This window comes from Leptodactylus fuscus, chromosome 3 (assembly GCF_031893055.1).
Source record: "Leptodactylus fuscus isolate aLepFus1 chromosome 3, aLepFus1.hap2, whole genome shotgun sequence".
Classification (NCBI taxonomy): Eukaryota; Metazoa; Chordata; class Amphibia; order Anura; family Leptodactylidae; genus Leptodactylus; species Leptodactylus fuscus.
Window position 1 is genome coordinate 143800058 of NC_134267.1, and position 288358 is coordinate 144088415.

At 43.3% G+C, this 288358-nt stretch overlaps 7 protein-coding genes across 10 annotated transcripts in view; 5 read left to right on the forward strand and 2 right to left on the reverse strand.

The window, feature by feature from the left end:
- The first annotated feature begins 33564 nt into the window (after positions 1 to 33564).
- FYTTD1 (forty-two-three domain containing 1) lies at positions 33565 to 49122 on the forward strand. 3 transcript variants are annotated; one of them, XM_075268472.1, is made up of 9 exons: positions 33565 to 33762; positions 35494 to 35619; positions 35716 to 35825; positions 42119 to 42225; positions 45028 to 45124; positions 46032 to 46093; positions 46433 to 46504; positions 46628 to 46748; positions 47415 to 49122. In XM_075268472.1, exons 1-9 carry the CDS (start codon positions 33708 to 33710, stop codon positions 47508 to 47510), a joined length of 846 nt encoding a protein of 281 aa, XP_075124573.1. In that variant the 5' UTR covers positions 33565 to 33707; the 3' UTR covers positions 47511 to 49122. The 3 variants fall into 3 exon arrangements, with proteins under 3 accessions (XP_075124573.1, XP_075124574.1, XP_075124576.1); XM_075268473.1 differs by having other exon boundaries at positions 46631 to 46748; XM_075268475.1 differs by having other exon boundaries at positions 45031 to 45124.
- Positions 49123 to 68626: 19504 nt separating this feature from the next.
- Positions 68627 to 149151, forward strand: LRCH3 (leucine rich repeats and calponin homology domain containing 3). The gene is made up of 22 exons (XM_075268470.1): positions 68627 to 68900; positions 94713 to 94857; positions 96193 to 96319; positions 98338 to 98443; positions 113809 to 113945; positions 114082 to 114191; positions 128349 to 128442; positions 128680 to 128800; positions 129016 to 129155; positions 129357 to 129433; positions 131063 to 131149; positions 132210 to 132261; positions 132457 to 132579; positions 134209 to 134253; positions 135923 to 135976; positions 140858 to 140938; positions 141632 to 141680; positions 142067 to 142168; positions 142347 to 142453; positions 145140 to 145277; positions 145367 to 145444; positions 148147 to 149151. Exons 1-22 carry the CDS (start codon positions 68660 to 68662, stop codon positions 148351 to 148353), a joined length of 2421 nt encoding a protein of 806 aa, XP_075124571.1. The 5' UTR covers positions 68627 to 68659; the 3' UTR covers positions 148354 to 149151.
- Positions 149152 to 159338: 10187 nt separating this feature from the next.
- Positions 159339 to 183385, reverse strand: DRC9 (dynein regulatory complex subunit 9). Its single transcript, XM_075266682.1, has 9 exons — positions 183259 to 183385; positions 182288 to 182535; positions 182047 to 182175; positions 180624 to 180705; positions 179552 to 179713; positions 164716 to 164790; positions 162931 to 163062; positions 160999 to 161100; positions 159339 to 159604 (listed from the first exon to the last, which is right to left on the reverse strand). Exons 1-9 carry the CDS (start codon positions 183373 to 183375, stop codon positions 159476 to 159478), a joined length of 1176 nt encoding a protein of 391 aa, XP_075122783.1. The 5' UTR covers positions 183376 to 183385; the 3' UTR covers positions 159339 to 159475.
- Positions 183386 to 186216: 2831 nt separating this feature from the next.
- RPL35A (ribosomal protein L35a) lies at positions 186217 to 191355 on the forward strand. Its single transcript, XM_075266683.1, has 5 exons — positions 186217 to 186285; positions 187754 to 187796; positions 188067 to 188219; positions 189077 to 189221; positions 191292 to 191355. The coding sequence occupies exons 2-5, from the start codon at positions 187786 to 187788 to the stop codon at positions 191313 to 191315; spliced, it is 333 nt and encodes a 110-aa protein (XP_075122784.1). The 5' UTR covers positions 186217 to 186285; positions 187754 to 187785; the 3' UTR covers positions 191316 to 191355.
- Positions 191356 to 214084: 22729 nt separating this feature from the next.
- Positions 214085 to 221577, forward strand: C3H2orf72 (chromosome 3 C2orf72 homolog). The gene is made up of 3 exons (XM_075266684.1): positions 214085 to 214833; positions 218336 to 218419; positions 221080 to 221577. Exons 1-3 carry the CDS (start codon positions 214191 to 214193, stop codon positions 221157 to 221159), a joined length of 807 nt encoding a protein of 268 aa, XP_075122785.1. The 5' UTR covers positions 214085 to 214190; the 3' UTR covers positions 221160 to 221577.
- Positions 221578 to 239365: 17788 nt separating this feature from the next.
- LOC142196708 (protein kinase C delta type-like) lies at positions 239366 to 247666 on the reverse strand. 2 transcript variants are annotated; one of them, XM_075266685.1, is made up of 5 exons: positions 247620 to 247666; positions 242514 to 242665; positions 240855 to 240917; positions 239897 to 240179; positions 239366 to 239704 (listed from the first exon to the last, which is right to left on the reverse strand). In XM_075266685.1, exons 1-5 carry the CDS (start codon positions 247635 to 247637, stop codon positions 239441 to 239443), a joined length of 780 nt encoding a protein of 259 aa, XP_075122786.1. In that variant the 5' UTR covers positions 247638 to 247666; the 3' UTR covers positions 239366 to 239440. The 2 variants fall into 2 exon arrangements, with proteins under 2 accessions (XP_075122786.1, XP_075122787.1); XM_075266686.1 differs by lacking the exons at positions 242514 to 242665; positions 247620 to 247666 and adding an exon at positions 242403 to 242511.
- A 29444-nt stretch (positions 247667 to 277110) lies between these two features.
- The window catches only part of PSMD1 (proteasome 26S subunit, non-ATPase 1), a 62383-nt gene continuing 51135 nt past the window's right edge, over positions 277111 to 288358 (forward strand). Inside the window, exons 1-8 of the mRNA XM_075268477.1 lie at positions 277111 to 277224; positions 280579 to 280622; positions 281619 to 281692; positions 282646 to 282815; positions 284571 to 284776; positions 284867 to 285010; positions 285121 to 285347; positions 285503 to 285563. Of these exons, the coding sequence (XP_075124578.1) occupies positions 277209 to 277224; positions 280579 to 280622; positions 281619 to 281692; positions 282646 to 282815; positions 284571 to 284776; positions 284867 to 285010; positions 285121 to 285347; positions 285503 to 285563 (942 nt within the window). The 5' untranslated portion in view covers positions 277111 to 277208. The remainder of the gene's footprint in view (positions 277225 to 280578; positions 280623 to 281618; positions 281693 to 282645; positions 282816 to 284570; positions 284777 to 284866; positions 285011 to 285120; positions 285348 to 285502; positions 285564 to 288358) is intronic.

A 288358-nucleotide genomic window follows, 5' to 3' on the forward strand; every position in this document is an offset into this window, starting at 1 on the left:
CCGCGCTGTCTCAGTCGCGCGGCTTCCGCCCCCCGCAGCTCCCTCCTATGTCGGCTCATTCATTTGAGCCGACAGCAGAGGGTTAAGCCGCAACAGCGATGGTCGCGGCGGGCGGGTTTTGACAAGAGAGAGACGCGGCTCGCCGCGTCTCTCTCTGTGTCAAAACCCGCGCGGGCAGTTCACGTGTGAACTAGCCCTAAGGAGTGACAATATCCCCATAATCTAACTGCCAGGTTCTTATCAGTTCAGAGTGTCTTTATGGCTCTCCAAGGTCAGTGATTTCTGTAGGATGCCATGAACCCATGTGAAAGGTTCATTCCATTCTACAAAGTGTTAAATGGGGTCATGCAATTGTACTCATAAATCTGTCTATTCTTCTTGGATTTAAAATTTCCTCTTAAAATCAAAATTTTCATTTCATTGGTGATATTATGATCTTCGTTGCAGAAATGTTTTGACACAGGAAGGTCCATTCTTTGTTCTCTAATTGTATGGCGATGTGCATTTATTCTCATTCTGAGCTTCTGACCGGTCTCTCCAACATACAGATTTTCAGTGGGACATTTGGTGCACATTATCAAATACACTACATTAGGTGTGTTACAGGTGAATGTACCTGGGATTTTATATTTCCTGTTAGAGTTTGGTATATCTATCCTGTCAGTGGTCAGTATGTGAGGGCAGGTTTTGCATCTTTTCTGTCCGCATGGAAATGTTCCTGTGTTAGTTGGAGGTAACAGTGAGCTGCTAATAACCAAATTCCTGAGGTTTGGTGGCTGTCTGTAGTACAGGAGAGGGGGTCTGGAAATGTGGATTTTAGATGGTTGTCTTTTTGCAGTTTATCCTGTATCTTGATGACTGCGTCCAGGAAGTTTTTATTTCAGAGAAGGAGTAATTGAGCATCAGGTTGATGGTGGGATGGAACTGGTTGAATTGTTCATGGAAGGTTTTCAGCTGTTTTTCAGACCCAGTGTCAGGATTCGCGGACGCCATGGCTTCCCTGCCAGGCGGCGCATGCCCCGGAGGCGTGTCAGTGATTCCGCTGGCCGTGTTTAGTACACTAAGGGGTTAAGTTGCCTCCTTGGTGTCGGTTTGACTGGCAGGCTGTCTGGCCAGTCATTCCCATCTGTGATGGGTGGGGTTGTTTCCCAGTTCCTATTTAACTCCACTCACCCATCTTCATTTGCCTGCTATAGGTTCTATTTACTTTGGTATTTCCAGGTTCTGTATACTTGTACACTTGCTACAAACTCTTAATATTTGTTTTCCCTTCCTGTTCCTTGCCTGCTTCGTCGTCTTGTTTATTTCAGCATTCTACTTCTTACCTATACCTACTACTGGTCTAGCCTGAACTCTATACAGCTATTGTTCTCTGTTACCTGCCGCTACTAGTGATTCCCTGTTTCATTTTACATCTCAGCCCACTGGTAGGGTTATTATTAGAGATGAGCGAACACTAAAATGTTCGAGGTTCGAAATTCGATTCGAACAGCCGCTCAATGTTCGTGTGTTCGAACGGGTTTTGAACCCCATTATAGTCTATGGGGAACAGATACTCGTTAAGGGGGAAACCCAAATCCGTGTCTGGAGGGTCACCAAGTCCACTAAGACAACCCAGGAAATGATGCCAACACCTCTGGAATGACACTGGGACAGCAGGGGAAGCATGTCTGGGGGCATCTAACACACCAAAGACCCTCTATTACCCCAACATCACAGCCTAACAACTACACACTTTACACACTCAATACCACCTCTCTGACAGTAGGAAAACACCTTGAAACATGTGTATTTGGCACTTGCAGTGAGGAGAGCTTGTCACCAGCAGTGAATTTGGCCCTTGTAGTAAGTTGAGGTTGGCACCAACATTTGTTTTGAAAATCAGGGTGGATTGAGCCTCTAACCAGCAGAGTTTGGGCAAATTCATGGTGGAGGGAGCCTCTAAAAACCCCAGTTTGGACCAATTCATGGTGGAGGGAGCCTCTAAAAACCCCAGTTTGGACCAATTCATGGTGGAGGGAGCCTCTAAAAAACCCAGTTTGGACCAATTCATGGTGGAGGGAGCCTCTAAACAGCCCAGTTTGGACCAATTCATGGTGGAGGGAGCCTCTAAACAGCCCAGTTTGGACCAATTCATGGTGGAGGGAGCCTCTAACCAGCCCAGTTTGGGCAAATTCATGGTGGAGGGAGCCTCTAAAAACCCCCAGTTTGGACCAATTCATGGTGGAGGGAGCCTCTAAAAACCCCAGTTTGGACCAATTCATGGTGGAGGGAGCCTCTAAAAACCCCAGTTTGGACCAATTCATGGTGGAGGGAGCCTCTAAAAACCCCAGTTTGGACCAATTCATGGTGGAGGGAGCCTCTAAAAACCCCAGTTTGGACCAATTCATGGTGGAGAGAGCCTCTAAAAACCCCAGTTTGGACCAATTCATGATGGAGGGAGCCTCTAAACAGCCCAGTTTGGACCAATTCATGGTGGAGAGAGCCTCTAAAAACCCCAGTTTGGACCAATTCATGGTGGAGGGAGCCTCTAAACAGGCCAGTTTGGGCAAATTCATGGTGGAGGGAGCCTCTAAACAGGCCAGTTTGGGCAAATTCATGGTGGAGGGAGCCTCTAACCAGCCCAGTTTGGACCAATTCATGGTGGAGAGAGCCTCTAAAAACCCCAGTTTAGACCAATTCATGGTGGAGGGAGCCTCTAAACAGGCCAGTTTGGGCAAATTCATGGTGGAGGGAGCCTCTAAAAACCCCAGTTTGGACCAATTCATGGTGGAGGGAGCCTCTAAACAGCCCAGTTTGGACCAATTCATGGTGGAGGGAGCCTCTAAAAACCCCAGTTTGGACCAATTCATGGTGGAGGGAGCCTCTAAAAACCCCAGTTTGGACCAATTCATGATGGAGGGAGCCTCTAAACAGCCCAGTTTGGGCAAATTCATGGTGGAGGGAGCCTCTAAACAGCCCAGTTTGGGCAAATTCATGGTGGAGGGAGCCTCTAAAAACCCCAGTTTGGACCAATTCATGGTGGAGGGAGCCTCTAAAAACCCCAGTTTGGACCAATTCATGGTGGAGGGAGCCTCTAAACAGCCCAGTTTGGACCAATTCATGGTGGAGGGAGCCTCTAAAAACCCCAGTTTGGACCAATTCATGGTGGAGGGAGCCTCTAAACAGCCCAGTTTGGACCAATTCATGGTGGAGAGAGCCTCTAAAAACCCCAGTTTGGACCAATTCATGGTGGAGGGAGCCTCTAAACAGGCCAGTTTGGGCAAATTCATGGTGGAGGGAGCCTCTAAAAACCCCAGTTTGGACCAATTCATGGTGGAGGGAGCCTCTAAACAGCCCAGTTTGGACCAATTCATGGTGGAGGGAGCCTCTAAAAACCCCAGTTTGGACCAATTCATGGTGGAGGGAGCCTCTAAAAACCCCAGTTTGGACCAATTCATGATGGAGGGAGCCTCTAAACAGCCCAGTTTGGACCAATTCATGGTGGAGAGAGCCTCTAAAAACCCCAGTTTGGACCAATTCATGGTGGAGGGAGCCTCTAAACAGCCCAGTTTGGACCAATTCATGGTGGAGGGAGCCTCTAAAAACCCCAGTTTGGACCAATTCATGGTGGAGGGAGCCGCTAAACAGCCCAGTTTGGACCAATTCATGGTGGAGGGAGCCTCTAACCAGCAGAGTTGGTGGAAATCAGGGTGGAGGGAGCCTCTAACCAGCAGAGTTGTGGGAAAGCAGGGTGGAGGGAGCCTCTAACCAGCAGAGTTGGGGGAAATCAGGGTGGAGGGAGCCTAGTATTAGCAGAATTGTGCAACGCTTATGGTGGATGAGTATGAGGATGCGGAGGAATTGGAGAGGTTGAGTACAGACATGGAGTTTCATGTTGGGGTGCTTTACACAGGTGGGCCCAAAAATGAAGGCTCTATCCAGTGGTGGTTCATTTTTATCAAAGTGAGCCGGTCGGCACTCTCAGCTGACAGACGGGTGCGCTTGTCAGTGATGATGCCACCGGCTGCACTGAACACCCTCTCAGATAGGACGCTGGCGGCAGGACAGGACAGCACCTCCAAGGCATTTAGGGCAAGTTCAAGCCACAGGTCCAACTTCGACACCCAATACGTGTAGGGCGCAGAGGGGTCGGAGAGGACAGGGCTGTGGTCGGAAAGGTATTCCCGCAACATGCGCCTATACTTCTCACGCCTGGTGACACTAGGACCCTCCGTGGCGGCACTTTGGCGAGGGGGTGCCATCAAGGTGTCCCAGACCTTAGACAGTGTGCCCCTCGTTTGTGTGGACCGGTGAGAACTTGGTTGCCTACTGGAGGAACTGCCCTCCCTGCCGCCAACGTCACATGCTGGAAACATCTCCATCATATTCTGCACCAATTGCCTGTGGCAAGCATTGATGCGATTGGCCCTCCCCTCTACCGGAATAAAAGACGAGATGTTGTTTTTATACCGGGGGTCAAGGATAGCAAAGATCCAGTACTGGTTGTCCTCCATGATTTTGACAATACGCTTGTCGGTTGTAAAGCACCCCAACATGAACTCAGCCATGTCTGCCACAGTGTTAGTTGGCATGACTCCTCTGGCCCCACCGGAAAGTTCAATCTCCATTTCCTCCTCATCCTCCATGTCTACCCATCCGCGCTGCAACAATGGGACGATTCGAAGTTGCCCGGAAGCCTCCTGTATCACCATCACATCATCGGACAACTCTTCTTCCTCCTCCTCCTCCTCTTCCTCCATTAAACGCAGTGAAGCGGACAGATGTGTGGACCTACTCTCCAGCTGTGACGGATCGGATGCTATCCCTAACTCCTCTGTGTGATCTGAGTTATCCCTGATGTCAATCAGGGATTCTCTCAGAACACACAAGAGCGGGATTGTAAGGCTCACCATCGCATCCTCAGAGCTCACCCTCCTTGTGGACTCCTCAAACACCCGTAGGATGTCACAAAGGTCTCTCATCCATGGCCACTCATGGATGAGAAACTGAGGCAGCTGACTTTGTGGCACCCTAGGGTTTTGTAGCTGGTATTCCATCAAAGGTCTCTGCTGCTCAACCACTCTATTCAACATCTGAAACGTTGAGTTCCAGCGTGTGGGGACGTCGCACAAAAGCCGGTGTTGTGGCACATGCAGGCGTTGCTGGAGAGATTTTAAGCTAGCAGCGGCTACTGTCGACTTGCGAAAGTGGGCGCACATGCGCCGCACTTTCACCAGTAGCTCTGGAACATTGGGGTAGCTCTTTAGGAAACGTTGCACCACTAGATTGAAGACGTGGGCCAGGCATGGAACATGTTGGAGTCCGGCAAGCTCCAGAGCTGCTACCAGGTTCCGGCCGTTATCACAAACGACCATGCCTGGGCCCAGGTGCAGCGGCTCAAACCATATTGCCGTCTCATCGAGGAGGGCATCCCTCACCTCGGAGGCAGTGTGCTGTCTGTCCCCCAAGCTGATCAGCTTCAGCACAGCCTGCTGACGTCTACCAACGCCAGTGCTGCAACGTTTCCAACTCGTAGCTGGGGTCAATCTAACAGCGGAGGAGGAGGCGGTGGCGGAGGAGGAGGCGGTGGCGGAGGAGGAGGCGGTAGAGGAGGAGGAGGGGGGTGTTCTTCTCGTGTCCCTGCCAGGAATGTTAGGCGGGGAGACGAGGTACACCGGGCCAGTTTGGGAAGCAGTCCCAGCCTCAACTACATTCACCCAGTGTGCCGTCAGTGAAATGTAGCGTCCCTGTCCGCATGCACTTGTCCACGCGTCGGTGGTCAAGTGGACCTTTGTGCAAAGCGCGGAACTAAGGGCCCGCCTGATGTTGAGTGACACGTGCTGGTGCAAGGCGGGGACGGCACACCGGGAGAAGTAGTGACGGCTAGGGACGGCATAGCGAGGTGCCGCAGTTGCCATCAGGTCCAGGAAGGCGGGAGTTTCAACAAGCCGGAACGCCAACATCTCCTGGGCCAGCAGTTTAGCGATGTTGGCGTTCAAGGCTTGCGCGTGTGGGTGGTTAGCAGTGTATTTCTGCCGTCGCTCCAATGTCTGAGAGATGGTGGGTTGTTGTAAAGAAGCGCCTGATGGTGCCTTTGATGGTGCAGGAGAAGGAGATAAGACAGGAACAGGGGAGGATGAGGGAGAAGTCAACAAAGTGGCGGAGGCAGATGAAGTGGTGTCCTGGCTTGTCCTCTGGAGTGCATCGCCAGCACAGTCAGCAGTGGCAGTGGCAGAGGCAGTGGCAGAGGCAGTGGCAGTGGCGTGAACGGCAGGCGGCCTTTGTCCTGCCGTTGCTGCCTGCCACTGATTCCAGTGCTTGGATTCCAAATGACGGCGCATTGAAGTGGTGGACAGGTTGCTCTTCTCAGAGCCCCTAATCAATTTCGAGAGGCAAATTGTGCAGACAACACTATATCTGTCCTCGGCGCATTCCTTGAAAAAACTCCACACCTTCGAGAAACGTGCCCTCGAGGTGGGAGTTTTTCGGGGCTGGGTACGAACTGGAACATCTTGGGAGATTCCGGGTGTGGCCTGGCTTCGCCTAAGCTGCTGACCTCTGCCTCTAGCTACCCTTTTTGGTGCTGCACTTGCCTCAACATCCACACTACTTTCCCCGCTTGACATCCCCCCTGTCCAGGTCGGGTCAGTGTCCTCATCATCCACCACTTCCTCTTCCAACTCCTGTCTCATCTCCTCCTCCCGCACAATGCGCCGGTCAACTGGATGCCCTGACGGCAACTGCGTCACATCATCGTCGATGAGGGTGGGTTGCTGGTCATCCACCACCAAATCGAACGGAGATGGAGGAGACTCTAGTGTTTGAGCATCTGGACACAGATGCTCCTCTGTTAGGTTCGTGGAATCGTGACGTGGAGAGGCAGGTTGAGGGACAATGAAAGGAGCGGAGAACAGCTCTGGGAAGCAGGGACATTTGGGGTTATTGTTCTGTGAAGCTTGGGAATTTTGGGAGGAAGGAGGACAAGACTGTTGGGTAATAGGAGGAGAGGAGGCAGAGTCTGACTGGCTGCTGGACAATGTGCTGTAAGCGTTCTCTGACAGCCATTGCAAGACCTGTTCCTGGTTCTCGGGCCTACTAAGGTTTGTACCCTGCAGTTTAGTTAATGTGGCAAGCAACCCTGGCACTGTGGAGTGGCGCAATGCTTGCTGCCCCACAGGAGTAGGCACGGGACGCCCTGTGGCTTCACTGCTACCTTGCTCCCCAGAACCATTCCCCCGACCTCGCCCACGGCCTCGTCCACGTCCCTTTCCGGGAGCCTTGCGCATTTTGAATTCCCAGTTAGAAATTGGCACTATATACCAGTAGTAAAAATTGTGGGTGCACGTAACCCCAATATATTCTTTGAATTCCCAGTCAGAAACTGGCACTGTATACCAGTAGTAAAAATTGTGGGTGCACGTAACCCCAATATATTCTTTGAATTCCCAGTCAGACAATGGCACTGTATACCAGTAGTAAAAATTGTGGGTGCACGTAACCCCAATATATTCTTTGAATTCCCAGTCAGAAACTGGCACTATATGGCAGTAGCAAGAAATGAGGGTATTTATAACCCCAATATATTCTTTGAATTCCCAGTCAGACAATGGCACTGTATACCAGTAGTAAAAATTGTGGGTGCACGTAACCCCAATATATTCTTTGAATTCCCAGTCAGAAACTGGCACTATATGGCAGTAGCAAGAAATGAGGGTATTTATAACCCCAATATATTCTTTGAATTCCCAGTCAGACAATGGCACTGTATACCAGTAGTAAAAATTGTGGGTGCACGTAACCCCAATATATTCTTTGAATTACCAGTCAGAAACTGGCACTATATGGCAGTAGCAAGAAATGAGGGTATTTATAACCCCAATATATTCTTTGAATTCCCAGTCAGAAACTGGCACTGTATACCAGTAGTAAAAATTGTGGGTGCACGTAACCCCAATATATTCTTTGAATTCCCAGTCAGACAATGGCACTATATACCAGTAGTAAAAATTGTGGGTGCACGTAACCCCAATATATTCTTTGAATTCCCAGTCAGAAACTGGCACTGTATACCAGTAGTAAAAATTGTGGGTGCACGTAACCCCAATATATTCTTTGAATTCCCAGTCAGACAATGGCACTATATACCAGTAGCAAGAAATGAGGGTATTTATAACCCCAATATATTCTTTGAATTCCCAGTCAGAAACTGGCACTATATGGCAGTAGCAAGAAATGAGGGTATTTATAACCCCAATATATTCTTTGAATTCCCAGTCAGACAATGGCACTGTATACCAGTAGTAAAAATTGTGGGTGCACGTAACCCCAATATATTCTTTGAATTACCAGTCAGAAACTGGCACTATATGGCAGTAGCAAGAAATGAGGGTATTTGTAACCCCAATATATTCTTTGAATTCCCAGTCAGAAACTGGCACTGTATACCAGTAGTAAAAATTGTGGGTGCACGTAACCCCAATATATTCTTTGAATTACCAGTCAGAAACTGGCACTATATGGCAGTAGCAAGAAATGAGGGTATTTGTAACCCCAATATATTCTTTGAATTCCCAGTCAGAAACTGGCACTGTATACCAGTAGTAAAAATTGTGGGTGCACGTAACCCCAATATATTCTTTGAATTCCCAGTCAGAAACTGGCACTGTATACCAGTAGTAAAAATTGTGGGTGCACGTAACCCCAATATATTCTTTGAATTCCCAGTCAGACAATGGCACTATATACCAGTAGCAAGAAATGAGGGTATTTATAACCCCAATATATTCTTTGAATTCCCAGTCAGAAACTGGCACTATATGGCAGTAGCAAGAAATGAGGGTATTTATAACCCCAATATATTCTTTGAATTCCCAGTCAGACAATGGCACTGTATACCAGTAGTAAAAATTGTGGGTGCACGTAACCCCAATATATTCTTTGAATTACCAGTCAGAAACTGGCACTATATGGCAGTAGCAAGAAATGAGGGTATTTGTAACCCCAATATATTCTTTGAATTCCCAGTCAGAAACTGGCACTGTATACCAGTAGTAAAAATTGTGGGTGCACGTAACCCCAATATATTCTTTGAATTACCAGTCAGAAACTGGCACTATATGGCAGTAGCAAGAAATGAGGGTATTTGTAACCCCAATATATTCTTTGAATTCCCAGTCAGAAACTGGCACTGTATACCAGTAGTAAAAATTGTGGGTGCACGTAACCCCAATATATTCTTTGAATTCCCAGTCAGACAATGGCACTATATACCAGTAGCAAGAAATGAGGGTATTTATAACCCCAATATATTCTTTGAATTCCCAGTCAGACAATGGCACTGTATACCAGTAGTAAAAATTGTGGGTGCACGTAACCCCAATATATTCTTTGAATTCCCAGTCAGACAATGGCACTATATACCAGTAGCAAAAATTGTGGGTGTATATAGCCCCAATTCTATTGCTAGGGGACTTGCAGGGTATTTCTGAGGTGAAGGTGGGGGGGCACACCGTTGGAACGGTGATTTGGGGTGTATATATGGGGTATACGGGAATACACTGTCAGTGTGTTCCATTCAGGATCCTGGGAAAGCTGGGTTGCGGCGATTGAGCCCGTCATTGCCACGTTACACTGACAAGCTTCTCCCTGGAATTGAAGTTATATGTAAGCCCAATATATTCTTTGAATTCCCAGTGAGACAATGGCACTATATGGCAGTAGCAAAAATAGTGGGTGTATATAGCCCCAATTCTATTGCTAGGGGACTTGCAGGGTATTTCTGGGGTGAAGGTGGGGGGGCACACCGTTGGAACGGGTATCGGGGGTATATATCGGGTATACGGGAATACACTGACAGTGTATTCCATTCAGGATCCTGGGAAAGCTGGGTTGCGGCGATTGAGCCCGTCAGTGCCACGTTACACTGACAAGCTTCTCCCTGGAATTTAGCTCTTACAAGAGCTGTTGTGGTTGTCTTCTCCTTCCTATCCTAGCCTGTCCCTGCCTACCCAGAATCTAAGCCCTAGCTAGCTGGACGGAAACCTCCGTCCTCGGTGAATTGCAAGCTCAGAATGACGCGAACCTGGGCGGCGCTGTTCTTTTAAATTAGAGGTCACATGTTTTCGGCAGCCAATGGGTTTTGCCTACTTTTTTCAACGTCACCGGTGTCGTAGTTCCTGTCCCACCTACCCTGCGCTGTTATTGGAGCAAAAAAGGCGCCAGGGAAGGTGGGAGGGGAATCGAGTAATGGCGCACTTTACCACGCGGTGTTCGATTCGAACATGCCGAACAGCCTAATATCCGATCGAACATGAGTTCGATAGAACACTGTTCGCTCATCTCTAGTTATTATAGGGAATCTATTTAGGTTCCTGTGAGGGGCGCCCTTGTAAGGACGTTACTCTGACGTTAGGCAGGTTCAGTCAGGGGTTCTTATAGGGAAAGTTTCCCAACCTGTTCCCGCCCACGTTCCAGGACTTGCACTCAGCCGTCACCAATCCAGGTCAGTGTCTTACACCCAGTCCAAAGGATTTAGGATATCGTCAATGAAGCGATAGTAGGCCGGAGGCCTGATGGTGCAGGTGGATAGGAAGTCACTCTCAAGCTTGGCCATGAATAGATTAGCATGCTGTGGCACCATTTTACTCCCCATTGCGGTGCCGGTCTGCTGTAGATAGATGCAGTCACCAAAAGAAAAGTAATTGTGGGTGAGGATGAATTTTGTGAGTTTCACCACCGGTTCAGTGTTCATACCTCGCTTTTCCATGAAAAACTGGCAGGCGTTTACACCGTTCTAGTGTGGGATGTTGGAGTACAAGGATTCTACATACATGGTGGCCAGGATGGTTTCATCTGGGAGAGGACCTATAGTGGATAGTTTATTTAATAGGTCTGTGGTGTCCTGAAGGTAGCTGGCTGTATCCTTCACTAAGGTTTTAAGGGTACCCTCCACCCATCCAGAAATCTGTTTAGCGAGGGTGCCCACACATTAAATGATTAAATAAACTATTAAATAAATAAACTATCCTCTCCTAGGTTCACCTAGATTGGCTTCTTTACCCCCTGAAGAAGCTAGTCTAGGTGAAACGTACGTCGGGGCTCTTCCCGTGCATTACATGGTAAAGTTATGGCATTTCAAATTCTTGTTATTGTGTTTCTATAGGGTGTCAATTTGCATCTTTATTACTTTGCAATATTACTTACTATAGTCCAGCCATGTTCATGGCAACATTATGGTAGTAGGGGTTCTGTTGAATTGCCTAATATAAGGCACCCCCTGAAAATAAGGCATGCCCGGCATTGGTGGGCGGGGCTTAGCGGGGCTTTGGGGGCAGGGCTTAGTGGAGCTTTCGTGAGTGGGGCTTAGCGAGCCCCACTTCACTGACACAACAGCCGTGCTCTGTGCTTCGTGTGCACAGCAAAGCCGGCTGCTGCCTCTGCTGTTGTCCACTGTCCCTGCTGCTGTAGGATGAGCTATCCCAGAGGCAGCATACAGAAGAGGCAGCCACCGGCTTTCCTGTGCACATGGAGCACAGAGCACGGCTGATGTGTCAGTGAAGTGGGGATCGCTAAGCCCCGCCCCCGAAGTGTCGTTAAGCCTCGCCCACCACTGCCAGGACGAACAGCAGCACCAGCGCTCCTAGGAAGATGTGAAAGGTAAGTAGGATACCTTCCCCCCGTCCCCTACACTACCTACAATAAGATGTCTCCCGAAAATAAGACAGGTCCTATATTTAGGACAACAATTTAATATAAGACACTGTTTTATTTTCGGGGAAACACGGTAGTCATTGCATTTATATTGCCCCTATTCTTGTGAATTGTGTCATTATATACTATACTTACCTATAGGCTGTTCCATTTGTATGTGTTTTTTCCTTCTTTTTTTATTTTTTTTTTTATTTGACATCATGATTAATAGTATAATTTGTAATCATGAAATGCTTGTGAGTTAAACAAGAAGATATAAAATATAAAATATAAAAATATAAAATGTATAACAAGTAGTTTAGGTAGGTGTAAAGAAAATGAAATTGTGTCCATTGCTCTATTCAGTGCTTTAATGCCAGCAGTATTTACAGTCATATGGGCTTGTAACCTCGCCTAGAATCTTAAAAATGAGCATGTATAGGCAGGTTGATTTCGAAATTATGTAAATATATACCTTGTGTTGCTGCAATATTAGTTACACACCCAAACTGTGTCAACAGAAATCCCCCCCCCCCCCAATGGAATACCAAACACATTGGCAAGCGGTGTGCTGCGAAAACACACAGACCCCATAGACTATAATGGGGTCTGTGTGCTCTCCGCGCAGTGTCCGCATGGAACATGCGGACAGAAAAGAATTTTGTGATCTACTTTCATGTCTGCATGATTCGTGTGGGTGGCAAGCGGAAAGCACATGGACCCCATTATAGTCTATGGCAGACCTGAGCAATGTGCGGCCCGCGGGCCACATCCGGCCCTCTGACTGCTTCTATCCGGTCCGCATAGCTAGTGGAAGGTTTTTTAAGGACCTGTGATGATGTCATCAAAGCCTATCACCAGGATAGGCTATGACTCGTTAGTAGGCGGAGCCACACGGGACTGTGTGCTTTCTGCAAGTTGCCGGCAATGGAGGCTGCTGGATGATAGAGAGAAGAGACAGTATGTGTGAGCAAGAGGGGGGAACTAGGGGCAGATCTAGAGGGGCAGTTAAACTTAATGCACATGTAGGGGGACATTAAACTTGGGGGGCAGATGGAGGGTGACATTAAACTGAGGCAGCTGGAGGAGGATATTAAACCATGGGGGTAGCTGGAGGGGGACATGTCTGCCTCTAGTTGCCTCCAGTTTAATGTCCCCCTCCAGCTTCCCCAGTTTAATGTCCCTTCTAGTTTCTGCTGGTTTATGCTGGGGCGCCAGGAGAGGCACTTAATACTGTGGGACATTTGGAGGAAAACGTTATAATGTGGTGGTGTGTAATGTTAGGGTGACTGTAGGAGGATTTTACTTTGTGGGGCACATGGAAAAATGATTGAGAATGGGCGGAGTCAGTGGAGAAGTGGGTGGAGCTAAATTTGCTGCGCCGCGCATGGCCCTCTAGAACCGTTACAATTTCTGATGTGGCCCCATGGGAAAATTAATTGCCCAGCCCTGGTTTATGGGGTCCGTGTGCTTTCACTGCACACCGCTTGCCATTGCATTCGGTAGTAGGCATGGGGACCCCCCAAACGGATTCACAAATGCAGATGTGAACCAGGCATAAGAAGAGGTTAATAAAAATCTTTTTTTTTTTCAGCATAGATAGGAAAAGGAAATATCACAAGCAAGCATTTGTCCTATATGTACAAAGCACCTGAATCATTTTTGTTATTGTATTCCGTTTTAATGGATGATACTTTCTAATACTGGTACTGTGTATGCCTTTCCACACCACCATAAGACACTTTAGGTGAAACATGTATTTGAGCTCTTTTGCTCTAGTGCAGCATACTGTAGCACTTTTCAGCATTAACAAAATGCTTATGTGCTATAATATTGTGGGTTGGTGCCTCTTTTTTTAAAATGCGTTTTTTGGCTTTTGTATCGGTCCCAGTAATTTTTTTTTAATTAAAACTATTGCTTAAGATTGGGTATGAATTACACTTATAATGATATTAATGCATAATTCCCCAACTTAAAAATTCCCGGCAACCACCTCTACATCAGTCAACATAGCCAATGGCACCCGCCGGTTGTTCTCTCGTGGTGCCATGCAGCCTTTGGCAGAGGCTATATGAGCCTATTTAGACATTAAATGAGTTAATGCTTCCTTTCACTCTTATAAAGGCTGTTTACTTGAAGATGATCTGTGATCTGTCAGTATTTCGTAACTCCTTACCTCCAAACTGAATTTGTTTCCCCTCATTTGAAATCCTAAACAGGTGAATATAGACAAGTCTGACCTGCTATTCTTCAATATCCCCAGGCTAACCAGGAATCCTGAACAGGTGAATATAGACAAGTCTGACCTGCTATTCTTCAATATCCCCAGGTTAACCAGGGGCAAATCACTCATGAGTTTAGATGTCAGAGATGCCAGGACTCCATATTCTTCTTTACACTAAAAAAAGTTCTTAGTGACATTGGATGTATGTTTGGGGACATAGATCTGCTGGAGAATACATTTGGAGCGCATCAGATGCTGACTACTTAAAGAAGCACCAAGAAACTTGCAACCATACACACAGTGGTCAGCCAAGAAAACTTAGTGCTGCAGATGAAAAACGCATCATGTTTACTTCCCTTTGATATCCAGCAGTGCCATCACCTGAGAACAGAAACCAAAGGCCCCAGGTATACCCAATATAATGTTCAGGGAAGTCTGGTCGAAAGTGGTCTTCATTAAATAATTGCAGCGAAACTCGTACCTTCAACATAGAAACAATAACAATTGACTCAACTATGCACAGAAAAATATAAACTGGAGTGCAGAAAAATTACGGCAGGTGCCCTGAACTGAGGAGTAGCAAGTTAAAATAATTGGCTCTAACAGAAAGCATTTTTTTGTTGTTGAAGGGCTGGTGAGTGGTACAATGAGTGTCTGTAGGCACAATAGAATTAATGGAATTTCCTTGTAAATCTGGAGCTGCAAACGGAGTGGGTCATTTGGTTAGGATTAATGGTGTTATTGATGCTGAGAAATACAAGCTGATACTTATCCTTCACTAGCATCTGCCCGCGACTTCGTCTATGGGTTGGCGCTGAGCTGCTTATATTTAGCCAATTGCTGTTGTGGATGATCCACCTGCTTCTGCGTCTCGGCTCTGCTATATTGCTGCATATGCGCAGCATACTCAGTTGTATGTACATCTCTGCATATGGAGAGCGTACTCAGCTATGCTACAGCGCTGCATAAGCTCTGCTATATCTGCACATTTGGATTAGAGGGGTGTTCTTATGTCAGTGTCTGAGCAGCTTCGGTGTTGGAAACGGCTGAACAGATGTTGCAGAAATTTGCCACAGTTCGATCAGCCTGCTCCCACGTCTCGGCTCTGCTGTAGCATAGGATACCCAGCTGTATGTACATGTTTGCATATTGAGAGCCTATAGACAGGGTCGGACTGGCCCGCCGGAGCACCGGGGGATCCCCCGGTGGGCCCCCGGGCCCCGACTATATTGCTAATCATTTTAGCATAGGCAGGGGCCCGATCATCAATGGGGTGGATCGGGTGGTTAGGGGCCCGATCGGGCCCCTGACATTTCAATCGGGCCCCTGCCCATGTCAGAGGAGGATTAGGGGAGGCGCTTAGGGCGCCTCCCCTAATCCTAAGAACCAGCGCAAGGAGAGCTACCGCTCTCCTTGCGCTTTTCAAACATCTACGTATCAGCGTAGGCGGCGTCATCACGCCGCCTACGCTGATACAGAGACGTCTGACAGAAGAGGATGCGGGAGCAGCAGCAGCGGTCGGTCGGTCGGTCGGTAAGTATAATAACTTTTTTTTGTTTTATAATAGGCCGCTGCCTGCTGGAGTATCTACCAGCAGGCAGCGGCCTATTACCAACCCGGACCTGCTCACTGCCGCCCCCGCTTCCCATTGTACTTTAGGCCGCGGCGGGTGGTAGTGAATAGGCCTGGGCCAGGCCGTGACCCACTGCCGCTGATATTATACTCGGGGGTCTTTTCAGACCCCTGAGTATAATAATCGGAGCCCCAGGGGAGGTGAGAGAACATAATAAACAGTGTTACTCACCTCTCCGGGATCCGGTGTTACTCCTAGCTGGCTTTGGGCCTATATGGTAATGTGTCAGACGTCACGTGGTCTGGAATATTACCATATAGGCCCGAAGCCTGTGCTAGCAGTACTATATAGGCCCGAAGCCTGTGCTAGTAGTAATAGCCTGTTACTGCTACCACAGGCTTTGGGCCTATATGTTACTGCTAGCACAGGCTTTGGGCCTATATGGTAATATCCCAGACCACGTGACGTCTGACACATTACCATATAGGCCCAAAGCCTGCTAGGAGTAAAATCGGATCCCAGTGAGGTGAGTAACAGTGTTTATTATGTTCTCTCACCTCCCCTGGGGCTCCGATTATTATACTCAGGGTCTGAAAAGACCCCCGAGTATAATAATAGTTCATGGGTGTGCAACTGTGGGGCATAATAGAGCTTGAAGGGTCCACTGTGGCCCCTGTAACCTCTATTATGCCCTACAGTGGCCCCCCTGCAACCTCTATTATGCCCCACAGTCTATTGTGCCACTGTGAGGTATTATATAGGCTGCAGGGGCTGTGTATATATATATATATATATATATATATATATATATATATATATATATATATATATATATATATATAGATATATAAATATAAATATATATATATATATATATATATATGGGTTGGGTACATGGAGAAGTGAGGAGTCAAAGATGTCTGTGTTTCAAACTTTACAGAGTCAAGTCACAGCTGGAAGAAGTGGTCATGGCGGTCCAAAGGGAAGAAACGGGAAATGTGGGAAGACGTCTCCTGTGAGTATTACTGCATTGTATTTATTGTAATGTTGTGATTTATTGTAATGGTACTGCTAGCACCCCCAATCCCCCCGCTGTCTGAGGCGAACAATCGAGCGATGCCCCCAAATCTTTCAATTACTACAACTCCCAGCAGCTCCAGATGCCCTGGAACTGTTGAGAGCAGTAGTCCACCCACCCCATAGATAATGTCCCACTCTATTGTTATGCTGGTGCCCTTTTCTAGAGCTCCAGCATAACAATACCCAAGTTTCAGAAATGCTGAGGACTTAGGATATGTTCACACATCAGTATGCCATCCGTCCGTTTGAATTCAGTTTGACACTTCAAAACGGACTGAGGCACATACTGATCTCTACTCTGTTTACAATTGCTACTTTTAATCCCCTTATCTGTCCTCTAGGGGACGGAGAGCGTTTGCTATCAGCATAAAAAGGTGTCAGTATACAATCAGTATGTGCCTCAGTCCGTTTTGAAGTGTCAAACTGAATTCAAACGGACGGATGGCATACTGATGTGTGAACATACCCTTATCTGCCTGACAATGCCTGAAAATGGCTGACACCTGGCGGACTTCATTATGTTAATGAGGTCTGCCACTGTCTGTGTGTAACCGCCATTTTGATAGTCCACCTCTCCGTCATTCTGGTCCCATTGTGGACCTGTATGACGGAGAGCTTGCCGCTGTTGTGAACCTAGCATAAGGCTATGGCTACACTATAACTTCTGTCATACAACCAAAGATGTGTCGCCCTGTGATTCTTTCACTCATGTTAGTGAATGGAGTCACATTGCAACCTGAGGGACCCAATGCGACTCCATTCACTAATGTGAAAGATTCCCAAAGGGACACTGCGATCTTTGGTTGCATGAAGGAAGTAGTAGTGTAGCCATAGCTGTTTTGCACACTGTATTGTGCGTGAAAATGCACTTTAAACGTGTATAATGGCAAAAACTGGACGGGCGATATTACATATGGCAGTAGGGTGGGCCCCTGGAAATAATCCCACTGGTGGACCCTAGGCACCCCAGTCCGACCCTGCCTATAGAGGTGTTCTACAATGCTGCCTAAACTCTGCCACATCAGGGAATTGTGATTACAGGGTTATGTGACTGTCTGAGCAGCTTCTGTGTTACAAAGGGCTGACTGGATGTTGCTGAAATGTGCCACAGTTCGATCAGCCTGCTCCTGTGTGTCGGCTCTGCTACATCGCTGCATATGCATAGGATACCCAACTTTATGTACCTGTTTGCATATGGAGAGCATATAGAGGTGTGCTACAGCGCTGCCTAAACTCTGCTACATCGGGCAATTGTGATTACAGGGGTTTGGTTATGTGACTGTCTGAGCAGCTTCTGCATACCTCCCATCCATCCCGATTTCCGTGGGACATTCACGATTGGAGGGAGGTATGTCCCGATTTCAACTGATTTCAACTGATCTGAGTTGAACATATACGCGGCTAAAGCAAGGAGCTGACACAGGTCAACTCCTTGCTTCGCCGCTGCACGCCGCCTACTCGCTGTGTAGACGCGATGTGATGAAGTCACATCGCATCTACAACTGTGTCAGTGCGAGAGAGAGAGGCGCGCAGAGAGCGGCGAGGGAGCGAAGGAGAAGGTAAGTGTGTGTACACTAAGGTGGAACGTGAAACTGGGGGCAGATGAAGGAGAGGACGGCATGACACTGGGGGCAGAGATGTGGGGACATGAATCTGGGGGCAGAGATGTGGAGACATGAATCTTGGGGCAGAGATGGAGAGGACATGAATCTGGGGGCAGAGATGGGGGCATGAATCTGGGGACAGAGATGGAGGGACATGAAACTGGGGGCAGAGATGGGGGACAAGAATCTGGGGGAAGAGATGGAGGGACATGAAACTGGGGGCAGAGATGGGGGATATGAATCTGGGGGCAGAGATGGAGGGGGGACATGAAACTGGGGCAGATGAAGGGTGTATATGAAACTGGGGGAGCGATAGAGGGGGGACACATAATTTACGGGTGACTGTAGGAGGATCATACTGTGTGCAGGCACATGAAAAATGAATGAGTGGGCGGAGTCAACAAAAAGTGGGCGGGGATAAATTTGCCGTACATTTTGTCCCTCTTTCGGTTCTTCATAAGTTGGGAGGTATGCGTCTGTGTTACAAAGAGCTGAACGGATGTTGCTGCAATGTGCCACAGTCCCCCCCCCCCCCGTCAGAGGCAGAACAATACATTCCCCGTCGTACTCACTGAAACTGTACACCCGATATACTCCTCTTGCCCACACACAGCCTGCATGTTCTGTAGTCTCCTGATCTTCCATGAGACTCCATTTTCTTCAGCTTTCACACTGTCCAGCTTGATCCTATGTAGCTCCGCTCACAAAATGGTGTGTAGTTCCGCCCACTGCCTAGCATGCTCTTATCTGAGAATGGCTCAAGGACCTGTGATGATGTCATCACAGGTCCTTTAGTGTTGTGTCAACCTAAATTCCTTCACTACGGTCGTGTAGTGACATCATTTACCGGGATAAAAAGTAGCCTTTGTTTTAATCGGGGTCCCTATCTATGTATGTGGCAAATTTCATGCAAATCCGTTCAGCCGTTTTTGCGTGATTGGAGAACAAACATCCAAACAAACAAACATCCAAACACACAAACTTTAGGATAGGATTGCAATTGAGGGAGACTTCAGTGGGACAAAGATCCCAACTATACAGTCAATGTCATTAAGAACCTGGAAATAAGCATATGTTCCTCACAGAACCATGATTTCCACATCATCCAGTCTGTCTGAGATTACATGAAGAGCGAGAAAAATTTAAGCAAGAAGGTCTGTGCAGCGGCGTAACTACTGGGGTAGCAGGGGTAGCAGCTGCCACAGGGCCCTGGACATTAGGGGCCCGGCGACAGCCGCTACCCCTGCTTTTTTTTTTCTTTTTTAATAGGTCATTACCCCTGCTTTTTTTTTCTTTTCTTAATAGGCCATTACCGGCTGGACTTACTCTAGCCGGTAATGGGCCCTATTTAATACCGATCCTGGCAGGGGCTGGGATCGGTAAGTGACACTGCGGGCCACCCAAGCACTATCATTATACTCGGATATTCAGACCCCCGAGTATAATGATCGGAGGCCCCGGAAAGGTAAGGAACATAATAAACGTGTTAATTACCTTTCCATGCTTCGGGCAGGCTTCGGGCCTAGTTGTGTGATGTCCCTGGCGGCATGATACCGTGTACAGTGGCCACTATTGGCATAATACCATGTACAGGGGCCACTATGGGGTGTAATAGTATGTGGAGGGGCCACTATGGGACATACTACTGTGTGCAGGGGCCACTATGGGCATACTACTGTGTACAGGGGCCACTATGGGGCATACTACTGTGTACAGGGGCCACTATCGGGCATAATACTGTGTACAGGGGCCACTATGGGGAATAATACTTTGTGCAGGGGCAACTATGGGGCATCACACTGTGTACAGGGGCCACTATGGGGCATAATAGATCGCACAGCAATGCGGCGGGGGGTGGGGTGGGGGTGGGGGGTCAGTCAGTTGAAGTCTTCGGTGTCGGTCAGGAAGGGGGGGCCCACATATCAAAAGTTACGCCACTAGGTCTGTGGTTAGTTCTCCAGGATATTTGGAACAATCTCCCTGCCAAGTTGTAAGTGTACACAGAAGAATTGATGCTGTTGAAAATACAAAAGGAAACAACATCATCATTGTTGGGGTTCTGACTGTTTAGATCCACACCAGTTCCTGGAAGAGGAGTCTGGTTCTCCAGTCCTAATGGTGCGTCAGGCCGAGACTGTGCCATGCCACACCATTCACAGTCTATAGGAGAAGCAGGGATAGCCGAGTTCCATTCTTGGCTATCAATGCAGTTCCATAGAATGTTAATTGAGCTGTAGGGCACATACGTAGCCTGCTGCTCCAGCAGATCAGGAGAACCAGCCCCCCATTCTCAGGATTGTTGGGGCTCAGAACAGTCATAAAGTTATTCGATACCCTATCAATCTGTTGTAACTTCTAAAGCTGGTACATCTCCTTTAATTTATTTACATTTTTGTTTTATTCATTTGCTTTACAATTTGTTAAATGACTTAAATAAACTATTAATATGTGTATTTTTGAAAGCATTCTTATTTTGCAGCATTTTTACACACCTCCTTAAAACTTTGGTTTAGGCAGCGTTCACACTACCGTGTGTGTCCGACAGCTAGTGTCCGATGCTAATGTCTGTGCAAATCCTTGTGCGGACATTAGCATCGGACACTAGCTGTGTCCATTACATTTTGCATTGATTTAATGGGACATCTGGTGCGTTCTTTTACAGTCTGTGGGTGTCCTTAGTGTCCGTTCACAAAGATGTCCGATTTTTCAAGCGGACAGCAAAAACCTACATGTAGTGTGAACGCTGCCTTAGTACTGTATGTGTTTGGTACAAAACACAAAGTCATAGTGAATGCCAGATCATTTTGGGTGCTTTTAGCTTTGCTGCGGGTGGGTCTGCTGCAAACATTCTGCAGGGAAACTGACACATGACCTTATCCTTGGTTCACATCTGCGTTTGCTAATCCGTTCTGGGAGTGCACATGGGGAACCCCCGGATAGACTACTGAACGCATTTGCAAACGGTGTACAGTGAAAGCACACAGACCCCGTGTGCATGCCGTGAGATCTCCGCACGAGTCATGCAGATAGAAAAGTATATTGTGAAGTACTTTCCTGTCCACATGCTCCCTGCGGAGATCTCGCAGCAAGCACACGGACCCCATTATAGTCTGTCCCAGATAACCAGCCCCTGGTTGTCACATATAACCCACACCTGGAGACGCTAAGAAGTATCACACGCAAACTACATCCACTACTACAAAAAGACAACCGTCTAACATCCATATTTCCAGATCCTCCTCTCCTGTGCTACAGACAGCCACCAAACCTCAGGAATATGGTTGTCAGCAGCTCACTGTCACCTCCAACTAACATAGGAACATTTCCATGCGGACAGGTAAGGTGCAAAACCTGTCTCCACATACTGACCACTGACAGGATAGAGATACCAAACTCTAACAGAGAATATAAAATCCCAGGTATGTTCACCTGCAGCACACCTAATGTAGTGTATTTAATGATATGCACCAAATGTTCCACTGATAATCTGTATGTTGGAGAGACCGGACAGCAACTTAGAATGCGGATGAACTCACATCGCCATACAATTAAAGAACATAGAATGGACCTCCCCGTATCAAAACATTTCTGCAATGAGGATCATAATATGACGGATCACATGAAAGTTTTAGTTTTGAGAGGGAATTTCAGATCAAAGAGAGAACGACACATTCATGAGTGTAAATTCATGACCCTGCTTCAAACACTGGAGTGTGGATTGTATTTGTCACATGGTTTTATGTCACTTTACAGAAACCTGTGAACTGATAAGGACCTGTAAGTGTTTACATTGTCTCTACCAATTACTAACAACCCCCCCCCCTTCCTCCTGGAATTCTAACCCTATGTGCCGTTTTGTATATAAATATGCATCCTTCAGAAATGTTTTAAATCTACTTGAGAAAGGAGCCGAAGCGTTCCAAAACGTCGTAATTTGTCATCATTTGTCATCATTATTAAAAAGGTATCAACTACTGAAGACTATCAAGTTTTTTTGTTTTTTTTTTTATAGGTCTATGGGGTGACTGTTAGGATGCCCAGAGACTTTCCTGCCCCCATGACCACTGCTTTGTGCCCCATATCTCATCTGCTCTGTGTATCACCATAGTTAGGTTTAGTGTTAATATAAAGGGGTACTCTGACTCATGGAGGATCTCAGGATCAGAACTGTGGGGAGGGGGGGGTGCTGTTTATATCCATGTCCTGGTCTATGCTATAGAATACATACATTGACAATGTGAATAAGGCTCTATTCTGATCATGTAATCCATATCTTGCAGTTTTTTATTTGCACAGAGACATAAGTATGGTAGACGACACTTCTGTGTAGAAAATGGACCCGTTTTGGTTTTTTTAACATTGATCTCTATGTATACGGACTACCATCTATGGCATCTATTAAACGGATCAGAAAAACAGATGAAAAAAATAAAACGTGATCTAAATTGAGCTGAAAGCTGATCCCAAACCGATCCACCCAGCCATCTTGTGCCTATTCTGTTTATTCCCATATGGTAATAGTAGAGTCCCCCTTTATGGCCTTTCCATACACAATCCCAGAGCTGACACTACATGATGCCTATGAGCCCCTTTTTCTTTTTGATGTAGTAAACATTTTCTATTTGTCTCCTTCAGGTTTTCCTGGCATCAGTCCCTCGCCGACAAACCTTCATGGCCATCAAGACTATTGACAAAAGAGGACAATATGGAGACCATCCTGAGAGAGCAGCAGATACTCGCCGCTGCCAGGGAATGCCCCTTCATTTGCCACCTATATGCCGCACACCACTCTGAGCAGCGGGCGTACTTCATCACCGAGTATCTGTCTGGCGGCAGCCTGGCGGATTTGATCAAGATGTGCGGCTGCCTGAACATCGGCAACGTAGGGTAAGAAAAAGGGGTAAATACCGGGAGGGGAGGAGGGGGAGAAGATAAAAGCTGGGGTCGGGGGTTGTAGTCAGGGATTTGCTAACACTGAGATTTCTCTTTGTTCTTCCCACGAGATTCTACACGCAGAGATTGTTTTCGGACTTCAGTTCCTCCATGGACACGGCATCGTCCACCAGTAAGACCTTTCTTCCTTCTATGTCTCTCCTTTACATTCTGGATTTCATGCACCCAGCTTTTCTAGGATCCTGCCTGGACTTGTAGTCACCCATCCCCCGTCTCCAATGTCACTGGGCAGATCGTCATTTTCTTCTCTTATTTCATTACAGTGATATCAAGCCAGCAAACATCATGTTGGATGCAGAAGGCCACACCCGTATCATCGACCCGGGGCTGGCCCTAGATGGAATCACTGCCTCCTCCAAAATCTGTGGCGTGACGGGCACCTTCAACTATATGGCCCCAGAGGTGCATTTCAACACAGGATACGGTGTAGCAGTGGACTGGTGGAGCTTGGGAATCGTGATGTCCAAGATGGCAACAGGACGCCACCCGTTTTCCGAGGGTAGAAACCGACGGGAAGCCTTTAAAGCCAAGCTCACCAAAAAGCCAGAATTTCCAGCTGACATTGATGCGGACATGAAAAACCTTGTCGAAAATCTGCTACACAAGTTTCCTAAGGAGCGCCTGGGTTTGTGCAGGAACATCAGAGAGCATCCATTCTTTTCTACCATCGGCTGGGAGAAACTGGAGCAGAGGAGAACGCGGCCACCATTTACACCATTTCAGCCAGTTCTAGAGAAGGAACATCTGCAGTGGCCGGAGGATAGTAGCGCCCTTCATCCCACGAACCAACATAACTATACATCACCAAGCTGGGATGCCTTGCAGGATGTACCGCCGCCCACAGCCCAGAACTTCTCGACTCCTCCATGTCTCTGCTGCTCTGAACAACCATGGCTGCCTTGAAACACCAACTCTCTCCATCTTCATGCCACACTTGCCAGACCAGAGTGAAGATCTTCTGCGTCCCCAAGAGTGGCCTGTGCTCGGCTCAGCATGGGCCTGGTAAGTATGACGCACAACACACATCACATACACTACATGATAGGTATAGGCACCACACACACTACATGATAGGTATAGGCAGCACACGTAGACGCATAGAGATAGTGGCCATTGATCCTGGGATTTATTCAGATTGCCAGATTTGGGGTCAGGAAGGAATTTTCCCCTATGCTGAGGACAATTGGCCCATTCCTCACAGGGTTTTCGCCTTCCTTAGGATCAAAACATGGCCTTAGGGCTCATTCACACTATGTAAACGCCAGCTTATTCTGAACGTAAAACACGTTCAGAATAAGCGGCGTATAAAGCAGCTCCATTCATTTCTATGGGAGCCGGCATACGAGCGCTCCCCATAGAAATGAATGGGCTGCTTCTTTCACTGCGAGCAGTCCCATTGAAGTGAATGGGAAGTGCCGGCGTGTACAGCACGCCATGAGCAGAGCTTGCCGTATACGCCGGAACTTACCATTCACTTCAATGGGACTGCTCGCAGTGAAAGAAGCAGTCCATTCATTTCTATGGGGAGCGCTCGCATGCCGGCTCCCATAGAAATAAATGGGAAGTGTTCAGCAGCCCTGCTGTAACGCCGGCGTGTACGGCTGTTATACACGCTGGCGTTACGTAGTGTGAATGCCCCCTTAAATAGGATTAGATAAGTAAGTAGCAGTAATAGTAAGCAAAAAATAGGAATTAATAAAAAAATAAATGTAGTTACAAAGATATAATTATTAGATAAATGTATAAGAATCTGGAAACAGAAATAGTAGAATAGAAATCTAGGAAAAAAAATAAATAAAAAAAATAAGATATAGGTTATAGTTCACACATAAACACGCACACACATATAGAATATATATATATATATATATATATTATATACAAACTAGCTTAGTATAGAAAAATAGGATAATATGTAGTTTTAATATTATAGTATAAAATAAAAAAATAAAGTTATACAGTAGGTTATAGGTCACACATACACACATATAGAATATATACATATACACTAGCTTAGTATAGAAAACAATAGGATAATATGTAGTTGTAATATTATAGGATAAAATAAAAAAAAAATAAGATATAGGTTATAGCTCACACACACACATATAGAATATATACATATATACACTAGCTTAGTATAGAAAAAAATAGGATAACATTTAGTTTTCATATTATACAGTAGTACAAAAGAAAAAAAGGAAAAAAAAATTAAATAAAATATAATTTATAGATCTCACACACATATAGAATATACAGTGCCTACAAGTAGTATTCAACCCCCTGCAGATTTAGCAGGTTTACACATTCGGAATTAACTTGGCATTGTGACATTTGGACTGTAGATCAGCCTGGAAGTGTGAAATGCACTGCAGCAAAAAATAATGTTATTTCTTTGTTTAATTTTTTTTTTAAATTATGAAAAGTTTCTTCAGAGGGTCATTTATTATTCTATTTTATTTCTATTTTATTTTATTTATTATATAATTCTCTCTTTTTCCAGCCTTTTCTGACTATTTAAGACCCTCCCCAAACTTGTGAACAGCACTCATACATGGTCAACATGGGGAAGACAAAGGAGCATTCCAAGGCCATCAGAGACAAGATGGTGGAGGGTCACAAGGCTGGCAAGGGGTACAAAACCCTTTCCAAGGAGTTGGGCCTACTTGTCTCCACTGTTGGGAGCATCATCCGGAAGTGGAAGGCTTATGGAACTACTGTTAGCCTTCCACGGCCTGGACAGCCTTTGAAAGTTTCCTCCCGTGCCGAGGCCAGGCTTGTCCGAAGAGTCAAGGCTAACCCAAGGACAACAAGGAAGGCGCTCCAGGAAGATCTCATGGCAGTGGGGACATTGCTTTCAGTCAATACCATAAGTAACGTACTCCACCGCAATGGTCTCCGTTCCAGACGAGCCCGTAAGGTACCTTTACTTTCAAAGCATCATGTCAAGGCTCGTCTACAGTTTGCTCATGATCACTTGGAGGACTCTGAGACAGACTGGTTCAAGGTTCTCTGGTCTGATGAGACCAAGATCGAGAACTTTGGTGCCAACCACACACGTGACGTTTGGAGACTGGATGGCACTGCATACGACCCCAAGAATACCATCCCTACAGTCAAGCATGGTGGTGGCAGCATCATGCTGTGGGCCTGCTTCTCAGCCAAGGGGCCTGGCCATCTGGTCCGCATCCATGGGAAGATGGATAGCACGGCCTACCTGGAGATTTTGGCAAAGAACCTCCACTCCTCCATCAAGGATCTTAAGATGGGTCGTCATTTCATCTTCCAACAAGACAACAACCCAAAGCACACAGCCAAGAAAATCAAGGCCTGGTTCAAGAGGGAAAAAATCAAGGTGTTGCAGTGGCCTAGTCAGTCTCCTGACCTTAACCCAATTGAAAACTTGTGGAAGGAGCTCAAGATTAAAGTCCACATGAGACACCCAAAGAACCTAGATAACTTGGAGAAGATCTGCATGGAGGAGTGGGCCAAGATAACTCCAGAGACCTGTGCCGGCCTGATCAGGTCTTATAAAAGACGATTATTAGCTGTAATTGAAAACAAGGGTTATTCCACAAAATATTAAACCTAGGGGTTGAATAATAATTGACCCACACTTTTATGTTTAAAATTTATTAAAATTTAACTGAGCAACATAACGTTTTGGTTTGTAAGATTTATGCATCTGTTAATAAATCCTGCTATGGTTTGAAGCTTGAAGGCTCTAACTTATTTGCATCTTATCAAACCTGCTAAATCTGCAGGGGGTTGAATACTACTTGTAGGCACTGTGTATGTGTGTGTGTATATATATATATATATATATATATATATATATATATCCTATTAATATTATAAATGTGAAAGTTTGTGAGTTTGGATGTTTGTGGGTTTCTGTGTTCGGATGTTTGTTAGTCAATCACGCAAAACCCGCTCGACCGATTTGGCTGAAATTTTCCACAAACATAGTTAATACACCCCATTGCGCAATAGGCTACTTTTCGTCACAATAGCGCACAAACGTTTTTCCCAGGACCCCCACAAACCCCAAACTCACACCACCATCTCTGCAATCTCACACACTTTGGACCATAGCAAGCCACAAAATTCATATTGCCCTCTGCAGCCTCGCCCCTAACCCCACACAATCTCATATACATATACTTTACCACTTTGCCCCTCACCTTAACGATACTCCAGGAGGCGCTCTTTAACGCTCCGGAGCAGCCATGTTTGCCAACCCCCACCGCTCTGACAATCCGCGACACCGCCCACCCATGTCAATACCCCTAGGCGGTCTAATAAATGCAAAAAAAAAAAGTTTAAAAAAAGTAAAAAAAAAATATTAAAAACCAAAAAAAAAGGATAAATTCAAATCACCCCCCTTTCCCTAGAACACATATAAAAGTAGTTAAAAACTGTGAAACACATACATGTTAGGTATCCCCGCGTCCGAAATCGCCCGCTCTACAAAGCTATACAAATATTTTTCCTGTTCAGTAAACGCCGTAGCGGGAAAAATGGTCAAAAGTGCCAAACCGCCGTTTTTTCACTGTTTTGATTCTGATAAAAATTTGAATAAAAAGTGATCAAAGCAATAACATTTCCCGAAAATGGTAGAACTACAAAGTACACCCAGTCCCGCAAAAAAATACGCCATATACATCCCCGTACATGCACGTATAAAAAAGTTACGGCTGTCGGAATATGGCGACTTTTCAAAAAAAATTTTTTTTACAGTTTTGGATTTGTTTTTAAGGGGTCAAAATGTAACTAAAACCATATAAATTTGGTATCCCCGGAATCGTAACGAAACACAGAATACAGGGGACATGTCATTTTGGTTGCACAGTGAACGCCGTAAAACCAAAGCCCGTAAGAAAGTCGCAGAACTGCATTTTTTCTTGAAATCCACCCCATTTTGAATTTTTTCCCTGCTTCCCAGTACATTATATAGAATAATTAATGGTGGCATCATGAAGAAAAATTTGTCCCGCAAAAATTAAGACCTCATATGGCTCTGGGAGCGGAGAAATAAAAAAGTTATGGGGTTTAGAAGGAGGGGAGCCAAAAACGAAAATCAAAAAATGCCATCGGCGGGAAAGGGTTAACTTCAAATACCTCTGTCCCAAAGTCACTATGTAAAGTTTCTCTCAACACCGTATAGCAGCTCAAATACAAATTAACTTCAACACAAAAGTCTCACGTATTCTCTGAATTACAGCAAAAACAAGATACAAACTTACATTTCATATCCCATCCCTTATACACAGTACGAAAACCTTACCCACGCCTGTATATACCCACTTCTACAATCACCGCAGACGAAGTCGCGGGTACCAGCTAGTATGTGTATGTGTATATATGTATGTATGTGTGTATATGTGTGTATATATATATATATATATATATATATATATATATATATATATACACACACACACTAGGTTAATAGACGTAGATTAAAAAAAAAGCTTAATACATAGGTTTAAGATTATAGATTGGAGGGAAATATAAAAAAAAATGTAAATAAAATATGCTAGACAGAACACACACACACACACACACACACACATATATATATATATATATATATATATATATATATATATATATATATATATAGCGGCTCAGTAAGTTAAAAAAAAATAGCATAATAATGCATAGTAATAAAAAGTACAATATAAAACTAAAAAAAATCTAAAATGTAATTCTAACGAAGTATATCAATATACACATACAGGTATACAGTAGTGACGTATAACATTAATATAGTAATAAAATGTAACCCTGCCCCATCTATAAATAAGAGTAGTATTATACACATACATATAGACGTAATATAATAGGAATATAGTAATATAATATGACCCCGCCCCCATCTATAAATAAAATTTTTCCCTCTTACATCACTGGAGAAAACCAACAGCTACACCTACCTGGGGCTGGAGCTCAGCCAATCAGGAAGTTTCAAAGCAGCAATAGAAACCCTGAACGCAAAAGCCTGCAGAACCTTCTACGCCATCAGAAGACAACTGTACCACCTCAAACCACCGGTGAGGGTCTGGATGAAGATATTTGACGCTGTCATCTCCCCGATCCTTCTCTATGGCAGTGAGGTTTGGGGCCCAGCCACCTACCCAGACCAGTCAAAGTGGGACTCCAGCCCAACAGAGAACTTCCACCTGGAGTTCTGCAAATACCTGCTCCATGTCCATCGCAACACCACCAACATGGCCTGCAGGGCAGAGCTAGGCAGACTCCCCCTATGGCTCACCATACAGAAGAGGGCGCTAGCTTTCCAGGCACACATCCAGGGGAGCAAGCCCGACTCCTACCACCACCAAGCATGGCTAAGCCACCTGAGCAAACCAGACACTCACCAACCAAACAACAGCCAACCACCAAACCAAAAACACCAACAGACGATAACCAAGGCCGAAATAAAGGCGGCCGCAGAGGCAAACAGAGAGCGGTACATTGAAGAATGGAGAAACGAAATAAATAACTCCAAGAAACTCACCGTGTACCAATCCCTACAAAGGGACTACACCATGGCCACCTACCTGGAGAGAATACGCCACCCCAAGCAGAGACAGACCCTGAGCCGGTACAGACTGAGCGCCCACAACCTAGAGATAGAGACGGGGCGATACAGGCAGACGTACAAGCCACGGGAGAACAGACTGTGCCAGCACTGTGACCAGGGGGCCCTAGAAGACGAGACCCACTTCCTGCTACACTGCACCAAATACTCAGCTGTGAGGGCCGTCTACTACCAAAGACTCTCTGCCCACATCCCAGACTTCATATCTGCAGACGAGAAGAGGAAACTCTACATCCTACTGGGAGAAGAAGAGGCCACTGTGGAGATCGCTGCCCAATATGTGTCCAGCTGTCACCAAATAAGAGGAAGATGAGACTCCACGGACTGTTATATTTATCCCAAAACACCCGCCCCACCCCACCTCCCCATATAGCAGTCACCAACTAAGAGGAAGATGAGACTCCACGGACTGTTATACCCCAAACCAACCGCCCCGCCCCACCTCCCCATATAACGGTCACCAACGAAGAGGAAGATGAGACTCCATGGACTGTTATACCCCAAACCCCCCCCCCCCCCCCCCCACCACTCACCCACCCGAGTCCAACTCCCCCCCCCCCCACTTTACTTTAAATATCTATTCGGACGTGCCAATAAAGCTTTTTTTTTATTTGATTTGACATCTTTGTCCTTGTCTTTATTCTCATTAGATGTCCTTGTAGTAAATGTTGTTCAGGCCTCAATGTCCTTTCCCCAGCACTCGGGATCTTCAGGGGTTTCCAATCTCACTTAAGTCATTCTACCTATAGATGTTTATTAGGTGGTATGAACAGAGCCCCAAAGGGTTGTCAGCTCTTTACCATCCCTTCCTGTAACCCAGGGGTAGGGAACGTACGGCTCTCCAGCTGTTGCAAAACTACAACTCCCAGCATGCATACTTGCTCTGCTGTTCTTAGAACTCCCATGGAAGTGAATGGAGCATGATGGGAGTTGTAGTTTCACAGCAGCTGGAGAGCCGAAGGTTCCCTACCCCTGCTGTAACCTGTGGTCGGACCTGACTGCAGGCGTTCACTTTCCCTACAGCGCCTCTGGAGATAATGAAGTATAACACACTTCTCACTAACATCACTGGGTTGTCCATGGACGTGTTGGGTCTTCTAGAACAAGAGGCCCTGCTTTTAGTCTTTTTCCATTCTGGGTAATAGTTGGGGGTCTTGGCTGGAGCACCCCCCCCCCCCTCTATTACCTCAGAATTCTCTAGGGCAGTATGAAAATGGGTTTTCTAAGAGAGACAGCAACTATATTGGTTATATCATAAACAGTAAGGGTTTGTTACAGCGTATAAACCCAGATGTCCCTCTGGGTTCACACCAGCGTCCAGTCTCTGTACTCAGGTTTCCGTCTTCTGCCGGCAGAAACCTGTCAGACCGTGTCCAGCTGGTGAGCGCCTGTGAGCGTTTTATGCTCTCCACGGCAAAACTGTTTTTTTAAACCGGACACAAAGTCCTGCATGTCCGATTTTGTGTCCAGTTAAAAAAAAAAAAAAAAAAAAAAGGTTTCGCCGCGGAGAGCATAAAACGCTCACTGGCGCTCACAGCCCGACACTTTTCAAACCCATTCAAATGAATGGGCGTGAAAAATGCCTGCAGGTTTCCGTGTCCTGCCCAGTTTCGTGCAGGAAATGAAAACCTGCATAACGGAGATCGAGCGCTGGTGTGATCGAGTCCTCACCAAACTTCTACAAACTCGTGAACAGTAAATCTGTCCAGTTATGTGGTGACATATCCTCTGCTCCTAGAAGGGCAAGTCCACTCTGCTTCACCATTTGGCCTGTCTCTGCTCCCGGAGTCTTGTGAGCTGACAGTGCGATGTAGTGATGTCACTGAAGTCTCCAGGAGCAGAGACAGGAGCGAACACAGGGGGATCTGGGAGAGGTATTAGTTTTTTGGTGTGATTGTTCAATACTGTGGTGCTACACGAAAAGCGACATAATACTGTGGGGGCACCAAAAGAGCGACATAATACTGTGGTGGAACCAAAAGAGTGACATAATAATGTGGGGGCACCAAAAGAGCGACATAATACTGTGGGGGAACAAAAAGAGCAACATAATACTATGGGGGAACTAAAAGAGCGACATAATACTGTGGGGGAACAAAAAGAGCAACATAATACTATGGGGGAACTAAAAGAGCGACATAATACTGTGGGGGAACAAAAAGAGCAACATAATACTATGGGGGAACTAAAAGAGCGACATAATACTGTGGGGGAACAAAAAGAGCAACATAATACTGTGAGGGAACAAAAAGATACACATATATGGAGAAAACAGAGTTCATCATCATTTCCCCACCCCGTATGGCCCCTCCACCTGACCCATCTATCAAAGTCAACGGAACCACAATTACCCCTGTCCCACGGGCCCGATGCCTTGGAGTAACACTGGACCCCGACCTATCCTTCAAGTCACACGTTCAAACCCTCAACACCTCCTGCCGCCTCCAACTCAAGAACATCCATCAAATCCGCTCCTTCCTCACCCCTGAAACGACTAAGACGCTCGGCCATGCCCTCATAATCTCCCGCCTAGACTACTGCAACACACTTCTCCATTGACTCCCATCTAACACCCTCGCCCCCCCTCCAGTCCACCTTAAACTGTGCTGCTCACTTAATTCACCTCACCCCCCCATCTTCATTGGCTTCTCCCCTCTGCCAGTCCCTTCACTGACTGCCCATAACCCAGCGAATTGAGTTCAAGCTACTAACGTTAACATACAAAGCCATCCACAACCTGGCCCCTCCATATATCTCGGAACTAATCTCCCACTACCTGCCCACACATAACCTCAAATCCTCCAATGACCTCCTCCTCCTCCTCCGCTCTGCCCTCATCCGCTCCTCACACAACCGTCTCCAAGATTTCTCCCGTGCATCTCTCATACTCTGGAACTCCTTACCACGACACATACACGACTGATCCCCACAATCATAGGCTTCAAGAAGGCCCTGAAGACTCCCCTATTCAGGAAGGCCTACAACCTCCAATAACACTATCACCGCACTGCCATCTGTACAGTCTCCCCCTCTCCTTCTGTCTCTACCCCCTTCCCTCATAGATTGTAAGCCCTTGCGGGCAGGGCCCTCTACCCCACTGTGCCAGTCGGTCATTGTTAGTATTATATCTACCTGTATATTCTGTGTATTGTATGTAATCCCCCAAATGTAAAGCACCATGGAATTAATATAATAATGTAAAGCACCATGGAATTAATGGTGCTATATAAATAAACAATAATAATAATTAAAAATAATAATAATACACATGATACTGTATGTATCATGTATTACAAAAGGTAATGCTTTCTTCAGCACCCTCCGGACTAGGCCCATTCATTTAGGAAGCCGCAACAGTCGCATTTTGGTCCTATTCTGACGTGGCTTCCCGCATCAGAATCAGGAGCAAAATACACGGTCCCGTGCCCCGTGTGAATGAGGCCTTAGGTTTACACTATCGTTCGGCTCCTCATGGGGACCTGAAAGACAGATAGCCTATCCGCTAAAAAAGTGGTTACCCCGAGGAACCCATAGACTGTAAAGCTGTGACAGACTTTTCTCTAATGCAAATGTGAACCTCGCCTAAAACACTTCTACTTAACTTTTTTTCACCTGTAATTTTGTGACAATACTACATAGTGCATTTCAGGCGGAATTATGGAAAGACACAGTGAGCGGTAACAACAACCAAACCACCATGATATGTAATACTCCATGTCAGTCAGATAACTGTGGCAATAAAGAAGTCAATAGCGCCCCCTGCCTCTCAATAGCCGCGGCGCACAGGGTTACGTCAGGCACCTGCCTCTCCAAACATGTCTGCTGCGTAGTGCTGCGGCGTCACGCTGGACGTCAGCTGATGTAGCAGGCAGGTCACTGGGTGAGCAGTGCTTGGGCCTAGTCACCGATTCTTTGCTACTATTTTTTAACTGCTGCTTTACAGTACACGGGACGCCACAGACCTGTGCGGGAGACATCCTATTGACGGTGACCGCGATGGTGCCGTCTACGTCCGACATGACTGACATCGACAAGATTGATATGTCGCTTGGTAAGGAACTTATCAGCAGAAGCTGTGCCTCTGTTTACTGAGGTAACTGTGTGAGGGAAGCTAGCGTGTCACGGGGGGCTTGCCTCTGCTCGTATCTCGTCTAAAATCCAGCAATCTCTTTTCATAAGTCCGTGGATTCTCACAATTTGTCACCGCCTGTTTTGGTTGTCACCCAGCTTTGCCATGCTTCTGAATGGCAGATTGTTTAATTCTACTACAGGAGGTGGCAGAAGGCTGGTGTCTGCCAGGAAGTGGCCCTATATGTGGTAAAGTAATGCCTCTTATGTGGCGTCCAGGAATTAGTAATACTCTCCTACATGGGCATCACTGGGTGACCGCCTGCATCCATGTGACGTATATCTCTATATCCTTAGAATGTAAACCTGGTGCCTGCAGAGTGGCGTGTAATTCACATTACATTAGTCTTGACTGTATCTGATAGCGCTTATTGGTAGGGGTTAGAAAATGCCTTTACTTGTGGTTTCACACCTAAAATAGTGGCATTTCATTGATCCCATGTGTGTTGGACTGAAGATGCGCCTAATTTTTAAGATCCCGTTCACACAGCAGGAACGGTAGAAGAATTTGAGTCGGACTTCCTCCTTAAATTCCTCTTTATTTTACACCCTCCTTCTTTTAGACAGGGATTAGGCTGGGATGAATGGGCCGTATCAGCGGAGAGCCTCACGCCGTGGGTTCAGGGGCGGAGTCCATGGCAAGCTCGAGCAGGATGCTTATTTCTTTATTCAGTGTTTGTGTCTTAAAATTGAACTCCATGGGATGCAAAATTTGGCAGCTATACCGAGGCAGAATCCTCCTCAAAATCAGCATCCACCGCAACGTTGGTCACATAACCAAAGTTTGCCTTGTAACACAGATGGGCACCACAAAAAATAATAATAAGCCGGATGCTAATCGTTGAGTGTATATATTACATAGTCACAAAAAAAACCAATTCAACTTCCCACACTAATTTAAAAATAAATAATAACAATAATAAAAAAAAATAATAATCCTGAATAACCTGTTTAATAGTAGTAGAATAACAAATGGAGACAGAGCCCTCTCTGTTTGCATTCATTCCCATGCGCTGTAATGTAAAAAATAAATGACAGACATACAGTCTACATGCAGAACTTTTTTTTTTTTTTCCACCAGAAAAGTAAAAAGCGTGACTGAAGAAAGCTTCTGCCCCCTCTGACAGTACAGTGCTATGGAGAGTACTGTCAGGAGGGGCGTTCTTCATAGCCCATCAGTCCTCATAGACTGTCAGGAATGCCCTTTCTGATGGTGAAGAGATATTGGTAAGGGCACCGATATCTCCAGACACGGGAAAGCTGACAGTGCTCTGAATTCAGCGCAGTGTCGGCTTTCTAGCGGTGTATAAAACCGCAGGTGACAGAAGACATGAGAGGTCCTCTTTAAAAGCCAAGGGGATGTCCAGCTAAAAAAAAAAAAAAAAATTCTGTCCTTTCAAATTGGTATACCAAAACCCCAAAAAGTCATACTGTTTTGATTGCTACCATTCCTGTTCTGAAGTTGCTTGGTCTCGAGACATGAAACCACTGGAGCAGGGAGTGGGAAGCGTTGGTGAAGAGAGCAGCACTTTTGTAGACCATTCTTAGCCAGATTAACAAGAATGATTTTGTTAGCTTAAACAGCCACTGCTTTCTGCTGTGATTGTCTTTTCTTTCACATGACTCTTATATTATTAACATGTTATTTCTGCAGATGACATTATCAAGTTAAATAAGCAAGAACAGCAAAACCAAGCACTGTTCAATGGAGGAGCACAAACTCATTCCTTTCAGCAATTTAGAAGCAACAAGGGAAAGTGGGGTGCTCGACGTCAAGCTGGTACGTGCAGTTGTGGTGATGTTAATTCTCTTAATGTTCATAGGATTTCTTTGATCAGTTTCTATGTTTTCTTTATGGTTTGGCGTTTTTTGATAGGTCCTGGAAATATGGGAATGCAGAAGCGTCCATATGGTGCCAATACAGCTTTGCGTAGAATGTCCTCTTGGAGTGGAGTTAATCCGTTGAATCGTTCACTTCGCATGAGGGTAAAATATTTTCCTCTTCATGTTTTTGCCTTCCTAAAAAGCTTTTAAAATCCTTCTCATTATTCTTTTTTCCTACCCAGTTAACAATGTTGTCTTCTCTGTGCCCTAGTCATGCTAGTGTTTGCCACTTTTGTCAGAACATGGTCCTACTAATTGAGCTATAGAATTGCAGTCACATCTGGACATAGACAAATGTTTGATGTCACATCAATAGTGACAGCTTGATAACCTATATTAAATAGGCACTGTCTTTCAACTGATTTTGCATACAGGCATTTGCAAGAAACTTTGTAATTTATCTATTCAGAGAGAATTGCTTCTCTATTTACAGATAACTTTTTCTCTGCTCTCAGTCCCTCTGCAAAAGTGAATTTCACCGTGAAAATCCCTCCTCTATATGTCTTAACAAATGGCTCAGATGACTCATCTCTATAGAGAGGGGAGGTGAAGGACTGAACAGGAAGAGAGGAATATATTTGAATTTCTATCACTCTATTCTTTATATCTCTATGTGCCTTGCATGATCCTGAAGTTGTTAGAGAGATGTTGTGTGTAGTGTATGGTAGATAGTCTTAGACCAACACTTAAGAGAGGGCAGCAACTTCCAAATACAGTATGTAGTGGGGAAAACTGCTAAAGCCTGCAGACTATAAGTCATTTAATGAAGGATCGATGGTGCCATGTGGTAGGGTTCTCCAACCCCTCCAAATAGTAATACCATGACACACACTGTTCGAGGTAGTGTAGCAAAATTAGTAACGTTTATTGGTTGTAGTACCTCGTATTAATTCATATTCAGTGGCGTAACTAGGAATGGCGGGGCCCCGTGGCGAACTTTTGACATGGGGCCCCCCCCCGACACCGAAGATCTCGACCGAGTCCCTCCTACGCATTCCTGCGCGCTCTATTATGTCCCATAGTGTCCCCTGCACACAGTATTATGTCCCTTAGTGGCCCCTGCACATAGTATTATACCCAATAGTGGCCCCTGCACATAGTATTATGTCCCATAGTGGCCCCTGCACACAGTATACATGAGTCCCCCTGCGAACTTCCGGTTGGCACATGCGCAATGGAAGGGCGGCAAGAAGACTTCCTGTTCCTTAGTGAATTAACCAGGGCTGGGTATGTACTTCAGGGTATGGTCCTCGGGTTACGACGAGCCTGCTGCAGAACCTCATTTTCTGAATGCTATACAGTGTATAGCATTCGGCAAATGAAGGCTGATTGTGTAGCAGGCTCGTCCTTGCTACGAGCAGGTAAGTATGCTGTTACCAGTTGACTTTTTCTCATTGAAATGAATAGACCAGCGTTGATTGGCCAGTTGCCAGTGATTTGGCCAATCAACGCTGGTTCTGCCAGAGGCTCGTCTGAGGAGGCGGAGTCTAACATCGGACTATTCATTCCAATGAGAAAAACTCTTGCCTGCCCGTGGCAAGGACGTGCCTGCTGCAGAATCAGTGTTCATTTGCCGAATGCTATACATATATATAGCATTCGGCAAATAAATATATATACTGTATAGCATTTAGCAAATGAGGTTCTGCAGCAGGCTCGTCGTAACCACGAAACAGTATGCCTATACCCCTGCTAGACATGGCAAACTCTCAAAACCGGAAAGAGATCTTCGACCGGAAATAGGAAGGGCGGGACTTAATCCTTTGTTATTGTTGTCAAAGGGGGACTCATGTATTATGTCCCTTAGTGGCCCCTACAGGACTAAATACTGTCACCGCTGACCGCTATACCAGGACAAATTGTGGATAAAAAAAAATCTGGTCCTGTGCATTACAATTTAGTAACTCCATGTGCCTCATATTAATAGCAGTTAACCCTATCATGTCCCTCACATTAAGCCTTGTGTACCTCACATAAGAGTTACTGATATGTGAGAGACATGGAGGTAATAATAAAGTATCTTCATTACTATTACCCCCAAATGTCTCACATATCAGTAACTCTTATGGTGAGGCAAACAGGGGTTAATGTGAGGGAGATGATAGGGTTAACTGCTATTACTATGAGGCACATGGAGTTACTAAAACACAAGTAATCCCCCCAAATGCCTGATAGTAATAAGTATAGTAACCCCAGTACGTACCTGTGTAGCTTCAGTTTCATTTTCCTAGAGCAGCTTCTTCCTCTTCTCTTCTGTGCTGGACGGCAGGGATAAGCCCCGCCTCATCCTCTCATTGGTGGGCAGAGAACAGCAGAGAAAGGGAGGGGGGAGAGAGGGAGAGCGTCCTGCAACGCTGACAGGAGCCAGACCTGAAGCTCCTGTGTCTCCGTTGCTGCAGCTTCGGGGCCCCCTGTTGGTGGAAAGTATTCCACCAACAGGGGGCCCCGATCATTATACTCGGGGGTCCGAAAAGACCCTGTGGCAGCTGCTACCGCTGCTATGGTGGTAGTTACGCCACTGTTCATATTGATAGATCATCCACCAATTAAGTATTTTAGATAAAGAAATTCACACATTTATAGAAGGGCAACGTTTTAGTCTATTCAGACCTTTCTTAGGCCAAATCTGTTTGGACAATGGACTAAATTTAACATATGTTAAATAAAGCTACGAGAGCAAGTCCACGGAGGAGAGTGGGGCTCAAGGACCTGAAATATAGGTATATGTTCCTGGTGAGATGAGAGGACCACATGTGGGAAGACCACCATCGCGTCCCCACCTATAGTGCACAAAGAAGGAAAAACAAAACATGTAACTGAAGGACAATAAAGTGAGGAAAGAAACAAGGGGGTGATGCACAGAAGGGAGAGGTACAAAGGGCAGAGGAAGGGTAGGGGAGTGGCAGTGTCCAGAGGCTGACCTCCCAGAGAGAAATCAGAGGGGCATCTCCAGGTTAGGAGAAAAAGTTAGAGAACTTGGTGGACTCCAGAAAGAATGTCCACCGCTGCCTGAGAGACTCAAACTTGGAGGAATCTTTTTCATTTATAACTGATACTGTGATGGCTTTGTAGTTATTTGGATCCAAATCTTCAGTGACAAACCCTTGTTGATTTTATTGAGAGTCATTGTGCTTTTGTTTTTTTGTTTTTTTTTTAGCAATAATGGCAGATGCAATATTCTTTTTATACAAATACCAAAATACTAGATAGTAGATTCAGCCTGATATTTCCAAATTAAAATATTCTGATTCTCTTCACACTGTTATTTAATTAAGAGTTGTCCCTTTATGGACACTTATACCCTATTCGCAGAACAGAGGATAAGTGTCTGATTGCTAGGAGCCCGATAGCTAGGTCCCCCAGTGATCAGGAGGACCAGGGACTGTAATTCACCTGAAGCCCCATAAAAGTGAATGGAGTGCCAGTCACACAAGCGCACTGGCACTTAATTCAGCCTTTGGGGGACTTTTGGCCCTAGTGTGGGTAAACTGCAGGAGAACAGATCACTGCTTTAATATTGTATTGCTGACTAATGACATTTGCCTAATCCTAAATACTTTCTCTCATATCACTGTGTTTTAAGACTCATGGGTAGTAGAAACAAGTTACCGTATATACTCAAGTATAAGCCATCTTTTTCAGCACAGTTTTTATGCTAAAAATGCCCCCCTCGGCTTACACTTGAGTCAGGGTCCAACTTAGGGTCATTTTGTTCATACAAATGCATTGGTCAGGAGCCCCGATCGGTTCCTTAACCAATGCATTTGCATTAGCAAAATGAGGCATGGAGCACAGGACCTTCAAGGACCTGCATAAATTAAACGAAGGGGGAGGTCCTTTAGTGCCACAGTAATGATATAGGACACTCCCCCTTCTCTAGCAAAGCAAGAGAGATGAAAGCTCGGAAGGCCCCTGCTGCTGCCCTGCATCGAGGAGAGGAAGCTAGAATAAAGTGAAAGTAAAACACACAGGTATCTGCTGGATTACTATTCCTTGTAATGTCACGCATTTGGGGTTATTAATTTAGTTTCATTAACTCCATATGCCTCACATTAATAGCAGTTAACCTCATCATATCCCTCATATTAACCCCTGTGTGCCCCATATAAGGGTTACTAATATGTGAGACACATGGGGGTACTAATGAAAGACCATATTTATGAAGATACCTAATTCTTGCCTCCATATGTCCCACATATCAGTAACTCATATGTGAGGCACACAGGGGTTAATATGAGAGACATGATGGGGTTAACTGCTATTACTACAAGGCACATGGAGTTACTAAGCTGTCATGCACATGACCATACTTTTTATCTGCAATGGTGGATAAAATTATGGGCCTGTACACATAGATGCCGTCGCTTTTGCGGCTGTGTCTGGGCCAAATTGAAGAGCTACAACTTATGACTAGGCTTATACTCGAGTCAATAAGTTTTCCTTTTTTTTTTTTTTTTTTTGTGGTAAAATTATGGGCCTTGGCTTATGTTCGGGTCAGTTTATACTCGAGTATATATGGTAACTGATTCCACAAAGTCTAATATTTGCTTGTTGTCAAGTTTTGCTGGAACTAGAGTTAATGTCTATAACCATGATGAAGCTTAGCGCCTCTTGGAGCTTATGCCATTCTGTTTATAGCCATAAGACTTGATCCAGAGAGTCATAATCAGGGCCTTTGTATTAATCCCCTTCAGAACGTGACATGGAGCCTTGCTCTGATGTTAAGACACTTGTAAAAATAAAAATGCAATGAGGGTGTCTCATCCATAATGAGTTACTGCAAATAGTCACAGCTTCCTTGGAGGATTGTTTTATATAAAAAGAAAATGGTATTTGAACATAGTTTTCAAGTATTATCTACATATCCTTTATATGTTGTTCAAAATCTGATAAAATATTGAATAGTATATTGAGCTTTCAGAATCCCATTTCTGTTCATTTTAAATTTTGAATTCTGTAGAAAAAAGTTGTCTCAAAAAAAAAAAAAAAAAACCTTATAGGAATTTTCAAAACTTCCGCCATTTCAAGTTCTTAGCATCTGTTAGAGGTGCTGCTCCATGGATTCCAGCTCAGTTGGAATATTTTCTTTCACTCCCACCATTCCTAAGAAACAAGCGCTGTTAATTTTATTGCGTGATATGCTACTTAAGTTGTGTAATGTCAGAAGGGCAGCATCAGGCAGAGGTGTGTGATTCAGAGGTAACTAGCGTAACTAACTCACTCTCCTCCCTGCCTGTTACTGCCTTTCTGACCTTACAGAGCATAAATAGCACATCGTCGGTTCCCACGCTCTGACAGTGTACTCTGCATTGGGCCTGAGGAAGACGGCAGAATGGCGTCGAAATGCGTAGCCATTTCTGTGTCTGTTTGGAACCAATAAAGCTTTTTTTTAGCTCACTTTTTACTCTTCTTGGCAATTTAATCAGTGGCGCTCTATCCATATCTCGTTTTTTTCTTTGCTCCCTCTAAATAGCACATTAGTCACCAAAAATAACTGCACTTGTTGCTTGAAAACAGTGGAGACTAGAGAGAATATTCCAACTGTGCTGGAATCAATGCTGTGGCTCCTATTGGCAGATGCTTGAACTGGTGAAGGTGGTGATAGGTTCTCTTTAAAGAGGACGTTTCATTACTTGGGGCACATGCGGTTTTATATACCGCTAGAAAGCCAACAGTGCGCTGAATTTGGCTTTTACGATCTGTGCCCCAGGGGAAGAGCTATTGATTAGGACTGTCAGGAACGCCCTTCTGACGGTGAAGAGCTATGGTAGCGGCACCAAATGCTATTGACTTGGTGCACAGATTGTGAAAGCCGACAGTGCGCTGAATTCAGCACACTGTTGACTTTCTAGAGCAGGGGTAGGGAACCTTTGGTTCTCCAGCTGCTGTGAAACTACAACTCCCAGCATGCTCCATTCACTTCCATGGGAGTTCCCAGAACAGCAGAGCCAATATGTATGCTGGGAGTTGTAGTTTTGCAACAGCTGGAGAGCCGTACGTTCCCTACCCCTGTTCTAGAGGTTATAAACCCACATGTGCCCCAAGTGGTGAAAGGTCCTCTTTAAGGCTCTCATTTGCACATATAACCTTTCTAGCACTGAAAAAGCATGTTCATGGTAAATAAAATCTGAAGCAATGAGCATCACTGCTTTTTCACAAGGTATGCTTGTATGTTGTCAATATGGTGAATTTTTGATGTCCATGCAGATGGACCACTGAATACATTTGTTTCAACTGTGTATACAGTTTGCAATTTGTGTGGTTTAAGAGATTCAGAATAATGCCATTGTGCAGTTTTATTATTGTGGGTTGAAATTTGACAGGATGTAAACCTTTTTTTTTTTTTTTTTAAATATTAAACCCTTCTTTTATATACTTTCCTATTACCTTTATAGAATTCAGCATCTCAGCGGCTGCCTTTCAGGAGAAAAATTAACTTTTCAAGACCCCTGGATTTGGCAAGCAAGTCTTCATCAGGATTTCACAGATATCCCTTTAATAGGTTAGATTTAACCACGACTCCCCCTTTAACAAAATATACAGATGCCTTAGGCTAAAGCCCCACTTTGCGTAAACGCAGCTTTTTTTGTTGCGGATTCTGTTGCAGTTTTTTGAGCCAAGAATGGTTACAAAAGGAATGGGAAGCATGTAGGAAGCTATTATACTTCTACCCTCTACTCAATCTACTCCGAGCTTTGGCTCAAAAAACCGCAGCAAAATCTGCAACAAAAAAAGATGCGCTTCTGCAACGTGGGGTTTTAGCCTTAGGAAGGTTTCATACACAGCTGAAAACAATGCTGCAGGTTTTGATACATCATTTAGGCCAAAGATAGAAATTAAGGACGGCCTTTATAATCTGATATGTATTCTTATTACTGGATCCTCTTAAAGCTGTGGTTTAAGAAAAAAAAAATTCTAGTGGTATTTTCCCTTGCAGAATTTTTTTATGATTTTATGTAAATTAAGCTTAAAGGGATCCTATCATTGGATACCCCTTTTTTCTGCCTACTGCGTAGGAATAGCCTTAAGAAAGGCTGTTCTTCTCCTACCTTTAGATATCTTCTCCGCACCACCGTTCAGTAGAAACCCGGGTTTTCTTCGGTATGCAAATGAGTTCTCTCGCAGCACTGGGGGCAGTCCCCAGCGCTCAATCAGCACTGGGGGTGTTCCCAATGCTGCGAGAGAAATTTCCAGCGCTGCCTCCATCTTCTTCTGAAACGGCCTCTCCCTGCGTCGTCTTCCGACGCTGTGAGAGATCTCATTTGCATACCAAAGAAAACTGGGATTTCTACTGAACTGCGGCGTGGAGAAGAATAGCCTTTCTTAAGGCTATTCCTATGTGTTAGTCAGAAAAAAAGGGTATCCAATGATAGGATCCCTTTAAAGTGGGTTTTCAGGATAGACCATCAAATGAAGATCGGCAGTGGTCTTAGACACGGGACACCTGCCAGTATGCTGTTTGAAGAGACTGTAATTTTTGGTCAGCCATGTAATCTCTTAATAGAAAACCAAGCACTGCATTGTACATATCTATAGTGGCTGTGGTTTGTATCACAGTTCAGCCCATTTACTTCAGTGGGACTGAGCTGTGAACTGCCATGTGATGTAACCTTCATCGGTGAAATGGAAGTGGCACTCAGGAGTGCCATTTCGAAAAGCTGATCAGCAGGGGTCCCAGGATATCATCAGATGACAAAGATTAAAAAACCTTTTTAAGCTTTTTTTACTGTCAAATTCAAGATGTCTACCAAATCAATAATAGTGTAGATGCATTTAATAGGAGCAGAATCAAAATTTTGTGGTCACAAACCAATGAATTGAAGCAGATTCTTTTGGTTATGGATATAGAAATTGGTCTGAAAATGCAATTGGGATGGCCCTGGCTTGACAGATTTATCATCTTTGTCCTATGATACCTCTGTAGCTGTGAATTACCTTTTTAACCTCTGCCTGCTTCACAACAAACTTTAGATAAATCTCCCAAATAGGATCCTGCCCCTGTTGTACTTCCGGTCTGATTTTCTTATCTATAAATAGATGATTTATCTTGGTATTGTTTCTTTTGTTTTTTTACACACGCATGTATTTTTCTGATTCTATTAAAGGCCCCTGTGTGGCACTATTATATGGCACTATTAAACAGATTCCTTGTAATCACTGCAAAGTCCTACAACACTGGGGAGAGAGAACTGTAAAGGATCGCCTACTAATGTTTTCATTTATTAAAGGGGCTCTATCACCAGATTTTAGCAATATGAGATGCACATATCCCTGAATAGCCTTTAAAAAGGCTATTCAGGCCCCGCTAATCGTTTTATAAAAGACTACCCCATTGTAAAGTATCAATGTAAAAATGTATATGTAAATGATACTTGCCGTGCACGGTGGGCATTGCCTGCACTCCTCCACGTCATCCTTCGGTGACGCCTTCTTCTTGGTGAGACATCCTCCTTCCCTTGCGATGTTCCGCCTCTATCTTCCTTTATTCCAGCGGGTTTCAGCGAAACCCTGCGCATGCGCAGTACGGCCGCGCATTTCACTACACAAAAAATGGCGCTGGAGCGCTACTGCGCACGCTTCGGCGCCATTTTGTGTAGTGAAATGCGTCGGATTTCGCTGAAACCCACCGGAATAAAGGAAGATGGAGGCGGAACATCGCAAGGGAAAGAGGACGTCTCACCAAGAAGAAACGAGAGGAGGGCGTCAACAAAGGATGACGTGGAGGGGTGCACATAATGCCCACCGTGCACGGCAAGTATCATTTACATATATATGTTTTTACGGTGATACTTTACAACGGGGGGGTCTTTTATAAAACGATTAGTGGGGCCTAAATAGCCTATCTCATATTGCTAAAATCCAGTGATAGAACCCCTTTAAATTTACCAGAGCTGGGGCTTTATGTAAATAAATCAGATAACCCCTTTAATAAATGTGGTGTGCTTCAGTTCCTCCCCATTTTTATTTTACGAAAGCTTTGTTTACTTGAACAGTCTACAAACCAGTACGTTTCCCATCCTACTAAGAGGGACCTGCATCTGTGAGACATTTATGACAGACCCTTTGGATATGTTATACACGTCTAACTTCCTGCTGCTGAATTTAGAATATAGCTATATACTATAAAGGGGAGCACAGACATTCTTCATCCCAGTTGAACCTGCACAAAACTAAACTTCTGTACAAAACTAAAAAAGGATGTAACTGAATACTTAAGAATATGAACTAGGAAAGGTAGAACATTTTCAATGTCTAATTGGAATTGCTCTTCAAAACTCTCAACATGTTACCTTACATTTTTCAGCAGTTATTCTCATGTAAATACCTACAGAAGTGGACTGAGAATGAGGCAGCAAAGAGACTCTCGACAAGCCACCTATTTCCTTAGGAGAGGTCTGAAGGTAATTTCATTTGAAATTAGGAACATCTTAAAGATGTGTTTTAGTTTGGGTTTGTTTTTTTGCTGTACAAACCATGCTGGGCATACAGTATATGTTACATATTTTATTTGGCTGCTCCTGAGAAATAAAGGTTTTCTTTCTCAAATTCCTGTATGTCACTTTGTTGCCATGTTTTGGTGCCAGTTACAAGGCTCTTTGGCAACAATCTCATATTTAGTAAGCCCACCTACTGTTTATAAGAAATTGAAGGAAAAAGGTGGATAGCTTTAACCCCTTCCCACTGTGGGCATTTTTCGATATCCGTTTTCTGTTTTTGACTTTTAGTTCTTTAGTTTCATTATTGATGTTATTTCAATAGATAACATCTAAGGGCAGGTTCACACCTGCGCACGGTCTCTGCTTTGCAAGTTTCCGTCTTCTGCCCGAGAAGCTGGACCGGAGATGGAAACCGGCAGTCAGTTTTCAAATCCATTCATTTGAATGGGTTTGCAAAGTGTCTGCCTGTGACCGTCTTCTGGTCTCCGCGGTGAAACCATTTCTTTTTAACAGGACACAAAGTCGGACATACAGGACTTCTGGTCTTGCCGCGGAGACCAGAAGACACTTACAGGCAGACACTGACTGCAGGGTTTCCGTCTCCTGTCAAGTTTCTTGAGCAGAAGACGGAAACCCACAAAGCAGAGACCCGGCGCAGGTGTGAACCCGCCCTCACCTGTGCAATCCTGGTTTCCAGAAATGGTAGATGAGGAATGCCACCTGAAAACAGTAATTTGCTATCACCTACAAAGCACACTGGTGGCTAAAGAGCCATATGTGGTAACTGGTTGGGAAATGCCACCGTAGTCATCAGTGGAATTGCAAGATTAGCATTTTAATATTTGAGGGTAAATTATTTCTTATATTTCAGGTTCAGGCAAGAATGGAAAGTGATCAACGTGAGGAAATTCAAGACATGAGCAGACATCATGCGTGAGTATATAGTTTGTCTCTTTCAGTTTAGTGGCTAACACGGTACAAGGATATATATTTTTTCTTTTACAATTTAGAAATAGTAATATATTGCTATTAATGGTTTGTCTCCCTCTGCTGTAGGACAATTGTGATTGCAAGAAAGTGGCATAAGTTGTATTTACTCCATAATAATTATAATACATTATATTTATATAGTGTCAACATATTCTGCAGCACTGTACAATTTGTAGGGTTCAAGTACAAACAAAAAGATACATTACAAAAGAAATGGTCACTTCACACAGTGGGACTGAGGGCCCTGCTTACAATCTATATTTGTATATGTGTTTTTTTCAGGTGGAGGACTTCCATGAACAGAAGTGGTCTTTTAACTGTATCATTTGGTAACCCTTCTGCTGTACCCCCAAGGTAAGTATCATGTGTTTAATGAGTGATTCTTAATCTGTGATGGTATAGTGTTTTTATTTTCTTTAGTTTATGTGATATACAAAATGATTGTCCATTGCCTTATTTCTTACTTGTATTCAACAGCAGCATGGGGACCATGTTGTCAAGACCCCCATTGCCCTTTTTGTTGAAAAAGGAGGGTGCAGAAACAAAGGTTCCCAAGGGTGTTCCTCTTGACTTTGATATCAACAGTGTTGCTAAACAGGTAACTATTTTTGTAAATCGCATTCTTGCCTATAAAGGATATTTCAGCCCTAGTAGCAGTCAAATTAAAATATATTTGTGCCATTTTGGTTACTAGTATTATGAACTTGTCGATGTAATATGCTGCTACTACATAGGGCAGCATATTATTATGACAGATTAGTATTAAAGGGGTTGTCCGATGTCAAGGATCCTATCTGGATTGGTAGCTTATGTAAATTGAAGCCTTTTCCTAAATATATTGCTTTAGAAATTCAGCTTTCTTCTCTTGGTATGTGAATTTTTATTCCTTCCATTGTTTACACTGCGTTGCTATAACCAGGGGCCTGGGAAATAGGACAAGTGACATCACTTACTCAGTGCCAAGGGCTAATTGCAGTTTGTTGATAAAGCCAAGCCTCTTATCTCTTTATGTAAACACACAGATAACACTGAGCCCTTTCTGTACAATAATCTGCATATTATCTGACCTGCAGAAGTGTTGTGAGACTTCTCCAAGCCGTTTACTAAGAGGGAGGGGGAGGGAGAGAAATACAGGAAGTGAGAAGCAGACACAGCATGCAGCCTGGCTGAAAGACTCAGATGGGAGAACCCCTTTTAATATTGTTCAGTTATACATTATATCAATGTGCGAGCTAAGATTTGCTGTGCATCCTGTTTTCCCTAGACTGGAATCACACTGAATGAGCGCTTCAAGATTCTGAAGGAACAAAGACTGTCTCAGACTTTGAACAAAGGAAGCAGATTTGTGACTGTGGGATGAGATCTGTTCTTTGCCAAGGGCTTTGCTCTGTTTTACGTTCCTTTTTGTTTTTTACCTGTCGTTAATTGCAGAGACCAAGAAGTAATGTCTGCTGCACCAAGGCTTTGATTCTTCATATTTTGTTTTATTTGAGAGCTCTAAAGTGGAGAACTTCCGTATTGTTTGTACTGTGAAATATGGATAAAAGAATTCATAAGCCTGGAAAAAGTGAAATGTGACCTGGAATTCTTCAGTCACTGCTTTTAAACCTTGGCTAGAATGGAAATGCTGTTATAAGTACAGATACACAATCGATGTTTATTTTGCTGGAAGAAACGGTTTCCATGTTATAACATGGAGTGTTGATGGTTTCCTACACTGTTCTTTCTTGTACAGTTTTATGTATGCTCTACAACCTGTATAATTCGTAAATACCAAAAGGCCTTCAAACAAAGTGAAGGTTTACCTTATTCCACAAATTTTAGTTTAGGCATAAGAAGACCTGCTGAAGTCTTGGTACTGCAGGTTGTCCATGTGTGATGGACGTTTCTGTCAGCAGGACCTACCTGTTGATTTCATCTTCAACATTTGATTTGATTTCTGAGCTAAAGTATTAACACCCTTGTTGGTCCTGATGAGAAGCAACATCCTACTTGTTTAGCTATAGATTGTTGGCAAGAGTTATGCCAAGCAGAGCACTGTGAAGAGTTGCTTAGTAGCATTTTGAAAATTATCAGTGTTTTTGTTAACAGTTCCATACATTGGTTGCAATTTTGATTAAAGGGTGATCCATATTTTAAAAAAAATATAAAAAAATAATACATTTTAAAACTGAAAATGTTATTAAAAACCACAAAAAAACCCCAAAACACTCTGTGTTCATTAATGGGTGGCCTAAGGCAGGCACATGGTTCTACTGGCATCAGGGTTAGGGTGGGTTCACATCTGCGCCCGGTCTCCGCTTTGTGAGCTTCCGTCTTCTGCCCGAGAAACTGGACAGGAGAAGGAAAACCCGGCAGTCAGTGTCCGCCCATGAGTGTCTTCTGGTCTCCGTGGCGAAACCGTTTTTTTTTTTTTTTTTTTTTTTTACAGGACACAAAGTCCTACATCTCTGACTTTGTGTGCGGTTAAAAAAAACTTACGCCGAGGAGAGGCAGAAGACGCTCACGGGTGGACACTTTGCACTTTGTATGAAAACTGACTGCTGGTGTCTGTCTCCTGTCCAGTTTCTCGGGCAGAAGACGGATACCTGCAAAGCGGAGTCCGGGCACGGGTGTGAACCCGCCCTTACCAGTGTTGAGCAGTGATGCCAGTAGGATGGCATGCACCCATCACTGATTGGCCATTGTTTACAGCATCACATTGCCAGCATGTGCTCAATGGCCAAAGACTGAATCACTAGAAGAAAGAAGAGTTATGTATGGTTTATTCAATCCATCTTTTTGTTGTATAAGCGTTTACAGGTATCTTTAATTTTTTTTTAAAATGTGGATTACCCCTAAAAGATCTCTCCAAGCATACAGACCTTCAATCTTGTTTGTCTTGGTAACTGACATTTTTGCTACAGTTAAATTATGTTGATAAAACAATATTGTATATCTTACCTTTTTCATAATAAAACAGTTCTGCACAATTGTTTGTTCCTTTTCTACAAGTAGATCTATGATGCTCTTTAAACTTTTTCAGGACTGGGGGTTTTGTGCCTTAATGTGCAGATTTCACCTATTAAAATGATGTTGGGGGGGGGGGTTAGTTGTTTTAGTTTTTTTTTTAACTTTGGACCCACGGGACTTTCTAATTTTATAATATCAAAGCTGATATTTAATTTTGTAAGCATAAATTGGAGAAAAATCAGAAAAGGGTTAAACATACATGTGTGCTTGGATTGGCCAAGATAGAATAGTCTGTTCTTTTATTCTCCATTTTCTGGTGTACAAGGAATGAAAAGTCTTAAGTATTATTGTGCAATTCAGCATCTTGCATAAAAAAAAAAAACTGACTTAAAAAAAACAAAAAACTTCTTCCCCATGTATAATTTATTTACACCAGAAATTTGAAATAAATGATGGAGGAAATGTACAACCCCCATCCCCACCCAGTGTGTACATCCACATGTATGAGGAGGCATACACCTTGTCGTATGAGTCTGCTCAACAAGAGGCAACAGTACGAAGGTGGAGTGGGGAAAAAAAACAGCAACTAGAAAATGTAGCCACGAAACTCTGCAGGAGACGGAAACCTGCAGTCATGTTTCAATCCCATTCATTTGAATGGGTTTGAAAAGTGTCTGGCCATGAGCGCCAGTGAGCGTTTTATGCTCTCCACGGCGAAACCGTTTTTTTTTTAACCGGACACAGAGTACTGCATTTCCGACTGTGTCCGGTTTAAAAAAACGGTTTCGCCGCAGAGATCATAAAACGCTCACGGCCGTACTCGGTCTGACAGGTTTCCGTCTTAAGCCGGCAGAAGACGGAAACCTGATGCGGAGACCCGAACGCTGGTGTGAACCCAGCATTACAAGTAAAATGAATCTCAAGGCTTACGCTAGGTTCACACCAGCGTCTGGACTCCGTTATCAGGTCATGCATGCAGAAGACGGAAACCTGTCATGCTAAGTCTGGCCGTGAGCCCCAGTGAGCGTTTTATGCTCTCCGCGGCGAAACCGTTTTTTTTAAACCAGACACAGAGTACTGCATGTCCGACTCTGTGTCCGGTTTAAAAAAACGGTTCCGCCGCGGAGAGCATAAAATATGTTTTGTGCAGGAAATGGAAACCTGCAGAACGGACTCCCCGGCGCAGATGTGAATGAGCCCTTATTCTGAATGCCGGACTCTTGGTTTCAATTCCAGCTACAATATTTGCTTCAGAATAATATTCATCATATATATTCATATATCATCAGATACTGAAACTCAGTTCTATGGAAAACTAATAATTGGTATTAAAGTCTTCTAAATATTCATTTAAAGAGGACCTTTCACCACTTTTGGGCACATGCAGTGTTATATACTGCCAGAAAGCCGACAGTGCGCTGAGTTCAGCGCACTGTCGGCTTTCCCGATCTGTGCCCGGTGTAAAGAGCTTACGGTGCCGGTACCGTAGTGCTCTATGGTCAGAAGGGCGTTTCTGACCATTAGCCAGAGACGTCCTTCTGCCTCGCGGCGCCTATCATGCTGTGCTGTGGAGCGGGAGGAACTCCCCACTCCCCTCCTGATAATGCTCGTCTATGGACGAGCGCTGTGAGCAGAGGGAGGGGGGCGTTCCTCCCCGCTCCACAGCACAGCGTGATTGGCGCCGCGAGGCAGAAGGACGTCTCTGGCTAATGGTCAGAAACGCCCTTCTGACCATAGAGCACTACGGTACCGGCACCGTAAGCTCTTTACACCGGGCACAGATTGGGAAAGCCGACAGTGCGCTGAACTCAGCGCACTGTCGGCTTTCTGGCAGTATATAACACTGCATGTGCCCAAAAGTGGTGAAAGGTCCTCTTTAAACAAAGACAAAAAAAAATAATTGATTGATTGGGAATTGATCGCTCCGGGTTTGGACCCTGACTCCAATGCCTCCCGCTGGCAATTTACCCAGATCTCTCATTTCCACTATGCTCTTAAAGGGATTCTACCACTAAACTAACATTTCTTCTAATTACCACATCGGAATAGCCTTAAGAAAGGCTATTCGTGTCTTACCTTTAGATGTACTCATTGCGGTGCCGTTCCTTAGGCTACTCTTGCTCTTGTAGTTCAATACAGGAGCCTACTGCACAGGCGTCGGAAGACAGAAGATGTGGGGTTGCAGCTGCAGATGGACGCGGCGTTTGAAAGAGCTCTCGAGCAACAATGGGGACGCGCTCATCACCGTTTGAGCGCTGGGACCCGCCCTCATTGCTGCGAAGAACTCATTGGCGTACCGGTTAAAACTGGTATTTCTAAGGAACGGCGCCGTGGAGACCACGTCTAAAGATAAGAGACGAATAGCCTTTCTTAAGACTATTCCGACGTGGTAATTAGAAATTTTCTATTTCTTGCAAGGCACAAGAAACAAACTATTAAAAGATCCTTTTCTCGGTGGTACTGAGTCCTCTGTGTCCTCCATTGGATGTACCCCTCCACATCGGATCGCTGCTGGAGATGTAACATTGGCCAGGGTATGATGGCACATATTTAGTGGGGACGTACGCTCCTCTGACCTTTTTGGTTGGATGTCCGTCAAATAATTTGGATGGTTAGTGGTATTATGTTGGGTGATGACCCTGTTCCACTCCTCTCTAGCTTTCCGTGAAAGTTCAAAAAGCATACCCGTAGATTGTTGGGATTCTAATTAATAATGTCAAGGACCATTATCCCTCGACTGTGGAAATCCCCAATGGCTGCCTCCCTTTTGCTGTGGCATCATGAGGTCTTGAGCATCCGCAGCATGGAAAGCTTGCCCGCGGAATTGAAATAGGATGATCGTACCCACCAACAAACGTTGCTCCTGTGGAATCACTTCTACTACTTTGCTGAGTTTCAATCTGCCTTCCCCTCTACTTATTTATAACCTTCCCTTTGTTTTTATCTCTCTTCAAACCCCTGCCCCCACCACCACCTCTTTTTTGTTTGTTTTTAATTATGATAATTATCAGTCTGTGCTTTTTACTTTTAGATTTCTCTGCTGTGACAGCGTTTGTTCATTTGTTAATTATTTTGTATCCATATTTGTAAACCGAAACCAGTAGCGGTTATAGAACATGGAAAAAGATAAAGATATTTTTGACTAAAAAAACGCTGTGAGAAAAACTGTGGCGGGCAACGCATTGCAGTTTTTCTCACAAAGCTTTTAACAGAAAGTCCACAGACGTTCCCTCTGCGGACTTTCTATTTTAGTTATACCTATAGGGAAACTGCCAGCATTTCTGTAAGTATAATTGACATATAATTCCCAACGGTTTGGGAAATCGCAGCGTGTCCACAACCCCTTTTTTTTTTTTTTTTTTTTTTTTTCAGTGTGTGGATGGGATTCATAAGAATCCCTCCCACCTTGCTGTGACTGTAAAACGCAGCATTTTCTGCTGTCCCCAAACCGCAGCGTTTATGCCACATGGGGCCTTGGCCTTTAACCACATGAGGACCGCCGTACGTAAATTTACGGCCTCATGTGCTGGTACCTAAAGACCGGACTATTGCCGAAATACGTCCGGCCTTTAGGTACCTTTCTGGCGGGGGGAGGGGTGCGGGGGGGACAGGGGTTAGGTGTTACTAACACCTAACCCCTTCCTCCATAACGTCCAGTCGGAACTGAGTCCGACTGGACGTGTTAACCCTTTCGATCGCGCCGTCAAACATCACGGCGCGATCGAAAGGGATCCGCCGACAATTGAAAGTGATCGGCACCCCCCGCGGCGAGATCGAGGGGTGCCGATGTCAGTAACAGGTAGTCTGGGGTCTGGCCAGTGACCCCAGACTACCGGAGCCCCCACATACCTGGTGATCCTGCCAGGCGGTGGAGGAAGTGAGCGATGTGTCTCACTTCCTCTGCAGCTTGCAGGACACGAGCAGGCTCATGTCCTGCTCGTGTCCTGCAAGCTACTATACAGAATCAGTTGGTGCTTTCATCAAAGCATCAACTGATTCAAGTGTCCTAAAGGGACACATGAAAAAGTTAAAAAAAAAGTTTAAAAAAAAAAAAAAAGTGTATGAAAAAAGTAATAAAGTTCTAAAGTCCAAAAATCCCTTTTTTCTATACAAAATGAATTATGTAAAAAAAAGCACTAAAAATTAAAAAAAGCAATACATATTTGGTATCGCCGCGTCCGTAACAACCTGTACAATAAAACTGAAATAATATTTAATGTACACGGTGAACGTCGGGGAAAAAAAACGGAAAAAACTCGCCGGAAGTAATGATTTTTTGCCATCTCATCCTACAAAATATGCTATAAAAAGTGATCAAAAAGTCATATTCACCCCACAACAATGCCAATAAAAAGCACACATTTTCCCGCAAAAAATAAGCCCTCAACCAACACTGTCAACCGAAAATTAAAAATGTTACGCCTCTCAGAAGATGGCGATGCAAAAAACATTGATTTATGTCCCCATATGTGTTTTTGTTCTGCAGACTTAGTATCGCATAAAAAAATAGCATAAATGAGGTATCGCCGTAACCGTACCGACCCGCAGAATAAAGGACACATGTTACTTATACTGTACGCTGCATGGCGAAAAATTTAAAATGTAAAACTCAATGCAGGATTGATTTTTTTTTTTTTTAATCCAGCAAGAAAGAGTTAATAAAATGTAATCAGTAAGTTGTAGGCACCCAAAAATGGTGTCATTACAAAATGCATCTCATCCCGCAAACAACAAACCCTTATATGGCCATGTCACCAGAAAAATAAAGAAAATATAGCATCTAGCAATGTGAAGGCAAAACCCCCCCAAAAACGCCAAATTATTAGAACACAACTGGCTGCGGCAGGTAGGGAATATATAAGCTGTGCGAGCGAATATCAGGGGACACCCCAGATTTACAGCTTATGAGCGAAAAAACACCAGAAGTGACCCCCAGAGTGACTCGACCAATCATAGGAGCTCCTGGGACATAGTAGGGAATTTGGTGTCTGCAATGTTCTCCGCACTGCTTATATGTTCCCTCTTCGCCATCCGCTGTGCAGTCACGTCCAGGATACTAATACTCACTACACCCCCTGATAAATTCTTTGAGGGGTGCAGTTTTCAAAATGGGGTCACTCCTTTGGGGAATCCGCTTTTCTGGTACCTTACAAGCTCTACAAACATGACATGGCGTTCAAATACCAAACATCCAAATCTGTGCTCCAAAAGCCGCATAGCGCTCCTTCGCTTCTGCGCCCTGCTGTGTGCCCAAACTGCAGTTTATGCCACATGTATGACACATGTATGACACTGGTGTACCCGTTATATGGGACGTAATGTCATATGTGGTATAAACTGATATTAGGGCACAGCCAGACACAGAAGGGAAGAAGGGTTATTGGGTTTTTGGAGCACAGACGGTTTGGTTTTTGGATGCCATGACGCTTTTGCAGAGCTGAAACGCCAGTAACGTCCCTGATATGAGACGTTATTTTGGAAACTACACCCCTGAAGGATTTATCCAGGGGTACAGAGAGCATTTTTAACCCCCAAGTGTTGCTATAACTTATTATCCATAAATAAATACGAAGCTGATTGTGAAAGGTGAAAATGACAATTTTTCCAGGAATCCGTCATTTCAGTGCGTAATATATTGTGCCCGACTTGTATCAGAGATGAACGCTCTAAAAGCTGTTGTGCCCGGGATACCCGCTTAACAGTTTTTGGAGTGTCTCTGCTGACATAAGTTGGGCACAACATATCAGATACTGAAATGGCGAATCTCTGGAAAATTTTCATTTTTAACTTCTCATTATCAGCTGTGATTTCATTTCTGGAAACTAAATAAATGCAACACTCAGGGGTTAAAAATGCTCGCTACACCACTTGATAAATCCCATGAGTGTGATAGTGTCCAAAATGGGGTGACATGTCTGCAGATTCCACTTTATTGGCAATTCAGGGGCTTTGCAAAAGTGGCATGACTTCCAAAAACCAAACTGTGCTCCAAAAACCAAAATAGCGCTCCTTCCCTTCTGTGCCCGGCTGTGCCCAAACAGCCATTTATACCCACATATGGCATTAAGTACGTTATCCGGGGTACACCAGTGTCATACATGTGGGCATACACTGCTATTTGGGTACCCAGCAGGACGCAGATGTGAAGGAGCGATATGTGCTTTTGGAGTGCAGATTTAGATTCTTTGTTTTTGGACACCACGTCACATTTGCAGAGGCCCTAAAATTGTCCCTACAAAATGGGGTCACTTCTTGGTGAATTCCAGTTTACGGTCACCTGTGTAGTTTCTAAAATGGGGTCACAATGGGGGGTTTCCATTGTATTGATACTTTAGGGGCTCAGCTAATGCGACATGGCACCTGAGAACTATTCCAGCCACATCTGCTTTCTAAAAGCCAAATAGCGCTCTTTCCATTCTGAGCCCCACTATGTACCCATACAGCAGATTATGGCCACATATGGGGTATTGCCGTGTTAAGAAGAAATTGTGTAACAAACTCTGGGGGGCTTTTAATTCTTCAGCTACTTGCAAAATTAAAAATATGGCGCTAAATGGATAATTAATTGGAAAAAAAAGTAATTTTTCATTTTTACGTCCCATTGTTAATAAAATCTGTGAATCAGCTGTGAGGCCAAAATGCTCACCAAACCTCTAGATAAATTCTATGAGGGGTGTAGTTTCCAAAATGGGGTCACTTTTAGGGGGTTTCCACTGTATTGGTACTTTAGGGGCTCTGCAAATGCGACATGGCACCTGAAAAATATTCCAGCAAAATCTGCCCTTCAAAAGCCGAACAGCGCTCTTTCCATTCTGAGCCCCGCCATGTTCCCATACAGTAGATTATGGCCACATATGGGGCATTTCTGTGTTCAGGAGAAATTGTATAACGAACTTTAGGGAGCTTTTTCTCCTTTATCCTCTTGTGAAAATGAAAAATTTGGGGCTAAATTGACAGTTTGTTGGAAAAAAAGTAAATTTTCATTTCCATGTCCCAATGTTAATAAAATCTGTGAAACAGCTGTAGGGTCAAAATGCTCACTCTACCCTTTGATATGTTCTGTGGGGGGTGTAGTTTCCAAAATGGGGTCACTTTTAGGGGGTTTCCACTGTATTGGTTCTCTAGGGGCTCTGCTAATGCAACATGGCACCTAAAATTATTCCAGCAAAATCTGCCATCCAAAAGCCAAATAGCGCTCCTTCCATTCCAAGCCCCTCCATGTTCCCATACAGCAGAATATGGCCACATATGGGGTATTGTTGTGTTCAGGATAAATTGTTTAACAAACTTTGGGGGGCTTTTACTCCTTTAACCCCTTGTGAAAATGAAAACTTTGGGGATAAAGTGACATTTTAGTAATTTTTCTTGTACACATTCCAATGTTAGTAAAATCTGTGAAACAACTGTAGGGTCTAAATACTCACTATACCCCTTGATGAATTCTGTGAGGGGTGTAGATTCTAAAATGGGGTCACTTTTGGGGGGTTTCCATTGTTTTGGTACGCTAAGGGCTCTGCAAATGCGACATGGTGCCTGAAAATTATTCCAGCAAAATATGCTGTTCAAACACCCAGTGTCGCTCCTTCCCTTTCGTGCACTGCCGTGTGCCCAAAAATCAGTTTACACCCACATGTGGGGTATTTCTGTGCACGGGAGAAATTGCATAACAAAATGTGAGATGCATTTTCTCCTTTAACCCTTTGTGAATGTGTTAATTTTAGGTCTAAATGAATGTATTAGTGAAAAAAAATGAAATGTCTAAATTTGACCTCCATATTATTTTTATTCTTATGAAATGCTTAAAGGGTTAACAAACATCCCAAATGCTGTTTTGAATAATTTGAGGGGTGTAGTTTTGAAAATGGGGTGATTTATGAGGGTTTCTATTATATAGGCCTTTATAATTCCTTTCAGAACTGAAGTGTTCCCTAAAAAATTAGTTTGAGGAATTTTCTTGTAAATCTGGAAAATCGCTGTTACACTTGTAAGCCTTGTAACGTCCAAAATAAATTAAAAGACAATCAAAAGATGATGCAGATATAAAGCAGAGATATGGTAGATAATATTTATTCATGTATTTGGATGGTATGACTATCTGCCTGAAAAGCAGAGAATTTCACATTTTGAAAATTGCAATTTTTTCCAAATTTCCATCAAATTTGCTAGTTTTTTTATAAATAAATACAAAAATATTGATTAGTGTTTACCACTAACATGAAGTATAATGTGTTACGAAAAAACAATCTCAAAATCACTTGTGTAAGTTAAAGCGTCTCAAAGTTATTGCCATTTAAAGTGACACATGTCAGTTTTGAAAAAAGAGGCCCGGTCCTTAATGTACTTCTGGGCCTGGTCCTTAACCGGTTAACAGTTACAGTTTTTCCTCTGTGTGGTCTCCACTCCTGGTTTTGGCTTACAAATACTGACCGGATACTTACCATGTGAAAGTGCTCTTATTCACGTGTTTGTATTTTACATCAGTGTTTGACAGCCAAAACCAGAAATGAAGGATACACATAAATATAATAGGTGCACAGGGATATAATAGAAAGATTTGGGCCTTTTCTGTGTTATTGACAAGCACCTGCTTTTGGCTTACAAATATTGATATGTGAATAAATGTAAATTTTAAATGAATTACACAGTCCAGTTACTTTAATGTGACCACCTGTCAAAATCCAGAATAACCACCTTTGGCAGAGCAGACCGCTGCGAGACATGCAGTAAGAGGGGATGTTGTGATGATATTCACTGGGATGTTGAGTCATGCCGACTCCAGTGCCATGGCCAGCTGCGCTAAGTTATGCAGTTGAGCATCCATAGCGCGAACAACTGGATCGAGGTGGTTCCACAGATTCTCAATTGGGTTCAAGTCCGGGGAATTTGCTGGCCAAGGGAGTACGGTAAACTCATCCTGGTGCTCCTCGAACCACGCACGTACACCGAGTTTTATGACACGTCGTATTGTCCTGCTGGTAGATGCCATCAACCTGAGGAAAAAGAATTTGCATGTAGGGGTGAACATGGTCTGCAAGGATAGATGCATACTTGTGTTGATCCATCGTGCTTTCCACAATGATGAGTGCATCCAGATGGCTGATGACACGTGCCTTCTGTGATTGGTTATTTAACGTTGACGTCAAAAGTAGGCAGTCATATTAATATGACTGGACTGTGTATATATGATATTGTACTAAATGTGTCTGAATATTGCAAATATGGAGTGTAATTTCTTTCCGTGTTGTACCTTTTGTTAATAAGGGGACATACAACCTAATTCATAAAATTGGCATATCCTTTATTGTACAATAATAAAGCACAGACTCATGATCTAGGTCTCTACTTATCTTGCTTCAGCTATTTTGCTTCTCTGCTATGAACGTGGAATGGAAGTAGCAACAGATGTCAAATAGTTACTTAGTTATTCATTCCTTTCAGGTAACAAGAAAGTCTGGTTGCTATGTTACATTATGGCTATAAATTATTTAAGGTTGCAGTGTACTGTGGTATCTATGTTCTCATGCAAAGAGCAGTCACCAAACATGTACTGGTGCCACTGAGGTATGCTAAACAATAAATGTGGATTTTAAATGGGATCTTTCTAGTTCTTAGCATCTGATAATATAGGTGCTGCTTCACATATTCCAACACAGTTAGAAATTTTTCTCTAACCCCAACCTTTACTAAGCAACAAGCGTAGTTAATTTTGATGTCTGATGTTCTAAAACGAAGCTCTGTAAAGTCAGAAGGCTGCGTCAGGCGGGAAAAGTGTGATTTGGATCTCCAATCAGAGGCAGCCAGTATCAGAGCTCAGAATCAATCCCCTTGTCTGACACCGCCCTCCTGACAGTACAAAAGAAGAAGGAAGAGAGGCACCGAGCCGATCCTAGTGTATTAACTTTGATAATGCGGAGATATATTATAGAAAGGTGACTGCTCACCTGGTGTGGTTGTGTTTGTCACAACAACCACTGAACATCCATCAATTGTGTGTAGAGTGCAGCTGCAGGTCACCGTCACCAGGACGTCAAATCATGGAAGAAAAGAACCAGCCTTCAAAGGAAAAGCCAAAGACCAGCGCTCGCCCATATACAATAAAAGACTTTATTAAGCACCTTGCTTAATAAAGTCTTTTATTGTATATGGGCGAGCGCTGGTCTTTGGCTTTTCCTTTGGAGGCTGGTCCTTTTCCTCCTGACAGTACAGAGACTAAATAGCATTACAGACCCCAAAACTAACAGCATTGCTTCCTTTGGAATAGTGGGGGCTAGAGAAAAAAATCCAACTGTGCTGGAATGAATGCTTATTGAATGATGTAAAGAACTGGACTTGTTGAAAAGTTCCCTTTAAATTCTATCAACCTTAAAGGGTATTTCCATGAACATAATCATGTTTATATTTGTAGATAATTAAAAGTTAAAAACGTTTACAAATATAAGTAAAAATAAGTTAAAAAATTTGGCATAGTTTTAAAGATTTTATCTCACTGTTAGTGGCGACATCTGTTGTCTTGATCGATTGCCATTGGATACAACTGTCTGGGGACTTGTCAGGGACCCCGCCATGATTTTCCAATTGTACCTGGGTTATCAGGCAGGGACTCTACATGTATTAGAAGATATCCCGCCCACAATAAGGAAATCATGGCTGATTTACTGACCTTAGAAAGTACCTGCATTCATGGTCGTATCCACTGGCAACCGATCAAGACAACAGACTGTGATCACAAGATATTTAGAGAAAATCTTTAAAACTCTGCAAAATATTCAATTACTTATATTTGCAAAAATGTTTAACTTTGAAATATCTACAAATTTTAAAATGGTTATGTTCGTGGGAATACCCCTTTAAGCTATACTTACATTTTGAAAAAGGAAAAGAGAACCACAAAATCTAAAAACAAGTTTCTTCTACAAGCAGATAATGCAAGATACACACACACACACACACACATCTCCAATGTACAAAATCTAATATGGCATTTATACATAATATATCCTAAACCAAGTAATCATATGATGACCACACTTCAAGTCAGAAACTGCTACTGAGCTGCCATCATACGGCACAGTTAACTAAGGGAACGTTCACACTACCATTAGTAGTGTCTGCTGGTAGCATCCATTACAAATTGTTAACAACGGACACTAACAGATCCGTCATAAATCTGTTAAAAATACCATTGATTTCAATGGGATGTGATCTGTTGTTCATTAGTGTCCATTTTCACCAAATGTCCGTTTTTTTTTTAGCGGACGTAATGCGGGATGCAGGACTTATGTGTCTATTCAAAATAATACATTATTATGGATGCTAAGTGTCTGTTACTCTCTAACATTAATGTATCGCTAATGGATGGACGTCCAATATACTGTCCGTTTTGTTTTCTGCGCATGCTCAGATAGTAAAAAACAAAAAAAGGAAAAACAGACAGTATAAAAACAGACACTAACGGACCCTATTTGATGCTAATCTTTATTTTATTTTACTGATCCATTACATGGCTCAGTTTATAATAATAATAATACATTTTATTTATATAGCACCAACATATTCCGCAGTACAATTTGTAGGGTTCAAGAACAGACAAAATAGGTACATTACAAAAGAAAGAGTCAATTCACACAATGCTCGCAAGAGCTTACAATCGTCGAGGTAGAGGAGGTGACAAGAGGTACCATTACTTATACAATGATCAGTTTTGTAATAGAGGTTACTAGGTAAAATAGTGCGTACATTAACATCAGATAGTGTCCTTTAATGTTATGATAGGAGCCTGTTTTTTCAACCGGTAGTGTGAATAACTCTTAGGGCTAGTTCACACGGGGGCAAGGAGGCGGATTTTGACAGCGGATTTCGCCTCAAAATCCGCCTTCATACAATGGTAGTCTATAGAGACCACTAGCATGTTGCCGCTAGCAGAAAAAAGAAGCGAGCTGCCCTTTCTTCAGGCGGCAGCAACCTCTGGAGTCAGCCCATTTATTTGAGCCGACTCCGGAGGGGGAAGCCACGACCGTGACACTCGTAGCAGGCGGGTTTTGACCCGAGAGTGACGCGGCTCCCTGTGTCACTCTCGGTGCCAAAATCCACCCCACTGCTCCCCCCAGTTTGAACGAGCACCAAAGAGTTTATTCACAGCACAATGTAAACATAGGATCCATTCAGAAGACCATTGTTTTAGTGGTCCGTCTGACCTATCTGTAAAATAATAGAGATCCACACCTGACTCTGGCTTCAGAAACTGCATCTGAAAGTGTGTCGTTACCCTAAGTTTTGGGGCCTCTGAGTTTTAGCAATGATATTTTAGTGGTCTTTTATTAATTTCCTTTGCTAGATCTGCTTTCACATGCCTCTAATAAGTAAGCTGTTGAGCCAGCATCAGAACCTCATAAAGAAAGTACAATGTATATGTTCACATTCTGTATTGTTATTTACTTTTGAATATTAAATATTTATTTGCAGAGCTTCCAGTCTAGGAAGGATTATTATTGTAGTAACCTGATACAAAGGATGAAAATAACACCTTAGACTAGTCTCAAACTATACTTGTCCATTGTTTGGATCTGTCAGAGGATCATAACAGCAGACATTAAAACTGTTAGACTGATGGATACAAACAGAACACTTTCTATCTGTATTGTTTTCATAGACCACAACATTAAAATAAAAATGGAAGCCCTCTTCTGTCGGCTTCCCATTTTCTTATGGAGAGAAGAGCACACCAGTCTTTGAATATGTGGGATCAGTTCAGCAAATCTAAAAAACTGATTGTTAGAAACACAGCCAAATGTGGTATCTGCATATTTATCAGTACTTCTAGTCAAACTTTCAGAAATGTGGCTTCTGGGGCACATTTATGGGTTTCATAAATCTCCTTTGTTGTATAAAATAAAAAATTTTGCCAATGTAGCTTAAAATAAATTTATACCTTTATGCAAAACATTGTTGGTATGACAAATAGATATGACAGTAAATCGTGTAGGTGAAGCAATGTGATCAGCCTACCGCAGATTGTTAAAGGGATCCTATCACTCACACACAATTTTTTCTAGGTATCACATCGGAATACCCTTAAGAAAGGCTATTCGTGTCCTACCTTTCGTTATCTTCTTCACGCCGCCATTCCGTAGGAATCCCAGTTCTTGTTGGTATGCAAATTAGCTCTTTCGCAGCACTGGGGGTGGTCCCCAGCACTCAAACAGCACTTGGGCAACCCCAATGCTGCGAGAGAACTCTCTCCAGCGCCGCCTCCATCTTCGTCAGGAGCGTCCTCTTCTTCGAGCGGTGGCTTGTAACTTCTAGGCCGCGGGCCTTGGGCAGAGCAGACTGCGCATGCCCACAGGCCACGAGAAAATGGCCGCTTACAGTACTGTGCAAGCGGCCATTTTCTCATGGCCTGTGGGCATGTGCAGTTTGCTTTGCCCGAGGTCTAGAAGTTATAAGCCACCACTCGAAGAAGAGGATGAAGAGGATGCTCCTGATGAAGATGGAGGCGGCGCTGGATAGAGTTCTCTCGCGGCATTGGGGACGCCCAAGTGCTGTTTAAGCACCCCCCCCCCATGTTGCAAGAGAGCTAATTTGCATACCGACAAAAACGGGATTGTAGGTGAACGGCGGCGCGGAGAAGACAGTACAAGACTTTTTGCTTCCTGTAGTTATCTGGAGGCCTTCACATTGTACCAGTTTGTGACTGGTACAACCATGATTTCCATTACACTCACTATTTATCTATGCTTATACCAAGGGCACAGGCAAAATTAATCTCCACCTTTGTCATGAAAGATCAAAATGATGCATCATTTTGTGTGAACGTTCCACAATGCTTTGGTGCCTCTCAGCATGGTCCAATCCTTCTGGCCCATTGTTATCTTCTGGCAGAAGTCTCCACCACATATGATCGCTGAGGCCAAAGTGACGTCCCGGGGTGTCTTCCTGAAACTGCTAATTAGCCTCAGCGGTCATGTGAAGGAATCCGAGACATTACAGCTGGCGAGCAGTTTAATCTTGAGAAGACAGCCCAGCAGAATGACTGGACCGCACTGGGAGGATTCCGGAGCAACGGTGACAGGTGTGTATAATTTTTAAGTACTGTCTCTATCTTTGCAGATGACACCAGCTATGCAGTACAGTGCAGTCTATGGAGTCTATGTACAAAGGTTACAAGCAGACATGGACAGATTGAGTGTTTGGGCATCTCCATGGCAAATGAAGTTCACTGTGGTTACATGTAAGATTATGCATCAGTATGCTTAGTTCTCAAGCGAACTACACCAAAATGGCTCTCTGAACGGAGCGGCCCTGTGCATGCCTGAGATTTCAACTGCAAGAGCGCAATCCGGGCAGCAAAATATCCGGGGAGGAGGAGGGCAGAGGAAGCACAAGCAGTGGAGGGGCGAGATGAAAGTTATGACGTGGGGGGGCTTGGAAGCCCAAGGTGCTTTGTGGTGTTCATTTGCATAAGCTATTATAGAAATTTATAAAGAAACGGCGGGGTCTCTTGAAAATGAAAAGGCTATAGTAGAATAGTCTTTTTAAAGGCTATTCAGACATGTGTTTAGGTCAAATTGAGTTTACCCAATGATAGACTCCCTTTAAATGATAGGGCCAATGAACTAGATATAGGAATAGAAAAGAATGGCATACAGAAATAAGAGATTCTCCAAAAATATTAGATAAAAATAAACAATATGTATTTTATTGGCATATTATGGACAACTTAACAACATCTAAAAACATGAAACAAAAAAATCTCAAGAGAACAAACTGATGGGTGATAAGAAAAACAATGAAAACATTGAAAAACAGATCCTGTAATAATCTAGGATGGAAGGACTGGCAGCCAATGATATACAATAGAATAAAAAACGTACAGATATGTGCAAAAGCGTATTCTAAATAAAGTGCTAGAGATATACAGTTATAAAGTATAGAGATGAGCGAACAGTGTTCTATCGAACACATGTTCGATCGGATATCAGGGTGTTCGCCATGTTCGAATCGAATCGAACACCACGTGGTAAAGTGCGCCAAAATTCGATTCCCCTCCCACCTTCCCTGGCGCCTTTTTTGCACCAATAACAGCGCAGGGGAGGTGGGACAGGAACTACGACACCGGGGGCATTGAAAAAAATTGGAAAAAGTCATTGGCTGCCGAAAACAGGTGACCTCCATTTTAGACGAATAGTGGATTTCAAATCCGGGTCATATGAGAATGTGAACTTTGTGACTATGAGACAGGGATAGCTGTACAGGCAGGGATAGCTAGGGATAACCTTTATTTAGGGGGGAATGTTATTAAAAATAACTTTTTGGGGCTCTATCGGGTGTGTAATTGTGATTTTTGTGAGATAAACTTTTTCCCATAGGGATGCATTGGCCAGCGCTGATTGGCCGAATTCCGTACTCTGGCCAATCAGTGCTGGCCAATGCATTCTATTAGCTTGATGAAGCAGAGTGTGCACAAGGGTTCAAGCGCACCCTCGGCTCTGATGTAGCAGAGCCGAGGCTGCACAAGGGTTCAAGCGCACCCTCGGCTCTGATGTAGGAGAGCCGAGGGTGCACTTGAACCCTTGTGCACCCTCAGCTCTGCTACATCAGAGCCGAGGGTGCGCTTGAACCCTTGTGCACACTCTGCTTCATCAAGCTAATAGAATGCATTGGCCAGCGCTGATTGGCCAATGTATTCTATTAGCCTGATGAAGTAGAGCTGAATGTGTGTGCTAAGCACACACATTCAGCTCTACTTCATCGGGCTAATAGAATGCATTGGCCAGCGCTGATTGGCCAGAGTACGGAACTCGACCAATCAGCGCTGGCTCTGCTGGAGGAGGCGGAGTCTAAGATCGCTCCACACCAGTCTCCATTCAGGTCCGACCTTAGACTCCGCCTCCTCCGGCAGAGCCAGCGCTGATTGGCCGAAGGCTGGCCAATGCATTCCTATGCGAATGCAGAGACTTAGCAGTGCTGAGTCAGTTTTGCTCAACTACACATCTGATGCACACTCGGCACTGCTACATCAGATGTAGCAATCTGATGTAGCAGAGCCGAGGGTGCACTAGAACCCCTGTGCAAACTCAGTTCACGCTAATAGAATGCATTGGCCAGCGCTGATTGGCCAATGCATTCTATTAGCCCGATGAAGTAGAGCTGAATGTGTGTGCTAAGCACACACATTCAGCACTGCTTCATCACGCCAATACAATGCATTAGCCAGTGCTGATTGGCCAGAGTACGGAATTCGGCCAATCAGCGCTGGCCAATGCATTCTATTAGCCCGATGAAGTAGAGCTGAATGTGTGTGCTAAGCACACACATTCAGCACTGCTTCATCACGCCAATACAATGCATTAGCCAGTGCTGATTGGCCAGAGTACGGAATTCGGCCAATCAGCGCTGGCTCTGCTGGAGGAGGCGGAGTCTAAGGTCGGACCTGAATGGAGACTGGTGTGGAGCGATCTTAGACTCCGCCTCCTCCAGCAGAGCCAGCGCTGATTGGTCGAGTTCCGTACTCTGGCCAATCAGCGCTGGCCAATGCATTCTATTAGCCCGATGAAGTAGAGCTGAATGTGTGTGCTTAGCACACACATTCAGCTCTACTTCATCAGGCTAATAGAATACATTGGCCAATCAGCGCTGGCCAATGCATTCTATTAGCTTGATGAAGCAGAGTGTGCACAAGGGTTCAAGCGCACCCTCGGCTCTGATGTAGCAGAGCTGAGGGTGCACAAGGGTTCAAGTGCACCCTCGGCTCTCCTACATCAGAGCCGAGGGTGCGCTTGAACCCTTGTGCAGCCTCGGCTCTGCTACATCAGAGCCGAGGGTGCGCTTGAACCCTTGTGCACACTCTGCTTCATCAAGCTAATAGAATGCATTGGCCAGCACTGATTGGCCAGAGTACGGAATTCGGCCAATCAGCGCTGGCCAATGCATTCTATTAGCCCGATGAAGTAGAGCTGAATGTGTGTGCTAAGCACACACATTCAGCACTGCTTCATCACGCCAATACAATGCATTAGCCAGTGCTGATTGGCCAGAGTACGGAATTCGGCCAATCAGCGCTGGCTCTGCTGGAGGAGGCGGAGTCTAAGATCGCTCCACACCAGTCTCCATTCAGGTCCGACCTTAGACTCCACCTCCTCCAGCAGAGCCAGCGCTGATTGGCCGAATTCCGTACTCTGGCCAATCAGCACTGGCTAATGCATTGTATTGGCGTGATGAAGCAGTGCTGAATGTATGTGCTTAGCACACACATTCAGCTCTACTTCATCGGGCTAGTAGAATGCATTGGCCAGCGCTGATTGGCCGAATTCCGTACTCTGGCCAATCAGCACTGGCTAATGCATTGTATTGGCGTGATGAAGCAGTGCTGAATGAGTGTGCTTAGCACACACATTCAGCTCTACTTCATCGGGCTAATAGAATGCATTGGCCAATCAGCGCTGGCCAATGCATTCTATTAGCGTGAACTGAGTTTGCACAGGGGTTCTAGTGCACCCTCGGCTCTGCTACATCAGATTGCTACATCTGATGTAGCAGTGCCGAGTGTGCATCAGATGTGTAGTTGAGCAAAACTGACTCAGCACTGCTAAGTCTGCATTCGCATAGGAATGCATTGGCCAGCCTTCGGCCAATCAGCGCTGGCTCTGCCGGAGGAGGCGGAGTCTAAGGTCGGACCTGAATGGAGACTGGTGTGGAGCGATCTTAGACTCCGCCTCCTCCAGCAGAGCCAGCGCTGATTGGCCGAATTCCGTACTCTGGCCAATCAGCACTGGCTAATGCATTGTATTGGCGTGATGAAGCAGTGCTGAATGTGTGTGCTTAGCACACACATTCAGCTCTACTTCATCGGGCTAATAGAATGCATTGGCCAGCGCTGATTGGCCAGAGTACAGAATTCGGCCAATCAGCGCTGGCTCTGCTGGAGGAGGCGGAGTCTAAGATCGCTCCACACCAGTCTCCATTCAGGTCCGACCTTAGACTCCGCCTCCTCCAGCAGAGCCAGCGCTGATTGGCCGAATTCCGTACTCTGGCCAATCAGCACTGGCTAATGCATTGTATTGGCGTGATGAAGCAGTGCTGAATGTGTGTGCTTAGCACACACATTCAGCTCTACTTCATCGGGCTAATAGAATGCATTGGCCAGCGCTGATTGGCCGAATTCCGTACTCTGGCCAATCAGCACTGGCTAATGCATTGTATTGGCATGATGAAGCAGTGCTGAATGTGTGTGCTTAGCACACACATTCAGCTCTACTTCATCGGGCTAATAGAATGCATTGGCCAATCAGCGCTGGCCAATGCATTCTATTAGCGTGAACTGAGTTTGCACAGGGGTTCTAGTGCACCCTCGGCTCTGCTACATCAGATTGCTACATCTGATGTAGCAGTGCCGAGTGTGCATCAAATGTGTAGTTGAGCAAAACTGACTCAGCACTGCTAAGTCTGCATTCGCATAGGAATGCATTGGCCAGCCTTCGGCCAATCAGCGCTGGCTCTGCCGGAGGAGGCGGAGTCTAAGGTCGGACCTGAATGGAGACTGGTGTGGAGCGATCTTAGACTCCGCCTCCTCCAGCAGAGCCAGCGCTGATTGGTCGAGTTCCGTACTCTGGCCAATCAGCACTGGCCAATGCATTTCTATGGGGAAAAGTTAGCTTGCGAAAATCGCAAACTGACAGGGATTTCCATGAAATAAAGTGACTTTTATGCCCCCAGACATGCTTCCCCTGCTGTCCCAGTGTCATTCCAGGGTGTTGGTATCATTTCCTGGGGTGTCATAGTGGACTTGGTGACCCTCCAGACACGAATTTGGGTTTCCCCCTTAACGAGTTTATGTTCCCCATAGACTATAATGGGGTTCGAAACCCATTCGAACACTCGAACAGTGAGCGGCTGTTCGAATCGAATTTCGAACCTCGAACATTTTAGTGTTCGCTCATCTCTAATAAAGTACAATAGCCAAAAAGGCAAAAAATGAACATTTAGTAAACAATCCAATGTGATACATTATACACAAATAAACAATAATAATAATAATACACAAGTGAGCTGACAGGAATGTAAAACATATTTCCAACTTGCAAAAAAAACTATCAATCTTTTATTTCTTTATGGTTGCAGATAAATTCCAATCTGTACATTTTGATTCCTTCTATTTCCATCACCCTCTGTTGATCACGTGACTCTGTCCTCTATACTGTATACATCGTGGAGTTTCACTTCATAAGTCTGAAATCTCCTATAGGGAAAAAAAAAAAAAAAAGCCTCCCATTGATTTGAATGGGGAGCGCTCGTATGCCGGCACCCATTCAAATCAATGGGAGCTGCTTTGCTCATTCTGAACGAATTTTACGTTCAGAATGAGCGGAGCGTAACATGGTGTGAATGCCCGGCTCGACTACGTATTGCACATGCGCTGTGGACGCATCCGGTATGCTTTTGCGCCTGCGCCGTAGACTGACTTTGGCGAGCGTGCTGGGCATGCGCGTTACAACCCGTCCCTGCCCCTGGCTTGCGTTTCCCGTCAGCTTGTTTGCGCAGGCTCACTGAAGAGTCGGTGTGATGGCGGCCGTGGTGTTGGCCGAAAGCTCGGCGGTGCCCGGTTATACAGGCATTATTCATAACGGTCATGGAGTACCCGCTACTTCTGGAACTGGGGTGGGCCCTGCAGCTTGGAACCGTTCATTAGAAAGGGCTCTGGAGGAAGCTGCGGTGACCGGGTCCCTGAATCTGAGCGGCAGGAAATTGAGAGAGTTTCCGCGGAGCGCAGCGCGACAGGATTTAAGTGACACAACGCAAGCTGGTGAGCAAACGGAGGAGTGGGCAGGAAACACAGGGTGTGGAGGGGGAGCCAGGCAGCCGCCAGTATAGTAGTGAGGGAGCTGTGGGCTCAGTGGCTGCCTTATGTCCGTGGATTAGATGACAGGACGCTGCTGCCGCCCTGGTGCTCACTACTGACAGCAGGTGTCTCTGGAGTCTTGTATGGGCCACTAGGTCCGGCCATGAAATCACCCAGGAGTCCTGCTATGTGTACTGCCTTATTTCTTCAGTATATAGAGCATCTTCATCCTGTACATTAGTAATGTATAATCTATATGGGAGATCTCTGTCCCTGCTATAATGCTATATATTATACTATAAATATATAGGCACCAGTATAATACCACTGCCAGAATACGCCCTGTGCCTCTTCAGCTAATCACTATCTGCTTTATTCCTATACACTCATGCCAGTTCTTTATTATGCTGATATTGTCTCCTTTTGTGGCAGCACACTGTTTACTTGTTGGACATTGAGACAGTCACATTTATATCTATTGCAAAATCAAGAGTGGATTCTCATTGTATACTTATGTTTGGCAATATGTACACAGATGTCTCATAGAGTGACAGTGCAGCTGCTTGACCAGTCACTAATACAGGGTTCTTAGGCTAGGTTCACACCTGCGCCCGGTCTCCGCCTGGGGATCACTTTCCCATTCTGCTTCAAAAATGTGGAGAGAAAAGTTAAGCGTAGGTAACTGTTCTTTTTAAGTGGATTAGGTTTGCATTTGGAGGGGGTCCCCAAGCGCCTCCCACCCCCCCCCCCCCAACACAAACCTGAAGGCAGGTGTGAACTTGGTGTCACATATGGACTTTTACTCGGACCGAAAATGATGCGTTGTAATGATAGTCAATATGTAAATAGGTAAAATTATCAGGATAACAAGGTTAAAAACACTATATTCGGTACTTAGTTTAGGTGCTTTCAGTGTATTCTTAAAGGAGTTTTCTCATGTACGTAACTATATTTAAATTTGTAGATTTGTAGACAATTGTTAAATAGTTTCACAAATATAAGTAAATATTAAGTTTTGCTTTGAAACGACTTAATTGGCGACAGTCTGTCTAGGTGGTTTTCCAATGAATATGAATGCAGGAACTTTGTATAGTCTGGGATGTGTTAGAACCCTGCTTTAGTTTTCTTATTGTGGCCTGGTTATGTTCTTCTGCATATGTTGTCCCTGCCCATTGGATGACTTGTCCACCTGTCATGGTGGGTTTCTGACAGGTCCCGGACCATAGAAAGCTTCTGCATTCATGGTTGTAACCATTGGCAACCTATCAAGATAATAAATATATATATATATTATATATATAAATACATCCATGTTTAAACCTTTTCTGACAACCATTGTGGATGTCAGGTCTTTAAATATGGCAGACATTCAAGCTTAGTGGCTGTCATAGCCGTCAGCTCTCCACAGTATTAAACGGGCTCTGATCATAACTTTTTACATGTCTCAGTCAAACGTGATTGAGGCATCTATTTACCAGCAGACTGACATATTTGTGACAATTGCTGTACCCCAGGATGAGATCTGGAGGAAGGCAATCAGTTGCCTTAACAGCCTGGAGCTTATTGAAGGCTCATAGGCTTGTTTTCAGTACAGGATTAGGAATTCTATGCATTTTACAATATACTAGTGATCACTCCCCCTAAAAATAAAAGTAAACAAAAAAGTTTAAAAAAATATATATAAAAGTTCAAATCACCCTCCCTAGGCCTGGTTCACATCTGCAGTCTGTATTCCGTTTGGGGAATCCATTTGGCCCCCTGAACGGAATATCAAATGCATTAAAAAGCGGTTGTCTAAGAAACCACACGGACCCCATAGACTATAATGGGGTGGACCGTGTGTTTTCTGCGCAGTGTCCATATGAATCATGTGGAAAGAAAAGTGGTGCTTTTCTCTCTGCATGATTCGTGTGGACACCACATGGAAAACATAAGGGCCCCATTATAGTCTATAGGGTCCGTACATCCTTTCTTAGCTAACCACTTTTTAATGCGTTTGGTATTCCGTTCAGGGGGGGACTCAAGTGGACTTCCTGAACCAAATACTGAACGCAGTTGTAAACCAGGCCTTACCCTAGATCAAATAATAAATGCTGTGAAAACAAAACATTTAAGAAAGTGGCACAAATACAGTATCTCTCTAATTCTGTCACATTCTTATTTCTTTTTTTCCAGCTTATGTAGGAGATATTAAATGGTGTCAATACATCTTTTGGAAGGTGGGGAGATAAAAGCGAAAACATTGCTGTGGTGGGAAGATTTGTAGATAAATATGTTCATGGCTAAGGCCCCACAGGACGACGCACAGCTATAAAGCGCTGCGGGAAATACTACAACGGCAACACATCGCGGTTCTTCCCCTAGTGCTTTATACAGAAAGTGCGCAGAGTTTTCCTCCTCCGGACTTTCTGTTTTCAATTCTATCTATGGAGAAACCCAAATCGCGGCATGTCCACGCCGCAGTATTTACCGCAAAGTGGGCATGGGATTTGCAAGACTCCCATCCAATTTGCAGTTGCTGTAAAACGCTGTGATTTTTCTGCAGAACAGATTGTCTTAAGGTTACATTCAAACGCCAGTGCATTGTAAAATTGGGCCAAGAAATTGCATGTTCAGTTATTTCTCCAATTGGTCACATGGACTTTTAAAACAATATAATAGATCCATTAAAGTCTTTGTGGCAGTGTGCCGGCATCTAAAACGACTAAAGGCTAATTAGCAGCTGTGGAATCTCGTGTGAATGAGCCCTGACTATTACAACCCTGTAATTGTGCCTGAATTTCAGTTTTATTTTTTCCAGCTTCCAGGTAAGGTGATTGAATGGTGACGTCTTGTGAATATTTCCAAGTATCACTATCAGTGTGAGTCCTTCATCTGGCATGCCAAAGCTATGTGACTTACATTACTCCTCAGTAATGCAGCTCAGAGATGTAGTATTATTATGAATAGGAGACATTAGCAGCACCGCACATGGGGAAGTAGTAGAGGAGTATCAGTGGATTGGTGTGGGGAAAAAAATTATCTAATACTACATTTAATTTCTACAGATATGAAATGTATATGAGCTGTCTGGATGATGCCATGACCTCTGCCTTATGTGTTTTTTTAATGTGATTTTAATGTTAATATTGTCTTAGAGAATAAGCCTGACAATTTCAGCGAAATTGTCCAACTATCTAATGTCTATGGGGTCAGGGGACAGAATCTGGCACCAGCTTACTGTACTTTTTCTGCACACTGGCAGTTCTGGTCTGGAAAACATAGTCCATATATTGACCATATTTCCTTGCATCACTGTATGCTATCTATGGTGTTCGCCTCAAGACTACCCTATTGTAATGTAAGTACTGTGGTGAGGCATGACTGCTACTGAAGACCAAGAAATGGGCCCAATATATGGACTATATTTTCCTCTAAAACACACAGATGTTTGATTTACACAAAATCAGCACACAATGAGAAAGGGAAAATGTAGAAACACGGCCCACTCACGGCAATTTCAATGTAGCAAATGTCCAAAATCACACCGTTATTCCAGGAAAGGAGATGCTCGGACTTGGAATTCGCATCGGCTTGAGGCAGGGTATACAGAAGCAAAAATCGTGTCCATCAGTCAACCCAATATAAAACATAACTTTTAATTATGGAAACATCTTCTAAAAAAAAGTTTAAAAGCAAGGGACATCCCTATGTGAATACACGGCATCCGGCTGACTCGTTTTGGAGAAACTGGTCTCCTTAGTTTTGACTTTCTTTTTGTAAGATGTTTCCATAATTAAAAGTTACGTTTTATATTGGATTGGATTGACTGCTGGACATCATTTTTGCTTCTGTTTGATTTAGACAGTGGGGAGGAATAGTTTTTGTCCAAGAGGTATTGAAGGCATATCAGTAGCTTTTAGGGTACGTTTGTTTTTTGCTGCCTTATTCAGCAACAGGATTCCTGCAACAAGATACCAATGCAGGACATCACGGTTTTCCACATTCATCTGGGCCTAATCGCCAGGGAGTCTTGAGCGGTGGAATCCGTGTCAAGATCGAGCAGGATGCTTATAAATTATATTATTTTTTTTTAAACTAAGGGAGACAAATTTGGGGTGGAACCTGCCCCAAATCTGTGAACTTACCCTTAGACTAAGCCTTCACAATGTCGAAAAACTGCTTTTTTTATTTTTTGCAGTTTTTTGCTTGTAGAATGTTTAATTCTGATGAAAAGCGAATTCTATGCCAATTTTGTGGTAAAAACCGCACTGCAGACATGTCATGATTAACAAAACTGGCACAATTTATGAAATCGCAGCATATCAATCATGCCTATGGAAACGCTGACAGTTTCTGTATAGGTGTAATTGAAACAGCCTCTGCAAACTTTCTGTCTAAAGTGCTTCTGGAAGAACTGTGATGCGTTGCCACTGCAGTTTTTCCCGCAATGCTTTTTTGCTGCAGTACGCCACGTGGTGCCTTAATCTAAAACAGTTAAGAATGCATTGGTGCCGTGTTCTGGGATGGCTGAACATTGCAGCAAGATTTTCCTCATGGTAGATACCACTTCCAGCAATGCTGATGTAACTGGAGCTTTCCGCAGCTCTTCCACGAGCACCAGGAAGATCTTGGATCTCAGTCGTCCCAGAACACTCCCCTGATGCACTCTTTGCTTTTAGTATTCTTATGTAAGTAAGCTGCCTGTCGTCAAAATTAAGCAACCATTCTACATATGAATCATATCAATGTATTAATAGATCCAAGCGCTAAAAGGTGCTATGGCTGGTTTAACAAAAACCCGATCACCTCTACATTAGGGGACATTCACACTACTGTTAGTAGTGTCCATTGCTAGCATCTGTTATAAAATGTTAACAGACCTTAAAGGGGTTCTACCACTAAACTAACATTTTTTTCTAATTACCACGTTGAAATAGCCTTTAGAAAGGCTATTCGTCTCTTACCTTTAGACGTGGTCTCCGCGGCGCCGTTCCTTAGAAATACCGGTTTTAACTGGTATGCAAATGAGTTCGCAGCAATGAGGGCGGGCCCCAGCGCTCAAACGGTGATGAGCGCATCCCAGTTGCTGCTCAAGAGCTCTTTCCAGCGCCGCCTCCATCTTCAGCTGCAACCCCGCCTCTTCTGTCTTCCGACGCGGTCCAACTTCCGACGCATGCGCAATAGGCTCCTGTATTGAACTACAATAGCAAGAGCAGCCTCCCAAAAATGGCCGCCGGCCGCAGTAGGCTCCTGTATTGAACAGCAAGAGCGGACTCCGCGGAGGCCGCTCTTGCTCTTATAGTTCAATACAGGAGTCTACTGTGCAGGCGTCGGAAGTTGGACTGCGGCGGAGATCACATATAAAGGTAAGAGATGAATAGCCTTTCTAAAGGCTATCCCGACATCTTATCTACAAAAATAAAGTTTTTAATGGTAGAATCCCTTTAACCTCGTTGTTCTTTAGTGGCTTGAATAATCTTCATGTTAAGGTACTAAATGTGACAGTATGCCTGATGTAATATTCCGTCTCTCAGCGTCTGCAGAACTGCTGCAGGAAATTTGCTAGAGGCCTTGTGTGGATTATGTAGCGTTGATGGGAACAGCAGTTGCAATTGTCGTTTTCGGTCTACGTGTATGTTGTAGAGGCTGCTCTCCTTGTTGACCCCTTTCAGGCCAGTAGCGTGAGATTAAGCATGTTTTGTGGAGATTCTCCTTTTCGGTCCCTGTTGATGGGCGAAGGGTGGCGCTCTACAGGAAAACTTTTGTCACACCTCTTTGTGGTTTACTCACACATATGGCCTGACCTATGGAGGGCTACAATTATTATTAGTACAAAGTTTTATGACTGTGTGTGACTGTACACTCACCGGCCACTTTATTAGGTACACCATGCTAGTAATGGGTTGGACCCCCTTTTGCCTTCAGAACTGCCTCAATTCTTCGTGGCATAGATTCAACAAGGTGCTGGAAGCATTCCTCAGAGATTTTGGTCCATATTGACATGATGGCATCACACAGTTGCCGCAGATTTGTCGGCTGCACATCCATGATGCGAATCTCCCGTTCCACCACATCCCAAAGATGCTCTATTGGATTGAGATCTGGTGACTGTGGAGGCCATTGGAGTACAGTGAACTCATTGTCATGTTCAAGAAACCAGTCTGAGATGATTCCAGCTTTATGACATGGCGCATTATCCTGCTGAAAGTAGCCATCAGATGTTGGGTACATTGTGGTCATAAAGGGATGGACATGGTCAGCAACAATACTCAGGTAGGCTTTGGCGTTGCAACGATGCTCAATTGATACCAAGGGGCCCAAAGAGTGCCAAGAAAATATTCCCCACACCATGACACCACCACCACCAGCCTGAACCGTTGATACAAGGCAGGATGGATCCATGCTTTCATGTTGTTGATGTCAAATTCTGACCCTACCATCCGAATGTCGCAGCAGAAGTCGAGACTCATCAGACCAGGCAACGTTTTTCCAATCTTCAATTGTCCAATTTCGATGAGCTTGTGCAAATTGTAGCCTCAGTTTCCTGTTCTTAGCTGAAAGGAGTGGCACCCGTTGTGGTCTTCTGCTGCTGTAGCCCATCTGCCTCAAAGTTCGACGTACTGTGCGTTCAGAGATGCTCTTATGGCTACCTTGGTTGTAACGGGTGGCTATTTGAGTCACTGTTGCCTTTCTATCAGCTCGAACCAGTCTGGCCATTCTCCTCTGACCTCTGGCATCAACAACGCATTTCCACCCACAGAACTGCCGCTCACTGGATGTTTTTTCTTTTTCGGACCATTCTCTGTAAACCCTAGAGATGGTTGTGCGTGAAAATCCCAGTAGATCAGCAGTTTCTGAAATACTCAGACCAGCCCTTCTGGCACCAACAACCATGCCACGTTCAAAGGCACTCAAATCACCTTTCTTCCCCATACTGATGCTCGGTTTGAACTGCAGGAGATTGTCTTGACCATGTCTACATGCCTAAATGCACTGAGTTGCCGCCATGTGATTGGCTGATTAGAAATTAAGTGTTAACGAGCAGTTGGACAGGTGTACCTAATAAAGTGGCCGGTGAGTGTATATGAGATTATGTAGATTTTCTTTCCAAATAGATGATTGATTATAAAACGTGTCCAGTAAATTTGCCTCACTTTACTCCAGTACACTTCAGGTTAAGAATTAGGACTCGTCCACACGACTGTACTTTATATCTGAAATTTTCAATAACCTACATTTCAGTGGGCTCATACAAACAGTTGTAGTTTTTGCAGCTGTGTGTCTGGGCCAAATTGAAGAGTTACAAAGTATAGAGGCTGTCCTGTACCTGTCCTCCAGCTCTGTCAATTCATGGTCAATGTATGGGTCAGTGAAAACCACTGATGATACCCAGATTCTAATCTGTGTATCATCATTGCCATTTTTACTGATCCTGCAAATGGTCATGTGCATGTAGCCTTATTAAAAATTCACCCCCCCCCCCCCCCCATAGAGATATATATGGCATAAAGTCTCCTATGTTGTCAGGTATTTTTGCTTCTTTGCACTTCTGTTTCTAAGTTATTGATCTTTGTTGTCAATATTTGCTAAGGTTGTAGTATCTTGGATGTTTCGATAGAAGAAATACATGAGAATATTGTTTCCTCTCAGCAGATCTATTGTGTGTACTTGTCACTTCCTGTAGGTCGCATTACAATATTTCTAGGCAGATGAAAAGTAAGTTTTTATGTGTTTCTTAAATCTGCAGAGGGAATTCTTTAACTTTTTACATTTTAGTCTTTCATTACCTTACATTTGGTAAAGACTGTAGGTTAGATATGTTAGTTTCTACTGGTTTCTCTGTGGTTTATCAGTGGCTGCTGTAACAAATGTAAATGTAAAAATATATTGTTACTTCCTTTCAAGCTAGCTTGGCCAATTTCCACAGTAAGAATGATGTGAATGGGCCAGACTGGTGTACAGATGTGCAGCTGTTGTCTGATATCCGCTCAGTGTGCCAGCTCGGCTCTGCGAGTACAGCCTGGCTTTCCTCCAGTGTACATTGCACTTTGTTTTGGCATGGGAGTGTATGAGGGAAAGAAGGAATAGTGTGGATCATAATGACATCCTTCCACCTGCTTGCCAGGCATTGCTCATTCATGAAGACATGCTTCCTTTTTGTCATAGAAATGTACTACATTATGTGTGGTCACTTCCTTTTCCACACAAACAGTGTGTTCTGGAGCTTGGTTACGGTACAGATCCTACACAATTATAGCTTAGAGCGTTCTCGGGCTAGTAAGCTCATGTCTTCTAAGCTTTTTAGATAAATATAACAATAGTAGACAATAGTCGCTAAGCCTATGACCCCAAAACAATCCGCTCACAGTTGAAATATTTATGTCTTTCTAAAGACTGTTCTAATTTGGGATATTTTGCACCTGATCTTTATATTATATATGAAAAGTGCCAATATCCAGACAAGGCTTATCTTTGTAAGCTTTTCTTCTATTTTTTTGGTATTGTTAGGGTAAATCCGTGCTTTATAGATAATAAAGGAGTAGAGGGCTTAAGAAAATTGTTCAATTATCCTTTGTTAGAGCTTTAGAAGATCCTGTGATCATTTAATGCGTATTACTTGTCTTGTATACTGTCTTGTAACACCACTACTGTGATTAAAGAAAAGTGCAAAAATGTCTTCAGGTTGGGTCCTGTCCAAAGTATTTCTTTGCGAGTGTGGCTGTCTTGAAAATGGTCAGTCATTAGTCTTACGGTTTTTTTTCACACTGCAGTATATGGTCAGTAAGATTGTGTTCACATCTCTGTTGTTCAATCCGCTCTTCTGGTTCATCATATGAAAAATAAAGATGAATCCATCTAATGACGATTAACCACAGATCTTAAGTGATCCAATTGACTATAATGGGGTCCGTCGGGTATTCCTGTTTATCGAAGTCACATATCTGGATGAAAAAGTAATTCTTGCTGGACAATTTATTAAGTGGTTTTAAAATAAGCACATCCTTACATTGCCTCTAGAAAGGCTATTCCACACGTACCTTTTGTATGTAAATTGCCTCAGTGGTTTTTGAATGAGCCAGTTTTTTTCATATGCTAATTAGCCTCTTGGTGCACCCCAGAAGTCTCATCGTGCACCCTCTGCCTATTCTTTCCTATGTATGTATACAGCACAGGCTGCTGCTGCTGACTTCCTGCTTCCTGTTTGCACACACAGATAGGAGAGAACAGTGCTGCTGGGAACTTCCTGTGCTGGCTGGAGGCTAATTAGCATATTAATAAAAACAGCCTCATTAAAAAAAAACACTGAGGCAATTTACATACAAAAGGTACCTGTGGAATAGACTTTCTAAAGGCTATGTAAGTATGTGCTTACCTAAAAAGGACTTTTCCCAAAGATAGATCCCCTTTAACCGTGTTTTTCCGGATTCCAGTGACAAGTCACACAGATGTGGGACTAATTCCCAACTGCATAACAGCATGCTGGTGCTGTAGTGGTCCCAAACCAGCTTGCACATCCCCTTTGACACATCATGTTCCTGTTGTATGGAGTAAGTAAAGGTGAGCCTTGTTCAACCTGAGCTAGGACCGCAGTATTTACATGTGGCTGTAGCTAGCCAGGGAAGATGTCAGCAGTAATAGTATTCTCACATGTGGGTTTTTTCTCTACATATTTTAACAAATCGAATCAAGACTAAATATATACACATCCTTTTCCTGAAAAGTAACAGATATTTTCTAAAAACAGTTTGTAACATGTTACATGTTCTGTAACACAGACAATGTGCACAACTTTTCATTGATGTTAACACTCCGAAATAATTTGACAGTGGTAATTTTGCTTTACCTCATGGCCCTAATGTTTGCTTAGTTCTAGTTTTGTATTGGAGCTAGTCTATCTATCTCCTATTTTTGAGTCTTTATGGAGTAGTACATTGTGACGCTTTGTGGGTCTGTTTCTGGTGACAGGTCCACTTTAAACTACTCACCACCTCTGCTGGCTTTATTCCCCAGAAGGCCTGCTGTTTACAGCAGTGTACGCCAGAAGAACTGCGGCTGGTTTTACACATGCTACAAATTACTGTGGAGTTATATATAACGTGTTGTGTAACACTACACCGGCTGCATATTTCAGCTCTTCCACAGAGGATTGTGCTAGCGTGTTTTCATCTACATAAGTTGGAGCTCAACTACAAAATGGTGGTTTATAATACATGGTCTCAAATGTTTATACCTCGGTTACGAAAGAGGAAAATATTTTAGCTAGTCGAGACTAACGTCTGTGTTAAAATATTAGTTTTGTTATGTATGCTTAGGCTAGGTTCACACTTGCGCCTGCTCTCCATCTTTCGTATCTGCAGTGGATGGAGGGCCCACCCGCTAAAACAGCAATTACCCCAAAGACTATAATGGGGTCCGCTGGTTGTCCAGTCAGTTTTGTACTGCGATTGGCAGAGAAAAAAGTCCTCCCTGCAGAACTTTTCTCTCAGCAGATTTTCATCGGAATTTGCGATGGGGTCTCATATGGATAATCTGACCCAGATATGACTGAAACCTGATTCATATGCTCAAAAGCCTGTGTTCTCATAACAAGACACTAGCGTTCAGGGACCTGTTCATTCCCTGAAAAAGAAAGTGAAAGTAAAAATAATACTCTGAGATGCCATAGTCACATGTGACCATGGCATCTTTAAAAGGTCAAGTGCCCACATTCAGAGACATTGGTGATAATAGCCCCTGCAGCTTTATAACACCATAGAGATTTGGTATCTATGGCGCCTACTCAAATCCTGAGCCTGGGCTGTGTTTTAAAGAGGACCTTTCACGTCCTCATCCATGTGTGTACTGCTAGAAAGCCAACAGTGCTCTGAATTCAACTCCACCGATATCTCCAGCATCGGGAACTGTACCGGTAAAACCAACATTGTGGTGAATACCGCACATCGATGAGGGTGTGAAATACCCAACATCTACTGTACTGTTACTGGGTCAACAACTCGCTTTCCAGCTATAGACACAATTTAGTTTAAGAAAAATAAAAATAAATTCCTCTCAATTTTGTTGTTTGCACTTAAACCTCATTTGCTTATTTTTGAGAAGGGCTTTTTCAAGAAAATGTTATAGCTATTGGACTATATAAAGATGTGAAACTGCTCACTGCCACACTGTACGGTCTGGCTTAATATAGGGTTTCTTCGGGACAGATTTCCCTTAAGCAGGAGAACTTAGAATTATTTGCCACATGATGGACTCTACAGTGTCTGTCTCGGGTTATTTGGTTGAGACTTTTTTCATGAGGGTACTTGGCTTGAAAAGGTTGAGAAACGCTGTCTATGCATAAAGAGTGTGTTAGGCCCAGTTTGGGTCATTCTGTTTCTCTCTCCACATGAAAAATGCAGAGAGAAAACCACTGCAAGCAGCACTTTTCACTTTGCATTTTTCGTGTGTGGAAACTAAATGGAAACCGCACGGACCCCCATTATAGTCTATGGGGTCTGTAAACTTCCTTAGGTAACCTCTTTAAGTAACCTGAATAGAAACCCATGCACAGATGTGAATCGGGCCTTAGATATCATGTGCATGACCAAGTGTGCGATGCTCAGGGGACCCATTTTATAGTGGAATGTCCTTGGGAGTTCCTTCCATTCCCATTGACCAGTGGGGAGTCTGTTTTGATGGTGGAGTAGAATTGGACCTTCTCTATAATCATTAGAACTTGGTTTTGTTTGTGAAGCCTTAGTTGAAGAATCTAATTCTGCAGCAGAATTTTGCAATAAAGTATTGTCTTGGAATCCCAGCATGCTCTATTCTGGCTATAGATAATTCTGTTATAATAAGTAAAACCCATGTTAAGTCTCTGATAAAATCTGCATATTAATACATGCAAATTTGCATTGTTAACACTGCGTAACAGGGCAGCTTGGTATTTGTGAAATATATATTATGTACCCGTGTATATGACAAGCTTTCATGTCGTTAATTGATATATAAAAATATCATTTCCAACTCCAATATCAGATCTGAGGTTTTATCAAAAGATATTTTTGGTGATTAACCCTTTGTGTGCAGTGGTTCATACGAATTCCTCCATTTGTATTTATTTTATATTGTGCTTGAGATTCCTTTGGGAAATTATTCATCATAGTAAAATAGTTTTATATATTGTTTAGTGCTGAATATTTCATTGTTTGAAGAGGCTGTTCCGTTTTAGAAAATAATTTGTATAATGAGTTCTACAATTTTCTTAAACACTTCCTGTAAAAACTTCACAGGTTTCTAGATCTTTTTTACTATGATTCACTGCTTACTTCTAGTGGATAAAAATCAGTCCATGGTCATGTGATATACGGGCCAAGTGAGGGACAGTCCATGGTCATGTGATATACGGGCCATGCGAGGGACAGTCCATGGTCATGTGAGGGACACAGGTGCACAGCTTGTCACAAAATATGTTTACTGTGCTGTGAGTCAGAAACCTACAAAAAAATGTCAAACTCAGAGAATGCTCAATATATCACAGAAATATTACATTAATAAAGTGCAATGGTACATTAATAATAGAAATAATTAGAAAATATCTCAAATTCCAGAGAGGTACATTATGGGTTTCATTGTTACTGAGGCTAGAAATACCCACTGAACCATGAATGGAATGGATCATGTATAAATAAGTCAAGTGTTAAGGCAAAATGTGCTGATGTTATTTGAAACATAGAGCTGGTGACAAAGCGTTTGTTGCTAATATGATTTTGTGCTATGTGCTGTGCATTATTGTAGTTATGAAGTTTAGATAAGTGACTTAGTTTACTGCCTATATTATATTAGTGCCAGTGTGATCATTGCCTTTTTAATTGTTCTATTAGAAAAGTATAAAAGATGGAAGAAAGTTTCTGCCAAATCTTTACCAAAAATGTAGCCCTTCCATAATTGGTAGCCTCAGCCTAAGGCCTGGTTCACATCTGCGTTTGTGTAGTCTGCTTGGGGACCCCCAAACGGAATACCGAATGCATTAAAAAGAGATCAGCTAATGAGCCATACGGACCGCATAGACTAGCATTGGGTCTGTGTGGTGTCTGCACAAATCATGCAGAGAGGAAAATGCTTTTCTATCTGTATGATTCATGCGGAAACTACATGGACCCCATTATAGTCTATGGGGTCAATGTGGTTTATTAGCTGACCGCTTTTTAATGTCCCCAAGTGGACTACCCGAACTGAATGGCAAACGCAGATGTGAAGCAGTCCTTAGAGAATTTGTAGCTGTGCACAACCTAGATTTATTTTTTGTTAAGGACAATCTCCATTGCGTCAACAATCTGTGTAGGCTATAGATTGGTGGCTGCTGGTAATGTCTCATGTTCTGCAGTAGTAGTATGTTACTCTATAAGGTAGCCAGTATTTGTGCATGGAGTAAGCATCAGAAAAAAGATCTGTTCATCTGTATATATTCTGTGAAAGCATACAGACGGCTTCCAGGGAACCTCCTAACTTGCTTTGTGGTGATGTCATGCTTTGAACTGTGGCCATACTTTACTTTTACATGGCTATAATGCTGCTCTTGTTTCTTATCTGTGCTACTTGAGGGGATAAGGGTGGATCCAAGGTATTCATGTAGATGAAAAACAGGGCAATAGGAATGTTTTGAGTGTTTATATATGCACTTGTTAATCTTTCTCATGCAAACTAAACTGGTAGTACACCCTTCTTTAGTAGACAGGAATTAAAACAAGAAGTAATGCAGAGAAAATGGGAGTTCTTACAGTAAAAGAATCCTGCAAACAAATACATAACTTTAGTATTGTGTACTCGCATTCAGTAGTTGAGCTACACTCACCGGCCACTTTATTAGGTACACCTGTCCAACTGCTCGTTAACACTTAATTTCTAATCAGCCAATCACATGGCGGCAACTCAGTGCATTTAGGCATGTAGACATGGTCAAGACAATCTCCTGCAGTTCAAACCGAGCATCAGTATGGGGAAGAAAGGTGATTTGAGTGCCTTTGAACGTGGCATGGTTGTTGGTGCCAGAAGGGCTGGTCTGAGTATTTCAGAAACTGCTGATCTACTGGGATTTTCACGCACAACCATCTCTAGGGTTTACAGAGAACGGTCCGAAAAAGAAAAAACATCCAGTGAGCGGCAGTTCTGTGGGCGGAAATGCGTTGTTGATGCCAGAGGTCAGAGGAGAATGGCCAGACTGGTTCGAGCTGATAGAAAGGCAACAGTGACTCAAATAGCCACCCGTTACAACCAAGGTAGCCAGAAGAGCATCTCTGAACGCACAGTACGTCGAACTTTGAGGCAGATGGGCTACAGCAGCAGAAGACCACACCGGGTGCCACTCCTTTCAGCTAAGAACAGGAAACTGAGGCTACAATTTGCACAAGCTCATCGAAATTGGACAATTGAAGATTGGAAAAACGTTGCCTGGTCTGATGAGTCTCGATTTCTGCTGCGACATTCGGATGGTAGGGTCAGAATTTGGCGTCAACAACATGAAAGCATGGATCCATCCTGCCTTGTATCAACGGTTCAGGCTGGTGGTGGTGGTGTCATGGTGTGGGGAATATTTTCTTGGCACTCTTTGGGCCCCTTGGTACCAATTGAGCATCGTTGCAACGCCAAAGCCTACCTGAGTATTGTTGCTGACCATGTCCATCCCTTTATGACCACAATGTACCCAACATCTGATGGCTACTTTCAGCAGGATAATGCGCCATGTCATAAAGCTGGAATCATCTCAGACTGGTTTCTTGAACATGACAATGAGTTCACTGTACTCCAATGGCCTCCACAGTCACCAGATCTCAATCCAATAGAGCATCTTTGGGATGTGGTGGAACGGGAGATTCGCATCATGGATGTGCAGCCGACAAATCTGCGGCAACTGTGTGATGCCATCATGTCAATATGGACCAAAATCTCTGAGGAATGCTTCCAGCACCTTGTTGAATCTATGCCACGAAGAATTGAGGCAGTTCTGAAGGCAAAAGGGGGTCCAACCCGTTACTAGCATGATGTACCTAATAAAGTGGCCGGTGAGTGTATGTAAACCAGAAGCTCAGTGCATGTGTACTATATAAAACATCCTACTTTATTTTCTTCTACATAAAATCATGACTGGAATATAGTCAAAGTGACCACTTCGTGAATGTGTTTTATACCTCTTCAGAACCTATTTTTTTCTGTGGTGCCCATAGTATTTCTCTTTCTACAGCTTTACATGACTGATCTATGAAGGTATGGGAAGTTACAACCATAAACTTGTGCTGGAGCAAGGTGAAATGTAACCAAGGCTGTGACCAACTTTTGCTAAGCTTTCCAAATAAAGATTTTTTTTTTTTTAATTGTAGAGTTATTACTATTGTTGCATTAATTAGATGTATAGTTTGTTGTACATTTACTTTCTTAGATATACAAGTTTTCTTACTGAATTGGAAAGCTTTACTGCATCTGGTTCACCATTATTGGCCATTTCTAAAGGATTAAGGCTATGGAGAAATAGAGGAGTTGGCGGTTTAGTTTACTGATTCCACAGCCATGCTGGCAACTGCATTCTTTTTATACATACTGATGTGGTTGGAGTTGAAAATGCTCTGGAAAGCTGCATGTAAAAAGCATGAGGAGCTCTGTAAACTAATGCAGCTTGCAGGATTTCACATCTATCACATGGCACTTCTGTTCTAGTAATCCTGTGGATTTCATCTGTTACATGGTCTCTTGTGGTCACACATAAATCAGTGTTGGCAAACTATGTTTTGGGGGTATCCCTACTGTCCACAGATGGCATTTGGAGAGAAAAGGTTAGACGTGTTTTATTCTAGTATGTCCGATGATGATTTTTTTTTTTTTGCTCTCAATGGAGATGTCACCACCAGAGGTTTATTCACATTTTCTTATCGAGAAAAAGTGCATGCTTAACAAGTGTGTTATGTCATTATGAGCAAAGGGGATCTATGGAGAGGGCCTAGGAGCTGAACTCTCTCCATACCCGGCAGATCCCAGTTATATACCCTGTTTCCCCGAAAATAAGACATGTTCTTATAATTAATTAGCTAACGAAATATATGACCTTTCTTATTTTTGGGGGATGTTTTATGCAGCGGCTGGAGCAGGGAACAATCGGCAAACAAAGCGGGGAACAATTAGCGGAGTCCCGGCATGACTGCCGGTTGTATGTGATCCAGAACGGGGGGGGGGGTCTTATTTTCGGGGAAACAGGGTAGTACAGCCAGGATGTGCAACTATCAGCTGTGATCGTTGTCAACGGTCAAACGCAATCGCAGCATCTAAAGTATGCGGCTGTGATGGGCGCCACCATCTTTGAATGATCACCACCCTCCAGATTGTCATCCGAGAGCAGCGATCAGTTGCCATGACAACTGGGAGCCTATTGAAGGCTCCCAAGCTTATTATATCCCTTGTAGTAATAGAGGGCAATGTATTTTACTATTCACTGCAATATTGTCACTACAGTTTTTACCTTTTACCTTTTTATCGATATCTGTCTCTGCAATGCCTCTCTATCTTGGAGCTTTTTTGTATTTATATATTGTTTTATCTATGCTGCTGTATTTGTATTGAATACTGAATTTCTCCATTGTAGAACTATTGAAGGATTATCTTATCTTAATATACTGTATTAGTATTGCAGTGAATAGTATGTACGATCAGTCCTGTTTGTAATGCTGATTAGCAGGGGTCTTGAGAGTTGGGCCCCAATGATCAAACATTACATTATCCAAGCAAACATACAATATAAAATCACGACATTTCAGGTGGTGTGTTTTTTATTTTATTCCCCTCCCCCCTCATTTAGAATGTGACTTAGAAAAGTTAAGAAAATCACCAAACATTCTTAAGAGATTTTAATATATATACTATATTATAATATAGTATAATGAAATTTATATAAACTTTGGTAATACATTAGTTGGGTTTAATTCAGATTAGACTAAAGAGATAGTCGAGGCACAAATTCATGTGGCCATTGGTCCCTGCCGATCTGCTTGGTTTACAGCCAAATGGCAATTCTTTATCCCTTAGTTCATCTGGCAACCTCTGACTTGCATGAATGCTGGGGTTTTGGTTCCATCTTTGCCATGTCTTGTATGTTGTTTTGTTACACTACCTCATAGCCTCCTCCGTGCAGGACTTTTCTCTCTGATTTTTTGGGGTTTCTGCGGTGGGATCTCCACACAGATTTGAACCAAGCTAAAATCAGCTTCATGTGTTATCCAGTTACAAGTCTAGCCCCAGCCCCCTCATGGTCCTGCATTGTACCCCCTTGTTGGCTGTTGGTTAGTATGTAGTTACCTGCAATTTGTATTGTGTGACAGCTGCTGCTTGTTTTCTTTGCCTGCCTGGAGTGCTCTGTGAGGCCTTCTAGTGTAAGCAGCAGAGCTTAGTGTTGTGGAAACACCTGGCACAGAAAGGAAGGGAAGAAAACCTGCCTGAAATGGGAAGTTTTCTGCCTGGTATTGCAATGTGACAAACGTCCTTCTCTAGTTTGTTTTTTTTTTTGTTTTTTCTTTTTCCCATAGCAGACTTTTTGCTACATTAAAGCTGAAATAAAACTTGTTTTACTTTAATTGAAAACTGCTGTAAGGTTTCTTGAGCAGAAAATAGGGCTAAAATTCAGTTTCTTTGTTCTACAATCTGCATCCACCAAGCGTTGTATCTAGAGCAGCTGAATTGGTACAGCCAAAGTCATTATGTTAATGTAAGTCATATGAATGCTTATTATGTAAGAAACCCGCTCCTTGGAAGGCCTGCAGACTGCTCAGCTCAGGATTCCTCTGTGACTCCATCATCCGCTTTTTATTTCTATTGAGGAAACTGGAATTTCCCCTAGAGTTGTTTGGTGAGGTATTCGCACTAGCTGGAACATGTTGAAAGGAGTAAAACATTTTTTTTTCTGGTATGCAGCGGTTAGAAAAGGTAACATTCATCCTCACAACACCTTTCTGAGTATCTGCTCCTCAGTCCCAGGAAGACATATGTGCATTATCTTTTTGTTTCACTTAGTAAGTAGTATTGAAATGGAGGATTGAGAGGGAGGGAAATGTTATTTCCATCCCAAAAGCACATGCAGTAAGTGTGACAGAAACATGGACATTATTTTCTTCTATCTTCTGGAAAAAGTAGTGAGACCTCTACGCCGAGGCATTCCTGCAAAAACCTTGACCTCTTTACTGTTTACATTGCTTGTAGTCTGATTCATAGCAATAAATACAGTCTCATCCTATGGAAGTGAGTGGAATTAGGGTGTAAGTACATCACAATCACATGGAGCAAACACTGGACGATGTGAAGGGGTCACAGCGCTGACTGGTAGACATGGCTGTCTAACACACTCAGATATTTTGTCTGCTTGACAGATTTTATTAGGGTGCACATCATTGGACTGAGAAATGCAGAATGACTGAGTGCTGCTGTATTGTTTATGGCCTTACTAGTGGCAGTATGAAATAAAGATGACCCCTATTAAATTTTATTCTATACAGAAGACTTATGTGTGAGTTGTTTTTATACTTTGATTTATTGTCTGTGAAGATGAGCATGGTTTATCCGGAATAACATTTCACAATGTATTTGTGACATGCACCTTTTTATGAAAGGCAGCTACTGAACTTCAGTACATGGCTAATGTCAAAAACCTGAAAAATGACAGTGAAAAAAAAATCACAATTTCCTTGAGATGAATTTGTGTAAGATTTATTTTGCTTTTCTGCCTTGCTCCAGCCAAACATAAATGCACGTGAAACTGTGCATAATGTGGGCAATTAAGAATTTTGATCCTGGTTCTTGACACCAAAGGGCTTAAAAGTGCTTCCTCTGCTGATTTATGAAAATGCTCTGAAGCTACTTTTGGGTAGTATACCTGTTGGTGAGACAGACGCAGGATATGTTTTTAGCATTTACAGAGGTTGAAACCTGTGGCCAAACGTACCGCCTGTCAATTTTTAAAACCTTTAGCTGTGTGTCATGTCTTTTCCATAGATGCATGAGACTTAAGACTGTTTCACAGCAAGTGGAATAAGGAGGGACTGTCCGGTCTTCAGATTTGTGCACTAAATGGGTGTAGCGGTTTGATCTAACGGTTAGGCTTTATGGTACAAACAAGACAAAGTATAAAATTATTTAACCTTAGGGAAATTCACTTGCTGTAGAAAATATAAATATACTATACTAGGAATGATTATGGAATAATTATATTGTATATAGTGTAGATAGATATATAGTCAAATACACCCAAACTGATCTTCCTTTGTTTTGATCCTCCATCTCTGAAGTATTCTCTTTAACTTTTCTTGACAGTATTAGATTAGTTGTATTTCTGCAGTAAAACAATTCAGAAGGTAACACAGATTATATATATATATATATATATATATATATATATATAATTTTTTTATATATATATATTTTTTTTTTTTGGGTGCATCAGAAAGTACTTCAAGTTTCTGAATGTTCATATGACAGAATCATAAATACACCTAAAACGCCGAATGGCATTCACGGTTTGAGTGCAGAAGTGGACAGCATTGATATATATGCCCTGGTGTCTTTGCATTGTCTCATAGACTCCTAGCAAGCAGGACACCATTTACAGAGGAGATGTGTGGTGTCCATAAAAAGTCTTATGTTCTTCTAATAACTCCTCCAGGCCTTCCTCCACACCATGACATCATCTGAAACAGATCATTGTGCTGCTGAGACGAGACCGGAACCGCCACATTTTTAGCATGAAGAGGCCACTCTTGTGCATTAATGCAGAAATGATTTGGGACTTTGCCAGGTCATCTGTGTGAGAATGACAAAGAAATAAGCGAGCAGCTGTCTGTGTATATACCAGTAACATTCATCTTTACTATGAAAGTGTTTATCACAGAAATAAAGCCATCAAAGCGCCCAGTGAATGGAGAATGGTCTTTGTTTCATAATGCGTGACTTCATAGCCTTGGGCATGAGAAAGTTAAGTCCATCACAGGTCATGTTACTTATAAGGCTCACAACAGGATAGCTTTTTTTAATTGTATTTTTTAAGTCTGAAAAATACACAGATTTCTGATGTAGTATCTTGTGCCAACAAGATCCTTCTGAATTTCTGCTTTTAACACAAATGGGCATTAAATGTTTCCCTTTGTATTTGGGCGCTATAATTTTTATGGCCCATTCTTATGATAGGCCATAAATATCTGATCACTGTGTGTGTGTGGGGTGGAGGTGGGGGGGGAAAGACAGTAGCCCCTCCACACACATACACATCAGCTGTTCAGGGCTGCATCCAATCTGAAAAAAGATGGCTCTGTACACTGCGTTATTGTATCTCATCTCCCATTGATGTCTCTGCTTCACCGCTATTTGGTGAAAGCCTTCTGCTTTTGGCTCCATACACTGTATAGTAGGGGTTTTGATTAGGTGTTTATGGCCTGTTATAAGAATACACTGTTAAATAAAATTCTGAAAAACCTTCCCTTTTTTATTTTTATTTTTTTGTAAGTTCTATTCAAACTGGCATCATGGCTTTACTGTACCAGTTATCAGTTGTCTGTGAGATGGGAATGGTGGACTTAAACAGCTACAGATTTCTGTATTTTGCAGTGCATTGTTGGTTCTCAGATCAGACATTATGAGTAGTGTACGTTGGGCTGCTTTTTGGATACCACAAGTATCTATGGTAATACAGGACACATTTTAACTTTTATAGTATGGTAGAGAAAAACTATTTATTTTATTTTGAGAACTTGTTTCGGCCAGTTGAAATCCTTATCTCTCCAAGAACTGCTGTCACAAAGGAGTCGGGAGGCTTCCATACACATTAGTTGATTGGCTAAACCTGACAAAATCTGTTTTCCCATCAATATTAAATAGGACAATCTACAGTACTATCACTTAGTACTACAGATAGTACAACAGGTGAGCAGTGCGTCTCATGATGTGTAAATATTTCCGAGAGCCACACTGACTCTGTACAGCTGATCTGTGGGGGACCTGGATGTAAGACCCCTGCAGATCTAATATTGATTACCTATCCTAAGTCCATCAATATTGGAAAACTGATAACCCCTTTAAATCTGTCACCTCATTAGACTGTTATAGTCTGTCACCTTTATGTTGGCTTACTAAAATCATGCTTAAACAAAATCATGCTGATAGAGCCCCACATATGTGTGAATAGCCTTTAAAAAGGCTATTCAGACACCATAAATGTTATATTACACTACCCCCCCAGTTTTAAAATAACCTAAAAAAGAATGTGCTCTACTTACCGAACGTGCACGCTGGGCGGGCATTCAGGGTGTGTCTTCATCTTCATCCATGCCTCTTCTTCCTCCGACGTCCTCCAGTCCCATCCTCCTCAGGCGCTCCCGAACGGATTTTGATTAAAAAAAAAATGACCTGGGCGCATGCGCAGTAGCCGTAGTAGAAGCCGCATGCTACTGCGCACGCGCCCAGGTAAAAATTTTTTTTTTATTATTATCAAAGTCCGTTCGCAAGCGCTGGAGGAGGACGGGACCCGAGGACATCGGAGGAAGAAGAGGTGTGGATGAAGATGAAGACACACCCTGAATGCCCGCCCAGCGTGCACGTTCGATAAGTAGAGCACATTCTTTTTTAGGTTATTATTTTAAAACGGGGAGGGGGGGGGGGGTAGTGTAATATAACATTTACGGTGTCTGAATAGCCTTTTTAAAGGCTATTCACGCATATGTGGGGCTCTATCAGCATGATTTTGCTGATAAAGCCCCTTTAAGCCAGATATTTTCCACCCAATTTCATATATTTAAGCCACTTGCCTTCTTTCTGAGAAGCCACATCTGTATGTCTATCAAAAGAAAATTCTAAGCACAAACTTAATGCACCAGTCTGTGCCAGTGTATAGCCATTACCACAATGGTAAATTTGGGTCAGTGTTCGCTTCTAGCTGCTTGTACTGTGGAGTGGTTAGTTCAGGGGCTGGGTGTCAGCGCTAGCTATATCCAAATAATGACCTATCCTAATAAGTCATTAATATGTAGTGTTGGATGACCCCTCTAAGGGAGAATAGCAGACAACTGAGAGTGTGTCAGACCAAAAAAGATAAGCATTTTAAGGCCACACATTGCAGATAAGCTGCATTTTTTTTGTTGTTTGTTGCAAATTTCAATTTTTTTTTCTTTTTGTTAATCAAGGCCAGTGGAGTGATTTTACCAGAAGTGAGAAGTGTGTGTTCCCTTAATATACCTCATTCAGACCATTCTTGACTTTACCTCAAAAGACTGTGACTAAACAGAAAAAACAGCTTTTCTGAGATGTGGCTTCAGCCTAAAAGTAGCTACCGTAATTTTTTATTCATTCATTTATTTATTTATTTTTGTAGATTTAAACAAACATGTTTTTTATAGTAGTGGAAATTGGACTGTCCCTTATACAGTGGTAGACGCATGAATTGGCAGCTTTTATCTATGCATTCGCTATGCAGCTGGGTTTGGAATTATTCCCTCGAGAAACAATGTAGTTTAATGTGTCAAAGCATTGAGGCTAACCTGTCTCTTCAAGGTGTCAAAAAGGATTGCCTTTTCTTTAGTCAAAGCAAGAATTTAACAGACAGCTTTGCTATTTCGGGGTAGAATAAGTCATTCATTTTTAGCAGAAGCTAGTCTAACAGGACATGACGGTGTGTAAGTATAGAACCCAGCTCAACCATGACAATAACAGAAATTGTCATTAACTGTTTAAACTACACTTGCTTACAAGAATTTCATTAAGACCTTTACTTACAGGTTTACAAGGGAGTGAAATATAAATTGTAGAGAACAAAATTTGGATACTTTCTTGCCTTGGCCCTAGTGGGCAGTGTTTGTGCACAAATCCTAATATATAGGCAATATAATAAATGAGAATGATTTATTTGACGTGTACTGGATCAGTGGTAACTTTTTGCATGTAGACAAACATACCCACAGCATTTCGAACAATATCATCTTCCATCCACCTTTTCTTCTACCCATAAAGATATGTACATTATATCACAAGAATGTCTTAGAATTTTTTTTGTTTACAAGGCCTCATTCACATCCTTAAAGAAGCAATCTGTTTAAAAATTATCCTGTGTAAAGCGTTATTTTAGTAATATATTTTAAAATATGCTATTCTGTCCCTGTGTGAACTAGGCCTTACTATATCACTTACTTAAAGCGGCTCTATCAGCAAAATTTTGCTGTATGAGCCCCACATATGTGTGAATAGCCTTTAAAAAAGCTATTCAGGCACCGCTAATCTTATTTTAAACCCTGCTCCCGTTTTAAAATAAAACTATAAAAACATATATGTAAATCATACATTTGCATGCACAGGGGGCGGTCGGGCATGATCCGACGTCATCTTCAGTCCTGCCTTCCTCTTCTTTCTTCTTCCAGCGACGTCCTCCTGTCCTGGCTCTTCTTCGCCTTCATCTTCTGTTCTTCCGGCGGGTTGCATTCAAATCCCTCCGGCGCCATTTTTGTTGTAGTTCTAAGTATCCCTTAGAACTACGTGAGCATGCACAGTATGCTCGCGAATGTCTTCACTCCGGAAGAACAGAAGATGAAGGTGGAGAAGAGCCAACACAGGAGGACGTTGCTGGAAGAGAAAAGAAGAGGAAGGCGGGACCGAAGATGACGTCGGATCGTGCACGACCGCCCCCTGTGCATGCAAAGGTATGATTTACATATATGTTTTTATAGTTTTATTTTAAAACTGGATGGGGGATTAAAATAATATTAGTGGTGCCTGAATAGCCTTTTTAAAGGCTATTCACGCATATGTGGGGCTCATACAGCATAATTTTGCTGATAGAGCCCTTTTAAAGGTTTAGGGTGAAGTTATGTGGTCTCATCTGGAGCACTGGTCTCTTCTAATGCACAATGTTTCCTTTCTGAGCAGGATGTCTGCCTCCCAATACAGATTGACTTAAGACTAAGTTCACATCTGCGGCAGAGTCTCCATTGGAGACTCCACTGCAGAAACTGCCAGAAATCAACAGAGAGTAAGACGGGTACTCAACGGACCCTATCAAAGTCAATGGAGTCTGCCTGGTTCCGCAGGTAACTGCTGTTTTCGCAGTCTCGCTCTCTGTCGTTCAGGTCATTTGGTGGACACAAACGACTGCGAGATGTGAACCTAACATTACTGATCGAATGTCGACCCTCATAGTCTGAGCTTCTGTTCATACAGAAAACACCATGTTCATTAGTGGAAGTCCGTGCTTCAGAGGGGAACATACAACGTGTCAATAAACTTTTCCATAAGTTATTAATTATGTTTCACTAGAAGCTGACTACTTTTCAAGCAGTGAGGTGACTATTTTTCTTACTGGAGTGTCTTATTTTAATAGTGCTATACATTTTCATTCAAGCTTGACTATGGGGTTGTACTACAGTTGCTAAAATGTGGATGTATTACAGGTATCTGAATGAGTCTTAATGTGTAAATAAACTTCTAAGCTGTTTTTTTTTCATAAGTCCATACAAAGTGAAGGTAAAGTTTTCAATATACTTTTATTAATTAAAGAAGAGTGCCTGTTCACGTATTTCTTTCTTTCTACTATTTGTACAGTGGAAGTCTATGGAAAGAGGATGGAGGTCCTCAAACCAGATAGGCATTTGCACTAGTGACTTTTTTTTTTTTTTTTTTTTTTTTTTTTTTTTTTTATACTTGCACAACACAGCTGGATTATCAGGAATTATTATCCTGCTTTCTGCCAGAAATGACTCATTTAATGCTTCACTGACACTACTTGTGCATCCAGTATGGACTAAAATCACTCACATAAGGAGTAAACACAGGAGTAATGGCATAGTCACTTTCCTTTTATGAAGTATATGATGGATAATGTGAAATGATGAAACTTCAACAATTTTACTTTGCAAGTGACCAAAGATCAAGCCATATGCCTGGACCATCAGGTTCTCAAGAGGATCTAAGTCAATAAACATACCTTTTATTATGCTGCATATAGTTAAGGTTAAAGGGGTTATCCAGGAATTCTTGCAATTCTCAAAAAGAAAATCATACTAGTCTGTCCCCAGTGGCGTGAAGCTGGCCGCAGGGAAACAATCAGCAATGAGACTTACATACATCATCAGTTCCTTTCTTGTGACCAATCAGTGGTCACATGCGGTGCAGGACTTATGGCGGATCTGTTTGTTTCATCTTCCCTGGCCGCCTCCTCCAGGATTGCCGAAATTCTTGGACAACCCCACTAAATAAAGTAATAGATGCATTCTTTGAGTTATCAGTTTATTGTAAAGTATTATATATACTGTTTGTACAAAGAAAATTATATATTATTATTGAACCTCATCCTTTCACTGAAACGTGCTGTCCACAGTTAGTTTGTGTAGGGTTTACCCTCTTGCCACCATTGACGATTGATCTTTTCTTCTCTTTAGTCAATCGTAGTTGGCTGGTAGGATGAGCCAGCTCGCTGAACTTTTCTCCCCCCCCCCCCCCTCCCAGACTCAAAGTAATCCAGACTAAAATAAAGAATTGCCCATAAACTTGAAAAACAAAAATTAAGATTTTTGTTTTTGGCCATGTAACCCAGCCCTACATGTTCCCCTTACCCCAAATATTACAATGTAGTTTTGTGTTTATTGAAAAAAATGGTAGTTCTAGTTGCTAACAGTGGCTTGTTGTATTAGGCAGACATGGTACGGGCAGTTTGCTAGGAGCAAGGCTGACAACTGGCATGGAGATGAATTGCGCTATTTCATTCTCTTCTCCGCCTCTGAAAACTATTGAATAATAATTGGACTTTTGTTTCAGATCTTTCTCGGAATAGATTATCTGAGATTCCTGCTGAAATTTGCAACTATGTTTCTTTGGAAAGTCTAAATCTGTACCAGAACTGTATACGCTATGTGCCTGAGGCCACTCTCAACTTGCAAGCTTTAACCTTCCTCAATCTCAGGTGAGTCCCTGCTGCTATGTAATAGGAATATACATGTACTACTTGTTTTTAGAATTTTTAAATACTATTTTATGGGTTTTTCAGAAAAGATACAACTTTTTTTTAAAAAAATAATTCTGACAGTTTGTGAGATTGGAAATGTAAAAATACACAAATGATTTGCACATTGTGTTATTGGCATCCCAAGGAGTAGTTAAAAGAGGACATGTGGCTATTTACCCATTGGATTGTCGCAGCCCCCTCCCGGTTGGGAATTGCTGCTCTAGTTTGACTCGTAGAGTTGACTCAATGCCATGGTCAATCGTGACTACAGCATCTGAGAGGTTGTTTAACTTTCACTGTCCTTTTGTTGGCTTGAATGGCCCTCTCATAGTGAGATTGCAAGAGCTGTTCAATTGCCATGGCAGAAGAAGCCCTACTTGTGGCAGGGGTGGGCAGCAACAGAGCCAATATCAGTCTGCAACACTGTAGCGTGGCAGTCTATGGTATAAGCTGTCTAATACCCCCCAATCTGCCTAGGGGTGCAAAAAAAAAAGAAAATGAAGCATTTAAAAAGTGTATAAGAATAGTTTTATTTATATTATTTAATTTAAAATGTAAAAATAATTTCATCCTGACTTCCTAGTCTACCTATAAAAATTTAAATATTACACATTGTCCAATGTTAATGAACGCTGTAGCTCAGTCACTGCTTTTTCTTTGTTGCTTTGCGTTCTTTGCAAGATATTAAAACATAATAAAACCATAATAAACTATTGTACTGAAGTAATCTTTCACTTTTACCACATAAACATTGAAAACAAGACCTGTAAAAATAAATTATGAAACTGCTGGGGTTTTTCTTTCACAATGTTATCCAATTCTTAAATTGTTTTCGAGCCTTCTAGTGCATCATATAGAATAATAATAAAGTGGCACCAATGGGAAATACATTTTGCCCTGCAAAATCCAAGCCCTCATATGGTTTTATCATGAAAAAAATTTAAAAAATTTATGGACTATAGAAGGTGGGGAAACAAAAAGGAGAGCACATAAAAATGAAAGTTGACTTGGTCCTGAGTAGGTTAAATCATGCAAAGTAGCTTAGCGCCACGATTTGGTTTTTTGATGTTTTGGCCTTGCATTTACATCCTCATCAGTTGTCTTCCTGCAGTGGAATGAATAAAATAAGCTTATCATTAGTGTACAATTCTCCAAATGTACTTGTATTCAGTAATTGTATGTTCCACCGTTAAATTAAACTTTGACTTTTATGCATTATTGCATTGCATTAATTATTTCATTAAATATTTTCCCTCTTCTTCTTCCCATTTTTTTTTCCCATTTCCTATCAAGTCGTAACCAACTGACATCCCTTCCGGGGCACCTTTGTAGTCTCCCTCTCAAAGTGCTTATTGCAAGTAACAACAAGCTTGACTCATTGCCAGAAGAGATTTGTCATCTAAGGCATCTCACTGAGCTGGTAGGTGCACATATGATCATACAGATACAGCTTATGTGCTCAATGATTTATGGGCCAGACCTGCCTGCACTATACATAAGCGCAAATATTTTTGTGACTGGCTAGTATGTCATCTGGATCGTATCTTGTAAATCCCGCTAAGTGCTTTTACTAAAAGAAATGCATTATCTTATGGAAATTCCATCTAAGTATCATTATTAACACGAGTTAAATGCACAGACTTTACTTAGACAGAGAGAGCAATATGTTCTACTAGATCATCTCTACCAAATTGTAAAGTGTGCGGAATCTGAATTCTGCTTTGCATCCACTTTTGTCTTGAGTGAATGTTCCCAGAGCAGATTAAAGGGGTTTTCCAGGTATTTTTTTTTTTTTTTTTTATATAAGGGTCTGAAAGTACTATTAATGGGTGAAGAAGCACGCCCATATACCTTTAGCAGGATTTGGAGTGATTTCTGAGTGTCTCTGGTTGCTGCTGCATCCTCTGTATTTGTTTATATGCTGGACCTTCCTGATGTGCAGACTTCCTATGAAGCTGCTGCACAAACTCCCTCTCACTCCTACACTTCCCCTCCCTGTCTCTCATCAGGATAGTGATCCCGCCCCTTAACTAATCCTTCCAATGTCTCTCTTTAGAATAGCGATTCTGCCCATTACTAGCCCTGCCCACCCTCCATCATCTCTCACCCTCCCTCCTGTCTCCTTGGCTAAGCTATAACGCCCTCTACCAGAAGAGCAGGTGGTGCCATTCCCCGGACACAGGAAGGCTGGTAAGTATTGCAGAGGATAGTGGAGCGGAAAGAGTGATGGTGACATACTGTTTCGGAAGCGGTGAAGCAGAACGTCACCGGATTATCAGAAAGTGTCCCTGGAGTGGTCACATGACCTCTGCAGGGATATGGGTAATTATAGATTTTTTTTTTTTTTTTTTTTTTTTTTTTTTTTAAATTTAACTAAGAGGTTAGGCGTGGGGAGGGAGTTTAGTTTAGGGGTTAATTTTTAGTTTAAATATTTTTTTTTTTAAAAAAATCACAATAGGTTAAAAACAAAGACACTGTACCAACTTAAAGGTGTTGTCCCATGAAAAATATCCTATCTATACTGCTAGTTTATGTGGATTTAAGACTTTTCCTAAATACATTGCTTTATCAAAACTGCTTTGTTTGGCCGCTATCTTAATTTATTCACTTCATTCTTTACACTCCGTTTCTATGGCCCTGGGATTATCTGCTCATTTCCCAAGTGATGTAGCTGCCTGCTCTCAGGGGGGGGAGGGAGGAGCAACGGAGCTCCTCAGATAGGGGAGGTGAGAGCTCCAGCTGTCTATCTTCAGTTTTTCCACTTATCAGCCGGTTTAATTGAATTTGGCTGATAAGGGCTGAGATAAGGAGCCCCTTACCTCTGTATGTAATGCAAGCTGACTCAAATCCAGCTCTGCTACATCAGTTTCCACATTGGCTTTATACTGTGGTAATGCATTTACAACCAATTCCTCATTACTGACCGCAAACCTAGCCGATAGCGGAGCAAGTGAAACCCCGCCCACCAATGTGCCAAGAAATCCAGGATGTGAAGAGAGCACAGAGCCTGCGGGCTGCAGAACAAGAGTTATGGGAATACCCCTTTAACAGATACCTTACTAGGTCCCTGCTGGTCTTTGTTTCCTGGTGCCATCTCCGCGCCCATACCTGCACAGCAAATCACTGGCTGGGGCAAGTGACTGCTGTGGCTAATAATTGGCTGAGCAGGCATTTTCTTTGTTGTAACATAGCAGCGTAGGATTGTTGAGGTATATACTGCTTGTTTTGTTTTGTTTTTAACCAATTCTGTGATTTGTTAAAACATAAATAATCCTATGTATAACCCCTCTTGAAACACTTCAGTAGCTATTTGGAGCATGGCAGCTACAATGTTTATTTTATAACGTTGCAATTACAATTCTTGATACAGCTGCATCAATTAAGTGGTTTAAGTAAAAATTTTAATCACAGACAAATGATTTTCCTTGTCGTCTACAGGATGTGAGCTGTAATGAGATCCAAACACTTCCCCAGCAGGTTGGGAAATTAGAATCATTACGGGATCTCAACATTAGGAGAAACCATTTGGTGCAGCTACCAGAAGGTGAGCAGGAAAAAGTGTGTTTTGTTTTTTTGAAGTTCATTTTATTTGCATTTCATCTTTACACATCACCATCTGTTTTGGGCCTAGATGTGAGTAAAAGCAGCAGCAGACATTTCGAACACTTCTTCCAGGCCATGCAACAGTGTGATACAGATACGCAACTTTTTTTGGTGCAGATTTTGCTGTTTTTTTTTGTTTTGTTTTGTTTTTTTTGTTTTTTGAGGCAAAACAATGAACGGTACAAAAGGAATGGGAAATATATAGAAAGCTCTAATACTTCTACCTTTTGCTCAATCCACTCCTGACTGGCTCAAAAAAATTCAGCAAAATCTGCAACAAAAAAAGCTGTTTTCACAACGTGCGGCCTTAGCCTAAGGCTACGTTCACATCTGAGCAGTAGACTACACAGAAAATTGGCAGAGGAAAAAGACCTAAACTGAAGTCCTACAGTCAATGGGGTCTGCGAGGCTCTGTGTGCAGCCACTGTTTTAGAGGCCAGTCTCTGCACATATATACAGTTAACAATTATTAAATGATTACAATCGAAACCCAATACCTGATGCTTGAAAATCCATTCCGCTTCCCCTGTTACTCATTTTACAAGCAATAAAGTGTATAACATTATCTGCAACTCTACCTATGTGCAATACACTTGTTTTTAATGGGCACTTATTATAATGGCAACAACCACAAATTCCAAATAGCATTAACCGGTTAAGGACCAGGCCCAGAAGTACATTAAGGACCGGGCCTCTTTTTTCAAAACTGACATGTCACTTTAAATGGCAATAACTTTGAGACGCTTTAACTTACACAAGTGATTTTGAGATTGTTTTTTCGTAACACATTATACATCATGTTAGTGGTAAACACTAATCAATATTTTTGTATTTATTTATAAAAAAAACTAGCAAATTTGATGGAAATTTGGAAAAAATTGCAATTTTCAAAATGTGAAATTCTCTGCTTTTCAGGCAGATAGTCATACCATCCAAATACATGAATAAATATTATCTCCCATATCTCTGCTTTACATCGGCATCATCTTTTGATTGTCTTTTAATTCATTTTGGATGTTACAAGGCTTACAAGTGTAACAGCGATTTTCCAGATTTACAAGAAAATTCCTCAAACTAATTTTTTTAGGGAACACTTCAGTTCTGAAAGTAATTATAAAGGCCTATATAATAGAAACCCCCATAAATCACCCCATTTTCAAAACTACACCCCTCAAATTATTCAAAACAGCATTTGGGATGTTTGTTAACCCTTTAAGCATTTCATAAGAATAAAAATAATATGGAGGTCAAATTTAGACATTTCATTTTTTTTCACTAATACATTCATTTAGACCTAAAATTAACACATTCACAAAGGGTTAAAGGAGAAAATGCATCTCACATTTTGTTATGCAATTTCTCCTGTGCACAGAAATACCCCACATGTGGGTGTAAACTGATTTTTGGGCACACGGCAGTGCACAAAAGGGAAGGAGCGACACTGAGTGTTTGAACAGCATATTTTACTGGAATAATTTTCAGGCACCATGTTGCATTTGCAGAGCCCTTAGCGTACCAAAACAATGGAAACCCCCCAAAAGTGACCCCATTTTAGAATCTACACCCCTCACAGAATTCATCAAGGGGCATAGTGAGTATTTAGACCCTACAGTTGTTTCACAGATTTTACTAACATTGGAATGTGTAAAAGAAAAATTACTAAAATGTCACTTTATCCCCAAAGTTTTCAATTTCACAAGGGGTTAAAGGAGTAAAAGCCCCCCAAAGTTTGTTAAACAATTTATCCTGAACACAACAATACCCCATATGTGGCCATAATATGCTGTATGGGAATATGGCAGGGCTCAGAATGGAAGGAGCGCTATTTTGCTTTTGGATGGCAGATTTTGCTGGAATAATTTTTAGGTGCCATGTCGCATTAGCAGAGCCCCTAGAGAACCAATACAGTGGAAACCCCCTAAAAGTGACCCCATTTTGGAAACTACACCCCCCACAGAACATATCAAAGGGTAGAGTGAGCATTTTGACCCTACAGCTGTTTCACAGATTTTATTAACATTTGGACATGAAAATGAAAATTTACTTTTTTTCCAACAAACTGTCAATTTAGCCCCAAATTTTTCATTTTCACAAGAGGATAAAGGAGAAAAAGCTCCCTAAAGTTCGTTACACAATTTCTCCTGAACACAGAAATGCCCCATATGTGGTAATAATCTGCTGTATGGGAACATGGCGGGGCGCAGAATGGAAAGAGCGCTATTTGGCTTTTGAAGGGCAGATTTTGCTGGAATATTTTTCAGGTGCCATGTCGCATTTGCAGAGCCCCTAGTGTACCAATAAAGTGGAAACCCCCTAAAAGTGACCCCATTTTGGAAACTACACCCCTCATAGAATTTATCTAGGGGTTTGGTGAGCATTTTGGCCTCACAGCTGATTCACAGATTTTATTAACAATGGGACGTAAAAATTAAAAAAAAAATTCCTTTTTTTTCCAATTAATCGTCCATTTAGCGCCATATTTTTAATTTTGCAAGTAGCTGAAGAATTAAAAGCCCCCTAGAGTTTGTTACACAATTTCTTCTTAACACGGCAATACCCCATATGTGGCCAAAATCTGCTGTATGGGTACATGGCGGGGCTCAGAATGGAAAGAACGATATTTGGCTTTTAGAAAGCAGATGTGGCTGGAATAGTTCTCAGGTGCCATGTCGCATTAGATGAGCCCCTAAAGTATCAATACAATGGAAACCCCCCATTGTGACCCCATTTTAGAAACTACACAGGTGACAGTAAACTGGAATTCACCAAGAAGTGACCCCATTTTGTAGGGACAATTTTACGGCCTCTGCAAATGTGACGTGGTGTCCAAAAACAAAGAATCTAAATCTGCACTCCAAAAGCACATATCGCTCCTTCACATCTGCGTCCTGCTGGGTACCCAAATAGCGGTGTATGCCCACATGTATGACACTGGTGTACCCCGGATAACGTACTTAATGCCATATGTGGGTATAAATGGCGGTTTGGGCACAGCCGGGCACAGAAGGGAAGGAGCGCTATTTTGGTTTTTGGAGCACAGTTTGGTTTTTGGAAGTCATGCCACTTTTGCAAAGCCCCTGAATTGCCAATAAAGTGGAATCTGCAGACATGTCACCCCATTTTGGACACTACCCCACTCATGGGATTTATCAAGTGGTGCAGCGAGTATTTTTAACCCCTGAGTGTTGCATTTATTTAGTTTCCAGAAATGAAATCACAGCTGATAATGAGAGATTCGCCATTTTAGTGCCCGATATGTTGTGCCCAACTTATGTCAGCAGAGACACTCCAAAAACTGGTAAGCGGGTATCCCGGGCACAACAGCTTTCAGAGCGTTCATCTCTGATACAAGTTGGGCACAACATATTACGCACTGAAATGACGGGTTCCTGGAAAAATGGTCATTTTCACCTCTCACAATCAGCTTCGTATTCATTTATGGATAATAAGTTATAGCAACACTTGGGGGTTAAAAATGCTCTCTGTACCCCTGAATAAATCCTTCAGGGGTGTAGTTTCCAAAATAAGGTCTCATATCAGGGGATTCCACTTTACTGGCGTTTCAGCTCTGCAAAAGTGTCATGGCATCCAAAAACCAAACCGTCTGTGCTCCAAAAACCCAATAACCCTTCTTCCCTTCTGTGTCCGGCTGTGCCCTAATATCAGTTTATACCCACATATGACATTACGTCCGTTATCCCGGATACACCAGTGTCATACATGTGTCATACATGTGTCATACATGTGTCATAAACTGCAGTTTGGGTGCACAGCAGGGTGCAGAAGTGAAGGAGCGCAGATTTGGATGTTTGGTATTTGAACGCCATGTCATGTTTGTAGAGCTTGTAAGGTACCAGAAAAGCGGATTCCCCAAAGGAGTGACCCCATTTTGAAAACTGCACCCCTCAAAGAATCTATCAGGGGGTGTAGTGAGTATTAGTATCCCAGACGTGACTGCACAGCGGATGGCGAAGAGGGAATATGTAAGCTGTGCGGAGGACATTGCAAACACCAAATTCCCTACTATGTTCCAGTAGCTCCTATGATTGGGGGAGTCACTCTGGGGTCACTTCTGGTGTTTTTTCGCTCATAAGCTGTAAATCTGGGGTGTCCCCTGATATTCGCTCTCACAGCTTATATATTCCCTACCTGCCGCAGCCAGTTGTGTTCTAATAATTTGTCGATTTTTGGGGGGTTTTGCCTTGACATTGCTAGATGCTATAATTTCTTTATTTTTCTGGTGACGCGGCCATATAAGGGCTTGTTGTTTGCGGGATGAGATGCATTTTGTAATGACACCATTTTTGGGTGCCTACAACTTACTGATTACATTTTATTAACTCTTTCTTGCTGGATTAAAAAAAAAAAAATCAATCCTGCATTGAGTTTTACATTTTAAATTTTTCGCCATGCAGCGTACAGTATAAGTAACATGTGTCCTTTATTCTGCGGGTCGGTACAGTTACGGCGATACCTCATTTGTTATTTTTTTATGCGATACTAAGTCTGCAGAACAAAAACACATATGGGGACATAAATCAATGTTTTTTGCATCGCCATCTTCTGAGAGGCGTAACATTTTTATTTTTCGGTTGACAGTGTTGGTTGAGGGCTTATTTTTTGCGGGAAAATGTGCGCTTTTTATTGGCACTGTTGTGAGGTGAATATGACTTTTTGATCACTTTTTATAGCATATTTTGTAGGATGAGATGGCAAAAAATCACTACTTCCGGCGAGTTTTTTCCGGGTTTTTTTTCCGACGTTCACCGTGTACATTAAATATTATTTCAGTTTTATTGTACAGGTTGTTACGGACGCGGCGATACCAAATATGCATTGCTTTTTTTAATTTTTAGTGTTTTTTTTTTATATATAATTTTGTATAGAAAAAAGGGATTTTTGGACTTTAGAACTTTATTACTTTTTTCATACACTTTATTATTTTTTTTTAAACTTTTTTTTTTTACTTTTTCATGTGTCTCTTTAGGACACTTGAATCAGTTGATGCTTTGATGAAAGCATCAACTGATTCTGTACAGTAGCAGACAGGACACAAGCAGGACATGAGCCTGCTCGTGTCCTGTAAGCTGCAGAGGAAGTGAGACACATCGCTCACTTCCTCCATCGCCTGGCAGGATCACCAGGTATGTGGGGTTAACACGTCCAGTCGGACTCAGTTCCGACTGGACGTTATGGAGGAAGGGGTTAGGTGTTAGTAACACCTAACCCCTGTCCCCCCCGCACCCCTCCCCCCGCCAGAAAGGTACCTAAAGGCCGGACGTATTTCGGCAATAGTCCGGTCTTTAGGTACCAGTACATGAGGCCGTAAATTTACGTACGGCGGTCCTCATGTGGTTAAGCTAATACTGTAGACTGAACTTCTACTTTGGACCAAATGGTCCTGGATATTCCTATATGTCTTATACACTACAATAGGTTTGCAGGATGCCACCTGTCTTAACCTAGGGTCATGGTGGAGAAACTATGGCATGCCTGTCAGAGGGGCACTTAGAGACCTCACCTTGAGCACAAGCATGTCGCCCCGGCCAGACTCCTGGATCACTTGGAGCTCACTATATGAATTTCTCTGTGAAGGGGCAAGTTATCTTTTTTTTTTTTTTTTTTTTTATAAATTCTTTATTTATGAAAACAAGGTCACAGAGGAGAGAAAATAAAAGATATATGAATCAAAAACAATCACATAACAAAACACGGGGGACCCAACCATAACGAGGGTCGCCCGACAAATTCAAAGGCCGAACCTCACCACAACCAACAATACGGGGGAGGAGCGGCCGACACTGTGTCACTACATAAAATGAAAGAGGACGAAGGGGGAACAGAATGAAACAGGAGAAAACCATCTGGGGGGGGGGGGGGGGACAAGAGGTAAGCTAGGGAGTGGGGGGGAGGGGAAAGAGAAACGGGGGGAAGCCAACAGGAAGGAGAAAGGAATAGGGAAAAAGGAGAAAAGGGGGGAGGGGGGGGAGTCCCGGGACACACCCACTCCAAGACCTCACCCACAGCCCACAATGGACCTGTATTGGTCAGAGCCCTGGAAGAGGATCCAAGGGGTCCAGGCCCCAAGGAAGACATCATAGGCATCTCGTAAGGACGCCGTGAGATCCTCCATAGCTTGGAGGTCCTCCACCTTGCGAACCCAGTGGCAAAGAGACGGGGGATTAGGGGATTTCCACAAGGCCGGGACACAGGCCCTAGCTGCGTTAATCAGGTGTCGAACTGCAGACTTCCGGTAGGCCTTGCGGGAGACCCCAGACAGATGAAGGAGGAAGCAGGCCGGGGAATTCGGCAGATCAGTCTGAAAAATTTGGGACGTTAAACGATGGACACCATCCCAGAACTCTCTCAGAACTGGGCAGCTCCAAAAAACATGGAGAAGTGTCCCCTCCTCCGAACCACATCGCCAGCAAAGAGGAGAGGCAGACGAGAAAAATTTATGTAGAAGGGAAGGGACATGGTACCACCTAGTAAGGATCTTGTAACCCGCCTCTTGGTATTTACAGGCCAATGAGCTCTTGTGAGCAAGCTCCAAAATTCTAGAGCAGTCCGCGTCCGAAAAGGAGAGGTTAAGGTCAGCCTCCCACTTGGAGAGGAAAGAGGGTCTGTGGTCCGGAGGAGGGGAGACCAAAAGGGCATAAAACTCTGACAGGGAGTGGCGTTGAAGGCCAGTGCCAACACAGGCTTTCTCAAAGCTCGTAAGAGATCTATCAAAGGAGGTCGGGTCAGCGAAGGAGGAGAGAAAATGAGTGAGCTGCAGCCCTCTCCAGGGCCCCAAAGCAGGGAGAGCCATGTCTAATTGAATGTCGCTAAGGGGGCGCCACTGACCATTGGCTCGGAAATGGAAGACCCTCTGCACACCAGCCCTCAACCACGAGCGGAAAGGGCCTGGAGAAAACCCCGGAGGGAAGGATGGAGAGCCCAAAACAGGAAGAAGGGGGGAAGGGGAGGGAGAAAGGCCGTCCTTGCGAAAGAGCAGTCGACACACCCGGAGGGTAGGCCCAATCGTGGGGTGAGAGGAGAGGGCAGGGGTGGGGACCGGGTCCAGCCAGGGGAGCAGGTGCAACGGGACATGTGAAAAGGAACCCTCCAAGGAGATCCACTGCTTGAAGGGAGAGTGACGGCACCAATCCAGAACCCGGTGCAAAAGAGCAGCCTCATAGTAGCGGCGAGGATCAGGAAGACCCAGGCCGCCCCGTTTTTTCGGGAGGGTCAGGGTGGTACGCGCCAGCCTGGCGCGCTTACCCTGCCAAACAAATCGGATCAGATCCGAGTAGAGCGATTTGAAGAAACTAGGAGGAATATGGATGGGCAAGGTTTGTAGCAAATACAGAAATCTGGGCATGACATTCATTTTATAAATGGCACAACGGCCGAACCATGTATAAGTGCCTCTGGACCACTTTTTCAGATCAAGGCGGACTGTCCTAAGTAGCGGCAGGTAATTAAGGGAGAAGAGTTCGTCAAGAGAACTAGGGATCCAAACGCCGAGATATTTTATGGCAGTTTGAGACCAACGGAAGGGGAAAGCAAGGGTAAGAGCTGCCCTAAGGCCCGGGGGGAGCGAGACGTCAAGCGCCTCCGACTTTTGATAATTAATTTTAAAGTTAGCCAAACGGGAAAACACCTCCAATTCCGACATCAGGACCGGGAGCGAAGTCGACGGGTCGCGCAGAAAAAACAAGAGATCGTCCTCGTAAGCCGCTATTTTCACGTGTCTGCCCCCCATCTCAACACCTAATAGGGCAGAATTAGCTCTGAGTGTCCGGAGAAGGGGCTCCAAAGTGAGGACAAAAATCAAGGGGGAGAGCGGGCAACCCTGGCGAGTGCCATTTCTGATCAGAAAGGAGGAGGACAAGAACCCATTGACTCTCGTGGATGCGGAGGGGTCAGTATACAGTGAGGAAATCCAGGACTTCATAGAGGGGCCAAGGCCAATATGGTCCAAAACCGCAAAGAGGAAGGGCCAACCCACCCGGTCAAACGCCTTCTCCGCATCAGTGGAGAGAAGACATAGCGGGCGATTGCGGGAGCGGGCGAAATGAACAACATTAAGGACCTTAACAGTATTGTCCCTGGCCTCTCTAGAGGGGATAAAACCGACCTGGTCAGAATCCACCAGGTCAAGCAGGAGGGGGGCTAAGCGTGTAGCCAGGACCTTGGAGAAAACCTTTAGATCAACATTAAGGAGAGAAATGGGTCTGTAACTGGAGCACAGGGCGGGGTCCTTACCCTCCTTGTGTATGACCGTGATGTGGGCCCTGGTCATATCTGGGGGCAACGGCGCACTGTCAGAAACCGCATTAATGGCACCCGTCAGGGGACCCAAGAGCAAAGGCGCAAACTTTTTATAGTAAGAGGCGGGAAGGCCATCCGGGCCGGGGGCCTTACTAGGCTGCATAGATCCAAGGGCCTGCGCAACCTCCTCACCGGTAATAGGGGCTTCCAGGGAAGCCAGAGCTTCCTCCGAAAGACGAGGTAAACCCGATTCGCAGATGTACCGATCAATCAACGGAGGGACCGGGGGACTCGAAGGAACCGCAGAGTGGGGAGATAAGTTATAGAGGCGCCGGTAAAAGTTAGCAAATTCCTCCGCGATGCGATTCGGATCCGTGAGACGCGTACCCGAGGGCCCGGCGACGAGGGGGACAAAGTTACGAGAGCGTTGTTCCCGGAGGGAACGGGCTAAAGTTCTACTACATTTGTTCCCGTACTCATAAAAATGTCGGCGCCCCCTAGCTAAGAGGCGACGGGTTCTAACGTCAAGTCTCTCACGCAATTTCCTGCGAGCCAGAAGAAGAGCCGTGCGAACATCAGGCGCGTGCGAGCGTTTGTGTGACTGCTCCAGAGAGACCACGTCGGCTATCAGTGCAGCAAGTTCCCTAGACCTCTCCTTTTTCAAGCGAGAGCCATGTTGGATCAGCACCCCCCTGATAACACACTTATGAGCCGCCCAAAGCATAACAGGGGAGGTGTCAGGCGTGTTATTCTCCTTGAAGTAGAGTTCAAGTGCGGAAGTGACTGCCAGGGAAGTCGGCACATCCTGGAGAAGCGACTCATTAAGGCGCCACTGCCAGGATCTAGGCCTCTTCGAGGGGGATGACAGATCAATATGGACCATCGCGTGGTCAGAGAAAGTTATAGGGTCAATCGTGGAACCCCGCAGCAATGGGACATCCGAATGACGGACGAAAAAATAGTCCAATCTTGAGTAGACATCTCGGGGGTGTGAGTAAAACGAGTAGTCCCTACCATCTGGGTGGATCGTGCGCCAAGCATCAATCAGTTGGTGGGAATGAAGAAGTTTACGGACCCGGCATAAAGCACAAGTAGACATGTGCGAGATACCTCGAGAGACATCCAAGGAGGGGTCTAAAGCCAGATTGAAATCCCCTCCAACCAAAAGGGTCCCTTCAGCAAAATCGGATAATTTATCTAAGATGCGCTCTAGGGAACCAATCTGATCCGAATTGGGAAGGTAAAGATTAGCGAAGGTGAATAAGGTGCCCGCCAATTCCCCCTTAACAAACAGGAACCTACCCGAGTTGTCCGAAAGAGCTGCTCGATACTTCCAAGCCACCGAACGCCCAATTAAAATGCTAACTCCCCTAGACTTGGATTCAGAAAAACAGCTATGATATACGTCAGGGTATCTTAGAGAGGAAAGAGAGGGGACAGAGCCCTCCCTAAAGTGTGTCTCCTGCACGAAAGCCACAGCCGTTCTCTTACTCCAGAGCAATCGCAAGAGGGAGGACCTCTTTTCAGGAGTATTAAGCCCATTCACATTAATGGAGGAAAAGGTCAAAGAATCCATGGCAGGGGGCCTGGGACCACCCCCAGGGGGAAGGGAGAGGAGGGAAGGCGAGGGGGGAAACAGATGAGGGAGGGGGAGGGAGGGGATCAGGGAAGAGAAGTGGAAGGAATGGGCGGGGGGAGGGGGAAAAGGGAGGGGCAGCGAAAAGAGACGAGAGGGAAAAAAGTAGACAAACAAACAAAAACAAGAGGACAAAAAGCAAACACCTGCTAGAACCGAGCTTAGCTAGCCCAAGCTCGGGCAAACACCAATCAGTGGGAGAAAACCCACTAGAGCAGGTCTCAGGGGCACGCCGCAGAATGCGCCCAGAGAGCCGCTAGAACTAACTAAGTGGGGGAGAGGTAGTTCAGAACTCAGAGCTACCCATTCCCACACCGGCAACACAGCAATAATGAAAAAAGAAAAGGGGGTCGCAATTGAAAGCCAGCTGAGGGGGCCAGCCACAATTATAGAGAAGCAAACAGCCCATACCCCGGCCAACCCGGGCGCCCCGTGGAAGAGGCAAACAAAAGGAGCACTCCCAAGCAGGCCACCGTACGGCGAAGCCTCAAAATGTAGAGACAACGACGCAGGGAGAGCATACACGGAGCAACCCTGGCAGGCCGGGGGGCAGGAAAGAGGGCGGGCAACGCCGCGAACACACAGGGGGGAGGGGGGGACAAGAATCCACCCCATGCACCCCCAGGGCACAAAACTTAGCATGAGGAACAAATCGCGGGGGAGACAAAGATACAATAACGATGAAATACAAAAGAGCATAAAACAACGAAAGTCAAGTGGCCTCGGAGGGCCCAGCACAGTCTAGACTATCGGCCCAGATGAAACGTTCTCCAGAGGGGCCCCCAAGGGGTCCATCCCACGGCGTCCCTGTCGAGGCAGTGGGGGTGAGGAAGGGCCAGCAGCAGATAGAGGGGACGGGAGTGGGAACTCCAGCCAGTCCGGCAAAGTTAAGTCAGAGATGTCAAGAAAATGGGCGAGATCCTCCACCTGGTCAGGGGAATGTAAAGCGAAGTTGGCGCCATTTTGGCGGATCAGGAGATGAAAGGGGTGACCCCAGCGATAAGTAGCTCCAGAGTCCAGGATTTTGCGGAGAGTAGGCTTCAGAAGACGCCGCATCGCCAGAGTGCGGCGGGAAACATCAGGGAGAAGGGTAATAGAGCCATCTAGGAACGGAACCAGTCCATGGCGCCAGGCCGCCTGAAGAATGTCCTCTTTCTCTTTGTAAAAATGCACCCGGCATAGGACATCCCTAGGATCGGAGGAGGAGGTTCTTTTAGGTCCGAGCACACGGTGGATCCTATCGATATTGATCTCTGTATCCATCGGTCGGGACAGAACGGTGTTGAAAACCGAAACTGCAATAGAGCGGAGCTCTTTGGTGGCAACAGCATCAGGGATGCCCCTCAGTTTAATATTGTTCCGGCGACCCCGATTCTCCTGATCGTCTACTTGTAGGATGAGATGGCGATTAAACGTGCGTTGAGTAGATAGAGTCCTCCACTGCAAGGAGTCGTTGATCGATAGAATCCGTGCGTTGCTGTTGAGACGTAACAGAAGACGAAAGGGAGTGAAGGTCCGCCTTGAACCCTGTCAGAATCTTGTCTTGTTTCTCCTCCACTCTGCGCACCATAGCCTCTATGTCTTGTTTAGTGGGCATAGCACGGAGCAATTCCAAGATATCCGATAACTTAGGGCGTTTAGGTCTCCCCTGAGACAGGGAGGCATGTGAGGAAGAACCAGAGGAATCAGAGTCCACGGGGGCCCGAGGGGCCGCCGGAGTAGAAGAAAAATCCAAATCACAATCCGGGGGTCGCTGAGGCCTTTGGGGGTCATCCCAGGTGGATAGGGAGGAATGCAGAGTTAGAGAAACTGACCCAGGGGGGGTCCCAGGGGGGAGAACCGCAGGCAGAGTGGAGGAGGCCTGGAGGGTCAGAACCTGGGCCACCGGAGCCAGGGGATCATCAGGGCCAGGGACCAGAGCTGTGGAGGGGGCCAGGAGAGGAGGCAGACCAACAGTGTCCAGGGGGAAAGGGGAGCCATGTTCCTGGGGCATTCCACCACACTGGGGCACAGGGGCAGCAGGGAGCGTCCAGGGCCAGGCACAGTGGAGAGTGAGTGGGGGAGGGGGGCCGCCATGCGGTCAGAGGAGACAGTCCCAGATGCAAGGCATACCTTGTCAGTAGCAGCCCCAGGAGTCCCCATGCCAGGGGAGAGCAGAGCGGAGGCAGGAGAGGAGCCGGACAGGTCCGTAGCTGGAGCCGACCCAGACGGACGGAGCGAGGAGGGAGCCGGAGCTTCAGGCTGCAGGCAGGGGGCGCGCGCCGGCGCCATTTTGGAAGTCCCCGCCGGAGAGCTGGAAGAGGCTGCAGCGAGGAGAAACCTCGCTATCGGGGGATCCATGCGGGCCGGAGTGGAGGATTTTCGGCCCACCCGTCGGACCATCGCGTGGCTGGAGACAGGAGAACGTTGGGACCGGAGAGAAGAGGTGAGTTGCCGACGGGGTCCGGGAGCTCAGAGAGACCGCGTCTTCACAGCGCCATATCCTAGGCCACGCCGGGGCAAGTTATCTTTTACATCTTGCTCAAAATGTATACAAAGACCCATGTTAATTTTTGTAGAAACAAAAAATAGACAGCACCGCGCTGTATATAGTGTAGTAAATTGAGTGTAATGTTGGATAAATCAGTATAGTAATTACTCTCACCTTTTAAAGTTGTGAGAGATCACAACTATCAACAAAGTGATGGAACCGTTTACTAGGTGGTTCCTCCCTGGGGTGTCTTCAGCTGCAGTGTCCAAACACCATCAGTGTAAAGGTAAATATCGGGACCAAGAACACAGGACTGCGCTTCACCCGTTCGAGTTTGGTTAAACAGACAAATTTATTAAGGTTTACACCTGTTAATTTTTGCAGATTTTGTTGAGATGCACAGATCAATGTATAATATTGGTTTGTGCGGTCCATATTTTTATTTATTTTTTTATGTAGATTGTGAGCCCCATATAGGGATCACAATGTACGTTTTTTTTTTCCCTATCAGTATGTCTTTGTAGAATGGGAGAAAATCCATGCAAACTCAAGGAGAACATACAAACTCCTTGCAGATGTTGTTCCTGGCGGTCCCTTTTTTTTATCCCCTAAATTGTTGATACTAAACCGTACCATTTGGAGGTCAGAATTGTACCCCCTTGTCTGCTTCTGCCTGACACCATTCTCCTGACAGTAGAGAGCCTAAAGAACATGTCAGGCTGTGACAGCAAAATGTACAGCATTGATTGGTCGCTAACCGTGGGGGCTTAAATTTATTTATTTTTTTTTAAATCCAACTTTGCTGTAATCAGTTGTGATGCCTATTAAATTTAAAGGACTTGTTTGAGGTGATAAAAGGTCCTCTATAAATAACTGGCAAACGTTACTTTTGTATGCCAGTTTCACTAAAGTATTGTATCTTGCCTGGCTGCAGACTATGACGTAATATAATAAGCAACTTATACTTACCTGTCACCACCCGCCTCTTTTGCAAGTGAGTTCCAGTCCTCCCTGCCAGGATGTCTCAGCTGGAGTGAGGATGTGTATACAGGCATTTAAGTCAATCCTGGCTTGGAGGACTGGAGCTTGTAGCGATCAGCAACGAAAGGGAGGGTAAGTAAGTGTTTTGTTATATTACATTGTTCCCTGCTTTTGCCATTTTTTATTTTTTTTTATTTGTTCAAGCCCTTTACATGCCATTTTCTCCTGTGTGTTTCAGTGTTGTAATGTTGCTGTATATTTTTTGTGTTAGCTTATGTATTACATGCTGATCATAACTAGTGTTTGACAATTAGGTTTTCACTGAACAGTAACATTGTATTTGGATTTTCGTTTTCTCATTCCTAGATACAAAGGGAAAGATGGAGAAATTTAGCACTGCAATTTTTTTTTTTCTAGAATATTTTCTGAGCAATGCCTAAACTATGTTGGCATGGAATAAGCAGCTCAATAAAGTGTTACATATGTGGATGTTTAACCCCTTCTCTGTAATAAATATTTGACTTATTGCTAAAATTAAGAAAATGAGAAACAGATTTATAAAACAATAGCCTCTGTGATCAATATGCAGCTCTTAGTCTGCTTATATCCTATGGTTAGAATTCCACAAACTGTAACTTGTGCAATTTCATTTCCCCCTCTCCTCTCAATTATGTTGTGTCCTAAATTGCCTGCGGTGAACTGGATTATTCTATTACACTCTTTAGCTTAGGCTTTCTGCAGTGCCCCCGCAACTAGTAACTTGTCTTTCCATTATTGTAAAACCACACCAAAAAGTACTGATACTGAGAAAGGTTGATTCTACACTTTAACAGTAGACGTCTGACTTAGTTAAGCACCTTCATGTGTAGCCTAAATACATCCCGGCCTTGAGGCTTGGAAGGTGGTCAAATAAATCGGTCTTCTACAGTTGTTAAAGTGTATCATCAACCTCTCTATCAGTATTTTTTGGTGTGTTGTGTTTTTGTTTTTTTTTGTTTTTTAATATATATAAAATTCAATGTTGAAAAATAAATAAATAAATCCTAAAAATCCTGCAGTTCTGACCACAAAGACTAACCTGTCACGTCCTGTTTTCTGTAGCAGAATTCTTTGCAGCAGCCACCTCACTTATCAGTACACTATGTTCCATCACTATGTATATGTAGATAAGATACAGAATTCACCAGAAGTCCTAGAAAACTTTTTAACAGTATGGTTTAGGGATCTTACTACTTGCAGGCATATCTGCCATTTATTTTGTTGTGGCAGAGTTTGACTGTGTTATTGCCGTCGATGGTTTGCCTGCTCCGGCGCTTTGACAGCTCTTAAGCTGTCCTGCTGCTGAACTTGTTCCTCACGCCGTGCCTGTGATTGTTCCGGCATCTCAGCAGCTCGCAGGGACGTCATATAATGAGTGTGTTGTTGGCGTCAATGATCCCCCTCAGCTCTGCTTGAGGAGAACTCTGTGACTTCTGACTTCCTTCATAGCTCTCGTTGTTTTAGAATTTTGCAACAAATTATATATTTTTCCCCCGGCATGTTTAAAAGTAGCAAACTGCCAATTTGAATTAAAGGTCCCATTCAGTGTGTCAGCACTGCCTGGAGCAGATCAGATAATATGCAAATGCGTGTACAGAATCCACTGAGGGTTAGCTGAGTGTTTACACAGAGAGATAACAGACCTGGGGTTATCAGAAGCTGAGATGAGCTGCTTAATATAGTATGTGAACATAAATTCAGAAGTCGTGAAACCATGTCATTTACTGGGTTAAAAAGTAGCCTATGTGTTAATTGAGGTTATAATCTATCTATGTGCCAAATTTCATTCAAATCCGTTCAGCCGTTTTTGCGTGATTGAGGAACAAACATCCAAACATATTAGTAGGATTATTAGATCTGCCCAAGGAATAAGATAGTAGGATTTGTTTTATTTAAATCTGTTTCTGTGTTTTTGTCTCTTTAGAACTTGCAGATTTACCACTGGTGAGATTGGATTTTTCTTGCAACAAAGTAACCAGGATCCCAGTGTGCTATCGAAATCTACGTCACCTTCAGACCATTATCTTAGACAATAATCCACTACAATCCCCTCCAGCACAGGTACGTTCTTGATATTATGAAACATTTTACCTATGTTAAAAGAAAATAAATGCTTCAGGAGAGTAGTTTGTATTGTATTTTGGATAGACGTATTTATATACTATAATTGTCCTCAATTGTATGTTTATTCAAGTAGATTTGTATCAAGGGTAAAATCCATATATTCAAGTACCTGAACATAGAAGCTCTCAAGAATGCTCCAGATCTGCCTGAATATGATCGAAGACCTTTAGGCTTTAGTACTTGGTAAGTGTATTGCTTCTCTGTGATTTGATCTAAGAAAATCTCTTCCACACATTCTGCCGTGCTGTTGAGAGACTCTCCATCATGCTTTTGACTGTGATCTGTCATTGTAAATGGCGTTTTACAGACACACTTTGCTCACTGATACTTTGCATAGGCCATAGATACGGTGCTCCAGACTAAAAGCCTTTAGAGTCTCTGGTTCCTAAACTGAAAAATACACAGGAGCGAAAAAAATATTTTTATTTGTCAAACCATACAAGTGGCTATCTCACCATATAATACTTTCTTCAGTGTCCTCCCCCATTGGTCCACACACTATAATGCTCCCCACTGTTCCCATACACACAGTGTACTTTTCCCATCTGGTCCAGTACACAATATAATGCAACTCAGTGGTTCCTGTACACAGTTTAACCCCTTAGCGACCCTTGACGTAACTGTACGTCATGGGTCGCATGGGGATGTATGGAGCGAGCTCACACGCTGAGCTCGCTCCATACACGGCAGATGCCGGCTGTATAATACAGCCAGGACCTGCCACTAACAGCAGCGGTCGGTGCCCGAGCCGATCGCTGCTGTTAACCCTTTACACACTGTGGTCAAACGTGACCGCAGTGTGTAAACGGCGCCGGCGGCATGGGCGCCGCCATGTTTCGCCGATCGCCGCCCTCCTGAACGTCACAAGAGGGCGGTGATCGGTTGCTATGACAGCCGGAAGCCTATTGAAGGCTTCCAGGCTTGTCTCTGCACTAGATCTATTAGACGATGCCAGAGGCATCGTCTAATAGAAGTGCTGGGATTCTGCTATTCACTGCAGTACTGTAGTATTGCAGTGAATAGTATGAGCGATCAGACTCCCTAGGTTTCAAGGTACCTAAGGGGTCTGATCATAAATGTAACAGAAGAAAAAAAAAAGTTTTTAAAAGTATTAAAAAAATAAAAAAAATATAAAAGTTCAAATCACCCCCCTTTCCCTAGATCAGCTATAAAAGTAATTAAAGAACATTAAACATAAACATATTAGGTATCCCTGCGCTCCAAAATGCCTGAACTATTAGAATATTAAAACATTTATCCCGTACTGCGAACGGCGTAGCGGCAAAAAAAAATAAAAACAGCCAAAAAGCGTTTTTTTCAACACTTTGCCTCCTATAAAAAATTGAATAAAAAGTGATCAAACCATCGGATCTTTCCCCAAATGGTATCAATAGAAACGTCATCTTGTCCCGCATAAAAAGACACCACAACCAGCTCCATACATGGAAATATGAAAAAGTTACAGGTGTTAGAACATGATGACACAATTTTTTTTTTCTATTTTGCAAAGTTTATCATTTTTTTAAAAGTATCAAAAAATTTCAAATACTATATAAATTTGGTATCACCGCGTTTGTACTGACACGTAGAACACAGGTAACATGTCATTTGTACCAAACAGTGAATGCTGTAAAAATTAAACCCATAAGAAAATGGCGCAAATGCATTTTTTCTCCAATTGCGCCTCATTCTGAATTTTTTTCCAGCTTCCCAGTACATTGCACAGCATATTGAATGGTGCCATTACAAAGTACAATTTGTCCCGCAAACAATAAGCTATCATGTGACTCTGTGAACTGAAAAATGAAAAAGTTATGGCTCTTGAAATGTGAGGAGGGAAAAACGAAAATGCGAAACCAAAAAATGGCCTGGTCTTTAAGGGGTTAATGCAACACATGGTGACCACACATGGTCACTGACCTAGTACACTTATCAACATTGATACCAAGAAGGAAAAATCTTTTTATGGAAAACTGGATCAATAGACTTGTTAACAATATACAAATGGTCAGAAACTGGGAACACAATCTTGATTTTTTTTCAGCATAGAGTATCAACGCCACACACAGAAATACACACAGTTACACACCTTTGCTGGATGCTCCCTTTGCAATGCCCAGTCACTTCCAGATGTGCTCAATGAGAGACAAGTCTGGAAACACTGCAGGCCATGGTAGTAGGTTTAGATCATACTTGCTGCTGAGACACTTTGATGAAATCACTGGTTCCACAGCCAAATCAATGTAATGCCAGGGTGTTGGGATACCTGAAATGAAGACTAGACGTTTCTAGCTACTGTACATTATTAGAGATGAGCGAACACTAAAATGTTCGAGGTTCGAAATTCGATTCGAACAGCCGCTCAATGTTCGTGTGTTCGAACGGGTTTCGAACCCCATTATAGTCTATGGGGAACAGATACTCGTTAAGGGGGAAACCCAAATCCGTGTCTGGAGGGTCACCAAGTCCACTATGACACCCCAGGAAATGATGCCAACACCTCTGGAATGACACTGGGACAGCAGGGGAAGCATGTCTGGGGGCATCTAACACACCAAAGACCCTCTATTACCCCAACATCACAGCCTAACAACTACACACTTTACACACTCAATACCACCTCTCTGACAGTAGGAAAACACCTTGAAACATGTGTATTTGGCACTTGCAGTGAGGAGAGCTTGTCACCAGCAGTGAATTTGGCCCTTGTAGTAAGTTGAGGTTGGCACCAACATTTGTTTTGAAAATCAGGGTGGATTGAGCCTCTAACCAGCAGAGTTTGGGCAAATTCATGGTGGAGGGAGCCTCTAAAAACCCCAGTTTGGACCAATTCATGGTGGAGGGAGCCTCTAACCAGCCCAGTTTGGGCAAATTCATGGTGGAGGGAGCCTCTAAAAAACCCAGTTTGGACCAATTCATGGTGGAGGGAGCCTCTAACCAGCCCAGTTTGGGCAAATTCATGGTGGAGGGAGCCTCTAACCAGCCCAGTTTGGACCAATTAATGGTGGAGGGAGCCTCTAACCAGCCCAGTTTGGACCAATTAATGGTGGAGGGAGCCTCTAACCACCCCAGTTTGGACCAATTCATGGTGGAGGGAGCCTCTAAACAGCCCAGTTTGGGCAAATTCATGGTGGAGGGAGCCTCTAAAAAACCCAGTTTGGACCAATTCATGGTGGAGGGAGCCTCTAACCAGCCCAGTTTGGACCAATTAATGGTGGAGGGAGCCTCTAAACAGCCAAGTTTGGACCAATTCATGGTGGAGGGAGCCTCTAAAAACCCCAGTTTGGACCAATTCATGGTGGAGGGAGCCTCTAACCAGCCCAGTTTGGGCAAATTCATGGTGGAGGGAGCCTCTAAACAGCCCAGTTTGGGCAAATTCATGGTGGAGGGAGCCTCTAACCAGCCCAGTTTGGACCAATTAATGGTGGAGGGAGCCTCTAACCAGCCCAGTTTGGACCAATTAATGGTGGAGGGAGCCTCTAACCAGCCCAGTTTGGACCAATTAATGGTGGAGGGAGCCTCTAACCACCCCAGTTTGGACCAATTCATGGTGGAGGGAGCCTCTAACCAGCCCAGTTTGGACCAATTCATGGTGGAGGGAGCCTCTAAAAAACCCAGTTTGGACCAATTCATGGTGGAGGGAGCCTCTAAACAGCCCAGTTTGGGCAAATTCATGGTGGAGGGAGCCTCTAAAAAACCCAGTTTGGACCAATTCATGGTGGAGGGAGCCTCTAACCAGCCCAGTTTGGACCAATTAATGGTGGAGGGAGCCTCTAAAAACCCCAGTTTGGACCAATTCATGGTGGAGGGAGCCTCTAAAAACCCCAGTTTGGACCAATTCATGGTGGAGGGAGCCTCTAACCAGCCCAGTTTGGACCAATTAATGGTGGAGGGAGCCTCTAACCAGCCCAGTTTGGACCAATTAATGGTGGAGGGAGCCTCTAACCACCCCAGTTTGGACCAATTCATGGTGGAGGGAGCCTCTAAACAGCCAAGTTTGGACCAATTCATGGTGAAGGGAGCCTCTAAAAACCCGTTTGGACCAATTCATGGTGGAGGGAGCCTCTAACCACCCCAGTTTGGACCAATTCATGGTGGAGGGAGCCTCTAAACAGCCAAGTTTGGACCAATTCATGGTGAAGGGAGCCTCTAAAAACCCGTTTGGACCAATTCATGGTGGAGGGAGCCTCTAACCAGCCCAGTTTGGGCAAATTCATGGTGGAGGGAGCCTCTAAACAGCCCAGTTTGGGCAAATTCATGGTGGAGGGAGCCTCTAACCAGCCCAGTTTGGACCAATTAATGGTGGAGGGAGCCTCTAACCAGCCCAGTTTGGACCAATTAATGGTGGAGGGAGCCTCTAACCACCCCAGTTTGGACCAATTCATGGTGGAGGGAGCCTCTAAACAGCCAAGTTTGGACCAATTCATGGTGGAGGGAGCCTCTAAAAACCCCAGTTTGGACCAATTCATGGTGGAGGGAGCCTCTAACCAGCCCAGTTTGGGCAAATTCATGGTGGAGGGAGCCTCTAAACAGCCCAGTTTGGGCAAATTCATGGTGGAGGGAGCCTCTAACCAGCCCAGTTTGGACCAATTAATGGTGGAGGGAGCCTCTAACCAGCCCAGTTTGGACCCATTAATGGTGGAGGGAGCCTCTAACCAGCCCAGTTTGGACCAATTAATGGTGGAGGGAGCCTCTAACCACCCCAGTTTGGACCAATTCATGGTGGAGGGAGCCTCTAACCAGCCCAGTTTGGACCAATTCATGGTGGAGGGAGCCTCTAAAAAACCCAGTTTGGACCAATTCATGGTGGAGGGAGCCTCTAAACAGCCCAGTTTGGGCAAATTCATGGTGGAGGGAGCCTCTAAACAGCCCAGTTTGGGCAAATTCATGGTGGAGGGAGCCTCTAACCAGCCCAGTTTGGACCAATTAATGGTGGAGGGAGCCTCTAACCAGCCCAGTTTGGACCAATTCATGGTGGAGGGAGCCTCTAAACAGCCCAGTTTGGGCAAATTCATGGTGGAAGGAGCCTCTAACCAGCAGAGTTGTGGGAAAGCAGGGTGGAGGGAGCCTCTAACCAGCAGAGTTGGTGGAAATCAGGGTGGAGGGAGCCTCTAACCAGCAGAGTTGGGGGAAATCATGTTGGAGGGAGCCTAGTATTAGCAGAATTGTGCAACGCTTATGGTGGATGAGTATGAGGATGCGGAGGAATTGGAGAGGTTGAGTACAGACATGGAGTTTCATGTTGGGGTGCTTTACACAGGTGGGCACAAAAATGAAGGCTCTATCCAGTGGTGGTTCATTTTTATCAAAGTGAGCCGGTCGGCACTCTCAGCTGACAGACGGGTGCGCTTGTCAGTGATGATGCCACCGGCTGCACTGAACACCCTCTCAGATAGGACGCTGGCGGCAGGACAGGACAGCACCTCCAAGGCATATAGGGCAAGTTCAAGCCACAGGTCCAACTTCGACACCCAATACGTGTAGGGCGCAGAGGGGTCGGAGAGGACAGGGCTGTGGTCGGAAAGGTATTCCCGCAACATGCGCCTATACTTCTCACGCCTGGTGACACTAGGACCCTCCGTGGCGGCACTTTGGCGAGGGGGTGCCATCAAGGTGTCCCAGACCTTAGACAGTGTGCCCCTCGTTTGTGTGGACCGGTGAGAACTTGGTTGCCTACTGGAGGAACTGCCCTCCCTGCCGCCAACGTCACATGCTGGAAACATCTCCATCATATTCTGCACCAATTGCCTGTGGCAAGCATTGATGCGATTGGCCCTCCCCTCTACCGGAATAAAAGACGAGATGTTGTTTTTATACCGGGGGTCAAGGATAGCAAAGATCCAGTACTGGTTGTCCTCCATGATTTTGACAATACGCTTGTCGGTTGTAAAGCACCCCAACATGAACTCAGCCATGTCTGCCACAGTGTTAGTTGGCATGACTCCTCTGGCCCCACCGGAAAGTTCAATCTCCATTTCCTCCTCATCCTCCATGTCTACCCATCCGCGCTGCAACAATGGGACGATTCGAAGTTGCCCGGAAGCCTCCTGTATCACCATCACATCATCGGACAACTCTTCTTCCTCCTCCTCCTCCTCCTCCTCCTCCATTAAACGCAGTGAAGCGGACAGATGTGTGGACCTACTCTCCAGCTGTGACGGATCGGATGCTATCCCTAACTCCTCTGTGTGATCTGAGTTATCCCTGATGTCAATCAGGGATTCTCTCAGAACACACAAGAGCGGGATTGTAAGGCTCACCATCGCATCCTCAGAGCTCACCCTCCTTGTGGACTCCTCAAAGACCCGTAGGATGTCACAAAGGTCTCTCATCCATGGCCACTCATGGATGTGAAACTGAGGCAGCTGACTTTGTGGCACCCTAGGGTTTTGTAGCTGGTATTCCATCAAAGGTCTCTGCTGCTCAACCACTCTATTCAACATCTGAAACGTTGAGTTCCAGCGTGTGGGGACGTCGCACAAAAGCCGGTGTTGTGGCACATGCAGGCGTTGCTGGAGAGATTTTAAGCTAGCAGCGGCTACTGTCGACTTGCGAAAGTGGGCGCACATGCGCCGCACTTTCACCAGTAGCTCTGGAACATTGGGGTAGCTCTTTAGGAAACGTTGCACCACTAGGTTGAAGACGTGGGCCAGGCATGGAACATGTTGGAGTCCGGCAAGCTCCAGAGCTGCTACCAGGTTCCGGCTGTTATCACAAACGACCATGCCTGGGCCCAGGTGCAGCGGCTCAAACCATATTGCCGTCTCATCGAGGAGGGCATCCCTCACCTCGGAGGCAGTGTGCTGTCTGTCCCCCAAGCTGATCAGCTTCAGCACAGCCTGCTGACGTCTACCAACGCCAGTGCTGCAACGTTTCCAACTCGTAGCTGGGGTCAATCTAACAGCGGAGGAGGAGGCGGTGGCGGAGGAGGAGGCGGTGGCGGAGGAGGAGGCGGTAGAGGAGGAGGAGGAGGGGGGTGTTCTTCTCGTGTCCCTGCCAGGAATGTTAGGCGGGGAGACGAGGTACACCGGGCCAGTTTGGGAAGCAGTCCCAGCCTCAACTACATTCACCCAGTGTGCCGTCAGTGAAATGTAGCGTCCCTGTCCGCATGCACTTGTCCACGCGTCGGTGGTCAAGTGGACCTTTGTGCAAAGCGCGGAACTAAGGGCCCGCCTGATGTTGAGTGACACGTGCTGGTGCAAGGCGGGGACGGCACACCGGGAGAAGTAGTGACGGCTAGGGACGGCATAGCGAGGTGCCGCAGTTGCCATCAGGTCCAGGAAGGCGGGAGTTTCAACAAGCCGGAACGCCAACATCTCCTGGGCCAGCAGTTTAGCGATGTTGGCGTTCAAGGCTTGCGCGTGTGGGTGGTTAGCAGTGTATTTCTGCCGCCGCTCCAATGTCTGAGAGATGGTGGGTTGTTGTAAAGAAACGCCTGATGGTGCCTTTGATGGTGCAGGAGAAGGAGATAAGACAGGACCAGGGGAGGATGAGGTAGAAGTCAACAAAGTGGCGGAGGCAGATGAAGTGGTGTCCTGGCTCGTCCTCTGGAGTGCATCGCCAGCACAGTCAGCAGTGGCAGTGGCAGAGGCAGAGGCAGTGGCAGAGGCAGTGGCAGTGGCGTGAACGGCAGGCGGCCTTTGTCCTGCCGTTGCTGCCTGCCACTGATTCCAGTGCTTGGATTCCAAATGACGGCGCATTGAAGTGGTGGACAGGTTGCTCTTCTCAGAGCCCCTAATCAATTTCGAGAGGCAAATTGTGCAGACAACACTATATCTGTCCTCGGCGCATTCCTTGAAAAAACTCCACACCTTCGAGAAACGTGCCCTCGAGGTGGGAGTTTTTCGGGGCTGGGTACGAACTGGAACATCTTGGGAGATTCCGGGTGTGGCCTGGCTTCGCCTAAGCTGCTGACCTCTGCCTCTAGCTACCCTTTTTGGTGCTGCACCTGCCTCAACATCCACACTACTTTCCCCGCTTGACATCCCCCCTGTCCAGGTCGGGTCAGTGTCCTCATCATCCACCACTTCCTCTTCCAACTCCTGTCTCATCTCCTCCTCCCGCACAATGCGCCGGTCAACTGGATGCCCTGACGGCAACTGCGTCACATCATCGTCGATGAGGGTGGGTTGCTGGTCATCCACCACCAAATCGAACGGAGATGGAGGAGACTCTAGTGTTTGAGCATCTGGACACAGATGCTCCTCTGTTAGGTTCGTGGAATCGTGACGTGGAGAGGCAGGTTGAGGGACAATGAAAGGAGCGGAGAACAGCTCTGGGGAGCAGGGACAGTTTGGGTTATTGTTCTGTAAAGCTTCGGAATTTTGGGAGGAAGGAAGACAAGACTGTTGGGTAATAGGAGGAGAGGAGGCAGAGTCTGACTGGCTGCTGGACAATGTGCTGTAAGCGTTCTCTGACAGCCATTGCAAGACCTGTTCCTGGTTCTCGGGCCTACTAAGGTTTGTACCCTGCAGTTTAGTTAATGTGGCAAGCAACCCTGGCACTGTGGAGTGGCGCAATGCTTGCTGCCCCACAGGAGTAGGCACGGGACGCCCTGTGACTTCACTGCTACCTTGCTCCCCAGAACCATTCCCCCGACCTCGCCCACGGCCTCGTCCACGTCCCTTTCCGGGAGCCTTGCGCATTTTGAATTCCTAGTTAGAAATTGGCACTGTATACCAGTAGTAAAAATTGTGGGTGCACGTAACCCCAATATATTCTTTGAATTCCCAGTCAGACACTGGCACTATATGGCAGTAGCAAGAAATGAGGGTATTTATAACCCCAATATATTCTTTGAATTCCCAGTCAGACAATGGCACTGTATACCAGTAGTAAAAATTGTGGGTGCACGTAACCCCAATATATTCTTTGAATTACCAGTCAGAAACTGGCACTATATGGCAGTAGCAAGAAATGAGGGTATTTGTATTCCCAATATACTCTTTGAATTCCCAGTCAGACAATGGCACTGTATACCAGTAGTAAAAATTGTGGGTGCACGTAACCCCAATATATTCTTTGAATTACCAGTCAGAAACTGGCACTATATGGCAGTAGCAAGAAATGAGGGTATTTATAACCCCAATATATTCTTTGAATTCCCAGTCAGACAATGGCACTGTATACCAGTAGTAAAAATTGTGGGTGCACGTAACCCCAATATATTCTTTGAATTCCCAGTCAGAAACTGGCACTATATGGCAGTAGCAAGAAATGAGGGTATTTGTATTCCCAATATACTCTTTGAATTCCCAGTCAGACAATGGCACTGTATACCAGTAGTAAAAATTGTGGGTGCACGTAACCCCAATATATTCTTTGAATTACCAGTCAGAAACTGGCACTATATGGCAGTAGCAAGAAATGAGGGTATTTATAACCCCAATATATTCTTTGAATTCCCAGTCAGACAATGGCACTGTATACCAGTAGTAAAAATTGTGGGTGCACGTAACCCCAATATATTCTTTGAATTCCCAGTCAGAAACTGGCACTATATGGCAGTAGCAAGAAATGAGGGTATTTGTATTCCCAATATACTCTTTGAATTCCCAGTCAGACAATGGCACTGTATACCAGTAGTAAAAATTGTGGGTGCACGTAACCCCAATATATTCTTTGAATTACCAGTCAGAAACTGGCACTATATGGCAGTAGCAAGAAATGAGGGTATTTATAACCCCAATATATTCTTTGAATTCCCAGTCAGACAATGGCACTGTATACCAGTAGTAAAAATTGTGGGTGCACGTAACCCCAATATATTCTTTGAATTCCCAGTCAGAAACTGGCACTATATGGCAGTAGCAAGAAATGAGGGTATTTGTATTCCCAATATACTCTTTGAATTCCCAGTCAGACAATGGCACTGTATACCAGTAGTAAAAATTGTGGGTGCACGTAACCCCAATATATTCTTTGAATTACCAGTCAGAAACTGGCACTATATGGCAGTAGCAAGAAATGAGGGTATTTATAACCCCAATATATTCTTTGAATTCCCAGTCAGACAATGGCACTGTATACCAGTAGTAAAAATTGTGGGTGCACGTAACCCCAATATATTCTTTGAATTACCAGTCAGAAACTGGCACTATATGGCAGTAGCAAGAAATGAGGGTATTTGTATTCCCAATATACTCTTTGAATTCCCAGTCAGACAATGGCACTGTATACCAGTAGTAAAAATTGTGGGTGCACGTAACCCCAATATATTCTTTGAATTACCAGTCAGAAACTGGCACTATATGGCAGTAGCAAGAAATGAGGGTATTTATAACCCCAATATATTCTTTGAATTCCCAGTCAGACAATGGCACTGTATACCAGTAGTAAAAATTGTGGGTGCACGTAACCCCAATATATTCTTTGAATTACCAGTCAGAAACTGGCACTATATGGCAGTAGCAAGAAATGAGGGTATTTGTATTCCCAATATACTCTTTGAATTCCCAGTCAGACAATGGCACTGTATACCAGTAGTAAAAATTGTGGGTGCACGTAACCCCAATATATTCTTTGAATTACCAGTCAGAAACTGGCACTATATGGCAGTAGCAAGAAATGAGGGTATTTATAACCCCAATATATTCTTTGAATTCCCAGTCAGACAATGGCACTGTATACCAGTAGTAAAAATTGTGGGTGCACGTAACCCCAATATATTCTTTGAATTCCCAGTCAGAAACTGGCACTATATGGCAGTAGCAAGAAATGAGGGTATTTGTATTCCCAATATACTCTTTGAATTCCCAGTCAAACAATGGCACTGTATACCAGTAGTAAAAATTGTGGGTGCACGTAACCCCAATATATTCTTTGAATTACCAGTCAGAAACTGGCACTATATGGCAGTAGCAAGAAATGAGGGTATTTATAACCCCAATATATTCTTTGAATTCCCAGTCAGACAATGGCACTGTATACCAGTAGTAAAAATTGTGGGTGCACGTAACCCCAATATATTCTTTGAATTACCAGTCAGAAACTGGCACTATATGGCAGTAGCAAGAAATGAGGGTATTTGTATTCCCAATATACTCTTTGAATTCCCAGTCAGACAATGGCACTGTATACCAGTAGTAAAAATTGTGGGTGCACGTAACCCCAATATATTCTTTGAATTACCAGTCAGAAACTGGCACTATATGGCAGTAGCAAGAAATGAGGGTATTTATAACCCCAATATATTCTTTGAATTCCCAGTCAGACAATGGCACTGTATACCAGTAGTAAAAATTGTGGGTGCACGTAACCCCAATATATTCTTTGAATTCCCAGTCAGACACTGGCACTATATGGCAGTAGCAAGAAATGAGGGTATTTGTATTCCCAATATATTCTTTGAATTCCCAGTCAGACAATGGCACTGTATACCAGTAGTAAAAATTGTGGGTGCACGTAACCCCAATATATTCTTTGAATTACCAGTCAGACACTGGCACTATATGGCAGTAGCAAGAAATGAGGGTATTTGTATTCCCAATATATTCTTTGAATTCCCAGTCAGACAATGGCACTGTATACCAGTAGTAAAAATTGTGGGTGCACGTAACCCCAATATATTCTTTGAATTCCCAGTCAGACACTGGCACTATATGGCAGTAGCAAGAAATGAGGGTATTTGTATTCCCAATATATTCTTTGAATTCCCAGTCAGACAATGGCACTGTATACCAGTAGTAAAAATTGTGGGTGCACGTAACCCCAATATATTCTTTGAATTCCCAGTCAGACACTGGCACTATATGGCAGTAGCAAGAAATGAGGGTATTTGTATTCCCAATATATTCTTTGAATTCCCAGTCAGACAATGGCACTGTATACCAGTAGTAAAAATTGTGGGTGCACGTAACCCCAATATATTCTTTGAATTACCAGTCAGAAACTGGCACTATATGGCAGTAGCAAGAAATGAGGGTATTTGTATTCCCAATATATTCTTTGAATTCCCAGTCAGACAATGGCACTGTATACCAGTAGTAAAAATTGTGGGTGCACGTAACCCCAATATATTCTTTGAATTCCCAGTCAGACACTGGCACTATATGGCAGTAGCAAGAAATGAGGGTATTTGTATTCCCAATATATTCTTTGAATTCCCAGTCAGACAATGGCACTGTATACCAGTAGTAAAAATTGTGGGTGTATATAGCCCCAATTCTATTGCTAGGGGACTTGCAGGGTATTTCTGGGGTGAAGGTGGGGGGGCACACCGTTGGAACGGGTATCGGGGTATATATCGGGTATACGGGAATACACTGACAGTGTATTCCATTCAGGATCCTGGGAAAGCTGGGTTGCGGCGATTGAGCCCGTCAGTGCCACGTTACACTGACAAGCTTCTCCCTGGAATTTAGCTCTTACAAGAGCTGTTGGTTGTCTTCTCCTTCCTATCCTAGCCTGTCCCTGCCTACCCAGAATCTAAGCCCTAGCTAGCTGGACGGAAACCTCCGTCCTCGGTGAATTGCAAGCTCAGAATGACGCGAACCTGGGCGGCGCTGTTCTTTTAAATTAGAGGTCACATGTTTTCGGCAGCCAATGGGTTTTGCCTACTTTTTTCAACGTCACCGGTGTCGTAGTTCCTGTCCCACCTACCCTGCGCTGTTATTGGAGCAAAAAAGGCGCCAGGGAAGGTGGGAGGGGAATCGAGTAATGGCGCACTTTACCACGCGGTGTTCGATTCGATTCGAACATGCCGAACAGCCTAATATCCGATCGAACATGAGTTCGATAGAACACTGTTCGCTCATCTCTATACATTATGCCTTCCCATACCAAGGTATAGGACCAGTATGACATTGCCTTGTGCTTGGATTTTCATGGCATTGCCCACAGGACTCCTAGCTGTAGAGGGTAGACCTCCATTCCAATCTCTGTTGCTGTCTTGCTGTGCACCACAACAGCCTTGCAAGTGGCAGCGGTGCCATCACTGCTAGTACTTTTATCAATGAATGCATGCAGGAAAGTCTATCGCAAGAAAAAAATGTTTCAGATTGCTCAACTGTTGACTAGTACTGTGTGCAAAATAAGCTGGATTCCTAATTTGCATTGAAAAGTGTGCATGCCGTTATCATTGGGTTGTGATGAGTGGCAATTATTAGTATGTAGACAAATAGGAGTCATTGCACAGGTACCCTACACCATGTGATCCAATTTTGGAGGTTTCATGTGTGTAAAAACTTTGCTTTCAGTCTGGCTTTTATGCCCCTCCCACATGCCACAGATTTTATCGTTTGCAAATCTTGGCGGCACCTGCTACTTCCTTGATTTGCATAACCTTACAACTTGTCCTTCTTGTTGCAATTTCAATGTTGAAGCATGTATAATGCTATCACCAGTGTGCCCCACCCTCAAGTATAATGCTTCCCAGTAGCCCCACATAGTAGTTGTGCCATATAAATGAGAAAATAAAGTTCTGCTTACCAAGCCCCATTAGCACATGGCTCTCCTTTATGTCTCCAGTTCAATGCTGCAGGCTTGTAGCCAGCCACAGACTTCAGTAGCAGCATGAGCAGTGGAGCAGGAAGGATGCAAATAGATTTGACAATGACACGTGGCTATTTTCATGTAGCTGTGTTTGCCACACACAATGGCAGGACTAGTTGCAAATATCACCAAGCCTGAAAAGTTTTGGCACTATTTGCAGACTCTAAGTCACAAATTTTGGAAACCAATAGCCATCTGGAGTCCTTTAATACGTATTATTGGAAAACATTTCTGCAAACCTTGCACAGTAGTACAGATGATCATAAGATACCTTGTGCTATATCTTCTGTCTGTTTTTATTAGGCTTCTTCCCTGCTCCCATTCTTTCTGTTAAGACAGACCTAGCAGAATGTTCAGTATGAATGTCACTTTGAGATGGACTGCACATTACATGCCTATAAAGTCCATGGAGACTGGGAGAAGTGAGCACAGAGATAGAGAAGCAGGTTCAATGTTATACTGGAGCTAAATAGATTTGTTTTTCTATCCAAATACTTAATTCATATCAGTACATGTCAGTACTTCTCTGTGTATGTCATGCATGCTCTTGGGGCTATTTGAGTCTGAGACAGTTAATGGAACAGATTCTCCTCTATTAATGGTGAGGTGGATATGGCAGCTAGTCTGCACCCCCCAGCTCAGAGAGAACTGCAAACTAAAGATAGAACCTACAAAGAAAATTGCTAAAAATGTAAAATATAAATTGTATAACGGTGCTATTCCTCATATACACACATTGTATTACTGATTTATACAAAACTTCTTTATAGCTTAATGTGTTTTATGTTAGTTGTGGGAGCCTCAATATTTGATGTATTAAACCTTTGTATTTGATGTCATTTCTTACAGTCATGATGATGTGTATCCTACCCGTACCTATGGGGCTCTGGACTCTGGGTTTAACAGTGTTGACAGCGGTGACAAGAGATGGTCTGGTAATGAGGTAAGGTTTACAATCTCTGTATTTAACTTCTACCTAAATAACTAGTTGCTCTCATGTATCCAGTGCTATTCACATAAATTTCATTAACAATGACATTGCTAGATAACCAGCTAAACTGATTTGGATCTGGATTTACTTAGAGCATTAGAAATAATTTCCTTTTTTTTTTTTAATACTTGAAATATATATTATCCTTGGCTCTACAGCGTTTTTACATTAATGTTTTTTTCAATGTAGCCTACAGATGAATTTACAGACCTTTCTTATCGGACATCTGATGCAATTAAAGAGCAGCGGCTACGAAGAGATCATCCAAATCAAGATTCCCGAGTTGGTTCAATAATTGCAAATGGAGGTGGTAAGTACACAGAAGGTGAAGAAACTGTGTTGATCCTTGAAAGTTTTTTCTAATTATGAGTGTGACTGCTCTCCTTTCTGCATCTCCTGCCTTCTGGCATGAGAAATGGCCAGGCTCGCAGATTGAGTTGTGGGTTTTGGGTTTTGTTTTTTTGGTTTTTTTTTATATAAATAATTTCAGTTCATAGCAGTTATAAGGAATTTCTTTTCTAATAGTGGAGCATGACCTGGATCAGATAGACTACATAGATAGTTATGCTACAGAAGAAGAGGAGGAAGATGCGAGGCACTCCAGAGGAGACAGTCTAAGCTCACAGTTCATGGCATATATAGAAGAGAGACGGGTGTCACATGAGGTAAGAAAAAATATATATATATTTGCTGTATGAGATCACATTGTGTTTTAATGAAATGGCACCATTTTGCATCTGCATTTAAGACGAAGAGAGTACACAAATAGCCATTGATTTTAATATTAGAATTAAGCAAATAAGTATTCTCCTTGATCACTAAAATACTGTTGTTGTTTTTTTTGTTTTGTTTTTTCTCTCCTGTAGAACTCTCCTTTTAAACAGGCACAAGCAAGGGAACAACAAAGATTGGAGGAGGCTAGAGGACATCTATACCATAGCAGGTTAGAGATTTTGTATACCCTCTGTGTCCTTCAATATGTAAAATAGTAAAATTGTAATAATCGGCCATTCCCGGAACTGCTTAAATACTTCATTATCACAAATTGCTATTGTTTGAGTTTTTAAACCTATACAGAAACTTGTTTACTAGTTCTTCCATAATTTGGAGGTGGCTTTGGGTCATTGTCCTGTTGTAGGATGAAACTGGCTCCAATCAAGCGCTGTCCACAGGGTATGGCATTGCATTGCAAAATGGAGTGATGGCCTTCCTTATTCAAAATCCTTTTTACCTTGTACACATCTCCCACTTTACCAGCACCAAAGCAACCCCAGACCATCACATTACCTCCACTATGCTGGACAGATGGTGTCAGGCTCTTCCAGCATCTTTTCAGTTGTTTTGCGTTTCAGTGTGATCCAAACACCTCAAACTTCGATTTGTCTGTCCATAACAATTTTTTCTAGTCTTCCTCTGTCCAATGTCTGTGTTCTTTTGCCCATATTAATCTTTTCCTTTTATTAGCCAGTCTCAGATATGGCTTTTTCTTTGACACTCTGCCCTGAAGGCCAGCATCCCTGAGTCGCCTCTTCACTGTAGACGTCGACACTGGCGTATTGTGGGTGCTATTTAATGAAGCTGCCAGTTGAAGACCTGTAAGGCGTCGATTTCTCAAACTACAGACTCTGATGTACTTGTCTTGTTGCTCAGTTGTGCAGCCGGGCCTCCCACTTCTTTCTAGAGGAACATTTATCACATTACCAATGTATAGAGTGTATTTCTGATTCATTTAATTTGATCGTCATTGAAAAAAACTGTGCTTTTCTTTCAAAAATAAGAAAATTTCTAAGTGACCCGAAACTTTTGAACGGTAGTGTTATAGTGTTAAACATAATGAGAAAATATTGTCCTCAGGAGATCTTAAAATTGGGCAACTACAACACATGGCAAACTACACTGTTTCATTTAGTCAACACAAATGAAGTCAAATTGGAAAAGTCGTGTGTGCAAGAACGAAGTCCAGCCCATAAATCACCATTAGCTGCAATAACTGGAAGTCATCATTTTCTGTATGACTTTGTCAGTCTCTCACATTGTTTTGAAGGAATTTTAGCCCACAAAGTTTCTTCAGTTCTCTGAAGGTTGACGTGCATTGGCTTATGCACAGCTTTCTTAAGGTCCACTAAATAAATTTCAATTTGGTTTAGGTCAGGACTTTAACTGGGACAGTTTTAACGGATAGATGTCCTCACATTTGACTATACAATACCAAGGCTGTGGATACTGACTCTGGCTTCAAAATAAAATGCTTCAAATTCTAGTCTATAATTAGCAATATTGTATGATTAATTAGATGCATAGTTTGTTGCACGTTTACGTCATAGGAATTCAGACGGTAACTGTTTTACGTGAATGGCTGTCAGCCATTTATGAAGAAGTCAGAACAAGAGTTAGTCTGGCTGTAGAAAAGTAAAGGAGTCAGTGGTTTTGCCTACCGACTCCAAAGTCCTCTGAATGTTTTGATACAAAAAAAAAAGAGTACTAAAATTGCTATTATATTTATAGTGGGCAGATATTGTGCCTATGTAAAGAGGAATGTCATGTTGTTTTTTTTCTTCTTGTTCTTCTACAGAACCCAAGAAGAATTGAAAAGACCTGAATCTTTAAGTTTAATACAAAATAAGCAAAGACAGCCATCACCACGTACACAAACTGACAGGTAATGATATTAAGCAAAATTGACCTCTGTTAAATAAGAAGTACGTTTAGAGCCTATTGAGCCATCTGTTCATACTTAATGGAGTTTTTTAATACTATGATGCTGACCTATCCTTAGAATATGTCATTAATAGGGTGGTTTGACACCCAGTACCCCCACAGATAATCTGTTGAAGGGCATACAGTACTTTGATGAGTTCTGCTTCCTCTTCTCAGGCGATTGACATTGTTTACTAGTCACATGACGATGCTGCAGCTCTGCCCTATTCACATAACTGGTGAGATTCCATACAAGGCACCACCACTGTATAGTATTCAGCATATTAAGTATGCTGTGACTATACAGTATACTCTCTAAACAGCTGCATCGGGGGTCAGCCAGCCATAGATCAGTTATTGGCAACCTATCCTCTAAATAGGTCATCCATATCATGGTTCTGGAAAACCCCTTTTTTAAAAATTGTGTAAGAGTAACCAGACATGAAAGTGTGAACTTTAGGTTGAATTTCGTGAGTTACTGTAATAATATGCTAGAGTAGAACAAACCTGAAGTGGTCAAAGTTTATGCTAAACCTTAAACTACTGGCACACTTGTGAGTTATTTGTTTTGCTTACCTGTATAGGGTCATCATATTCCACTGTGCTTTACAGATGTTGTCAATCACTGTCTCACATGGGGCTCACAAACTACATTCCATATCATTATGGAAACCCACGCAAACACAGGGAGAACTTATATGTATATTAAGACAAAATTGGGTTTTATTGTAAGAACTTTTGTTTACTTTAGTGCTGTATATTGGTTAGAAATAACTGCCCCTTTGTTCTCAGGATTGGTGAAAATTCCCTGAATTAAATCCCAATGATCACAATTTTATGGCATATGATAGTGACCTGCCATAACTTTATATGGTAGAAATTCTCCTGTTAAGCAGAGTCTTATATGTCAGTTCTACTTACTAATTTATTACTATAACCTCAACATATTCTCTAGTAAAAATAAAATATTATGATTTTAAATACTAATAAAATATTTACGAATATTTTGTCTTTACCTTTAGATCCCAGGTAGACGCCACATATCTTCTATCCTTGGCAAATAGTTCCAACCAGGTAATATTTAGTGAAAGCATCTAGTGGTTTCTTCCTATGACCTCATCTTCTACTTTAATGCTTTGCTTTTTGTGTTTTCATGTCTGCATCTTTATTATTTTTCTTACCCTCTTAATTTCTTATTAGTAATCTCTAGAGGGTTAAAAATCAAAATATTTCTTATTTTGGGTAACATTTTTGGGTCTTTTTTTGTAGACAAAAACAGACAGATATAGAAAAGATATATTAGAAAGCACCAGGAAGGAGGCGCAACTGGCAGCACAACAGTATGATGAGGAAAGGATAAGAGACAGGCTCGCACATACAGACCCTGTAAAAGTAAGTGTTAATATGTCCTTCATAAGGATTCTAGGTGAGGTTATGAGTGGTGAGACAGTTACACGGTTTTAATGTATTCTGAATTACTTTTTCATTCCTTGAAAATGTATGCCTTGTCCTAGGAATGTGTCTTCTATCATATCGGTGGGTGGTAACCCTACCAATTCGCTGTTGAAGTAGTCTTAGTGCTCAGGCAGTTGCCACTTCCTCTTCTCAGACCATTGACATTATGTCTGTTGATCAAATGGTCATGCTGAAATGAATAGGAATGAACTTCAGTACTAAGCACAACACCATGCACTGTATGGCTCTGTACTTTCTAAGAAGTAATAAGGCTGCAGTGCTCTGAACGCTGAATCCCCCTTCAAACAGCTCATAGGTGGGGGTAACTGATATCAGACAGTCTGATACTGGTGATCTATTCTCTAAGGGTAGGTCATCCAGTTCTTAGTTCCATAAATCCCTTTTGGTGTAGGTACACTTTCTCCTTTGTTTTATCAATATATATATATATATATATATATATATATATATATATATATATCAGTTCATTGTTTTGTACAGAACATTATATTTGCATCTTATATATTGTATTCAAAGCAGTTATTCAAGAAAAAAAAAAGTTAGCCCTGAATAGTGGATAATTGATAGATCTTTGGGGTTTGGAGCACTTGGATCCCAACACAACAAAAGCAGCAGAACTTCCCTGTTGCTGTGATTCTCGTACAGTTTGTGAATTAAGGGTCAGCTTGACTACCGCTTGCTTCAGTTGTTGTTCTAGTGATCCCTGGGGTTCTTCCAGTTGGACCTGCAATGATCTAATCTGAAATTCCATTTTTCCATCATTACGCCTCCTAATGTTTAAAGAAATTCCCATAAATTGATGACACTTTTAGGTTTTGTACTTAAAATGAGCAAAAACTATATAAATTTGATATTGCTGTAATCATCCTGACCCACAAAATAAAGCCATTGTGTCATTTTTACCACCTAGTGAATGATATGAAAAGAATCTCAATATAAGGTGTTGGAATTTCTTTTGTTTTTCCATTGCACCCTATAAATTTCCAGTTTCCCAGTACATTAAACACTACTATCAAATAATACAACTTGTCTTGCTGAAAAATAGACACTCCCTTAATTTTTGAAGATTGAAAAGTTATGGATCTTTTAAAGCAGTATGAAAAACAATATTGACCCTACCCTGAAGGCATTGCTATGAGCAAAGGCACCATTCTTATTTTCATCATCTTTGAGGTGACCTTGGCTGCCGTCATATTACTAACTGTTGGTATAAGTGTATACGGTTTTTGCAGTGTTTATAACAATACAGTTCTTGGGATTTTCCTCTTGATTGCTTGTAGACATTCTTGTCATACCTTAGCTAGCTGTGCAGTATGTGGCAGCTCCCTTATGTGTCACTTCACTGTTGTCAGTATTTTTGTCTCTGCTAGTGTTAATCTGACAAGTCTGTTCATTGTTTGCATGAATAAGAATAAAATAAGCTTCTGCACATTCCATCCTTGCTGCTGAGAATATTTCTGCATTTATTCTCTGCATACCACTGCATAGTTAGACTTTGATGGCTTGCTTTTCATTTCAGTAATAACATAATTTTTCCTTGTCTAGCTGAAAGCATTGAGTCCAGAGAAGCAGAGCCCGCTGGACAGTGAGGTGAGGATGTATGCTTGAGATTCCGCTGACCGCTTTTTACTATTACAGGATGCCATATTTTCTGAAAAACTACTCATGATTTTATTTCTGGAATGATTGCAAAGCCTTGCTTTTTAAGTTGTAAACATGGAAATATATCATTTCGATAATAATAATATAAAATATATTTTTTGATTTAGCAAATTGTCCTTTTGTACAACCTATGTATCGGTAATATATTCCATTTTAAATTGTTCCTCACTCTCGATACTTCAGTTACTTGTTATGATGCCCCCTGGTGTTGGCACTTTCAGTGATTTGTATTTGCTGGCTGCTTGGACTGAATTTTTGATTGTAAAAAAAATCTTGGCGTGTATTATGGAAATATTCAGTCCTAAAAACATGTACTCTAAAGACATCCCATATCCACCGGACTGCGCCACTTGGAGAATTCGTGCCTAATTTCATTTTAAACTGGGTTGTGTGAATTGCACCTTATTTGTTATAAAATATTAAAATCCGAATCTATAAGCGTCTTGGATGACTGTTCACATCATGTGGTATCCTCTCACAACCTAGTATGTATATTTTCTATTTTTTCAATATGTCTGTAGGCATCAAGTAGTTTTTATCTGTTCATATTATAGCGATAATAAGAATATCCCTTCGTATGGTTAGAAGCTCTAATATTACTGGTAGCCATGACAATAGATTGATGTTTCCGTGGGTAACTGACATTTATAATCTGTAGTATATTACTGCCAAAATCACTGCGTTATATTGAAACACTTTCTTCATTTAGTCATAGAATAGTGTTATAGTAGTGTATAGTATATAGTGTTTTTACTGAAGGGAGAATAAAGAGAAAAAGCCCTAATAAAGTCTAAGAACTATCAAAGTACACATTTTCACTCAACTAAATGTCCACTAATACCTATGAAATATGTAACAAATAATTTCCATCGCCATCCATTGTTTGGTATGACAACATTCTCTAGATTAATATGTTTTCTGTATTTGTTTCTTTTGTGTCCATGGCTACTTCTGCGTCACTGCCACCTTTAACCTGATAGTCATTGCATTCAGTAACTATTCACGCATTAATATTGCTAGTACATATATGAAAGAGAGTCAGGACATGTTACACACAGAACTGGGCTTGGGTTTGATGGTTCACTGTGTGGCAACTTCTACTGCCGTACCATATAGTGCCCACATAATAATGTCATATTGTGTCTGTGTGTAAAATATGGCTGTTTATTTGCAGATTTACCACAATTCTTTTAAGTTGTAACCTTTGAGTACCAAAGCTTTCGGGGCCTTTTCTGCCCCTGTCAGAAGGAAAGGGTAATATGCCCTGTGTAGCCACAAAGGTTGCCCATCACAGAGGCCATACTGTACTTTTATTAGTGTAAATGAAATTTGCATGTCTGTTACAAGAAGGACACGTGAGTGATGTGGTAAGAGATATGACAGACAGACTTGGCATTCTCATCTGATGCTGATTCTGTTTCTTTACAGTTGTCATAGGAGGTGCCATTTTTCACTCAGTATCCCAACCATTTATCAAAAACAAATCTGCTTCTGTCCATTTTTATCACCATCTGGTATCTGAACATTTGCATTTTCTTTTTCTTTTGAGTTTGTGTGTTTTTTGACATTGCTCCATCTCTCCCTGCCTCCATCTCAGTGTTCCCTTCCATCCAGACGCTCCCAGCATACAGATGATAGTGCCCTCTTAGTGGTAAGAACCCTGCATGGATTGATCTGGCACCTTAAGCATGTCATAAATCCTGTAGAATCACTAGAAGATGCATGTCTACAGCATAAACCAGGACAGTTCCTGCATAGATGTGAAGCGAAGATTTCTGTTAGTTTGCAGCATTTTTTCACATTTGCTTAAGGAATGTGAAACTGAAAGCTTTGCATGGTGTACTGGGTTATACTAATGTAATTTTGCTGTGTAGTTTTTATTTTAGTTTAATCACAATTTACTGCTCAAGAAGTAGCATATAACTCGCCTGCTTGAGCTGTCCAGTGTATATTTGGAAATGCTGCATCCTAAAAAAAAAAAAAAAAAAAAAAAAAAAAAAGATATGTCAGTGGATGAATATCTTGTATGACTGCCTCATAGAGGTGCTCTGTATGCATATTCATAAGTGCTAATTGATATATGACGAATATATTATTGCAGAGTCCTGGTTTCTGCTGTTAGGTTATGGATGATTCAGCTCAATTGTTGCTATACTTTAAATAGTAAACTACTCTCATTATGTTGGGTTAGCATTCACCTATAGTGTAGTTTATCTCCCTCAGTACTCAAGTAGAAATGTCTCTGAAACATTGAAAGCCGAACAAGAATGGAATCTGGTTTAGTTGCCGCTCTCCTTATGACTGTTTTGCTTTTCACATGATGCAAGAAATGACCTATAATATATTTTTGTCACCATTTTTATTTTATCTTTGCAAAATTCCTTGTTGAATACTTCCAGTGTCACAACAAGTAATACAGATGTCAAATGAACATATCTAAACAAATATTTCCATCTCTTGACTTGTATGGCATATCCGCAGGATGTACCATAGATACTGGTTTGAACTCAGGTTCTCATAACCACTGCCGCTGCAGCGGTGGCCATGCCTGTCATGCTCACTAGAAAGTGCAGTGTGTGGAACTGTTTGTTTTTCACAGGTTAAATGGTGAAAATGTTTTTTTTTTTTTCTAAATATTTAATTTTATTAATCTATCCAAATAAAATAAATTCAGGCCAAAATAGCGGTTTCTACTGCCCACCATTGAAAATTATACATGAGTTTTCCTTTACAATGGCAAACAAGTATCTGCCAAAAACGTGCTCTGGCAGGTTAAAAATGGGGGGGGGGGGGGGTGATTCTGAGCTCTGACACTGGCTGCCTCTGAATAGAGCTCTGAATTACACAGACCAAATGCAGACAGTACAGAACTTAAATAGCAGGCACCAAAACTAACTGCGCTTGTTGCTCAGGAAAAGTGGAGAGAATTCCAACTGTGCTGAAACGGTAGCAGAGCCTATTAATAGATGCTAAAAACTGGAATTGGTGGAGGTGGTGAAAGGTCCTCTTTAAGACAGTCATTTGCAATCTTATCTGTATATGGCCTGTTCTGTTTGAGAATTAATATATTTGCTGACTGCCACTGTTCCTTCCCGGTCAGAAGGAGGGAGAGCACCACAGTGCTGAGACTCCAACTAAACAACATCTTTATTTTCACTTTCCTAAAAGTAGTCAAAGTTTAAACAGCTCCATGGCCTGAGATTCAGTCTGTGCAGGAAAGGAAGTTGATTGATGGATAAGTTGATTGTCTTTGCTACTTCCTTGCCACACAACCTACAGTAATACTTTTCTTCTCTTGGATACGTCCAGACACTGCAGTTGGTTGTGGTCTTACATACAGAATCGGCTTTCACTGACCTTATTTGTATGTGAGGAATTTGATTTTTTTGCTCTTGGTATTCCCCCATTAGCAAAGCTTGAATAATAAATAGAAAATAGCTAACACTTTTACATTGTGCTTGATTTAAAGGAAATATGTCATGACAAAATGAATATTAAGTTTTATATTAAATTTTTATATTTTGGTGATTTCTGTTATGTTCACTACATTTTCGAACAAATCTAAAAATCCTGCAGTTCCTATTACCTGAGCTCATCCTCCGGAAAAAGGAAGAGGCTGACCCATGGTCCACAGACACAGTAGTCTGGAGTAGACACTATTGACTTTTATGGGAGAGTTTTCTAGACCTGCTGTGTGCCCAGTGCAGAGAGTAGATAAGCTGTGAAATAGTCTATTGTTCCTGGGGGATTCTGTGCCTTATCTACATATACATGAGCACTCTGATCATCACTGTGCTCAGAAGGGAGGTAACTGCTGCAAAGAAATCTCTTACAGAAAACAGGCACATTATATGCTTCTACTTAAGAGGTCGATGTAGATCGAGTCATATGTCACTATTGCCAAAAAAGGATTAATATAGAAGACTTTTGAAGTAGGTTTAAATGAAGATGTTATTACATATCACAAGGGATAACCTAGAAGAGAAGATCAAAGGAAAGGTGGGCAAGATTCCAGCAACTATCAGCCAGCTAGGGATTATGAGCTTTTGTGGCACAGAAAAGCAGGGCATTTCTATTTCAGCAGATTTGTTTGAGGAAGAAACTGACGGTATTACTAATAACTGAGTGTGAGGATGTGGCTGTTTACATTTGTTAACTACACAAGTTATTAGAGATATTGCTTTACAGTACCCTGTTGTTGCCCCTAACCTCTTACATTGAAGGGATTATCCAGTTTTTAAAATGAATTGCCTATACTCAGGATGAAGGTGCACATATCTCCTCAGATAATCAGTATCGAGGCAGCTCTGGAGAGCCGCGTTGCTCACTTACTGAACAAGCTATAGTGGCGAGTGTAGGTACTGCAGCATTTGCCCCATAGACTTCAATGAGGCAGCGCCGCAGTACCTACACTCACTGCTATACAATGTATAGACAGCGCATCTGTCAGTGAACAGCGCAGCTCACCCAAATGGCCTTGGTAGTGGTCGTTTTTTGTTTGTTTTTTTTGTTTTTTTTTGGGGGGGGGTCATTTTTATAGAAGAAAATAAAGCAAAATGACATTCATTTGTATCTTGTGTGGTAATGTGTCAATAAATCTCATAATGCATGCTTGATGATGGTGAGTAAAAAAAAAAAAAAAAAAAAAATCTTGGGGCCTTGCTGCATTGAATACCACATTTTTTTTCTGAAACTGTATATGGTTTTGAAAAAAAAAACAAAAAAAAAACCCTACACTTACAAAGAAAGGTTGTGTCTGCTGGAACACCAAAAATACCCACCTCATTATGGAATTAATATGCACTGCAGAGGCCTGAATTTAAAGCGACGTATTTAAATTGTTTACATCAGGTGTCGGCAACACCCAACAAGGCATGCATGGTGTCTTTCTCTAGCGCAGGAGCCCGAGTCCCTGAGAGAGTGGCACTTAAAGACTAGCTTGTCCAGCAGTTTTGTTCGGACCAAACCGAAGAGAGGTAATCGAACATAAAAAACATTACTCGCTGCTCCGGTGTGACTCCCTGTTCTCTTCAGCATTTCTGCCTGACATCGAGACCACTGATAGGTCCTCGGAGGTTATGGCAGCGTCATGATGCATAATGATGCTGATGTGATCCTTGAGAGCCAGTCAGTGGTTGCTGACTTGAGGGAGACGCTCCAGAGCGCAGGAGTGGGAGTCAGGGCTCGTTCACATCTGTGCCAGGTCTCCGTTCATGCAGGTTTCCGTTTCCTGCACAAAACTGAGCAGGAGACGGAAACCTGCAGGACTCTTTCATACCGATTCATTTGTATGGGTTTGAAAGATGTTCGGCCGTGAGCACCGGTGACTGTTTTATGCTCTCCGCCGCTAAACCATTTTTTTTTAAAAAAAAAATCGGACACAGAGTCAGACATGCAGTACTTTGTGTCTGCTTTTAAAAAAAACGGTTTCGCGGCGGAGAGCATAAAACGCTCACCGGCGCACACGGCCGGACTCGGTCTGACACACCCGGGCGCTAGTGTGAACCTAGCGTCACTTTGTTTTTTATGTTTGATCCCCCCGCTCCTGGGCCTCTGCTTATTATTCTCTGGGGTTTGAGGAAACCCCACAGTATACTGGCTAATTAATGGTGAACACCCAAAATGTCAGGTTTGGCTAAACCTGAAATTTTTGGAAAATTTGTTGGCTTTCTATTCCACCGAGAGACATTATACCATGTGGAGTGGGCACTGTGGAACTTTGTTCTGTATAGAGTTGTATTTTTGCACAAAAAACGCAGGCATTTTTCCAATAAAAATGAATGCAAAAATGAACCATGTGAATGTAGCTTTATATTGAAGTGAAAGCACCAGTTGCATATTGTGTCACCACCCTAAGGATGCTGCCACATGGTGCTCCTGGACACATACATTTACCACTAATTGAGGGCTATACTTTTATTGCTTTTAATGGGAAAGTACAGCTGCATCCTGGGAAATGGCAGTAAATGTGTGAAGCATCTTGTGGCAGCACTTCTGTGCTATGATTTGTGGTGTATGACTTGACGTCAGCCTTACACTTATTGCTCTCCAAGTACCTAATCTTTGTTTTTTAATTTAAATTGGCACGCTGTATAGAAAAGGTAGCCTACCCCGGTGTAGAATGTTAAAAAAAAAAAAAAAAAAAAAATTCTTCTGGTGCAATTTTTCCAATTGTAATGTAACAGATACAACTATAAATGCAGCAAGATTTGTCATACTTGGATTACCAGGTATTTCCTGGTAACTGCATTGTTCCACATTTTCTCCAGTTTTTCATGTGTGTATATATTATACATATGCTTGTTTTTATTGACCATAGAAAGGCGCAGGCTGTATTGTTGCTTATTGTCTTTCATTGTGGCTTCGCTTTCTGCTCTTTACTATCTTTGCATGCACTTGGCGGCCTTTCTATGGAGGATGCAGTACAATGTGATTTGTTTTCTCCTTTTTATGGATATCTAAGATGCTTTCATGTTTTAGCTACACTATTCCTATCTTTCTTCTTCTGTCTTCTTCCTTTTGCTGCTATCAGAATGGCTTTGAGCCTCACTTTGTCTTTGAGATTGACAATAACACCAATACCATTAAAAGGAGACCAGGAAGCCACGTGCAGGTGAATACAGCATGCCACTTCTTTCTGGTGTCTTGGTTACTTTCCCTCTTCCCTTCCTGCCTTTGTGCCGGGTATAACTTCCCTGTTAAGATTCATTATAGTGTTTGGCAGCATATGTTTTCAGTAAGTATCCTGATTCCATGGAATCTATCATGGAGAGAGAAGTATTTTATGAAGACAGATTGTCCGATTTTCTTTTATCCAGGAGAGTCCTATTTGGTTAATAGACGTTACTTTAGTATTTAAGTAGAGGCATGCAGACATGAGAAAATATCCAGAGAATTATCAATCTTACGTGTAGTTCTGCTTTACTGTCATTGTACTAAGCTTTAGCTATACCATGTCCTCGACTCTAGTCAACTTTAGTTTCATCTAGTTTCCTGCATTACCTCCTATCTCCAACCTTTACTGTAGGAAGAACAGTTTTCTGGAAATGTGCTCTAGACTTGATACAAAGCATTTTAGGATTACGGGAAAGCGTTCACTTGATAAAATTGAAGTCCAGCTTTGAGTGTGAGTAGAGAAAGGAAGGCAATTTAAGTTAAGACAATTACAAGACATGTAAAGCAAATAATTCCAAAAAGTAACATACAGGATAGATGATGGTGTTACCTCATGCATGTTGGATATTTGTGTTTTGTTAATTTTCTTCCACACTTGTCATTTATTCTATTCTTTTTGTTCTTTTGACAGAGTGATGAGAGGTCATCGCTGACTCCTATATCTCCCACTTCCCAGACTGGTCAGTACTTCCTTCTCACTTGTATTTGTGGTACGACATTTCTAGGCCCTCTACCATGAAACTTGCTTTTTAGTTCACATTAATGTCCATGCTTTTAGTGAAATTTTCAGTAGCCACAAATAAATAGCAAGAACAGAAAATAACACACTTGTCAGCGGTAGATAAATGTTGACAATCTGTAGTGATAAGTCTACCTCACACTTATCTTAAACATGTTTCATTTATGCATGTGTATATGTGCAGATAGATAATGTGTGTGATATATATATATATATATATATATATATATATATATATATATATATATATATATATATATATATATAGTGTGTATATAGAGACAGATATATGGAATTTGTTTTTATTTTTTTATTTTTTTGCTGTAGTACATTTGTCCTCACCAGCATCTGTTACATCATATCGAAGCTCACCTCAGCGCCCAGAAAGCTTCTTATTCCGGGCTGCTAATCGTGAAGAAGTCAAGAGAAGTACGTGAGAGAGTGTTTGTTATATTCCCATTTGTGTAACATCAAGGTGTTTGTTTTTTTTTTACTGCTGAAGAAGCACAGGAAAACACAAAGACCCAGCGTTGTTTTGTTTTTTTGAATTCATCAGTGTATCGTACTGAATTATAATGTTTTCCTCAATGACTTCTGTCATTAACAGGTAACACACCACCACCTCCTCCTGCTACTTCTAATGGAAACTCCAGATCAGAGCACAGTTCAAAAGTTAGGCAAGAAGAATTAGAAGTCACAGAGCAACTCAGAAAGGTTTGTGATTGAATTAACAATACAGGCTTTACTACACAAAATCGTTGTTCTAATTTTGGAGAGCCAATAAGGCAGACAGCCCTGCTTTTTGTTCTGTTCAAGAAAATTTGCTTACTGCAGGTTGTATTGAATAATAGTTAATATGTAAAGTGAATATATTAATATCCAACTGAGATGCATGCCCCCCCCTCCTTCCCCCATTTTCACTTACATGTATGTTGGATAATGTGGTTAATTAATACATTCCCCCGAACATGGATGTGGCTGATCATGTGGGCTCAGAATCCAAGCCGATGCTATTACCGCAAGAGCCCAGCTGTAACTTGCAGCCCCCTAGTGGTAAAGTACTCTGGGGGGGCTCGATAGAATGTTAAATAAAAGAAAAAAAATGTGAGAGTTAAAAGAAAAAAAAAACAACAAAACTCCTTTTTCTCCTATTTAAAATGTTTCAAAAATTGAAATAAAAAACCTATAGGTATTTAGTATCACTATATCCATAACATCCTGACCTATATTATTACAATATTTCACCTGTATAAGGAATGGCAAAAAAATAAGAAATGCAAAATTGCCGTTTTTGCAACTCAAAAAATGAAATACAAAGCAGTCAAAAAGTTGCATAAATCCTAAAATGACAACAATGAAACCTTTACTTATCCCACAATAAAAGCCATAGTTCCATTGATTTAAAAAAAAAAAAAAAAGTTTAAGAATGGGTGATCCAGAAACAAATGTTTCTTTTGTGCCAAGGTAGTAAAGCATTACAAAAACACCTATATGTATTGGATATGTAGAATTGCAGTGACCCACAGAATAAATTGAAAATGGTAATATACGATAAACAGGCAAAATTTATATAGTAAGTGGTTTTCTCTTATTCGTCCCAGAAACAGTAAAAAAATAAAAATCACAAAAAAATCCTGCAAAAAAACCATGACTAAATCAGCGTAAAAATAAAAAAGTTATGGTTATTGAGGTATAACAGTGAAAAATGATGCTTCATCCTTCCCGTCACTGCACTGCCTATTCAAACGTTCCAATTTCTATTAGGATGGGAATAGGGGGTTCTGTGATCTTCCCTCTGGGATAGTGATATGGGGATTCACTTTATCAGCAGCAGTAAGCTTCCCTTTTGTTTCCAGTCATCTGCCCAACAATAACCAAGCTTGTGACCATATGATTCATGACTGACATCGGGAACCTCTATCCATTTGCTTATCTGGCACTCTTGTTGAAAGCAGGGATGGGGTGGATTGAGGGCTAACTCTGGGAAATCTACATATTGATAGCTCCAGAATAGCCCTTAAAGGGATTCTACCACTAAAACACTTTTTTTTCTAGTTACCACGTCGGAATAGCCTTTAAAAAGGCTATTCGTCTCTTACCTGTGGAAGTGCTCTCCGCCGCGCCGTTCGTTCAAAATACCGGTTAATGAGTTCTCTCGCAGCGATGGGGGCGTCCCCATCGCAGGAGCAGCGATGGGGGCGTCCCCATTGCAGCTCGAAAACTCACCGCAGCGCCGCCTCTCCGGTCTTCGGTGTCCTCCCCTTGCCTCTTCAGCGTCTGTCGGACGCCTGCGCAGTATGCTCTCTGTTCGGCGAAGATTGCCGAACGTACTGCGCATGCGCGAAAGTGCGGTGCCCGCAGTACGTTCGGCAATCTTCGTCGAACAGAGCGTACTGCGCAGGCGTCCGACAGTACGCTGAAGAAGCAAGGGGAGGACACCGAAGACCGGAGAGGCGGCGCTGCGGTGAGTTTTCGAGCTGCAATGGGGACGCCCCCATCGCTGCGAGAGAACTCATTAGCATACCGGTACAAACCGGTATTTTGAACGAACGGCGCGGCGGAGAGCACTTCCACAGGTAAGAGACGAATAGCCTTTTTAAAGGCTATTCCGACGTGGTAACTAGAAAAAAGTGTTTTAGTGGTAGAATCCCTTTAATTTCCTAGAATTGACCCAGATCGTCCCTTCTCCTCTAATAAGTATATGTATAGAGGCTCTTGATATCTTTTCTTCATCACAGTCAAAACATTAGTGCAAGGAGATCCAGAAAGCAACAGGGAAGAATGCCAATCCTACCGCTTAGTGCTAGGGATCAGGCCTTGGTGACCGTGGACAGGAGAAGGAGTCTCTCAGCTGCTGTTAATGTTACTTATGTTTGGGTGCATTAATGGGAAATTATACTTGGTGGTTGTGAGGACGGGGGGAGGTACTAAGAAGCATATTATGAGGCGGCACAATAATGGGGTGTTATACTGTATGGGGGCACTGATGTCCCATTACAACCCTTCATGGCATAATGCTCCTTCAGTGCCACCACCCACAGTGTAATACCACATTAGGAAATATTTTTTCCAAATTTTTCTTGTGCGTCTTATAGTCAAACATCTTTTTTCTGAAAACTACCATAAATTACTGGATGGGTTCAGCTGCAGTACAGGTCGGTCCTTTTCCTGATGGCAGAACGTGGTCAATGAACCTTTACTAAAAGTAGTTGAGTGCCCCTGCTGTAGACCATTAAGCTGGCCAGACTCTATAGATGGATGTCAGTGCTTGTTTGTTATTTTTAATTGTATCTTGCATTTTCTTTTGTATTCCAGGGCCATTTCTTTATTAAGTTTGAGTTACATAAAACTTTTACTCTGCATTAGTTCTGTCAATAAATCTTGGTTTTGATCTTTTTAGAATATAGAATCGCGGTTAAAAGTATCACTTCCCAATGACTTGGGAGCAGCTCTCACAGATGGGGTGGTGTTGTGTCACTTAGCCAACCACGTTCGGCCAAGGTCCGTGCCGAGCATACATGTTCCCTCACCTGCTGTTGTAAGTAGTATTGTTGTAAACTGCATACTGAACACTGTAATAGAAAAATTGACTTTTTACTGGTAACAATCATTGTCTGTCTTCAATAGCCTAAGCTCAAAATGGCAAAATGCAGAAGAAATGTTGAAAATTTCCTGGAAGCATGCAGAAAAATTGGCGTCCCTCAGGTAAGAAGCACTGCCTGTTTGTCCACTATTACAATAGTTTGAGAGCACAACAACAAAAAATTTCTATTTTGTGTGTGAACCTTTTTTGTAGCCATTTTCTTTGGTTACCTTGTCCTTTCCATAGACTCAAATTGAAATGAAATATTTTGTTAAAACAATCACTTTTTTCCCCTTGTGATGCCAACATCTTTTAATTTATTCTACCAATGCAAGTTCACTTTGAACCTACACCAGAAGATGTCTGTACACTATAATTGTGGCAATGGCAAAAACCCTTATGTGAACAGAGTTCTGTAATGTTCCCTGACAGCATTTGTTGGGGTAAGAGGGAAGGACATTTCAATATGCTCTGTGCTTTGATTTTGGAAGATTTAAACGCCTACCCTAGGTATTTAGTAGCAGCAAAGTCCTCTCACCCTGCTAAAGTAAACATGCACACTTGGCCAAGAGGTCATATATTTATGTTGGGTTCTGGAGCAGCCACCATCAGGCTGTATGGCCAGTTCTAGAATATATTGGGTAGGTGCAACAGAGCCACACATAGAAGTTTCCATGGTTTCCCAAAAGGCATTACTCCATATTTATTTATTCACTTGCTCACTGGTTTGTAGGCCGCTACAGTGTTTGGTACAAAATTGGATTAAGGTTTGCAGGATGGATTTTAGTTTGGCAATTTAAGGCTGACTTCACATGGGGTATTTTGGACCGGAATTTGACGCAGTGGCCGCCTCAGACTCGGGTCCAAAATATGGATAGCTGCGACTGGATGCCGGTGCAGTGCTTCGGCATCCAGTTGCGGCACTCCGCTCCGGATTAGGCCCAAACGAATGGGCCTAGTCGGGAGGGAGTGTCTTCAGGCGGACATTCGCGGCTGAACCGACCGCGACATTCGCCTGAAGAATGAGCACCTCGCTTCTGTTTTTCCGGGAGCTGGAACAAACCACTCCCGGAAAGAAGAACTGACCAACTCCCATTGAATTCAATGGGAGCCTTTTTTTGGTTAGGATTTTGAGGCGGACTCCTCCTCAAAATCCTTACCAAAATACCCCGTGTGAACTCGGCCTAAAGGTGCGGGCTTGTTTTAACAATATAAATAGAGTTGCTCATTACAAAGTAGAGCCAGCTTGAAGTATATGTAAACTAGCTAATATGTAATTGTGTCTGAGCCTGACCAGAACTTTATTGAAGAGTAGATATGATCAAATCTAAGAGAACATTGTTTGTTTTTGAGGGACATTTATCAGGCTCACGTTTCACTGTGTCATATTCTTCTACTCTTAACACTAGTTTTTCCATAAAGGTGGTTTCACACACACTGTCTTTTGAAACAAATGACACCACAGTTTTTAATATAGGTTTTTGAGCCATCATCAGAAGAGGTTCCTGCAGGAAGGAAAAGTCCATGACCTGTTTCCTATTCCTTCTGATTCCACCTGGTGCTTTGGTGATTGTTCACAGACAGCACCCCATTCTCATGGATGGTGTGCTGTCCATAACTGGTTAAATTTTCACATCTATGAAAAGCAGATCCATTTTTTTCCCCTCATTTTCTATATTTTGTATGTTCCTGGGTCATTGAAAATGGATGACACATGGATGTTATCCCCCCATGGACCCAGACTATCAATGCGGTGCATTAGAACCCACGGTATGCAAAAACACTTGGTTAAAGAGGACCTTTCATCAGATCGGGCACAGGCAGTTCCATATACTGCTGGAAAGCTGACAGTGCGCTGAATTCAGCGCACTATCGGCTTTCCCGATCTGTGCCCGGTGTAAAGCGCTATCGGTCCCGGTACCGTAGCGCTTTACAGTAAGAGCGTTCCTGACACTGTCAGGAACGTTCTTCTGCCCAGCAGCGCCTATTGCGCTGTGCTGTGGAGCGAGGAGGAACACCCCCTGCTCACAGTGCTCATCCATAGACGAGTATTATCAGGAAGGGAGGGGGCGTTCCTCCCCGCTCACACTGTACAGCGCGATAGGCGCTGCTGGGCAGAAGGACGTTCCTGACAGACTGTCAGGAACGCCCTTCTGACTGTAAAGAGCTACGGTACTGGGACTGATAGCGCTTTACACCGGGCACAGATCAGGAAAGCCGATCGTGTGCTGAATTCAGCGCACTGTTGGCTTTCCAGCAGTATATGGAACTGCCTGTGCCCAATCTGATGAAAGGTCCTCTTTAAACAAACACATTGAAATAAAAAGGTACGTATGACATCTGCAAAAATGCAGATACTGCAGGTATGTGAAATGTGATGTGTGAATAAGGCCTTAGCCAGGTAGTCTAAAAATGTGCCAGGATTATCACAGTGGCTGATGCTGGACACTAAATCTGGTGCATCTTTACTGTTTAGTCTTATATTATGCCAACTTTTAGTTGGCTGATTTTTGGCCAGAATTTGAGAAGCCACATGCACATGTCTTGCATGTTGGAAATTTTTAGCCCAAACCTAGCTTTGCCATGTTTTCACCAGTGTCTACGTCTTATCATAACTATAAATAAATCTGGGCCATTGTGTGTGAAACCACCACGAGACAGATATTTATGAAGAGGTAAGAACCTTAACTGCCTTTGTCTATTTTCCACCCTTCCCCTTGTCTTATTTTCTTTTGTCAGCAGGCAAGTGTCTAACTGCATGGTGGTGTTTGCATGACTGACTCTGCTTTCTGTTTTTCCCTTCCTGCTCACCCCCTCTGGACAGGACAAAGTTTGTCTCCCTTCAGATATTCTCCAGCTAAACCTCTGCAGCGTAAAGGGGACTCTGGAAAGTCTCCTCTCCTTTGGAGAAGGCTCACAAGCACCTGCTCTTTCCTCCCACCTCCTGGGCTTTGGGGTTTTCTACTGCACCCTTATGCTTCTCCTCTTCATGCTCTATCGCTGGTTTCTTACCTTCTGGACCCAGGCGTGAAGAGGCAGGGGGACTGGCTTACTAACTGTTGATGGGGTGGGTGTGTGCTTGATCCTGCAACTATGAATTCCTCAAACCTCTATCTGAAGCACATCATCAGTGTTTAACCCTTTACTGTGAAGTAATCCAGAACTGACAAACTTCATTACCCATGGATGGAAATATTACAGCCTCTATGTCTGTGAGCTACGCTACACAGCCAGCTTTAACCATCACATAGTTAATGCTACACACGTATAAAACCTAAAGATTTGCCAGTGTTACCTTTGACCAATAGCCACTCTGTATGGTCACTAGTTGATACATTTAGGAGAAAGAAATGCTGTTCACTTCATAAAAGAGCAGATGGTCAGAAGGTTTTTGGATCAGTAGCTGGTTTTTAGGGCTAGTTACACCCTTCATGTGCCTTCATGCCAGTGTTGCCAGTAGTTATTATTTCCAAGTTTGATACAACAAAAAGATTGGTTGCATTCTGAGGACACATGGGAATATCCTATACCAAAGGCTCAATAGTCTGACTGAAATAACTTATGTGATCAAATGTCATCACTACCGAACTGAAGTCTCCTTAAAGGAGCACCAAATCTAAAGTCCAAGGCTTATTAAAGGGCCCTCTATGTGGGATAAAATAATAAGGCGCTGTGTTAGTTCAGATTCATCTGGGCATTTCTATTTATTCATTACGAAGCTGGATACAGTTTACCCCACAGAGATGCTGCAGTAGAGATGTAGTCGGACTTGTCTTCCCCATAATTTACAAATGTGTCCATAAAGGCTTTATTTTCATGTGACAACGTCTTTAAAGAGGACCTTTCACCATATCTGGGCACAGGCAGTGTTATATACTGCCAGAAAGCTGACAGTGCGCTGAATTCAGCGCACTGTCGGCTTTCCCGATCTGTGCCCGGTGTAAAGAGCTTACGGCCCGGTACCGTAGCTCTTCTATGGTCAGAAGGGCGTTTCTGACCATTAGCCAGGAACGTCCTTCTGCCTCGCGGCGCCAATCGCGCTGTGCTGTGGAGCGGGGAGGAACGCCCCCTCCCGCTCCTGATAATGCTCGTCTACGGACAAGCTGTGTGAGCAGAGGGAGGGGGCGTTCCTCCCGGCTCCACAGCACAGCGCGATTGGCGCCGCGAGGCAGAAGGACGTTCCTGGCTAATGGTCAGAAACGCCCTTCTGACCATAGAAGAGCTACGGTACCGGGCCATAAGCTCTTCACACCGGGCACAGATCGGGAAAGCCGACAGTGCGCTGAATTCAGCGCACTGTCAGCTTTCTGGCAGTATATAGAACTGCCTGTGCCCAAAAGTGGTGAAAGGTCCTCTTTAAGGAATGGAGCTCAGTAGTGCTTTAGAGAAGGGTAGGTGTACAGCTTCATTACCCGTATAAGGTGTGCCTTTGTAGTTCTTCTGTAACTGACTCATGGTTAGTGATTTAGGAGGAGAGTGACTCACATGGCCGTGCTCCTTAAATTTTCCAAGTTGGGCAAAAAACTGCCCTAGTGTGGGAAACGTAATTAAAATAAAAAAACCTAGTATTTGTTAAGCTAAGTTCACACTGACGTTGCCTCTCTATTGTTCAGGTCCACCGAAGTACCACAACAAAGAGGTAGACTGTTAAAATAGTGGTAACACACGGAGTCCGTGATACCTTATTGACTATGAGCTTTGCAGCGTGTCTGCTATTTTAAAACTTAAACCTTGCAGAGTCCTCCCGCACAGATGTGAACATGGCCATTTCTGTTTACTCCTCTTCTTTTCCAGTGGCACCATTGACATGTAGCCATATGACAACTTCAGCCAGTCACTGGTCTTAATGGTATCCAGCACAAAACCACTGAGGACAGTCACTGTATAGGGCTACATCAACACTCAGCCAAGTAGACAGAAGCTGGCAGTGAACGCCAGAATGTCTGACACGGGAGTTGGGGGTAACAGAATTGTTTGTATAATGAAAAGTTATACAACTTTCTAATATACTTTGTATATCAATTCCTCATGGTTTTCTACAGCACTGCTTGCTGTCCTCCATTGTTTACTTCCAGTGAAAACAAGATATGCCTATGGTCATGTGATGGACACACCGGGGCACAGCTCGTCACAGTACAGTCATCTGCTTGGTAATGAGCTGTGCATTTATGTGCTCATCATATGACCATGAATTATATATATATTATTGTTGCATATTTACTTTCACTGGCTTTTTTCCCCCATGAATTAGAGGAGCTTTGCATCTTTTGTCTGACGATGGTTGTCAGCCATTTATGGAGGAGCATCGAGCTGTGGAAAAATAGAGAAGTTAGTGCTTTACTGACTCCACAACCCTGGCTGCAAAATAAATAAGCAATGCTTATTACATTTATTCTATTCCTGGCCAATTTTTGGCTAACTCAGAAAACCCCTATAGGCTAAGGCCCCATGTAGTGGAATGCAGCAAAAAAAAAGCTGTGGGGAAAAAACTCTCCGGAAACTCAAGTATTTTTTCCCTGGAATGTTTTCCTATGTGGACCTTCTTTTCCTATTACACAATACAGAAACCTCCATTGTTTCTTCAGATATACTTGACATGCTGCAATTTTTGAAAATGCAGCTTTTTCACTGCAGATTTTTTCCTGCAATGTGTAGATGGAATTAACCAGAAATCCATCTACTTTGCAGGTAGAGTAAAATGCAGCGGTTTTTGACACTGTCTTTTGGGCCCAAGTTTAACTATATTTTTGGTTAGGTGGTACTTGTAGATTTCCATACAGAGGAATTCAGTAAAAATCTAATGCAAAATCCAAATGCCCTTTGATCTCTCCTACCTGGGTTATCGCACAGATCGGAGCTTAGGCATTCTGAACCTTTATTTCTCTCAGGGATTAGCCAAAGGTGACAACAGCCATTTATTTTCCCCTCACTAGTGATAAAACTTGCATGCTCATTCATGATGAACGTCCATGTTTATTGGTAGTGTGAGGAAACATATTATTAATAAGATCTTAAGATGATGTGGCAGACCTCTGCATGTGGATCTGAGTTTACAAATACACTAGTGGCTGACCAATCTATATGTTAGCCTAATGCCTGTTAATACTGTAGCATAACCTCCATGCAGCTTATCTCAGATGTGTGTGGTGTGCTGTGCCTAATGTTTTTGCAGTGAAGGTTTCTAATAGAAGAGTGTCGCTTCAGATTTTATACTACTTTTACTGAGCACTTATTGTCTTAATGGGCCTTTGTGGCACTGGAGCCAAAGTAGCACCTCAATGGATTTCACAACGTCAGCTTGTATGTGAGATACATATAATAACTAATGCTTGTTCCTCTGAAATACTGAGCTGTATATGTATACCTAAAGCAATAGAAACTACTTATACATTAGGCCAAATATTACCTGGATTTATGCATCACCCTTACCTCAGCTGAGGATTGATGTCAAGCACAATGTTGCTGTATTATTTTATGCAGATTTCCAAACACAAAGCCATGCAACTCAAAAACTATATAGCAACAGACAAGTATTCCAATGACAAGGCAGACATAACCAAGGACAGGTTTACATGTTGTAAATCAGTAGTGGTAACCATTGCCATTGTGATTAAAATGAATGTGATATGTTAAAGGGGTTTTCTGGAATTATTTTTTTTTTATTTAGTCCTTTACTTTGAAACCTATAAGGGATTTCTAGTAGAATGTTTATTTAAAAAAAAAAAATGGTTTCCTTCCACCCATATGGCATCCACTCAACTGAGGCCGGCGTCTTGCCGCTTAACGCCCTGCGCACCGGCCGCTCCCATTCATTCCTATGGGAGCGTGCTAATATAAACTACTGTTTTGAATAGTACTCGCTCATCTCTACGGAGATCATCTCCTGCTGATATGGGGGTCTTCTTGTTTTTTATATATATATATATATATATATATATATATATATATATATATATATATATATATATATATATATATATATCTCCTGTTTTTGGTGTTATTTGATTAGAAGGGCTAAATAAATTATGAGCACCCCCTTTAACATGTACTAAAGGCACATTCATGATGAGCAGACTGCAGAATTGTAGCATGTAAACCTGGATTCATTTTGCTTGTTTGTGGAAGCAATTTCATTTGCTTCGGTTACAAGGACAGATCAGGCCATATGGTTTTGAGAAATATGTTTTTCCGCAGCAGTAGCTTTTTGAGAGGTTTATTGTAACACTAACCAAGAGAGACAAAGTTGCAAGGCTTGTGTGCCTTACTCCTGTTAACAGAATAAATGCTGCATTAGAGTTCTGTGGGTAACTTGAGAACTGAAGACTTAGGCTGGGTTTACACTGACACTATCACAACATTGTGTAATAACATTAGAAATATAGTGATAATAGCAAGTTAGCTTGCAACTGTTTGCCCATCTGATACTCTGGTGTGACTGATGTATAGTACTGCAGACTGTTACAACAAGTGGGAATGCAGAGCATTGATGTTATAATGACTTCTTCTGCTCCTCCTTATCAATTGCACTTTGTTTTTTGCTGAATTTTGTAAATAAATTTTGCTACTGATGTAAGTGTGTCTTTCCTGTATTTCCTGCTTTCTTTTCCCTGGATTTCAAAAATGTTACCTTTTCCTTTCATCTTTTCAAACACTTCCATGTACCTGTACCTCTTGGATATTATTGATCTCCTATCACATTAGTGGGTAGAGATTTTCCCATCAACATAAACTTCTGTAATTAATCTCCCTGATATTGACACTGATCACCATCATTATTTTGTGCATAGTTATTTTTTTTTTTTTTCTAAATTTTTGTTTTTTTTACCCTTCTGTTTTCCTCCCTCTCCTGTACCCCCTTCCTAATACTTTGATGTCCAGGATCGTCTGTGTCTGCCTCCCCACATCCTTGAAGAAACCGGATTAGTGGAAGTAGCAGGAACAGTGCAGGCCTTGCTGGATCTTGCACCACCAAAACCTTTATCCCCCACCAGTGTCTGAATGTTACCCACTGGCTCCTCATGCTGTGTGCTACTTCTGCATCCTGCTTTTCACTAAAGAGGCCCGCAGATAACAAGTACATAAGGGACTTTACACGCACATGCTTCGGTTTTATTCACAAAAGGTTTTAATTGAATTTTAGAATTTATTACCTACTTAATGTTCTCCACTCAGTATCAATGTTATAAGCACTTTCCAAAACAATTATACAATTAAGATCATGCCCAAGCAATGAATGGGCTATAATGACATTAAGAAGTGCAATATTTAACTTCTTTGTACATGACTGACATCATTGAATCCAGAGAGGAAGCCATTCTAAAGCTCTGCAAAGGAACAAGTTATTTATTTTACTTTCCTTGTACCCACCTGTGGTGAGGTCCTTATATTGTTCATCGCAATGGAAGGAAATCTGCAGTGGGCCTGAGGAATTCCTTGAACAGTTGCAAGGACAATCTAAGGCACGCAGTGTGCACCAAGTGTTTGCAGTTAAGATGCTGAGAATATCAAGGTAATAAAGCAAAGCACCATTATGCACTTCTGTGGAAGCCTGGCACCAGAAGATTACTGACTAATAGAAATGAATGAAATCCACTATGCACAAAATATTCCTTGGTTTTAACTGCAGATGTTAAATATGTAAATGACATATAAACGGACTCCTAAAGTTACTAAGCCTTTCCCTGTATGGACACATTGACCTGGTGATCTTGGAATTTAAAATTTTTGTGTTTTTATTTTTTATTTATGCTTTTATTTATTTTGTTTTTAAGCTTTGCTAGTTCCAGTCTTTGGTCACAGTGAACAAATTAACAGGAAAGGGAGCGATTTAGCCAATACTTGGCTTTAGGAGTAATCTTGTAAATAACGAATACATGTTGCACAATCTGGGGTTGCTTTGTAGGAGACTGATGCAATCCAGAAAGCCAGGTAAACCAAATGGCCATGTCGCATCTGATTTAACCATACATCTAATAAAACGAATGTCTGTTTAGCTCTATCGAGCACTAGGATCTAGCTATTCACAAGAACGATACAAAGATCGGTTAGCAGCTGAATACTGTCCAACCACATTCGGCCATGGAAATAAAAATTCACCTTTCTAATACTGAGCTTATATAAAATTGACGCCCTGTTTATAAAGTCATTTGTAATTTCCCCTTGTAGACTTTTACACGCATGGTTTACAAACATGATGTACGTTTTCAAAGGGAATTTACAGTTTGTGTTGTATATAGCCCAAACTCTTCTACCATTCCATGTAAAAGAAAATCATATATATATATATATATATATATATATATATATATATATATATATATATATATATATATATATATATTTTACTGGTAAGTCCTTTTATTCATGCAGCCCCTGACTTTCATGAATTGGCACAACTTATGATTCCGCAATGGGACAAGGTGTTTTGGCTATATATAATTGGGAAGCCTAATAAAAGGGAATGGAAAACCCCCCCCCCACCCCCCACCCCCCCAAAAAAAAGTGTCTTCATTTATTTTGTTTGAAGCTTTTAAATTCCCCTGTCCAATGTTCATCTCAGACGGTATAATGTTCCCTATTTAAGATTTGAGCATGTTTTTCCGGATTAATATCTTGGAATTCATTAATGTGTTTTTATAATAAAAAAAAAAAATACAGCTCATTAGAAAACATTGATGTATACGGTTCTGTGAATGAGGCCATGTCTCTGACATTGAGGGAAACTAGTTATGTTTACCCACTTGAAACTACAAGGAGTGATTTAAAGGGATAAAGAACCAAGAAAATGCACAAAAAATGAAATCCCTTTATTCCTTCATCTTCTTCTTTCCCTTGGTCCTGGTTTAATGTTATTACATTTAAGATAAGCCATTGATGTCTTAGCCATGTCCAGTCTCCTTCTCCTAGTCTTGTGACAGGCTTTAAGACAACTTAAACAGATTTTTTTTTTTTTTTTTTTTATATAAAGAACATGGCCTCATGGTTTTCTCTGATTTCTCTCTTATAGGGGCACTGACAGATTATATCTTTATCTTGACTTTATAGTATATCATCCCAGATGACCCTTGGTTATTACAGAGTACACACTTAAAGTAACTGTTGGTACATAATTCTGATATCCATACTCCTTGCAGGGTTATCAAGTGTGTATAATAGACTGTCTTATTTTTACGGTTAACTGGTATTTTATGTAAATTTCTACCATAATTTTTACACAGATGAAATACAATTGTGTACCTGAAATGGGTTTGATAACTTGTGTATATATAATTTTTTTGCATATTACACCTGTGTACTACACCCTTTATCTGACTGCATTTATTTTACAATATTTTTAGACCTTGTAAATGATTTCAAATACTGATGCTTTGTCTGCAGATTTTACTATATTGATATGCTAAATGTTGGTCTTAGATATAACTGTAAAACAGATTAGATTTATTGGAAATAGGTTGATGTAATATATTTTTGTCAAATTGGTTTCCTTTGTAAAAATGTTTAAAGACAAAAATACAAGTTAATCCCCAATTTTGAGTGTTAAACAAAGGCTGTTTATTGTGGCAGTTGTGAATTTCCCTACCTGCTGCGTACTTATTGATGTTCTTTTACCAAATCCAGGATGAACAACGCTACCTAACAAAGTAGTTTGAGCCCTACATGTTTTGTTAATTCGTAGATGTCAGTCCTCATTTAGATGGCGCCCTACAGGTGCTGCACTATAGTATGGGGCTGCCCGTGCTCTCATGTAAGTACAAGCACTCATTGAGAAGTGGCTCTTCCTCATTACTGGTTACAAAGTTATTCAGGTTACCGCTTGGCCAGGAATAAGAGAACACCTCTTCATATAGTGACTGGCGTGGAGTGTGGCTCCTGTGCTGCATGGTACATTGTGGTGCAGCACCCTGAGGCTGCCCTTACACAAACAGTTCTTGTCACGTGTATTCTGATGTAGTTTTGAAGCCAAAACCAGAAGCGTATCTTAAAGGGAGAGAATGTGTAAGACTTGGACTATTCACATGAACATTAAAACAGTCGCGTCTTATGGGGTGTTCACATTACGTCAGCAGTGTCCTTGGCTATTGTCCGTTACAAGATTTTAGCAACAGACACTAGCTGAATCTTAGAAATTTCCATTCATTTAAATGAGATTTTATCTTGTGTCCATTTACACCCAAATCCATTTTTTTTTCCAGCGCACAAAAAAATCCTACATGCAGGACCTTTCTGTCCGTTAGAGAAAAAAAAAAGAACTGCAAGTGTCCGTTATTTTTCTAACATTGAAGTTTATGACCAACGGACTTATAACGGACAGTAAGTGATAGCCAGTATATGGAGGGGTCTGTGAAAACAGACAACAGATTGTCAAAATGATGCTCATGTCAATAGCCCCCATTCACTTGAATGTAATGCTGTCTGGATGTCACAAGGTCATTATATACTGTTATGTGACTATAGCTTTAAGGACAGGTGGTGCCTCCCTTCTTCTTGTGTTTTAAGTCCAATCCTGGTTTTAGATTCAGACCTGCAAATGGCATTCTGTTCTGTCCTACCATAGAGTCCACAATTTGAGACGCTTATCTGGGTCTAACCATTACCGGAAAGCAAATGTTCCGCAATATTAACATGTGAAAGTGGCTTCCCTGTATGAAGCAATATATTTGCCCTTCCCCCACAGTTACATGCCATATTACTTCCATCAACACCAAGTCACAATGCCAGTAGTACAGAAGGAGACAGCAGCAGCCAACAGTTTTGCACTTGTAAACAGAGACTGGTACGCCTGAAACTTTACATGTAATGCTTGATATGTTGGGTTGTCCAGGCCTCTGTCTAGCCACTCGCCATTCTGACTAATAGATGAGATTCTGACTTAGAGACCCCTTTATAAAACCAGAATGACACAATTTGGTATTGGAAAGTGACTTTTCTAAACCAGACAATGTCTTTAAGTAACTGATCAAAACATTTAGTTAACATTATACATTTTTATAATGTATTTTATGTGCACGTATTAAATAGGGCCAGAGAAAATACTGGATCCATGCAGTTACGCCACTGAACTGTACTCTGAATAACTCTTTACAATCTCATCTATATTAAAACTAAAATAAAAAGTAAAGTGGCATAGTATACCTTACAAAAATAAGATATGCACCATTTTTAATCTTGTTTTGTGAAATGTTAGGCACACTATAGGATATATTGGAAAAATATGCAAATCTGTCTTCCAAGATGTAAATAGGAAAGCAGTGCCTCGGTTTGCTGCCCTCTATGGGCAGCCCCCTTAAACATCATGCCCGACTTTTTCAACAAGCCTTTAATGGGATACTGATTTGGTTAAACCCCGCATCATAGCATTAAATGGGGCATGTTGTTTAAGGGGACTGCCCCTAGAGGGCAGCGAACAGAGGCACTGTTTTCCCATTTACATCTTGGAAAACAGATTTGCATATTTTTCCCATAATTCCCCAGCGGAGTGAAAAAGGCTTTTGTAAAACTCCATACGCCTGTGAAGGTGATCTCTACTTAAGGAGTGATAATATCCCCAGAACCTGGTATAGGAAATATTGACATCCAATTTTGTGTCTGGGTAAGGCATACTCAATGCAAATTTTCCGGGTGCTTATGGTGAACGCATCCATAGACTCCCATTATGCCAAAAGTATCCTTTGGCAGTAATTCAAGTAGCATGTATAAGGCTTTTTAGTTTTTAATTTAAGCAGTATTGAAAAGCTTTATCTAGTTTTTATTGATCTATTGCCTTAAAATGCCAATGTATTACATACGAGCTGAATGTATGGTTAAAGATTTTGCCTCTTAGGCATTTGTTAAGCAGAATGCAATGTGAACAGAGCCTTATAAAAATAAAAAAAAATCTTTTTTTAAATCTTCCAGTTCACTCTTTACTACTTGCAATTTTTGCATTTAAAAAAATGGATCAATAATTAGGCTTAATGTTTTCAATTATACTGCACCCTTTACAAAATGGGAACCAAATTGTTGGACTAAGTCCATAGGAAACTTTGTAGAGACAGATTTTTCACATTAGTAATGTAATCCATGCTAGATTGGCATGTGACAACTGGTTGTTAATGTACTGTACAATATATTTAGAGACCTGCCAAGAGTTTCTATTGGTTTTCCTAAGTAACTTGGCACTGTGATTAAAGGGATTGAATAGGATTTTATAAAAGATCTTTTTGTTCACCACTGATACAGTGCCACACATGTCCATAGATTGACTTGTATTACCGCTCCTCCTTATTCACTTGAATACCAGAAATAAGTGTGGCTCCATCTTTTGAGAAATACAGACCCTTTCTCCTAATCCTGGACAACCCCTTTGAACTGATTTGCTGACTGACAAGTGACGGTTACTCTGTGTAGTAAATGGTAGTTATGTAGAGACAGATCTTTTGCAGATGCAGAACTTATTAAGAATATATATGACCCACAGACTTTCAGCTGACCTTTGTATCACATCGTGGTATATAAAATGTACAGATGGACAAGGTAGTATGGGGAATTCAAACTTCAAACACTTCACAAGGTTTCACACTTGTTAATTTTTGTAAATACATTCCATATTTTAATATTGTTTAAAAGTATATATTTGTGTCTGTACATCTTGTAGTTTCTCTTCAGTTGTCTGTTCTATATAGGATAATGTGTGATACATGTGGTAAACTGAATAAAATGTACCAAATATATATGAAAAAAAAGTGTGCTATATTTGTTTTATCACAATGCTGTATTTCTGCTGGACATAAGAATGTCTTTTATGTAAGTATGTCTTGGGTAACCACAGTACATGATGTATTGTGCACATGTTTAGTCTTGATCAAAACTGATAGCTTAATGAACTTATTTCCACAGCAACCATTCACAGTACAATTTTTATCTGTTACACTGCTGTATAAAAAGGACTACTGCACTCTCATTGGTTGATATGGCCAGATAAGCCCATAGTGTGTTAAGAACTTTAATGTAGTATAACAGACTCTCGTATTCCATTAATACTATAAAAGATGCGCAGGAGAACCAGACTTGCACTTGTACAATTTTAGTTTTGAATTTCAGCAATATTTTGCATTCTACTACAGCATTAAAGTAAATACATTAGATGTCCCCCATGTCTTGTGAATGACTGACTGTCATTTCTTCTTTTTACCTCCTTTTTTTGTTTTACCCTTTTTGCCAGTGTCTTTCCCTTTCTTGCTTTTCGATTTGGCATAAGGTCCCAGGTTTTTCCTCACCATTGTGCCTCTCCACCAGGCTTGGATCTGAAAAAGACAATTGTGAAAAATATTAGCTTGTCTTAGTAGTTAGTTGTATTGCCCATATTTATTAAAATTGCTGGAGCGGGTTTTTTATTCCCTTACTCATGCGATGTCCCTCTGTTAGGAAAGCTGCAAAACAAATGTGGTAGTTTTCCCCCACAGTGTTTATTTTTTCTATATTGAATATATAGGGAAACCTTGCAATTCTGCAGCTAAAATGAACACACTGCATTTTATTTTTTTTAAACATAGATTAATCAACATCTGCTAGGTTAGTAGTATTATTTATTTATATAGCACCATTAATTCCATGGTGCAGGTTCACACTAGCGTTAAAGTGCAGTGCGAGACTGTCCACCATTCTGCTTAAAATAGGCGTGAAAAGGCAGGACTTTTCTCTCCACCAACAATTCTATAGTCTATAACAGGGGTAGGCAACCTTCAGCACTCCAGCTGCTGTAAAACTACAACTCCCAGCATGCATACTTGCTCTGCTGTTCTTGGAACTCCCATGGAAGTGAATGGAGCATGTTGGGAGTTGTAGTTTGAGCAGTTGGAGTGCTGAAGGTTGCTGACCCCTGGTCTATGGTGTTAGGGTTTCTGTTTTCGGATGGAAACCTGATCTGTTTAAAAAGTGGACCTGAAAGATGGAGTCCCAAGTGCTACTGTGAACCTAGTATTAGCTGGTGCTAGAAAACGTTGGGTTCCCTCCCCCCACTGCATCATTTTTTCTGCAATGTGGGGTTTTATCCACAAGTGCTGTTTTTACACTGCCCCTTGACTGAGCCTTCGACCCTGAAATATTTACCTCAAAGTGCATGTACTTCACCTATCAGTTCATGAAGTTATAGACCAAAGGCATATATTGCTGTATTGCCATTGTGATCTCAGGATTGTTTTATTCTAATATTGTGAGGCACTAAAGAGTTCATGGTGTCTAATCCACTGCGATTACAGCCTTTGTCCCCCAATCTTAACCTGGCCATGCACAGTAGATTTTCATTGGCTGAAATGGTTAATGATCAGCTGTAAAAATTCTGAAGACAAAACAATATATTGGGTGCCGGAAGAGAGAGAGAAAAAAAAATCATGCATTTTTCTTTCAAACCCTCTATGCTACCCACACAACTATTGATCTTCCCAAAGACAAACAGTACATGCTATCCAACTGCTAAGCCAAGTGCTGCATACAGAGCTTCTGCAAGGCAACTGTACATTACAACAGGCCCATTCTGTACTACCTTAGTTCTCAAGATGCAAGGTAAGATGAATTCAGGATCGGCCAGTTGAGTTGTTGATGGTGAGATTGTTTGTACGAACAATCCAAATATTAATAGGATGTCTATACAAAATCCAATGTGTATGGCTGACTTTATAGAGTACTCTGTATAGTTTACCTTAATTGCACTTGTCAGTTCCATCTTTTCTTGTTTCTTCTTTTTCTGGGATTGCTCTTTCTCTAAGCGATCTTCAGTAATCACAGTCTCATACTCTTCATACTAAAGAAAAGAAAAAAAAATCCATACTACAAAAGCGAAGTCCGAATACATACAAATCTATAACAAACTAAAACTAAACAAATACATATAACTAGGAGGAGCAGCAGCATTTACAGTTTATCATCATTTCTATGAAATGTCTGTGGTTTTGGATTCGGTATAACCTGCAGAGTACAAATGGTAGAGCATATGGAAGTAACACACATATATTCTAATGACAAACTCTATGAAATTGCGCTTTCATTAGATGATGTGTGATGTGGAGTCTATGACTGCCCCCCAGTTACTTTAAACTGCTCCCATAGTGCTGAAGATGCTGTTAGCAGAATTAAAATGATACCTTTCTTATATTTCAGAGCCCCAGGGATGTGTGTCCTGCATTCGGCTAGGTCTCCTGGGCAATGTCAATTGATCCTACCACTGCCTAGGGGGAGAAACTCAATGCAGGATAGGTATGTTTAGCGATGATGCTCAGTAATAGAAGGAAACTTCCCCTGGGCTCCGAGATTCTCATTTGAGGTGCTTTTTCAATGCACACTGGTATTCAGCACAGTCAGCTTTCTAGTGGTGTATTAAACTGCATGTGTCCCAGATGGTGAAAGGTCCCTTTTAAGGTCAACCTTGATGTTGAACAACAGCTCAGAAATAAAGACCTCATGTACACTACCAAGTACTAAGCTGTAGAACTACTATGACTGTTCTAAGAAGGCATGCGAAGAAGAACATTGGGTGCTATGACAAGACTAACAGGCCTGGCTAAGGCCTTATTCCCTCATCACTGATCGTAAACCAAAAACAGAAGCTGGTGGAAAATGCTGAACAGGTGCAAATCTTTCCAATGCACCTCATCACTATATAGTCTTTACTCCTGGTTTTGACTTGCAAATACTGATGCAAAACACTGCCATGTTACTAAGTCAGAAGGCTCTGATCACATCATTTCAGTTTTTCTGTTTTATTAGGAATAGAAAAAGAAATAAATGTCAGGAACAGATCCGTTATAACTGTAACAGAGACTCAATGGAACCCATTATAATGTTTCATATAGAGCCAGACGGAAAAGTCCTGCTGGCAGAAGTTTGTAGTCTGTGATTTTTGAAAGAAACTGCCCACTGCAGATGTGAGCAGAGCCTAACAGAGAAGTTTAAGGGCCCTTGCACATGATTGAGTCCTGTCTGTGGAAAATGGTCCTGTATTTCCCTGACTGAACTTGGCTGTGTGCATAGGAGTGACTGTGCCATAGTTACTTATGATGCACTGAGCTCCTAAATGTCCAGATCTCTACAGTAATGCACTGATAGCATTATGTCCGTTTATTACTGTACTGATAGGGCTGTTCTGGAGCTCACTGCATTGTAACTGGCTATAATGCAGTGACTCCTATGCATATGGCGTTCAGTCCAGGAAATAAGACCACACACTCAGACTATTTTCCATGGACAGGGATCTTCTTAATAGTGGGTCAACCCTTTTTGGTCAGGAGTCGGGAACCTTTTTGGCTGAAAGAGCCATGAATGACACATATTTTAAAATGTAATTCCGTGAGAGACATAATACCACCCCCCTGCATTCCTGCATGCACTATTATGCCCCATAGTGGCCCTTGTACACAGTATTAAGCTCCTGGGTATCATAGTGTTTGTGGGGCCCGTGGCGTGCGAGCCAGATGCAGCCATCAAAAGAGCCACATCTGGCTCGCAAGACATAGGTTCCCGACCCTGGCTTTAAGTAGTTTACAGGTATTTTATTATTCCTATTTTAGAAAACTACAGAAAGTCATTAGTGAAAGTATCTCTCATCATGTGGAGGACTTATAAATTGCATCCTTACTTGCTTAGCTAGATCATTGAGCAATGCAAGGTCATTTGTTCTAGAAGTCTTCAGAGCGTTCAGCTCAGCCTGCTTCTCTTCTGTGTCTTTGTCATACTTCTCCATCCAGTACTCCAACTTCTCTTCTAATTCCTGTTTATTATCAACAAGAGAAGTCACCATGTTAACCTATGTTCTTACCATGTTTATGGCTAGGTCACAGTAAAGGTCTATCTAGTCTAATGAATATACAAATACTGTAAAGTTACCCATAGACTTATTATATTCCTTATGTTCCTATCTATAGGATCATCATATTTTATCAGTGGGCGCCTGACCAAATACTGGCACATACACCTTTTAGCTCAGATACAACAGTGTATAGTGGCTTGTAAAAGTATTCATACCCCTTGAGCTTTTTCATATTTTGTCACCTTACAACCACGGAAATAAAGCTGTGGAGAAGTTTAAAGCACGGTTACGTTATATGAACATATCCCAAGGAGCACTGTTTAATCCATCATCCAAAAATGGAAAAGTATTCTACAGCTGAAAACCTACCAAGACAGCGTTGTCCACCTAAACTGTCTCTAGATGCGCAAAAGTGGTAAGAGTCAGATCTCAAAAAACTTGCAGCTGTAATTGCAGCAAAAGGTGGCTCTACAAAGTATTGCTATAGGGGGGGCTGAAGACTTTTGAACTTCACACTTTTCAGCTCTTTATTTGATTTAAACTTTCAAAAACCATGTATTATATTCCTTTCACTTCACAACTATGTGCAATGGAAGCACACAGGCTCAACAGTCATGGTAACAATTTTTTTTAATTTTTTTTTTTGGGGGGGGGGGAATGATACAGAGGCCCACTAGAATTCATGCCACACTAGAAAACAATTACTGGAGACACATATGCTTCAAAAATGAAGGTATTATGTAAGGCAACCAAAGAGAAACACCGTGGAAAGTTGTCAGCAGGAGCGTTGATGCTTCATAACAATGTGGCAGCTCAAAAGTCTCACAAATCACAAGCTGCTATTAGCTAATGTGGCTTCATAGTGCTTAACTATCCCACCCTACAGTCCAGACCTGAAGAAATTACTGTGTGGGTAACGATTTCCTGATGATGATGTCATCAGAAACGGTAAGTGGGTTCCTGCAGCAGTAAGAAGTTTCCTATTCTGAGGGCATCCAATCACAGGAGGCGAAGTGAAATAAGTGAGTTAAAATTAATGGGAATTACATTGAAAAGTAAGTTAAATTATCTCAATTTTGCTTTCATATTCAGGTAGATAACTTATTCAACCCCCTTTGTAAAATGATATCAGTCACATGATTTCATTATGTAACTGCCACCATCTGAATTCCTATGGATGCTGTGAGTGCTGCATTAATTGTTTACCGGGACGAATAAACTAAACCATTTACCGTATATTCTCAAGTATAAGCCGACTTTTTCAGCACAGTGTTTATGCTGAAAAAGCCCCCCCTCGGCTTATACTCGAGTCAGGAGCATAGAGACCTGCAAGGACATGCATAAATTAAATGAAGGGGCAGTCCTTTAGTGCTACAGTAATGATATAGGACATTCCCCCTTCTCTAGCACTGTAGCATTAAAGGACCTCCCCCCCCCCCCCAGTCAATAATTTTTGCCAGTTTTTTGTGGGGCCTTGGCTTATAATCCGGTAGGCTTATACTCAAGTATATACGGTAACTAAGCAATGACCTTTTATAAAGCGCCCCAACCATAAGAGACAAAAAAGAATGCTAGTATGCTCCAAAGAAGGGAACTAATATACTGAATTTTCACCTGCTGATGCTGTCTTAGGAAATTTTCAATCTCAACATGGACTCTTATCTCCTCATCCATCTTTTCTTTAATTTTCTGTAAACGGAAGATAAAAAGATGGGAAGAGGTTAGATGTAGGATGTAAGCATAGAAGATAGGTTATCATCTTATACTGAGCCTAACTTTGGGAACTTCTAAAAGTGAAAAGCTCTGAAGTCCTCTTTAGACTAGTTTCACACATGTCCATGAAATACTGAATATATATGTCCAGGGCCGCCGATAGGCCAGTACTACTGCTACTGGCGTCAGGGGCCCGGCCAAATTTTAAAATGGGGGGGCCCGGGCCCCCTGGCGCCGGCAGCAGTCATTGTATGTCCTGTTTCAACTCAGATCTGCGTCCAGAGGACACAGATCTGAGTTGAGCACATACACGGCTGAAGCGAGGAGTTGACACAGGTCAGCTCCTCGCTTCGCTGCTGCCGCCTGTCTTGCTGACACATATGCGGCTGAAGCGAGGAGCTGACCTGTGTCAGCTCCTCACTTCGCCGCTGCCGCCTCTCTCGGTGACACATATGCGGCTGAGCCGGAACCCGGCTCAGCCGCATATGTGTCAGCGAGAGAGCCGGCAGCGGCGAAGTGAGGAGCTGACACAGGTCAGCTCCTCGCTTCAGCCGCATACATGTCAGCGAGAGAGGCGGCAGCGGCGAAGCGAGGAGCTGACACAGGTCAGCTCGTCGCTTCGGCCGCATATGTGTCAGCGAGAGAGACACCCAGCGGCGAAGCGTGGAGCTGACCTGTGTCAGCTCCTTCCTTCAGCCGCATGTGTCAGCGAGAGAGACGCGCAGAGAGCGGCGAGGGAGCGGAGGAGAAGGTAAGTTTAATGTGGAGGTGGAACGTGAATCTGGGGGCAGATGAAAGAGAGGACGGAATGACACTGGAGCAGATGAAGGAGGGGACGGCATGACACTGTGGGGACATGAATCTGGGGGAAGATGAAAGAGAGGACGGAATGACACTGGGGCAGATGAAGGAGGGGACGGCATGACACTGTGGGGACATGAATCTGGGGGCAGATGAAAGAGAGGACGGAATGACACTGGGGCAGATGAAGGAGGGGACTGCATGACACTGTGGGGGCAGAGATGGAGGGACATGAATCTGGGGGCAGAGATGGGGGACATGAATCTGGGGACAGAGATGAAGGGGGGACATGAATCTGGGGGGACATGAATCTGGGGGGACATGAATCTGGGGGCAGAGATGGAGGGGACATGAAACGGGGCAGAGATGTGGGGACATGAATCTAGGGGCAGAGATGGAAGGGGGACATGAAACTGGGGGCAGATGAAGGGTGTATATGAAACTGGGGGAGAGATAGAGGGGGGACATATAATTTACGGGTGACTGTAGGAGGATTATACTGTGTGCGGGCACATGAAAAATTAACAAGTGGGCGGAGTCAACACAAAAGTGGGCGGGGCTAAATTTGCTGCGGCGCGCAAAGCGTGCCACACATTTTGTCCCTCTTTTAGTTCTTCAAAAGTTGGGAGGTATGGAGATGGGGGAACATGAATCTGTGGGCAGAAATGTGGGGACATGAATCTGGGGGTAGAGATGGAGGGGACATGAATCTGGGGGCAGATGAAGGGTGTATATGAAGCTAGGGGAGAGACGGAGGGGGACATATAATTTACGGGTGACTGTAGGAGGATTATACAGTGTGCGGGCAAATGGAAAATTAATGAGTGGGCGGAGTCAACATAACAGTGGGTGGGGCTAAATTTCCAGCGGCGCGCAAAGCAAAAATGGCAGGGGGGGGGGGGCAGACACTTAGGCTGTATGGGGCCCCAAAATTCCTGATGGCAGCCCTGTATATGTCTTCTTTATTTCACAAATTGAACAGAATGAACACTGTCTGAGGACCTGGTCCCACACAACCACTGCTATCTATGTTGCTGTGAGTCACTGCCTCACCATGGGAGTAATGTCTGATTCTGTAATTCTAGTTTCAATATGCAACAGTGGTCCCGTGGAGAGCTGTGAGACAGTGGGCTCAGATAATATATGATAATAATACATATTTCGCAGCACTTTACAAATTGTTGGGTTAAAGTACAGACAAAAGGATACATTACAGAGTGATGTCAATTCACATAATGGGACTGAGGGCCCTGCTTGCAAGAGCTTACAATCTATGAGGGGCGGCATAGGAGGTAGTGTTGCTTATACAGTGATCCAGACATTTTTGTGATAGAGGTTATTTTCATTGCACAAAAAAAGAAAAAAAATTGTATCATCACTAGCCAGTGTCCTTTAATGTGCAGATGGTACCTGGCTATATAAAGTTACAGTCCAATACAACATCATATCCTGTGGGGTAATGTGGGAGAGTGAACAGAGGACAGTTAGTTTTAGGGATTCTAACTGCAGAAGGCTTTACATCAGGAATTGTGATAGGCCTGTCTGCAAAGATGCGTCTTTAGTTTGCACTTCAAGCTGTGGAAATTGGGAGTTAATTTGATAGTCCAGGATAGAGCATTCCAGAGAAGTGGTGCAACTTGGGAGAAGTCTTGTATAATGGAGTGGGAGGTTCTGATAATAGAAGATGTTAGTCTTAGGTCATTGAGTGAACGGAGAGTACGGGTTGGACGATAGAGATGAGGGAGGTGCGGCATTATGGAGAGCTTTGTGGATGAGGATGAATAGTTTATATTTTATTCTATAATGAATAGGCAGCCAATGTAGCGACTGGCACAGACCAGAGGCATCGCTGTAGCGTCTAGACTGATAGATGAGCCTGGCCGCTGCATTCAGAATAGATTAAACACTAAGAAAACTTAGACACAAAAATTATTATAAAACTACCAAATTTTATTAATATCACAAATAAAATAAAAAATAATAACACAAATAACATAAGAAAATATACATATAGTGGGGGAGATACAATAGTTCAGATACCAAAGAATATCTGACCCCAGATAAATATGGACACAATACTGATAGGGTGGTAACAATGATGTTAATACATAGAATACACTGTGAGACACAGTCATACCAAAGATATATCAGTATATATGAAGTTCTAATAGCATAAGTAAGTACCCCCTTCAGTAATGCACCATACCGTCTGAGGAGAAAAAATTGGTCTGCTCTTCAACAGCATTATTGTGGACACATCCTTCCATGATTATATACTTGCATTCTTATATACTGATATATCTTTGGTATGACTCTGTCTCACAGTGTATTCTATGTATTAACATCATTGTTACCACCCCATCAGTATTGTGTCCATATTTATCTGGGGTCAGGTATGCTTTGGCATCTGAACTATTGTATCTCCCCCACTATATGTATATTTTGTTATGTTATTTGTGTTATTATTTTTATTTTATTTGTGATATTAATAAAATTTGGTAGTTTTATAATAATTTTTGTAAGTTTTCTTAGTTTTTGATTATGTTGTTACACACAGTATGATATGCAGTTTTTTTGTTTATTCAGAATAGATTGTAGAGGGGAGAGTTTAGGAAGGGGAAGACTGATTAGAAGAGAGTTACAATAGTCAAGGCGAGAGTGAATCAGAGCGACATTAAAGGTCTTATCATATATCTGTGGTAAGGAAAGGACAGATTCTGGAGATGTTTTTGAGGTGGAGGTGACATGAGAGTGCAAGTAACTGGATATGGGAGGTGAAAGAAAGGTCTGAGTCAAACATAACCCTAAGGCAGTGGGCATGCTGCCTAGGAATTATAGTAAGGCCGGAGACTGCAATGGATATATCAGGGATAGATCTATTAGATGGTGGAAACAGCAGTAGTTCAGCCTTTGAGATGTTCAGTTTCAGATAAAGCGAAAGCGAAGCGCAGAGAAACAGTCACTGGTGTTCTGGATTAGTGCAGCGGTGATCTCATGGAATCCATTATATAGTTGGATGTTATCAGCATAAAGATGGTACCAGAAGCCAAATCTGGTGATGGCTTGTCTAATGGGGGCTGTGTAGAGAGAGAAAAGCAGGGGGCCTAGGACTAAGGAACCCCAACAGTAAGCGGAAGAGACAGAGACTGCAAATGACACACTTAAAGTGTGGTCTAAGCGCTAGTTCACACGGGGCCAATGAAGTGGATTCTGACAGCGGATTTCGCCTCAAAATTCACCTCCATACAATGGAGCCCTATGTGAACTGCTAGTGCTCGATTTTCTGATAGCAGTTTTTTCAACATTAGAAGTTTTATTGAAAGTTTTTCCAAAAAATTTTTTTTTACACAAAACCGGAGAGGGGAAGAAAAAAGGGGGGGTTTGAAGGGGGGGGGGGGAGGAGATGATGTACAGAAGTATCAAATAATGGCAAAATTTGGGGGGAAAAGAAGGGGATGGAGAGGGTGGAGGGAAGGGGGAGGGGAGGGAGATGGGCACAAAACAGATAAACGCTCTGGCGCAGCAGAGCTGAGAAACAAACCATATGTAAGAACCTTAGAACATATGAGTAACAATGGGCAGAGGCAATAAGGAAAAATTTAACAAACAAACCACACAGGGGGACATTACACAGGGGACACAGAAGGAAAGAGGGAACGGAAGTCGGCAGAATAATAAAAATGGTTCCAAAGGAGCCAGGTTTGTTGATGCTTGGTATCATCCTGTCGGAGCTCAGCCACCAGGGTTTCCATAGTTCGCAAGGCAAGAACCTCATTCAGCCAACAAATGAGCGAGGGAGGGGTCGTGGACTTCCATAGCCTGGGAATGACAGAGCGAGCTGCCACCAATAAAAATCCAAGAAGTCTACGGGTGGATTTACGGAACATCCGGGAGAATAGTGAAAGAAGCAGCGGGGCCGGGTCATCTTCCAGATCAATCCCCGTCACCTGCCGAATAACCTGTCTGACCCAGTCCAAAAGGGACGAAGGAGAGGACATCCCCACCAAATGTGGGCCATCGTGCCGCGGTCGGAGAGACATCTCCAGCATCTATCAGAGGTGGAGGGATAAATATCATGTAGGAGAGCCGGAACCCTATACCATCTGGAAAGTATCTTAAAGTTGGTCTCCTGCGCCCTACATGATATGGAGAAAGTATGACACGCACGAAAGGCCGATGACCACATACCTGGGGGGAACGAGACCCCCAATTCCCTCTCCTACCCGTTAATAAATGACGGAGGCGAATCCTCAGCCCCAACCAACAAAAGACCATAGAGAAGGGAGACAGTGTGAAGGGGAGGGGGAGATACAGAGACGTTCAAACGGTGACAGAGGCCTATGAGGGTCTCGGGAGGACTGCGAAGAGGAGTAAAAATGGGAGAGCTGGGAGTATTGCCAAGAAAAGGGTGGTGTATCCGAGCATGAGGCTTGGGTCAGAATCTCAGAGCGAGAGAGAAGCGAGGAAGACGAAGTGACCTGCTTAAAGCGGAGGGTGGGAGAGCCCACACGGTAAGACAGAAAGGGAGAGCCCAGGGCTGCAGGGAAGTCCGGATTACCCGAAACGGGGGTCATGGGGCCATCATTTGCGAAGAGCAGGCGCATAGCACTATATCTACGACACACTCCCATGGTCTGGCGCGCCACGTAGGGAAGCGGATACCGTTTATCGTCGGACCAGTATTTCTCATGGAGCCAGGGGAGTGCAGTAAGGGGGATGGGGCTCAACGAGTCTTCCAGAGAAACCCAGAGCTTAGTCTGAGATGAGTGGTGCCAATCAAGGATGCGTGTAGCGACCGCCGCCAAATAATATTTGGCGCAATCCGGGGCTGCCAGGCCTCCTCTCCTTTTGGAACGTATCAACGTGTTACGGGCAACACGAGGGGGTTTCGAGGCCCAGATGAATTTATTAAAGGCTTTGTTAACCACCGAGAAAAATATGTGGGCAGGATCACTGGAACAGTTTGGAAGACATATAACAACCTAGGAAGAACATTCATCTTCAATAAATTGATGCGTCCCAGCCACGAAAGGCCCCTAGTGTCCCATCGCTCAAGATCAGACCGCAAGGTACGCAGTATTGGAAGGAAATTCAGAGTATATGCGTCACCCAAGTCACGGGGTAGTTGCACTCCCAGGTACTTAATAGATCTAGGGGACCATGAAAATGGAAAGGAAGAGCGCAAGGAACCAAGGGCCGATGGCAGCAGTGAAACATCTAGGGCTGTGCTCTTCGACAGGTTAATCTTATAATTGCTAAAGAAGCTATAAGCACTAATCTCTTTAAGGATAGAGGGAAGCGAAGTAAGCGGGCTAGTGACAAACAGGAGAACGTCATCCGCAAAAGCAGACACCTTTAGATGACGATTGCGAATCTGCAGGCCTCGGATATCAGGGTTATTCCTAATAGCGATTAAAAAGTGTTCCATCACTAGCGCATATAAGAGGGGGGAAAGCGGGCAACCCTTCCTAGTACCATTATAAATAGTGAAGGGGGAGGAGAGCGAGCCATTGACCCGGACCCGAGCCATAGGAGAGCTGTAGAGAGCCTGAATACGCATAATCATGGCGGGTCCAAGACCTATCTGAGCCAAGGTGGCCTCTAGGAACCTCCAATCCACCCTATCAAAAGCCTTCTCCGCGTCAAGAGATAGCAGCATCATGGGAGTTCGCGAACGCTGTGCATGATGGATCGCAGAGAAGGCTCTCAGTGTGTTATCCCGGGCCTCCCTACAAGGGATAAACCCCACTTGGTCAGGATGTACAAGTTCTCCCATGAAAGGGCCCAGACGAATGACAATTAACTTGGCATACAGCTTAGCATCCGTATTCAGGAGCGAGATTGGTCTGTAGTTAGCACAAAGCAGAGGGTCCCTCCCCTCTTTGGGTATAACCGTAATATGAGCCTGAAGAAAGGCAGGGGGGAAGGGGGTCCCGGAAGTGGGAGAGTTAAACGCACGCAAAAGCGGCTGCGCCAGTTCAGCCTTAAGCACCTTAAAAAATCGCGCCGTATAGCCATCAGGGCCCGGGCTCTTGCCCCCTGGAAGGGAGGCGATGCCCAGTTCCAGTTCAGTCTCAGAGAAGGGAGCCTCAAGCATAGCCACGTCCTCCGGACGCAGAGATGGAAGAGCAGTTTTGGCGATATAGTGCAGAAGGGAGGTTCCTGCGGCAGGAGCCGGGTGGACCTGTCCCGGCGGGGGTAAATGGTAGAGGGAACTGTAATAGTCCTGAAAGGTTGAGGCAATCACAGACATGGAGTGAGTGATCGATCCAGAGGGCGCTTTGAGGGCCATGACATGTTGGGCTGTATGGCGCTCTCGCACCGCCCGTGCCAGCAGGCGGCCCGCCTTGTTACCCCACTCATAGAACGAGCGCTGACCCAATAGGCAAAGCCGCTGATGTTTCCTCTCAAGAAGGGACCTAATCTCCTGACGAGTGGCAGTCAGAGACGCCAAGGTCGCCTGCTGGAGTGTACGCTTATGCTGAGCTTCCAAGGTCGCCAGATCACTCAGGAGGGAACGAAGTTTCCGACCCGCTTCCCTCTTCAGACGAGCACCGTGTTTCATCAGCACTCCGCGGAGGACACACTTAAGGGCCTCCCACTGTATCGGTGGAGTGGAGGTGTCACAAGAGTGATCCTGAAGAAAGTGCGAGGTAGAAAGTTTCAGTTCTGCCAAGCATTGAGGATCAAGAAGAAGCGATTCATTCAATCTCCAAGTGTTAGACCGCGTGCTGGCAACAGGCGAGCAAAAAGCACAAGAGACCGGGGAATGGTCAGAGAGGAAGGCCACTACAATTGAGGCTGCTGAAACGGAGGGGAGAAGGTTATGAGAGAAGAAAATGTAGTCAATCCTACTATAGGAGCCACGGGGGTGGGAGAAAAAGGAATAATCTCTGTCGGTCAGGTGGAGGATCCGCCAAACATCACAAAGCAGTGAGGCGTTAAGCGCCTTCCTGACTTTATTTAAGGCACCATAGGAGATCTGGGACCTACCCGTGGAAGTATCAAGTAGAGGATTAAGCGGGAGATTGAAATCACCACATACAATCAGGTGACCTTTAGCAAAGGACTGGAGTACAGACAGGGTAGAGAGCAGAAAAGGAACCTGGTTTACATTAGGAGCATAAACATTAGCAATAGTATAAACAACACCCAATATCTCACAGATTATGAACAAGTACCTCGCATCCCCATCTACTAAGGAATCTAGGACTTTCACAGGAAGATTTTTATGAAAAAAGATGGCCACACCCTTAACCTTACCCGCCGCGCTGCTACTATGAAACCACTGAGGATAGTACCTGTTCTTAATCGCAGGTGTGCTGGCAGCTAAGAAGTGAGTTTCTTGTAGACAAAGAATGTGTACCTTACGCTTATGGGCATCATACAGGACCTGCGAACGCTTTTCAGGGACATTGAGCCCCTTAACATTGAAGGAGGAGACTGATATCTCTGACATTAAGAGGGAGGGGGGGACAGAGAAGACACAAAAGGGAAGAACAAAGGGGAGGACAGAGAAACTACACTATACAACAAAGACACAAAAACTAAAGAGCTAAAGCACAAGTAACAATGCACAAGAAAGGGACCAAGAAGCACAAGGATAAAGGAAAACTGGGACTAACAAACAGAATACCAAATATGAACAGAAAAAGAGGGACGACAAGGTACCCTCAAGGGTAGGCTAAAGAACAGGAGCACTAGTCTCCGGATGACCCCGCACTGCAGGGACGCAGCTATGTGGGGGCGAAGAAGGCAATCCACGCGGTAGGGCACAGAACACTGACTGTGAATCAGACGGAAAATGAGAGGGACAAAACAGAACACGAGGCTACTCCAACTCCGACACACGGGCATCTGGACATACATATGAGGGGAGAGATCAAAGCAGTAGCTAGATAACAAGTGCAAACAATCTAGAATCATGGGCAACAATGTAAAAGGCAAACTTAAAGAGAAAGTCATGAGAAGAAAAAACAGGGCACGGAACAAACTCACAAGGTCCGGTCACAAACAGCCAAAGTGCAGTAGGACAAGTCAATCCTGGGAGCCCCGAGCAGTCGGGGGTCTACGTTGGCATTGCGGCCTCTGAGAGCGCAGCGAACCGGAGACACCGGGATCATCCGCAGCATCCCATTGCAGACGGAAAGGGCCAGATTGGTTAGGATCTGCCAGCAGGGAGGACCACTCAGGAAGCTGTAAAGGCGGTAGACCCAAGGAACGGAGGAAGGTCGGAAGATCATCCGGATGAGCAAGAGATCGCAGTCGGTCACCTCGGCGAACTTGTAGGGAGAATGGGAAGCCCCAACGATAAGGAATCCTGCGTTCCCGGAGAAGGGAGAGGAGAGGCTTCAGAGCCGCTCACTGCCGGAGAGTGTATCTGGAAAGGTCCGGGTAAATCGACAGAGAGGAGCCCTCAAAGTCCACCTCGCCAACCTTTCTAATCTTGTGCATGATAGCCTCCTTGACTGCATAAAAATGGATCCGACAAATAACATCTCTCGGCTTACTGGGGTCGTCACTGCGGGGTCAAAGGGCCCGATGAGCACGGTCCATCTCAATGTGGGAATCAGGCGGGCGTCCCAGCAGCGAGTTAAAGATGCCAGACAAGACCGGGACCAAATCTGCGGTCTGAACCGATTCCGGGAGGCCCCGTATACGGATATTATTGCGGCGGTTGCGGTTTTCAATATCGTCCATGTGGGAGACCAGGGTGCAAATTTGTGCGGAATGAACGGCTACTTGCTGCTGGATGGAACTGAGAGTGGAGGAAGCAGTCGTCTGAGACCCCTCAAGGACCTGCACCCGCTGTTGTAAATCAGAAATGTCCGCTTGGACCACACGTAAGTCCTGTCGCCAGGCGCGTTTCAGATCAGATGCAAGACTGTCCATATCCTTCCTACTTAGGGCTAGTAAGGCCTGCAGTTCTGGAAACTTCTGCAGGGTGAGAGCAGCCTCCTCAGGTGGAGGAAGGTGAGACACAAATGCAGGCGCCTCCGCACGGAGGGTCATGACAGGGGACCCAGGATCGGGGGCCCGCACACAGGTAGTTGGGGGAGCCAAGTCACCGTCCGGTGTAAAGTCAGACCCCGGGGTAGGGGGAATCAAGTCCTGGCCAGCAGTTGAGGACAAGTGACGGGCAGGCAATGGCCTAGCACCCCATTCAGTTACACCCTCCAGGGATCCCTGGGGCCATCTGGGTTGGTTGGGGTGAGGAGGGGATGCCTGCAAAGCCCTAGGGGTAGACCTGGGGTCAAATGGAGGCGATGCAGCCCTGGAGAGCAGCGGCGCCGCTGTTGCCGCTTCTCCCTGCAACACAGTATGATGGATGGAGGCAGGGGATCTGGTGAGAGCAGGGACCGGTTCCAGGGCAGGAGAGCCGGCAGCAAGTACCTGAGGCCTGTCCACAGGCAGCGTGGAGGGTCCCGGAGCGGTCGAGTCTCGGCAGCGGAGGTCCGGCATGGAGGAGCAGAGCGAACCAGACTGCTCTCTCAGGCGACCACGTGCAGTGAGGGAAGATGGCGCCGGCGGTGGGAAGTAGGCCGCGTCCTTCTCGGGCTCCCGATGCCCCGGCCGTGGGGTGAAGAAGGTCGGGATCTTGCCAGCTGACGGAGGAGGGGCAGAGGGCTCCCCCCTGGTACGTTGTGCCCGGGATCTACCCATGGAGCCGCTGAAAACAGCCCAGGAGTCGGATAACAGAGCGGAGCTCTCAAGGTAAGCTGCCGCTCGCGTGCATGTCCAAGCCACGCCCCCGATAGCAGTTTTTTACTGCTAGCAGAAAAAAAAGCGACATGACCTTTCTTCAGGCAGATTCCGCCTGAGGAAAGCAATAGAAGTTAATGGGAGGCGAAAAACGCGTCTTGTTTTTTGGCGCTTTTTTTTTGCAAAAGATGTAAATAGGGAGACAGTGCCTCTGTTATGCTGCCCTCTATAGCAAGCACCCTGAACAACATGCCCGACTTCCCAGAAGTCTTCACTGCATGATGCGGGGTTATAACCAAATCAATTTCTCAGCTACGGACGGCACAGTTTCTGTCTCTTTGGACTTCATCAGCGCAGCCTAGAGAGAATTGATTTGGTTTAAGTGAGAGGCTGAGAGACCAGATTTCAGCCAAGGACAGCTGTTTCGATGTGATGCATCTCATCAGCTTGGCACAGAGAGGACTGACCTGGCAGAGGTGAGAGGCTTAGACAGGGTTGGGGGGATATCGTTACTCCAAAGGGAGAGAACCACTACTTAGGTGTGTGGAGTCTTATTAAGCCATGAGAGCTCCACTGTGCAAAGGAACATGGGAAGAATATGCAAATCTGACTTCCATGATGTAATTATGCAAACAAAGGCCTCTGAGAAGGTCGGCGTGATGTTAAAGGGAGCGCCCTCTATTGGTTTGCTTGCCTGAGACTCTGTCTTCCTAATTACATCATGGAAGATAGACTTGCACATTCTCAGTGAGAGCCCTCTATTGGTGTGCATGACTGAGGCACTGGCTTCCTAATTACAGTTAGGGCCAGAAATATTTGGACAGTGACACAAGTTTTGTTATTTTAGCTGTTTACTAAAACATGTTCAGAAATACAATTATATATATAATATGGGCTGAAAGTGCACACTCCCAGCTGCAATATGAGAGTTTCCACATCCAAATCGGAGAAAGGGTTTAGGAATTATAGCTCTGTAATGCATAGCCTCCTCTTTTTCAAGGGACCAAAAGTAATTGGGCAATGGACTCTAAGGGCTGCAATTAACTCTGAAGGCGTCTCCCTCGTAAACCTGTAATCAATGAAGTAGTTAAAAGGTCTGGGGTTGATTCCAGGTGTGTGGTTTTGCATTTGGAAGCTGTTGCTGTGACCAGACAACATGCGCTCAAAGGAACTCTCAATTGAGGTGAAGCAGAACATCCTGAGGCTGAAAAAAAAGAAAAAAATCCATCAGAGAGATAGCAGACATGCTTGGAGTAGCAAAATCAACAGTCGGGTACATTCTAAGAAAAAAGGAATTGACTGGTGAGCTTGGGAACTCAAAAAGGCCTGGGCGTCCACGGATGACAACAGTGGTGGATGATCGCCGCATACTTTCTTTGGTCAAGAAGAACCCGTTCACAACATCAACTGAAGTCCAGAACACTCTCAGTGAAGTAGGTGTATCTGTCTCTAAGTCAACAGTAAAGAGAAGACTCCATGAAAGTAAATACAAAGGGTTCACATCTAGATGCAAACCATTCATCAATTCCAAAAATAGACAGGCCAGAGTTAAATTTGCTGAAAAACACCTCAAGAAGCCAGCTCAGTTCTGGAAAAGTATTCTATGGACAGATGAGACAAAGATCAACTTGTACCAGAATGATGGGAAGAAAAAAGTTTGGAGAAGAAAGGGAACGGCACATGATCCAAGGCACACCACATCCTCTGTAAAACATGGTGGAGGCAACGTGATGGCATGGGCATGCATGGCTTTCAATGGCACTGGGTCACTTGTGTTTATTGATGACATAACAGCAGACAAGAGTAGCCGGATGAATTCTGAAGTGTACCGGTATATACTTTCAGCCCACATTCAGCCAAATGCTGCCAAGTTGATCGGACGGCGCTTCATAGTACAGATGGACAATGACCCCAAGCATACAGCCAAAGCTACCCAGGAGTTCATGAGTGCAAAAAAGTGGAACATTCTGCAATGGCCAAGTCAATCACCAGATCTTAACCCAATTGAGCATGCATTTCACTTGCTCAAATCCAGACTTAAGGCGGAAAGACCCACAAACAAGCAAGACCTGAAGGCTGCGGCTGTAAAGGCCTGGCAAAGCATTAAGAAGGAGGAAACCCAGCGTTTGGTGATGTCCATGGGTTCCAGGCTTAAGGCAGTGATTGCCTCCAAAGGATTCGCAACAAAACATTGAAAAAAAATATATTTTGTTTGGGTTATGTATATTTGTCCAATTACTTTTGAGCTCCTAAAATGTGGAGTGTTTGTAAAGAAATGTGTACAATTCCTACATTTTCTATCAGATATTTTTGTTCAACCCTTCAAATTAAACGTTACAATCTGCACTTGAATTCTGTTGTAGAGGTTTCATTTCAAAACCAATGTGGTGGCATGCAGAGCCCAACTCGCGAAAATTGTGTCACTGTCCAAATATTTCTGGCCCTAACTGTACATCATGGAAGTCAGATTTGCATATTCTTCCCATGTTCCTTTGCACAGTGGAGCGCTCATGGCTTAATAAGACTCCACACACCTAAATAGTGGTTCTCTCCCTATGGAGTGACGATATCCCCCCAACCCTAGCGGGGTTATGACAGAATGTTTGAAAGAGGAGGGAAAGATTCCAGAAAGGGGAGAGAGGTTAAAGGGATTCTACCATTAAAAATCTTTTTTCTGTGGCTAACACGTCGGAATAGCCTTTAGAAAGGCTATTCATCTCTTACCTTTAGATGGGATCTCCGCCGTGCCGTTCCTTAGTAATACCGGTTTTTACCGGTATGTAAATTAGTTCTCTGGCAGTGATGGGAGTGAGCCCCAGCGCTGAAAATGCGATGAGGGCGTCCCCACCGCTGCCCAAGAACAGGATCCTGCGCCGCCTCTATCTTCTGCTGGATCCTCCCCTTCTTTCTTCGTCTTTCTTCTGACGCCTGCGCAGTTGGCTCTGCCACTGAGACACTAGTAGAGCCGACTGCGCATGCGTGCAATTGCGGCCTCGGAACTATGGCCACGCATGCGCAGTCGGCTCTACTAGTGTCAGAGCCGACAGAGGTGAAGCCAACGAAGAAAGAAGGGGAGGGTCCAGCAGAAGATAGAGGCGGCGCATGATCCTGTTCTCGGGCAGCGGTGGGGACGCCATCATCGCATTTTCAGCGCTGGGGCCCGCCCCCATCGCTGCCAGAGAACTAATTTACATATTGGTAAAAACCAGTATTAGGGTGCATGCACACTACGTAACGCCGGGCGTGTATGAGAGCCGTACACGCCGGCATTACAGCAGGGCTGCCGAACACTTCCCATTCACTTCAATGGGAGCGCTCGTAAACGCCGCTGTTACGAGCGCTCCCATTGAAGTGAATGGGAAGTGTTCGGCAGTCTGCTGTAATGCCGGCGTGTACGGCTCTCATACACGCCCGGCGTTACTCAGTGTGCATGCACCCTTACTAAGGAACGGCGCGGCGGAGATCCCATCTAAAGGTAAGAGACGAATAGCCTTTCTAAAGGCTATTCCGACGTGTTAGCCACAGAAAAAAGATTTTTAATGGCAGAATCCCTTTAAATATTTTAGTAAAGTAAGTCGTGACAGCAGGTGTGAAGGGAGAGGTTCACTACTGCGGGTCATAGGGTAAGAAGAAGAAAGTAGCTGAGAGATTTCCACTCTTTTAACTGGTTTAAAAGATGAGAATGAACAGTCTAGAGCAGGGGTAGGGAACCTTTGGCTCTCCAGCTGCTGTGGAACTACAACTCCCATCATGCTCCATTCACTTCCATGGGAGTTCCAAGAACAGCAGAGCAAGTGTGCATGATGGAAGTTGTAGTTTTGCAACAGCTGGAGAGCCGTACGTTCCCTATCCCTGGTCTAGAGCCAGATAGTGTTCAGTCTGTGTGTGTGTATGTATATATATATATATATATACACACACACAGGCAAAGGGGGGGAACAGCAATGTTCAATCTTTTGTGGCTAGAAGTCAGGGTACCAATGCAACTCTATTCACTAATATGTGTGAAAGAGTAAAAACCCAGTGGTCCTTACGTGATGGGAGTTGCTGCCAAAGTCACCGTGTAGCCTCAGCCTTTAAGACAATATTCTTGCTTGGCTTCAAAACAAGACCAAAGTCACAGCTCCTGTTCATGACTAAAGCCCGAGCAGGAGATGTTCTAATCTGTTAAGGGGTTAATATAACTTTGGTTACTTGATATGTACTTCATCAAGCTTTTTTCTCTAATGCACACCTGGAGATCCATCTGCAGGTCAGACTCTGCTATGCTGCACTTTTTCTGTGTCTGGGACACTTGAAGTTCAGTGTCTTTCTTGACATATTTGCCTTCCATGCTGGTCTTAGCTTTCATTTCCTGCAGTTGATCCTTTAGATGTGCAATCAGTTCAGTGCGGCTCTGAGAATACAAAAGAAAAAGGAGATGTATAAAATGCAGGTGGTGTTTAGGCCTTTGGTTCTCCTATGTGTGCTCGGGTCTTACAATCACTTACAGACAACTTCATTGGAACCTGTCACATGAAAAATGCTGTATATAACAGAAGTACAACTTCAATCTCCTGGGCCCCAGTACAAAATCTGTAATAGGCCCTTTGGAATAATGGTATATATTATGTGGCAGAGCAACCTTTGGGGACCAGGGCCTGACAGCAATTAATACCTCTGCATTCCTTGCTCAATCTATAGGCAGCATACAGAAGCTAAGCAGATTCAGATATACATTTTGTGGGAAAAGATTTAATATAAATTGTCATTTATCCAATGAATTGTCTGCTCACTTTCTATGCTGAGAAGTTGAGGAGGGGGGTCTTATTAGTGAGTGACAGACAACTATCTCTGTGTGCAGATAGAACCGCCTCATTGACTACTTAGTACAGAAAATAACAAGTTATACTGAATCTTTTCCCACAAACCTACACTTCAATCTGCTCAGCTCCTCCTGCTCTAGAACATGCTGCTTACACATTGCCCTGCATTTTTCATGAGACAGTTTACCTTTAATCCACCTAAACAACAATACAACTAAAACTTAAATACAGTACACATAACACTACAAAATGGATGCCATAGAAAGGATCAACATTTTAATGATAAAAAAGTGTTTGTTTTTTTGTTTGCATTTTTTTCAATACAGAGAAGTATAGTTTGCTATACTTTTCTACCCTAGGGAAAAAAATGACCATACATTTGTGTGGTAAACTTAACCTAATGTAAATTGATTTCCTTTTCCATGGCATGCATACTTTTTTTTTTTTTTTGATTATGTGGTTTAAAAAAAAAAAGTCTCATCTTTAAAAATTCTTTATTACCTGCAACTCCGCTTTCTTTTCTTGTTTAATATCATGTATCTGCTTCTGCAGCAATTTGATCTTCTTTCTCCCTTCTTGCTCTCTGTAGAATAATGGTAATGGTATACATGTTGACATAGTAAGATTGGGAGTTTGGAATCCATGAGTCAATGGCATAATGTTATCCTATCCTATCAATATTATAAATGTGAAAGTTTGTGTGTTTGGATGTTTGTTCCTCAATCACGCAAAAACAGCTGAAGGGATTTGAATGAAATTTGGCACATAGATAGATTGTAACCTCGATTAAAATATAGGCTACTTTTAATTCCAGTAAATGACATGGCTTCATGACTGTTATGAATTTAAGTTCACATACTATATTACACAGCTCTTAGCAGCAGCCTTATCTCAGCAAGGGCTGTTATCACTCTGTGTAAATACACGCTAACCCACAGTGTGTAGACACCTTTGCATATTATCTGATCTGCTCCAGTGCTCACAAAAGGACATGGGCATACCTTTAAGCCAAATGGCAGTTTGCCAATTTTAAACATGCCTGGAAAAAGAAAATCAGATTTGTCGCAAACAACGACCGTTATGAAGGAGCCAGGTCACAGAGTTCTCCTCAAGCGCAGCTGAGGGGAATCATCGACTCCAACAACATACTCATTATATGGCATCCCAACAAGCCGCTGATATGCCGGAACAATCACGGGCACAACGCGAGGAACGAGTTCAGCAGCAGGCCAGTTAGACAGGTGCCAAAACGCCGGAGCAGGTGGATCATCAACACTAACAACACACTCATTATATGATGTTCCAGCGAGGTGCTGAGATGCTGGAACAATCACAGGCATATTGCAAGAAAAAAAGTTCAGCGGCAGGCCAGCTTGAGAGCTGCCGAAACGCTAGAGCATGCAGATCATCAGCGCCAACAACACGCTCATTATGCGGATCATCAGCCCAACAACACGCTCATTAGATGGCTTCCCAGTGAGCTGCTGAGATGCCGGAACAATCATGGGCACAGCGCGAGGAACAAGTTCAGTGGCAGGCCAGCTTCACAGCTGTTGACACGCCGGAGCAGGCGGATCATCAACACCAACAACACGCTTATTATATGGCGTCCCAGCGAGCTGCTGAGATGCCGGAACAATCACCAGCATGGTATGAGGAACAAGTTCAGCAGCAGGACAGCTTGAGAGCTGCCAAAATGCTGGAGCAGGCAAACCATCGACAGCAGCAATCTGCTGAATAGGGGCGGGTCATCGACGCCAACAACCCGCAGACGAAGTCGCAGGCAGAGGCTAGTCTGTGTATATTCCATTCAGATCCCCACTGCCACAGCTGCTCAGCATTATTCCCTTCCTCACTGCCCACTCTGTGTACCCATATGCCGTACCTATTCAATGTGTTATTGTCCCACCACAAAATATATCACCTTGTTATTGTATTGTACAGGTTTGCTTTCTTCTCCTTCTCACTTGCCACAGAATGCTGGATGCTCTGAAATGATCCAGTCGTTTCCAACTCCATTAACAAATCTACCATGATGTCTGCTGCAAATTGCCTATAAAAAGAAGGTCATGGCACAAAACATCTACATAACTTCACAAGTATTAATACTAAAGGAGTAAAGACTAATATTAACACATGTGACGTGACATGAATCTGGTCTGTACCGGTCTGCCTGGACTTTCTTCAGGTTGTCAGATGTTAAAGGGTTTTGTCTCGCAGCCTTTGTGAACTGCACATTGCTCATTTTCAGATTTTCACTTGCTTCTTGCACTTGTTCTTTCAGATCCTGCAACTTGCTTAGTGGAGGAGAACTTGTTAACTGGATGTCTGCACGAGCTGCAATCAGCTCTTCAAAGTTTCCTTCCATTTGTCTCTGATCCTTCAAGATTTTACTAATTTCACTTCCGATAATCTAAGAAAAAAATATTTCCTAGTGAAAAAGTGTGGGTGAGGGGATGACATACAAACTATTTCAGGACTTTCCCCCCTTTTATGACCTAAATGTAAAGGTTTATTCCAGTTCCTTTTTATTGATTATCTAGGGGTGTGGGGTTGTTAGTGGCTTTCAATAGCTCACCTCAGGCAGCAGTCAGGCTTGGTTCACCCCTGGTAATATACAATCACTGTAGATGACAATGATGTTTTAAATACATCTGACATACACAAACACGTTGTACGTCTAGTGTGAACACTGGTTCTCTAATTTTTGTGATATACCTTATTAATTTATTTAGCAGAAACAAGTTCTAGAGTTTATTGTCCCACACTCTAAAGACATACTAATAGGACGTAGATTGTGAGTGACGACATTGTCTGTAAAGTTCTGCAGAATGCGTTAGCACTATATAAACATGCTAAAAAAATAAATTAAGTGAATCTGTCCATGCTGCCCTACTAGGAGCACATTGCTTGAATATGAGAGCTGGGGGAGCAGGGAAGCTGTTGTAATAAAATGATGAGAAGTTGGAAGTAACGCTGTTCCCTAATAAATGGTGTATACAACTTGTAACCTAATGTTACTTGTAGAAAAAAAATACCTACAGCAAATACATGCATTTCAAGGACATGTTGCTGCATTGTAATAGCTATATTACTATACATACATGCTTTCCTTCAGTTTCTAGGTCCTACTCACATTATTTCGCCCTTGATAGGAGACCGGCATGATATAACCTAGGACAGAAAGTTGATCCAAGCTGTCCTCCAGAACTGTACACACCCTTAGAACCTCCATGACTGGTAATGATTCCATCTTTTAGGTGTCTCTGAATTGTTTCTCTATATTTATAGGTCCTGTATCGAAAGACAACAGACGTAACTTCAACATTTAGTGCATGCAGTCTTCTGGTCAAAAGAAGTAAAATAAATTGTATATCCTAGTACAAGAAAATAGATACATTCATTAAAAGTACAGTATTATTTCAATTATTTAGCATCCATGCAACCCTGTCTCACACTGCCATTGGATAAAGCATATGTCAAGCATATGCTGATATGTGACTTCCCAAAACCAAAATTCTGTTTCATATAAATAAATGAAAAGGGGCGTGTAGAAATAGTGTCCTGAAATCATTGTTCATTTGTTGTAATTGAGGCAAAATGGTCAATGACTAGTGATTTTAATTTAGGTCATCATCACCCAGCCCTACCATGCAGCACTATTCTAACACATGCAAATATGGTGGAAAAGACAACAAGGTCCCAGAGTCATTTAATAGAGGTTTCCACATAGAAATGACCACCTGGTCCAGACATGTAGAAAAGTATTGGAAAACAATACTAAGCAAATGTTGCCCGGAGTTCATCTTTGTATGGTGCACCAATAATAACTCTCATTCACATTGTATTCTTGATGGAGACAATTCCATAAACTGTTTTTCTTCGGTTGTTTGCCTAAGTTCATACTATCTTTAGTCTGGCTTATTTGTACCTAATTTTTATTCCACAATTGCTGTCACAATATGGCCTACATTTACTAAAAGTCTTAAAGGTGATCCCACTAGCTGATGCTGGATAATTAATCTGGTACATTTTTAGACCATGTAGTAAAAATGTAAACCACCTATTAGCTTACTTTGAACCAGAATTTCTGTACATTTGGGATGCACACATCTTAAGCCACACCCACTTGTCCAGTCAGTTGGGAAAATGGTCTGGAACTAGATGCACCTTAATGCCTGATTTATGCCCCATGCAGCAAATTACTGCAGAAAAGACAGCAGAGGAAACGCATTGAGTTTTTCTTGCACCTTGTTTTTCACGGAAAGTTTGCAGTTTTCCTCCACGGACTTTCTGACCCTATTATACCTATATGGAAAATGCCAGCGTTTCCGTAGGTATAATTGGACATGCCACGATTTACAAAAACAAAAACGTTTTGGAAATCACAGCATTTCAGCTATGAATTTTTTTTTCTGCAATGTGTGAATGAGATTAGCCAAAATCCCATTTGCTTTGCAGGTACTTTAAAACACAATTTTACCTTATTTTTTTTTTTTGCCGTAATGCATTTTCTTAATGTGGGGCCTCAGCCTTAAGCCAGAAATCAGGAATAGCTACTATAATAAATTCCAGTAGATCCTAGAATGTATAGGTTACTAAGAGATTTAGGCAGCACCCCTCTATCCACATGACTTCTTGTGACTAAGTATTACGCACCACTTCCTATGTCAGGGACAATGTGGACTGTGCTGCTCCAAGAAATGCCCAGATAGATTATGTGAACTGTAACAGGTTGGAGGACAGAGCCCACCAGTCCGCACAGCTAACATCTGGACGCACATAAAATGGAACCCATTGAAGTCAATGGGAGTCTTTTTTTCAGCGCTGATTCTTTACTCAAGTTATTGTGGCAAAATCAGCGCCATAAAACTCTGTGTGAATGCACCCTAATGTTGTATTATAAACCAAACCTTTTTCCTGCTAAACCACCCTGTCTTGGCAGACACACTTAATGGGTTCACACTAGCGCCCGGAGTCTGTTCTCAGCTTTCCGTCTTCTGCATGCAGAAAACGCAAAGCTGTCAGACCGGGTCTGTTGTGTGCGCCGGTGAGCGTTTTATGCTCTCCGTTGCGACACCATGTTTTTTAAACCGGACACAGAGTACTGCATGTCCGACTCTGTGTCCGATTTTTTTTAAAAACGGTTTTGCGGCGGAGAGCATAAGACGCTCACCACCGCTCACGGCCAGACATCTTTCAAACCCATTCAAATGAATGGGTGAGAGAGACTCCTGCAGGTTTCCGTCTCCTGCTCAGTTTTATGCAGGAAACGGAAACCTGCAGAACGGACACCTGGGCGCAGATGTGAACGAGCCCTGAGTCAGAAATAAGATCTTTAGAGCAAGGCCCCTTCTTGTGCCACTGATGCACCACATCCTCCGTTCTGTGTCTTGCTTGACACTTTCTATAGAGATGTTTCGGCCTGACAAGAGAAACCCCCCCCCCCCCCCCCCCCAGCACGATGGCTTTATCACAGGGCATTTTAGGACGGACGCTAAGCCCCAGTCATGGGAGGTTCAGTCTTCCAAATCGCTCCTGACAGGTTCCCTTTATGACTGGTGTACAAAATGCCAGTCTTAATAAATCTGCCCCAATAATTATGTATAAAATAAACAGCATTGTAATATTGTTTAATCCAGTAATTGAGGGCCATTGCACTGTATGCAATTACTTGGTTAAGATTAATCGGTAACCCTATAAAAGATCCCAATGTGGTCCTGGATAGAATTGTCCACATTGTGAATCCCCTGGACTGTACATATCTACAGCTAGAACATGATGTGGTGATTTATAAAGTAAAGTATCCATCACTATCCTCTCCCTTACCTGCCCCATTACCTGCACAGCTGGCCTCAGATAAGTCGCGTTTGGTTTCCATGGACACAGCAGCGCCCACCCCGGGGCCTTTCAGCAGTTCCCTGTCCAATCGCCGGTTTGTTTTTTCATACCCCGATTTAGTTATTCGATTAGTGTAATAGGTCGATTACAAGAATACTGGCGATTATGATACTTCATTCATAAAAGTAATCTCATAACAACTGAGGTACTAGTATATTCCGCTCAGGCAATACGAGGGACACCTCACGTACAGGACGCTTGTAATTTCCCGGCGTGCAGCGCGTCTTCCCTTCCTTTTCCTCCATCTTGGATTCCGGTGCGGGTGAGCAGAGTTGTATGTCTGATACAGGTCGGGTGTTTGGGGTTGGAGGGCCGTGTTATGTGCGGGATATTGGCATAGGTGGATTGAGTGGTCGCTGGTTAATGTAATGAGGGCTGTAGCGGAGCACTGTGACGAGGGATGGCCGGGATATCGGCTGGATTGTGCGGCCTGGCTCGGGCTGACTTGTAGGTTCTGCAGCGGTTTGTGCAGTGTGTGAGTGGCCGGAGAATGGCTGCTGGCTGTGCTGAGGTCCTGTCTGCCTGATAGTCCTTCTGGTCGCTTCCTTCCACTGTCAGTGCCGGTGCTGGGTGACTTGTATGGTGTAATCTCCCTAGAGCTCCAGTATAGGAGACAGGGCATACAGCTGTATGATGTGCTGGCACACTGTACACCGCATGGGCACACGGGAGGTACTCAGCTATGTGTTGTGGTTGGAATTCACATTGGCAGGTTAGAAGGCAGTTGTAAGCAATTAGCTAGCAGCGCTATTATGTGAAGCCTATGGCCTTCTAGGATGGCTGTTATAGCAGTGGTGTTCTTAGACTGCAGTGACCAGGCTGTGCATGGTGTTTAATAACTGGGTGACCATATTACAGCACGACTGGCCAAATATGTTCAAGATCTTAACTTGCTGAGAAAAGGGGGTGCAGAAAATCACCAACCTATCAATGGTCCAACTGAAGCATAGTCCATAACTATCCTGATGATGAACCCATCAACATAATGGTCATCTTTTTGGAAGCCCTATGTTCACGCTTCCTTCTAAGAAGCTTGGTGTAGGTACTGCTAAAGTGTTATGTCATCTATGCTTTGACTTGTCGAGCATTGAAGTTGCTATCTGTAGTGTAAACTGTCTGTTGGAAACGCTGATTTAGGGAGTGTTCACACGGAGTAAACACGCGTGTGTGTTTTTGCAAAATACACGTGTAAAAATAAGACTGCCATTGACTTCAATGATATTTTTTACACCTGTACAAATACGCCTGTAAAATGTCATTGAAGTCAATGGGAGTCTTATTTTTACACGTGTATTTTGCAAAAATACATGTGCATTTACACCGTGTGAAGGCTCCCTTAGACTACAAATGCTTTATACTCTGATGTAGTAGCCATTAGTCTCATATATTGCCTGGATGGTATCCACCTCTCTGATATCCTCTGTCTGTACAGTCTTCCAGTTATCTGACAGTGGTGAGATTGTTTTAATTCACTTACTGTTAGAGCAGTTACTAAAATGGCAGTGAACTGAAATGCAGAGAACATTAGAAAGTGCAGGGCTGTTCACTCACCAATTGTTGTACATATATAACAGATCTGTATATTGCATGTTGGGGGCAGAGCTTTGTAAGGCTGAATGTGCTTGGGCTTATTACTGTTGTGGTCAGCTTTCATTGTATGACTTGGAGCAGTTGGCTCTCATTTAATGTCATTTTCTCACATCTGACCTACTGAATCTTTTACCTTGCAGTCCAGCCGGCATCTGGATACTAACAACTCAAAATGTCTGGCAGGTAAGTTAGTAAAGTCTTCAAGGTTATTGTGATGATTTACTATTAGAGATGAGCGAACACTGTTCGGATCAGCCGATCCCAACAGCACGCTCCCATAGAAATGAATGGAAGCACCTCTGATGCTGACTTTGCCGGCGGCCGGCCGGCGTCACAGGTGCTTCCATTCATTTCTATGGGAGCGTGCTGTTCGGATCGGCTGATCCGAACAGTGTTCGCTCATCTCTATTTACTATCTCTGCAGGGTCCTAAATTATTTTGGTTTTTTTTCAGACTGTGGTGCAAAGCGACCTTCGCTGGCTACAAGAGAGGCCTCCGAAACCAGAGGGAGCACACAGCCCTCCTGAAGATTGAAGGGGTTTACGCCAGAGATGAGACAGAGTTCTACTTGGGCAAGAGATGCGCCTATGTGTACAAAGCAAAGAAGTAAGTGTCCTCTCCCCGGGTGTAAACTATACCAGCTTGAAGATAGTTTTGCATGGATTCCGATGATGCCTCGCTTTAATGTGTTGAGTTTACATTTTGTGGGAATCGCATTAAGGGCTTTCAGTCTGACTTCTGCTTGGCAATGTGCAACAGTGTCATAGTGCATGGAGCTTTGGGTCAGAAGCTCAACTCAGCTGAAGAAATCTGGGCAGATTGCCACCCATAGCTTTACAGCGGGTGAAATCTATACAACACATAGAAATTTCATTCCATCATTCTAGAAGAAAATATCTGTAGCATATGTTATACACACATTATATGCTGCCACACTTACAACAGCATATAAGTGGGTTAGAAGTAGTTCTGGTGCCGGGAGACACCCTCTAATGGTGCAGACTACTTTACGGTGACTTCATAGTTTGTTGCTCCATACACCCGCACACTGTATTGATGGTATTATCTATGCAGGGGATTACTGCCCACTTCTCCATTCTCTTAGCCATTCTTTTTCTATAACTGTCTTTTCAGAGTTCAAGTGTTTAAAACTTGGCATAAGGCATTTACATGCCTTTTCTGGCACAGTTTGTGATCAGGTTATGTTTTATTTTGCTTGGTGAGCCTCTCCTAACTTGTTGGCTGTTGTGATGATCTATTGGCATATTGGTGGTATAAGGCATAGCAGCAAGTCACACAAATAGTCACATTTGCTCAAGCAACAGACCTAATGTTCTAGAAAAGACAAGTTTCCCTTTACATAAAGATATTAGTGTTTGGGTGTTTTTAAACTTGCATTCATTTCTTCCAGTTGCTTGTGTCACGTCTTCATTTAACAGTTTCTTTTTTGTGACTTATTTTAGCAACACGGTGACTCCAGGTGGCAAACCAAATAAAACTCGTGTAATCTGGGGAAAGGTGACCAGACCTCATGGTAACAGTGGCATGGTGCGTGCTAAGTTTCGTTCTAACCTGCCCGCCAAGGCCATTGGACACAGAATCCGTGTGGTGAGTACAAGTATTGAATATAAAATGCTGGAGCATCTTCTTACTTTGCTTTATTTACAACACTTAATACATAGTTTTATGGCTTCTAGCATTGCTTATTTAACTACGAGAATGTCTATGCTTTGTAATAATAATAAAATTTAGGTGATCTGAAACCCACCACTAGGAATGAATGTTAGTTTTAACATCAGTTTTCCAAAACTTCTGGGGTTGAAACAAGTCTGAAACTTCTTAGATTTGTTACTGAAGAAACCTTATTATACTGTGAGGACTATTTATACCACATGGTATAAGTGGCGGCCCAGACGATGTGCTTAGATGTAATAAATTCATATACTCACTATGCCCTGCCTCTCCTGTGCTCCCTTGGAGGCCTGAGATATTACATGTTGCTAAGGAAATCCTGGGGCCTGTGATTAGACCTTAGCGGTCACATGGGGTGCATTAATGTTAATGACGGCTTAGTGCCCCATCTGATCACTGAAGCCCAATCGTGGTCTTTGTTTATCCCTTGGATGTTTGGCATCATCCAGGAGACTGGTAGAAGACTGAGGAATTGCTGGGTGTCATGAGGGAAGATGAATGTAATGCTTATTTCCCACATTTTAACTGGGCCTCTACTTATTATATTCTGGGATCTGAAGAGACCCAGAGAGTATAATAGTGTGGAACAGGATCAGTTTGAGTCTAAACATGCAGATGAGCCCACAAATATTATGAAACGAGGTTCACCCATCTCTGCCAACCACATTTTTTGAGTGTGTTGTCATGAGAATATCATTAGAAATTCCAGTGTGGCTATACTCTTGATATGATTGTGATTACTTGTTACTGTGCTACCAATTTTTTAATGAAATGTATCACTTTTTGTAATTTTTTTCTGATTAGAAAAAAAATTACATTCTAGTGGTTTTGTACATAATTATGAATGCTGCCATCTTGCCTGAGCTGCTTCAATATACCGAGCCAACGCCAAGATCTGAAATATTAGTAGACCTTATCTGTGCATGGGGGAGGAGATACGTTGTGATATCATCTGTTGTAGATGCGATAGTCGATGCAGTCATGGGTCAGTTGTTATATCTGTAGAGGTGTCACCTTCTGTTGTAATTCTGTCTCGTGTAAATGAGGTGACTGTGGTAAAGAGAACCCCCCACAAAATAAGCAAATGTCAATCTATATGGGTTAGTGGTCAGAGTGAAAATTGCTGGATTTAGAATTTTGTTTTTTAGGTATAGATGCTGACATGGAAAATTCTTTTATAATATGTTAAACCTGGTGTAAAGAAATGGGTAACTCTGCTAATGTAGTAGTCAAATAGCAAGTGATGACTTTTTTTCTGTGATGATTCTTCAGTTGCCGTTGAAAGCGTTATGTTGGGTCCTCCAGTGTGAGACACTTCTTGTAGATGGCGTTTCAGATAGATACTATACTGTAATCCGTATAGGACAGTATGTCACAGGGAGGCAGAGACTCCTAGCATCATAGATAACTATAGTACTAGGAGACCCATTCCCAGTATGAAGGTCAGGCCGGTAAATACGGCAAACACATGGACAAAGTTTCATAGGTGAAACTAGGCTGTGTGAATTTAGCCTTTACCATGCCTTTTCATGTCCTCATGAAAGTGCAGTTTTATATACCTCTAAAAAGCTGACTGTGCGCTGAACTTGGCACACTGTTGGTTTTCCTGATATGTGCCCCGGTGGTGGAGATATTGGTGACTAGTTTCTGCATCGATATCTCCCCACTGTCAGAACGGGTGTTCCTCTCCTTACAGCCTAGTGTTATCGCTGGGTTGTGAGAAACGACCCCCCATCCTCTCCAATTGTACTCTAACATAAACTTATACTAGCAGAGAGGGGTGTTCCTTCATGACCAGCGATGCCGCTGAGCTATGTGTAACGCCCTTCCGACAGTGGGACATTGTACTAGTGGTATATAAAACTGTACTTTCATGAGGGCATGAAAGCTCCTCTTTAAATTATTTCTTTGGATGCAGAGTTAAATGAAACTCTAAGTGGGGGTTTTTCCAACTGTTATAATAAAAATTTTTTTTTTTCTTTGCAGATGATGTACCCTTCAAGGATCTAAACATTCTGTACAAATAAAAGAAAGTTCTGGATCTTTTTTATGTTGGTGGCTTTTGTCATTCTCTCACTTTAATAATAGTTGTGACTGTTATGATTGTGTGTGTGTGTGTGTGTGTGTGTGTGTGTGTGTGTGTGTGTGTGTGTGTGTGTACCTGTGAAGGTAATAAAATCCCAAATAGAATTTTCACCTTTAATCACATTCTGTAGCGCGATTAAAGCAGTATCAATACATAGATGGGGACATTATACTGAGCACCATCATGCCTTTAGTTATCTTTAAATATCTTTTCTTAAAGACTTACATTATAAAGTTATTATAGTAAGTGGTGAGCTGTAATATAAAGATTTGCTTCTGTTCTGTGGTTTCTACCCTCTGCTTGTTTTGGATTACAACCACTCTTGTAATACACTGATGTGTGAAGAACCCCTTAAAGAGGACCTTTCACCGATTTGGGCACAGGCAGTTCTGTATACTGTTGGAAAGCCGACAATGCGCTGAATTCAGTGCACTTTCAGCTTTCCCGATCTGTGCCCCGGGTAAAGCGCTATCGGTCCCGGTACTGTACCTGTTCACAGTCAGAAGGGCGTTCCTGACAATCAGTCAGGTACGTCCTTCTTCACAGCTGCGCCTATAGCACTTTACAGTGTGAGCGTGATAGGCGCTGCTGTGGAGAAGGACGTACCTGACTGTCAAGAACGCCCTTCTGACTGTAAAGAGCTATGGTACCGGGACCGATAGCTCTTTACCCGGGGCACAGATCGGGAAAGCTGATAGTGCACTGACTTCAGCGCACTGTCAGCTTTCCAGCAGTATATGGAACTGCCTGTGCCCAAACCCATGAAAGGTCCTCTTTAAAAGATGTGCCTGATTTTATGACACTCTCAATGGAAAAGCCTATCTAGTTCCAGCTGTATTCTGCATTGTGATCTGCCTTTACTGACTTCTCAGATCTCATCTCTTCAAAACGGGAAATGTAAGTCTATCATAATGCCCAGTTGTAACAGTAAGAGAGATGCAGTTTGCCACCAGCTTCACCCTTTTCCTAGGGATATGAATACATGCTGGATGTGAGGTCTATAATACTACTGTTTTCACTAGCTTTCTTTATATCTACACAGCTTCATTCTTCCATAAGCCACCTCACAATTGGGTATTTAGCTTACTGGTATAGTGCCATCATTTTCCGTGGTGTTTTGCAGAAGTTGCCACTCACTGTCCCATATATTTACAATCTACATTCTCTATCAGTATGTCTTTGGAGTGTGGGAGAAAACCCGCACAAACAAACTCTTTGCAGATGTCCTTGGTGGGATTCGATCCCACAATGCACTTATGCTGGTTTCCTGTGCCCAGAATTTGGCAATTGAGAAAGCTGATGGGCAGGTTTTGTCACATGACCCACCATCAACAGTCATTTTAAGATCGGGCATCTGTTTGGCCTGAGAAAAATGATTTGCCTGACAAGAGGATGGTGGTGTTCTAAGGATATAATATTGTAGATGCTTTTTTCATCACTTTTATCCACAAAATTTTAACTCTTAATGGTGACCAGTAAAGTGAAACAGCCTTCTAAATCACTGTGCTAACAGAAGTTCCCTTCCAGCTCCAGCAGGGAGTAGCTAGAGATAACACGAACAATTACAGCCCTCTACAATGCTAAACTGAATACCATGGTGTTGTACATTTGAGAGTTTACATACAGTACACAAAATATACAAACGGATAAATACTAACCATGACCAACTGGTAAAGTGGGATAGAGACCCCTGCCCACAAGGGTTTGCAATCTATGAGGGGAGAAACTGTTAAGATGGTGGTTTGGTGACCATAGTCTTGGAGGTTTGTAGGCCTTCTTGAATGGGTGAGTCTTCTTGTGATTGTGGGGGACAGTCTAATGTGTCTTGGTAATGAGTTACAGAGTATGGGGGATGCACGGGAGAAATTTTGGAGACTGTTGTGTGAGTAGGAGGTTGTGTGTGGGAAGGTAGCAGGAGATTAGGTCAGAGGTATATGGAGGGAACAGGTTGTGGATGGCTTTGTATGTCAGTGTTAGTATTTTGAACTCTTCGCTAGGCAATGTGTAGACAATGAAGGTATTTGGCAGAGGGGAGCTGCTTATGAAGAATGGGGGGGGGGGAGAGGTGTATTAAGCCAGCAGCACAGTTTAAGGTGGACTGGAGGGGGGTGAGAGCATTTGCTAGGAGGTCATGGAGGAGGGTGTTACAGTAATCTAGGTGGAAAATTATGAGGGCATGGACTAAAATCTTTGTAGTTTCAGAGGTGAGGAAGGAGCCAATTCGATGGATGTTCTTGAGTTGGAGGTTTTGAGGGTTTGGGATGTGCAACTTGAAGGATAGGTCAGAGTATAGGGTTATCCCAAGGTAACAGACCCTTGGAACTGGGGAAAGTGTGGTCCCATTAACTTTGGTAGATGGGTCATGTAGAGGAGGGGATGATGAACTCTGTTTTCTCCATTTTAAGTTTGAGAAAGCGGAAGGAGAGAAAGGAGGCTACAGCTGCTGGATCTCTGAACAACAGAGAGGTAATTCCTGGTCCAGAGAGAGATATTTGAGTGTCCTCAACATAGCATTGCTATTGAAAACCATGGGATTCTATGAGTTGGCCGAGGGTGTAGATGGAGAACAAGAGGAGCTTTGGGGGACACCTACAGAAAGAGAGCGAGGTGTGGGAGACGCTCAATGTGCTGTTGGTGGGGTGGGAGATATAATTTACACGGGAGTCCAGAAAATAAGCCGTGCTGAATATAAAACCTAATTAATGTTTTGTTGAAAAACTATAAATGTGTATCCCCTGTAATAAGAACTAGAACTTACAATTTATGTTTGTACAATAGTATACAGTATATAAAAACAATTTTGTTTAGGTAAAAGAAGCAAAAAGTTTTTTAAAAAAATTTCACATTTTATACTGTTCTAGCAAATAAAAAAAAAATTCAACTTATTTAACAAATAAGGTTACTTATATCAAGTCTTATGTGTCCTGGGGGAAAAAAACATGGTAAAAATAGTTGAGATATTCAAAGCCATGAAAGAGATATTGCTGTGTAAAGCAATGCAAACCAAAGTGCCAAATTTTGCCTGAGCATTGGGACATCAATGACACTTGGTTCTGTAAGGGTTCGTCTATATTCTGCTCTTACTAAACAAACTTGGTATTTTAGGGGATAGATGGATAGTAATAAGACTGAAGTATTAATGTAACTATTTGTAGTCAGTTACCATGGAAATGCTGGTCTGTTTGGGAGCGTTACACACAAATTGCTTTTTGCTTAATTTTAGAAGCGTTTTCACACAACAGTCTTGTCTATGGAAAACTGTCCAGGTGTAGGCCGTGATACCCGTACTGAGCGTGAGCTATGTGCATACGAGTCGCTGCATCGTAGCTATGATGCTGTGAGCTTGTGAGTGGACTTATTGCTACGGTAATGAACTGAGTAGCATTCAGTTTGGGTAATACTGCCCATACACAGACTGTTTTCCACAGATGGGATTTGGCCATGTGTAAGGGCCCTTAGGGCTACTTCACTTGGGGAACGGAATGGCAGCTTTTGGTCCTGATTGTGACGTGGAAAGCCGTATTAGAATAGGACCAAAATGCGCCAGCTCCGCTCCAGAGTAGGCCCAGATGAATGGGCCTAGTCCGGAGGATGCTACCGCAAGGTGGATGCCGGGGCTGAATCAGCCGCGGAATCCGCGTGAAGAAAGGGTAGCTTGCTTGTTTTTTTCCGGGAGCAGGAACATACTACTCACAGAAAAAGGCAAGCTAGCGGTCAACTGACAAATTGGGAGGAATTTGACTGGTGTATGTGCGTAACTGTAATGCATGGCCCTTTGTGTAGATCTCCATTCTGCTACACAGTAGTGCACCTGATATACTGTGTTTCCCTGAAAATAAGACCGTGTCTTATATTAAATTCTCCTCCTAAATATAGGACCTGTCTTACTTATGGGGGACGTCTTATGACAACAGGCACTTCCTTAGCGGAGTGCCGGCATGACTGCCGATTGTAGGTAGTGGGGGGGTATTCTACTTACCATCCCCATCTTCGTAGCAGCGCTGGTGCTGCTGTTCATCGCGTGGTGGGTGCGGCTTAGCTAGGCTTCTGGCGGTTGCGTCGGAGAGCCTCACTTCGCTGGCATTGCAGCCAGCTGGATGCTGTGCATTGTGCTCCGTGTGCACAGGAAAGCCGGCTCCTGCCTCTGGGATGAGCTGGGAGAGTGAACTCCCCGCAGCATATGCACAGCGGGCATCTCTCATCCTATAGCAGCAGGGACAGTGACCACAACAGCAGAGGCAGCAGCTGCCATACCTGTGCACACGGAACATCGTGCAGAGTGTTCAGCTGGCTGCAATGATTTTTTTTGGGGGGGTGCCTTATATTAGGCAATTCAAAAAAAAAAAAAAAAACATGCCTTACTTTTGTGGGGTGACCTAATTTTGGAGAAACACGGTACTAAAAGATCCGCCACCATGGCTCTGAGTCCTCTGTCCAGGCCTGTGTTGCTGCAGGTCTAGTACTCTGTCTCTGTAGTGCACAGCTGTAACCAAGGCTATGGTGGCAAAACCCCTGTGAGAGCTGGTAGATAGAAATTGTAGCAAAGGTAAACTTCTTGCTAAGGCTGTGTCATTCTCAAGCTAAGCAGAGTAGTCTGTCATTTAGGACTGCCGAGGGTGAACCTGGCCATTTCTTAATGCTGATCAATGGATGTTAAGTAGTTTTGTGCCAAACATTATCTACTTCTATAAACACTGGTGAGAGCGTGGACTTATTTGTGAAGCTAGAATACTCAAGAAGCAGGGATCCAGCTGAACTATCCTTGGGTGTGTTGGAGTAGGGAGGGAGTTGGTGTAGTTGGAGCAGGCTGAGGACCCTAGAAAGTTAGATACAGCCTCAGCAAGATGTTTACCTTTGCTACAATTTATATCTTGTACTTATCTAAGGGTACAATCTCTTTGGGTGAGTGTATATATACATTTTTTCAACTAATTTTTATTGAAAGGATTTTCAACAAACATAAAATAACAAAACAAAAGCCCAAGAGTGTAAAAAAAGGCACTTATAGAACAGTGAAGTAGAACAGTGCAATAACATATCAAAAAATTAACAAATAAGACAAGGGGAACACAAAGGGAAAGGCAACAGGGAAGAGGGATCAGAGGCCATTCAGTACAAAGTAAGCGTCCCAGGATGACCATACTGCTTGAAATGCATCTAGGGTATGGTTAAGGGAAACCGTCAAAAACTCCATGCTACACACGTCTTTCAGACGGGCCACTAAGTCAGGACCAGTGGGGGTAGAGTACGCTTCCATCGCAGGGCAATGTGAGTTTTGGCCACTGTACACAGGTATAAGAACAATTTAATGTGTGTTTACTCAAGTGAGGGGGAGGGAGATTGAGCAGGTAAGTAAGAGAGTCCAACGGAACCCCTCAAATAAAGAGAGCCTCCGTAAGAGACTGCACCTCCGGATACCCGGGCAATCCCAAAAAATATGGCACAGGGTACCCATCCCTGCCCCGCAACGCCAGCAAAAAGATGAAACGCTAGGGTTGAGCGAATGCAGAAGGGCAGGGATGAGATACCAGTGCATTAATAATTTGTATTGAGTCTCTCTGAAGGTAATACACGTGGAGGAAATGACCTGCCACTGAGCAGGGGAAATCTCCCTATTCAACGCCCTAGACCATCGGTCTATGTACTTATGGGAGGGAGGGCCACTCGTTCCCGAGGAAGCAAGAAGCCTATAAATACCTGAAATTAATCCAGCAGTGGAAGTACCTGCCTTACAAACTCTTTCAAAAACCGTGGGTAAGGAGAACTTCAGGGAGCCAAATTGAGAAACCATAAAATGAGCAATTTGCCTATAATGTAACCATTCAGAGATAGGTAAATGCAATACAGGTGTGAAATAATCGAAGGCCCTGAGTTCCAAAGTCAAGGGATCAATCAGGTCTGCGCTGTGGAAAAGACCCAACTTACTCCACGGGCGTACCATCCCTGCAATAAGTCCCTTCGGGAGGAGGGGGTTATAGAGGAAAGAAATCATGGACGAGCAGAGGGCCGCCAAGGAGAAAAGTTTTGAGCAAGTGGCCCAGATAGACCACGTAAAGCGGATGGGGCCAAGGAGAGGGACTGGGAGAGGAGGGGGAGAATGGGAGCACAGAAAGGCATTGGGGTGGGCTGGGGCTAGCCAGAGTTTCTTGCTCTCTACCCATTTCTTGAACGCCCGAGACGCTCCCCAGAACAGAATACACCATAAATGGGAGGCCTAGTAGTAGTGCACTAGATAAAGGACCGCTAGCCCCCCCTCCTTACCTGCAAGCATGGCTGAGCGGGGGATGCCATCCCATATAAATTGGAAGATCGACTTCTGAAGAGCACGAAACTCACCCCGAGTGACCGAAACAGGGAGTGTTTCAAAGAAATAAAGCAGTTTCAGGAGAAGGGACATCTTAACCGCGGCTATACGACCCAACAAGGAAATGTGAAGAGGACGCCACTTATCTAGAAGGGACCGTAATTCAGCGAATAGACCAGGATAATTGACTGCATACAATGCTGAATAGGATGTGGACAATTGAATGCCCAAGTATCAGATGGAATGGTCCCTCCTGTGGGAGTTTATATTTAAAGCTAGAGCTGCTGTAAGTGGGACCCCACACCGCGTGTATTAGTGCAAATATTGCAGGGGGCATGACAATCATTGATTGCTTGATAGGAGTTTGCCCAAAATTGCCATGTATCCTGGGCTTAAAGAGGTATTCCCATCTCAGTGTTTCAGCATTATGCCTGCAGTCTGTTCTTCTCGCTTCCTGTATTCCCCTTCCTTTTGCGGAATAGGCCTGTGAAGTCTCACAATACTTATGCAGATCAGATAACATGCAGATGCTTGTGTTATCTATGTATTTTCATAGAGGACTTTTGCATCCTTCAGTAGATGCCTCTCAGGCCTGAAATGAATCACAGTCCAGGATCACCTACCTGAGAGACTGACTGCACAGATTGCTCAGGAACAGTGGGGATGAGAGAAATTTCGACTTTGCTGGTATTGGTGGAGTTGTCATCTATAAAAGGCTGCAAAGAATTATTTGCTGGTGGTTCACTAAGGGCTGTGACTAATTCGAATATGGCCAGTGCTTGTGTTCATGCTACATAAAGCTGTGTCCAAGGCAAGACCGCTTCATTTGCTGGACGGTTTGTGGCTAGTCCAAGCTGAGCTTACAGCTTCATGATTTCAAACTGCACAAACACTATCACATGAAGGTGGTTAGAATAATGCCACAAAAACCAGAATCGTAGTAACTGAAGGCTAGGACATGCTGCTCTGCGATTTTTTCACTAATGTAAGTTAATGGATTCAGATTGCAACCTAGTGGATGTTTCTGCTGCAATACATAGTCCTGAAAAGAGCACTGATAAATACTTTTTTTTGTGACTAGAAGTCATGTTCACCTAATAATAGTGAAGGCGTTGCAGCGCCACATGGCAATATTTGGTCTCAACAGAAGTTGCAATCAAGGTCACTGCCCCAAGCTAGGGTTGGTTTGTGAAACTGTCTCCTGGCCCGGTCTGCTCCTATACTTTCCTAAAACCACCCTCTATGATGTTCATAGGTGTTTCACACATGGACTTGTATAGTTGTAAAAGATTGTGATTTGCCATTATAGACATTTACTTCTGCAACAACAAAATGTGCCGTATGGTTTAAAAAATGAATCTGACGTTACCAGAAAGGCCAGGTGTGACCATATTGTATACCACCTGCCTGCTGGGGTAATAAAGCAATGTAAAGTTTTGTCTACATAAATTAGGATTTTCAATAAGTATTTTTTGCAATGTTACTGTTTGCCCACCAGATGGCTTTGTGTGCTCTTTGTGTAGATTTTATCACTGTTTAGGCTGTATTCGCATGTCTTTAGTATAGTCCTTAATGGAGTTGTCCAGGCAAAAATAGACAACCCTTTTAATGTGTAAATCAACTGGGGGCAGTGAAAAAAAAATGCATACTCAACTGTCCCCGTTGCTCCGGTGTCCTCCCACGTGTAACGGTTCTGCTCTCCTGGGTGCTCTCACGTGACCGCTGTGGCCAATCAGCGAAAGGCCTGAATGTCACTACCTGTGACAATCACGGGTCCTCTTGCTGAGGCTGCTAATTGGCCTTAGTGGTCACATGACCACTGAGGCCAATCAGCAGCTTCAGCACAACTCCTTAAGACACGCGTCGGAGCAGATGAACAGGAAGGTGTGGGAAGGCACCGGAGCATGGGGACAAGTGAGTATGCTTTTTTTTTTTTTTTTTTTTTCTCACTGCCCTCAGCTTATTTAAACATTATAAGGGTGCATTCACACTGAGTATACGTTAAGCTCTTTCTGAACATAAAACACATTCAGAATGAGCGCGTACAAAGCAGATCCCATTCATTTCTATGGGAGCCGGCATACGTGCGCTCCCCATTGAAATGCATGGGCTGCTTTTTTCCCTATTCCTTTCAATGGGATACGTGCATATCCCATTGAAAGGAATCGGGGAAAAAAGCAGCCCATTCATTTCAATGGGGAGCGCACATATGCCGGCTCCCATAGAAATGAATGGGATCTGCTTTGTACGCGCTCATTCTTAATGTGTTTTATGTTCAGAAAGAGCTTAGCGGATACTCAGTGAGAATGCACCCTAAGGGTTGTCCAATTTTGCCTGGAATATCCCTTTAAGTTATAGTTCCCAAGAGAACCCTAAGAGAGGATTAGTTTTACCCTTGAGCATGTCTGACAGGAAGTGGTATGGGCGTTGTGCAATATGTCTGATACAATTCTGATACAATTTGCAGCAGTTATGTACACCTCCCAATTGTCCTGGATTTTGGTTGCTGTTGTATCCAATGTTTATGGCCACCTTTACTTGGAAGGTTGAGATAGTGGGCACAGGCCAAATATTAAAGCTCTTTACAGCATTTTCTACCTAATAGTTTTGTTGGAGAGGCTGAGGGCCTTATTAATGCAATAGATGCCAACTGAAGTGTCCTCGGCAGATATGTAATCTGATGATCAAGAGATTTTAGCAGCATAATAGTTGTCATACAGGAGGGATTAGGATAAATATGGATTAAGATAGGTCTGTACAGGAGATATCACAAAGATGTTCAGGTTACATTAAGTGCATGTGGTTGTATATGAGTATATCCACTACTGGTACTCTATTGTATGGGACTGCAGGACTCTGGACCTCCTGTAATGCTAATATGATTTTGTGGTGCTTTGCTATTCCTATAGCACTGCTCTATAGAAGAACACACTTGCATGTTGATGTACAATAAATAGCAATAATTTCTTAGTGGTTATTATTTAAAAGGGTTTTCTGGCCACAAATGGATTTTTTATATAGATAACCTAACCACTAATCTGTGCCGAATTCATGTGTCAGGCCACCCACAGATCACATACTGACCTATCCTGCAGATAGGTAATTAGTGTGAAAATCGATTTGGACCTGGTCATCCCCTTAATGTAATAATGTTTTTAAGGAGTTGGGCGTTTTTGTTTTTTTTTTATGTTTAATTGATGGTTAATAAAGATTTTTCAAATGCAGTAGGAAAAGACAAGAACAAAGTAAAGAAACAAACAGGCCTCACCAGTGTAGAAAAGGCTAGGGAAGTACTCTGCCCAATTCTTTGGAAAACAATGTATTAACAGCCTAGTGAGTAAAACAAAGGGGTGAAAGGCCCAGTTATAAGGACCATAAAAACAAGTCTTCAAACAGAGGGGACACATAATAGAAACAGAGATAAGGGGTTCACATATGGGAGAGGGAGGGGAGGGGACAACAGGGGGAGAGCAGAACAACCAGACAAACTCAGAAGAGGCAAGGAAAAAAAAGAATAGCAAAGTAACCCCAAATCAGGAGAAGAAAGAGGAGAACTCAGCAGACTCCTGAAACATCACCCACGGCCGCCAGAGGGTAGCAAATTTGGAAGGATCAGGAGAGTCTTCCGCCGCCAGGGACTCCATTCTCCTTATTAGGAGAAGCTCCTGTAGAAACTCCACCAGGGAAGGCACTCTGCTGACCTTTTCAGACCCGTATCAATAAAGTGCAAATACTCCTGGAGTTTCCCTCTATGATGTGGCTGTATGTGACTGCAATACCATGTTCTAACTTGGTGACACTTGTAAGTGCAGCATGTGTTTGCAGACGTTACTGACTAGCATGCCAGTGCTAAAAGCTTGAAGAGCAAAGGCGTACCTCCCAATCGTCCCAGATTTAGCAGGTCAGTCCCGGATTCTGGGTCATCTCACACGGTCCCGATCGGCAGATGGTATGTCCCGGATTCAACTTATCTGTGTCTGGAGTGGACGCAGATGAGTTGAATACAGTAGTGAAACAAGCAAAGACAGCTCCTGCCTTACCACTGTGCTTGCTGTGTGTCTAGGGAGCTGTAGATGCCATGTGATGATGTCACCATATCGCCCCTGCAGCTCCCGGGACATGAGACTGTAGACTGCGCAGAGAAAAGGATGGGAATGGGTGGAGCTAAATTTGTTGCCACTCATTTTGTCCCTTGGGAGGTATGGTAAAGAGGTAGATCGCCCACCATACCAGGCATCACCTTTTATGAGCTGAAGGTTGGGAGATCATGGAGGAGATGTTTACAGACACAATAATAAGGTAAATGGGGTGGGATGAGAATTTCTGAAATGTTGTTAAAGGAGTCACACCCTTCACTAATGGTTTTACTTTTTCTTTAAACCTACAGCTTAAATTAAAGGATTTATAAAGCGTCTTCTCCTTGATCTGGATGCAGCTATAATTCCTTTTTAGTCCTATTAACTTCTAAGAGAACAGGAAATATTTACTAAGCATTATCTATGGCTGTAAATTGTAATATCTTATGCTATATCATGAGGCTGCTTCCTGTAAACATTCAAACTATGTATTCTATACTATAGGCTATGTATTCTCTATTGATTCTATTTACATTCTAATATAGATAGAACAACTTGGAACGATACGCAACATGTTACAGGAGAGCGCTGAAAACTGTCCACTTGTGTAAGTTAGGCTGCTTTCACACTGCAGTGTTTGGTCAGTGATTTTGTTCAATGATTGTGAGCAGGGGTGAACCTACCCCTTTTGCCACCCGAGGCGAACTACGGAAAGCCGCCCTCCCCCCCCCCCCGGGAGGAGGGGGCGGAGCGGAGGGGGCGTGGTTGAGCGAAGGGGCGGTGCTTAGTGCAGAGAGCAGGCAGAGAGCAGGCACGGAGAGGACCTGCTCTCTGCCTGAGCGTGAGGGGAGGCTGCCGGAGCAGCGCTGCTCCAGTGGCCTCCCCAAACCACCGCTCGGTGCTAAGCCAGTCCAGGACAGCTTGTCCTGGACTGGCTTAGGTAATCAAAAATGCCGCCCTCCCTGGGGCCCTGACATAGCGCCGCCTGAAGCGGTCGCTTCAGGTCGCCTCATGGGAGGTGCGGCGCTGATTGTGAGGCTCGGTTCACATCTGTGTTCGGGTTTCCATTCGGGGAGTCCACTTAGGGACCTCCGAATGGAAACCTATACGCAATAAAAAGCGGTTACCTGGGAATTCCGCGGACTCCATAGACTATAATGGGTCCGTGTAGTTTCCGCATGAAACGTGGAGATAAAAGTCATGCAAGCAGTACTTTTCTCTCCACGTGTTTCATGTGGAAATCACACGGACCCATTATAGTCTATGAGGTCTGTGGGTTTCCTTTAGGTAACTGCTTTTTAATGCGTATAGGGGGTCTCCAAACGGAAACCCAAACACAGATGTGAACTAGGCCTGAGCCAAAATTACGAGTGGAGACTACACAGAGATCAGGTATAATAGAAATATTTGTACCTGTTCTGTGTTTTTAACCCCCTCATAGTTTAGCACACAATCACTGATGACTGTGTGAAAGCAGCCTAAGAAATTTTCAGAATTGGATTTCTTATCTCCCCTCACTGACTCCTACCACAAATATTGAGGACTTAAAGATTTTTTTTTTTTTTTAAACAAATCTCCCTAGGGTTACGGTTCCACGTAGTGGGCCACAGGAAAAAAAAAGCACTGCCGGAAAAACCTCTGTGGACTTTCTGCTTTCATTATACCTATACCTATAGGGAAACCGCCAGTGTTTCTATAGGTATAATTGACATGCTTCGATTTCCAAAACCGCAACTGTTAGTTGCTATAGGCAACTAAGTCTAGGTTCACATCTGTGTTGTAATCTCTGTAGGAGACTACCACAGATTCTGCCTAAAATCGGCAAATCTAGTGTGTATATAGCATATTATAGTCTATGGGGTCTGCGGGTTACTTTTAAGCGGGCAAGCTTTCCATCTTCCATCAAGCTTCCCAGTACATCGGGAATATATGGAATATTAAATGTACGAAGTACATGTTTTGTTCCACAACCATTAAACCCTCACATGACTCTATGAATGGAAAAATAAAAAAAGTTATGGGGTTTGGAAGGTGGGAGTGAAAAACAAAAATCTAAATATGCTAGTGATGGTAGGGGCTTCAATCTACGTTGCTTCTTTGTATTCAGAAAATAGATTGAATACTTCCTGTACAGTGTGGCAGAATATGTTGGTTCCATGCACATTTATGTCATAGTAAATGAATAAACAAGATACCACATTGTGCACATAATATCTTCAAGGCCAGGAGTGTAGCTATATGCTCTTGGGACCAGATGTGAAGTCTGTAATGGGACCTCTACCTACTTTGTGCTATTTAGAATCCTGATATTTTTATAGGGCTGAGGGATCAGGTCTTGGTAGCCATTGCTACCTCTGCACCCCCTATAGCTATGCCTCTATTCAAGGCTTTACAGTTTACCCTGGCAATGACAAGTTTTTCTAGGAATGTTCTTAGTCAAGTTTCTGTTCTTTCAGTTTCCATTATTGATATTACAAGTGTTGATATGTGTAGAATAACTAGTGCTGAGATTCCAGGTCTCCCCTGTGGGAAATGCACAACCTCATTAATCTTTCACAGTACCTCGCTTTAGGAACAAGATTGAGAACGTACCAGTCCCTTACAGATGCAATAAAAATTGGGCGTCTATAATTATGTATTCATTTTAACTGAAAACCATAAGCATACATTTCAAGAAAGATTAAGGAGGTATTACATCACCTCATACTGTATACACCTTGCATACCAGCCATTTCTGTTTCAATACCAAAACAATAAAAAAGACTTTTATGCTAAAGTTCTGACGAAGTCTTGATAAGACAAAACGCGCGTCAGGGTATTTGTTGTGTTGTATGTGAGGGGGTCAGCCATGACTATGCGTAAGCTCATACCTTGAGTTGCTTTATGCTACTATTATAACTAGAGATGAGCGAACACTATTAGAAACAGCCGTTCGAATAGCACGCTCCCATAGAAATGAATGGAAGCGGCTGGCACGCAGACTTTGCCAGCGGCCGGCCGCTTAACCCCCCCTTGTGCCGGCTACATCCATTAATTTCTATGAGAGCGTGCTATTCGAAACGCTGTCCCACTAGTATGGTATCATTTATTTTATATTCTCTATGTTATATGCTTACCCATATTCATTTTTCCCTTATGTGGTTTGATTGTATACTCCACAGGGAAACCAATTATATAGTGGTTCCCCCTCTATCCATCTTTCATGTGTTTCCATTCATTGTAGTGGAGACTATATATTTTATATCTTTCTCTTGTCTTCAATGTTGTACTGTTGTTTATTGTTGCCTTGATTCATTTTTGTATTTTTGTGAAATATTAATAAATGTATCTATATTTTTGGTATATGTTTGCTTTTAGTATTTATTTAGTTTTTTGGTGTAGTCTTAAAAATGACACCAAGGAAAGAAAAGATGAAAACTAAAGTTAAAACTTTTATTTATTAAAGGGGCTCTATCATTGGGAAAAGTCATTTTTAACTCATCACATCCTTGCATAGGCTTTAGAAAGGTTATTCCACACCTACCTTTAGTATGTAGATTGCCTCAGAGGTTTCTGAATAAGTCTGTTTATATTCATATGCTAATGAGCTTCCAGCCAGCACAGGAAGTTCCCAGCAGCACTCGTCTCTGCTATTATCTCCTATGTGTGTGTAAACAGGAAGCAGGAAATCATCAGCAGCCTGTGCTGTATACACCCATAGGAAAGAATAGCAGAGGGTGCACAATGAGACTTCCGGGGTGCACCAAGAGGCTAATTAGCATATGAATAAAGATGGGGTCATTCAAAAACCACTGAGGTGATTTACATACAAAAGGTAGGTGTGGAATAGCCTTTCTAAAGGCTATGCAAGTATGTGCTTAGTTACAAAAATAACTTTTCCCAATGATAGAGCCCCTTTAAAGGGATTCTGTCACCAGACTGCAGCATGTTAACCTAGCCACACAATAAAAGGTCAGGGTAACCTGTCCTTTCCCCTTGTGAACCAATTGGACGAATGCCTCAGTTGCAGAGATATCACTGTTTTTGTAAATGTGCAAATGAGTTACTTGAAACAAAGAAGGAGTTGCCCTTGCTACAAAGAGGAAAGAGACAATGCCCCCCTGTGCTCCAGAAATCTCATTTGCATATTGATAAAAACATCAATGTCTCAGCAACTGAAGCACCAATTCCCAAGAGGAAGATTGATTCAGGTGACCGTAGCCTATCTATACTATGCTGGGTAGACTCCCTTTAAGGACAACTGTGCCATAATGTTTAGAACATTAGTAAATGTTCCATAACTGAGCTTAATTTTTGTATATTACTGTGAAGTAGACAACAGACAGTTTTTAAAGGGTATTTAGAAAACTCTACATTAACCTTTTAAGTGCTTTTTATACTGTCACGGGATGGTTAGAGTCTATACTATAGGCAATGTGTAATATATATTTCATGTGGAATGTATTCTCTAACCTGTTATATACATCAGTGTGTAGTTGGCTGATTCGGGTCTAGTGTGTTAGCACATTGTATGCAAATACCTCTAACTAGTGAGGACAATGGGTGGAGATAATCTGATCAGTGTCTCCAAGAAGATGTTGGATGGTGCATTGTCCATAGTAGACAGGGAGTCTGCTCTCCTTGGCATAGGTGAGGGGGGAAGGATCTGTGGCTCAGCCCTTCCCACCCCCAGGTATAGGTGTAACAGTTTAGTATATAGTATATAGCTAGCAGTTAGTATGTGTTAGCCGGCCTGTGCACAGCTCTGCAGAGAGCCAGAATTTAGTTACAGGACCAAGGAACCAAAGCTATCATTGGATTGTGACTTCTGTGGACTTATTGTTATTACGGTTGATGTGACCGCCGCCGGCTACTAACTTTGTGGATTACAATAAATTGCTGTTGTCTCCCGACCTCTTGCGTCCCTGTTGATTCAAAAGACCATCCGGAGGAAGACGTATACCTTTGCTCCGTGACAACTGGTTGGCAGCGGTGGGATCAACAGCGGATAGCGAGATGGACTACAGCAGCCCAGCGATTAATGGAGCCACAACCTCAGAATACAGGAACTGGACTATGGCAAGTCTACAAGTAAGGGCCCGGGAACTAAACCTGAGTTACCAGGGAAGAACGAAAGAGCAACTGATCGAGGCACTGGAGGAGATGACCCTGCAAAGCGACCATGAGGAGGGCTGCCCCCAGGAGACAGTAGAGATACAGGAGTGGCAGGTACAGACCCAAAAGAGCAGATGGGTTGTTTTGTATGAGGAGGAATTGGCAGTGCTGGGGCTAGGAGCAACTGCAGAGCAAAGGAGTAGAGCATTACAGAGGGCTCAGGAAACGGAGAAGGAGGAACAGAGAATGGCGCATGAAAAGGAAAGAATGGCGCATGAAATGCGAATGGCTGAGATAACTATGAGGAATTATAATCAAACGTCGACCCCCAGCCCAACAGTGAGAGAACCACCATATGTCTCCCATAAACACTTCAAGACCTTTGAGGAAGCGGCTGGGGATGTTGATGGATATTTTCAGGACTTCGAACACCAGTGCCGCCTGATGGAAGTCCCAGAGAAGGATTGGGTCCGGTATCTGGTGGGGCACCTACGAGATGGGGCTGCGGAAGCTCTCAGAGCCATGGACCCTAGTGATCAGCGGGACTATGAGGCCATTAAAAGAGCGGTGCAGAAGTATTATGCAGTCACTCCAGAGACCTACCGAGTTCAGTTCCGCTCTTTGTCTTACAATGGGGGAAGCTCCTTCCACATGTTCGCCCACAAGTTGAAGCAAGCATGCAAGCGCTGGCTAGAAGGAGAGGAGGCTGTCACAGTCGATAAGATCCTCCAAGTCATACTTAAGGAACAGTTCTTTTCCCAGTGCCCCGCTGAGATCCGTGAGTGGGTGCTGGAACGGAACCCAGCCACAGTGGAGCAAGCTGCTTCCCTTGCAGATGAGGGCCTGACCATCAAGCCGCAGTGGAAGAGGTTGTTTGCAGAGGAGCGGAAAACTACCACAGTCCGCCAGACACCCTTCAGCCAGCCACCCACCTTTCGTGCCCGGCCTCAGGATTACAATTCCCCCTCTACCCCTGCCCCAGCCCATCGGCCTCCAGCTATGAACAACCCTGTCCCTAGACAACGACCTACTGGAAGAATGCTAGAGCGCAGATGTTTTGGGTGCGGGCGGCCTGGACATTTGCAAGCTAGTTGCCCTGTTAACATGGGGGCACGGGCCACCGTGGCATCCCGGCCTATTCACTACCTGGGAACCACTCCTAGGACAGAAAGTTTGGCCCCATTTCCAGATGACTCCATGAATGACACATCTGTTCCACCTCCAGGGGTCTATGGGATTCAGCCTTCCGCCACACATCCCGCAAACCTTCAGAGGAAGCACTTGCAGGAGGTCCTACTGGATGGCCGAACAGTTGTTGGATTCCGGGACTCGGGAGCTTTCCTAACGGTAGCGGACCCCCGAGTTGTGCGACCCGAGGCCCTAGAGGAGGGTCCTGGCATTTCTATCAAGTTGGCAGGGGGTACTCAAAGACGTATTCCTAAAGCTACCGTGGAACTCGACTATGGTTATGGACCAAAACGATGCACAATTGGTGTGATGAGCGGGCTGCCGGCCGATGTTCTGTTAGGCAACGATGTTGGAAATCTACAGTGCCACTTTGTGGGAGCAGTGACCCGAAGCCAAGCTCAGAGAGACGCCAACATGGATCGACCGGATTTTCTGACAGATGCCAGCCCTTCAACCCTACAACTTTACCATTCAGTACCGCCGAGGGAACCAACACCAGAACGCGGATGGGTTATCCCGGCAGGAGGACATATGAGCTATAGAGACTGATGTGCATTCCCCAATTTACCTGTGTAGGCCAATTGTGTCATGCACATGTTTTGAGAGGGGGAGGGGTTGTCACGGGATGGTTAGAGTCTATACTATAGGCAATGTGTAATATATATTTCATGTGGAATGTATTCTCTAACCTGTTATATACATCAGTGTGTAGTTGGCTGATTCGGGTCTAGTGTGTTAGCACATTGTATGCAAATACCTCTAACTAGTGAGGACAATGGGTGGAGATAATCTGATCAGTGTCTCCAAGAAGATGTTGGATGGTGCATTGTCCATAGTAGACAGGGAGTCTGCTCTCCTTGGCATAGGTGAGGGGGGAAGGATCTGTGGCTCAGCCCTTCCCACCCCCAGGTATAGGTGTAACAGTTTAGTATATAGTATATAGCTAGCAGTTAGTATGTGTTAGCCGGCCTGTGCACAGCTCTGCAGAGAGCCAGAATTTAGTTACAGGACCAAGGAACCAAAGCTATCATTGGATTGTGACTTCTGTGGACTTATTGTTATTACGGTTGATGTGACCGCCGCCGGCTACTAACTTTGTGGATTACAATAAATTGCTGTTGTCTCCCGACCTCTTGCGTCCCTGTTGATTCAAAAGACCATCCGGAGGAAGACGTATACCTTTGCTCCGTGACATATACGTTTCAAGTGTTTGTTTTAGCAAGTTACTATATATGTACAGTATGAATGTCATAAAAGATTAAACTGTGTTCTGGATTTTCTTTTTGAGCAATAAGTTGCAGGTCTTTTTTACTTGTAATTTGTACATTTACCCCATTGTGCTATTGCGGAACATCTTTCTGCTTCTACCTTTGCCTGATAAGAATTTGACCCTGATTGGGGAGCCAGGCTTTGCGCTCAGATTTACTTTTGTTAATGAGTACAAACAGTGTAAATAAAGTAGATATATAATTTGTGTAAATAGACAGATCGTCGGTGTTTGCACATGCAGAATAAGAAGATATCCTAAATTAACCACAAAATCCACTAGGCAGGTCGTACCTAGCTAGTGGCACTTGTATATCTGTACAATAGATCAGCAGACTGATTCCCCTCATGCATGAGAAGACTGGCCATCTGGTCTTACACAAATTTGACTATTTATAGTGATGAGAACAGCAAACTAACAATCTAATGATTGCTTTATTAGGATATATTCCCATGTGGCAGATTTGTTGCAGAAACTGGCAGATTTCCGCTATGAAATCCATTCTATACCTACCACATCAGATCAATTCTAACCTATATTGAGAACGATGATTCGTAGATTGCAGTGGTACTCACCCACTTCCAGTAAAGTACCACCGACCTGGGTCAGTCATCCGGTGATTGTTGAAACCAAACAGCAGTTGAACATGTCCAGTATTTACATGTTAAGATGTGCCTCTGCCCCCTTTGACCCCATCCATAGTGTAATACTGTTCTCCACTGTGTAACATACATTCATAAAGCCTCCACAGTCTCCCACAGTATAATTTCCTTAATGGCCTCCACACATTATAATGGATATTGGTACACATTTAGTGTCCTCCATGTGGTATACTGCCCTATTGATGTTTCCATTATAATGCCCTCATCATGCCTCTACAAGGTGTAATGCCACAAATCATTACACTGTGTGGAGACACAGTAGAGACATTATAATGTGTGCCCCCAAAGAGTTTAATGATCTTTAGTGTCTCAACATTATACAGTCCTATGAAAAAGTTTGGGCACCCCTATTAATCTTAATCATTTTTAGTTTTAAATACTTTGGTGTTTGCAACAGCCATTTCAGTTTGATATATCTAATAACTGACGGACACAGTAATATTTCAGGATTGAAATGAGGTTTATTGTACTAACAGAAAATGTGCTACATGCATTAAAACAAAATTTGACCGGTGCAAAAGTATGGGCACCTCAACAGAAAAGTGACATTAATATTTAGTAGATCCTCCTTTTGCAAAGATAACAGCCTCTAGTCGCTTCCTGTAGCTTTTAATCAGTTCCTGGATCCTGGATGAAGGTATTTTGGACCGTTCCTCTTTACAAAACAATTCAAGTTCTGTTAAGTTTGATGGTCGCCAAGCATGGACAGCCTGCTCTCAAATGATCTGAAAACAAAGATTGTTTCGCCTTGCGATTCAACTTGAAGACACTCCCTCCTCCGGACTAGGCCCATTCATTGGGCCCAATACGGAGCAGAGTGCGCGGCTGGAAGGCGGTGCAGAGCACCGGCTTTCAGTCGTGGCTACCCGGCCTCCACCTCAGGTTCCGGTCCAAAAAAACCTCGTCTGAACTTACCCTACTATATCATTACAGAAGGGAAAGCTGTTGGGAGATCAGTCTTTTTCCCTGTAAGGGATCAGCCATCAGACAGAAAATGAGCCAGTGATTGTTTTTTTATATAGTTGTTCTTTTATGTGGCATCTAAAATGACTGCAATACATCACCCTGTAAACAGACCACAATATGCTCTTAAAAAAAATAATGTATTGCTTCATAAAGAAGAAGCCAACAAGTAGGCAATGGTAGAGAATGAATTTTCTTAGAGATGTCTGTTCCTGATCATTGCTGCACTTACCTGTGTAAATGGAGCCCTCTCTCACCTTCTCAGTAGCTACTTAGAACTGATGAATATAGGTTTGTGGCATTATAAGAGAACGTTACTACTAAACACCTTCACTTTTATTTCCAAGCTGAAGCAGTCATGTTAGGTGCAGCTTTTATCTATATCAGTGTCACCAGGGGAAAACAAAGGACCTGATATGGGAGATTTATATTTTATCCTTTACAAACAAGTGGTGTTTATATTACAGGGATGGACTAGTTAATGGTCCAAGTTGCTTTATAGAAATTATCAGGACTTCCTTCAAATATACACATAAATCTACATTTGCAGTAGCAACACAATGTCCGTTGCTCTAATCCATCAGAGAATCAGAACAATGTCCATTAAAGGGCTTTTCCCATGAAAGACATTTAATGGACATCAATCACAGGATATGCCATAAATGTCTGATAGACGAAGGTCCCACCTCTAGGAGTTGCATCTCTCAATAAAGTGAGTCATTCCAAGTTCCATGCTCTGTAACCTGGCCACAACTTAGCTGAGAAGAAAGGCAGCTATGGTCAGCCTGTTATGGAAACAGTGCAGCTCGGTGCTACGCTGTTTCCATAATTCCCATATAAGTAAATGGGAGGTAAGAAAACAACGCCCTATGTGCTATGAGCACAACATTCTAGCACCGCCTTTCTTCTGCTCCTCTGGGCATTCTCCTCCTCTTCACTCCACTCCCCACAGGAGACTACTGCAAATACAGCGCCGCACCTCCCATGAGGCGACCTGAAGCGAGTGCTTCAGGCGGCGCTATGCCAGGGCCTCAGGGAGGGTGGCATTTTTGCTAACCTAAGCCAGTCCAGGACAAGCTGTCCTGGACTGGCTTAGCACAGAGAAGTGGATTGGGGAGGCCACTGGAGCAGTGCTGCTCCAGCAGCCTCCCCTCACGCTCAGGCAGAGCGCAGGCAGTCTCCGGGCCTGCTCTCTGCCGGCGAACGGCGCTAAGCCCCGCCCCCTCCGCTAAGCCACGCACCCCGCTTCACCCCCTCCCCCGGCAGGGGGGGGCGGCTTTCTGTACTTCGCCTCGGGCGGCGAAAGGGGCAGGTTCACCCCTGCTGCAAAATGACCAACGGAACAGCCAACTGCGCATGTCTTATACAAGACCACCCCAAAATGGCCAAAGGACATGTGCAGTCGGCTATTTTGTGGTCGTCTCCTGTAAAAAGAGGAATGAAGAGGAGGAGAATACCTCGAGGAGCAGAAGAAAAACAGTGCTAGAGCGTCCCTGTGCTTTTTGAGCACAATTAGCATAAAGAAGAAAAATTCAAAAACCGCGGCGCGGACCTTCCAGATAAAGGTAAGAGATAAATATTCTTTATAAAGGCTATTCCTATGTGCTATTAGATTAAAACCTCTTCTTTAATGATAGAATTCTATCTTAGGCTGGGTTTACATCTGTGTCTGGTATCTGTCCGATTGCAAACCATTTTAAGAGAAAGACGGTTTGGAACAAAAAGGGTTCTAAAAGGTTACACAGCAGATACCCGAATCCTTATTTTTTAGACAGATTAGGCCCACTTCACATCTGCATTCAGCAAAACCCTTTGAAATCAGTATTTGAAATCTTCAAAAACTGATTTTGAATGGTTCGAATTAAAACCCATTGATTTCAATGGGTTTTAGGCCCTATTCACATCTGCGTTTGGGTTTCTGTTTGGGGAGTTTGCTTGGGGATACCCCAAATGGAAACCTATATGCATAAAAAAGAAATTGGTTACCTAAGGAAACACGTGGACCCCATTCAATGTTTTTTTTTTTTTTTTTTTAAAGCAAACTGCCGGTGTCTATATGCAGCCTCTCTGTGGTGTCCGGACATTCACACTATCACCGCTGTCTGCCCTTTGTCAGTCCGTGGAAAAGCCAGACAAAACAGCATAGGGACAGCTTGCCGGTGGTTAGCTTTAAAACCTATTCACTTCAATGGGTTTTTAAAGCAAACGGTCGGTGTCCATATGCAGCCTCTCCGCCGTGACAGGGGCGTTCACACTTGTGCCCTTTTCCATCCGTGGTGTTTCCGTCCTATTTCCCAGAGAAACTGAAGAAGAACTTGCAGGACTTTGTCTCCGTATTAAAAATAAGGATTCCAGACAGCCAGCAACCAATCCGTTTTTTTTTATTTTGAGGTCTATGGAAAATGGATAGCAATCAGTTTGTGTACATTTTGCAATCTGTTTTTCCTCTCTGTGTATGCTCAGAATGAAGAAAAAAAACAGATTGGAAAAACGGACGCAAACGGATTATGCTTCGTTCACACTTGTCCAATGTTTTGCCATTCCGCCGGGGAAGCCATTTTTTTTTTTTTTTAGCTGGACACAAAGTCAGACATGCAGGACTTTGTGTTCGGCTAATAAAAACTGGTTTCCCCGCGGACAGGCCACAGGTGGACATGGGTGGTCACCTATACAAACCCACTCAAGTGAATGGATTTTAAAGCTGACCGCCGGCGTTCCGTCCCCTGTCCAGTTTTGCTGGGTCTGAAGATGGAAACCCGGTGGAATGCAGACACCGCACACTGAGCATAAGTGTGAACTCCCCCTTACAAAGTGACCCAATGTACACCCATTGACCCGACAACTTCCTTGTAGCATAAGCTAAGGTGAGCATATTGCCTGATCCTACCGACTGTCCTGTCCACACATTGCGGTAACCAGACGCTACTACTAGAGCGCAGCGTACCGCACGTACAAGGAGCCAGGGGCAGCAGGAAGCACCGGCCATGCGGCAATCACTGGGAAGAGCCAAGGTTAGTGACAGTGCCGGAGTGTGGGGTGTGGTGACCGGGGGGAGTGTCACTCACTGGCCTATGGGAGGCGCTGCTGAGGGGCGGGCGTGCCGGTGCTGTCCTATACCCGGGGTTCAGCCTCCTGCTCATTGGACTATGCTCCAGCCGGGTGATTATCGCTGTGCAGATGTGTGTGCGGTATACTATGTGAACAGGGCTGTAAGCACGGGATGCCACTAGGCTGCTGAGGCCGGCATGGCGAGGGACTGCACGGAGAGCCGCTTCAGGGAGGTGCTGGAGCGCTTCGGGGGTCCTCAGCAAGTCCTGCTGGTCGGAGAGCTGTGGGAGCGGGCGGAGAGCCGGGCTCTGCTGGAGAACTTTCTGCGGGAGCTCTTCCCGGCCGAGCTGGAGAATGGAGGCGATATCTTTAAGACCAATGAAGCCTCTCAGCATGGAACCCCTAAACATGACGCTCACTGCAAGGGGACTCCGCGGGAACACACAGCCACCGAGCGGCCTCCTCAGACCGCCCCAAACCGGACTATTTGCTTCGGGCTGGTATTCTTCCTGTGCCGGCCAGAGTCGCTGGTACTCCCGGCATCACAGCGCCAGCTACGGGAGATACTGAAGGATATACGCAAGCGTTTGCCCGCAGGGGGCGCTGTGGTCGGGGTGGTTATGTTGACAGGTGGAAAGGTGAATGGTCAGGAGGCGATGACTGAGGAGACCCCGGTGTGTGCAGAGTCCGCGGTGGCCGCGCTTCTCTCCCTCCTCCGCTCCGTTTTCCCGCTGAACGGTGGACGCTGCTCTGAAGTCCGAGCTGCTGCGCTTATGCCGGGGCAGGAGGAGAGCCGGCGGCAGGTGCAGATGGCGGCGTGTGAGGCGCTCACTGCGGCAGGTACAGCCTGTAGTAATGTGCGGGGACAGCTTGGCAGTTTCCCTTAGCAACCAATCAGATTGCTTCATTTATTTACCCTTAGAATGAGACATCTGCAATGTGATTGGTTGCTATAGACAACTGCTGCACTTTGGTTTCCAGCCCTGAGACAGTGGAGCTAGAAGTGCTATGGCACCAGATAGAGCTAGAAGATCCTAACACCCACAAAAGGTTCCTGACAAGTGGGGTGTGACTAAGGGGGCGTTCACACTACCGCCACTGTCCTCCCAGGGGTTTCTGTCTTAAACCCTGGGGAGACTGGACAGAGGACGGCTTTCCAGCAGTCTGCTTTAAAACACGTTCATTTGAATGGGTTTTTAAAGCAAAGCACCGGTGTCTGTATGCAGCTTTTTTTTTTTTTTTTTTTTATGGACACAAAGTCATACATACAGGACACAAAGTCAGACATGTAGGACTTTGTGTCAGTGCAAAAAAAGACAAACAAAAAAACATGAATGGCTTTTAAAGCTGACCATCGGCAAGCCGTCCCCTGTCCAGTTTCTCCAGGGTTTAGGATGGAAACGGCGATAGTGTGAACGCCCCCTAATACTTGAGTGTAAGCCTCACATTACGTATCAAAGGCGTAGCTTGAAGCTCCTGGGCCCCAATGCAAAATCTGGAATGGGCCCCTTCCTACCTTGTTCAATTAAGAATAGTGGTCACTTTTTATGTGGCAGAGGGACATTTGCTGGCCATTGAAGATGCAGGACCTTGTTGCGAGTGTGAAATTGGACAAACTGTTATGGTGACATTCTCACCATCAGCCCACCTAATCACTTGTGGTGCTTGCTGCATGTCTCTGCAAGTGTTTAGGGGTTGTCCATGTCTTAAAGAGGTCAGCTGTTTTGGATTGGTATCGTGTGCACCCAGCTCCTATTCAAGTAGAAGAAGAGCTGTACCCCCATTTACTATATAGGGATGGTTCTGGGAAATTGCAGCACCAGTCCTATTACTTAAATGGGAGCAGCCTGCACACAGTCCCCATCTACTGCAGCAGCTTCCGGCACCTGAAGACTAGTGGAACAGCTGATCTGTGTGGGGTCTGGGTGTCGAAATCCCTACAGATCAGGTACTGATGACCAGGGACTATGCAGTAGTCACCCGAGTACAAATAAAAAGCATCATCAGTAGAGATTGTAAAGGATTAGTAACAGAGAGAAGCAGGTTGTTATTGCTGGAACAAAGGAACTACAATTTAACTTTTTTTTTTTTTTTTTTTTTCTATTTACAAAGCTTACAGTAGGTTCACACTAATGTTGCCTCCTGGTTGTTCTGGTCTGTCAGAGGACCAGAACAACGTAGAGGTGGTCTGATAAATAGCGGTAACCAGCGGAGTCAAACAGACCCCACTCACTATAATGGGGTCTGTCAGATGTCTGCTGTTTCAAAACTTAAACTGGTGGAGAAAAATGTCCTCTGTGCATGATTTTTTTTCTCTGCTGATTTTAAGACAGACACTCCTACAGAGTCTCCAATGGAGTTGTTCACAGAGAGGTGAACGTAGTTTTACACCATATTAGGGTGCTGTCACACGGAGTAACGCTCCGCTCATTCTGACACGTAAACACGTATCAGAGTGACCGCTGTAAAACAGAATCCCATTGACTTCAATGGGTGTCGTCTTATGCGCGCTACACATTGAAATCAATGGGAGGCTTTTTAACCCATTGATTTCAATGTGTAGCGCGCGTAAGACAGCACCCATTGAAATCAATGGGATTCTGTTTTACAGCGGTCACTCTGATATGTGTTTACGTGTCAGAATGAGCGGCACCTTACTCCGTGTGAAAGCACACTGACACTGCGACAGAATCTCTTATGGAGCCTAAGAAACTTTTGCAGTATGTTGGCGCAGGATATTGTCACAGCAAATCTGCTTCAAAAATCTGTATACATTGTGACTTCAGACTTCACCTTTTTCCACTGAAAAAGGTGTAAAATCTGTATAAAAATCTACAACAATTCAGCAAGGTAACTGGGATTTGAAAGGTACCTTTGTAAATTTCTTCTACATGTGGATGTGGTTTTCAATACAGATTGAAATTTTACCACGTGCCCTTACATGTACAGCATAAGATTCTGCTCCACCAACATGGAAATTTGAAATTCCATTTGTGTGTTTAGTACTGCAACAAATCTGCTATGTCTGAATTGCCTACCTTTACAATGGACCTTTATCTAAAGCTCATACATGTTTAAATGAGCTAGCGTACATTTCCCCCTCTAAATACACAGAGGAGCAGAGCAGAGGATTTGGGTCATTTATGAAGTGGGGTGCACCCTTCACCAGCAAAGGGGCTATGAAGACTAGTGTGAGCAGTGCCATTCTTAAAATACTTGGGCTATTGTGAGGTGTTTGGGTATGCTCATGGGTAGCAATAATGTTACCTAAAATTGTCTGTCTGTCCTAAAGTTAATCAGTGGCAATTTTGCAATCTGTTTCTAAGAGAGTAGTAGGGTGAAAAAAATGTGAGAGATTATGAATTAGGTGCCTTGCAAACTTAAGTGTGCGGGCGCCAGCCGTGATTGAACGGCACAGCCAGTGTCGGAATGGGATCTTTAGGGTTCACCAGTGGAATTGTTTCTAGGGGCCTACCGCCAGGACCCCAGCAGATCAGCTGTACCGACAAAGCGCAGCTACAGGTAATAACAATGCCGTTCTGCTCACCTGCCATATGATGTATGTACCACTGCCCTACCTAAACCCACCTCTACACTATGTATGGCAAGCAATGTGGCTCCTGAAATTGTTATTTTTAAAATGGCCCATGCAACTATAGTACCCACAAATGTGGTTATTAAGAATATGGTGTTAGTAGCACTGCACTCATCATGGAAACCATACTGAGAGCTGTCTGTTCTGGTAAACATTTGATCTGTGGGGTCCTAACCATCTAAGATATCTAACACCCAGGGCCCCTGCCAATTAACTGTTTTAAGGGACTGTGGTGCTTTTGTGAGAACTCTGTCCCCCTTTGCTATTTACCTTGCATAGATCTGTTTTGTAGTGACCGTGCAAAGTAATTACAGCTTGTGATAATATTAAGTCTGCTATTAGAATAGATGGGGTGTGATGTAAATAATGAAGGGGTCCCACAGTGTAATATGCTTCACCATAGCCCCCACACAGTATAATATGCTCCACGGTGGCCCCCTGCACAGTATGATGCGTTCCACATTGGCCCCCTACACAGTATAATTCAATGAATGGAAGTATGAATGCAAAACTGGACTGAATAGGTTCTGCTCTGTGTTTTGCATGGGTCGACAGAAATGAATGGATCAGTGTGCTATTTGAAAAAAAACCAAAAAAAAACAACTAGCATCCTGTGTAAGGGGCCTAACGGTTTTATAGTAGAAATATGCAAGCCCTAAATACTGTAATGTTTCATCTACACTTTGAGATTGTAAAAGTGATAGTGCATGCTGTCTGACTACACAAGTTTCCTTCACCCCCTCCCAGATGAGCAAATGAGGCAGAAGTCAAACATGAAATCCAGATGCTTCTCATGGAGAAGGTGGAGACAGGAGGATCACGCTCATAAAGGTAATGTGACAAAACAAATAGGCTCATTGCTAGGGTTGGGTGATTTTAAAGCTTATGGGTATTATTTTTTTTGTTGTTTGTTTAAAACACATTCCAAGAACCATAGTTTTTTTTATTTTTTTTCGTTCAAAGTTATATTATGGCTTATTGTTTGCAAATTGTACTTTGTAAAGCCACCATTCAGTATCATGTGCAATGTACTGGGAAGTTGGAAAAAATTCTAAATGAGTTGGAATTGGAAAATAACCACATTTGCCCCAATTTCTTATGGGTTTAATTTTTACGGCATTCACTATGTGCTAAAAATGACATGTTACCTGTATTTTGGGAGTCAGTACGATCAAGGCGATACCAGATTTATATATTTTTTTAATGCTTTGATACCGTAAAAAAAAAAAAAAAAAAAAGTTAGCAAAATTGAAAAATGTATTTGGGTCTCCATATTGAGACACCTGTGACTTTCATGTTTACATGTATGGAGCTGAGTAAGGTATCTGTTTATGCAGGCCAAGATGTTTTTATTGCTACGATTTTGGGGAAGGTCTGATATTTTGATCACTTTTTATGAAATTTTCTTTAGGAATGAAAGTGTTGTAAAAGCACCTATTTGACCATTTTGATTTTTTTTTGTCTCGCTAGAGAGTTCACCATATGAGCTAAATATTTTTAGATTTTAATAGTACGGGCATTTTTGAGTGTGGGGATACCTAAAGTTTTGTTTATTTTTATATGTGATCTTGGGAAAAGGGGTTGATTTAGAATTGTTATTATTATTAATTATTATTATATAATACAAAAACATTTTTTTATAGTAGTAGACTACTTCTGGTGTTAAAGATAATATATCTTGGCATCCAATAACTTAAAATATCACTTGCTCTGAGCAAAACATGTCGGTTCAGTACCCTTAAAGTAAACATGGACTGTACCCAAGCTGCACAGTAGGGGCTTGAAGTGCCTGTTCAAACAGCTTGTTGGTTGGTGTTCTGGAAGTCGGGACCCCATTACCAATCTGATATTGATTTCCTTTAAGTCTGAGGACATACAAGGCAAGTTCCCATTGGTCATTCCACTGCAGTGTAATAGTTCACAACTAGAGATGAGCGAACAGTAAAATGTTCGAGGTTCGATATTCGTTTCGAGTAGCCCCTCAATATTCGACTACTCGAATCGAATATCGAACCCTATTCTAGTCTATGGGGGGAAAATGCTCGTTTCAGAGGTAGGCAACATTCGATCAAATTATACTTACTAAGTCCACGAGTGAGGGTCGGGCTGGATCCTCTGAGAAGTCTTCTCCTTGCAGCGTCCCCGCGGCGTCTTCCAGCTCTGAATTCACTCTGCCAGGTATCGGGCCTGGGCAGAGCCGACTGCACATGCCCGCACTACAAGCAGACATGCGCAGTCGGCTCTGCCCAGGCCTGATGCCTGGCAGAGTGAATTCAGACCCGGAAGACGCCGCGGGGAAGCTGCACGGAGAAGACTTCTAAAGGTAGTAGAAGAACCAGCATTGATTGGCCGAATGCTATACAGTCAGCCAATCACTGCTGGTTCTGCATCGAACTTTTCCATTCAAATAGCGAGTGGTACTCGATTGAGTACGAGTATTTCAAATACCGTAGTATTCGATCAAATACCTACTCGATCGAATACTACTCGCTCATCTCTATTCACAACCAATCCCATCCACACACTGCAGAAACAATTATTGCATATTGTTTCTTACTGAATGTTTGGTTGTGATTTTTAACCTTTGCAATGGAAAAATTGAACAGCGCACCAGCCACATGGAAATCATGGCTGGTGTGGCCTTAGCCTAAAGCTAGAGTCACACAGATGTATTACATCCATATCATACAAAATGTTTTGTAAATTATGAGAACCTTCAAATTGTGAAGTAAAAGAGTATAAGCCCTGTCTACATCAGCCTTTTATGCATTTCATACTTGGTATATGTTATACAAAAGATTTACATGTTTTGTACAAATGTTATTTGCATTATGTTGGGACTAGTTGCAATGTTGGGACCACTGTCATTTCAGTTTATATACTATACAGATCATGAAAGTAAATCGTAATAGTGACCCACAAGATACCTGCAGTTCAGAGTTCCTTCTCTTTGAGGAAATTACAGTCACGGGATTTCCCTTTCCCTTACTTGCATGATTACATGCCAGAGAATTTATTGAGCTGATGTTTATATTGCATGTATCCTGTAACTGTGGAGCATGTGCAACGTCCCGAAAATCTCAGGTGTTAATCTTAGGTTACATTCACTTGACTTGCGCAAAACAGCAGTGAAAAATGTTCATTCTCCACCCGAGACGGGACCCATTTTCATTGGATCCCCTTTACATTTGAGTATATGGAGGGGTACGTGAAAAGGGACAAAATAAGACATGACCTATGTTTTGACTGTTATAATAGACTGTCAAAATAAGTCATGTGACTAGACCCCATTCTCTCAAAATGAATAAAATGTTGCCTTGTGACATCCGTTAAAAATGTACAATGTCACGTGGCTATTATTCACTGTTGTTTGAATATAGCTTTAATGTGAACATGAATATAAGAAAGTCTTTAGTCAGGGGTCTGATAGAGAACAGAATATTCTATTGTTCGCCACATGTAATCTGCTTACCTAATCTTTCTGATTGTAGAGCACCTGGATGAAGGAACAGCTTTGACAGTCTTGAGCTATCCCAATGGAGATTGTGCTGAGACTACAGCTGAGGCTTAAGATCTCCTTGGAGAATAACTATCAACATCCCTCCCTATGAATGAACTGTCTATCTGCAGAAGTGGCCGATTTCAGGAATTTGTGTTACTACTTCATGATGATTTTTATGGCGTGGACTATGCCAGTACTGCAGTAAATTACGCCTACCTGTATATGGGCAGTCACCATTGCAACCCGTTAGAGACCACCAACTACTTCAGTTTGTTTTGTTCATAGGCACAATGTATGTCAAGCCCTTGATACATGTACACCATTAGATATTGTTTGTGCAAAACTGCACAGGTATTGCTGCTGAGATCTTGTAATTTTTCTATGACTATCTTCTTATATATTTCATTAACTGTTGGGATACCTGGTAGCACTGGATTCCTCTTTTATATGCAGTAATGCCTGAAAAGCTTGTCAATCAATGCTTCTTCTGCCATGTTATACACTCTTGTTTGTCACATGTATTTAGTTTTGTTATGCAAACAGCTGGTAAAGTGACATGATGTCTAAGCTTCCTTATAGTATATCCTGTATGCAGCTTCTCGAATGGTCATTTTTCTGTTTCCAATTGTATTGATTGATTACAGCAAAGTCTGGGTTATCGTAAAGCCAGGATGGCTATGACGCATGTGCAGTGGCTCATTCCAGGATGTATACTGGATCATGTGATGTGTAAACTGTGGTGTTTGGTTATATACTACTGCTAGTAAAGGTGACATTTCATATAATACCTTTTATCTTTTAGGTATACAAAGGTCACGGCTGGGTGTGTCGTGTTCTGCATAGAAAGAAGGCTTATTAAGTGATGTGATTCTTTTGTTATAATGATGTCTCTCTTCAGACAGAAAATTATTTCGTTGCTTTATTTTTAAATATATTTCATATAAAGTTTGCTATGACTACAACTTTTGTTTTTTTGTTTTTGTTTATATATATATATATATATATATATATATATATATATATGTATATATATATATATATATATATATATATATATATATGACTAGAACTTTGACTATGCTGCTCTGGTGCACAACATTTATGCAAAAGGAAGAGTGGGGAGACAAAAAAAGTATCCCTGCTAGATGGAGTATTACTCAAACAAGACTTCAGTCTAATAACACTTACACATCACAAGACTGTACTGGTATCTTTCTTTACATCTTACAGTATTAGGCGCTTTGCATACAAGCTTGTGCTTTGTCAGTGTGCTAGTCACGTGTTTCATGGATAGCACACAGATCTATTCATAATAATTTTATTTATGTAGCACTGACAAATTCTGCAACACTTTCCATATCATAGAGGACATGAACAGACAGTATTAGACGTTGCAATTTAACTAAATTAACATATTAAATTATATAAAATATAGGGACCAAATCACAACAGGCATCAAGAAATCACACTAGCAAAATAGGAGTATGATGTGTTATTAATAGAGATAAGCGAGTAGTATTTGATCGAGTAGGTATTCGATCGAGTAGGTATTCGATCGGATACTACAGTATTCAAAATACTACTACTCGATCGAATACTACTCCTATTCGCAGTAAAGATTCATTTCAGAACCAGCGTTGATTGGCCGAATGCTATAGCATTCAGCCAATCAACGCTGGTTCTGCAGCAGGCTCATCTTTGCTAGTCGGGAGAGCTGGCAGCTTGCGTTATGTGGGAGCTGACTTTTTCTGATAGGAATGCATTGACCAGCGTTGATTGGCCAAATGCTATACAGTTTACAGCATTCGGCCAATCAACGCTGGTTGTGCATGCAGAAGACGGAAAACCTGATACGGAGACCCGAACCACCTAAAATCTGTCTCCCCTTCATTTCAATGAGAGACAGATGCCGATTTTTTTTTTTTTTTTTTTTCTCTAGTTGATTTTTTTTTTTTTTTTCAGCTAGCAGAAAAAGTGCGTTGCTCGATTTTCAGCTGGATTCTGCGAGAGAACGCCTATTGAAGGGAAAGGGCTTACCCTAAGGGTCCATTCACATGGAGTAAACGCGCTCATTTTGGCAAAATACACATGTAAAAATAAGACTCCTATTGACTTCAATGACATTTTACATGTGTATTTTGATGGGGTTTTTTTTTTTTTTTTTAAACGTGTAAAAAAAAATGTCTTTGAAGTCAATTGGAGTCTTATTTTTTTACACATGTATTTTTTTACACGTGTATTTTGCCAAAATGAGCGTGCGTTTACTCCGTGTGAATGGACCCTAACACTGAAGTAAAAGCATTGGCGGCCAAGGACTGGATGAGGCTAGAGAAGAAACATTTTTGTTTCTTCAGTTCTAAATATTTGTTGTAGGTAGTGCTTTTGGCCTTGGCTGCCAGAAATTTGTGATTATGAATATTAGAACCTATGGAAGATGCTGCCATCTTCTCCCCTGACGACAACTGAACAGATAGGCATGCCTTCAAGTACCAGCTCATCAGGACCGGCAGAATGTGGAATACGCTTATCTATGTTACAACAACTAGTAGAGGGTCTTTCATCCGGAGAATGTGGACTTGGTCGCCTAAGCCTGCATTCTGCTCCACAATCTCATCCTGATTCTTGATGCCATCTTTGACCTAGCTGTGGAGCATCAGTGTACCCATATTTCTGGTCCTTTGGACCAAATGTTGGATAGATGACCTGACTCATGAATTTGGGATGTGTAGGCGCATTTCATGACTCTGGAGGGTTCTGTTCACGTTCGCTAAGGTCTTGGATTGTTTTGACCATTGGAACTTTTGTTTTTTAGGTTTTGGTGCAATAATTTTTGTTTTTCTATAGTTGTTTTTGTAGTTCTATAGTATTTGGCTTGCCATTGTCTTACATTTTTCAGTGTTAAGATTTTTCTGGACAAATATATATAGTATAATATTTTAGGCCAGGAAGGCTGTGTTACTCACTTCTTCATTTCACCATCAAAGTGGTGCGGCCCTGGCCTTCTCCACCAGTCTCCAGTTTGTACACACCGGAGATGATATCAGAGGCCTCCACTTGGCAACTACTGCTAATCTCTGGCTACAACAGTCACATGTGGTAAATGGTTATATCATTGCGCCAGAGTCTTTCTTTAATTCCTCACCTTTCCCTGCCCTTTACTCATTTTTTGAATACCACATGGCTTGGCTCTGCTCTGGGATTTTAGCAGAAGACATCTTGCAGCAAATCTGTCTGTGGCAAAAACCAGCTGAAATTGTCTAGTTTCCACTGTGGTTTTGAGCCATGACTTCCAGGTGACAGACTCAGTTTTCTCCACAGACAAATACACAGCAGTAATTGACTCTGATACTGTGCTTTATATTGGTTAGCTGCTGTCGATTTCAGAGCGGCCAGCCTGCTTCAAGTATGCCACATGTGTCCTCAGGTCAATGAAAGCAATGAATAATAAAAACGCCATAAGTTGGGCTCATGATGTTGTTAAAACCTGTGGATGTCATATACACACTTACTGTGTTTCAGCATGTCCATGGAAGCATTACGTTATACTGAAAACAGCACAAGGAAGTATTTAGCAAAAGAACTGCAGTCTTTATGAAGACAATTTAGCTTTCACTGCTTCTTGGACTAGATTCAAGCATATTTTTAAGGGATTTATTCCTGTTGTCATGACAATGATTCTTTTCTGCGCCTTCCATCTCAAAAGAAACTTTTGTTTCTACTTGATTAAAAATCTGGTCATGTGTATTTGGTATCGCCACTAGTAATATATTAAAAATCTAAAATAAACATAGCTTTCTATGAGTGCATTAGGTTATTATATTAAGGATCATTAACTGGAGTTTAGTTTAGATTAATACAATCCGGTAATTGTTCTCTGTGGAGGAGTAGGACATAGACAGTAGAGCAAGGAATAGACTAGGTGGCAGGGCTCCATGAGGGAATAGGAGGATAGAGCTAAGGGAGAAGAAAGTTGTAAGGGCACAAGGAAAACCCAGGGGAGATGCAATCTGACAAAGGCTCTGTGCCATGGCGTAATTGAAGTCTAGTGGGACCTAGTGAAAACTTTTAATGGGGCACCCTACCCTATCCCTACAGTGTATTTGTGAGGAATCTCATTTTAACTACTGTTGCTTTAAGGTTATTGTGCTGACCTGTGAAGCTTCTGCAGTGTTCAGGGTTCTCCTAGACTTACTAAAATAGCAGCAATTAGAGCAGCTATATTTTAAACTCTCTTCCTCCTCAGTGAGGTGCCTGCTATTTGGTTGTACCTAGTCTGGCTTCCATGTCCTGATCTTTTGTGCTGTACTGCTCTATATTGACCTTTAGTTTGTTACTGGAAATCTACTTGTCTGCTGATTTTGGCTTTGATGTTACTGCTGGGGCTGACTTTTGGTTTGGACGATCACTCTCCTGATTCATCCTCCTGTTTTTGTTTTATATACCTTATATGTTTGTGGGTTCTGGTTTGACCTCATTGTGTGTAATATTTATTTCATATACCAGTTTCTGGTATGTTAACTTGGGCACCAAATTTAGCTCAAGTCCATCTAGCTTTGTGGCTGGCACTAGTGAAGGTGTTTGGGTACTTGGGATCTATGTAATTAATCAGCTAGTTCTACTACTTTTTGTTGTCAGCCAATTCCGGCAATTTCTGATATTTGCTCCAGAGATAATATCATAACAGTATTCTTGATAGTGGTGTTTATGGATACTGCAGTAGTATCCCAGAGACTTGAAAGGAATATAACTATAGTATCCACAACTGCTTATCAAGAATATGGTGATTGAGCAGCACAGCGCCCAGCATGTAAACAATCCTGGGAGCTGCATGCTCTTTGAAACAGCTGATCTGCAGGATCCTAATAGTTAACTCTTAAAGGGATCCTATCATTCAAACTCATTTTTTTCCTCACTAACGTCGGAATAGCCTTAAGAAAGGCTATTCTTCTCATAACTTTCGATGTCTTCCCCGCGCCGCCATTCGTTTGAAATCCTGTTTTTTGTTGGTATGCAAATGAGTTCTCTTGCAGCACTGCGGACGGGCCCCAGCACTCAAACAGCACTGGGGACGTCCCCAATGCTATGAGAGAACTCCGCCTCCATCTTCTTCAGCAACGGCCTCTTCACACGTCTTCTTCTGGCGCACAGGGGGTCATAATTCAACGCATGCGCAAGTTGGCTCTGCCAACGGGCTGCAGGCAGAGCTGACTTCACATGCGGGCGGCCATTTTTTTTGTGGTCGCTTACACAAGCAGGCACAGTACGCTCTGTACGCCAGGCATGTCAAACATGCGGCCCTTTACAGGCATATCTGCGGCCCGCACAAAAGTCTCAACTTTGTCTCTAAGAGACAAAGTTTGAGACTTTTGTGCGGGCCGCAGAGGTGCAATACTCTCGCGGCTAATGGGAAGCACCTAAAAATATCAGGATGGATGACCAAAAAATTACATAACCTGCTAAAAAGGAAAAAGGAAACATACAAAAAGTGGAAGATGGGAACTATACCTAAGGAAGAGTACACAGCAGTCTGCAGACTCTGCAAGACAAGCATCAAAGGAGCTAAGGCTGAACACGAATTGAGGCTTGCAAAAGAGGCAAAGAGTAAGGTAAAGGGATTTTGGGGATATGTTAAAAGCAAAAGAAAAGTGAAGGAGACAATTGGAGTCCTGAAGAATGATAAAGGAGAAACAGTTAGCATGGTGGAACAGCAGGTGGAGCTACTAAATTCATATTTTGTATCCGTCTTCTCCCAAGAAACTAATGGAAATATCGACATTAATGGTGATGGAGATGAGAGGAAGGAGGACTCCAAGCTGACTATAAGCAAAGGTCTGGTAAGAGAGCACTTAGCCAAGTTACAGGAAACCAAGTCCCCAGGACCAGATGATTTACACCCTAGAGTCCTGAAAGAGATAGCAGAGGAAATAACAGAACCCCTTGCTATAATCTTCGGTAAGTCATGGGAAACAGGAGTGGTCCGTTTAGATTGGAAAAGGGCAAATGTTGTCCCCATCTACAAAAAGGGGAAAAGGGACGATCCAGGAAATTACAGGCCGGTAAGTCTGACCTCGATAGCAGGAAAAATCTTTGAGCAAATTGTCAAGGAACATTTACTTCGGTACCTGGATGGGAAGGCATTAATTAACCAGAGCCAGCACGGCTTTATGACCAATAAATCTTGTCAGACTAACCTGATTTCCTTCTACAACAAAATCACTGAATGGTTGGACCAAGGGAATGCCGTGGACATAGTATATCTTGACTTCAGTAAGGCATTTGATAAAGTATCACATAACCTTCTTATTGAAAAAATGATTAAGTATGGCTTTGACAAAAAATCAGTTAGGTGGATTCACAACTGGCTTAATGATCGGGCACAACGAGTAATACTAAATGGCTACACATCGAACTGGAAGAAAGTCAAAAGCGGGGTGCCGCAGGGCTCTGTTCTGGGCCCAGTACTTTTTAATATCTTTATAAATGATCTGGACGAACTCATAAAATTTGCAGATGATACGAAGATAGGAGGAATAGCCAACACTAGAGAGGAGAGAGAGTGTATTCAAAAGGACTTAGACACACTGGAACAATGGGCTGAGGCGAACAAAATGGTATTTAACAGGGACAATTGCAAAGTTCTACATCTGGGTAACAGAAATGTAAAAAACATATATAGTATGGGAGGAATAGAACTAAGTGATAGCATAGGGGAAAAGGACTTGGGCATAATAGTAGATCACAAATTCAACATGAGCCAACAGTGCGGTGCTGCTGCAAAAAAGGCTAATAAAATTCTGGGATGTATTAAGACAAGCATTGAATCTAGATCAAGAGAGGTCATTATTCCGCTGTACTCTTCCCTGGTCAGACCACACCTGGAATACTGTGTACAGTTCTGGGCGCCTCAATTCAAGAAAGACATCGATATATTGGAGCAAGTCCAGAGAAGAGCAACCAAAATGGTGGAAGGTCTGCAAACCATGTCCTATGAGGAGCGGCTAAAAGAACTGGGATTGTTTAGTTTGCAGAAGAGAAGGCTGAGGGGAGATTTAATAGCAGTCTACAAATATCTGAAAGGTAGTCACAGTGCAGAGGGATCTACCCTATTCTCATTAGCACAAGGAAGTACAAGAAGCAATGGGATGAAACTAAAGGGAAAGAGAGACAGATTAGACATTAGGAAAAACTTTCTGACAGTGAGGGTAGTGAGAGAGTGGAATAGGCTGCCACGGGAGGTGGTGGGCGCTCCATCAATGGAAATCTTCAAGCGGAATCTGGATAAACATATAGCTGGGATGATTTAGGAAAACCTGCACTCGCAGGGGGTTGGACCCGATGGCCCTTGAGGTCCCTTCCAACTCTACCATAAGAAAGATAAGAAAGAAAGAAAGATGGGGGGATATGAATCTGGGGGCAGAGATGGGAGGGACATGAGTCTGGGGGCAGAGATGGAGAGGACATGAATCTGGGGGCAGAGATGGAGAGGACATGAAACTGGGGGCAGAGATGGAGGGGGGACATGAATCTGGGGGCAGAGATGGGGGATATGAATCTGGGGGCAGAGATGGGAGGGACATGAATATGGGGGGCAGAGATGGGGGGATATGAATCTGGGGGGCAGAGATGGGGGGATATGAATCTGGGGCAGAGATGGGAGGGACATGAGTCTGGGGGCAGAGATGGAGGGGGGACATGAGTCTGGGGGCAGAGATGGAGGGGGGACATGAGTCTGGGGGCAGAGATGGAGGGGGGACATGAGTCTGGGGGCAGAGATGGAGGGGGGACATGAATCTGGGGGCAGAGATGGAGGGGGGACATGAATCTGGGGGCAGAGATGGGGGACATGAATTTGGGGGCAGATGAAGGGTGTATATGTAAACAGATAATTTTCTTTTATGAAACTAACAAAATCTTCTCAGAGAACAAGGCTGACTGATCACCACTTATAATCTAAAAAAGATTGAAAAAAATGATAGCAAATAAATGTTTAGTTTTTAATTGCTGTATTTTTGTTAAATATATGTTGCTGTAACATATTACTACTTCATATCTTGTTTTCATGACTGCTGTTAAATTACGTGTGTGACATTAGCTGCTGTGTGCGGCCCTCGCAACAACCTCTTGTTACTCATGTGGCCCTCAGGGTACCCTGAGTTTGACATGCCTGCTGTACGCCATGTACCTACAAGAGCGTACTGCTCCTGTAGTTGTAGGCTATTCCACCGTGTTAGTGAGAAAAAAATTAGCTTGAATGATAGGATCCCTTTAATAGTAGATCATCATTTTTTAAAAGGTGAATAACCCCTTTAAAGGGTTATTCCAGGATAGGTTGTCGATAAGAGATCAGTGGTAGTCCAACACCAATGACATCTGCTGATCAGCTGTGTGATAGATCCACAACGCTTGTGTAAGCATTATGGCCCCTTCACTGTTAACATCGCACGCCATCTGTTTATCAACTGAATAATATAATTACAGCCTGTAAAAGCATTTAACCTATTCGCACTTTGCGCTGTATTGTAGCATTGTGCTGAATGTTTAGTTAACGCTCAGTGCCATAATACTACGGCGCTGTAATGCTGCAGGCACATGAACTTGTCCGGGATCTTAAAACATGTATACAGACAGCAGGGAAGGTTTAAAAATAAAAAATATTTACACTTACCTGCATCCTCCACTCCATTCCTGCACTGGGATGGGCGTCTCCTCCCCTACTTTGTATGTATACAGAGTGGCTGCAGCCATGACATCACATCAATGGGACAGCTACAGCTATTCTCTGCTTTCTTTCTATATACTGTGCTGATTGGCTGTAACAGTCCTTCGACATGATGTCACTGCTGCAGTCACTCTCTATACAAACAGAGCAACTGTGGAGACAGCTGTCCCAGTGCAAGAATTAAGAATACAGGAAAGTATAAATACACCTCCCATTCTGCCTGCAAAAATTATTTTTAATCCCAAACAACCCCTTTAGTAATACTTCCTATTGCCCCCTTACACAAAAGATGCCCCTTTAAATTGTTACTTCCTAACAATGTCCTCCTTATAGTAATAAAACTCATTTATATCAATATTGGCCCCTTTATTAATAAGACCCTAGTAATACTCTGTATAATTTAGTGTGGAAAAAAATAATACAAATTATACTCACCTACCTCTGATCCCCTGATAAACAGATCCCCTGTATAAAAGGCACCGTGACCATACCTTCCGACAGTCCCAGATTCTACATCCTGGAACTGTCCTGGGACTGTTGGGAGTGCTGATGCACTTGAAATATATAGGAGGAAATAGGCATCATCACATAGCACCTACAGCTCCCAGAGCACATGGGTGGAATGGTGAAGCAGGGAGCGGACAGCTCCCTGTTTCACCATTGTATTCAACTTATCTGCGCCCTGAGGATGCAGATGAGTTGAAAAACCACAAATCATTGCTTCTGGCTCCTGTAGAGCCTAAGTTCTTCCACAGGTACAGAATATTAATTCAGTCTCTAAACCAAATCCTTAAAGGGATCCTATCATTAAAACACAATTTGTCCCTAACATGTAGGAATAGCCTTAAGAAAGGCTATTCTTCTACTACCTTTAGATGTCTTCTCCACGCCGCCATTCTGTAGAAATCCCAGTTTTTGTCAGTATGCAAATGAGTTCTCCCTCAGCCATTTTCTTGTGGTCGGCAGGCATGTGCAGTCGGCTTTGCCCTAGGCCTACAAGTTTGAAGCCAACCCCCGGAAGAAGACGCGGTGAAGACCCTGTTCTTGAAGAAGATGGAGGCGGCGCTGGAGAGTTCTCGCGCAGCATTGGGGACACCCCAGTGCTGTTTGAGTGCTGGGGACCGCCCCCAGTGCTGTGAGAGATCTCATTTGGATACCAATGAAAACCCCGGGATTTCTACGGAACAGCGGTGCAGAGAAGACATCTAAAGGTAGGAGAAGAATAGCCTTTCTTAAGGCTATTCCTACATGTTAGGGACAAAAAATTGAGTTTTAATGATAGGATCCCTTTAAATGATTACAATTAATTAAACCCAAATGAGACCTGAAAATGTATTTAGATCCCAAACCAGACCATTAAATTATTTCAGACACTAGACCAGACTGTATCATTTAAGCAAATATTTCATGATAATGCAATACCTGGTGCCCTCAGTTTTATATTTTTGGTGCAGTTTTTCAATTTTCCTGTCTTTTCCTCATTTCTGTAAAACAGTCACCAACTTCTCATACTAAAACATATTCCAAAATTTTATGCAAATGATATTTTTCTCTGATCTTCCTAAATGGTCGATGCAAATGACAGTCAGGATAATGTTGAAATTTTCAACTGTTACTAAATTTTATTGGACAAACCTCACAATTATTTTTTTTTTCACAAATTAAAAATTAAAACAGCAGTCATTTTATAGGTTGTAAAGTAAAAAATGGTCATTTGTACAATTTTCAGCATTAAGAGGTCACATTTACTGAAATCAAAAGCTAGTTCAATCAAAATCATAAGGGTCCAGTTACATATTAGCATAGGACCCCTCTTTGATGTCACTTTCACAATTCTTGTATCCACTGAACTTGTGAGCTTTTGGATCGTTTCTCCTTGAATTTCTTTGCAGGATGTTGTGTAACAGACCATCGGAAAATGGCGGCTGAGCATGCGCAGTCGGCGTACAGCGCAGCGTTAGATGCCTACACAAGGCAGAAGATCAAGAGAACATGGGGGGCCACACGGTGGCTCAGTGGTTAGCACTGCAGCCTTGCAGTGCTGGAGTCCTGCTGTTCAAATCCCGCCAAGGGCAGAAAACCATCTGCAAGGAGTTCTCCCCGTGTTTGCATGGATTTCCATCCCATATTCCAAAAAAAGACATACTGATAGGGAAAAATGTACATTGTGAGCTCTATGTGGGGCTCACAATCTACATTTAAAAAAAAAAAAAAAGATCAAGAGAACATGAAGAGAGGTGTGAAGAGAATTAACTAAGGAGCGTTTAGAGCAGGGGTCCTCAAACTGCGGCCCGCGGGCCACATGCGGCCAGCCAAGCACTTCTGTCTGGCTCCGCCGACAACGTCGGCATGCGTGCATTTATAATGAAGCTCCTGGGGAGCTCGGGCCAGGCCATGGAGCGCACTTCACTTTACCTATTGGAGGGCTCCCGATGTCTGTGCGACCTGCTCTGCCTCCGGACCACTGTTTAAAAAGTTTGAGGACCCCTGGTTTAGAGGTTATGTGGGTGTGCTCGAAGCATGGGGGAATGCATATTGCAATAAATAGATTTTTTACAGAAATGCCGGGTAGAGTAAGAGAATGGAAGATTGGAGTAGAATAGCCTTTATAAAGGCTATTCCAATGTGCCATTAGTTCAAAAGGTGATTTTCTAATGATAGACTCCCTTTATTCTGCTTAAATTTGTCTGAAAAAAACCTTCCTCATTATGCCTTTATCTGAATGAACCTGTCTGTGCTCTGAATCAGCCACCAATCTCTTCACAGTGCGATGATCATACTTAAGTTTTCGAGAAATATCTAATGTTTTCATAGCTTGTCCAAGTCATTGCACTATTTGACACTTTTCGGCAACCTGTGGCCTGCTTAATAATGTGAAAGGTCTTTCTTAAGCTGAATCCCCACGTGGTGGAAACCCAGCTTCTTATGTTGCAGATTTTGCTGTGGTTTTTTTGAGCCAAAGTCAAGAAAGGATTAAGCAGAGGGTAGAAATATAAATACTTCCTATATATTTACCATTTCTTTTCAACCCACTCCTGACTTGCCGCTCAAAAAACCACAGGAAAATCTGTAATGTGGGGCTTTAGCCTTAACTCTCGTTCACATCTGTGTTTGGTAATCCGTTCAGGGAGTCCGCATGGGGACTCACCAATCGGACTACCGAACACATTTGCAAGTGCTCTGCAATAAAAGCACACGGACGCAAGAAACTATAATGGGGTCCATGTGCTTGCTGCAAGATCTCTGCACGAGTCATGCGGACAGGAATGTAGATTGTGAAGTACTTTGCATGTTCCCTGCAGAGATCTCACGGCAAGCACACGGACCCCATTATAGTCTTTGTGGTCCATGTGCTTTTACTACACAGCGCTTGCAAATACGTTCGGTAGTCCATTCGGGGGTTCCCATGCGGACTCCCCCAAACAGAATACCAACGCAGATGTGAATGAGGCCTTAAGTAGGTTTTCTTTGATTGGACTCACCTGGCAAACTAATTATCACAGGTGTTTGAGATTTATTTCAATGATCCAAAGAATACTGAGAAACAATACCAGCCATGAGTTTAATTGAAAAACAAAAAAGTATATCTGACACTTAAAGGGGTTGTACAATAATGGATATACATTTTTCCAATATACTTTCTGTATCAATTCCTCACGGTTTTCTAGATCTCTGCTTGTTGTCATTCATTCTGTCAGTTCTATTGGATAAAAGTTTGACCATGGTCATGTGATTTACGGTCCATAGTCATGTGATGAGAACACAGAATGCCCCCTAGTCTTTCTCAGTTTAATGCCCCTCTAGTGCTCCACTACAGGAGGCAAATATGCTTTATGAACAGGTTTCTAAAAAAAAACCAAAACAACAAAACAGTAGATGTAAAATAAAAAACAAACAAACAAAAAAGCGTACTCGTCTGTCCTCGGCGATCCGTTGTCTGCCATCAGTGTCCATTTGCTCTCATGCTGGCACCTTCTTGCTGGGAGTCCTGCACCTCGTGTGACCACTGAGACCAATTGCGTACAGGATTTCCAGGCTCGAGACAATAGGGTGCTGGGGACAGGTGAGTATGATTTTTTCGGTTGTTCAGATCTGATCGCAAAACTGGGTAGAACCTGGATGCATCATTTACCTCACCCGGCTCCTGCTTGCTGCCTCTCCTCTTTCCGTAGCACCCTGGGCCTTGTGCACCGTACATCACATCGCGATGACATGATGTGTGGCATACGGGGGCACCCTGCAATTTAGGTATTGTTATGCTGAAACCCTAGACCAGGCACCAGCATAACAGTACACTGGAAAATTAGCTTGGGGTGGGGGGGCGAGATCTATAACCCTCAACAGATCCAGAGCATCTGGAGCTGCTGTGAGTTAGGGGAAAAAGTTGTTTTTGTTTTTGTGGGTAAGTAGTACTTACTTACTATAATGCTGGTCTTTGGCTCCTCTGCCACCGCGCACAGCATCAACATGTCAGTGACGTTTGCAGCATCAAGCTGCAATTGGATTGGTTCCAGTGGCTGCCCATCACCAGGACCCAGGATACAAAGGGGAGGGTCTAGAACAGGGGTAGGCAACCTTTTTCATTCAGCATGCCGATTTAAATTAAAAAATCAAAGATGAGGTCTTTGGAGTGCCGGCAATAATTGTAAAGCTGACAACCCCTACACTATAGTCATATAATACAAACCACAGCATAAGATGCTGCCATACTGTGCTCCCACATTTACCACTATTTGCCTTGATACACCTGTACTTTTCCATTAGAAGCAATGTAAGTACATGTGTAACTTACAGTTAGTGGTAAATGTATATGACTGGTAGCAGAGTGAGGTAACACCTGTACAGCAGTGACACACTATATATATGGATGCTGCATCCAGTCCCTGGCCGCCAGTACTTTCACAGCCAGGAATTAATGGGTGTCATACTTAGCCCAAAGGGACAACACTGGCGCCCTGCAACTGGATTTTGCTATAGCTCCATCTGGCCACACAGTGTATCACCACCTGAAAAGAAACACTAAAACTGGGGTCCACGTTATGTAAATGCAGCTTTTTTTTATTTCAGATTTTGTCGCGTTTTTCTGAGCCAAAGCCAGCAGTGCATTGAGCAGAAGGGAGACATATAAGAAGCTTCCTAGATATCTCCCTTTCCTTTAGTAGCCATTCTTGGCTTTGGCTCAAAAAAGCGCAGCAAAACCTGCAACAAAAATGCTGTGTTTCTGGGGCCTCAGCCTTAGGCCTCCTGCACACAATTGGCACGGATGTGGTTTTTACTGACCTAAACATTAAAAATTAACTGACAGGGCCACAAGCGTAGACAGGTATAGGACACCTATAGGACCTGCTCCATAATTTGCAGCTCTTCAATTTGGCCCAGACACACAGCCGCAAAAGCTACGGCATTTATGTGTATGGCCTCACTGAAATAAAATAGTTCATAATTTTATCCACATTGGCGATAAAAAGTCTGGTCATGTGCACTACAGTTTAGTAACTCCAGGTGCCTCATATTAATAGCAGTTAACCCCATCACATCCCTCACATTAACCCCTGTGTGCTTTACATAAGGGTTACTGATATGTGAGGCATATTGAGGTAATAACTAGGTATCTTTATTAGTAAGATCCTTTATACTATATACTTAATACTATATAATTATGTAATTAAACAAACATTTTTAAATATATATCCTATATATAAAAATATATAAATATATGTATATATATATATATATATATATATATATATATATATATATATATCTTAATGCTGTAAAATTAATTTTTTTAATTATTTTATAATTTAACCACTTCAGTACTGGGCCAATTTGTGGTCCAAGGACCAGACACATTTTAGGTTTATTTTGTATGTGCGGTTTTGAGGGCTGTAATATTTTTCTCGTATGTCTCATTCAACTAATTTTTGTGTCTTTTTTCGGGGACACATAGGGTTTTATTTTTATGTTGTTTTTAATTTTTTTTATATTCGGGAAAATATAAATATAATATGAGGGAAATTGTGTCTGGTATCCACTTCATTATTTTTTTTTTATTTAATAACACAAAGTGTCACTGAAAAACTTTATAAAATAGTTTTTCCTCTCCGTTATGGTAATTTTTATTTTGTATGGTGTTGTCAGGGGTGGGGCTATAACCTTTAATAACGGTGTTTTATTAGCGAATCATATTTTTTTTTTTTTTTATCATTTTATTTACATTTTTTAAAACTTTTTTTTTAATTATATTTTTATTTTTAATTTTTTTCAGATGGTGTCCCCATAAGGTCATAACAGACCTTTGGGGATATCTGATCACCTTTTTTTTTGTATTGGAGGCTGATTTCCCCTATAACTGAGGCTGCTACATTTAGCCCCAGTTGCAGGAGGAATACAGCCTCCTGCATGCTGTATACACGGTATACAGAGCTGATTTGGGTCCTGTAGGACCCAGCAGCTCTTGCAAGACGCTGCTCCTGGTGGATCATGTGACCGCCGGGTCAGAGGGAGCCCGCATCATGGCGGCCCCCATAGCCGTGTATACAGCGCTCATTGAGCGCTGTATACACAGCGATCAAGAAGGCAGGGAAGGAAATAAACCTTCCATGCCATCTCTCTGGGAGCTCCAGCTGAAGTTACAGCCGGCTCCCAGCTTCAGTAGCTGCACGATATCCGTGCAGCTGCTGTGTTCTGACTGGACGTACTGGCACGTGCTGTCAGAACAAGGCAACCACTTCCTGGACGTATATACTCTATGGGCGGTCCAGAAGTGGTTAATATGTTTTAATGCCATATGATTAATTTGTTAAACAAATATCTTGAAATATATATCCTATAAATAATTAAAATATAAATAAATATATATATCCGGCCTCCTCCTTGCCCCTCAATAGCCGGCCAACACACACCTAATTTCCCCATCACCCATAACTGTAAAATAGGGTGTCATGGAAGAGGGGGAAGTTAAACTACATTCACCCATAGATACTGTACAGGTAAATGTAATTATAGTAACATCTATCTCTTATGTAGTATATACATAGTTTAACACTGTATATATAGTATCATAAGGTACTCATATTCAGGCATTTGGTGAGCCTGGTATAGCCAGGCCCATCCTAATGCTGTATAATTAATTCATTTATTAAACTTTTTTTTTTTTTAGATAATAAAGATATACTATATAATGATTTTTTTAACAAGTACTTTTAAATATATATCCTATATATAAAAATATATAAATATATGTAAATAAATATATATATATACATATATATCCTAATGCTGTTTAATTAATTTTTAAATTATTTTATAATTTAATATGTTTTAATGCCATATATTTAATTTGTTAAACAAATATTTTGAAAAAAAATCTATCTATCTATCTATCTATCTATCTATATATACATATCCTATAAATAAATAAATATATATACATATATAATTACCGGCCTCCTCCTTGCCCCTCAATAGCCGGCCAACACACACCTAATTTCCCCATCACCCATCACTGTAAAGTAGGGTGTCATGGAAGAGGGGGAAGTTAAACTACATTCACCCGTAGATACTGTACAGGTAAATATAATTATAGTAACATATATCTCTTATGTAGTATATACATAGTTTAACACTGTATACAAAGTATCATAAGGTACTTATATTCGGGCATTAGGTGAGCCTGATATAGCCAGGCCCATCATAATGCTGTATAATTAATTCATTTTTTAAACATTTTTTTTAGATAATAAATATATATGTATTAATACTATATAATTAATTTTTTAAACAAATATATTTAAAAAATATATATATATATATATATATATATATATATATATATATATATATATATATATCAATAAATACATCAATAAAAATAAACATTTAAATATATATATACATATATACAAACACAGAGTAAATATATCTCTTATCCTAATCATTATCCAAATTTTTTTTTTTATTTACATATTTTTTATTTTTTAGTTTTAAGGCTATATAAATAATTTTTTAAACACATATTTTTAAATATATCTCCAAATATATAAATAAATATAAGTAAATATATTAATAAATATCCTATATATAAAATATATAACAATATATAAATAAATACATCAATAAAAATAAACTAATGCTGTATAATTTTTTTTAATTTTTTTAGATATTTAGTTATGTATTAAGGCTATATAAATAATTTTTTAAACAAATATTTTTAAATATATAGCAAAATATATAAATATATATACCTGTATATATATTAATTAATAAATATAAGTAAATATACACATATATATCCTAATCCTAATGCCATATAATTAATTTGTTAAATAAATATTTTTAAATTTATATATCCTATATATAAATATATAAATACATTAATAAAAATAAACATAGAAATATATATATTTTATCCTAATCCTTATCCTAATTCTTTTTTTTTAGATAATATATATGTTTTAAGGCTATATAAATAATTTTTTTAACACATATTTTTAAATATATCTCCAAATATATAAAGAAATATAAGTTAATATATTAATATATTAATATATATATCCTATATATAAAATATATAACAATATATAAATAAATACATCAATAAAAATAAACTAATGCTGTATAATTTATTTATTTATTTTAGATATTTAGTTATGTATTAAGGCTATATAAATAATTTTTAAACAAATATTTTTTAAATATATAGCCAAATATATATATATATATATATATATATATATATATATATATATATATATATATATATTAATATAAGTAAATATATAAATATATCCTAATACTGTATAATTAATTAATGCCATATAATTAATTTGTTAAATACATATTTTTACATTTATATATCCTATATATAAATATATAAATACATTAATACAAATAAACATAGAAATATATATATCTTATCCTAATCCTTATCCTAATTTTTTTTTTTTTTTTTTTTTAGATAATATATATGTTTTAAGGCTATATAAATAATTTTTTAAACACATATTTTTAAATATATATCCAAATATATATATATATATATATACATAAATAATATATATACATATATATATATATACATAAATAAATATAAGGAAATATATACATATATATCCTAATCCTAATGCTGTATAATTAATTAATGCCATATAATTAATTTGTTAAATAAATATTTTTAAATATATATATCCTATATATAAATACATAAATGAAAATAAACATATAAATATATATATCTTTATCCCAATCCTTATCCTAATTTTTTTTTTTTTAGATAGACAATATATGTTTTAAATCTATATAAAGAATTTTTAAACAAATATTTCAAATATATATCCTATACATAAATATATAAAAATAAATAAATAAATATAAATAAATAAATATATATATATATATATATATATATATATATATATATATATATATGTATAGTACATAAAGTCTAAATATTATGGGCATATGGTGTGCCTGGTATAGCCATGCACATGATAAAGCCACTAAATGAAATGTAATAAATGTATTTGAAATTTTTAATTGAATAAAACTTACCTGTGGTGGCTTGAGGACCATTGCCTGATATTACCTGCAGAGGACAGCTAGCCCTGATGTTATAGAGCTGGTGCACTGCCTAGGGATTCCAGCTGATGTTCCTAAATGAAAACCCTGAAGGCATGGCCTGGTGGTTTGCTGAAATTGCTTCTTGAGCCTCTGCTTCCTCCATTTCTTGGAGATTGAATGGTCTTAAGGTGCTCTCGGTCTTCTTTGGGTGAGGCTTGTGTGGTGGCTGCATCCTAAGGGTTTCCACCAAGTCCCAGTGAATATGCTGGAAAAACCTGTGGGCTCTGATGTTTCCATTCACTCCTAGGCGCATGTAACGATTTTCCGTGAGAAGCTGAAAAGGAAAACATATCATTTAGTATAACCTGTGAAGATATATTTTGTATGGAAAATGTGTAATGCAGAGAGTTGAATGTGTATGTACAGTCATTCTGCAATGTAATAACTGTTGCAGGTTGGCTTGTATGTACAACTCCACCTCTTCTACAATAAGACATGTTTGCATAGAATTGAGATGTATACTTACCATGGCAATGATGTTCTTCGCCACTTTGCTGGTGGCCTTGAATTGTTTAGGATCGTATCTAAACTTACTGGTAATCATGATGTTAATGATGATACCAAGTGCATACCAGTCAACGCCAGCATCATACTGCTCCCCAGCCAGCATCTCAGGAGGCATAAACAATGGTGTTCCAGCATATTCAGAGTCCGTCTGGTCGCCATACATGTTCTCCAGGGCCAGTCCAAAATCGGCGATCTTAATATGGCCTGTTTCAACCATCAAGATGTTAGCTGGTTTGAGATCTCTGTGAAGCAGAAAAAAACATTCATACCACATACAACTCATCAGAGGCTTCAACAAAAATTACATAACAATGATTGAAGAAAATAATGCTGCGTTGACCAACATCAATGTCATAGAAATCTCAGGAGATCAGCAATAACCATTGTAAGTCAGTGGGGTGCATTGGGTAAAGTGGTGTCTATCATGCAACATCAAACCCTAAATTAATATCTATAGATGAATTCTGAAATAAGAAAAGACATAATACACTTAAAAAGGACCTTTCACCATCTCCTGCAATTCAAGTTGTTAGCATCTGTTAATTGGCACAGCTCCATTGTTTCAAGTGCAGATGGAATTTTCCTTCTGACCCTGCTCATTCCTGAGCAAGAAGCACAGTAAGTTTTGTTGCCTGATGTGAGAGTCAGGCAGGGGTGTGTGATTCAAAGCTCCATTTAGAGACAGTTGATGTCAGAGCTGAGAATCATACCCCTTGCCTGCTCCTGCCTGACACCGTCCTCCTAAATAGCATATCAGGCACCAAAAATAACAGCATTGATGGTTCGGGATTGGTGGGGCTAGAGAAAAAATTCCAACTGTGCCAGAATCAGTGGAGCAGCAGCTATTAACTGATGTAAAGAACTGAACTTGTTGGAGGTGGTGAAAGGTCCACTTCAATACAGTAAAAGTGAATTACCGGTGTACAATGCCCTTAGAATGCAGGTGTTGAATTCCACATACAAGTTCTGCGGCGTAGAATCTAGGACAAAAATAAGAAGACAGTAGTAGTATCTAGAAAAGAAACTCCAATACACAAATACTACCCATAACAATATAGAAACTACTTAAAGAGGACCTTTCACCATATCCGGGCACAGGCAGTGTTATATACTGCCGGAAAGCTGACAGTGCGCTGAATTCAGCGCACTGTCGGCTTTCCTGATCTGTGCCCGGTGTGAAGAGCTTACGGTCCGGTACTGTAGCTCTTCTATGGTCAGAAGGGCGTTTCTGACCATTAGCCGGAGACGTCCTTCTGCCCAGCAGCGCCTATCGCGCTGTACTGTGGAGCGGGGAGGAACGCCCCCTCCCTCTGCTCACACAGCTCGTCCATAGACGAGCATTATCAGGAGAGGGAGGGGGCGTTCCTCCCCGCTCCACAGTACAGCGCGATAGGCGCTGCTGGGCACTGGCACTTGTATTACAGCCTGCATAGAATAACCTTTAATACAAGTGAATGAGAGACAAGCCTGGGAGCCTTTAATAGGTTCCCGGCTGTCATAACTATTGATTGCCAGGTCCAGATCTTGTTTGATCTACAGGACTCAGCTCCTGAGCAGCTGCCATATTTAAATACCCGATATCCGCCGTAATAGTACGGCGGGTGTCGGGAAGGGGTTAAACAGGATCCGTCTTTTTAATATAGTGCTTTATAATGACAGCATATTACAGCTATAGGCCTATGTTGCTAGTCGTGGAAATGACACAATATATATTGTTCATCTGCTATTCATGCTTAAAGAATTATGCCGGTTTCTTAGCTTAAAGAGGACCTTTCATGTCCTCTGGCACCCGCAGTATTATAAACCACTGGAAAGTTGAAAGTGCATTAAATTCAGTGCATTGTCAGCTTTGGCAGTAGGCGCCTGGGAGCCGGAGATAAAGTTACCATTAGTTTTAGCATCAATATCCCTTCAACGTCAGAAGGGCAGACCTTAATGCTGGAATGAACTCAGAGCATTGTCAGCTTTATAGTGGTATATAATACCATGGGTGCCCGAGGATGTGAAAGATCCTCTTTAAATTCAGCTGTATTAATGTAACCCCACCTCCCCTTACCCTCAGGATGGTGACAGGCATACACAGCAGCCTGCCAAGGGTTAGCCTAATAAAAAGAGATTTTCTAGGCTGGGGCCAGTTTTGATAGTGAGGACCTATGCACAGTATCAGATCAGTGATGTTCCATCAAATGATCAGCTGTTCCAGAATCAGGGACTGACACCAAAGCAGAAGGCTCTACCCACTGTATAGCTGCAGAAAATTAGAGCAGTGCTGCAATACTCGGCATGACAACTACACACCAAGCCTTCTGCTTACGGTTCAGTCCCCTGTATAAGTCCTGGTATCAGAGACTGTCTAAAATAGATGATCAGCAGAGTGCGAGTGTCAGACCCCTACTGATCTAATACTGATACCCTCTCAATATAGAAAATATTTAAATGTTTCGGTTGGCCTATGACTACTTTACCGTGCACTGGCGATGTCCAGTTGCCCCTTCTGTTGTAGGAATTGGTCGAAATCTCCGCAGGTCATGTATTCAAGGCCTAGAAACACAAGACCCTTGGTCTGGAAAGCAAACCTGCCATGAAGAAGGAAGGGGCTGCCACATGCAAGCTGTAATACACGCCGCTCCACCATTGAGCGCTCCAATCCTTGAGCAAGCAGGTCTCTCTTAGAAATGACTTTGATGGCAACTTGCTGGTGAGTGATCTTATCCTCCGCCAGTACCACCTAGAAAAAACAGTCATTACTGGGTGATCTTTGTGAAAAAAAGAGAGGACAAGTCTTTAAAGGTGTTTTTCCATTATAAACATTTATTTTATTCAGGCTCAGGGTATTAAGGAGCATGATCTGTGTTTGTGTGTTACATTTAACATTCTACGATGCAATAGTGCAGGGTCCTTACACAAAATAAGAGAAGTGGTACTAAGGCAGTGACTGTTTACAGAATAGGAGAGATAGTACTGGGCAGTGGCTATATACAGGATAGGAGAAATGATAATGGACAGCGAATGCATACAATATAGAAAAAGTGGCACTGGGTAGTCACTGTATACAGAAGTAGAGTGGCGCAGCGGAAGCGTGCTGGGCCCATAACCAGGGCGGGCGTTGGGGGGGGGAACTGGGCAAATGCCCAGGGCCCCCACAGCTTCAGGGGCCCCCACAGCTTCAGGCGCCCCCTGTACTGCCTAATATTTAACTGTCATTTTTATGCAACCAATGGCCCATCCGTTCTCACTGTCTGAGAGCAGGGTCACTCACTGTGCGGCGGTTGCTGGGCTTTGTAGTTACTTCTAGCTACGCAGCCGCCGTGCAAGCAGACTCTGGGGAAGGCTCTGTGAGCTGCTGTATGAGAGCCTGATGTTATAGTCCCGCCTCCTCCAGCCTCCAGCGCAGCAATGAGTGCGGTGCTGTCTGAAGCCTTGCTGCTGCTCCTGCCGTCTGCATCCTGAAAGGGCTGCCCCAGGAGGAGGAGAAGAGCTCCGTAGAGCAAAGTGAAAGTATAGAAGAAAAACCAACAGGTATCTACTGGGGGGAAAGAACTACTCCTATTACCTTCAGGCATTTGGGGTTATTAAACTAGTTTTAGTAACTCCATGTGCCTCACATTAATAGCAATTAACCCCATCATGTCCCTCACATTAACCCCAGTGTGCATCACATAAGGGTTACTAATATGTGAGATATATGGGGGTACTAATGAAGGTCCTCAATAATGAAGATAATAATTAACTCCATATGTCTCACATATCAGTAACCCTTATGTAAAGCACATGGGTTAATGTAAAGGACATGATGGGGTTAACTGCTCTTAATATCGGGCACATGGAGTTACTAAACTGTAATGCACATAACCAGACTTTTTATTCACAATCGACGATAAAAGTATGGACCCAGTGGTGTCACAAGTGTCTTGTGGACCTGGGGGCAAACTTTTGTCTCCCTCCCCACAGGGCCCCCTCCCCCTACAGCGCCATCCCCTCCTCCAGTATTATATACTCCCAACTGCCCCCCTCCTCTCCAGGGCTATTATTATAGCCTGGGGTCTCCACAGACCCCAGGCTATAATAATTGGAGGCCCATGGAAGGTGAATAAAAATAACAAACACTGATACTCACTTTGCCTCACCTTTCCTGGGCATCCTGGCTCTAGCTGTCTGCAGCATCTTCAGCCATCTTCCTGATGTCTTTGCTGAGGCCTGTAATTGGTTATCAGCGGTCACATGGGGGCGCTCTGGCGTCATTACGCCACTACGCCCCATGTGACTGCTGATGCCTGATCACAAGTGGACTCCCCTAACAGAATACCAAACGCAGGTATGAAACAGGCCTAAGGCTGAGGCCCCACATTGCGGAAACGTTGCTTTTTTTTGTACAGATTTTGCTGCAGTTTTTTGAGCCAAAGCCAAGAGTGGATTGAGCAGAAGGTACAAGTATAAGCACTTTCTTTATGTTTCCAATTACTTTTGTAGCCATTCTTGGCCTTGATTAAAAAAAAAAAAATGCAGCAAAGTCTGCAACAAAAAAGGCTGAATTCTGCAATGTGGGGCCTCAGCCTCAGGTTGTTTCTTTTCAGGTGGTGACGCACTGTGTACCCAGGTATGGCTATAGCCGAATCCAATCCACGGGCACCAGTGCTGTCACTTTGGGGTAAGTGCAACACTCATTAATTCCTGGCAGTGGTTTTGCTGTTGCAGCACAGTCAGGAAATAAAAATGGCTGAAATTAATCTGTGTTTCACTTATAGAAAAGTGCAAATACCGGTGGGCGGAGATTGGATGCACCATCCAGGTATATAGTGTGTCACCATCATACTCACTGTGCTCCCAGTCACATACATTCATTTCTAATTGCAGGTTACACGTGTACTGACATGTCTTCTAATGGAAAAGTACAGGTGTATCCAGGCAAATAGTAGTAAACATGGCCAGGCACATAGTATGACAGTACCCCTATGTTACAGTACGTGGTATGACTTTAGTTTAGGTGTCATCAATATTAAAATTATTGCATGGCACTCCGAGGATCGCATCTGTTATTTTTTTTTTTTTTTTAACTTAAATCGACATGCCAAACAAAAAAGGTTGCTACTCCTGGTTAAGGCCCCATTAACATCTGCGTTTGGATTTCCATTTTGGAAGTCTGCTAATCCGCATTAAAAAGCAGTTACCAGGGAAACCCATGGACCCCATAGACTATAATGGGGTCTGTGTGGTTTCTGCTTGGTTTCCTGCAAGCTCCACTTTTCTCTCCACATAATTAGTGCAGAAACCACACGGACCTCATTATAGCCATGGGGTCCGTGTGGTTTTCTTTGGTAACTAATTTTTAATGCGTATAGGTTTCTGTTCATGGGGTGCCCAAGAGGACTCCCCAAATGGAAACCTGGCGTAGACACTGTGGTTTTTTTTTTTTTAATGCATCTATGTGAATCTGCCATTAGAATGCAGAATTTAAAGCTCTATTAATAATGTTTGGTTTATATTACATTTAATTTATTTAATGTAATTAAAATATAGTTTAAAGTGATTATATGTGTATTCGGTTACTGAATTGTGACGTTTTTATGGTATCTTAGAACTTAGGGCCCTATTCGAAAACTCGCCCAGGGCCGCATTTTGCCGAAAAACTGCCCTGCCCATAACCCAGAGGTCGATGGATCGAAACCATCCTCTGCTAAGCGCTGGTATTTCTATTTGAGACCTTCCACCTAGAGTTCTGCAAATACCTGCTCTATGTCCACTGCAGCACCTCCAACATGGCATGCCGCGTGGAGCTAGGTAGGCTCCCCCTATGGCTCACCATACAGAAGAGAGCACTAGTATTCCATGCGCACGTTCAAGGCATCCCCGACTCCTACCACCACTAAGCCTGACTAAGCCACAGAGCTTGAAACAAACACGACACCCTCCAAACCAGAACCACCAACAAGCAATGACCAAGGCCCAAATAAAGGTGACCATAGATGAAAACAAAGAGCAGTACATCGAAGAATAGAGAAACAAAATAAATAACTCCAAGAAACTCAACGTATGCCAGTCACTGCAAAGGAACTACGCTATGGCCACCTACCTGGAGAAAATACCCCACCCCAAACACAGACAGACCCAGAGCCGATACAGACTGAGCACCCACAATCTAGAGATTGAAACGGGGCGGCACAGGCAGATGTACAAGCCAACACTGTAACCAAGGGCTCCTAGAAGATGAGACCCACTTCCTGCTACACTGCACCAAATACTCAGCTGTGAGGGCTGTCTACTACCAAAAACTCTCTGCCCACATTCCAGACTTCACATCTGCAGACGAAAAGAGGAACTACTGGGAGAAGAGGAGTCCACTGTGGAGATCGCTGCCCAATACGTGTTCATCTGACACCAAATAAGAGGAAGATGAGACCCCAAAGACTATTAAACCACACTTAATCACCCACTGTACGCCCACCCATACCCACATGTCCTAAACAAGAACGACGAGATCCCAAAGACACACGTACCGCCAAACAACAAACTCTACGCTCACCCCCACCCCCAACCATTCTTTGTTTTGGCAATACCAATTGTGCTTTCTCAGTTATGCTAATAAAGGCCTTTTGTATTTGTATTTGTACAGAATAGGAGAAGTAAAATTGGGCAATGATTGCATGCAGAAGAGGTGAAATGGTACTGGGCAGTGATTGTATAAAGGATGGGAGAAGTGGTACTAGGCAGTCATACTATACAAAATATTAGAAGTGATACTGTATACACTACAGGATAGGAGAAGTAGTACTGGACAGTGGCTTTATAAAGTATAGGATAAATGGTACTGGACAGCAAATGTTTACAGGGTAGAAGAAGGGCACTGGTCAGTGACTATATATAAAATAGGTGAAGTGGTACTGGGCGGTGACTATGTACAGAAGAGGGGCAGTGGTACTGGGAGGTGACAGTATACATAATGGTGCAGTGGTACTAGGTGATGACTGTATACAGGAGAGGGGCAGTGGTATTGGGTGGTGACTGTACACAGCATGGGGCAGTGTTAGTGGGTGGTGACTGTATACAGGATGGGGCAGTGGTACTGGGTAGTGACTATATTTAGGATGGCGCAGTGTTACTGGGTGGTGACTGTATATAGGAGAGAGGCAGTGGTACTGGGCGGTGACTATATATAGGATGGGGCATTGTTACTGGGTGACGACTGTATACAGGATGGGGCAGTGGTACTGGGTGGTGCCTATATACAGGATGGGGCAGTGTTACTGGGTGGTGACTGTATATAGGAGAGGGGCAGTGGTACTGGGTGGTGACTGTATACAGGATGGGGCAGTGTTACTGGTTGGTGCCTGTATAAAGGAAAGGGGCAGTGGTACTGGGTGGTGACTGTATACAGCATGGGGCTGTGTTACTGGGTGGTGCCTGTATACAGGAGAGGGGCAGTGGTACTGGGTGGTGACTGTATACAGCATGGCGCAGTGTTAGTGGGCGGTGACTGTATACAGGATGGGGAAGTGTTACTGGATGGTGACTGTATGCAGGATGGGGAAGTGACTGTATACAGGAGAGGGGCAGTGTTACTGTGCATTGACTGTAAACAGGATGGGGCAGTGACTATATACAGGAGGGGGGCAGTGTTAGTGGGCAGAGACTATATACAGGATGGGGCAGTGTTAGGTGACTGTATACAGGATGGGACAGCATACGTCACAACCGTCCCACATTCTGTGGGACAGTCCCGGATTCAGGGTCATGTCCCGCAGTCTCGGTCGGTGAAATGTATGATGTCCCGGTTGAATACAGTGTCGGTGGAAGCAGGAACTGTCGGCAAAGCTCCTGCTTCAGCACTGAGCTCCTGGAGCTCCTGCTCCGGGTACGATGTGATGACATCACTCACATCGTGCCTGCATCTTTCCAGAACAGTGTTTCAGTGTTTTTATGTTAAACTTTAACGACAAATTGAGGAGGAACATTAACCTAGAGGTTATACTGGGGGCAGAGATGGAGGGGGGACATGAAACTGAGGGCAGAGATGGAAGGGTGATGTTATACTGAGGGCAGAAATGAAGGGGGAATGTTATATTGGGGGCAGAGATGGAAGGGGAACATTATATTGGGGGCAGAGAGGGAGGGGGAACATGAAACTAGGGGCAGAGACGGAAAGGGAACATTATACTGGGGGAAGAGCTGGAAGGGGAACATTGAGGGCAGAGATGGAAGGGGAACGTTATACTGGGGGTAGAGATGGAAGGAGAACATTGTACTGGGGCAGAGATGGAAGGGGAACATTATACTATGGTAAGAGATGGAAGGAGAACATTATAATTGGGGCAGAGATGGAGGGGGACATTATACTGGGGCAGAGATAGAGGGGGGACATTATACTGAGGGTAGAGATGGAGGGGGAGTTTTACATAAAATGGGGACAACTGGAGGAAACTTTAAACAATGGGGGTCACTGGAGGTGGACATTAAACCATGGGAGTACTGGAGGGGGATCTGTTTGCCTTAATTTATTGCCCCCTCCCACTACCCCCACTGTTTAATGTCCCCCTCCAGCTGCTCCAGTTTCATGTTCTCTCTAGTTCCGCCAGTTTAAACTGGGGCACCAGGAGAGGGACCTAATACTGTGGGGCAGTTGGAAGGGAACATTATAATGTGGGGACCTATAATTTACGGGTGACTGTAGGAGGATTATACAGTGTGGGGGCATATGAAAAATGACTGAGAATGGGCGGGGTCAATGTAAAAGTGGGAGGGGCTAAATTTACCACAGCACACGTGTCCCTCTTTTTGTTTTTCAACAGTTAGGAGGTATGGGTGGTGACTATATACAGAATGGGGCAGTGTTAGGTGACTATATACAGGATGGGACAGTATTAGGAGACTGTATACAGGATGGGGCAGTGTTAGGTGACTGTATACATCATGGGGCAGTGTTAGGTTACTGTATACAGGATGGCACAGTGTTAGGAGACTGTATACAGGATGGGGCAGTGTTAGGTGACTGTATACAGGACGGGGCAGTGTTAGGTGTCTGTATACATCATGGGGCAGTGTTAGGTTACTGTATACAGGATGGCACAGTGTTAGGAGACTGTATACAGGATGGGGCAGTGCTAGGTGACTGTATACAGGATAGCAAAGAAATAAGAAATAACAAACACTGAGTGAGCAGACCGTAGTGTAGTACCTCTTGAATTATAGGGTATTCTTAGTATAGCAAAGAGGCTCACCTTGGAGGGTTGTGGATTTGAGCCACAACACTATTTGCAAATGTTAAGCCACAAAATGCTTCTCCTAGGTCGGGGCAGCAATGTTCCTGACACCTCGCAGGTGTAGAAGTATGGGGTAGAAGGACCAACAACTCAGATTCGGTATGAATCCAGGAGTAAGGAACTGCACTCTCTTGTTTGGTAAAATGGTGAATTTGGTTTTATTGACATCAAAAACTCTCACACAGCGCGTTTCAGGCATTATACTACGCCCTTCTTCAGGTGTATTAGTTTCATAGTCGTGTGACTGTAGGCTCAGGCCACACCGTGCAGAAATCCAACGTTTTTGACTGGAGTGATAGCTTCTGGAGTGTTCCTTGGTTAGCACTGCTAACCAAGGAACACTCCAGAAGCTATCACTCCAGCTATCACTCCAGTCAAAAACGTTGGATTTCTGCACGGTGTGGCCTGAGCCTACAGTCACACGACTATGAAACTAATACACCTGAAGAGGGGCGTAGTATAACGCCCGAAACGCGTTGTGTGAGAGTTTTTGATGTCAATAAAACCAAATTCACCATTTTACCAAACAAGAGAGCGCAGTTCCTTACTCCTGGATTCATACCGAATCTGAGTTGTTGGTCCTTCTATCCTGTATACAGGATAGGGAAGTGTTAGGTGACTGTATACAGAACAGGTGTTTACTTACATTTCCATTCACAGTCTGTCTGGAGTTTTCATGTTCCTGTTAGTTAAAGGGGCTCTATCATTGGGAAAAGTCATTTTTAACTAATCACATCCTTGCATAGGCTTCAGAAATGCTATTCCACACCTACCTCTTGTATGTAAATTGCCTCAGTGGTTTCTGAATAAGTCTGTTTTTATTCATATGCTAATGAGCTTCCAGCCAGCACAGGAAGTTCCCAGCAGCACTCGTCTCTGCTATTATCTCCTATGAGTGTGTGTGCAAACAGGAAGCTAAGTCATCATCAGCAGCCTGTGCTGTATACACCCATTGGAAACAATAGCAAAGATGTTGCACAATGCATCGTGCACCCATTCTAATTAGCATATGAGTAAAAAACAGACTTATTCAAAAAACGCTGAGGTAATTTACATACTAAAGGTAGGTGTGGAATAGCCTTTCTAAAGCCTATGCAAGGGTGTAATTAGTTAAAAATAACTTTTCCCAATGATAGAGCCCCTTTAAGGACCTCTGAAGTCATGTGATGTGATCTTTGACCTTAAAGGTCCTTAACCTACAGAAAAGAAGACTCCGCCCATACATTCCTGCATACATCAGTGTTTGTGGTAATCCATGAATTTCCCATACATGTAAGTAGGGCTGGAGATATTTCTTCAGTATTGGACATTGATTGGGGTGGGGGTCACTCAGCTGTGGTGAGACCTTATGTCCCCTGAGCCCCATAGTAGCCACATGCTCTGCCTCTATGGTCTGTACACCACTGCTTCCTCAAAATGGGCACAGCCTTATAGTAAACAGTGTAGCCTGACTCACTGTTGCTCCAGATGGTTGCCAGCAAATGTAGGCAAATATGCCTTTAAAGGGGCTCTATCATTGGGAAAACTCATTTTTAACTAATTTTAAGCATAAATTTGCATAGCTTTTAGAAAGGCTATTCCAGACATACATTTAATTTGTTCCTCTCAGCTGTTTTTGAATTAGCCCGCTTTTAATGATATTCTAATTAGCCACCACAGAGCATAGGATGTTTACTGAGCACTGTGTGATATGGGTAAACAGGGGGGAGGTGAGAGCAGGTAAGCTGATGAGTCATCATTATCAGCAGCAACAGCCTCCCTGCTCTCACCTTCCCCCTGTTTACACATATCACACAGTGTTCAGTGAACTTCCGGTGCTCCAAGATAGCTAATTAGCATATCAATAAAAGTGGGCTAATTCAAAAACGGCTGAGAGGATTAACAAATTAAAGGTATGTCTGGAATTGCCTTTCTAAATGCTATGCAAATATATGCTTAGTTAAAAACGAGTTTTCCCAATGATAGAATCCCTTTAATGGGGCTCTATCACTGGGAAAAGTCATTTTTATCTAATCACATCCTTGCATAGGCTTTAGAAATGCTATTCCACACCTACCTTTAGTATGTAGATTGCCTCAGTGGTTTCTGAATAAGTCAGTTTTTATTCATATGCTAATGAGCTTCCAGCCAACTCAGGAAGTTCCCAGCAGCCTCCTCTCTCCTATTAACTCCTATGTGTGTGAAGCAAACAGGAAGCTGAGTCATCATCATCATCAGCAGCAGCAGCCTCAGATAGGAAACAACAGGAGAGGTGTGCACGATGCATCGTGCACCAGTCTAATTAGCATATGAATAAAAACTGACTTATTCAGAAACCACTGAGGCAATCTACATACTAAAGGTAGGTGTGGAATAGACTTTCTAAAGGCTATGCAAAGATGTGATTAGTTAAAAATGACTTTTCCTAGTGATAGAGCCCCTTTAACATACAACACGTTATATCTTGCACTATATCAGTGTGTATCTGGTTGTGCTTCTCATCTCTCCTACAAACATTTCCAGACTAATAATCATAACTGGAGCTCTACCACTGAGCTATGTTAAATAATATTCTGCAGAATTACATAAATAGTTATCACCAGTTCAGGCTGGAAATGTATGCCATCACATGGATGAAACTGAGCTACAGCAATGTCACGTGACTTCTAAACGGTGGATATGTCAACTCACCTGGGTCATGATGCATACAAAGGATACAAAGCTAGTCCCCCTACTGACTGTGCCACAAGTTCCATTAAATCCGATGGGAGTTTTTTTGCTTATACCTCTTGCAACACTTTTCTTTCTCAATATTATATTTCTTTCCCCATGTAATGTGTGTAGAGAAATATCTCTATATACCAGTACATTGTATGCTGAAGTATATATATATATATATATATATATATATATATATACAGTCCTATGAAAAAGTTTGGGCACCCCTATTAATCTTAATCATTTTTAGTTCTAAATATTTTGGTATTTGCAACAGCCATTTCAGTTTGATATATCTAATAACTGATGGACACAGTAATATTTCAGGATTGAAATGAGGTTTATTGTACTAACAGAAAATGCGCAATATGCATTAAACCAAAATTTGACCGGTGCAAAAGTATGGGCACCTCAACAGAAAAGTGACATTAATATTTAGTACATCCTCCTTTTGCAAAGATAACAGCCTTTAGTCGCTTCCTGTAGCTTTTAATCAGTTCCTGGATCCTGGATAAAGGTATTTTGGACAAACAATTCAAGTTCAGTTAAGTTAGATGGTCGCCGAGCATGGACAGCCCGCTTCAAATCATCCCACAGATGTTCAATGATATTCAGGTCTGGGGACTGGGATGGCCATTCCAGAACATTGTAATTGTTCCTCTGCATGAATGCCTGAGGATTTGGAGCGGTGTTTTGGATCATTGTCTTGCTGAAATATCCATCCCCGGCGTAACTTCAACTTCGTCACTGATTCTTGAACATTATTCTCAAGAATCTGCTGATACTGAGTGGAATCCATGCGACCCTCAACTTTAACAAGATTCCCGATGCCGGCATTGGCCACACAGCCCCAAAGCATGATGGAACCTCCACCAAATTTTACAGTGGGTAGCATGTGTTTTTCTTGGAATGCTGTTTCTTTTTTTATAAACAAACAACTCAATTTTTGTTTCCAAAATGAAGCTGCCTTGTCCAAATGTGCTTTTTCATACCTCAGGCAACTCTATTTGTGGCGTACGTGCAGAAACGGCTTCTTTCTCATCACTCTCCCATACAGCTTCTATTTGTGCAAAGTGCGCTGTATAGTTGACCGATGCACAGTGACACCATCTGCAGCAAGATGATGCTGCAGCTCTTTGGAGGTGGTCTGTGGATTGTCCTTGACTGTTCTCACCATTCTTCTTCTCTGCCTTTCTGATATTTTTCTTGGCCTGCCACTTCTGGGCTTAACAAGAACTGTCCCTGTGGTCTTCCATTTCCTTACTATGTTCCTCACAGTGGAAACTGACAGGTTAAATCTCTGAGACAGCTTTTTGTATCCTTCCGCTGAACAACTATGTTGAACAATCTTTGTTTTCAGATCATTTGAGAGTTGTTTTGAGTAGCCCATGATGCCACTCTTCAGAGGAGATTCAAATAGTAGAACAACTTGCAATTGGCCACCTTAAATACCTTTTCTCATGATTGGATACACCTGGCTATGAAGTTCAAAGCTCACTGAGGTTACAAAACCAATTTTGTGCTTCAGTAAGTCAGTAAAAAGTAGTTAGGAGTATTCAAATCAATAAAATGATAAGGGTGCCTATACTTTTGCACCAGTCAAATTTTGGTTTAATGCATATTGCGCATTTTCTGTTAGTACAATAAACCTCATTTCAATCCTGAAATATTACTGTGTCCATCAGTTATTAGATATATCAAACTGAAATGGCTGTTACAAACACCAAAATATTTAGAACTAAAAATTATTAAGATTAATAGGGGTGCCCAAACTTTTTTATAGGACTGTATATATATATATATATATATATATATATATATATATATATATACACATACATACCAGCATCTGCCCGCGACTTCGTCCGCGGGTTGGCGGGGTGTATTGGTGGTGTGCGCCAAGGCGGACCCCTTTCGCCCGTGGGGTGGTGTTTTATCTCTCCCGCTGCACCTCTCGTGGCCCTCTGTCCTCCCATCTCCTGCAGTTCCCCCTTCTTACTGCGCCCATTTAACCATTCTGTGGGCCCCCCTTCTGGGGGCTCCCCTCTTCTCACATGGTTGCACCTCTGCTCCCGTGGCAACCCTTCTTCTGTGCTCTCCCTGCCTTGCGTGCCCGGGTCCCTCCCTTGTACCCCCCCCAAATTCACCATCCTCCTGCGCCGTACCCAGGGTCCCAAATGCCCTGCCTGCGGGCCTTTACACGGTCGGGCTGCCGTAGTCGCACCCTACAGTTCCCCATGTCTCCCCAGGGCCCTACACATCTTGCCCGCGGCACGATGGGTGGCTCACCCTACCCGCACCCTACAGCCTGCCGGTGTGCTTACCTGGACGTGTTGCACCTCGCAGAGTGCCGCAGCGCGGCCGTGTCGGTTCCTCTGGCAGGTTGCATACTCTCCGGCGCCGTGGATAGAGTCGTCGGGCCCCGCAGATCAGGCGACCTGGTTGCGGCGCTTCGGAGTAGTGAGTAGCCGCCATGATGGCCGAGTTGCCCAGTGGAGGCTGGCCCGCCCACATACTGGCTAGGACGTATCAGGCCGCGCCGCTTCTCCACTGGCCCACCCAGAGTTTGCTGCGCACCAATGGGAGCGGCACTGAAAGAGCCGAGATGACGTCATCTCAGGTCCTGCAGTGGAGCCAGAGTATCGCTTTGCCGGTCGCGGACGGGATCTCAGGGGAGTGCGCATCTCGTGAAGTGGCCTATGTTTCCTTCCAGCTAAATATCTAGTTATGTGCCAAATCTGAGCCGAATCGATTCAGGCGTTTGGCTGTGATAGTGGCTTTATAATATTAGTAGGATAGTAGGATATATATATATATATATATATATATATATATACACACACATATCGCTAGGTTCACACCTGCGTTCAGCTGTCCGTTCTGTGGTTTCCATCTTCTGCATGCCAGAAGACGGAAAGCACAGACCGGGTCCGGCCGTGAGCGGCAGTGAGCGTTTTATGCTCTCCGCCGCAAAACCGTTTTTTTTTTAAGTTGGACATGCAGTACTCTGTGTCCGGATTATAAAACCCGGTTTCACGGCGGAGAGCATAAAACGCTCACCGCCGCTCACGGCCGGACATCTTTCTCACCTATTCAAATGAATGGGTGAGAGAGACTCCTGCAGGTTTCCGTCTCCTGCTGTTTTATGCAGGAAAAGGAAACCTGAAGTACGGAGTGATGGGCGCAGATGTGAACGAGCCCTATGTGTGTGTGTGTTTCTTTATATACATTAAATTGGGAAGAAATATAATAAAAGAGAAAAAAAGTGAAGAGGTAAGAGGAAAAAAACATTTCCACCCTAATAGAGCCTGTGACTCAGTCATTAAAGGGACAGATTAGCCTGCTTTATATGCATTATGTCTTCCTGGGTACTCCCAAATAAAGGCAATAAAGATTTAACAATAAAGTTCAATATAAAACCATTTTAGTAATATACTTTATTAAATGGCCTTCAGAAAACACAGGAAGCAACATAGCCGTATTTGGCATCACTAACCATTACAAATCACACAATAAAATGAATACGGTATTTAACATAATAACTAAATAGCATAAATAAAAATGGCACAATTATGTATTTTATATGGATCTACTAGATTTTGAGGTTTACTATTATTATATGGGGTCTGAATAAATGTAGCTATTGGGCTTATTACCGTTCCGAAGCTTCCCCGGCCCAGCACATGATGAAAAATTAATCTCTTGATGGGATCAGAGAGTGTGCTGCCGGGGATGGATGGCCGAACACTGCTGTCTCCTACAAGGAAGAAAAACAGAGGAAAAATAACATTTAAAGGGGAGTTTATCAACTTCATACACTTCATAAATGCAACGCGTGTGTTGCTGACAACTGTTTACCTGGATGTGAGTATAGCTGCCAACGGTGCTTTCAAATCTTTATCAGGGTATACTCACATGAAAGCATACCACATTGCAATGTTCCCTTCCAACTGCCCCACAGTATTAGGTCCCTCACCTGGTGCCCCAGTTTAAACATGAAAATGGAGCCGCTGCAGGGGGACATTAACAATGAGGGTATTTGGAGGGGGACAATAAATTAATGGCAGATGAAGTGGGACATTAAACGGGGGACAACTAGAGAGGGACATTAAACTCAGGCAGCTAGAAGCAGACATTAAACCAAAGGGGTAGCTGGAGGGGGACATTACACTGGGGGCAACTAGATTATAATGTGGGCAATAACAACAAGACGTCTCCTGGATGTACTCCCCAGCTGCTGCCCTGCCATTTCTGTGATATACTCCAGAGGTTGTTGTGTTTCACACAACCATACCAGGTAAGCAGCCACCTTTTGCTTACCTTTGGACCTGACTGTCTTTTGAAGTACTACACTAGGGTCGGCTCGGTGCCTCTTTTCTTCAAATTATACCCTGTTTCCCTGAAAATAAGACATCCCCCAAAAGTAAGGCATGGGGGAGGTTTTGTTAAATTGCCTAATATAAGGCACCCCCCGAAAATAAGACACCCCCAAAAACACTGCAGCCGGCAGAACACTGTGCACGATGTTCCATGTGCACAGGTATACCGGCTGCTGCCTCTGCTGTGATACCACTGTTCCTGCTGCTGTAAGATGAGCTGGGAAAGCATCGTATGGTGCGGGGAGTCCACTCTCCCAGCTCATCCCACAGCAGCCGGAACAATGGTATCACAACAGAGGAGGCAGCCAGCTTTCCTGTGCACACGGAGCACAGCGTTCATCCGGCTGCAATGCCCACTAAGTGAGGCTCTCCGGCAGAACCGCCGGAAGCCTCGCTAATCTCTGCTAAGCCCCGCCAACCACTTCCACCACCGTGACCAACAGCAGCACCAGCGCTGCTATGAAGATGGGGAAGGTAACTAGCATACCTCCCCCCCCCCCCACCTCTTGCACCACCTACAACCGGCGAGTCATGCCGGCACTCCGTTAAGGAAGCGCCGACATGACTGCCAATTGTCCCCCGCTCCAGCCGCTCCATAAGACATCCCCCAAAAATAAGACAGGGCATATACTTTGGAAGAGAATTTAATATAAGACCAAAGGATCATTCACACTGTCCAGTTATCAGTTTGATGCCTGTGATTTCAGGTAATCAATGTGAATGCAGGAAAAGAAAGCTGTATGAGTGTAAGGGTGCATTCACATGGAGTAACGTGCCGTGTGACCTGGCACGTATACGCCGTATGAGATTTTGCGGGCCGTATATGCAAAATCACGGCCGCAAAATAACGCGGCGTTTACGATCCACGCTCCCCTTGAAGTCAATGGGAGCGTATACGGCCCGCAAAATCTCACAAGGCGTATACGTACCAGGTCACGCGGCACGTTACTCCGTGTGAATGGGCCCTAAGGGGGATGAAAGTTGTATTTTTTTGTATCCAGGCCCATGAATCTATAGCTACCGCTCTGGCTGACCATGTAAAGTGTGGACAGGCCATGTTCACTAGATTCAAAGTTACTCTTGCACTACTGATAAGAGATAGAGATAGCACAGCACTGCAGTCATCTTCTAATGTACACGTGCGCCTGCCATATAATGCAGTCATATATTACATAATTTTTACAGACTTTAAATAAATACTAAAGATGAAACTAAATTTGCAGAATATAAATGTGTGCTGGGTCATAGGTGTATACTCTGCTCCTACTATCCTTGTGGCCTGGTACGTGTATGTGTGTAATAGATTACTGAATGTTCATGCTTCCCTACCTCTGCCATAGGGGTCTTCTTTCTTGATAGCAGATATCTTGTCATCATTTGGGGGTGTCAAGAATCTTCTTCTCTTCTTGGCACCAGGTTGCAGGCTGAGAACCAGGTCCTGTTCTTCCTGCCTGTCTTCTTTTTTGCCACGTCGACCCTTCTTTCGCTGGATGATCTTCTTCTTGCTGCCAATTCGCCTCTTCCTCCTCTGGCGCTTTGCAAAAGATGGCCTCTCATCCGCCGATGAGTCCTCTCCTCCTCTTCTCCTCTTCCCTCCTCTTCCGTCGCTCCTATCTTCCTCCATTTGTAGTCGCTGCTCAGTAAAGATACTTTGCATCCGCACTCTCCAACTATCGCTCGTCTGAATGCCAACTGCCGCTCAGCCAGCAGAGCCCGCATGCCAGCAGTCATGTGATCAGTAACTGTACAATAGGATTCAAGTATATGCCATATAGAAGTACAGGTATCATTCCTACAAATGGCTCAACAGGACATTTTGTATCATTTCTGTTTCCTTATATCGTTTACTGCCAATTCCAATGCAGTCATTTTCCTTCAGCTGTCCATTCTATCCTGACTACCTGAAACAATGATTTCTATACAGTAATAATTCCTGAGAAACATCAATGTCTGATTTACCAACTAGTGTTGGCATTTGTCTGCTTCAGACCACATGGTAACATGGCAGATGTGTTGCAAATTTCCAATGTACATTCTACACTAAAACTCCAATATAGCGTATGTTATTGAATTGGGGTTTTATTACATTACAGAGATTCTTTAAATTTGCAGCATATCCCATTTATGGTGGCTTTGGAATCAATTTTTACTGCAGATTTCACTTTTTATTTTGATACTGTTTGGGCTAGTATTTGGTTAAGGTAATGGTTCCTTATTGAGAATAGAAAGGAAAATGGCCTCCAACAGACAACATACAACTGTCCCTGTCTAATCTTTAATTCATTTTAGTGGGAATTACATATTTATTCAATGATCAAATAAAAGGGAAGTTTTACAACATATCTTTTTCTCCCATACCTTTTCTTTCCCATTGCCAGTTTCGTTCCATGACCTATTAGGGTTGTATACCCAGGGTCGGACTGGCCCACCGGGGAACCAGTGAATCCCCCGGTGGGCCCCAAGCCTTGACTGTCAGTCCTCATTTTCCCAATGCAGATGCATTGTTCAGGGGCCCGATCGGGATTTTCAGGGCCGGGTTGGATCCCTGAGCAGTGCATTTGTATTGACAAAATGAGCACTGATAGTGGTCAGGCCCCAGGCTACAGTGTCCATATTAGGACATCCTCAGATATCAGAGTCAAACATCAGATTAATTCTAGTTTACAGCTCTGATACCTGACTTCTGACATCTGATTTGTCTGACACCTGACTCTGACATCTGATACCTGACTCTGACACCTGACTCTGACACCTGACTACTGACATCTGATACCTGACTCTGATACATGATTCTGATACCTGACTCTGACACCTGACTCTGACATCTGATACCTGACTCTGACACCTGACTCTGATACCTGACTCTGACACCTGACTCTGACACTTGACTCTGACACCTGACTGTGACACCTGACTCTGATACCTGACTCTGATACCTGACTCTGACACCTGACTCTTTATTGATTATTTACAACACTTAACATATGCAGTTTCTGATTGGCCAACAGATGAGCTCTGCCCCCTATATAAGTGTAGTTTACAGAAGCTTCAGACTCCAGTCCTCACAATAGTGGCAGAAGAATCATTTCATTGCATCACCAGGTTCCTTATCATAAATAATACTTCCTAATTCCTGCTCCCTTAGGGCTTCTTCACTGTTGGCTGTCTGTTCTGATAGGGTCTGTAAAAAAAAAAATGGACACCTATCAAAACAGACTGTCAATGTGATATTACTGTGCATGTCTGCTTAGGTATACTGATCTCTGTAGATCAGGGGTGCCCAATACGTCGATCGCGATCTACCGGTTGATCGCGCAGGACGTATAAGTCGATCGCGGGATTGGTGTCTGCTTGTTGACAGCGCAGGCTAAGAATCATCTCCGGACACTGGCAGGCTGGGGCCTTGCACTCGTTCACAGTCAGGGCTGCGGCGGCCCCGCCTGCCAGTGTCCGGAGATGATTCTTAGCCTGCGCTGTCAACAAGCAGACACCAATCCCGCGATCGACGTATTGGGCACCCCTGATCTACAGAGATCAGTATACCTAAGCAGACATGCACAGTAATATCACACATGTATATAGTGGTACAGCAGATAAATCTGCACACACAGTCCATGGTACACATGCAAATGCACAACATAGTAAAAATGTATATTTGACCATTATCTGTGGCACTTACAGCAGGTACAGGAACGTTCCAGACTTCAGCAGCTTTATGAAGTTACCTCCCTCAGAAGCTCTGATTGCTGGAGATGCTGTCAATGACAATTACTGCAAGAGTTTCATCCAATCTGCTCTACTCCTCCTCTACTTTGTGCAGGACTTTTCTCTCTGATGATTTTTTGGTAAAATCTGCAGCAGGGTCTCCTATGGAAGATTAGTTGAGTTTCTTTGGAGCTTATTGGTGAATTTTTGTAGCACAATGTTGTAGGTCCCGTCCCTTTACTGTGAGTCTATGCCCCTTTTTCACAAGTTTTAAAAGTATTTAAAACACTTGATAAATGTGGTGCCCAACATGTTACAGGGTTTATTTGGTGAAAATGATACTAGAATTCTGGAGCATTTCACTTGATAAGCATACCTCCCAACCATCCCGATTTCCGCAGGACAGTCACGATTTGGGTGACATGTCCCGCGGTCCCGGTTGGAGGGAGGTATGTCCCGATTTCAACTCAGATCTGCGTCCAGAGGACGCAGATCTGAGTTGAACATATATGCGGCTGAAGTAAGGAGCTGCGCGCCTCTCTCGCTGACACATGCTGCTGAAGGAAGGAGCTGACACAGGTCAGCTCCTCGCTTCGCCGCTGCGTGTCTCTCTTGCTGACACATATGCGGCTGAAGCGAGGAGCTGACCTGTGTCAGCTCCTCGCTCCCTGTGTCAGCTCCTCGCTACGCCGCTGCTGCCGGCTCCTGGCTTGTAGACGCGATGTGACACGATTTGGGACATTGCGTCTACAAACCAGTAGCCGGAGGCAGCGGCGAAGCGAGGAGCTGACACAGGTCAGCTCCTCGCTTCAGCCGCATATGTGTCAGCGAGAGAGGCGCGCAGAGAGCGGCGAGGGAGCGGAGGAGAAGGTAAGTTTAATGTGGAGGTGGAACGTGAATCTGGGGGCAGATGAAGGAGAGGACGGCATGACACTGGGGGCAGAGATGGAGAGGACGGCATGACACTGGGGGCAGATGAAGGAGGGGACGGCATGACACTGGGGGCAGAGATGGAGAGGACGGCATGACACTGGGGGCAGAGATGTGGGGACATGAATCTGGGGGAAGTGATGGAGAGGACATGAATCTGGGGGCAGAGATGTGGAGACATGAATCTGGGGGCAGAGATGGGGGACATGAATCTGGGGGCAGAGATGGGGGACATGAATCTGGGGGCAGAGATGGAGGGACATGAATCTGGGGGCAGAGATGGAGGGGGGACATGAATCTGGGGGCAGAGATGGGGGGACATGAATCTGGGGGCAGAGATGGGGGACATGAATCTGGGGCAGAGATGGAGGGGGACATGAATCTGGGGGCAGAGATGGAGGGACATGAATCTGGGGGCAGAGATGGAAGGGGGACATGAAACTGGGGGCAGATGAAGGGTGTATATGAAACTGGGGGAGAGATAGAGGGAGGACATATAATTTACGGGTGACTGTAGGAGGATTATACTGTGTGCGGGCACATGGAAAATTAATGAGTGGGCGGAGTCAACACAAAAGTGGGCGGGGCTAAAGCACATTTTGTTCCTCTTTTGGTTCTTCAAAACTTGAGAGGTATGGATAAGTTTCCACCATTGTATGTGCTGGCTTGTATGTGATGTCTGAGTCTGATCTGTGATGGAGTCACAAGTCAGGTATCAGGTCTTATCTGAGCTTCTCAGCCTGCAGCTCCTATATACACTGTATCTTCTACTCCTGAGTGAGCAGAGAGGTCTTTAGTTCTGGCCAATCATTAGGAGGCATAGTGTATGTGTTTCCTAGCTGACTGCTGACATGTGACTCAGTCAGAGATGAGAGTCAGAAATCATCTGATTTTTTTCAACCATCCCACAAACTGCACAGTGTGAATGGGGCCTGTTCACATGCCATTTATTATGCTGTGGCAGTACATTAGCACGGTTTAGCCACTACCAAATTAGTAGATAGCCCAGAGGGATTAGATCATTATGCCTACAGCCTAACTACAGCAAAGTTTCACTTATTTCAGGGGGTTCAACACACCCATTAGTAGCATGCGTTGCGAGCATCCATTACAAAATGTGCATTACAGTTAAAAATTGCATTGATTTCACTGGGATTTGAGATGTTGTCCATTAGTGTCCTTTCTGGGGGGGTTTTAGCTGAGAGAATAACATGGGGTGCAAGACTGTAGTGTCTGTCCAAAGTAATGGAGAAGCACAGACATTTACCAGCCATTAATTTTTCATCATATGCACAGAAAGAACAACAAAAGAAAATATTCACAAAAAAAAAGACAATATAAAAACTGGACACATTGACATCAGTTACTGTCTGTTTTGAAGCTTCTGTAAACTACACTTATATAGGGGGCAGAGCTCATCTGTTGGCCAATCAGAAACTGCATATGTTAAGTGTTGTAAATAATCAATAGAGAGTCAGGTATCAGAGTCAGGTATCAGAGTCATGTATCAGAGTCAGGTGTCAGAGTCATGTATCAGAGTCAGGCATCAGATGTCAGGTGTCAGAGTCAGGTATCAGAGTCAGGTATCAGATGTCAGGTGTCAGAGTCAGGTATCAGAGCTGTAAACTAGCATTAATCTGATGTTTGACTCTGATATCTGAGGATGTCCTAATATGGACACTGTACCAGGCTGCCGGCAGCGATGTACTGACTAAAGATGGCCGGCTGCCAGCAGTTTCCCAGGGCCCTGACACTTACAAAGGCCTCCTGCCAGAGGAATACTTTCCCTATTAATATAGGGAAATTATACATCGGGAGGACTGAGGACACCGGGGCAGCAGTAGCTATCACTACCATCCTATGAAGAACTCTCTGCCCGGACTTCCCCCCTCCCCCTCACAGTGAGTCATCGCTAACATCGTACTGTGTGGGGACTGGAGAGGACATGAATCTGGGGGCAGAGATGGAGGGACATGAATCTGGGGGCAGAGATGGAGGGGACATGAATCTGGGGGCAGAGATGGAGGGGACATGAATCTGGGGGCAGAGATGGAGGGGACATGAATCTGAGGGCAGTGATGGAGGGGACATGAATCTGGGGGCAGAGATGGAGGAGGGACATGAATCTGGGGCAGAGATGGAGGAGGGACATCAATCTGGGGGCAGAGATGGAGGGGGGACATGAATCTGGGGGCAGAGATGGAGGGACATGAATCTGGGGGCAGAGATGGAGGGGACATGAATCTGGGGGCAGAGATGGAGGGGACATGAATCTGGGGGCAGAGATGGAGGGGACATGAATCTGAGGGCAGAGATGGAGGGGACATGAATCTGAGGGCAGAGATGGAGGGGACATGAATCTGGGGGCAGAGATGGAGGAGGGACATGAATCTGGGGCAGAGATGGAGGAGGGACATCAATCTGGGGGCAGAGATGGAGGGGGGACATGAAACTGGGGGCAGAGATGTGGAGACATGAATCTGGGGGCAGAGATGGAGAGGACATGAATCTGGGGGCAGAGATGAAGGGGACATGAATCTGGGGGCAGAGATGGAGGGAACATGAATCTGGGGGCAGAGATGGAGGGGACATGAATCTGAGGGCAGAGATGGAGGGGACATGAATCTGAGGGCAGAGATGGAGGGGACATAAATCTGGGGGCAGAGATGGAGGGGACATGAATCTGGGGGCAGAGATGGAGGGGACATGAATCTGAGGGCAGAGATGGAGGGAACATGAATCTGGGGGCAGAGATGGAGGGGACATGAATCTGGGGGCAGAGATGGAGGGACATGAGTCTGGGGGCAGAGATGGAGGAGGGACATGAATCTGGGGGCAGAGATGGAGGGGGGACATGAAACTGGGGGCAGAGATGGAGGGGGGACGTGAAACTGGGGGCAGAGATGGAGGGGGGACATGAAACTGGGGCAGAGATGGGGGGGACATGAAACTTGGGGCAGAGATGGGGGGACATGAAACTGGGGGCAGAGATGGGGGGACATGAAACTGGGGGCAGATGAAGGGTGTATATGAAGCTGGGGGAGAGATAGAGGGGGGACATATAGTTTACGGGTGACTGTAGGGGGATTATACTGTGTGCGGGCACATGAAAAATTAATGAGAATGGGCGGAGTCAACATAAAAAAGGGTGGGGCTAAATTTGCCGCAGCGCGCAGAGCGCGCCGCACATTTTCTCCCTCTTTCGGTTTTTCAAAAGTTGGAAGGTATGGGTACAGGGGGCAGTGGAAAGATGTTAGAAGGTGGACGGGGGGGATTGTTGGGGCATCAGGTGTGCGGCACTGCGGAGAGGGAACTGGGGCAATAATATATAATATATATGTTTTTAGCTGGAGAACTACAAGGCAGACACAAGACCTCCAAAGGTATGTGTGCTTTGTATTAATAATGATGTAGGCTGTATGCTACTAGCATAGCAGCCTGTTTGGGGGTGGGACTTTCACTTTAAAGGAGTGTTCACATTGCGTTTTTGGCCTCCCTTGCCGGGATACGTTGGTAACCAGTCACAATCAGCTACCCACTTATCCCTGCACGGAGAACTGCAGACCCCCCCCCCCCCCATTTTTTTTTTAATGCCCAGTTCTTTGTGCAGGGATAAGTTGACAGCTGATTCTGACTGGTTACCAACGTATCCCGGCAAGGGAGGCCAAAAACGCAATGTGAAAAAGCCCTGAGGATTTATTAGGAGGGCTCTTATAAATGGTGTTGGATCTCTATAGGCGCTGTCACACGTAGCAGATTTTACCTGCAAATAGAATCTGATTAAGCCTTGTAATGCTGCTAAATAAAGGGAAATGTAATACAGAATTGGTATGTCGCAAAATAAAGTATTAAAATGGGGGGGGGGGGGGGGCAGACACTTAAGCTGTATGGGGCCCCAAAATTCCTGATGGCGGCCCTGCATACACATATCATTATGATAGACACCATGATAGTACTTAAGGGTTAAAGTATGTTTCTTGTATACTGTGTGAGGACTGTATGTTTGTATACAGGTATGTGTGTGTACATACAGTATTCAATAATAATGTGTGTGAGTGTATGTATATATGTGAGTATATATGGTATTCATACATTTATATAAGTATATATATGGCTTATATATGGTATATGAATGTATGTTAATGTATATGTGCTATAACAATGTATATGTGTGAGTGTATCGCTATATATTAGTACTAGCTTCTGCCCGCGACTTCGTCCGCGAGTTGTTGTCGCATCTCTGCTCCATCTGTGTATATGGGCAGTATACCTAGGTGTGCCCTGGCCCCCCCTGGAACCCCCCATATGTCCACTGATTCCCCCTCCAGCAGAGGTGGCATCGCACATTTCCCCGCTGCGCACACCGAACTTGGAGACCCGCTAGTGTAGGGGATGCGACACATAGGCTGCACATGTTGGCCGCCAACATTCCCCTCCCCCTTCCCCCGTCGTACTAACTGAGATGGCACACCTGATGCAGTTCGCGTGCCCCAGGAGCGCGGCTGCTTGTTCGCTCCGCCGCCGACTGTCCATGTGAAGCCATTTTCTTCAGCGCGCACTGTGCCCAGTTTCAGCCAATATAGATCCACCCAACACAATAGCGCCATCCAATCCGGGAATGGCTAAAGGTCCTGTGATGATGTCATCTCAGGTCCTCAAGCCTAGCTGGTCGGGAATTGCCGGCACTTAGCGGCATATGAAGTAGCCTATGTTTCATTCCAGGTGAGCAGCAAGGTATGTGTGAATTGTCAGCCAAATCCATGCAGCCATTATGCCGTGATTGAGGACCAAACATCCAAACACACAAACATCCATTATAATATTATAGTATTCATATATTCATATAAGTATATATTTGAATTATACATATATAATTGTATATATGTGGTATATGAATGTATACCATATATAATTCAATGTATACTCTCTGTTCACATCCCAGACTTCATATATGCAGACAAGAAGAGGAAACTCTACATCCTACTGCGAAGAGGCCACTGTGAAGATTGCTGCCCAATACGTGTCCAGCTGTCACCAAACAAGAGGAAGATGAGACTCCACGGACTGTTATATTTATCCCAATACACCCGCCCCACCCCACCCCACCTCCCCATATAGCAGTCACCAACTAAGAGGAAGATGAGACTCCACGGACTGTTATACCCCCAACCATCCGGCCCACCCCACCCCACCCCACCTCCCCATATAGCGGTCACCAACTAAGAGGAAGATGAGACTCCACAGACTGTTATACCCCAAGACAACACACCCCACCCCCCCATACCCACCCGAATCCAACTCCCCCACCCCCAACTTTACTAGCTTTGGCAATGCCAAATATCTATTCAGACGTGCCAATAAAGCTTGTTTGATTTGATTTGATATATATGCTATTATACTGTATATATACATGTGTGAGTATATATGAGTATGAGTGTCTAAGTAACTGTTGCAGTTTTTGGATATTGCAGCACCTATACCTACGGAAACACCTACAGTGTCCCTATAGGTATAATGGAAGCAGAAAGTCCTCAGTGGAAACCTTTGTGAAGTTTTTGCAAAAAGCGCTGCAGGAAAAACTGATGTGTTGCCGCCGGGGGTTTTCCTGCAGCACTTTTTTGCTGTGGGACGCTGTGTTAGGCCTTATCCTTAGGGTGAGTTCACACGATGTAAAATTGAGCGTGATCTGTCACGTATACGGCGTGTCAGAGTTTGAGCGCTCAAAAATAACGCGGTGTATACGCTCGTAACTCCCATTGAACTCAATGGGATCTTTTTGAGCGCTCAAACTTGTTTGATATATTAGATTATGGGCACCAGGAGGGGGACTGTATAGTGTGGGGGAAAACAGAGGGGAACTTTAAACTTTGAGGGCAACTAGAGGAGGACATTATACTGTGGGCACACCAGGAGAGGGACGTTATACTGTGGGGCATCTGGAGGAGGACATTATAATATGGGGCCACACCAAAAGCACAGTTCTAGTTATCAAAACAAAATATACAGTTAAAAGGTTGTTGGTGAGACCTTAGCCTGTTTTCTATTAAAAAGAAGCAAAAATAGGTTAAAGGTATCCTATCTTTTAAACACATTTTTTTCTCCCTAACATGTCGGAATAGCCATAAGAAAGGCTATTCGTCTCCTACCTTTCCTTTTCTTCTTCGTGCCGCCTGCAATCCCGGTTTTTCTCAGTATGAAAATGAGCTCTCTCGCAGCACTGGGGACAGGCCCCAGTGCTCAAACAGCACTGGGGGCATCCCCAATGCTGCCAAAGAGCTCTCCAGCGCCACTTCCATCTTCTTCTGCGACGAGGTCTTCACCGCATCATCTTCCAACAGCGTCTTCTTACTTCTAGGCCTCGGGCCTAGGGCAAGACAACTGTGCATGCCCACAGCCATAAGAAAAATGGCCACTTCCACAGTATTGTAAGTGGCCATTTTCTCATAGCCGGCGGGCATGCGCAGTCAAGCTTGCCCTAGGCCTGAGGCCTAGAAGTAAGAAGACGCCGCCGGAAGAAGACGCGGTGAAGACCTCGTCGCAGATGATGATATAGGCGGCGCTTGAGAGCTCTCTGGCAGCATTGGGGACGCCCCCAGTGCTGTTTGAGCGCTGGGGCCTGCCCCCAGTGCTGCGAGAGAGCTCATTTGCATACCGAGAAAAACAGGGATTGCAGGCGAATGGCGGCGCAGAGAAGAAAAGGAAATGTAGGAGACGAATAGCCTTTCTTATGGCTATTCCGACATGTTAGGGAGAAAAAATTGTGTTTAAAAGATAGGATCCCTTTAACAAAGTATGCTATACAAAAGTTCTCCTGCACAATATTAATACAGAAGTCAAACAGCACACTTTAATCACTGTAGTTTTTTATGGGACATAAAATATAAATAAATGATATTATTGTTAAAAAATGAATACTGAAAACTGAATTAAAATGTGTTTATCAAACATAATAAAATAATTTCCAGATATCTAGTTTTCCCATAACAAAATGTATTATAAATTACTTGGTTCACATCCGCGTTCAATATTCCATTCGGGAAGTCCGCTTGGGGACCCTCTGAACGGAATACCGAACACATTAAAAATAAGTAATAAAAGCACACGGACCCCATAGACTGTAATAGGGTCTGCATGTTTTCTGCATGGTGTCTGCAGTCATCCGGAGAGAAAAGTACTTCAAGAACAACTTTCTTCTCCGAATGATTCGTGCGGACACCGTGCAGAAAACACATGGACCCCATTATAGTCTATGGGGTCTGTGTGCTTTCATTGCTGACTGCTTTTTAATGTATTCAGTATTCCGTTCAGGGGGTCCCCAAGCGTACTCCCTGAATGGAATACAAAACACAGATGTGATCCAGGTCTGAGATTAAAAACAGAATACAAATATCCAATGAAATGTGTGACTTTGAGGACATCTAGTGGTATAAATGCATCCTGGAAGTATTATGAAGTAATTTAGTGATAGAAAAAATATCCTTGTCCCGTGTTAGTAATTTAGTGAAGTGATGCAACGCATATGCTCCCAGGCTTATTCCTGTATATGGAGGGGTATGGAAAATCCGTGAAGAAAATCCAGCTCCACTCCAAAGGTCTTTAAATAAAACTTAACATTTATTGTACACTGTATAAAATCCAATTGAGTTGATGAAACATGAACACCATTATGATGCTTCCATATCCATTGTTTAAGAAAACGCAGCTGACGCGTTTCGAGGAGTGTTCCTCTTAGTCGTAGCCCAGTTTTTTTTACCTCCTTATACATGGCACTTAAACAGGGCACGAAACAGGCTAACCATGGCAGAACACCAGGTAAATTTCAACCTAAAACAACAAGTTTTACCACATGGTATCCTGTAGCTGCACTGTCTCTTACTATCTTAGCTATTGGCTTCCTGCAGATCTCTCCTTCACCTCTACCACCAGCACACACCATCCATATCAGTCCCTCTCTTCTTCCTTCTCCCATGTACAGCTCTCACACACTTTTCACACTCTGTAATCATCCCTTTATTTCTTTTAGCAGTGACACCAAACAGAAGCGCCCACATAAATCCCTGAACCACCTTCTGTCTCTGTCCATTCTGCTCCTCCTAGCTGCTGGGGACATCTCTCCTAACCCTGGCCCTCCTTCCTTCACTAACTCTTCTTCCTGCACACATAGAAGGCCTACAAACCTCATCAATATTTACCGTGTTCCTTCCCCTCATCTCTCCCCTGTCTCTTTTAACTGCTCTCTCTGGAACGCCCGCTCAGTGTGTAACAAACTAGAATACATTAATGACTTATTCCTTAGTAAATCCCTCGGCCTGCTCGCCTTTACTGAAACTTGGATCCAGCAGGCAGACACGGCCTCCCCTGCTGCTCTGTGTCATGGTGGCCTACAATTCGCACACACCTCTAGGCCTGATAATAGGCAGGGTGGTGGGGTAGGATTACTGCTGTCACCGCAGTGCATTTTTCAGTCCATTCCCCCGGTCCCCTCACTCACATTCTCCTCATTTGAAGTCCATGCTATCAGACTTTTCCGGCCACTCTCCTTACGTGTAGCTGTGATCTACCGCCCACCTGGCTCACCCTACCAATTTTTGGACCACTTTGCTTCTTGGCTTCCCCACGTTTTATCCAGTGACATTCCTATCCTCATCATGGGTGACTTTAACATCCCTATTGCCCCCCCCTCACTCCCCGGCTGCCTCACAGTTTCTCTCATTAACCACTTCTCTTGGTCTCTCACAATGTTCTTCTTCCGCCACACATATAGATGGTAACACGATTGATCTAGTCTTCCATCGACTCCTCACAGTCTCTAAATTTTCTAACTCTTCTCTGCCGCTTTCTGACCACAATCTTCTATCTCACACCATCAGTGCTCTCTCCCCTTCACAAGACGCCCCTACCCATCACACATATAGGAACTTGCATGCTATTGACACCCAGCACCTCTCAGATACTCTACAGTCCTCCCTGTCCCCCATCTCTTCAATCTCCTGTCCCAATCTGGCCACCAGTCACTATAATGAAACCCTCAAAAATGCATTGGATGAGGTTGCTCCCCCCTCCACTCGTAAAGTCCCACATAGGAGGCAGCAGCCCTGGCACACGCCACAGACACGATTTCTTCAGCGCTGCTCTAGGTGTGCCGAACGTCTCTGGAGAAAATCACGCTCACCTGCAGATTTCCTCCACTTCAAGTTTATGCTTAAAACATATAGCTCTGCCCTTTACCTCGCCAAACAAGACTATTTCACCGCCCTCATCTCTTCTCTCTCCAGCAACCCTAAAAGGCTTTTTGAAACCTTTCACTCCTTACTCACACCCAAGGTGCAGACGCCATTCACAGACCTTAGTGCTGATGACCTGGCCATGTATTTCCATGATAAAATTGATAAGATCCGTCAGGAAATTACTGCCCAAGCCCCAGGTGGCATTGACTCCCACACCTACGATAGTACTGATCCCCTCACCAGCCGCACTTTAGACTGTCCATTCTCATCTTTTGAACCTGTCACAGAAGAGGAAGTCTCCCAGCTACTTTCTTCATCTCGCCCCACAACCTGCAGTAGTGACCCCTTCCCCTCACACCTTCTCCAATCTCTGTCCCCTGCTGTCACTACTTACCTTACTAAAATATTTAACCTCTCTCTCTCTTCTGGAATCTTCCCATCCTCCTTCAAGCATGCTGTTATAATCCCGCTACTGAAAAAACCCTCCCTGGACCCATCCTGTGCTGCTAACTATCGACCCGTCTCTAACCTCCCCTTCATCTCTAAACTTTTGGAACGCCTGGTTTATTCTCAGTTAATCCGTTATCTCTCTGCTAACTCTCTGCTTGACCCCTTACAATCTGGTTTCCGCGCTCTGCACTCTACTGAAACAGCTCTCACAAAAGTCTCTAATGATCTACTAAAGGCTAAATCCAATGGTGACTTCTCTCTTCTTATTCTTCTGGACCTCTCTGCAGCTTTTGACACTGTTGACCATCAACTTCTCCTCACTATGCTCTGCTCAGTCGGCCTCAATGACACTGCGCTCTCCTGGTTCTCCTCTTATCTCTCAGACCGCACTTTCAGTGTATCATTTGCGGGCTCTGTTTCCTCCCCTCTTTCCCTTGCTGTTGGGGTTCCTCAGGGCTCGGTCCTCGGCCCCCTGCTCTTTTCTCTCTACACAGCCCCCATTGGACAAACCATCGCCAGATTTGGCTTCAGGTACCATCTTTATGCTGATGACACCCAATTATACACATCTTCCCGTGACATCACCCCTGCACTCATACAGAACACCAGTTACTGTCTCTCTGCTGTCTCTAATATCATGTCCTCGCTCTATCTGAAACTAAATCTCTCTAAGACTGAACTACTACTGTTTCCACCATCTAACAGATCTGTCCCTGATATATCCATTGCAGTCTCAGGCCTTACTATAACTCCTAGGCAGCAGGCCCGCTGCCTTGGGGTCATATTTGACGCAGACCTTTCCTTCACCCCTCATATTGAATCACTCGCACGTTCATGTCACCTCCACCTCAAAAACATCTCCAGAATATGCCCTTTCCTTACCAGAGATACACTAAAGACACTTATTGTCTCTCTGATTCATTCTCGCCTTGACTACTGTAATTCCTTACTAATCGGTCTTCCCCTCACTAAACTCTCTCCTCTACAATCTATTCTGAATGCAGCAGCCAGGCTCATCTATCAGGCTAGACGCTACAGCGATGCCTCCGGTCTGTGCCAGTCACTACATTGGCTGCCTATTCATTATAGAATAAAATATAAAGTTATTACTCTCATCCACAAGGCTCTCCATAATGCCGCACCTCCCTACATTTCTTCCCTCATCTCTGTCTACCGCCCAACCCGTGCTCTCCGCTCACTCAATGACCTAACACTTACATCCTCTATTATCAGAACCTCCCATGCTCGTATACAAGACTTCTCCCGAGCTGCACCACTTCTCTGGAATGCTCTACCCCGGACAATAAGATTAACTCCCAACTTCTACAGTTTCAAACGCAAACTAAAGACGCATCTTTTCAGACAAGCCTATCACAATTCCTAATGCACAAAATTGTCTGAACACTGTATAAGCAATGCCGCCCCTGCTACCTCTTGTGTCACCCCCTCTACCTCATAGATTGTAAGCTCTTTTGAGCAGGGCCCTCAGTCCCATTGTGTGAAATGACGTTCTTTGTTATGTATGTCTGTATCTGAACCCTATAAATTGTACAGCGCTGCGGAATATGTTGGCGCTATATAAATAAAATGTATTATTATTATTATTACCTCCTAGTAGGATATTTATATGTTTCAATCAGATTAAAAACACCTGTTGTATCCACATAGGAACAACCTTTCTAAGAGCAAATTAACCCTTTCACTAACCCACGGATAAACAAAACACATTTAAAAACAATGATAAACAATGTAGAATGATGATAATTTACATATAATTCCGAGAGACTATATTCAAGCCCAATAAACACCAAAAGAAAAAAATGTATATAAACACAGAGAGAATGAAAAAGGAAAAAACATATAGAATGAAAACTATACCTTAAAGAAGTGTCTCCACCTAAAGATTCAACCTTCCATAATTCGTTGCACAAATACCTCCATACTCAAATATTGCTCCATTGAAAAACAACAACAGAGTTGAAAGAAAATATATATGATATGATATGGTCAAAAGATGTATATTGCCAATCTCAATTATGGCCGATTCAACAAATTAGAAAAACACACCCATATTGCTAAACCAACGATCCTGCGCAAGCGTGCTGAATGACTTGCGCATGCGCATATCTGAGGATATGTTTTCCGAGAACCTCGGTACCAATCCCCATATCAGAGATAGTATATAGTGCGCATGGGTATTAATTAAACCACGCATGCGTGTGTGTATGTCTAAATTCGGATCATTGTAATAATGCAGATACCAAATGACTTTCGCATACACATATAAGAGAATATTCTTGTCGAGAACCTTGATACCTATCCCCATACAAAAGACGGTGCATTGTGCGCATGAGTACTGACTAAACCATGCATGCGTGTATGTATCAAAGTTCGGATCATTGTAACAATACAGATGTTATCCTTATTATAACCAGTCCCACACCATAATACATAACAGGGACAAAACCATTAGCCATTCACTTAACCCTGGATCCCCCAAGATCAGTCCTATCCACTATATCTCAAGGATCTCCATCAACAACCAAAGAAGAAAATATCCACAATCGTCAAATGGTAAGTATATAAATATGTCATTCTATGTGCATATGCATATGTATGCACATACACATAAAGGAGCATCCTCAAAAATGTGTTTCACATATAATTCTTATAGACCGAAAAAATGACATGTTTGACTACCCTGACTCAATAAATGATAATTCCAAAACGGGATTTTTGTAGTACAGGTTTTGAAGATTGCCCCCATGGAGATAATAAATCAATAAATGTAAGCCAGATCATTACGGCGATTAAGGCCCCGGGGATACCGTACATCTAACTTCAAAATCCAATGGGCCTCCCTTATTTTGATTTTACGACCCCAATTCCCCCCTCTTATGGGTTTATCCACTTTCTCAATAACCTTAAAGCAGAAGGAGGATAAATCCCCCTCATGCTTTTCAAGGAAATGTTTCAAAACACCTGTACTCTTTTGAGAATTGGGGTTACGGATACTCTGTAAATGTTCCGAGATTCTTATTTTAGTTGCTCTGGAGGTGCAACCATCATAATTAATTCTGCACGTGCTGCAGGATATCATATAAACTACTCCAATAGTTGAGCAATTATACAGTGTACAATAAATGTTAAGTTTTATTTAAAGACCTTTGGAGTGGAGCTGGATTTTCTTCACGGATTTTCCATATTTGTGTCCCAAGCCGATGGGTCGTATCCAGGCTTCCTCCGGTCTTCAGTGTTGAAATCACATCACCGTGGAAATATCATTCAAATGATCAAAGGTCAAGTAAGTGGGCTGTGTTTCCCCTTTCCTATTTCCCTGTTTATGCTATGGAGGGGTATGACTGTTTTGCCATATAGGATGATATTTGCCACTAGATAGTAAAAAAAAGAATTCCGTCAGGCCCGCTTTAGCTCGGCTAAAATCGCTTTGTCATTTGAAGGCTAGGCACAGACGATGGAAAGGCCAGGAGTTGTTAGGTAGGGCTATGCAACAAGATTTGGAGCACTTCCCCGGGGTCGAACTTGCCACCAAATTAGCATAATGGATTAAAATTATTATGATTTTATTGAGAACCAGGATGCAGTGAATTGTGAAAAGGGTATCTCAGCACATATGAGTTGCTTGGTAGGGAAATATAACATAACATACTCCCATTAAAAATAGAAAAGAAGAAGGAAAAGCACCGAGCGGTGATATAGTGTAGTAATTTAAACAATTGGGTGATGTAAGAATGCCACAAAAGGGCCTCTTACCTCAAAGTGTTGTAAAACGTCACAACAAATACACAGCATTAATATAATATATATATCCATTGCAGTCTCAGGCCTTACTATAACTCCTAGGCAGCAGGCCCGCTGCCTTGGGGTCATATTTGACGCAGACCTTTCCTTCACCCCTCATATTGACTCACTCGCACGTTCATGTCACCTCCACCTCAAAAACATCTCCAGAATACGCCCTTTCCTCACCAAAGATACACTAAAGACACTTATTGTCTCTCTGATTCATTCTCGCCTTGACTACTGTAACTCCTTACTAATCGGTCTTCCCCTCACCAAACTCTCCCCTCTACAATCTATTCTGAATGCAGCGGCCAGGCTCATCTATCAGTCTAGACGCTACAGTGATGCCTCGGGTCTGTGTCAGTCGCTACATTGGCTGCCTATTCATTATAGAATAAAAAATAAAATTATCACTCTCATCCACAAGGCTCTGCATAATGCTGCACCTCCATACATTTCCTCCCTCATCTCTGTCTACCGCCCAACCCGTGCTCTCCGCTCACTCAATGACCTAACACTTACATCCTCTATTATCAGAACCTCCCACGCTCGTATACAAGACTTCTCCCGAGTTGCACCACTTCTCTGGAATGCTCTACCCCGGACAATCAGATTAACTCCCAATTTCAACAGTTTCAAACGCAAACTAAAGACACATCTTTTCAGACAGGACTATCACAATTTCTAACATAAACGCTTCCATACTATAATTAGAATCCCCAAAATGTAACCTTCCTCTGTCCCGGCTCCCACATTACCCAACATGATATGATGTCTTTTCAGGCTAACTTTTGTGTCCAAGCTCCATCCACATGTTACAGGACACCACTAGTGATGGCTCATAAAGTTTTGTTTGTGTAATGACAGTAACCTCTATTACAAAATTGTCTGAATACGGTATAAGCAATGCCGCCCCTGCTACCTCTTGTGTCACCCCTTCTATCTCATAGATAAAAAAACAAAAAAGAAGAGACACCGAGCGCTCTGAGTGCAGTACTATTGTTAATTTTGCAAAATTTACAAAATGAATAAATATACCAGTTGGCCTCTCACCTGAAGAGTTTGTATCTTTATAATCACATGTGGAGTGATAATCCAGGTGGGAGTGGCAGCAGAACCAACAGAATCACCGGAGAACCGGAGAGAGGAAATATTGCCTTCCAATATATCTATCTCATAGATTGTAAGCTCTTGCGAGCAGGGCCCTCAGTCCCATTGTGTGAAATGACGTTCTTTGTTATGTATCTGTCTGTATTTGAACCCTACAAATTGTACAGCGCTGCGGAATATGTTGGCGCTATATAAATAAAATTTATTATTAATTTATTATTAACTATGCATGTTTGTGGCCATTTACACGAGTATACTGCATGCACAGTACGCTCGTGTAAGTGGCTACAAGAAAATTGCCGCAGACATGTGCAGTCGGCTCTGCCCGATGGCAGAGCCGACTGCGCATGTGTGACATTTAAAGAGGACCTTTCACCACTTTTGGGCACATGCAGTGTTATATACTGCTAGAAAGCTGACAGTGCGCTGAATTCAGCGCACTGTCGGCTTTCCCGATCTGTGCCCGGTGTAAAGAGCTTACGGTGCCGGTACCGTAGTGCTCTATGGTCAGAAGGGCGTTTCTGACCATTAGCCAGAGACGTCCTTCTGCCTCGCGGCGCCTATCGCGCTGTGCTGTGGAGCGGGGAGGAACGCCCCCTCCCTCTGCTCACACAGCTCGTCCATAGACGAGCATTATCAGGAGGGGGGAGTTCCTCCCCTTAACACAGCACAGCGTGATAGGCGCCGCGAGGCAGAAGGACGTTCCTGGCTAACTGTCAGAAACGCCCTTCTGACCATAGAGCACTACGGTACCGGCACCGTAAGCTCTTTACACCGGGCACAGATCGGGAAAGCCGACAGTGCGCTGAAATCAGCGCACTGTCAGCTTTCCAGCAGTATATAACACTGCATGTGCCCAAAAGTGGTGAAAGGTCCTCTTTAAATCCAAAAGAAACCATCGGAAGAAGACATGGCAGAGGATGCGTCGGAGAGGCGTGCCAGAAGAAGATGGTGGCGGCACTGGAGAGTTTTCTCGCAGTACAGGGGACGCCCCCATTGCTGTTTGAGTGATAGGGAACGCCCCCAGTGCTGCGAGAGAACTCATTTGCATTCCGAAGAAAACCGAGATATCTACAGAACGGCGACATGGAGAAGACATCTAAAGGTAAGAGAATAGCCTTTCTTCCTATGTGTTAGTCTTAAAAAATGGGATTCTAATGATAGAATCCCTTTAAGGAATGGCAGCGTGGTCTTGGTTTTTCGTGGTATGCCTAATGCATACCCACAGAGTCATATTTGCCAACTCTTCTGGAATGCCTAGGAAGTTCCGGACTATGTTTGCATCGCGAAAATGTGCATTTTCAACCATGAAAATTTTTGCAGCCTGCTTAGCGTACCATTCTCCTTCACACTCAGTTTGCCACGTATCTTTAAAATCAGAGCAAATTACCCTGCTTCGAATTGCCTTCTGTTTTTAATACCTCAGGTGTCCCTAGTTATCTAAAGATACTGGTAAATGTAGAGGCTGTCACGCAGTTTACACAAGAAAGGAATATGACTTAACAATAGCTCATAAAAGTCATTGTGCAATACTTTTGCCCACTTTCAAAATGGCGGCCACTGAACATTGGGTAAGAAATCTAGAAAGAAGCAAAGTCACTTCCGGCCTGAGAATGACGCGTAGTGTGCGCCGGAAGTAGCTGATTGATACGGCGCTTTGCCGGGAGCAGTTCACCGGAATACCGAACGAGAAGGGAGACGAGACACTGATCACAATGATCACATCGGCGGGTGAGTGGCGAGTGCAGGGCGGAAGGAGGTTGGGTCGTAAGATCACTGAGTAGAGAGGTCAACATACGCTGACTCATTCAGTGTGGCGGCGTCATGTCTCCGGCTGAGCAGCTCGGGGACGGTGGCATTCGCTGTGGATGGACTGTCTGTTGTTTCAGGACATATATGACAGTGGTGGAGGGGGCAGAGGCGCCAGTTAGGAGGTACAAGGAGAGCGGGCACATGCTGAGTCACCCCCGGGAAGGCCTGGCCATGCCCTGCTCTGTTACTGCCCCATTGTTTAGAGACTGTGGTTTGGATGAGGCAAAGCTGAACTAATAAATACTGACGGAATGGCCTTCTAATTCATCTGGACACTGATATGTATATATAATATTTATGTTAAATATATTTGTTTGGAACGACATAGAACTGCTATTATGCTCTGAGGTCGGTTCAGACTCCAGGGTATACATGAGGAAGGATCAGAGGAGGTGAGTAAACTGTGTTACTCACCTCCTCTGGGCTCACGCGTGGGTCACTGTCCTCTTTGGGCCTTTTCCTGCCACCAATGAAATCAGTACTTGTGATTGGGCCGTAGTTATCTCGTGCGGCACGCCAGCGTCATGACATATAGACACGAGCACACTGACACCAGTCTGACCGCTGAGGCCCAATCACAGTCCTCAGCCATCCCTGATTCCATTCAGGAGGATTGAAGAGGTTGTGGAGCCTCACCAAATCCCAGTTTGTTTATTCTCCTATCCTGGGCCTGCGAGTATAACAGTAGATTGTTGTTGACAAACACATTAAATTTCTCCACATAAAGTATAATGCTCATCTTACTGCCCCCAGCTCAGCCCCCGCACATTATAAAGCTAAGTCTACGCTATGGCTTTTGGTACAGACAAAGTTTGCTGTGTCATCCTACAATTGCAATGTAAATTAATGGAGTCTTATTGCAAACCTGAGGATCCTGCAATTGCAATTTCTGCCAGTGCTGAATTTTTTTTGTAACTGGAAGTTGCAACTCTCTCAGGATTGCAGTGTGACTCCATTTGCTTACATTGGTGAAGGATCTCAGCTCTCATTGCCCACATAGTATAATGCCCCCAGCTCAGCTGTACTGGCACAATTCAGGGCCTTGGGCCGTGATGGTAAACCTATTGTCACGCGTTCCAGAGCCCTCTGTGTGGGCAGCAATCTTTGGAACAGATTATTGCATGGTAACTATAAAACAGATCCTGTGCGATGTAAATAGTGAACATTAATTGTTCAAAATTATGCCAAATGCAGAGACTTGTACCTCTCAGTACAAAATTGTTTGTACCATTTAAAGCTCTGTAAAGCCCCATTCACACCGTATTTTGCAGGTCCCCAATTATGGATCTAAACAATATTAAGGATATATTGCTGTGTTGGAACTTAATTTAATGGGTTTTGGGTTGCAGTTTGGGCACTCTGTCTCTAAAAGGTTCGCCATGACTGGCCTAAGGAGTGAGTATGTTTCTTGGGACGCATTACTTTTAGGACATACCGCACATATTCACACCGCATCAGTGCAACGTTGGCACAGAGAAGGAGTTAGGAGTCCTAGGAAAAGAGATTACAAAGAACTGTACTCATTACACACTTCCCTGGGCTCTGCGTGGAAGCATTCTGTGGTCACTGGCAACCAATGAGCTGCTATTCTCCCATTGATGATCAATAGAGATGAGCGGGTACTATTGGAAACTACCGTTTCAAATAGCATGCTCCCATAGGAATGAATGGTCCATTCATTCCTATGGGAGCGTGCTATTCGAAACAGTAGTTTCCAATAGTACTTGCTCATCTCTAATGATCACCCTCATCGTTCAGAAGAGTAGTAGTCAGCCTGAGGGCAGTTTTAAGTGTGAAACCACCTTTGTGTATGCCTGTCAGTTTTTAATGTGCATTTTCCATCAGAGTGTCACTGGTATTTGTAGGCAAAGGCCCCACGTTGCAGAAAAGCTACTTTTTTGTTGTTGCAGATTTTGCTGTGATTTTTGAGCCAAAACCAGGAGAGTATTGACTTAAAAAATTGAGCAGACGGGAAAAGTACTTCCTAGATCATTTTTAATCCTTCATTAGCCACTACTAGATTTGGCTTAAAAACAAAAAAACAAAAAACAGCATTTCCACAACATTGGACCTTGTGCTTAGGCCCCATGTTGTGGAAATGCAGCGTTTTCTGTTGCAGATTTTGCAGAATTTTATTTATCAAAACTCAGGAGTGGATTTAACAGAAGTAAAATGTCTAAGCCTGTATTCACACAGAGTAACGCCAGGCGTTTTTTGTGTGTTTTTTGCACATAGCGCCACGTTAACGCCGCGCTATTTTGCGGTGGCGTTGACCGGCGTTAATGCGGCGCTATGTGCAAAAAACACACAAAAAATGCCTGGCGTTACTCTTTGTGAATACAGCCTAAGAGCTTTTTTATGTTTTCCATTCCTTTTGTAGCCACTCCTGACTTTGGCTTAAAAAACCGCAGCAAAATCTGTAACAAACATTTCGTCTCCGCACGTGGGGCCTCAGCCTTAATCAGTTTTCTGACAGTTTGTCAATTTTTCATGTCCGTTTTGCATCAGTTTTTAATTGAATGGAAAAAAAAAACGTCTGGCCAGAAAAGATCTGGTCAAAGATAGGACATGTTCTATTTTTTTTTTTACGGACTTTATTTGCTGTCCATTAAAAATACTAAACAAAGCTGCTCTCCTCACACCCATTGACTCCCATTGTTCTGAGAATGGATGTGTAACATGTTAAAAATCTGCTACACCTCTGTTGTGTGCACTGCTGGTCAATTGCACTTCCAAGCAGAAGGAACAGAAGGCCCTGAGATGTTCATATGTTGTGTAGAAAGGGTTGGCATTCTTCAAAACCAGTGTACCAACAAAACAAAACTCTTCCATGTGCGGGCCCCACCATGCACACGCAATAGTGGTGGGAAGCTGCACATTATACTTGCCTGTCTTCTCTTCCTTTCTGGACGGGAGTGGAGCTGTGATGTCACTTCAGGAGGTGACATCACATCCAGCTCCATGAAAAACTGCCCCTTGCTATGATGGCATCAGAGGGAAGATTGGGGGAGATGCCAGCTTGTGCAATCATTATAGCAGTCTCCTCCAGGTAACAGTGAGGGGGAGTGTGGGGGAAAAAAAAGTTGCACTTATTAACCTATTAGTAGTACTAACAGACCTTTTTTGAAAAATTATTTTTGCCCGGAAAACCCCTTTAAATCGGGTGTGGGGAAGGTAAAAAGCCCCTAGACAACGCTCCCCTATAGATGTCAGGATAAGCTACCTCTGGGCCTCTACTCTTTTGTGAAGTTATATGCTTTTGCTTGTTCACAGCTGGAATTCTGTCCCTTCTGGATGAAGAGGAGCCCCAACTTAAGGTTTGAAGACTCTTCTGTTTTTTATTTTTACACATAAGTATAATTTTATTAATGTTTAGCAATGTGTTGCTTTGTACATGAAATTTACATCTCTTTTGTGGTGTACAACTATTAACACCATTATTATTACTACCGTTATTATAAATTTAAAGTAAATTTAAAGTTTTGTATATGTTTAGGCCCACTTTTTTTTTCTAGTATTTATCAAATTGTGTAATTTTGTTGATTAGAGTTTACTGTTACCTGTGTTAAAGGGGCTCTATCAGCAAAATTATGCTGATAGAGCCCCACTTATGCGTGAATAGCCTTTAAAAAGGCTATTCAGGCACCGCTAATGTTATATTAAACTACCAACACCCCCCCGTTTTAAAATAAAACTCTAAAAAAGAATGTTAAACTTATTTATCGTGCACGGTGGTCGGGCATTCAGGGTCCGACGTCATCTTCAGTCACGCCTCCTCTTCCAGCGATGTCTTTGGGTCCCCTCTTCCTCTGGCGCTCGCGAACTGCCATTGATAAAAAAAAATGGCGTGGGTGCATGCAGTATCTGAAACCAAAAAAGCTGTGTTTACCACAATGTGGGGCCTCGAGGTTAAATGGCTTATGAATCCTTAGGCTAAGACTAAGGATTCATAACATAGATTATAAAAACCCCGAAAAACCGCTGCATAAAAATCACAGTGAAAGCAGCTTGTTTTTCCCTCAGTTTTTCATTGTGTTTTTGCTTTTTCAATTAATTAAATGTGTATATATATTTATTTATTTCGAGATTCTGCAGCTAAAATTACCATACTGCAGTTTCCAAAAAGCCTACGTTTATTTCTAACTCATCCCCCTTTCCCCTCACACAATGTGCGAATGAGATTAACCAAAATATAATTAACTTTTCTGCAACTGTAAAACGCAGCTTTTTTTTTTTTCTTTTGCATTACTGTAAAGTGTGACCTCGACCTTATATAGATTTTTCAGCTCATCAGAAAATTGTCTTTACTTTAGGAATTTGCTCTTCACAAGTTGAATGCAGTAGTCAATGATTTCTGGGCAGAGATCTCGGAGTCTGTGGATAAAATGTAAGTGTTACATATCATATTTATTAACTTGTCTGTTTTCAGCAGATGTTTTTCCTTTTGTTTCCTGAGTACAGTTTAGATCTTTATAAACGTGTTGTCTGATGCTGTAGGATGTAAAGTGATATGAGAGCCTAGGTGACAGCAGGATTTGTATGCAACAAATCTGAAATGTATTTATTACATGATCCACAGCAGAAATCCAAGGCTGCCAAGAATTTCTGCATAGGATATGTTTTCATATGTCTGAGGTCTGCACAAGGACTATCCTATTCAATTACCTATATTCCATCACTGTGGACTAATGGCTGTCTCCCCTCATAGGATGATTAAAGAAGATGTGCATCAATGGTTTAATGTCCAAAACCTGCCTAGGTCATTTCTGTCCTCAGCAGGTTTATTACTTCCTGAGAGATGAGTCCTAATACCAGCAAGACCCATTTTAGTGCATCCAGTACACATCAGGCACCTTCTCAATATGTAACTTGTTCAGATAAACCTCTCCAGGTTGGATGGACATGGACAGGTTTGGGACACTAAACCACATTACATAAGAACATTTGGTGGTTTAAGGTTCGCTATAACGCTGAGTTGACACTAGCACTTGCTTTCCGTCATTAAACTGTATTAGGGGAGCTGAACAATGGAGAGGCGGACCACTGAAATAGTTGTTACCCATAGAGCCCTGCGGACTCCATTGACTATAATGGGGTCTGCCAAGTGTCCGTCATTTTGAAGCTAAAAGCAGCAGAGAAAAATAGTCCTTTGTGCAGGACACTTTTCAGCAGACTCTGCGATGGAGACTGTGACGCATATGTGAACTTAAACGATTGTTTTCCTTTGATAATAAGCGTGTTTTTGCATTATTGTTCTGTTTCTCCAAGCCCTATAATGTTTTTATAAATTTTTTATCCATTGATAATCAATAAGATTTTGTTTCTGGCTGTTTGTTATAGTGAAGTGCTATATGAAGATGAGACTTTTAGAAGCAGGCAGTTTGCGGCCCTCGTGGCCTCCAAAGTGTTTTACCACCTTGGGGCGTTTGAAGAGTCTCTGAATTATGCTCTGGGCGCTGGAGATCTGTTTAATGTGAATGACAATTCTGAGTATGTGGAAACTATCATAGGTAAGTTGTTATTGTGTGATATTACCGTATTTTTCGGACTATAAGACGCACCGGACCATAAGATTTTAGAGGAGGAAAATAGGGAAAAAAAAAATTTTAAGGAAAAAAAATTGGTGAAATATTTAATAACCTAATAATATAATATTTCACCAATGTAAATAGAACCGGGGGCTTTCGGACACAGGGATACCAAATGTGTATGTGTTTCACAGTAATGTTTTTGTTTTATATGTATTGTAGGGCTATGGGGGTGATTTGAACATATCTATCTATCTAATCTATCCTATCTATCTATCTTCTATCTATCTATCCATCTATCTATCTATCTATCTATCTATCTATCTGTCTGTCTGTCTGTCTGTCTGTCTGTCTATCTGTCTGTCTATCTATCTATTCTATCTAATCTCATCCATGGATGGAAAGAGACACCCTGCAGTGAAGCTATGTAAGAAGAGAAAAAGGGGCGGGCAAGACGGGTGAAGGAGGTGTGGTTTTCTAAGCAAACTTGAAAACACACCTCTTTCACCTGTCTGGCTCATCCCTCCTTCACTGCCTCTCAGATGTCGCTTCTGCAATGAAGCCACACAGGCAGGGAAGTAGGGGCGGGCCAGACGGGTGAAGGAGGCGTGGTTTCAAGCTTGCCGAGAAAACCACGCCTCCTCCTCCCGTTTGGCCCGCCCCTCCTTCCCTGTCTGTGTGGTTTCATTGCCGGAGCCAGATCTGAGAGGCAGTGAAGGAGGGACGAGCCAGACGGGTGAAAGAGGCGTGGTTTTCTCGGCAAGCTTGAAACCACGCTTCCTTCACCTGTCTGGCCCGCCCTTACTTCCCTGCCTCTCAGATCTCGCTCCTGCAAACACGCGACACAGACAGGGAAGGAGGGGCAGAGCAGGCAGGCACCGTGCTGCTCTTCTTTTCATTCGCACAGACGCTGCGCACGCTGCATTCGGACTATAAGACGCACACACATTTTCCTCCCATATTGGGAGGAAAAAAGTGCGTCTTATAGTCCGAAAAATACGGTATATACCTGCTAAATTATGGTTCTCCGCCTTCACTGTTGCTAATTGTACGTTTTCTTTTTGCCCGTGTTTTGGATATAGGGATATTTTTCTACTGATCTCTGTTTTGACCAGTAGATTCATTGCTGATGTCAATAGCTGTTAGATTCTTAAAGGGGTTGTCCCATCACAAGGATCCTATCTATACTGCTAGTTTATGTGGCTATAAGACTTTTCCTAAATGCATTGCTTTATCAAAACTGCTTTGTTTGGCCGCTATCTTAATTTATTCACTTCATTGTTTACACTCTGTTTCTATGGCCCTTGGGATTATCTGCTCATTTCCGAAATGATGTAGCTGCCTGCTCTCAGAGGGGGAGGGAGGGGCTGGGAGAAGCTCCGCTACTTAAATGACACAGATAGGGGAGGTGAGAGCTTCGAGAGCACAACAGCCTGCAGGTTAGTGAACAAGCGTCATGGGAATACCCCTTTAAATGGATTTGCTTTTAGGCCACATTTGTACAGCAGTGAATCCTAAATAAGACTTGTGCTTCAAAAATGAAAAATAGATTTACTTCAGAATATCTCATGTTTGGATGGCTGAATGGAGAACATTAAAGTCCGCCTTCTGTATGTACTGAATAGATCAGCAGAGTCTAAGATCATAGCTGTTTAAATGCTATTTTTACTGTATATATCTACTTTAACCATTAAATTGCCAGCTGAATAATTTTTAACTTTTTATGCTTTTGTGTAGCCAAATGCATTGACCATTACACCAAGCAGTGTGTAGAAAATGCTGATCTCCCAGAGGGTGAGAAAAAGCCAGTGGACGGGCGCTTAGAAGGGATTGTAAACAAGATGTTCCAGCGCTGCCTAGATGACCACAAATACAAGCAGGCAATTGGGATTGCTTTAGAGACCCGACGACTGGATATTTTTCAGAAAACCATTTTAGAATCTGTGAGCTTTGATTTAATTTTTTTTGTGGGGTGGATAAGTTTTATGTATGCTTGGCGTTTTCTAAAATCTTTTTACTTTTCTATACTTTAGAATGATGTCCCTGGAATGTTAGCCTACAGCTTAAAAGTCTGCATGTCTTTAATGCAAAACAAGCAGTTTAGAAATGAAGTTCTTCGAGTCCTGGTCAAAATCTATATGAACTTGGAGAAACCTGACTTTATCAATGTGTGCCAGGTAATTCCAGAACTGTGCACATTGTATGGTAATAGTATACATTGTTACTGTGTTAAGCAGAACGTTTGTTGGAGCAACTTCTATTCATCTGTTTTTATTTCTGTCAACAGTGCCTCATCTTTTTGGACGATCCACAAGCTGTTAGTGACATCTTAGAGAAGCTAGTGAAGGAGGATAACTTGCTCATGGCATATCAGATATGTTTTGACTTGTATGAGAGTGCCAGCCAGCAGTTCTTGTCTTCTGTCATTCAAAATCTCCGGACTGTGGGAGCCCCTATTCCATCAGTACCAGGATCAACAAACACTGGCACTGTACCAGGGACTGTAAAAGAGAGGTGGGTTTTCTTGTTTCAATAACAAACAGACCTGGCAATTAGATTCATAGGATAACTTTAAAAAAAAATGAAACATAAATAGTCTTTCAGTATAGTCTGCAATGGTCAGTTATTGAATGTTTAATTCTTATGCTGTCTTATGTTTCTTCTTGCAGTGAGCCAATGGAAACAGAGGAAAAACCCACAAGCACAACTGGCAACAAATCAACAGACTCGGTTAGTGTGTTCTTATAATCAGTCTTGGTTGGTTTGTACCTGTATTTTACGAACTATAAGGCGCACTGGACTATAAGGCGCATTGCCCATGAGCGCCTTATAGTCCGTCTCGGTTCATATATAAGGCGCACCGGACTATAAGGCGCAGTCCGGAGCGCATTATATGTTATTGAAAGCGGCGGCAGGCAGACTTTGCCAGCGGCCGCTTAACCCCCCGCGTGCCAGCCGCTTCTATTGGAAGCGCTCGGCAGGCGAGGAGGGGCTCTATCAGCAAAATCATGCTGATAGAGCCCAACCGTAAAAGTTATATTAAACTACCCCCCCGTTTTAAAATAAAACCCTGAAACAGAATGTGAAACTTACCGAGCGGTGCAGGGTGGGCGGGCATTCAGGCCTCCTCTTCCTCCGATGTTCCGTCCTCCTCCTCCGGCGCTCGCTAACTGATAATGGCCTGGGCGCATGCGCAGTAGCCGTAGTAGAAGCATTATGATATTGCGCATGCGCCCAGGCCATTATCAGTTCGCGAGCGCCGGAGGAAGTGGTCAGGACATCGGAGGAAGAGGAGGCCTGAATGCCCGCCCGCCCTGCACCGCTCGGTAAGTTTCACGTTCTGTTTCAGGGTTCTGTTTCACGCCGGCGTGACAGCAGGGCTGCCGGACACTTCCCATTCATTTCTATGGGAGCCGACATGCAAGCGCTCCCCATAGAAATGAATGGACTGCTTTTTTCCATTCATTTCTATGGGGAGCGCTCGCATGCCGGCTCCCATAGAAATGAATGGGAAGTGTCTGTCCATTCATTTCTATGGGGAGCGCTCGCATGCCGGCTCCCATAGAAATGAATAGGAAGTGTCCGGCAGCCCTGCTGTAACGCCGGCGTGTACGGCTGTGATACATGCCGGCGTTCCGTAGTGTGAATGCACCCTTACAGTGCCTTTTATGTATGTATGGAAGCGGCACGCAGACTTTGCTGCCGCTTCCATCCATATATAAGGCGCACCGGACTATAAGCCGCACTTACGATTTCTGAGGAAATCGTAGGTTTTTATGTGCGCCTTATAGTCCGGAAAATACGGTAATTGTAAAATTCATGAAAAGTCAAATCTTAATAATTATAGTGCCTTCCAAAAGTATTCATAACCCTGAACTTTTCACATTTTGTCACCTTAAAACCACAAACTTAAAGGGATTCTACCACTAAAACACATTTTTTTTCTAGTTACCACGTCGGAATAGCCTTTAAAAAGGCTATTCGTCTCTTACCTGTGGAAGTGCTCTCCGCCGCGCCGTTCGTTCAAAATACCGGTTTGTACCGGTATGCTAATTAGTTCTCTCGCAGCGATGGGGGCGTCCCCATTGCAGCTCGAAAACCGACCGCAGCGCTGCCTCTCTGGTCTTCGGTGTCCTCCCCTTGCTTCTTCAGCGTACTGTCGGACGCCTGCGCAGTACGCTCTGTTCGGCGAAGATTGCCGAACGTACTGCGCATGCGCGAAATTGCGGTCCCAGCCATAGTGCGGGCACTGCACTTTCGCGCATGCGCAGTACGTTCGGCAAGCTTCGCCGAACAGAGAGCATACTGCGCAGGCGTCCGACAGACGCTGAAGAGGCAAGGGGAGGATACAGAAGACCATAGAGGCGGCGCTGCGGCCGGTTTTCAAGCTGCGAGAGAACTAATTAGCATACCGGTACAAATCGGTATTTTGAACGAACAGCGCGGCGGAGAGCACTTCCACAGGTAAGAGACGAATAGCCTTTTTAAAGGCTATTCCGACGTGGTAACTAGAAAAAAAAGTGTTTTAGTGGTAGAATCCTTTTAAATGTATTTTATTGAAATTTTAAGTGATAGACTAACCCAAAGTAGCCAATAATTGTGAAATGGAAGGAAAATGATAAATTTTTTTAGCCGAACACAAAGTCCTGCATGTCAGACTTTGTGTCTGGCTAAAAAAAAAAGTTTCACCGCAGACAGGCAGAAGACGCAAAAGGGCTGTCACCTCTGCAAACCCATTCAAGGGAATGGGTTTGAAAACTGACCACCGGGTTTCCATCCCCTGTCCAGTTTCACCAGGGCAGCAGACGGAAACCCGGCGAAATGCACAAACTGGACAATGAGCACAGGTGTGAAAGCGTCCTAAGTCTGTCAGGACTGAAAATGCATTGGTGGCAGGACTGATGAGATACCTCTTAAGGAAGCCTGATTTCAGGCCAAATGCGTCAAACTGTTGTTCCTGGACTCTCTTTGTAAGTACACCAGACTTTATATTTACAGCATGACCAGAGGTATTTACCCATAGGCCTTGTGCCTCTTACTGGAGGATTCATTATATTTTATATTCACCCCTGCATGACGCCAGCATTTACTTGATATGTAATTTGGCTCCACATTTCCTGTATCCTTTAGATATTAGAGATATCAATTCTCCTTATATTGACATTATAGGATACAGGTGTGGTGATGTACTGCTATTAATAGACTGGGTGTATTACTATCTCTCTGGCCCCTAGTATGGTTGGATTTATTTGTTGGGGTGGTCTGACATTTACATATTATTGGGTGTAATACTTATGCATTTGTGTTCACCTGATTATATTTATTGATTTACTGTCATATTGGTCTGTCTGTACCCTATCTGATGTCTTTTTATGTCTTTTGGCCTGTGACATCTGCTCTACTGCCTAGAATTGATTAAGAATTTTAGAATTATTTAGTATTAATTGCTGTTTTTGGCCCTTTTTTGCATTGGTGTATATTTTGTTATGAGTTGCCTTTGCTATATTAAATCCCAGGAAGCATGG

Bases quoted from the DNA above. Each gene is read 5' to 3' on its own strand.
- FYTTD1 (XM_075268472.1), top strand. From the start codon at position 33,708: ATGGTGCCGTCTACGTCCGACATGACTGACATCGACAAGATTGATATG. The intron at 42,226-45,027 runs GTTAGATTTAAC...TACATTTTTCAG, and splicing joins CACAGATATCCCTTTAATAG to CAGTTATTCTCATGTAAATA. The intron at 45,125-46,031 runs GTAATTTCATTT...CTTATATTTCAG, and splicing joins TCCTTAGGAGAGGTCTGAAG to GTTCAGGCAAGAATGGAAAG.
- LRCH3 (XM_075268470.1), top strand. From the start codon at position 68,660: ATGGCGGCCGTGGTGTTGGCCGAAAGCTCGGCGGTGCCCGGTTATACA. The intron at 96,320-98,337 runs GTAGGTGCACAT...TGTCGTCTACAG, and splicing joins TAAGGCATCTCACTGAGCTG to GATGTGAGCTGTAATGAGAT. The intron at 134,254-135,922 runs GTGAGGATGTAT...CCTCCATCTCAG, and splicing joins AGAGCCCGCTGGACAGTGAG to TGTTCCCTTCCATCCAGACG.
- DRC9 (XM_075266682.1), bottom strand. From the start codon at position 183,375: ATGGAATCATTACCAGTCATGGAGGTTCTAAGGGTGTGTACAGTTCTG. The intron at 180,706-182,046 runs GTGATATATTTT...ATTATTCTACAG, and splicing joins CTGTACAATACAATAACAAG to AGAGCAAGAAGGGAGAAAGA. The intron at 159,605-160,998 runs GTAAACTATACA...TGTCTTTTTCAG, and splicing joins AACTGACAAGTGCAATTAAG to ATCCAAGCCTGGTGGAGAGG.
- RPL35A (XM_075266683.1), top strand. The intron at 188,220-189,076 runs GTAAGTGTCCTC...GACTTATTTTAG, and splicing joins TATGTGTACAAAGCAAAGAA to CAACACGGTGACTCCAGGTG. The intron at 189,222-191,291 runs GTGAGTACAAGT...TTTTCTTTGCAG, and splicing joins TTGGACACAGAATCCGTGTG to ATGATGTACCCTTCAAGGAT.
- C3H2orf72 (XM_075266684.1), top strand. From the start codon at position 214,191: ATGGCGAGGGACTGCACGGAGAGCCGCTTCAGGGAGGTGCTGGAGCGC. The intron at 214,834-218,335 runs GTACAGCCTGTA...ACCCCCTCCCAG, and splicing joins TGAGGCGCTCACTGCGGCAG to ATGAGCAAATGAGGCAGAAG. The intron at 218,420-221,079 runs GTAATGTGACAA...TTCTGATTGTAG, and splicing joins GGAGGATCACGCTCATAAAG to AGCACCTGGATGAAGGAACA.
- LOC142196708 (XM_075266685.1), bottom strand. The intron at 240,918-242,513 runs GTTTGCTTTCCA...TTTTTGTCCTAG, and splicing joins CCCTTCCTTCTTCATGGCAG to ATTCTACGCCGCAGAACTTG. The intron at 239,705-239,896 runs GTAAGTATACAT...TTTCCTTTTCAG, and splicing joins CGAAGAACATCATTGCCATG to CTTCTCACGGAAAATCGTTA.